At 45.6% G+C, this 240894-nt stretch overlaps 5 protein-coding genes and 2 long non-coding RNA genes across 23 annotated transcripts; 2 read left to right on the top strand and 5 right to left on the bottom strand.

Annotated features, from left to right (window-relative positions):
* The first annotated feature begins 4368 nt into the window (after window positions 1-4368).
* On the top strand, window positions 4369-29157 carry DHRS3 (dehydrogenase/reductase 3). 2 transcript variants are annotated; one of them, XM_083628945.1, is made up of 6 exons: window positions 4369-6023; window positions 22386-22529; window positions 23530-23649; window positions 25565-25803; window positions 26803-26928; window positions 27978-29157. In XM_083628945.1, exons 1-6 carry the CDS (start codon window positions 5829-5831, stop codon window positions 28060-28062), a joined length of 909 nt encoding a protein of 302 aa, XP_083485071.1. In that variant the 5' UTR covers window positions 4369-5828; the 3' UTR covers window positions 28063-29157. The 2 variants fall into 2 exon arrangements, with proteins under 2 accessions (XP_083485071.1, XP_083485072.1); XM_083628946.1 differs by lacking the exon at window positions 4369-6023 and adding an exon at window positions 20400-20420.
* An 850-nt stretch (window positions 29158-30007) lies between these two features.
* On the bottom strand, window positions 30008-32357 carry LOC310769596. The gene is made up of 3 exons (XR_014551718.1): window positions 32092-32357; window positions 31372-31811; window positions 30008-31205 (listed from the first exon to the last, which is right to left on the bottom strand). It is a non-coding gene; the product is annotated as an uncharacterized lncRNA (long non-coding RNA).
* Window positions 32358-44673: 12316 nt separating this feature from the next.
* Window positions 44674-163905, bottom strand: VPS13D (vacuolar protein sorting 13 homolog D). 13 transcript variants are annotated; one of them, XM_083628339.1, is made up of 72 exons: window positions 163521-163733; window positions 161110-161146; window positions 158505-158675; window positions 156987-157061; window positions 156392-156582; window positions 155354-155434; window positions 153754-153870; window positions 152860-152964; window positions 152603-152773; window positions 151207-151307; window positions 149896-150064; window positions 148985-149077; window positions 148167-148377; window positions 147061-147240; window positions 146274-146404; window positions 145329-145401; window positions 145044-145214; window positions 144014-144144; window positions 142175-142307; window positions 139317-141548; window positions 137347-137495; window positions 135066-136109; window positions 133189-133279; window positions 132165-132291; window positions 129971-130151; window positions 128825-129007; window positions 128665-128712; window positions 127293-127512; window positions 126712-126922; window positions 126321-126492; window positions 125567-125673; window positions 124040-124249; window positions 123188-123453; window positions 122245-122378; window positions 121485-121640; window positions 120041-120275; window positions 119180-119254; window positions 118181-118387; window positions 117094-117183; window positions 116261-116401; window positions 115869-115991; window positions 114632-114706; window positions 113175-113280; window positions 112388-112540; window positions 111633-111768; window positions 109805-109852; window positions 108918-109068; window positions 107681-107891; window positions 106878-107125; window positions 106314-106505; window positions 105590-105716; window positions 105245-105387; window positions 103875-104005; window positions 103353-103528; window positions 102073-102196; window positions 101740-101975; window positions 98517-98625; window positions 98243-98406; window positions 97114-97222; window positions 93373-93552; window positions 91864-91971; window positions 90379-90528; window positions 89628-89777; window positions 88177-88273; window positions 87334-87482; window positions 84852-84986; window positions 83965-84132; window positions 67245-67377; window positions 66615-66810; window positions 50642-50773; window positions 46660-46900; window positions 44674-45947 (listed from the first exon to the last, which is right to left on the bottom strand). In XM_083628339.1, the coding sequence occupies exons 3-72, from the start codon at window positions 158599-158601 to the stop codon at window positions 45816-45818; spliced, it is 13242 nt and encodes a 4413-aa protein (XP_083484465.1). In that variant the 5' UTR covers window positions 158602-158675; window positions 161110-161146; window positions 163521-163733; the 3' UTR covers window positions 44674-45815. The 13 variants fall into 13 exon arrangements, with proteins under 13 accessions (XP_083484465.1, XP_083484466.1, XP_083484460.1 ...); XM_083628340.1 differs by lacking the exons at window positions 161110-161146; window positions 163521-163733 and adding an exon at window positions 163837-163905; XM_083628334.1 differs by lacking the exon at window positions 161110-161146 and having other exon boundaries at window positions 163521-163739.
* Window positions 54491-60241, bottom strand: LOC310769641. The gene is made up of 2 exons (XR_014551769.1): window positions 57752-60241; window positions 54491-57576 (listed from the first exon to the last, which is right to left on the bottom strand). It is a non-coding gene; the product is annotated as an uncharacterized lncRNA (long non-coding RNA).
* A 1292-nt stretch (window positions 163906-165197) lies between the features above and the next one.
* Window positions 165198-204483, bottom strand: LOC310769431 (tumor necrosis factor receptor superfamily member 1B-like). Of its 2 annotated transcripts, none has more exons than XM_083628790.1 (10): window positions 204356-204483; window positions 186080-186185; window positions 181753-181881; window positions 179554-179703; window positions 177570-177663; window positions 176350-176543; window positions 172833-172910; window positions 171295-171332; window positions 169564-169804; window positions 165198-168433 (listed from the first exon to the last, which is right to left on the bottom strand). In XM_083628790.1, exons 1-10 carry the CDS (start codon window positions 204422-204424, stop codon window positions 168144-168146), a joined length of 1389 nt encoding a protein of 462 aa, XP_083484916.1. In that variant the 5' UTR covers window positions 204425-204483; the 3' UTR covers window positions 165198-168143. The 2 variants fall into 2 exon arrangements, with proteins under 2 accessions (XP_083484916.1, XP_083484917.1); XM_083628791.1 differs by lacking the exon at window positions 204356-204483 and adding an exon at window positions 202228-202360.
* Window positions 204484-209907: 5424 nt separating this feature from the next.
* Window positions 209908-226220, bottom strand: LOC310768180 (uncharacterized protein). 2 transcript variants are annotated; one of them, XM_083625922.1, is made up of 11 exons: window positions 226052-226220; window positions 225260-225293; window positions 221709-221886; window positions 221353-221453; window positions 218684-218855; window positions 218250-218356; window positions 216996-217173; window positions 214605-214705; window positions 213453-213624; window positions 211527-211633; window positions 209908-210008 (listed from the first exon to the last, which is right to left on the bottom strand). In XM_083625922.1, the coding sequence occupies exons 1-11, from the start codon at window positions 226070-226072 to the stop codon at window positions 210004-210006; spliced, it is 1176 nt and encodes a 391-aa protein (XP_083482048.1). In that variant the 5' UTR covers window positions 226073-226220; the 3' UTR covers window positions 209908-210003. The 2 variants fall into 2 exon arrangements, with proteins under 2 accessions (XP_083482048.1, XP_083482049.1); XM_083625923.1 differs by lacking the exon at window positions 221709-221886 and having other exon boundaries at window positions 226052-226197.
* Window positions 226221-229813: 3593 nt separating this feature from the next.
* On the top strand, window positions 229814-240482 carry LOC310769397 (kelch-like protein 38). 2 transcript variants are annotated; one of them, XM_083628711.1, is made up of 5 exons: window positions 229814-229920; window positions 231101-231227; window positions 233291-233369; window positions 235615-235842; window positions 238879-240482. In XM_083628711.1, exons 2-5 carry the CDS (start codon window positions 231149-231151, stop codon window positions 240362-240364), a joined length of 1872 nt encoding a protein of 623 aa, XP_083484837.1. In that variant the 5' UTR covers window positions 229814-229920; window positions 231101-231148; the 3' UTR covers window positions 240365-240482. The 2 variants fall into 2 exon arrangements, with proteins under 2 accessions (XP_083484837.1, XP_083484838.1); XM_083628712.1 differs by having other exon boundaries at window positions 229853-229920; window positions 231098-231227.
* The last annotated feature ends 412 nt before the right edge of the window (window positions 240483-240894 follow it).

Here is a 240894-nt window from a genome sequence, read left to right as displayed (position 1 = left end):
GCAATGCAGTACTACTGGCAAGCCAGGAGTCTCACCTCTTATATTTGTGCAGCTGGTTCTTCCTGCCTAAGTGCAGAAGCTTGCATTAGTCCTTACTCAAATTCATTTTGTTAGTTTTGGCCCAGTTCTGCACTCTGTTACGGTCATCTTGAATCCGGATTCTGACTTCTTTTGCATTAGCTCCCCTCCCAGTTTGGTGCCGTCTGCATATTAAATAAGCATCCCCTCAATTCCTTTGTGCAAGACATTTTTAAAGGTGTTGAACAGCACTCCACTTGTCACTTTTTCCCAGGATCACGAGGAACCATTAGTGAGCACTCTTTGGGTTCGGTCAGCCAGCCAGCTACAAAACCACCTAACAGTTACCTCATCTAGCCCACATTTTCCCAATTTCTCCACCAGAATATCCTGGGGGACCTTGTCAAAAGCCTTACTGAAATCAAAATACACTACGTCCACAGCATTCCTCTGATCCACCAAGCTTGTAACTCTATCCAAAAAAATGAGATTTGTCTGGCATAACTTGTTTTTGAGAAAGCCATTAATCACAGCGTCATTTTCTGTTTAATAATATGTTCTAGGACCTTTCCTGGTATCAATGTCTGGTTGATACTTACCTGGGTCTTCTTCTTTTTTTCCCCTTTTGAAGATGGAGAAAACATTTTCCCACCTCCGGTCCACAGGGACCTCAGCTGTTCTCCAAGAATTCTCAAAGATCATAGACAGAGGCTCTGAGATTATATCCACAAGCTGCTTTAGTGCCCTTGGGTGCAACTCAACAGGCCCTGGAAATCTGAATTCATTTAAAGTATCCCTTGCCACCTCTTTTCCTGTCTTGGACTTCAGCTCACTCCTTGCATTCTGTGGCCCACCTAGTCCTGTTCTCACAGTGGTCCCCCAGATGACCCAATGAGAAGCCTACGATGGGAACCTGAGCACAGCAGCACTCTCCCCTTCCTTGGTTCACAGCAACTGGTATTAAGAAGTATTTCTGCCTCCAACTGTGTAGGCAGATCATAGCCATCATGGCTAGTAGACATCGATAGTGTTCTACTCCTGTATCTTAGGCTGAACGCCTTATCATGTGGAACCACCAAGGTCTGTGCTTGCCTCATTTTCAAGCCTTCCTAGTTGGTGACCATCACTGCCTCCCGAGGGAGCAAGTTCTGTAGTTTAACTCTGCACTGTGTAAAGAAGGACTCTCTTTTATCCATCCTTAATCTCTCAACACTCAAGTATCATTGGGTGTCCATGGGTTCTAGTGTTAGGAGAGAAGGAGAAACATTTTTCTCTGTCCACTGCCTCCAGGCTATGAGCAACCTTATAAACTGCTATCATGTCCTTCTCTTAATTACCTTTTCTCCAAACTAAAAAGCCTCAGACTTTGGCCAGTGGTGGCTGGTGCCCTTTGGAACTGATTGGGCGGAATGCAGGGTACCCTGACAGTAGGTGGCGCCAGAGCCAATGACAGGCAGAGCTAACCGATTCACGTTTTGTCAGCGGTGCACCTCCCTGCTGCATTGTACAAGACCAGGGGTCAGCAAACTATTTCAGCAGGGGGCCAGTCCACTGTCCATCAGACCATGTGGTGGGCTGGACTATATTTTGAAGGAAAAGAATGAACGAATTCCTATGCCCCACAAATAACCCAGAGATGCATTTTAAATAAAAGCACACATTCTACTCATGTAAAAACACCAGGCAGGCCCCACAAATTCCCAGAGATACATTTAAAATAAAAGGACACATTTTACTCATGTAAAAACACGCTGATTCCTAGACTGTCCATGGGCCAGATTTAGAAGGTGATTGGGCCGTATCCGGCCCCCGGGCCTTAGTTTGCCTGCCCGTGTACAAAATGGACAATTGCATTTTTGTGGCAGAGCAATTGTCAATTCAGTAAGACCAGTTGGTAGGGAAGAATGTGGCACTGCTCCATAAGTTAACAGAGCACTGTAGAGTCATGAGGGGTGAAACTGACAGGGACAGGTTTCAGGAGGACCAGGTCTCTTTTATTTGCTTTATTAATTCTTACCTAGAGGAACCTCAACCATCTGCCATTCATTTTGGAGGGCCTGGTGTCTTAATTCTAGGCATGTTGCCCTTGTATGCTTTTGTTAATACCATTAATTTTTGAATGTTTGTCTTAGTTTGCTGCACGGTATACAGGTGTTGCCATATTCTGAAGAGCAAGAAAGAGGACACATTTGCCAACTTCTACTTTTAACTATGGATCGCTGTGAGGACTCTACCCATGAAAAAGAAGGTGTGCCCTGGGGGGAAAAAGAGGACATATGCAAACCCTTTTCCAGTCCTATGCAGGAATTGCAACTAAAGAATCCGTAATAGATGCACACCTAACCTCCAATGAAGGAGAGTCCACCACCTTCTGAGGTGGTCTGTTCCACTGTCAAACAGCTCTTACCACCAGAAAGTTCTTCCTAAGATTTAGTCAGAATCTCCTTTCTGGCAGTTTGAACCCATTGGTTTGGATCATACCCTCAAGAGCAGCAGAGAATAAGTTTGCTCCACCTTCCATGTGACAGCCTTTTGGCTATTTGAAGATGACCATCGTATCACCTCTCGGGCTTCTTTTCTCCTGGTTAAACATACCCAACTCCCTCAACCGTTCCTCATCAGGCTTGGTTTCCAGAGCCCTTGCTCATCTTGGTTGCCCTCCTCTGTATATGTTCCAGCTTGCCAATATCCTTCTTAAACTGTGGTGCCCAGAATTGGACACAGGACTCCAGGTGAGGTCTGACCAAGGCAGAATAGAGTGAAAAAATGGATGTGACCTTTGTTTTATGTAGGCTACATTCCAGACACACAAAAGTTCTACACACACCTCCATCCTGGCAAGCAAAAAAGCATTATCAGAGTTCAAGGACAGTTTCCAGCCAGGAAAAATAAAGCACTCAGGGAGTATGTGGAGTAGGGCCATGTGAGGGCTTGGGCTTGGGCAGTGTCCTAGAGGGCAGTTTTGAGTTTCCACACTGCTGATTTTAAAAAATACAAGTAGAAATACTTGAAATATTAGCTTGGAGTTTATTTTATATGTATTTATGTATGTACTGGGAGCTCTGCCCCAACTCGCTTTGCTCTCCCTGCTATGGAGGTTGTGTGACGACATTATTATATTTTTATTATACAGACTTGTCTAGGTGGATTACCATAGGCTCCAAAACATCTCTGACATTTTCTTTTGGAGAGACTGAAGTGTCATGTGTTTGTCTGGCTCAACTCTCGGCTGGGAGCTTTACAGGGAATGACACTGCACAAGGGGTGTTGTGTAATAGGTTGAGTGCTGCATAGTACCTCTAAGGTTTAGAGTAAGGGTCAGCAACCAATTGGAGTCCATGGGCACATTTGCAAATAAGAGAAACTGCAGTGCACACCACATGCACACACCTCACAAGTTATTCTATTAGCTGAAGCAGAATGCTTCTTTAAAGTGAAATTTAAGGAGAGGGAAGGACTCTCTGGGTACCAGAGGCAACCTCTGAAGGTGCATCAGTGGGGCAGCATGTAGTATTACTACTACTACTACTACTACAGTGGTACCTCAGGTTAAGTACTTAATTCGTTCCAGAGGTCCATTCTTAATCTGAAACTGTTCTTAACCTGAAGCACCACTTTAGCTAATGGGGCCTCCCACTGCCGCCGCACCGCCAGAGCACGATTTCTGTTCTCATCCTGAAGCAAAGTTCTTAACCTGAGGTACTATTTCTGGGTTAGCGGAGTTTGTAACCTGAAGCATCTGTAACCTGAAGCGTATGTAACCTGGGGTACCACTGTACTGCTACTTCAGTATCCACTGGGTGGAACCTTTCTCCCTAATAGACTCCTTTTCTGCCTGCAAGGACTTCTCTTTTTCCTTTTGCATGCAGACAGTCAGGCAAAATCCCATAGTGACATAGGAAGTGCCTTCTGGATCAAGCCAATGGCCCCTTTAGTCCAGCATCTTGTTCTTACAGTGGCTGACCGGATGCTCGTGAGAAGCCCACAGGCAGGATCTGAGCACACAAGCTATTCTCCCCTCCTGTAGTTTCCAGCAACTGGCATTCAGAAGCCTCAATGCCTCCAGATACGGAGGCAGAGGATAGCCATCATGAAGGTGCTCAATCCTCTTTCCCTGCCATCCATTCCTGCAGGAGCGAGTTCCATAGTTTAACTAGGCACAGTGCAAAGAAATCCTTTCTTTCTTTTTCTTGGTGCGGAGGCGCCAGCTTGGGCAATTGGGCCATTGTCACCCTGCAACAAAAAGGAAATTTCCAACCCGGACTTTGAAACATATGCTGCGCACAACCCGGACTTTGAAACCTACGTTGCACCCCACCCCGTCCCTCGAATAGCCCAATCTCAGCACTCAGTTTAGAAAACACGTGCTCGTGTGTGTTATCAGCAGTGTATTTATGTTAAGGGAGGAGGAGAAAAGAAGAGGGAGCTTCGGCTGGCTGTTGCCGCTGCCTCTCAGTTACAAAGTACTTGAATTACAGCTTGCGCAGGCCCAACGTGGCATCCAGCAAGTCCCGGCTTGCAGGCTTAGAAAGGAGGAGGATGCAGCCGAGAGCCTGGCTCGCGCTTTAAAGTTGCCTGCGTGTTTGTGCTTGTGTGTGTGCGTGTATGCGCGACGCCGCTTGGGGGAGGGGAGCGAGCCCAGCTAGCCACTAGCAAGGAGATCTTCTCTGTCTCCCTCTCCCTCTCCCCCCAACCTCCAACAATACTTTAACTGTCAATCAGGCTTAATAGGGTATAAAACCTGCTCCCAGGGCAAGGGAGCCGCGCCGGGAAGATAAGAAAGTGTCCCAGGAGGAGCAGCCAGAGGTCGCCGAGAGGGAGGCGGGCGGGCAGGCAGGCAGGCAGGCAACGCGAGTCGGACTCCTTCCCTGCCTCGGATCGGCGGCTCCGGAGCAAACAAGAAGCGGCCAAGGCTCTCCGCCACTTCTTTTCGCGTCTGCGTAAGAAAAAGCAGAGGAGGAGGCGGAGGCGGGCAAAGGCGGCGGGGAGTTTTCTTTACGCGGCGTATGTATAGAAGGGGGAGGGACCCCGGCGCGCTGCCCTGAACCTCCCCCCCCCCCCCGTCACTGATTTTTTTTTTTTTTAAAGCCAACTCCTTCCAAAAGTCTCTTTTTTCCAACCCCTTCCCCGAGAAGCAATTTCCTGAACTCCCCAGAATAGACATGAGCTGTCTGGAAAAGCGCTGCCGGCTCCCCATGCAGACGCCGCCGCCTCGGAGAGCTTCTGGGGGGCTTTCCAGCGCTGCTTAGACGGCAGGACGCTCTCCAAAGGAAACAAGGAGTTTTCTTTCGCGAAAGCGGAGAAACGGCCTCGATCCTCTCCGGGATCCGGATCGCCCAGCAACTCTGGAAAGTTCTCCCGAGCTGTTTGTTTTGAGATCTCCCGCTCCTCAGCGCGGCTGCTCTTGCTTGTCACTTTGGGAGAGCCCCAAAGCAAGATCTGTATATCTATATTTATACATCTATATGTGTACTCGGAAGTAAGCTCCGTTTTTAAGCGGGCTGGCGCCCGGGTAAAGCGTACCTAGAACTGCGGCTTTCCATTGGATTCTCTACCCACCTGCGAGGAAGTCCGACCGAGGAAGCCAGAAACTCGTGCAACGCCAGAACGGACTTTTGCGCGCAAGCTCGCGCAACCCATCTTCTCCCCCCCCCTTTTTTTTGTTTTTTTTGTTTGGCGGAGTGGAGGTACGTTTGCCTAGGATCCGATACACACTTTTGGACGCCGTGCTCCCCCTTCCCCACCCCTCCTCCTCGACGGACTCCTCAAAATTCCCTCCCTCTTCGTGCGTAACCCCCAACCCAAAGAGGATGGTTTGGAGACGCCTGGGCGCTCTGCTGCTCTTCCCGGTGCGGATGCTTTGCTTGGTAGCCAAGGCGGCGGCGTCCACGGTGCTCCCCAGCAAACTCCGCGACTTGGCCGGGGACAGCGTGCTTATCACCGGAGGAGGGCGAGGCATCGGGCGCTACTTGGCCAAGGAGTTCGCCAGACGCGGCGCCCGCAAGGTGAGAGGCTGGGAATAATGGGTGGCAATGATTTGAAGGCTGGGTGCGTGCGCCTGCTGGGGAGCGGTCCAACCTGAAGCTGCCTTCCAGGTACCCCTTCCAACTTCTCCGCTTGCATCTGTGAAGCATAGCAGCCAACTCCTAGAGGCCGAGGAGACTTTGCCCGCCACCCACCCCACAATAAAATATTTGAGGGTGCCTGCCCCCCCAAAGTTGATGGGCATTGCCATTCAAATGGTGTGCGTGTATCGTGCCTTGTGACTGATTACAGGGTGTGCGTCTTACCTGGACCCCCAAAATATTTTATTCAAGTTGTCATCCTTGCGGTAAAGGGACCCTGCAATTTAAGGGTTAGCCTGCAGGCCAACTGAATTCTACTCAAGAGTAGATTCGTGGAAATGGGTGAGCCTGTTAGTTGTGCCCATTAGCCTGAATGGGTCTGCTGTTGGTTTATTGCATTGATACCCGACCTTTTCTCTCTCTAACCAAGCTACTTGAGGGGGCCTACATGGTTCTCCCTTTCTTCATTTAATACACAACATCAACCCCGTGAGGTTGATTAGGTGGAGAGACAGTGACTGGTTCCAAGTCAGTGTCATGGCCAAGTAGGGATTTGAACCGTGCTCTGCCAAGCTCCTAGTCTGACACTCTAACCAGTAGGCTACCACTGGCTCTCATTGACTAGCCTTGGCTGCAACCCTAAAACTGGGAGCAGGGCAGGGGAAGCACACCTGAAGCTGCCTCTCCCACCACCTCCCAACTTCTCTACTTGCATTGGTGTGGCAGAAATTGTGCAATGAAGACAGGGCAGCCTAATGGTCAAGGCTGCATTCCTAATCCCACTTAACCTGGGGTTCTGAGGGGATTAGGAGGAGCCTCCGCTTGAAGCTACTTTCCAATCCCCCCCCCCCCCGCTTCCAATCTATCTGGCTGCATGAATAGAGCAACTGTGCAAGTGACAGATTGTGCAATTAAGGTGGAGTTGCCCGGCGGCTCATGCAGCAATTCTCAACCCACTTAACCCGGAGAGCAAGCCCCACTGAATCAATGGGACTTGCTTCTGAGAAGCCATGTTTAGGATGCAGCCTAAATTGCGGGCAGTGCCCTGCAATGAGGGAGATGCCACAGATCTCTGATCAGTTGGCTCCCACACCCAAAACTCAGGTGGGCTGGCTTGCCACATTTTATTTATTCATTAACTTAATTTCTACCCCACTCCCCATTTTATTCCACAACATCCCTGTGATTATAGGGTGAGAGACAGTCTTAGAAGGTCACCCGAGGGAGCTTTATGGCTAAATGGGGATTTGAACCCTGGTCTCTCAAGTCCTAAGTCGGACCCTCTAACCACTACACCTGAAGCAAGTAAAGTAGCCAACTATGCCATCTAAAGGAATGTGTCTGTGCATACAGGTTTAAAACCACTTTACAGCACCACTGGCTATCAATTGGGTAGCTCCCAGTTCAGATCTCAACTCTGCCTTAATTTGATCCTAGAGACTTAATTTAATTTGATCCTTGAGAGTTGGAAGGGACCCGAAGCATCATCTAGTCCAACCTGCTGCAATTTCCCTAAATGGTCTTCATCAAGCCACTCTTTTTGCCCACCCTTCAACTACAATATGAGGAATATTAATCTAGATTACAGGGTTATTGTATGGATTATGGTTTCCAGATAATGCAGGAAGGATAATATCCCGAGTCAGGCCATTGGTTCATCTAGCTCAGCCTACACTGACTGGCAGTGGCTGTCCGGGGTTTCAGGCAGGAGTCTCTCCCCACTCTGCTGGGGATCAAACCGGGGACCTTCTGTGGTAGATGCTTTACCACTGCAGCTCTCAGGGGTTGCCAAACTGTTTGGGCACACGGGTGCATTTGCAAACTCTTGTGGGCGCCATGTGCCTTATGTGATCATCCACACATGCACACACTGTGTTTATGAGCCATGTGTCATGCAGAGGTTAAGGCTGTGGTCCTAAGCAGCTCCTGGAAGAGCTGTGTAGCTCAGTGGCTGAGCATCTGCCTTGCAAGCAGAAGGTCCCAGGATCAGTTCCTGGCATCTCCAGGTAGTAGTAGGAAAAGACCCTTTTCTGAAACCATGCCTAGCCTCTGCAAGTCAATGTAGATGATAATAAGCCAGATGGATCAATGGCCTGTGTTTGTATAAGGCAGCTTCCTATTTAAACCAAACTCTCTTTTTTCAAATCCATGAGGACTAGAACCCTGCTTTATTTTTTTAAGGGAAGGACCAAAGCTCAATGGTAGAGCACACCCTTCTGGCGCAAAAGATCCCCCGTTCAATCCCAGGCATCTTCAAGTAGGGCTGGGAGAGGCTTCTGCCTGAGAGCCTGGAAGAGCCGCTGCCAGTCAGTGCAGACAATACTGAGCTAGATGGACCCAATAGTCTGACTTGGTATAAGGCAGTTTCCTATGTAACTCAATATGACTTTCTTCTGTATAGACATGCATATGATTGCATGGCTTATAGCACACATGTCCCGTTGGTGCTCTGTCAAGGTGATTTAAGCTTTCTTTCTGCCTGGCAGTTTTCACACTGCATGTACAGCCTGGGTAAGGGATTTGCCTCCCCCAGCCCACACACCGCTAGCAATATTTCTTGCAGATGATAAGGGAGCAGTCACGCCCAGGGAGGGGTAGACCTCCCACATCCAGCTCTCATTGAGCTGAATGACACCCCACGGCCCAGTGGAATGCAGCCAGACCATTATGGCTGTCTGGTTTGTTTGCTAAATGGAGAGGGGCTCTAGGGTGTCAGGAATATGTGCAAACTTTTATTTCCATGGATGGCAGATGGCAGATCTGGAGCTACTGGTAAATGGGTAGTTAATAGCAAATCAGCAAAGATTTCTGACTCTCGACTGCTCTATGTTGTCAACAGCCAAATAGACTCCCTCCCTTGGGGTAAACAGGAATGACTTTTACATGGAAGGGGTACATGCAAAACTAGTTCCTGGGCTTACATTTACTCACAGTAGACCCGCTGAAATTAAATAACGTGATTAAGTAAGGTCCATAGAATTCAACTTAGTTGAATACCACCCTCTAATCCTAAACCTATGGCTTCAGACACACCATGCATTTAAAGCACAAGACTTCCCTCCTCCCAAGAGTCCTGGGACCTGCAGTTTACTCATTGTAGAGCTACAATTCCCAGCACCCTTGTCAAACTGCAGTTCCCAAGATTCTTTGGAGGAAGTCGTGTGTTTTGAAATGTGCTTTAAATATTTGCAGTTCTGGTCGTTTTGTACCTGACCCTTGTGTGGGTGGATTTGGGGGTTGGGAGGGGGCCAAAAAGCCTGAAGTCCTCCCTCCCTTGATTATGCAACCACTCCATAATCTGGAGCATGTGGCAGCAGGTTGTGGCTTCCGGGAGGTGAAGGGAGTGTAGTTTGCACATGCCCAGAGAGGCAATCTGCCCTTTGATGTGGCTCGACGGAATGCAGTGGGTTTCGGAACAAAGGCAAATTTGGGACTGGCCTGTCTTGGGGTTCTGACATAAGAAGAACTCTGTGGAAAGTCTGTCTTGTCCATTTGCACACAGTCTGCAAAGAGAGGCTTCTTGGAAGCTCAGAATCTAGGGGCAGAGGCAATAACTGCACCACCACAATTTGACCATTGAACCTCTGGGATAGTTCAGTCCTTAGAGCATGAGACTCTTAATCTCAGAGTCATGGGTTTGAGCCCCACATTGGACAAGGATTCAGGATTGGACCAGATGACCCTTGGGATCCCTTCCACCTCTACAATTCTGATTCTATGAAAATGAATTTGCTGAATCCTCTAAGCCAGTAGTCATCGCCACATCTTGTAGCTAAGTGGTGGTGACAGGTAAATTTAAACTCTGGTCTCAGAGGGGCTGGGCAGTGTATCTTCAAATGGTAAGACTATGTATTGATACGCTTCCAGATGTGGAAAGCCGAGGGAGTGGGACTCTGAGCTTCTACCCCAGAGTCCTGCTCCAATGGCACCCCTGCCTGCATGTTAACTACAAATTATAAGAAGGGCTGGATGGTCAGTTCCTTAGTTAGCTTGATGGGGATACTGGATAATGCAGTCTTTCCATAGGCTACATGGTATAAATAATTCTACATAGAACTGACGGAGTCTCATTACTGCTTACTGGGCTGGTTGCATGCCAGGGGATCATTAGACAAGGCTTGTTTGTTGCAGTCCGTACCAGTAGGGGGAGCTTCTCAAAAGATTTGCATTATAAGGACCCTTCCCGATTGGTGTTTCGCTGTGGGTGTACAGTGGTACCTCAGGTTAAATACTTAATTCATTTTGGAGGTCCGTTCTTAACCTGAAACTGTTCTTAACCTGAAGCACCACTTTAGCTAATGGGGCCTCCCACTGCTGCCGCACCATTGGGGCACAATTTCTGTTCTCATCCTGAAGCAAAGTTCTTAACCTGAGGTACTATTTCTGGGTTAGCGGAGTCTGGAACCCGAAGCATCTGTAACCTGAAGCATATGTAACCTGAGGTACCACTGTATCCTGCAACACGTGCTCCACTCATTGATAATGCATTAGCGGTGGGTTTGTTCTGCTTTCGTTTGTGCTTCCTCGATGCTGCCACAAAATTGTTGTTTGGAGGTCTTACAGCACAACAAAAGTGGGACAAACGGCAACAGCAGCTCCAAAACATTTGTAGTATGAAAAGTTATGGGATTTCAGCAAGAAGTTACAAGGTATGCACCGATTGGGAATGAAGCAGTGTGACCCATCTGAAACTTCTGTCTGCATAAACAGCATTGAAAGTGGGATCAGGTATGACCCCCTCCCCCAATTGTATCATGAGCACCAATCATCATAAATTTTCAATGAAAAGGACATCTGGGGATGCCCTAAGTAAGCTCGTTGGTTCATTCAACCCAGTATTGTCTGCTCTGGACAGCCAGGTCCGTTGACGCAGGCGTCAAACCTGCGATTTCTGACTTGCAAAGCCAGCTACACTTGACTGTGCAAGTGAGAGGCAGCGTTTTAAAAACTGAACGGGAGGCCAAAGCAACCGAACTGGGGAATCTGGTTGGGTGACACCAGAAGAAAAGGGACGACTCTGTTGGTTTTGATTGGCGGCAGGGATTTCAGGAGGTGGGGCCCTGTGCTGGCGTGTGCGCACACGTTGTGGTGGGGAAAACCCCTTTGTGCTTCCAAACGGCAGAGATGCCAATCTTGTTCCAGCTTGCACGGAAATAGGGAGTGCGTTCACAAGCTGTGCAGCTGACTGACAGTTTGCATTTGTGATTTACAGGCACAGTACACTCTTTGCTGTTTATTTATCATCGGTATTTTTATACCGTGCACATATGGGCGTTTGTACATACCAGGGGCTGCCACCCTTGCTTGGTTTGTTCACCCAATCAGTCTCCTTGCCAAAACAACCCCCTTCCCTTAGAACTCGTCAAAAGCCTTTTATGATTATCCCCCCCACTTCTCACCCTTCCTCCACCCCACCACCACCAGTGTTGGAGGTGTAAAAGAGAAAGGCAGGGTGGGTTGCAAAAGTCTTGTATCTTCTTCTGTTGGGATGAAGAGTTGGTCCAGCAGTAGGAGGAAGGAGACCAGAAGAAGCCAGCCAGCCAATCTGGGAATTGGCAACTTCTGCAGTAGTAGATTACCAGGGTGACTGGCTACCACTTCTGGCAACCTTCCTTATTCCCACACAGACTGACCCTTCATCCTAACTGGGTGGGTGGCAGAGGAAACAGTGGTTCTCCAAGCTGCCCAAGGAGGAGAAAGGTCACCAGTAGCACAGTGCTGGCCACTGGGACCCAGTGGCAGGGTTCCCAGGGCTGGCAGGCTGAGGATTCAGCGGAGACCGAACCCATGGGACTCACTAATGTGTGTTAGCGATTGCAGCAGAGAAACTGGGGAGAAGTCAAATCTGGATTAACGGATTTGGCACAATGAGACGTGCACTCCGGATCACTGGAACAAGGCAGGCTAGCAATAGCCAAGCTTCCCCTTCTTCTGGCTATAGGACTCTGCTTTAGCTGGCTGGAGTGACAGAGGGGTTATCGCAGGAAGTAAAGCAAGTACCGTATTTTTGCTCTGTAAGACGCACCAGACCACAAGACACACCTAGTTTTTGGAGGAGGAAAACAAGAAAAAACATATTCTGAATCTCAGAAGCCAGAACAACAAGAGGGATTGCTGCGCAGTGAAAGCAGCAATCCCTCTTGCTGTTCTGACTTCTGGGATAGCTGTGCAGGCTGTATTCGCTCCATAAGACGCACACACATTTCCCCTTACTTTTTAGGAGGGAAAAAGTGAGTCTTATAGAGCAAAAAATACGGTATGTAGTTATGCTGGAAAGGTTGGAGAGTGAGGGGAAAAGCAAGCAGGCTGTTTTGCAGTAGGAAGAAGCACAGATCCTGACAGAGGACAGCTTGGGCCTCTGAGAGAAAGGGTAGCCAGAGAGAATATTTTGCCACACTTTGTATTTGTGTGTGTGTGTGCTTCCTTGAATGACCTGGATACTAGGACTGGGGAATATCTGGTTTTCAACCTCGTGCTATATCACCAGCTAAAAATCGTGATATACTGATATATCACAATGTCTGAAATAAGGATAGAGCTATGTAGAGGAACTGGCTGGCTTCAGGGTTTTCCCAGCATTGTGATTTTTGCCTAGCACAAACCCATCATGATTTGTGATATATTGCCAGGTCAGAAATTATGAGACTGATATCACAATATGGAGTTCAAACCGGTTTTTAGACAATATATGGATATATCACCCAACCCTACTGGATACGAAGTGGATCAGTCCCTTGAGTAGTTCACAGAGCTCTGTGTACATTGGGGTTGGGAACCTCAGATGTGGCCCTCTAGGCTTCTCTATCTGGCCCCATGGAATCTCCCCAGGTCACGCCCAGCTGTCCTGCTTTGCACCTTATTTGAGTGTTTTTGCCTGGCTGGAATGTGTCCTTGAATGACAATAGCGGCTTGTGCTTGTCTGGATCAGGGATAGAGCATAGAAACTTGCTTACTAAGCAAAGGTAAATTTGCATCTGCTGCTCCGCCCACTTCTGTCTCTGGCCCCACCCACCAGCAATGTCACACAGCCCTTGGAAGGTTGCCCAGTAGGAAATGCAGCCGTCTGACTGAGAAAGATTCTCCAGCCCTAGTCTAGGTTATTTCCAAGTGGTCTGTGGAGACGAGAAGCCTGGCTATCACTGCTCCAAGGTGTTCAGGTGCAGCGCTCTTGCTGAGAGCTCTGAGCATCGCTGTCAAGAGGTTCTCAGCATCGGTTGCACACTGCACCTTCCAGAGCATCCCCATAAGCTTCTCAGCACCCACCGGGCTCCTGAGCCTACCTCTGCCTGTTTCGCCATGTCCTCACATGCTCTTCCGAGGGCACGCGTCTCTGTCCAAGCCCTGCTTCTCAAAGCGAATTTCACTTCCCTTGCAGCTCTTGTTGAGTCCCTGCCACCTGTTTCATGTGGTTTCCGTATGGAGTTTCTCTTCCACGACGATTATGTAACTCCGGTGATTTTGCTCAACTGCTTCTTGTGGGCAGCTGCGCCTCCTGTTGATTAAGCTTAAGCCAATCTTCAAGCGTTGATCTGGAGGGGGGCCAAGAAGTCTTAGCCTAACAAGAAGAGGAAGAGAGAGGAAGAGGGCAGAGAGAGAAGAGTGGGAAGCTGACTCACAGCAGCAGCGTGGGCCATCCAGTTATTTTCCATTGGGATGGAGACACTGAGGTGGTGGCCCTTCGCAGTGAAATCTTTCTTTTTTTCAGACAATTTTTTATTGATTTTCACAGATTTTACAAATTTGCTTACATTTTGATATATGTTTCTCTTAGAATTTTGACTCCCCACCCTTATTTCCTTGATGTTTTTATTCCCACCTTATACCTACTGTTTTATATGACATTCTTTTCTCTAATACAATTATCCTCTATTTCACTTATCGTTGTTCTCATCCCGCTGCCCATAATTTGAACCTTGTCCGTGTTTTCATTTGGCTATAACAGTACTTCAACTAGTCTGGAAAGGGTTCTCCACTCTTCCATAAACAGTTCATCTCTTTTACCTCTTATTTTTGCTGTCAAATTTTGTCATTTCCACATAGTCCATTAGCTTTTGAAGCCATTTCTCCTTAGCTGGTACTTCTCTCCATTTCTGCGTGTACAGGATTCACAACAAAATCTTTCCCATGGGCAGAATCCAGCTACGTTTCTCTGAGAGGAGAACCTTTGAAATTAATGGACCCAAATGAGTCAGGACCCTTAATTTCTTAGGGTCTACTCATGAGTAGGGCTGACATTGGCAATAACACTCTTGTCACTTTTGGTTTCTCGTTTTTTTCCAATTTTCAGTTCTTCATATTTCTGCAGGGATTTTGTGATTCTGTTTATTTTATATAAAAAAGCCACAATGAAAATTCATCAGCATATAAATGCAAATTTTGCTTAATGTATGCTGCCTTGCCTTTTCCAAGCAGTGTCCCCAAGAGGATGCAGTTGGTGTGTTATTTTCATGAATGTGTGCAGAAAAATGCAGGATGGGCCTGGGCAGTGTAGAAGTCAGCAGCTGATGATGCTGAAGCCAGCTAAGAAAGGTCAGACTCACAGAGTTTGACCTTTGTCCCAGCAGGGATTAAATTGATTCTAATTAATAGACTTCACAATGGAAGGCTACCTTTAGTGGAGTTTAAAGGGCTTGGGTCATTGGTGGGTTGTTGTTGTTGCTGCTTTTTCCAGTCTGCCATAAATTACATCTCTAATTAGCTTGGGGTCCTCTGTGTAGCTGCCCTTCCCCCTACCCTCTAGCTTCTTAAATACATCCCATTGCACTCCCAGAAATGCCAATGTAGCTATATTTGCAACCTGGGGGTGAACACACACAGAAATAATTTTGTTTAGATTTTTTTTTTAAGAAAAGAAAACATAGCCAGTGAATTAGGGCTTTTTGTGGTTGTCTTCTGCAACATGTCATAGATGCAGTAATAAGGCCTTAGCTGTGGACCATCCACTGGTCATTCCTCATTATTAGCTGTTTTCTGATGCTTCCACAATATTATGGTATTGTTGCCATCTGGAGGGATTATCTGGGGCTGCATTCACACCACAATTTATTCTGTCTCCCCAGCATTTCCTTGCCTGTTAATATTTCACAGAATCATAGAGTTCAAAGGGACCCCCCAGGGTCTTCTCTTCCAACCCCTTGCAATGCAGGAACCACAGCTAAAGAATCCCCTGCAGATGGGCATCCAATTTCTATTTAAAAAACCTCTGCCGGAGGTGAGTCCACCACCTTCTGGACTGGAGTTGCTTGTGTGGAAGGCAAATCCTCGTGAGATGTGGTTCTCCGTTGTTCAACGCTATTCCTCTGACTTATCCAAAATAATGTTTTGACATCTGAAAGTCGGGTTTGCAGAGGAGGACATTTGCATATGTAAGGGGAAGCCTGGCAATCAAAGGATCCTTGATGTGTGTGTGTGTGTGTGTGTGTGTGTGTAAGCACATCCGGATCACTTGAGAGAATTGGCACCCACTACCTCCTTTGTGGCTCAGGGTTCATCGGCTGGTCAGGCAGTCCCCCCCCCCCAACCTATGACATCATGACCATTTTGTTTATCCCTCACACAGAACAAGCACTGTGAAGGGAGAAGTGGCTTCCGACTACTGGTCCCCCAAATCTTCTTTCTTTCTTTCTTTCTTTCTTTCTTTCTTTCTTTCTTTCTTTGCTTCGATTCAGCAGCCGCAAGACACTTGAATCAGGAACCCTGCAGCCCAGCAATTTTTGCTCTCATCGACAAGCAAGCATGACAACAATACTTTCTTCCTCTTTCCTTTGAACTCTTTGCAGGCTGGTTGCACCACCAGAGACTGTTCCAGACTGGGGACGGTGGTGTTTTTTATTTTATTTTAAGCAAGTATATTCAGCAGCATGTCATGGACACAAGAATGGTACGCTAGTGGCAAACTTAACACTGCGCTGTCCAAATACCATAACAGCTTTGTTAGTTGTGCTCTGATGCTTGTAAGAGGTGACCCGTTAGAAGGTTATAAGGTCAGACATGGCATAGAGAACACACAAAGCTTTATTGCGGTCCACAGACACAAAATACATAGTACAACAATAGTATATGTTGTTGTTTAGTCGTTTAGTCGTGTCCGACTCTTCGTGACCCCATGGACCAGAGCACGCCAGGCAACAATAGTATATAGTACATAGTATATTAGTATATATATAGTATATAGTACAACAATAGTATATAGCAACAGTCATTAAGGTGTAAGATCAGCTTTGCTAGCCAACAGAGGAGCTTTAGTCTATACATACTGATTTCTGATTTTTACTGCCTCTGAGAGGAATTTTACTACATCCAGTGTAATAGTATCAAACTTACCCTCAAGAAGAACCTTGACATGAAATGAGTTGGCCATTCCAGGTTGTTCTGACAGTACAGTGGTGCCTCGGGTTACATACGCTTCAGGTTACAGATGCTTCAGGTTACAGTCTCCGCTAACCCATAAATAGTACCTCAGGTTAAGAACTTTGCTTCAGGATGAGAATAGAAATCGCACGGTGGCAGCAGGAGGCCCCATTAGCTAAAGTGGTGCTTCAGGTTAAGAACAGTTTCAGGTTAAGAACGGACCTCCGGAACGAATTAAGTTCTTAACCCGAGGTACCACTGTATTGGATTGCTTACCATGAAGTTGTTACAGTAAGTGCCACACTTTTTTAACAATTAAAAAAATAGGTGCCAGTTCTACATACCCTTGAGTACGCGCGCCCCCTCCCCCCTGGGGGCGGGGGAAGCACTGGGTCTCGTAGGTTTAACAGTTTAGCATGCAGAATTTGCTTTGCTCTCTTGCCGCCACCCTGTTTCATCCCAGGGATTAGGAATCCAATGGAAGGAACTCCCCTATCCTTCTCAAAATACGTCACTGTATCTTTCCATTCTCTGCCGACACCTCTCGCTGTTTGCTTTCCATTATCTTTAATGCTCAAAGATTTGCCTCTGGCCCAACGGTGTTTACCATAGTTTCTCAGAGGTGTCATTAAGAGGCCTCTTAATGTCAGACTCCAAGCATCAAAAGGGTTTCTCTCCCAGCCTTGGGCAATGGTCAACCTTTCACATATCTCCCTTGCACAAAAGCTTGCCAAATCTCTTTTTTATATATACATGCCAATCTGGCATGACTTGGATTATCTTTTTTTTTTTTTTTTAAAGAGCTATTCCGGGAAGGGTTGATGGTGCTTTATATATGGAGTCTGAGCACTGGTCCTTCTAGCTTAGCATGGTCTGTGGTCCTCCAGATCTTGATGGACTATAGCTCCCATCAACCCTGTTCTCATGGAGGCTAAGGCTGGCCGTGATGGCTATACTCTGCCTCTGTGAGCAGAGGTAGCGATGCTGCTTCTGCATCCCAATTGCTGGAAACCACAGGAGGGGAGAGTGGTCTCTTGGATGGGTCCTGCTTGTGGTTTTCCCACAGGCATCTGCTCAACCACTGTGAGAACAGGATGCTGGACTAGATGGGCCATTGACATGCCCCAGCAGGACAATTGTGATGACCTTATAAAGGCAGCCCAATGTAGAGCACACTGTAGTAGTCCAGTCTGGTGTCCCTGAAAAAAATTACCCATCACTTGGGAAGACAGGTGAACTAATGCCAGTGTACTGGAAGAAGCAAAGATCACCAGTGTTGAAGCAATGATTCTTCAACATCAGCTTCATTGGACTGGTCATGTTCTTTGGATGCCTGACTATTGTCTTCCAAAGCAACTACTCTATTCCGAACTTAAACATGGAAAGCATAATGCTGGTGGTCAACAAAAGAGGTTTAAAGACTCTCTCAAGGCAAATTTAAAATAACGTAGTATAAACATCGACAACTGGGAAACACTGGCCTGTGAGCACTCCAATTGGAGAACAGCCTTTACCAAAGGTGCCATGGGCTTTGAAGACACTTGAACTCAGGACGAAAGGGAGAAATGAGCTAAGAGGAAGGCACGCTAGGCAAACCTTCACCGTGATCTACTACTGCCCGGAAACCTCTGTCCCCACTGTGGAAGGATGTGTGAATCCAGAATTGGCCTCCACAGTCACTTACAGACTCACTGTTAAAACTGTGTTTATGGAAGATGATCTTACTAGGCTACGAGTGATCGCCAGAGAAGAAGAAAGAAGAAGTCCAGTCTGGAAGCCATCAGAGCATGGAATGCAATGTGCATGCACATTGATCACAAGCCATTTTTACTATTTATAGCTCTGCTACAATCAGATCCCATTCAATGGCTTCCCATGGAGGCATCTGCTTGGCTACTGTGAGAACAGAGTGCCAGACTAGATGGGCCATTGGCCTGATCCTGCAGGACACTTAAATTCTTATGTTCATTGGCCATTCTGGCTGTGGCCAAGAGGACAACATATATAAGTTTTAATAACATTCACATGTCTCTCAGCAACTTTTCCCACCAGGACGAATCAAAGTCTTGGTTACCAGTATTACATTTAAGCAAACCCCTAGCTGCAGGCAGCTGAAAAGAAGGGACAAAATTTGACCTCACCCAGTCCCTTTCTTCCATGACTGAACACAAACTTTGCTCTCTTTCAGCTACTGTTTGCACTTGCTCAAGCTGTTACCCTTTTGTCAACAGGTACCTTTGTGTGGCCGGGGCTGACAGATCCTTCCTGGCTTCAAGAGTTATGAAGTGCCCATTAAGGGCAGTCAGATCTGGTAGCATTGCTTTCTCTCTGCTTCTCATTTTTCCAGTCTTAAATTCAGGTCTCCACATCTCTGGAGCAAATTCGCATTTTTTAATATTAAAAAACAAACAGACCCACATCCTCATTAAAATTCACCAGCATTTTAAGTGTAGAGTTCTCCCAACAGCCACAATTTTTAATGCAGGTCTGGCTAACAGACACATCTTTGCAATGCACTTCCCCCTACTATAAAACTTTTCCGTATGTTATTTTCACTAATATATGCATTTCAGGCTTGAAGCACCAACAAGAGCACCTTGAACTGGGTCCAGAAGTGAACTGGCAACCAATGCAGCTGTTTTAAAATGGGGTTTATATGGGGCAGAGGATGCTAACTGTTGAGCAAAATGAAAAAAAAAATTGGGGGAATGGAATGGAGTATCTTGGAAGGGGAAATAGCTGACTGGCTGGCACTCTGCATAGGAAGCATACTGGGCAACTAGGTCAGCTGATAGAACATGAGACTCTTAATCTCAAGGTCATGCATTCGAGCCCCATGTTGGGCAAAATATTCCTGCATTGCAGGGGGTTGGACTAGATGACCCTTGGGGTACCTCCCAACTCTGGAATTCTATAAGCCTATGCAACATTTATTGCAGAGGCCACTTTTGTTGGTATTTATTCCTCCCGGGCATCCTTTCTTTTGTCTGCTTGTCTCCAACAAAACCTTCCCCCCCCCCCGTTTATCTATTGTCTGTACTCCTTGCATTTTTTTCTTTGCACCTTTTTCTTTTAGAAGACCCTCCCCTGCACCCAAATTTACATTACTTTTTTAATTTATTTTTTTATTTAATTTTACAAAAAAAAGAAAGAGAAAGAAAAACAAAGAACAATACATAACACTGTAAACACATTTATACAGTGGTACCTCAGGTTACAGATGCTTCAGGTTACAGATTCCACTAACCCAGAAATAGTACCTCGGGTTAAGAACTTTGTTTAGGGTAAGAACAGAAATCGTGCTCTGGCAGCGGCAGTGGGAGGCCCCATTAGCTAAAGTGGTACCTCAGGTTAAGAACAGTTTCAGGTTAAGAACAGACCTCCAGAACGAATTAAGTTCTTAACCAGAGGTACCACTGTATACATGTTTTCCAAAATGCAGATTACAAAAAAGAAGATAAAAGTTGCTGTTTGCCGCTTTCGGCATCTTTACAATAAGGCAGGATGCTATTTTTTCAACAAAACACACAACCGTGCACCGCGATGTTTGCGCATTGCTCCTCCTCTGCTGATGCCAACCACAGAAGGCAAATGGGGTTGGTGGCAGAGCGCCACCCTGAACGATGATGTCATGCCACCCGTTGCATTGGCATGGGAAGGGAAAAGAATGGCATCGGTGCGGAGCCCCTCTCGGTCTGCTATTTGGGGGGCTGAGGCAGTTAGCAACCTGTAGCTAATTACGGTGCAACAGCAGAGTCCTTCCGCCATCCAGCGCTGGCATCCTAGGCGGGCGGGAGGCCGCTCGCTGCTGACCCCAGCCCCTGGCAGCCCACCTTCTCCTGGGATGGCACAACGAAGCATTCCACCTGGCTGCCAAGGATTGAGGTCACCTAGAGTAGCAACAGGGCAGGAAGCTTCTGCACAGCGCCAGCCTTCCACAGCAGGGATTAACCGCTTCGCTGAGCTGCTGCCCTCGACAATTTTATGGTCAGTAACTTTCTGAAAAGGAGAGCGTGTCTCTTGCAGGAGGGAGGGAGGCCAGCGGCTGAGGAGGGGTAAGGTGGGGGGGGGGGAGAGAGAAGAGGACTGGATGGGTTCCAGGATGGGAAGCTATCACATCCGAAAACTACAGCCCTAGACAGAGGTCGGGTTTTCCAACGCTTCTTCCTGCCCGCCCAACACAAATACAGAAACTCCAGCGCTTATTTAGGGATGGGGCTGGGATGTGTCTATTCCACTGTTATTAAAGGTGTGGGAGATATTGTGGCAGGGAATTGTTGTCTACTGTAGCAAGGCTTTGGCTGATTTATTTAGTTTTTTTTATAATCCATACTTTCATTAAAAAATGTAGCAGGGTGGAGTAAACAGAGGAATAAAATCAGCAGATGATCCATAAATGCAGCAATTAAAAGGACAAAATAATGATGATGCAAATGCCTGCCTAAACAATGCAGATTTCAGAAGACATATAAAAGAAGGCAGGTACAATTCCTGCTAAACTTCTACTGGCAGGGAGGGCAGGGCCTGCCACACTGATCTTTAGTAATGGCCAAATGAATCAGAGGATCTCAGTGACTGAGGTGGAGCATAAGGAATTGGGCAGTCCTTGTTGTGGTGGTGGTTGTTGTTAATTATTATTATTTATAAGCTGCCCATCTGACTGGGTTACCTCAGCCACTCTGGCCAGCTTCCAACAAATATAAAACCATAATGAAACATTAAAAACTTCCCTAAACAGGGCTGCCTTTAGATGTCTTCTAAAAGGCAGATAGTTGTTTATTTCCTTGACATCTGATGGGAGGGCATTCCACAGGGCGGGCACCCTAACCGAGAAGGCCCTCTGCCTGGTTCCCTGTAACTTCTTGCAGGGAGAGAACTGCCAGAAGGCCCTCGGCGCTGGACCTCAGTGTCCGGGCAGAACGATGGGGGTGGAGACACTCCTTCAGGTATACTGGTCTGAGGCTATTTAGGGCTTTCAAGGTCAGCACCACACCAACACTTTGAATTGTGCTCAGACATGTACCGGGAGCTAGTGAAGATCCTTTAGGACCAGTGTCATATGGTCTCGGTGGCCACTCCCAGTCACCAGTCTAGCTGCCGCATTCTGGATTAGTTGTCATTTCCAAGTCACCTTCAAAGGTAGCCCCACGTAGAGCGCATTGCAGTAGTCCAAGCGGGAGATAACCAGCGCATGCATGTACTAAATGGCCTTGGTCCAGTATATCTGAAGGAGTATCTCCACCCCCATCGTTCTACCCGGACACTGAGGTCCAGCGCCAAGGGCCTTCTGGTGGTTCACTCACTGCGAGAAGTCAAGTTAGAGGGAACCAGGCAGAGGGCCTTCTTGATAGTGGCGCCTGCCCTGTGGAACACCCTCCCACCAGATGTCAACTACCAGACTTTTAGAAGACATCTGAAGGCAGCCCTATTTAGGGAAACTTTTAATGTTTGATGCATTACGGTATTTAAATCTTTTGTTGGAAGCCGCCCAGAGTGACTGGGGAAGCCCAGCCAGATGGGCGGGGTATAAATAATAAATTATTATTATTATATTATTACTTTAGCCCAAGTTGTGTGGATTAACACAACTATCTTGAACCTCCCCTAGTAGCAAATCAGAAACCAGTGAAACTCAGCATCTGAATAACATGATGGCTGTGGTTAGAAACTTGGGCAGTCCCACATGAAGCATGGTACCATAATCAAGCCTTAAGGTTACAATTGGCACTGGTAGGGAAGGCGGGGAGATGGACAATAGGTGGAACCAGAGCCCATGACGGGTGCAGCTACCCCCTGGCTGGTTGTGAGTGAGAAGGCAAGCAGAGAAATAAAAGGCGCTGGGCTGGCAGGGTGGACACTGGGGTTGGTGGGGATGAAGCTGCACTGGTGAAGCATTCTCAAAGCAACTGGATGTCATTGGGCAATGATTCTTAAAGAGCCATCTTCTTGCAGATTATCCTGTGGGGTCGGACGGAGAAGTGCCTAAAAGAAACCACGGAGGAGATCCGAGCGATGGGAACAGAGTGCCATTACTTCATCTGTGATGTGGGCAACCGCGAAGAGGTTTACCGACAGGCCAAAGCCGTCCGTGAAAAGGTACGTTTGGTGAAGAAACTTATCAAATTCTCAAATGACACCAAACTGGGAGGGACAGTGAATACCGCAGGAGATAGGATTCAATGTGAGCCCACAGTGTGATACAGCAGCAAAAAAAGCTCATCTAGGCTGCATCAACCGAAGTATATTGCTCAGCTCAAGGGAAGTCAGAGTACCGCTCTATTGTGCATTGGGCAGACCACACCCTTAGTACTGTGTCCAGTTCTAGGCACCAGTTAAAGAAGGATATTGGCAGGCTGGAGGGTGCAGAGGAGGGCAGCCAAGATGATAAAGGGTCTGTAAATCAAGCCTTATGAGAAACAGTTGAGGGAGTTGAGGGTGTTTAGCCTAGAGAAGAGAAGATTGAGAGGAGAGCCACCTTCAACTTTCTGAAGGGCCGTCACATGGAAGATGGAGAAAGCTTGTTTCCACTGCTCCAAAGGGTGGGACCTTTCTGACATTAAGAGCTGTTTGTCAGTGGGATGGAATCCATCAGAAACTGTACTCGACCCTGCTTCGCTTTGCAAATATGCCGGCAGTAAACAATGCAGACTGGAATCTTGCTTTCTTTTTAAGGGCAGTTCCATAAGTTCAGTGGGAGAGCATCACCTTTGCTTACAGAGGGTCCCAGGCATTTCCGGATTGGGCTGAGAAAGGCCTGAAACCCAGGGGAACCACAGCCTGTCAGTGTAGACAATACTGAGCTCTAATATAACATGAGGCAGCTTCATGTGGAGCATCTGTAGCCGAAGAGCACATGTATTGGATGCTGAAGATCCTAGGTTCAATCCCCGGTGTGTCCAGGTAGGGTTGGGAGAGAGTCCTGTCTGAAACCCTGGAGAACTGCTGACAATACTGAGCTAGTTGGAATCTGTATAAGGATGCATAATATGTTTACTGTTGGGAAGCAAAAGACTGAGCTCAATGTACCTTTGGTCAGATCTTGCAGGGCTCATCCACTGACTGGGGGCTTCTCCTTTCTCCCTTCTCTCCTCTCCAGGTCGGGGATATCACCATCCTAGTGAACAACGCAGCCGTTGTTCACGGCAAGAGCTTGATGGAGAGCGATGATGACGCACTGCTGAAATCACAGCACATCAACACGCTGGGACAGTTCTGGGTACGAAGCCATCCTTTCTCCCACGTTCTCAGGCTTGGAAGTGACAGCAGGGAATTGCAGCCAGCAAAATCTTGGCTGCTCCGAGGGATGGCTCAGCCGAATTCGGGAAGATCAGCCCGGCATGCAAACCTGCCAGGAAAAACAGGGAGGAGGGGGAGGTGTGTGCAGGGGGAAAGATTCCAGCTACCTACCAAAATTAATACTAAGCACCGTCGGGTGATGCTTTAGGCATGTGATGCTCTTTTAGACACCCCTGAATTAGTCTCTACTGCTGGGTAGATTTTCCTTTTCCTGCCCCTGATCTAAACTGGGGTGATTAATTAATTAATTCTTTTTTTTTTTACCAATTGTCAAGTAGATTGGGCATTGGGGACCTCCTTATCTCTCTCTACCCAATGCATTTCCGCCTGTGGTCAATTGCCTGATATCTCAGCTCCATCCTACATGAGGAATTGTGACTTGCAAAGGAGAAGCAGGTCTCTTGAAAAGAAGAAGGGGGTGGCCTCTGTGGCCCTCCTGGACTCCAACTGCCATCATGCCTCAGCCAGAAATGGCCAATTGTCAGGGATGATGGGAGTTGGAGTCCAGCAGTTCCTGGAGGGTCACAGCTTTCCCATCAGTCAGGGTTGGAGTCAGGAGCAAGTTGGCAGTAAATCACACGGCGTCAGTGAAGTTCTCTTTATTCAAGGAAACCAGGTTGACTCCAGAGGCCAGGCCTAATGAGCACAGCAGTTCATCCTGGTAAATCTTGCCCCTATGAGACAGTTGTTGGGAATGAAGGTCCCCGCCTTCCCACAGTTCCCTAAGTCCTCTCTTCACCCAGGTCCTTCCCAAGCAATCTGAGTCATTGCCACTGTGCCTGACTTTGCTCCACACTCTTCATCTCTCTTCTGGTTCTGGGAGACCAGGGAGGGAGGGGAGCTGGTTGCAGCATGAGGGGAGACTCCATGGCTTCTTCAGCAGCCTGCCTGATCTCTGCCAATTGGGCCTCCTCTTCTCCAGCCTCTGCTTCTGCCTCTGCTTCTGGACTGCTCTCTGCCACAGCCTCTTCCTGCTCACCAAACCCTATGACCTCTTCAGCTTCCAACCCTCATCCCTCTTCTCCCTCTAGCCCCTTATCATCATCCCACCTCCAGTCCCCAGGCTCTGAGCCTTCTTCCCTTGGGGGTTCCCCAGCTGGTGCCTCCCACCACATCTCTGACATCATCCCTGCCATGGCTGCCAGCTTACAGTAACACAGATGTGGGCTTTTCCAACTGGTGGCACCACTGTTGTGCAGTGTCCTCCTCTCTGAAAATATAGGAGCCCTCCCCACTGGTTCTCGCTTTCCACCAGCTCTTGAAGACACACTTGGTTAAAGACCAGCATCCCCCTTAAATTTGAACTTCCTGATCTAATTGCCTTGGTGGCTCTTTCCATGCTTCTTCTTTTCAACGGGTCTTATCCCGTTGCATATTGTAGTTGCGGAAGATTTCGTGGGAAGGTTTTTATTGTGCATTTCAGTTAGGCACGGGTATTTTATGTTTTATTTTATACCTGTAACCCGCTAAGAAGCCATTTCAGTGTGCAAGTAGTACATAAATCAAGTACAGTGGACGCTCGGGTTGCGAACGTGATCCATGCAGGAGGCACGTTCGCAACCTGCAGTGTTCGCAACCCGTGACCCGCACGTCTGCGCATGCACTGGTTGCGAATCAGTGCTTCTGTGTATGCGCAAAGTGCGATGTAGCGCTTCTGCGCATGTGCAAGCGCCGAAACCTGGAAGTAACCCGTTCTGGTATTTCCAGGTTCGGCGCAATGCGCAACCCAAAATCGTGCAACCCGACGCGTCTGTAACCCAAGGTATGACTGTAATTAACAGCAGTTATCAATGATCATGATATGTGAACCAAAGTTATTCTCTCTCTGCCCACAGACCACAAAGGCCTTCTTGCCGCGGATGCTGGAACTGCAGAAAGGGCACATTGTTTGCCTCAATTCTATCCTGGCCTTGTCTGCCATCCCTGGGGCTATTGACTATTGCACTTCCAAAGCCTCCTCTTTTGCCTTCATGGAGAGCTTGACGCTGGGTCTCTTGGACTGTCCTGGAGTAAACGCAACCACTGTCCTTCCATTCCACACCAGCACAGAGATGTTTCAAGGCATGCGGATCAGGTCAGTGCAGACAGCCACAAAAACAGGTCTGGTTGGCGATGCGTGAGGTAGATCCTGCATTTATGAAGGAGCAGGGGTGGGAAATCCTGGGGCAGCCCGGCAACGTTCAATCTACAGCTGAAGGATATCATGTAAGTGGTTTGGATAAAGCAATATACAGTACAGGGCTACCTTGGTTCTCAAACTTAATCCGTTCCGGAAGTCCATTCCAAAACCAAAGCGTTCCAAAACTAAGGCGTGCTTTCCCATAGAAAGTAATGCAAAATGGATTAATCTGTTCCAGACTTTTAAAAACAACCCCGAAAACAGCAATTTAACATCAGTTTTACCATCTAACGAGACCATTGATCCATGAAATAAAAGCAGTAATAATCAATGTACTGTACTATAAAATAAATAAGACAGTATTGTAGATGATAAAAATTAAAATTATTTCTTTTTCTTACCTGCGCTGATGATAGTCATTGTTTGGATGTTTTATCCATTTCTGCTGTCACACAACCAATCAATCAGTAGCTGAACAGGGTTCCACACAGTCACAAAAACGAATTAACCGAAAAAGCCTCAAAAACCAAAATTCAAAATAAATAGTAAAAACAAAAGTGCCAAACTTATTCTGTTCTGGAAGTCCGTTTGACTTCTGAAATGTTCAAAAACCAAGGCGCAGCTTCTGAGTGGTGCAGGTGCCCCGGAAACAATAGCCAACAACCGCATCAGATGTTTGGCTTCTGAAAAACATTTGAAAACTGGAACACTTACTTCTGGGTTTTTAGCATTTGAAAATCAAAGCGTTTGAGTACCAAGGCATTTGAGAACCAAGGTACCACTGTATACGTTTTTAAAATATCAATACAGTTTTTAAAAACAAGAAGACGGAACATTTTTTCAGCACCACCCTCTGTCCTCCAAAGCGTTTGCAGCCTGAGGCAGCTGCCTCATTCTGCCTAACCGTAGAGCTGGCCGCGAGGTGAACAAACAGGGCTGTGTTTTGTTTTCCAGATTCCCCAACCTCTTCCCTCCACTAAAGCCAGAGACGGTGGCTCGGAGGACAGTAGAAGCTGTTCAGCAGAACCAAGCTTTCCTCCTGCTGCCATGGACAATGCACATCCTGATCATCTTGAAAAGGTGCGGCCTGCTGCTCCACACCCATTTTTATTTTATTTGTTCAGTGATACAAGGAGGTCAAGTTGGCTCTCCGACTCCTCCCCATTTTTTATCAACAAGCCTGTGAAATGGTGGCTTGGTCCAAGGTTACCATGTGAGCTTTATGGCCAAGTGAGGGATTTGAACCTTGGTCTCCTGTGGGCTATTCCAGAGCCTATTCTGGCTGTCCCAACAGCTAAACCACACTAGCTCTCCAAATCTAGTCCTGGCAAGATGGAGCATGAATGGGGGGGAGATTGAGGGGCTGCAGGTACCAACCCTGCCCTCATCATCTCCTACCTCCACCCTCAACTTTCATGTATTGTGAAGGAAGGTCTGAAGGGGGAATCTTGGAGAGTTTGGCATCTTCGATGATGAGAAGAGGCCTGATGGAGTAGGGAAGGGAAAACCAAGGCCCAGCAGCTCTCTCGGTTCCACAAAGAGCTTGTGCCAAAATGTCAGCACAGTGAGTTGCAGAGCAACTTGAACTGTGAGATGAATACCCTGAGATGGTGAGATTTACTGGAGAGGTTTACTGGATCAGGCCAGTGGCTGATCTAGTCATAGAATCATAGAAGGGACCACAAGGATCACCTGGTCCGACTCCCCACAGTACAGGAATATTTTGCCCAACCTGGGGCTGGAACCCACAACCCTGAGATTAAGAGTTTCATGCTCTATCAACTGAGCTATCCTTCAGTCCAGCATCCTCTTCTCACAGTGGCTAACCTGTGGGAAATCAGCAAGCAGGATTCAAGCGCAAGAGCCCTTCCCCTTTCCTGCAGTTTCCAGGAATTGGTATTCAGAAGCATCGCTGCCTCTAACTGTGTAGGAACCACGTAGCCATCATGGCTAGAAGCCACCTACAGCTCTCTCCTCCATGAATTTCTTTTCACATTATTTGCAAAGCGTAAAATAAAAACAAACTACCCAGTCCTTCAGTGTCCAGTGCACCTGTCTGCTCTGCCTGTCCTCTGCTCTGCCTCCGGTGGACTGGCTGACCCACCCTCTCTTGCCTTCCTCTCTTGCAGCATCCTCCCGCAAGCGGCACTCGAAGAAATCCACAAGTTCTCCGGGAGCTACACCTGCATGAACACTTTCAAAGGGCGCACGTAGGCTCCGCGTCTCGCTCACGCACCAAGCAGGCCGAGAGCCCGACGAGGGCAATCGGCGGGGCCTCCCGAGGCCACACGCTTGCTCTCCCTTGCCACGGCGACAGCGTCGAGAGCCGTAGCGGAAAGGGGTGGAAGAAGAACTCACAGGGGCAAGGAAGGGGGACGAGCAACGGCAGCCATTTGCAACGTAGATTTTCAGAGGAGTTTCAAAGCCTAGCGGTTTGCCGAACCTCCCGTGCCGAGTACATTCCACTTTGGCCTGCTAATCAGGAATTGCAAATTAATTTAGTGGGGTTCCCTCCCCAATTTGTGTGTGTGTGTGTTGGGGAAGGGGTTTCTCATTTTGTAAAGCTTGTAAGATTTCACTACCCTTGGGTGAGTGCTGAGACTAGTGGTTATGAAGAAGTAACAGAAAAATGGATGCCACATTATTCTTTTTAGCCAAGGAAGCAGCAAGGACCTCTGCCTCCCACATGCCAGGAAAAGAGTATGGAATGTTCTTTAGCAAGGGGCAGCTGGCAGGAGTCTTTGGCAATGGACAGAGGGAAACAGCATCAAATGCTTCTATTGGGTTATCCGTAGATTGTAGGGAAAGGTGCATCTTGTGTCTGCAATGCTTGGACCAAGGAAACCATCACAACTGCCTCATCGGATCACACCAAACCCCAGAATTCTGTTTCCAGCAGCAGACAACCTGAACTCCCTGGGTTGGTTTCATTCCATTTGTCTGGAGTAGATCTACTGCCTCTGAACAGGACGTGGTCCTTCTTAGCTATGGTGGTTTATTGCCATTGATAGACTCAATCTTAATATGCACAGGCTACGTGCAAGGGTTCTGCTTTTCTTTTTTTGCAAGGAAGGAGCAAGTTAAGGCGAGTCATGCAAGGGTATCTCAGCATTTTTCAAGATAGGTAGTTGGTGCATCCTCTTTCTATGGTGGCCGGAAGCTTTGTGGGAAGGATCAAATTTGCACGGACAGACTTCCCAAACGAGTCCAGCTCTCTGCTCCTCAAAAACACCTCCAAACAGAACACAAAACCAGTCACTCATTCATATACACACATATATAAATAAATAAAGGGCTTGCTAAGCTGCAGTGGTGGTCTTTGTGTGGACTTGGCATGTTCTATGGCTGCCCATAAAAATAAAAAAAATAGCTCCAGATATAATGTGTGAATGGGATGAGGAGTCCAGTGAGAGAAGCCATTTTGTTTTCGACAGTGTATCCAGAATCAGCAAGTAAGATCGGCAACCGATTGTTCAGGGTTATCAACCACTCGGTCATGCCCTCTTGCGGGTTACTCCAATCCATTCTGTGTTTTTCCCCCTTGCCTGCCCCTCTTTAGTTGGTAAGCATTCTGAGTCTGTCTTCACTAGGCTTGAGATGCATCAATTGTTCAAGAGATGTAAATTCTCACAACCTTGTAAAGGGAGTTGAGTCTCCTCCTTGAAGGGTCCTGGTGGTTCTTTCTATCTAAGGACTGCATCCCCTTCTGGGCATCCTTCCTGGGAGGAGTCAAGTGTCAGTATTGGGTGGGACCAGATAGAAAGAAGGGCGGTGACAGATGTGCAAATTCTGCCTCTGTACACACCCAGTTTCTGACTTCCAGCCAGTCAAACAAGGAGCTTTATATGAGTTGAAGAACACATTCCAGTGAGGAGAAAACACTCAAGGAGGGTGCAAAGGTGCACTGGTAAGGGGCATGGCCCAGGGAGAGTCCTAAAGGCCCTGGACCTAGGGCTCCTGGTTCCTGCCATACATCAGAGTAGGCCTAGGGACCAAGTGCAGCCCCCAGGACTCTGTACATGACCCTTGGAACTCCATGGGGCACACACCCTCCCCGGACTTGCTTTGCACCCTTCTTGAGTGTTTTTACCTGGCTGGATTGTTGTTGTTGACATCTCTCTGGCTCTGGAGACACTGGAATGCACCTCCAGAGAGCAGCACCAAAATGACCTCCACTGGGCAGTGTGTCTGGAGGTCCTGGACTTCCCAGAAGACAAGACCTGTCCCCTCTTGGCCTCACTGATGTGGCCCAAAGGAAAGCAGAGCAATACACTTGGCACCAGCTTGGCTGCAGGAGTTGCCAGAAGGAGGCGTACAAGGCGCCATCCAACCATCTTAGGGACTCCACTCCGGATTTGTGTAGGGTTTATTCCTTAGCCTCTCCTGAAGATTTAGGTTTAGGATCAGAGTTTTCCTTCTCCTAGATGGGCTATCTTCCTGGGTTGACAAGTCCCACCTGCCCCTCACTTCCCTCTACAGCACGTACAGAAACCACCACCTTGATCACTGGACCCACTGTTGGTCTTGTCCGCTGAGGCCACTGCAGCCTGTCTTTGCATGCTCATCCTTGACTCTGATCCTGCCTCTTGCTAGTCTGGATGGAGGATACAGAGGGATGCGAGCGAGCGACTAGAAGCTAGCCTACTGCGCAAAGGTAAAGCTTAACATTTGGTGCGCCACATGTGACCCTCAGAAAGATTTCTCAGAAGGGAAAGCAGCTCTTTGGTTCAAAATGGTCCCCCATTCCTGTGCATAAACTTAACAGGATTACCGGTAGCTTTGCCTCGTTTGATTTCCACTGCTTAGTCTGCTTCTCTATTAATACCTGCAGAAGTCAAAACTCTTTACTGAGAGGTGGGCACAGGGAGAGTTCCCTGGACTATTTCTGGTGTGCTTCACAGTGGGAAAATTTCCATTCTTCTATTTCATTGCATTCTGTTTCCTTCACCACCACCTCCTCCCCCTCCCTGCTCTCCACCATGTTTCTTCATCGCTACCCGCAGAGCTATATTAAATTAAGACATTTTCTTTCTTTTCTTTTTTTAAAAGAACTCTGTATCAACCCAGCGCTTGCTTAATGCCACCATCTTGTAGCCAGATGTCAACCACAAAATCGGGGGGCGGGGGGGAATCTGAGCCAAGGGAACTTCAACTGATCAGGGAAAGAGAGGCGAGATGAAGTAGCAAGATTGGGCCCATAGAAGCAAAAACCAGAGCTGCTTAATCACACGGAAAAATTCAAGTAACTAAAGCCTGGGAGCAGATCACATTGGGTTGCTTCCAACTCAGTTTTACTCAGGGGAGAATCATTGAAAAAGAGGGAACGAAGTCATTCATGTTCATTAATTCCAATAGGTCTACCCTGAGCAGTGGCGTAGCGTGGGTTGTCAGCACCCGGGGCAAGGCAAGTAATTTGCGCCCCCTAACCCGTGGATTTGCGCCCCCTAACCCATGGATTTGCCCTAACCCCAGATGTTGCGCCCGGTGCGGCCGGCCCCCCCTGCACCCCCCACGCTACGCCACTGACCCTGAGCAGGACTAACATGCCCAAACCATTGGTGGTGGTCTCCTTTTACTCAGAGTAGACACATTGCATTAACATGGCTAAGTTAGACCCATTGACACTGAAGCTCTATTTGGTTATTATTTTCTCCATCAAATAAAACCATAGGATGCTACCTTCTACCAAGTCAGACCATTGGTCCATCTATCTCATGGTTTTCAGAGAAAAAGGTTCGTCTCAGCTTCCTGGAAATGCCAGGGATTGAACCTGGGACCTTCGGCATGCAAAGCAGATGCACTGCCTCTGAGCTAGAAACCTTCCTGCAAAGGCATGGAAATGTATAGGAAGCTGCCTTATACTGACAGGCCTTCAGATGTCTTCTAAAAGTCAGATAGCTTCCCTAACTACGAACGCTGAAATTTGGGATCACGTCCAAACCAGGGCCCGTGAATCCAATGGACTCACTGTATTTTTCGCTCTATAAGACGCACCCAACTATAAGACGCACCTAGTTTTTAGAGGAGGAAAACAAGAAAAAAAAATTTCTGAATCAAATGTTGTTGAAGAGGCTTTGAGCGGCTATCCCTGAAGCCAGAACAGCAAGAGGGATTGCTGCGCAGCAATCCCTCTTGCTGTTCTGGCTTCAACGAAAGCTGCACAGCCTGCATTCGCTCCATAAGACGCACACACATTTCCCCTTTTTAGGAGGGAAAAAGTGCGTCTTATAGAGCAAAAAATACGGTAAGTCTGTCATGTTCACTACTCTGAGTAGGACTCACATTGGATACTACCTAGTCATCAGGGCAAGTGATCGAAAACCAGACCCTGGTAAATAGGTAATTGGTGCTTATAATCCCAAAGGACTGCATCAATGTGCCCATCCAGAAACATTTGGCTATGCAAATGTTTCCTCCAGGCACTCACTCTCTTTTTCCTTTGAACTTCCGGCAAAGAGTCACGGTCTGTTTGCTTTTTCTTTGACCACAGAAGGCCTTTGCAGTTGTGTGTGTGTATACACACACACACACACACATACATATATACATATACATACATATATATATATACATACATATATATATATATATGTATGTATATATATATATATGTATATATATGTATGTATGTGTGTGTATATTGTATATATATATATGTATGTGTATATATGTGTGTATATATGTATATATATATATATATGTATATATGTATATATATATATATATGTGTGTGTGTGTATATATGTATATATATATATACATATATATATATATATATATATATATATATATATATATATATGTATATGCTGAGCTTGCCGAGAGAAATGAAGTCATCCCACAGGGATTTTCTGCAGTGTTTTTCTTTTTTAAATAATAATAAAATAAAATAAATTGCACAATTCCTTCATTGCTGGGATGTTAAAAAAAGAAAAGAATTTTCAAAGAAAACACAAGCTGGTTGTTTGTGTTTTTGCTCTGCAGTCAATGCAGCAGCTTGAATATCTCTTTTGCAAGTTCAGAGGAAGGGAAAGTGCCAGGAAGAATTGTTCCTCCATGTTTGCCTTGAGCTTCAGATGGCAACGCTGCGGCCGCCCTCCTTAAGGTGCCCGTAAATCTCGAAGTGTTTCATATAGGCTCCTTGTCGTGTGGCCATTAGGTTTTATAGCCTTTATGCTTCAAATGAAACGATGACTGCAAATTCCTTCTAAATGTCATAATGCGTCCCACATGCTAGCAGCTCCAAGCGTACAACCCAAGATCAACATCGAGCATTTAATAAGATGCGGGGCCATCTGCATCAAAAAGCACCAGCGGGATAGAAATGTCATAGAATCATAGAATTGCAGAGCTGAAAGGGACCCTAAGGGATCATCTAATCCAATCCCCTGCAATGCTTTAAAAACTCGAATGAAGGAGAGCCCACCATCTTCCGAGTGAGTCCATTCCACGGTCTCAAATAGCTCTTGCCATTGGAAAGTTCTTCCTAACGTTTAGTTGTATTTTCGCTTGCACACAGGGCCCCGGAATATAACCCCCACATGAACTGGGAGGAGGGGACCTTAAACGATTATACCCATTTCACAGCCTTTCAGGTGGAAGTCAAAAGGCAGCTATTAGACTTAGGCCTAGGACTTGCCGATCAGAAGGTCGGCGGTTCGAATCCCCGCAATGGGGTGAGCTCCCATTGCTCGGTCCCTGCTCCTGCCAACCTAGCAGTTCGAAAGCACGTCAAAGTGCAAGTAGATAAATATGTACCACTCTGGCGGGAAGGTAAACAGCGTTTCCGTGCGCTGCTCTGGTTCGCTAGAAGCGGCTTAGTCATGCTGGCCACATGACCCGGAAGCTGTACGCCGGCTCCCTCGGCCAATAAAGCGAGATGAGCGCCGCAACCCCAGAGTCGGTCACGACTGGACCTAATGGTCAGGGGTACCTTTACCTTTAATCCACATCAGAGTGGACATTTCAACTAAAGTTAGCCATAAGACTAAGTCCCACTGCAACTACAGACTCCCGAGAATCAGTACAAGACCATTTTCCATCTAGGTTCAGGCGTTGGTCCAAGAAACAGATCATCTTTATCGGGAGATGGAGCACAGGTTGCTTCAATTTGATGTCTCAGCTGGTTTGATGCCATCAACCACGGCATCCTACTGGACTAACTTAGTGGGCTGGGAGTTGGAGGCACCGCCGTTTTCACCTGGCTGGACCTCATCCTTGAACTTTGATCGTGTATCTTGAATGGAGGATAGAAAGGGGTGTGTGAGCCTGTGTAGAAACCAGCCTTTTGGACATAGGTAAAAATTTACATGTGATGCTCCTCCCACTTTTGGCTCTGGCCCCACCCAACACTAGCATGTGGCCCTCAGAATACTAGCTGAGTACCAAGCCACTATACACCTGAAATACTATGAAATCACATTCTTCGTTGAAGCTTTCACTATTGGCTCCACATTCTGCCTGTAAGACTCCATCTTGGCATGTTGCATTATGCACCCTGATTTGCTACTGCTTGCACCTGCCAGACAACAGCAGACTCCACCCCCTACCCCACAAAGCCCTGCCCCAAAGCTGACAGCCACCAGTTCTCTACCTACTCATTCAGGGTCTGAAACTTTGAGAAGCTAGCAGCTTCCAAGGAAGAGGCTATGGGGTTGCCAACTTCTCTTTTCATCAGAGAATCAAGCAAATGGTCTCAAACAGCCTGGAATGGGCTCAGACTCCCAAAGACTAGCCAATCAGAACAAAAGAAAGCCACACTGTCTAAATCTGAGCACACACACCCTGTGAAATATGTTAGATGAACTTCCTTCTGTAGAAAGTAGATCTGCACCAGCTTTCTGGTGTAGATGGTTCTGAGTCCCTTCCAACTCTACAATTCTATGATTCTATGGTCTTCTCCTTGCCCTGGTTAGGCTACCAGTGGCAACCAGCCACAATGGCTATGATCTACCACCACTGCGAAAGGCAGCACATTGAGGAATATCGGTTGCTGGGAACCGTATTAGAGGAGTGTACTGTTGCACTGAGGCATACTTTCCAATATTCCTCTGATGAAAAGAGGGATGTCCTATTCCGCAATAAAAATAATTTTATTATTTATACCCTGCCCACTTGACTGGGTTGCCCCAGCCACTCTGAGCAGCTTCCAACATACACTACAGTGGTACCTCGGGTTACAGACGCTTCAGATTACATACGCTTCAGGTGACACACTCCGCTAACCCAGAAATAGTACATCAGGTTAAGAACTTTGCTTCAGGATGAGAACAGAAATTGTGCAGTGGTGGTGTGGCTAGCAGTGGGAGGCCCCATTAGCTAAAGTGGTGCTTCAGGTTAAGAACAGTTTCAGCTTAAGAACGGACCTCCAGAACGAATTAAGTTCCTAAGCCTAGGTACCACTGTAGTGGCCAAAATTGGGAAACCTTATGGAAAAAGTGTATTTCAGAGGTTTGATGGCTCCTAACACCTAATTGGCTCTCTTTACACAGTCATGCTCATTAGCTACATTCAAATGAAGGAAAGCTAAAGCATATCAACCTAAGCAAATTGTACTTCCTTTTTTCTGGCTATTTGGCTATAACCTTTGATAGAATACAGATAACTGAACAAACTTTGTTGCATGACATTCTTCATTAAATTATCTTTCCACTGATATATAATTTTATGGTATTACTCCAAAAAAAGGGGTGTTATGAGCCAGCAAACCTCAGAAATACACTTTCCCCAAAAGGTTTCCACAATTTTGGCCACTGGTGTAGATAAAAACATAATAAAACATTAAACATTTAAAAACTCCCCTATGCAAGGCTGCCTTCAGATGTCTTCTAAAGGTTGTGTAGTTACTTATCTCCTTGGCTCAGGGGTCGCCTAACTCCATACCCTCCAACATTTCTCCAGTGAAAATAGAGACATCCTAAGGAAAAGTGGGACATTCTGGGATCAAATCAGAAATGGGGATGGCTTCTGTAAATCTGGGATTGACCCTGGAAAATATGGGCACTTGGAAGGTCTGCTCCTGCCTGCAGGTGTCCCGTGGGCACCAGGTTGGCATCTGGTGAGAACAGGATGCTGGACTAGATGGGCCAGTGGGGTGCATTCCAGATATTTTGGACCAGATGCCCCATCAGGCCGTGCTGGAGGGCACCAGGTTGGCGAAGGCGGTTGCATGCTGTGGGTTTCCGATCTTCTCGGCATCAAATGCTCTCTCCCCATCTGTCTTGCTCCTTTCTTTCCCTTTCTAACATCCACTTCCCTCGCTCCCACCCCTGCCTTTCCTGAAGGGTCAAAGGGCAGGCAGAAAACCAGGGAGGGTTTGGCAGACGTCTTTGGCTGACATGAGCCTGCTCAGGAGAGGTGAGAGGCAGGGGTTCGGGGAGCCTCGGGTTCAGAGCAAGGTTAGCCAAATATCAGATAAATTAAGCAGGAGCACCAGACAGCTTGGCTTGCGGGTGAACTTTTCACCCAGCCCAGCTAACCTGTTCCTGTCCTGGCCGTTGCACAGGTGGAGAGGGCTCCAAGGGAAGCCTAACCCTCGGTCTCTCCGCCTTCCTCTGTCAAGGCGGGGGCAGGAATCAAAGCAAAGGCCGAAGCAGGGAGGATGCCCAGCTCACAAGAACATGGAAAACTGCCCATTGGTCCAGAATGCATCCGAGACGACACATACACACACATATTCAGAAGGCCATTCTATGTGATGCTAAATTGACTTTAATTAGGGATGTCCAAATACAGTGGTACCTCGGGTTACATACGCTTCAGGTTACATACGCTTCAGGTTACAGACTCCGCTAACCCAGAAATAGTACCTCGGGTTAAGAACTTTGCTTCAGGATGAGAACAGAAATCGCGAAGCAGTGGCACGGTGGCAGCGTGAGGCCCCATTAGCTAAAGCGGTGCTTCAGGTTAAGAACAGTTTCAGGTTAAGAACGGACCTCCAGAACGAATTAAGTACGTAACCAGAGGTACCACTGTATGTCCATTGGAGTTTCTCAGTTTTCCCAATCCTCCTCATGAAAATTCACTGGCATTTCAGTGCGGATGTTTCTTAACAGTGCACTGGTTTGAGTGTCGGACTAGGACCTGGGAGACCTGGGTTCAAATCCTTGCCACTTGGCCCTGAAGCTCACTGGGTGACATTGGGGCCAGTTCACTGCCTCTCAGCCTGACCTACCTCACAGGGTTGTTGTGAGGATAAAATACCACCCGGAACACTTTCAGAGGAAAGGCGAGTTGTAAATGCAATCAATCAATCATTAAATTTGCCTAATATTTGTATTTCTGCAAAGCAATTCCTCTACTGTAACACATTACCAATAAAAATAAAAATGTTACTTTCACTCATATATGCAATGCTATGCACACTTTACCCTTTCAATGCATTTATGTACAAATTACTTGGGTAGAGGAGTGCATTGCAAGATTCATGGAAGTGTGAATTTCGGATGGATGGCCCTGTTTTGGTTTGCACTTCGTTTCAGAAAGTGTGAATTAGGTGAGCTGACCTTCAAAGGCAAACTGCAACTAAGTTCTCCTCCATCCATTGATGGATATGGATGGCTGTGTGTTTGTATCACTGATCAACTAGTATAAAGGTAAAGGGACCCCTGACCATTAGGTCCAGTCGTGACCGACTCTGGGGTTGCAGCGCTCATCTCGCTTTATTGGCCGAGGGAGCCAGCATACAGCTTCCAGGTCATGTGGCCAGCATGACTAAGCCCCTTCTGGCGAACCAGAGCAGTGCACGGAAATGCTGTTTACCTTCCCGCTGGAGCAGTGCCTATTTATCTACTTGCACTTTGACGTGCTTTTGAACTGCTAGGTTGGCAGGAGCAGGGACTGAGCAACAGGAGCTCACCCCATTGTGGGGATTCGAACCGCCGACCTTCTGGTCAGCAAGTCCTAGGCTCTGTAGTATAATGCTCTTCTAATGGTTTGGGGGTTTTTTTGTTTTTAAGAAATTGATTATTAATATATATGTGATTCTAGGTCATTTCTTTTGCAATACTGAATTTATTCTTTTCTAAATTGTTGGGTTTTATCTTCTTCATATTTACTGATACGTTTTGCAAACTGTTTATCTTCTTCATATTTACTGATATGTTTTGCAAACCGTTTCCTCCCCATCTCTTTCCCAACTTCCCGCAATGTTTTACATTTGGATAATAAGCAGGTGTCCATTGTAAGATGCTCACTGTGGGAAAGCTGCATAAAAGTAATCTAAAATTATTTTAAATTTCAGATTTAAAATAATGATGCAAATTTAAAATATGATGCATATTTTAAATGCATCAATATTGCATTGTACCTGGCTTCTGAGAGCCTTCTGCATGTGAAGCAATTAAGAAATGTTCTTACAGAAAGCATAACATCGGGAGGAGACCATAGTGGACTACCCCCACATGAATGCATCCATGGGGTTTCACACACACCACCCAATTCAAAAGCCCATTCCCTGTGATGCTACATCAACTTTGACTCTCTGGCACAATTTGTGACCACGTGTAAAATTTGCCAAGTCAAGACAGAAATAAGAAAATGGCCAAATCTGAACCAGAAACCACTTGCCCTTGTATTGCCCTGTAAGATCGCTGAGGAAATTCTATTCATAGCACTGCACCATGCAGAATATTAATTGAGCAAACATCCGAAAATGGGCATTTTCTGTTCTTGCTCCTGTGGAATGCCCTCCCTTCTGCCAGACATCATCAGTTGCTCCAGACATCTTTTGCCCAGGCCCTCCCTGAGCCATAAAATCGGACCCCTTATGTTTGAATCCCTCAAATTCCTGTTTTATTTGCTGCTGTTTTATTTGTTTAAGGTTGCATTTTTGCTTTAACGATATTGCTTGCTTTTATGCTGTATGCTGTTTAGAGGTCTTTAAAAAAAATAATACTGAGCAGTTCAACTGTTGCCAAATAAAATAAAAAGTAGAAAGGGATACGCAGAACTAAACATACAGGAACAAATTTCCACACCGAAACCAAACATCATAAATTAATATCACAAGGTTCCAAGTAACGCAAATAGGTTTACATTACCTCATTACTGCAATACATTATAAAAAGACTATATTTCTCAATAAAGACATTTTCTTGTTGTCTGCCCTCTCTGGTTCTCACCATATAAGTAAGCTTAGCCATGCATACCATGTCTCAGATTTGAGTTGTTGATTGTCTCATGGTGTTCTCCTCCCCACACCCCCATTTTGACAAACAATATTTTTGGCAGCAGTTAAGAGATGTTGCATTAATTCCCCATCCTCTACTAATACACTTTCCTTAACATATCCCAGAACCTCCAAGTGTCCCTATTTTCCAGGGACAATCACAGATTTACAGAAGCCATCCGGGTTTCTAATCTGATCCCGGAATGTCACGCTATTCCTAAGGATGTCCCTATTTTCATCGGAGAAATGTTGGAGGGTATGGAGTCATGCAACCCTCAAGCAAAGGAGATAAGTATCTACACAACCTTTGGAAGACACCTGAAGGCAGCCCTGTATAGTGAAGGTTTTTGTTTTTTAAAAACGTTCAATGTTTAATTATGTTTTTATCTATGTTGGAAGCTGCCCAGAGTGGCTGGGGCAACCCAGTCAGATGGGTGAGATATAAACAATAAAATTATAATGATAGAATCGGATGTCCCTCTTTTCATTGGAGAAATGTTGGAGGGTATGATATCCAAATACAGTGGTACCTTGGGTTACAGATGCTTCAGGTTACAGATGCTTCAGGTTATAGACTCCGCTAACCCAGAAATAGTACCTTGGGTTAAGAACTTTGCTTCAGGATGAGAACAGAAATCGCGTGCAGCAGGCAGCAGGAGGCCCCATTAGCTAAAGTGGTACCTCAGGTTAAGAACAGTTTCAGGTTAAGAATGGACCTCTGGAACAAATTAAGTTCTTAACCCGAGGTACCGCTGTAGTAAAATTACACGACCCATGGGTAAATTACAGTCAGTTATTACTTCAACTTCCATTGCTATATCTTCCCAGACAGATGGAGGGAAAGACGATGAAGAAAAAACTAACAACGACCCATTTTAGGACCACATCTGCACATTTCTTCTTGCAGACAAGATCTGGCCCCTTCCCAGCTCCCCAATCTGAAGCCAGCCACCCATTCCCTCCTTGAACAAAGTGCCTAGAAGATCAGGCCAGGCAGAGCAGCTCCTCGTGAGAGTGACCCAGCGGAGGAGACGGAGGCTCCCTCTGCCCTGTTCCATTACTCTTTTTGATTGACACTTTAATGAGGGTACGACGGGTCGCCCCCCTGCTGGGGGGCTGGTTCATGCCCCGTTTATCTCACAGTCCATGTAAGCCGAAAATAGCCGCTGGGCTGAGTTTCACCGGCCTGTGACCCAGCAAACCCCACCATGATGGATTGAGTGACTGAGGCGAGTTGGCAGCAAAAGTGTGTAGCAACAGTTTTGTTCTGTCAGCACGACACAATGGATTTGCTGATCCCTAGGTTTTTCCCTCCACAGCCGCTGCCGCTGTCCCTCGCAGATCTCCCCTCCCTTCGCAGGGGAATGGAGTGGGGAGAGGGAGAGGGATCAACAGGAATGGAAAACCTTTGGATTTCAGTTCCTCTCTGCTTCTCCGGTTTAAATTCAACCTTCGAGGAAAAAATTCTCCTGAAAATTCATCAGCACTCTAGTGCGAATTTCGACCCATTCAGAGTGCGGTTTTGATTCATATAATATTTGCAAGCAAATCTCATTATGTAATGCAATTTTTGTAGGTTATTTTCACTAATACAGACATACTCGTGCGCTTGTTCGAACTGCGTAGCAAAATTCAGCAAAGTGCCTATTTCAGACGACAGCTGTGGTTCAGTCGGTGTACTGTTTTGTGAACTAGGCGGTTTCTCATTAAAATGCAGTGCAATAAAATAAAATTGAATCCCCCCCCCCACACCAATCCCTAGCTACCAAGGAAAAATAAATAATGTTTGAGAAGTCAGGCTCGAACCTTCTTCTTCCCTGACAAAGTACTGGGAATGGGCAACAGGAAATTTGAAATTTCCTTTTCTTGCCTTTTAAAACAGCTGCTCAGGAGCTGAATGGATGAGGCTCCTTTGTTGGGTGTGCCTGATTCTGCTCTGGCTCTTGCAGTTGCAAAAGGCAACAGTCACCAGATGTTACCAGACACTTTGTGACCCTCAGGGTAGGGTGGGAACGCACTCTTGTGCTATTTAAAGCTAGGTGATGTCAGTGCATCTTGTACAGCTTTATACTTGAGCCATGCTTATGTTTGTTATTATTTACGACTTGCACAGAGCCTTCAGAGCAGCAACGGAGGAGGAATAGAGGCCCTCAAAGCGCTCACAACATCTAATGAACTTTAACACGTGGAATGATAAAAGTCCGCCGTTTTATCAGGACAAGTTATTCGTTGTTTACAGTTGTAACAGATGTCTTCTCAAGATTTATCTTCTGCACCGTGAAAATAAATATAAACAGTATTCCAGCGATATAGGTAATAAGCCTAGGTTAAAACGGTGCTTTTATTAAGTAGCAACCTCTTTGATATCCCCCCCCCAATATTGTGACATACAAATATTTTCTATAAATAAAAAGCTATATTTTAATTAACCTCCAAAAAACAGGAATGTTATTTTGTCTGTTGTTGTGAAAATAAGATGCCTGAATTGGTCCTTAGGCCGCATATCCATTTTAGTTTAACACTGATATTGCCTCACAGGTGCAGGATGGTGTTGGCGAAATGTGAATTTTCCCCTCTCAAAGGCCTTATTGTTTGGATGGAAGAAGCCTATAGTGGAATATTAGACAGCTAGGTGGGGATTAAGGCTGTTTGTCATCAAATCTGGCATTAAGAACTCAACTGAAGAAATCATATCTAGATTTGGGACACCTTCAGTTACCACCTGCTCGGAAAATATACCCTGGTTCATTATACGCACAATTTTGGAGGTACGCAGTTCCATTTTTCTACATCTATTTCGCAACCCTTCTATTCGTATTTCCCACCTTCCAACAGGAAGTCACTGTAAGGATCCACAGTCGGCAAACAGCATCACTATTTCAGATATACGCTGTTTTGATAAACCCAGAGCCTGGCATGGGAGAGATTTTAATGCATCTCCCCCTCCTCATTGCAGTCCCCATCTGGATTGGGCCCCACACCTATTTTTCTTTGTATTTGGGGTGGGAGAAGCTCCCATTTAGGTGGAGCGTTCAGAGCCAAGCGCTTCCCCCAAGATGGCAATTCTGCATGTACCTGCTGCCCTCCAATAATTCCAAATCAGGCAGCAACTGAGGGTATTAACTCAGTGCCATTTCAGAGTTCTCCCATTTGCAAAATGGCACACTTGACTCCATGGGGGGATGGGGAGAGATAAGAAACCACACCGTTTTGTGCTTTCTAGAAGTAACGGGGAAGGCGGGGGGAGGGCAAGGGAGAGCCGGAAGATATTTTAAGCCATGGGCTTTGGAATCTGAATGCAATGTTTATTCACTTAGTAATGGGGTATTAGTGCCAATATCAACAGGAGAGTCACATCTCCACACACACACACGACTGTGGTTCCTAATGCTGTTTTTTTTTTTAAAAAAAAAGCTCTTCCCCCCTGACAAAACACACTGCAAAAGTCTGGAATGACTCCTTTTGCAGACGCTAGATCTGAAACCAAAAGCAGAGGAGCTGGACAAGGGGCCCTCTCATCCAGAATCCCGCTGGAAGGCAGGAGCAAAGCTGTGCTTTCAAGATGGCGTCAGGCAGCTGGTTTCCTGGCTCCGCACAACCATGAGGGAAAGTGACTGAAGTTATCCTGTTTTGAATTGGAAAGCTACCTGCGCATTTCAGAGTAACACCCAACACTTGATGGACTCTTCCCCATGAAGTCCTTTGGGTAGTTGAATTGGTAGCATGCGTACAATACGCAGCCTAATCACAAGGATTTGCAGCAGCAGCTATTTCGTTCCCCTTTCTATACTACCTATAGGAAAGTGGAGGTTGGTCCATTAAAGTGAATGAGGAGCTGCCCCATCACCCTCAGTCTGGCCTCAGTCAGCTCCCACCTGCCTGCCTTCTTTCTTACAAGTAGTCTGGGGTTGGGTTTGGCGGTTGGTACTGGCTGTCAGCTTCTTCCTTCATAGTCTCAGGTTTGGTTCATCTCGGAGATGAGCAGTAAAGTTGATTCTTTATTCAAGGAGATATGAGGGCAAACCATATGAGTCACGTGTTTGCCCATGTGGCTCATCGGAAGTGGAAACAAGTCTGCATGTATTGCTGCACTGTAGTTACTACGAGGATCTACGCCTGACCTTTATTGCCCCAGTTCTACAAAAGCTTAAAAATGAACCAGAACTACAACGTATGAGAGCCTTGGTAGAAGATAAGGTTCCTGAAATTGCGATCAATGTTGCCAAATTCTGTGTAGCCGCTATTAGGCGCAGGAAACAAGAGCTTTCCAATGCCAATATGCAGGCGAAGGCAAATACTTAATTTTATTTATGCTGTCTAATTTTAAATTGCTGTTATGGCCTAATCTGTATTGAAATTGTCCTTTGTTTTTTCCGGTGTTATGCTTTGCTGACTAGCTGTACGAGTTAATCTGGTCTGTGACCGTTTAATAAAATTTGATTTGATTTATTCAAGGAAACGGAATACAAACAGAGAAACCGAAGGCAAGAGTGGTCCCCCTGGCAAAGCAGTTGCCACTACTGACTACCCGAGATTCCCGCTTCAATGTTTCCTTTCTACCATTGCCTTCTTCCCTCCGCTTGCTTGGAAAGGTGCCTCTTGCAATAAGATGTAGCTTTACACCAAATCAGACTACCATTGGTCCATATAGCATTGTGGGCACATCTGGGATTTTGAAGAAGCATGGTGGATGCTTGTCACGTCTAAAAAGGTAGAGAAAGCCACCGACATCAGCTTCCCCCACACCCACAGAGACAGAACTTTGACAGAGAACTTCCATGAGTGCCATAGGAGGTGGCGCCCGCAGGCGTTGTGCTGATAATAATAATAGTATTTCATTATTTATATCCCACCCTCCCTGACCAAAGCCGGGCTCAGAGCGGCTAACAACAGTAAAACTAGCGCAATTAACATAAAATCACAGTCAATTAATTGAAATACATTCTAAAATCAATTCAGAATCGAATTAATGGCAATCATTGGGCTAGAGTTCTATGAGGATTATAGAAGGAGAGAGGGGGTCAGACTGTGCCTTGGCCAAAGGCCTGGTGGAACAGCTCCGTCTTGCAGGCCCTGCGGAAAGTTGTCAAGTCCCGCAGGGCCCTAGTCTCTTTTGTGACAAAGCGTTCCACCAGATTGGGGCCACAGCCGAAAGAGCCCTGGCTCTGATTGAAGCCAGCCTAACCTCCCTGTGGCCTGGGATCTCCAAGATGTTTTTATTTGAAGACTGTAAGGTCCTCCATGGGACATACCAAGAGAGGTGGTCCTGTAGGTACGAGGGTCCTAGGCCATATATGGCTTTAAAGGTTAAAACCAGCACCTTAAACCTGATCCTGTACTCCACCAGGAGCCAGTGCAGCTGGTATAGCACCGGGTGAATGTGATCCCGCAGCAAGGACCCTGTAAGGAGTCTCGCCGTGGCATTCTGCACCCACTAGAGTTTCTGGGTCAGTCTCAAGGGCAGCCCCACGTAGAGTGATGACCCCTGGTCTATAGTTTCTTCCCAGATCTACACACAGAGGCCCGGAATTGAACCTTGGATTGTCTGCATGGAAAGTGTTTGCTCTTTTCACTGAGCGACAGCCCTTCCCAGAACTCCGAGGCAGGCAGCCAACCTGGAATTCATGGTCACCATCCAAAGAATGTGGAGACAAGAGGAGAGAGCAGCAGTAGCATTTATTAATCCTCAGATTTAAGACTACAGGACTGCAGTATTAAAATTATAAACTTCCATTCCTTCCCCCCCCCTCCCAAAAGGCAGTTGATACTTTCCAGTCGTCTTATATACCTGGTGTTATTTCCTGGTCAGAGTCCATTTTCTGCTTAAGGCCAACAGAGGGGAACTTTTGTGTGTGCGCGTACGTGTGTGTGCAATAACATCACTTTCCTCTGCAAATGTCCCACTATAAAAGGAGGCATTATTGTTTAAACATCAACACTGCCTTATAAAGTGAACATCACAAAATGCAAGAAAAGTTACATAGATGATTAAAAAACAACTCTCCTGTTTCCCTTAAACTGGAGATTCTGGCTCCCTGCAGGGATCACTGCAGTACACACACACACACACACACACACACACACACACACACACACACCTCACCAGAATTATTTTATAGAGCAAACACCCTAGGTATCATTATTTTGCTGGAGCCCCCTACCCTTTGTCCTTCCAAACAATGAACCCAAATAATTCTGGAGCCAGCAGCACACAAAAGCACTGAATGGTGGAAAGGAACATGCCCCACCCTCGTCGCCAGGCCCCATCCTGACTCTGCCATAACCCAGCTTAGTGCAGGTCACTCACAGCACCTGTAACAAAAAAAAAAATATGAGCCTCAAAGTGTTCCAGGTGTCCTCATCACCACCTCCACAGGAAAAGCATTGTTTCAAAATGCTCAGAATCAGTGCAATAGAAAACTCAATATAACTTTTCCTTTAATTTCTTTACATGAGATAGACCATTATACACCCTCACAACACCCTGTGCACTTTCTTATTTACACCAAACACAGTTGTACATACATACATACATATATATATATTTATATATATATATATATATATCTGTAGAGGTATATATACACACAGAGAGAGTAAGAAAATACAGGGATTCCCCTAAAACTAAATGTATGTCAAATACGTCTTTGATCTCGTAGTTCCCCCATGGCGAGACTCTCTCTTGTTTCCAGGGCCTTGGCTTTCTAGGCTCTCAGAACACACTTTCTAACACCCAAACGCTGGTCCTGCTCTTTTTCACCAAGCGCGGAGGCGACTTCTCCACGAGGTTCCGTCAGGGTCAGGAGTCCAGCTCGAGTTGATCTGGGTGCTCGCTGGATCTCAACATAAGCTGCTGTTCATAGAAAAGGCTCTTTGCATAGTTGATTTCTTGAGACAGCTTCACCGCGTGGGCCTCGGACGTCACGTGGACCTGCACAAAACAAATCACATTTCTCATGTCAACAGAGAACGGAAGCTATGCTTTGGAAGCAGCCTGTCCCTCCCCTCCCTCTGTGGGGAAAAATGACAAAAATACACAGCCACTGGTGACTAAGTTTAGGATTCCACCATGAAGAAGAAATCTTAAAATATTGCTGGTTGCACACCACCCGTGTCTTCATTTGTGCTTAATGGTGGCTGGAGACAGCAGATGGCGTTGGGGTGAACCCCTCTATCTGGAACAGTGGTAGGCAGACCAGGCTGGTGAGATCAACTTGAAGTTTTTAACTAGAATCCTGAGATTAATTATTCCCCTCCAAGAGGCTTGTCTGGTGCCCAAGTTATGGTTCTTTCAGTGCCAGGTGAAAATTTCAATTCCCCACCCCGGCCTTTGAATTTCAGCTGTCTATTTGGCACTTTTAAATCTGGACACAGATTGCTCTCTCTTTTTGCTGTTTATGTAGGTTGGTTTTTTAATATTTATTTTATTCTAGCCTGTTGTTCTGCTGTTTGGGTCACGTTTTATGCTGGTTCTGAGTCTTCATGACGTTTGTACCGCAGCAACTTATTGACCGCATTGTATTTGTGCGATTCACTGTTTTTTACGGACTGCTCACAGAGGGCTTGGGTGATTTTCAGGGCATGTCTGTCTGTCTATAAACAGCACAGATGCAAGCGGAAAGTAAATGAACCAATATACTTACCATGGGCTTCTGATGAGATGGGCCAGGTATCGACACCCCACTGCTTGAATTGACAGCTTTCTTTGTCAGCTGCACATAGACTTTCCCGTGGTCCTTTGAGATAAGGCAATGGTAGAGATCGTCATACTTGACCTCCAGGAAGACGGCTTCTCGGTCCATCGTGTCGCCACTCTTCAGGAAATAAACCGTTTTGGAGGAAATGATAACGCAATAACTGTCTATGTTCTCTGCTGCAATGAAGCTGCAAAAGAAAGAAAGAAAAATCGAATCAAATCAGGAAGTCAGTGTCTCACTTGCTAGATGTTCATGTTTCAAACATCTGCTATCAAATGAGTTTGCTGCTAGAAGAATTCCAGACAGCACACTGGCTACCGAGATGGATTTTAATCTCACGCAAAACCATCACAGGACAGAAGACGAGGCAGAGAGGCAAGATGTGGCTTGAGAATCATTATCTGCCTGAACTAGAATAAATTGTCCTTGGGTCCAGTCCCAACTTGTATGCAGCTTGTGTCTGGCACTTGGGAAATCATTTATAATTATTGACAATAATGCAACGTACATCCTGAATCCAACACTGAGTCAGCTGCTTCTACCAATGAATTATGTCCCCCTGTTGCACTTTTAGGTTCCTACATTGTTAAGGTTGGGTGGGGGGCTGCCTTTCCTATGGTCTTCTGTATCTGAAGTTTATTTTGACCAGGAGCGCTAGGATGTTTTATCTCCTCGTATATACACTGAGGCAGAGACGTGGAACCCGGAAAGATGTTCATTTTTTATGATTTCCCTTTGAGGCGGAAAACGACCACTTTCTGAATGCATTTTATTTTCAGGCTCTCTTTCCTTACACGCTTGGAAGCAAGTTTCCCGAGTTTGAAAGGGCTCCTTTCCAAGAAAGTCTGCGCAGATGAACGCCATGATCAGAAGCCTGGCTGAAATCCTATGCACGGCTAACATGTGGGTATTTCTGAAAACAATGGGATTTACTTCCAAGTAAACTATGCATTAGATCTGAGGACACAGTCTCACTTGCGGCGACACATTTCGGGGCGGACTTTTGTTTCGCCTTTGCCCTTATTGGAGAAGGGAAAAAATTATTGTGTGGAGGAACCTGAAGGTAAAAATGTTCTCACCTATCCCCACATTCTAAACAACGCAATCTCTGCAGAGGTGGCATAACCATAGTTTCAGCGAGACTCCCAGGAACTTGGGAAGAGCATGATTGTGGCTTTAGAAAACTGCCTTCCCTAAAGGTGCTGTTCCTGAGCTACAGGATCCAGCTACATAGAGTCACCTGAACTCAGCAGGGGAATTCCCAGTTTTGTGGCCATGCCTGGACTGGTAAGATATAGGATGTGCTCCTAGGGCAAGCTGTTTGCGATTCAACTCTGAATACTGCCACTCCTTCTGGAGACTAGGTGTTTCAGGCATGCAAGAGAGAAAACTTCCTGTGGTTGCTTATCACTCTGAAACAAACAACGGCTGAACATCCATTCACAGTTGGGGCTGCAAACAACTTTAGGCCTGACTTCCGCTACTCTGCCTGCAGTTATATAGAGAGATATAGAAGAGGGAGAGCCATGTACCTTGTCTACAGGGAAGCCTTATAATAAGGAAGCTTCAAAATCAGACTGTGGGGTGGCTCACTCAAGGCCCTTTTAGAGACCAGCAGGTGGCCTGGGACAATATGCCTGGCATATGGTAGCGTTTGAAGTCGGGGGGGGGGGTGTTTAAAAAGCACTTTCCTCTGGCATTAGCTGTAACTAGCCAAGTGCAGAAAACAAAACAAAGAACACGGCCACCTCTTGTTCTCCATAAAAACAAGCAAACACCCAAACACCGCAAACTCCCCTGTTACAAGGAAATCTTTTGTCTGGTGCGCTAAAATGGGCAATTGGGTGCAACGTGGGCAGGGAGTCCTGTAAGCACAAGAGCAGCCTTGGCAATGTTGTTGGCTGGAATATCCGTAGCAAGAGCTCTGTTTTGTTCTAAGCCTGAGTCACACATCATTGTTCATTTTCGCTTGCTGACACATGCCTTTCCCCTCTCCAGGATCAACTGACAAACCTTCTGGTGACCCCTGAAGGCTGTTGTGCTGCTCCAAAACCCCACCCTCCCCAAAGCCCTACATTCTGGCAATTAAAAAGAAAAAAACAGCAACAACTGCAGCGGCAGCAGCGACAACATAGCAATGCAAGCGACAACCTTCTAAAATAAAATTAAAACCAAAACTAAAACAACAGATCTACAGAACAAAGTGGAAGCCGATAATGTCTCTGGAGAACTTATGGCTCTACACTCTTGCAGCACCCCTCCAAACCTCCCCCCTCCTTTTTTTTTTTTTAACATAAGGAACTAATTTAATTACACAACCTTTTCCAGAAGTGAAACAGTGGGCCTAGCTGAGGGGGGGGGGGGATGGAAACATTTAGCAAGAACAGTAAGCAAGGCATTAGAGCCCTCCATTTTTTGGATTTAACTCTGGAGAAAATATGCAATCGTTTGGGTCTATATACATATATATATATGCGCAATATACAATATATGCAATATATGTATGTATATATATCATAAGTGAGGAGTGGATGGCCGTTGGGGGCGGGGGAGAGGAATGCACACACCAGAGTTTGCACTGGGCTTCCCACAAATGGTTGCTGGCTTTGAGATACCACAGGGAAATGCTCTGGCAAATGAGCCATCTGTATGGCTCAGAAGGCTCTGACTGACAGTCCAATTATCTTGTCTGGTGGGGGGACAAAATGAAAATTATGGCTGATAACAACAACAACAACAACAAAGCTTGGGAAAGGCCACAGGTCAGTGGCAGAGCACCTAGTTGACATGCAAAAAGGTGCCAGGCCCAACCTCTGGCATCTATCGCTAGGTAGCTGTGGAAGAGATTCATGCCTAAAACTCTGGACAGTCACTGTCAGACAGTGCAGACAACTATTAGCTAGTTGGACTGATTCAGCCATGGAAATTGCTTGGTGATCCCCAGTCACAGGAGCATAGAAGGTTGCCTTAGACCAATGGTCCGTTTGGTTCAGTATCTGCTACAGTTAAGAGTAGGTGACGTGTTGCCTTCCAGATGTTTCTGGAGTTCAGCTTTGAGCACAGGCCATGCTGGCTGCAGCTGATGGGAGCTGGGAGTCCAACCTCTCAGGGTTGTTTGTGAGATCCTTGAAAAAATGAACAGATGTAAGAATAATCTGAGCAGCATTCCGCATCCTACGAATTTATTCTCGACTGGTAGTGACAAAAAAGAGTGTGTTTTGATTATCTTCTGTCCACTACAGCCTTGCAATATGACCACAGAATGAGCAGGAACTTGGCTAACGGGAAAGGCTTTTCCAATTTTGTGTGTAACTTAATGGAACCATGTACAATCACATTTCCAGGGATTTGTGGCTCACTCAGTTGCATATGTGTGTGTGTGGGGGGGGGGGTTACTTCTCTATGCTTTCATCCCACAGAAGACCACAATTTAGGGGCACAAATTGAGATGCATTAAAAAGGAGAGGACAGATGCTCCAATTTTTCTATGCAAAGTGATGCTCAGTCTCTTACAGGTCCTTCCTTCCTGTTTACTGCCTTTCAGCTTGAAACTTTTAAGCAGACGCTGCAATGAAAAGAGGCTTACATTTATACCCCACCTCTTAGTTCGTCTACAGCCAGATTTTATAATGAACTGGAGAAGGCATGTGCGGCGGTGGGGCAAGGAGTACAAGAACAGAATCCTGTTCGGGTTTTTTACTAATCTGTTTTCATCTCAGGAAACGAGGGGCAACAATAATTGCTAGCAGGCAAAGCTGTTGCAACAAGGGGGTGATGCAACCCACATGGGAATTTCCTAACGCTGGTGGGAATCGCACGAGAGTGAATGAAAACTGTGTTGCAGCGAGCTGTCTCTTGGTCTGAAAACTACGAGAAGGCATTTAAAGAGAATGTGGGGAGCAAAGGGACAAACTGCTTTGGTGCTTACAACTCATCCTGAATGTTCTCCGTCAGCTTGCACAGCACCTCTTGCCCTTCTGCCTGACTCTCCAAGTATCGAGGAAGGAGCCCTTGTGGGCCCCTGCAGCACCGCGGCTTCCTCACTCTTTCTGCTTGCGTCCTGTCAATCATAAACAAGACAGGCAATGTTGTTATTATTATTTCCATCATAATTTCATTTGAAAGTCAGTAAAATCCAATTTGCTGAAAAAACAACCACCATTAGTCACCACGAAAATGTCATAATACGGAATGGCACTGAGATACGTTTCAGCGTAAGTGGCCCCCAGCATACTGAAAATTTGCCTAATCCACTGGGCTGCCAAGGCCAACGTAGAAACATTGCACGTAGCATGTTTGTTCCCATCCATCAGCAAACAACCCAATTTCTACCTACTATTCAGTAAGGAAACTCTCTGAAGAATTCCCTTAGGAACTCTATCCCAAGGGGAATTATATACAGTGGTACCTCAGGTTACAGACGCTTCAGGTTACATACGCTTCAGGTTACAGACTCCACTAACCCAGAAATAGTACCTCGGGTTAAGTACTTTGCTTCAGGATGAGAACAGAAATTGTGCAGCGGTGGCGCGGCGGCAGTGGGTGGCCCCATTAGCTAAAGTGGTGCTTCAGGTTAAGAACAGTTTCGGGTTAAGAAAGGACCTCTGGAACAAATTAAGTTCTTAACCCGAGGTACCACTGTAGTACATAAACAAGCAGAATTTCCCACCTTTTACAGGTGACTTATTAGTCACTTTACACCAGTGATGGCCAAACTCGGCCCTCCAGCTGTTTTGGGACTACAATTCCCATCATCTCTGACCACTGGTCCTGTTAGCTAGGGATGATGGGATGTAGTCCCAAAACAGCTGGAGGAACAAGTTTGGCCACCACTGCTTTAGAAAGTATCAATGCAGCTTACAAAATAAAACACACTGTATTTTGGGCATCACACGGCAGGGCAGAGTCTCAAACAAAGATGCGCTTTCCGAAGCCCACATTCCCAGCAGGTTGACACTCCTGTCTCAGTGATGTCTACACTGGCTTGGTCATGACCACAGTGTGGTCCTGTTGGCAGGATCCCTCTATGGCAGCGGTTCTCAACCTGTGGGTCCCCAGATGTTGTTGGACTACAACTCCCATCATCCCTGAGATCTGGCCTTGCTAGCTAGGGGTGATGGGAGTTGTAGTTCAACAACATCTGGGGACCCACAGGTTGAGAAAGGCTGGTCTATGGGGAGCTGGCTTCAGGCACCAGGCCTGTTAGCAGACCAACTCTGTGTTACAAGGGCGCCTGCAAACATGACATAACAGTTGGTGAGATCCATCCGGCCGCGTGGCGATCCTTTGCAGACAACCACAGTGCATCCATAGCAGTGACCGGTGGAGGAATGACCGCCGGGAGGAGCGCAGAGAGAAAAAATGCCATGGTGCATCTGCAGCAGCAGAACCAGCTGCAACAAAATAATGTCTCTCCAGTATTGGTCTCTCCAGCCACAGCGGACACTGTAACCTTCCAAGAGTTTGACCTCACCCTCAAAGGCGCACTCCTCCATTGTCTCCCGAGACAGACAGATACCCACAACAATACAATACAGACATGTTAAAGCAAATAAAAAGGTTATCAAAGCTCGAATGAGTATCTGCTAGGCTCCTTGCAACAGCTCCTGGTCTACCCTCCCAGCTAACCAGTCCCTTGCAAGTGGAGATCATGGATGCACATATACAATAGTGTTCTGTGTATGGTTTGCCTCCATACCCAGAGTAGATCTTAAGACAGACACATCTGTTAAGTTAAATAGATCTACACTGAGTAGGAATAACATTGGAGCCAACCCTATGTAATTAACTTGCAAACTGAGGCAGCAATCTTTGTAGGTGCTCCGGACCATAAACAGAGTCCTGTAAAGAAGCTCATTCTTACACCCATTTTGCAGATGGGCAGCCAAGGCAGGAATTTGACCAAGGCCTCTGCGAGGAACACAGGAAAGCAAATCAGGCAGGCAGAAGCTCCAGCTCTCAACCCTGCACAGAGCATGCAGCAGGACCATGTTGTCTTGAATCAACAGCACATTTCGGCTAAGTCAAAACATTTATTATTTGTTTTAGATGTTTGCATACCGCCCTTTATCCTATTAAGGATTTCAGACTGGTGTACTGCCAACTTTATCACAGTTCAAGTACAACAATGAAACAGATAACATCCCTGAAGTGAGTTGAAATGAAATAGGTGAGTAAAGAGTGTGAGTTTTCTGACTTTGCATCAAAGATTATAGTGAAGATGCTGGAAGCGTCTCTTTATGGAGGGCATTCCATTAGTTGGGGCATCACTCCTAAGAAAACCCTTTCCTTCATTAAGTTGTGCATCTCTCATAAAGAAGGCATAGGGAGAACTTCAGCAGAAGGTAATAAAGCCCAAGGAAAGTGAGGAAACCATGATACATCCTCCTTGTTTTAAGGACCAGAGGGCACAGAATGCTAACTTATACCTCAGGTTCATCCAACTCCATATTGTCTTCATTATGGTTTCCCAAACTTGGGTCTCTAGCTGTTTTTGGAATACAATTCCCATCATCCCTGACCACCGATCCTGCTAGCTAGGGATGATGGGAGTTGTAGTCCCAAAACAGCTGGGGACACAAGTTTGGGAAACCCTGGGATTTTATTGGGCCTATCTGAAGGTGCAAGGGATTGAATTTAATAATTTCTGCATGCATAAATGCTCCACCACCGAGCTACAGCCCCTTTCTTGAAGTGTCCAGGATTTGACGTCTCGAATGAAGTCTGAGCTTGTCCTGGAGGATGGCATCGGGGGCAAAGCAACATTCCTCTGACCAACTTTATCTTCTTTAAAGAGCCCTACTTCACATACTGAGAATCTCTGGCTCTGACCACACATTCCTTCATCTTCACTCCACAATCCTAACCTAAGTGTCTTGTGCAAGGTATTCCAGATTTTATCATAAAGACCAGAGACTGTATCACATCATTATTCTCTGCTCTTGGTTAGAGACACTGCCTTGATGTCCGGAACGGAGAAAGAGGGTTCCTTGATTGTAGATGCCATTTTGGGTGTCCCCACCCCCGGTAGGGGCTGTGCTCAGTGTATTCTGCTTTCTTTTCGCCCTTAACAGAGCCCAACAATCTGACTGCTGTGGGGCAGGCAGATCCAGGTAGCCACTAGGCTGTCTTCACACCAAGTCACCCACCTTGGACTTAACACTTATGTGCCTCCCTGGATTTCATGCAGAAGTTTGTTTGTGGGTGCCTAGAGCTGCTTTATTTTTCTGCGCTACCTTTCGCCAGCATGGAGCATCCCAGGGGCTGCTCATACGTGACTGTAAAACCACGCTCATTGCACAATTCGTGCTCCCCAGTCCCCCCCACCCCCCCTACAGACTGAATTGCTGCTGCTGTTGCGCGTTTGATCTAGAAATAGATGAACAAATCATGCACTGTAACTGGAGGTGTTTTTCTTCTTCTTCTTCCCTGCTTAAGCCTCTTGGCAAAGTATAGAAGACTGACTGGCTTCTTGCAGATGTTTTCTCCAGAGGCTAGTTTCCTCCTCTCATACCTCGGCAGCCCCCATCCCCTTTAGCAACATGGGTCCTGGCTAAGGAGCACACAGGCCTTCTTTCATCAAACATGCGTTCCCCACCCCCTTTTTTTTAAAAAAGGCTACATTTACGGGACAATAGTGCTATTTGCACGTCTTCTTCAAGAGTGCCACTTTACTAAATAAAAAAATGTGGCACTAAGCTCAAAGGTAAGAGTTATGAACTCTATTACCACCACCGCTGCTCTTCTATAGCTGTTCCCCCCTACTCTGTCTCTTGGCTTTTCTTTCTTTCTTGCGAGTCTCTTCCCTCATATGTGCATAGATGCATTAAGAAAGGGGCCAGACGCATTCTCCCCCAAAGCCAGTAAAATCCTGCGACTTGGGAAAACAGAATTCAGCAGCCTACGTAAATTATCCAAATTAAAAACAAAAACAAAAAGTGATTTTGTTGTTGTGCATCATTTGTACCGGGAGTCAAGGGGGGCAGGCGGCGGCTGAAGCACTGCCCCCTGGGAATCTAAGGCAAGGGGTTGCATCTGATACTCAAGAGTAGCCCCACTGAAGTTAATGTCTGTGACAAACTTGTGTCCTTTTAATTTCAATGGGTTTACTTGGCTGGTTGCAACAGTCCTGCTTCACACATGCCACATGACGCTCTAAACAGAGTAGGCTATAATTATAATTATTTGTCGCTTGTTGTTCAATGGAGGGGGACACAGCTCTTACTAAAACCTTTCCTTCCAGCTTGGGAAGATCTATTTGCATTGGGCAAAAGACTTTCACCTGTCCCACCCAAGCAATGACCAAAGGCACCTCCATTCAAAAGATACCATGATTCCTGCTTCCTTGCTACTCTTTCATTCTGTGATGCTCAACCTGGTAATGATGATGATGATGATGATGATAAAAATCTAATCATGATGGTAAGAAGGTCAACTGCCTTCTAAATTATGTCCTGCTGGTGCTAACATGAATTACATTAATTGGTGCAGGCCATCAGTGTTTTGGCAAACTGGTCTGTTTGGTCTGGACAGCAAGCAACATTCCACACTACTCGATTTCCTTTTTTTTCTTTAATCCTACGATTCGTTCCACTGTCTCAAGTTACATTCTGTAAATAACAAGCCACACAGTGATGAAATCCAAAAAGCCGAAGATCCGAAAAAGCAGAATGAATGGCGGTTCTGCGCTCACATCTGTGTTACATTAAACTCAACTCTCAACACTCAACACATTTGCTGATTCGCTTTTAATAGGCACACAAAAGCCAACACAAAGCAGAAATGCCCTCGTGTCTACCCATCACAGCAGGGAAGAGCGTCGCTGAATGGAGGCATGGAGAGGCCGAGGACGGCGTCCCCAGGAGGCTGAGCGGCACGGGACAGAGCGCCACTGTTCAAGACCACGTTTGGCACCCGGGCGGCTATTGATCAGGCTATCTATCCATGGCCAGTACCCCTGGCGGTTATGTTCCACCTCCACTGTCAAGAGGCAGTGTGCTTCTCAGTACCAGTTTGCTGGAAACCGCAAGGGGGGTGGAGAGTGCTGCTATGTTCTGGTCCTGCTTGTGGGCTTCCCACTGGGGCACCTCGTCAGCCACTGTGAGAACCGATACTGGACTAGAAGGTCCACTGGCTTGACACATCAGGTTGTCCTTAAAGGTAAAGGGTCCCTGACCATCAGGTCCAGTCGTGGCCAACTCTGGGGTTGTGGCGCTCATCTCGCTTTATTGGCCGAGGGAGTCGGCGTACAGCTTCCGGGTCATGTGGCCAGCATGACTAAGCTGCTTCTGGCGAACCAGAGCAGCACAAGGAAACTGCCGGAGTGGTATCTACTTGCACTTCAATGTGCTTTCGAACTGCTAGGTTGGCAGTAGCAGGGACAAGCAACGGGAGCTCACCCCGTTGCGAGGATTCGAATCGCCGACCTTCTGATTGGCAAGTCCTAGGCTCTGTGGTTTAACCCACAGTGCCACCTGCATCCCTCTCCATCCAAATTCCTTTTCAGTCACTGGTTCCCAATGACCGAGAAAACTCTGGCTGCTGACACGTTATTGGGCAAAGTTCGAGGTTCCTGTGTTCATTTAAGGAGCAACTGATTCCTTATATCCCTGCCTGATCCTGGGTATCTTCAGAGGAGTTGCTGTTAGTGGTCGCCCATGGCTCAGATGCACAGCTTGTATCCATCAGAACTTGCTCTTTGCAGCCTCTGTGGCTGCTGCTAGAAGAAGGATCTGCCACCCACCTACTCCCCCAAAGGCGAGTGAGCGCAGTCCAACTTTTTTTATTTTCACCATCTACACAATCCAAAGCATATTGGGATAATATAGGAGTTTTAAACTTGGATAATGAAAACTTTGTGGATGAATTCTGTGGATAAATGTTGAAACGCTTAATCCCATTGTCACGCTCACCCAGTCTTAAGATACGGTCCTATGCTTTCTCTGCTTCAACAGGAACTGGTGGATATGTGCTTGTCCAAGAAGGAAGGAAGGAAGGAAGGAAGGAAGGAAGGAAGGAAGGAAGGAAGGAAGGAAGGAAGGAAGGGCATGGCAGCTGGAACCATCACAGATACTGGCTGTAATTTTAAAGAACTGTTTATGTCTGGAAAGAGGTTTATGTCTGAGGTTGCTTTCCCCTTCTCCCTCCCACTCCTTTTACCTCATGTGTCATGTCTTTTTAAAACTGTGAGCCTGTGAGGCAGGGACTGGTTTTTGTAAGCGGCTCCAAGAGACCTTTTGGCTAATGGGCAGCGTATAAAATGAATACATAACAACTAAGATGGCCTTCCTTTTGGATTGTGGCTTTTCTCTGAAGCCTAGTAATGGACCACCAGAAAACAGCTCTACAGAAGCTGGTGGAAAGGTACAGATGGCTATATGCAAGGAAGAAAGCAAAGCTCTTTAATAACCTTGATCGCAGGTGCTTTTCCAGTGTGGTGGTGTGTTATGTGGCTCCAAAGGAAGGTGCTACATGCAGAAACAGGCGAACGCTTTTAACCCTGCCTAGGGTGGGGGGCAAAGGGTGGCTGGCTGGGAAAATACCTGCATTTATGATTTGCACAAAGAAAACCCGTTTTTCTGGTAGGAAGCCTGTAAGTCCTGTTTGTAGCTAACAAGAGAAAACACTATTTTAGAAGAAAACAGGAACCTGCCCCCGAGCAAGAGGGGAGAAACACAACAATGCCTTTAGGATAGACAATCTGGTGCCCTCCAGGGGTTACTGGACTACAACTGACATCATCCCTAAGACCTGGAATGAGAGTTGGAGTCTAGCAACATCCAGGAAGGCCACAGGTTCCCTAGTCCTGGGTTTTAGTGGTTGTTATTTATGATGGGTATGTCAATCTCAAAGCACTTTGTGGACCTAGGTAAGGTAAAGGGGATCCCTGACCATTAGGTCCAGTCATGGCCGACTCTGGGGTTGCGGCGCTCATCTTTCTTTATTGGCCGAGGGAGCCGGCGTACAGCTTCCAGGTCATGTGGCCAGCATGACTAAGCTGCTTCTGGCGAACCAGAGCAGCGCACGGAAACTTGTGGACCTACCTGGATTGAAAAACCAAGCTACGACTCCCCATTGATCCAGACAATTCTGGAAAGTAGCTGGCACAGGTAATGAATGTTTTTCTACCTAATTGTTAGGAGGAACTATCACACTTGTTGTGTGCTGCAGTAATGTCAAACGAAAGCTTTTATTTAGCCAAAATTTGATTTCCACATGGCTTTCTTTAAAACGCAACTATACACACTGTCCTGGAGATGGAGAAAGGGTTTCGGTGGCTAGAAATGTGCGGCAGAGTTGGAAATTCTGGGTTTTGCCTCGGCTAAGCTTGCGGCAACAGGAGACCAGCAAGTCATTTGCAAGGAAGGACTAGCTCAGAGGTGAAACACATACTATATATACCCAAGGCTCCAGGTTCAATCCCTGAAATCTCCAGATAAGAGGATTTGGGAAAATGATTCCACCTAAAACGCTGGAGGGTCTCTACCAGTCTGTAACAACAACAACAACAACAACAACATTTCTATACCACTTTACATTTTGAAGAATCTCAAAGCTGTTTGCAACACATTAAAACATCAAATAAAAATGATCCAAAACAATTAGCGAATAAAGTCAAATGCAAAGTATACATTCAAAGCAACATAATTACCAGGAAACTAAAATATTATCTTAAAGAATTCAAAATAAAACATCACAAAGGAGGTCAGCCCTAGAATGCACATTTAATGCAGCAAAGCTAACAATAAAATAAATAATAAAATAAAATAAAATGAGCTAAATGGACCCAATGTGTGCTTTGCCCTAAGGCAAGGGTGGGAACCTCTGCCTGTGGGCTGAATTATGATCCAACTTGGCCTGCCACACCATTTTTTACCCAAGCATGCCTACCTTCCCCACACCCGACATCTTATGGGATGGAGACACAGTGGCCAATGCACAATGGAGACCCTTCAAGTGTGTTCCACACAGTGCACTGAAAGGGAAGGCTGTGCTACTGAATTCCTCAGGGAGAACTCTGTAGCCAGCCGATCCTTGAAGGGTCTTGCCAAGCGCTGAGCAAGGCTCCTTACAATCCCCCTCTGCTCCTTGCAAAGAGCCTTGCTTGGTGCTTTGAGGCTCAGAGACTCAGCTGGCTGCCAGCACTTCAAAGCACCGTGCAGGGCTCTTTGTGACCACTGCTGGGACTTCAAAGCACCCCGTCACCCGATGTCACTGTGACACCAGGTAACTTGGAGGTGGGCAACCCCACCCAGTGGTTCAATTTGGCCCCTGAGGGATAAGGATTTGGCTGGCCGGCCTTAGGAACTGATGCTGATTAGCTGGTTAGTATTGTCGCTGGAGGGGTACTTCTCCCCCCTGCACCCGCAGAGTACACTGTGTATATTAGTAAACAAGCAGATATTTCACACTGCCGTGAGCTGCAAATCCTATCTCCTCACAAGAAAGGGACTGCTTGCAGCAACTGGCCTTGGAACTTCCTACTGCTTGGGGAAGGAGGGAACTGTAAAAAAACTGGTAAAAGAGGGTGTTGTGTACATTAAGTAGCAACAAAATGATAACAAGCATCCGGGACTGAGTTCAAGGCTACAACAGCGAGAGAGAACCCCAATTTAAGAGCATACAGACATCTGTAAAGCAAAGGAGATTGAAGAAAACCTCCAAAAATGAATCTGGAAAATCAGACACCTCCACAAACTGTGTCTTTTTGAACCCTGCCTTTCTAAACTCAATCTCCAGAAGACACCCCTCCCCGATGTAAATTCCCCACATAGGCCTCTCTGCAAAAATGTCAAATTTGGGTGACAAATGGGAAAAGTGTGTGTGTTGGGAGGGGTGGGAACCTGCCCTGTTTTATGCAAGTACTGTGTTTTTAAGCAAATTCAAATCTGCAGCCCCTCTCACATCTGACTCATCACCAATATCAGAACACCGTGTCGTAATTAAGTTCACAAGCTTTACTGGGAAAGAAAGGGCCAGATTCAGAGAGTCGAGCTCCCGTCGGCAGTTCCAACTTCATTCCTGTCAGACCTACACAGCTAACCCAAGAAACAAGGGGAAATTATGCACGCCCCAGAACTTCCTGCAAGGGTGCAGGGTGCTCGTCCCAAGGCCCGTTCCTGATGCACAATGACAAACATCCAAACCACGGATGGCCCCTTCTCTAGAGCGCCAAACTGGGGCAGGGGATGGGAGGCATCAATCCGGCATTGTTCCCTGAAGTCAGCTTCGCTTTACGAACCAGACTCGGAAGTAAAAACAATTGCACGTTTACTCTCCCCCCCCTTTTTTCTTTTTAAAAAAGGCAACGTAGCTGTTCCTTAGCAGGAGCCCGTATACATTACATGCAGTGTGAGAGGGTTAAATAGGACAGCCTCAACTCCTTCTAAACTTTTGCCCTTTGGATATGTACTCATTGGCTGCCGTACAAAACTCGAGCAGTATTACACGCCTTAACGATATGGTTCAACTGTCGGTCAGGCCCGGGGCCTGGCATCGTGCCAGACCGCAATCAATGGGACGCAAACCTCCTCCCCGCCCCCATCCCCTTTTCAGATCATCACGAAGGTTCAGATTATCTCCCCCCCCCTTTTTTTTGTCGTGCTGGCTAAATTTATGGAGCAGAACCCCGAAGCCGCATTCCTCGGCTTGGGCCGGCCCACGCGGGCCTCCCTTTGTTTGGTACTGTAAGCGAGACGTGCTTTGGAGAACTGCAGGGTTGTTAGTTCAGGCACTGACTGTTTGCTCATGACTGAAATGAAGAGAGTTCAGGGGAAGGGCAAAAGGACAGCTCAAGTGTAAACCCCGTCCCAGCAGGCCCCGGGCTCCGGCACCACCAAGGCTCACGGCTCAGCAGCAAGCACAACACACACACACACACACACCACTCCCCGCGAGAAAAGGCCAAATTTCAGGCGGCACGCACCGCCAACCTTCCGCAACACGGCATACCTGGAGGGAAACGGCGGCAGTGTCCGCAAGGAAGTGCTGGGACCCGGCTGCACGCTGGTATCTGGCTACCTTGGGAGCGGATGCCAAAAATACAGGAAAAGCGCCGACGCTCTCAGGTGAACCAGCAGATGTTGAAAAAATGATGACCGCGTTTTAAATGGAGGGTGGTGGGTGCGGTTCTTTCACTGCCCATTCTAAACCACAACTACCTCTCCAGGTTGATGAGGGTGAGGGATGGCCAGAAAGTGGATCAAGTTCACCCACTGAGCTTCATTGCTCCCGTTTAAACCTGGGCCTCTTGCCCTTAAAACTAACACTCAGTAGCCACCAGTAGACCATGCTTGCTCGCTTCATGCGACTGAAAACAGGTTATGTATTTAGCCTCCCTCCCACATCTCTTTTTGGACGAACACCAATGGATGCCAACAAGTCACGTCTAGGCCAGCTTCTACCAGCTTCTCTCTCGAGTTTCTGAAAGGCAAAATGTGACTGCATATGAACTACAGGGGGTTGGACTAAATGACCCTCAGGCTGCCTTCGCAATTCTAGGATTCGTTTCTGCTGGGGGGAGATTTCCTAATATGGAGAGCGGGACTGCAGGGCAAGGGAGGGTGAGAAGAGAGGAAAGAAAGGGAAACATTTTGGAATTATCTATCCAGTGTACTTAGATGACCGTACCCCCACCCCCAACACCGAATTACTGCCAAACAAGCAAGTGTCTGAGAGTCAACTGGAAAGAAAGGAACACAGAGAATAAAACAGAATGAAGAGGAAGAAGGAAGCTACCACCAATTAAAGAATTTATAGCGATTGGCTGGAGCATTTGCAGCTGCATCCAAGGATGCACCAACTGGACAAAACATGTGGCTAAGGCACATTACTCAGGTGTGTGTGTGTGTAGTTGCCAGCCCCATACAGAGGTTCTTGTGTCTGCTGCAAAGCACAGCTTCTCCTCTCACCATTCCACTGATGGGAAAAGCAGAATTCAGGCATACGCTGCATGATGACACTGTCAACTCTCAGCTTTTCAGTGCCAGTGCCACGGGGTGTTTTGCATTCCACAGGTGTGGATGGAGTCTGCAAGGCATTTGCCCGGCAACGTTTCCGAGTAGGCCTTCCCTGGATCGAGGGAAGGTTTCGCTGCGATGAGGATTTCTGGCTGAACTCTGCTTGAACCCAGAAGCATATCACTTATAACAGACACTAACAATAATGCTCTGATTACCTGCTTAAGGCAGGAGGGTTCAAAGCAAGTTCGTGTTCCGTCACTCCTCCCAAACCTCGCCGCACCACTTTCAATAGTTCCTGTTCACAATGCAATGCTTAATGCGGTTCCTGTTTACAGTGTCTTTGCGCTCTCTCTCACTTTAAAAGGTTCTCTTCATGAAAATGCCAGAGAAGGAAATCCGCTTTGTAGCACAGTTTATCGCAGGCATGCCTGCTTGTTTAACTTTGGCAGAAGCAAGCAGTCAGTAATGTGCTTTTAGTGCTATTTCGCAACGCTCACCTGTAGCATCAGTGCAACAGGGAAGGGATAAACATTAGAAAACGGCCAGAGTGAAGCTCAGTCATATCCCTCTGTCCAGCCTTGACATTTAAAAGTTGCTGCCAAATTCAACCCCGCTGCAGTGATGCTTGAGAACAGCTAAAAGGGAGGCGGGAAGGACCTGCAGCTCAGCAGCAGAGCAGAAGGCTGTTGGGTTTTAGCTTTGGGATCTCCAGTTTAAAAGGTTCTCAAGCAGCAGAGCTGAGAAGTAATTCCTGGACAGAGAACTAACTCATAGGAACATAGGAAGCTGCCTTAAACCAAGTCAGATAACGGATCCCATTTCGCTCAGCGCTACCTGGAGGTGCTGGGGGTTGAAGCTGCAACCTTATTCATGCAAATACTAAGCTATGGCCCTTCCACTGGAACACGGGAAGCTGCCCTAGATTGCCAGACCATTGGTACACCTTTCTTTGTATTGTCGGCACTGATTCACAGTGGTTCTCCAGGGTTTCAGATATGTAAATGGCAGATTGGTAGATATATATATATAAATAAATAAATGTACACCATGATTTCCTTTTCTCCCTTGCCTCTGCACATATCCAGAAAGCCTGTATGTAGGCTCAACTGAAGAACAGGGAGAGCGTAATTAATTAATTAATCCCCCAATCTGGCTGGGTTTCCCCAGACACTCTGGGCGGCTTACGGTGCATATAAAAACATAATAAAACGTCAAACATTTAAAACTTCCCAGTACAGGGCTGCCTTCAGAGGTCTTCTAAAAGTCAGACAGTTGTTTATTTCCTTGGCATCTGATGGGAGGGTGTTCCACAGGGAAGGCGACACTGCCGAGAGGGCTCTCTGCCTAGTTCCTTGTAACTGAAGGGAACTGCCTGAAGGCCCTCAGGGCTGGACCTCAGTGTCCAGGCAGAATGATGGGGGTGGAGACACACCTTCAGGTATACTGGGTCGAGGCTGTTTGGGGCTTTAAAGGTCAGCACCAACACTTTGAAATGTGTTTGTGAGTCTATATATATGAGTCTATATAGTTTACAAAACACCCTCCTGCAGATGCAGTCAAGCTGCACAAACACCATTTTAGGGGTGCAGCGGGCTTGTTTTAGTCCACAACCTGCATACATTTCCAGCCCCTGAAACTGCGAAACCTGTAAAAAGCCTTGTCTTGTTTTTCACCTGGCTTCACAGCTCCATAGGAGGAGATGCATTTGTCAAGCAATCTATGCCCCAGCCCAACTGCTGTTGTTGCTGCAAGGGTTTGCAAAGATGGCACACAAGTACTATCACAGCCATCCGTCTGGGAACAGAAAGAAAAACTTTGCATACTAATCCAGCCCTAATCTATCATCTTCAGGATCTCAGTGGGGTTGAATCAAGGGGAGTAGGGGGGACAAAAATGAAGGGAATGGCTCTAATTGCCCCCTGAACAAATGTGCTGCACAGGTATATAACAACTGAGTTCATGTCTCAGCAATAACACTGTCTGAAAAGCATTTGATAGAACCCGCAAAACCTAACTCTTCCTGTTAAAAAGACCTCTGGGAAGTCAGTGTAGATGAATATAAGATATGGGAGAGTCAAAGAGCCAATTAATTCTGTTACAATTCTTTGGTCTACTTCAAGGCATTGGGGCAGTCATTGTGTCTTAGCCAAACCTACCTCACAGGGTTGTGAGGAGGATAAAATGGGGATGGGGGAAGAACTTGAGCTCCTTGCAGGAATTGTGGGGTGTAAATGTAAATAAATAAATAAATAAAACAAAAATATCCTGCTGCAAAGGCAAGGAGCATGGACATGAATGATTCATCAACCCTCCTGTCTCTACCAATGCCACAGATACCTGCAGAACTAGGTATACACACGATGGAATATTGGTTGTGGGCTAGCACTATAAAATACTGGCTGCGTTGCCATTTCTGTTGTCAATCTCCAAGTCTGCTTTCTGACTTACTTAAAGACTCTTATAAATCCAGATGGTTTCAACTCTTACAAAGCAAAATCAGATCTACTGGTATTGACCAGGAACCCTTGTATAATTCAAGTGAGCAATATATTTATCGTAATATTCAAATCCAATTAAGGGACATTGAAAAACAAAACATTGAGTCAGCTGTAATTAAAATTCGCTCCCCCAAGTTTTATGGTTTAAATACAACAGATAACAGGGTCACTTATATTTCAAAATTATTAATTCCAGTCCAACGCAGGGCCTTTATGTTAGCCCAACTGAACTTCAGCTTTAGTCAAGGGCAGATATTTAAACATCCCCAGAAATGATAGACATTGCGGATGTTTTTTGTTTGTGCCGGACACAGCAGAACATATTCTTTTCTACTGTCCATTTTATGACCAGCTACACAAATGTGTGTTATCCCCCTTTTTGGGGTAGTCTAATATCACGGCACAATGAAAATATCAGATTCTATCTGTCTGACATTAACTTGGAAATAACTACAAGGATGGCTGAGTTTTTCATCAACAGTATCTATTTCAGAGTGGCAAATGGCACTAAGAAACTCCAATGAAAATCCTCGTTATTACATATTTTTGCATGGCTGTTTATTTGCATATATTTTAAAATTTTATATATGGATGTTTTATGATGGCCTATATTTGCAATGCTTAATAAAGGTTTGGCAAAGTAGTAGCAGCAGCATTTTCTGGAGTTATGGATGGAATCTCTATGTCCACACACTTTTAGGTGCTGCTTTGCCGAAGGATGGAGCCAAGACTAATGAAGGTAGCTTCCCTTGGTCTCTCATTCTGACGACTGCTTTGAAAGCATCACATGAATACTTGCATCTCAGGGCTGTTTCTCGCTGCTCAAAAGGCTCTGCAAACTGCATTTGTGTCTGTGTACATGTGTGGAAAAGGGGGAATGTCGGGGGTGGGGGGAGGTAGCAATTCCCCTGCTTTCCTCTTGTTCAAAATTTCCATGTGATTATAGGAGTTCCGGGAAAGCCATCGCAGCTCACAAATGCCAAAATGGCAATGGAGAGGGGGAACAGAGAGAGAGAGAGGTGGTTATCCCACACCAGAAGCAAATCTACAAGGACTAAGAAATACACATCCAAGAGGCTAGCTGAAAGTGATTCATGCACTCTCATAGCAATTCAAAGGGAAAGAAATGGATTTTGTTCATTTCTCAAGATCTGGTAAGAGCCTTACATAAGTGACACTCGAATGAGAAATGGATTGTTCTGGGCTTTGGAGTGCAAGGGAGTATTTAGAGTTCAGCCAACAGAAGGAAAAGACATTTGCAACACAGTTTTTTTTTTTTTTGCCTTTGGCTTGCACTGGGCTGGGTTGAAGCCGAGCAACAGTGAGAGCTTGGAGTATTAGCAAGACTTCAGCGGAGTGCAATTCTCCACCCAGTCTGGATGCAGAAGAAGGCGCCCTCCAAACTCCCCACGTTAATTGATCTTTAGGAAGCCTCTTGTATTTCCAAGTCCAATTGAAAGTATTCCTCCCTTTTGTTTTTTAGGGACATCACTGTATTTCTTAAGTGGGTCACAAGGCGCTTTTAAAAACTGGGCAAAGTATAACACTGAACGTTCATCAGGCAAAAGGGACTGTGGCATGTGACCCTGCCATAGGTGAAGGCTCCCGGGGGCCCTGGGGGCCCAAGCACCCACAAATTACAGTCCCAGGGCCTTGCACAATGCATGACACCCACGGCCTTGGGCACCCACAGTCGCGGGGCCAAGCTGGCACTCCTGGTCCCTGCTGAGGGTCACTTGCCCAGATTTGCTTCTTTAGAACAATTATTGAACTGCTACAGATTCTCAGAGGGCCTTTTACACGTCGCAGGAATAAGGGGACAAGAAAGAGCCCCAAGCCGATCCCTTCCCAAGCCACCTACTGGCAAACCTACCCATTCATCCCCTGCTTTCCCACACGCACTATATGCAACTGCATGGGGAGGTGAGCGAGGAAAATTCATTTCACCTCTTTGCCTTTCCAAGAACACCAAGGACCACAGATCCATAACACATCCATTGTCTGTTTTAACCCATCGCCTTCTGTTTTCCTGAGCTGAGAAAGACCTCTGCAACAGCAAAGGCAGAGGAAGAGGCAATGAACTTTTTCGCCACCGTACCCTTTGTAGGGAGAAAGTGAGGGGTGAGGAGGCGAAAAGAGAGACAGAGGCAGGCAGAATAAAAGGGCTATTTCCCTTTAAACCTCTCACCTGCCTTTCAAAGCCACTAAACAGTTTGGGAGGGCAAGAGGGAGGAGAAGGGCAAAAGGGTTTCAAGGGAAAGATCTCATTTTCCTGTACTTTGTACAGAAGATCTTCTCCCGGAACTCATCTCTGGAAACCTGTTGCCAGGCCAAGCCAGGAAATCGATTCGCTGCAAAATGCTTTGGATAATCCACATGTGACTCTGCTTGGTACTGTCATCATTCCCCCCACACCCCACCAAAAAAAGGAGATTTAACTAACCTGGGACCGGTAAGCGTGGCTGTATCTCTCACTGCTTGGGCTGTTTCAGAGGCAAAGTCTAGAGCACCAGCCACCGGTTTGGTCACAGTTCCGACGAGTCCTTTCCCAAGGCCGGATATAAAGCCACTGACCCCCCCTTCGGTTTTTACACCTTCTACCGTCGAGGTTATGACACTTGTTAATCCACCAATGATGCCTGTCGAAGAAAATGAGCGTGCTTAGTAGCATAAGTAGCTCTAGGGTTCTAGGACAATGCTAAGAAAATTCACGGCTGCCATAAGATTGAACACACCGGGAAGGCATGGACATAAATTTCTTAAAAGTACAATTTGGACAGACCCTGTCTGGCTACGCTTGTAAAAATAATTGCTCTTCTAAAGCCTTTCATTCAAGGGAGCCCCGATATGCCCATTGCACAATCTTTTTTACGAACATATGATATAATTTGATAGCCACCTTCAAATTTCTGGAGGGCTGCCACAGTGAAGATGGAGTAAGCTTGTTTTCTCCTGCTCCAGAGGGTAGGAAAAAACTAAACATAAGGAAGAACTGACAGTAAGAACTGTTCAGCAGTGGAATCCTGTATTGCCGGGCGGGAGGGAACCATATAATTCTCTGTTTGTATATTACCATGAGCCAGTCCATGAATGCCAGCTACGAGATGCTCCCCACTTGTTGCAGCGTGGTATCGAATGTATTCTCGTTCTGTTTGATGCCGGTTATCCATTGTCTTCCCCAACCCATCGGACAAAGTTCCAGTGAACTGTTAAAGACAACAAACACACAAACATGGAACTTTCATTAACGCTGAATGCGTGACTCGTAGTGACATTGCTGGGCTTCAGAACTGGTTGGTTCGTAAGTTAAATCTAGTAGGTTCATAGTTCCTGAATTAGGAAGAACTTTCCTAGTTGTTCAACAGTGGAACCAACTTGGAAGGTGGTAGACTCTCTTTCCTTGAAGGCTTTTAAACAGAGGTTGGATGGTCATCCGTCAGGGATCCTTTGGTGTGATTCCTGCACTGCAGGGGATTGGATCCTTGGGATCCCTTCCAACTCTACAATTCTATGAATGCACAACAAACCCAGACTTCAATCCATCAGACTTTATTAGCTTTGTAATTTCATTTTTGGGGGTCACACCATTGTAGCCACCGTTTCCCAGACTCCAGGCTTACCTGACAGTGTTACGGGCTCAGAGAAGACCTGCATTGGGCATTGCCACATGAATGAATGGTAGCATTGAGGGCTTTTAGGGACCATGGCTTCAACTGCAGGACTATCTCCCTGCCCTGATGCAGCCTAATGAGTCTGGGAAATGAGGAACAGCTTGTGGGAGGCCTTGCCACTCCTCCGTGATTCCACCCTGACATTGTCGGGAGTTTGATGGGGGTGAAACTTCAGGACGTGCTTGCGCAATCCCCCCCCCCACTTTTGCTTTATTCTAAAAATAGGTTGGTTTGTTTGTTTTTGTGCTGAAGTCTACACTACATAGCTATCAGTATCATCTGAATTTGCTATGAGAGGAAGTGTTTTGGGTTACTATGTTGCAATCTGCTTTTCGGATTGATTTCAGAGAACTGCAGTACAGTACATAAATATTTCTAAACAACTAAATAAAACAACACTCTCTCCAGCCACTCCACCAATTCTTTTTCAAATGACACATGCCCGGTTTCCACCTCATCTGCCTGATTAACCCTGGGAACTCCCAGAGTTTATTTCATGATGCATGCAAGAAGCGGTTCTCAGCAAAGCCGTCCTTTGTTTGGTTAAGTCTGGAGTGGAGCAGCTCGGAAGCAACACACTGCGGTGCCACAGAAATGTATATGTAGCCATAGCTAAGCCTAGAGAGTTAAGAGCTGGGAGAAGATGGCTAGCCCCTTAGGTAAAGCTAAAGGGACCCCTGACCACTAGGTCCAGTCGTGACCGACTCTGGGGTTGCGGCGCTCATCTCACTCTATTGGCCGAGGGAGCCAGTGTACAGCTTCCGGGTCATGTGGCCAGCATGACTAAGCCACTTCTGGCGAACCAGAGTAGTGCATGGAAACGCCATTTACCTTCCCGCAGGAGTGGTACCTATTTATCTACTTGCACTTTGACGTGCTTTCGAACTGCTAGGTTGGCAGGAGCAGGGACCGAGCAACAGGAGCTCACCCCATCGCGGGGATTCGAACCTTCTGATCGGCAAGTTCTAGGCTCTGTGGTTTAACCCACAGCACCACCCCCGTCCCTTTTGGCTAGCCCCTTACAAAAAGGTAAAAACAAATTCAAAGTTAACAATAGCAACACAAGGTTCTCAATCTGCACTGCTGGGCTCAGATACTAAGCAATTCTTGTGAGGAGTTCTAAAGCAGGCACAATGCCCAGGCAGAAGGGAATTAACTAACATAGGAAACTACCAGATCATTGGTCCATCTAGCTCAGCCCTGTTGACCCTGCACTGATTGGCAGCAGCTTGCCGGGATTTCAGGCAGGGTCTTCTCCCAGCCCCACCTGGCGATGCCACTGGGCACTGCACCTGGGACCTTCTGCAGGCAAAGCAGATGCTCCGCCACTAAGCTACAACCCTTCTCCGAAAACATGCGTTGCCAGCCCTTTACTTTTGGATTGCCTTGCTTCTGAAGCAGGTCGCAAGGTCAGGTTAATGTTTAAGGCATTTCTGTGCAGCTGAAACAGCACAGCAGGTTCTTCTTTTTCATTTTTTTTAAAAAAACTCTGCAAACACCCATTTCTATTCTGCGCCGTCATTTCTCAACATTTTTTTAAAAAGAAGGCTCCTGAGAGCTATTCACGTCTGAACAGCAAATAGACAGAAACTAAATATATGTCAAATACAGTGTTAGAAACTGAGATATGAAAAGTTAGGAGTTAAACGGCACCTTAAACCTATGTTATGGGCGCAACAACAAAATGTCTAGGCGTGCTTTTTATAACAAGAATACAAAGCTGAAAATTAAAGAACTGCAGCTAAAATATTATGTCCATTTTTCATATGGTCTAGTCCTTCCCCTGTCCACCCCCCTAATATTCTTAAGAAGGTCTCTTCTCCAATCTTCAGAGAGGGGCTGGAAGTGGGGAGGCAGGAAAAGGTCCTCCTTTCCTTCTACTCTGCAGTTTTAATCTGAAATCTTAGGAACAGTACTGCACCCAGAGCTCAGAAACAGCTCACACTAATGAAATTCTCTGTCACAAAATGCACCTAGAACACAGGGATTTTCAAACGCTGATCAAATATATACACAAAAAAGCAGCAGTAACACAGTGGCACATTGGTAAGGAACCTCTGACTTGTTGGGTCTAATTAAGCCCGGCAAGGGTCCTAATTTACCCTGTTAACCCATGTTCCCCCATCCAGAGCCACAACCTCCCGCTCCACATCAGACACCATATATGATGCGGTGGCAAAGGAACGATCGTGAGCCTTAAAATGGTCTCCTGGTTGTTCCATGGCAATAAGGTGAGCATTAGATTCGAATAAATACAATAGTTCCATTCGCAGAGCTTGAAGTCTGTGCCAGACTTGCTTTGCTGCAGCACTTCAACTCAAGTCACACTGCAAAGGAAAGAAAAGGATCACTTGATGGCATGGAAACGTCAGCTGACTGATAGGTGCGTGGCCCCACCCACCTGTCAAAGTGGCCTGCTCAGGGTGAAGGCATTCAGGATCCAACCCTCCTGCTGGATCACATTCCCCATCTCGGTAGCAAAAGAACACTCTAAACAGCACAGAAAATCAATTAAACATTCAAGATCCTGGACGAAACAGGACGATCTCTGCATCGTGCCTCATCTGCTCAGTGTTACCCTGTGGCCTAATAGTCCAAGGGGAGAGCATTCCAATGTTGGGCTGCCACCACAAAAAAGACCCTGTTAATCATTTAAAAATGAATGTAAATTAACATATATGAAATGTAGGATAAAGGCAATACAGCATCTTCCTGCAGACATACAGACATAGCTAGATATTTTCTTGGGAAACTTAAAACATTTTCTATCTGACTTGAAATGCACACACTGAAAAATCTAGCTCTGGATAATAAAAAAAAAATCAAATAAACAAGGAATGGCTTTCTAGTTAAGTCTACACCACCTGTCTCAATGTCCATCTAAGGCAAACCGTGATCTGTCATTTTTTGACAGAATTACAAGCCTGGTAGATGAAGGGAACGCAGTGGATGTAGCCTACCTTGATTTCAGCAAGGCATTTGACAAGGTGCCCCATGATATTCTTGTAAAGAAGCTGGTAAAATGCGGTCTTGACTATGCTACCACTCAGTGGATTTGTAACTGGCTGACTGACCGAACCCAAAGGGTGCTCATCAATGGTTCCTCTTCATCCTGGAGAAGAGTGACTAGTGGGGTGCCACAGAGTTCTGTCTTGGGCCCGGTCTTATTCAACATCTTTATCAACGACTTGGATGATGGACTCAAGGGCATCCTGATCAAATTTGCAGATGACACCAAACTGGGAGGGGTGGCTAACACCCCAGAGGGCAGGATCACACTACAAAACGACATTGACAGATTAGAGAACTGGGCCAAAACAAACAAGATGAATTTTAACAGGGAGAAATGTAAAGTATTGCACTTGGGCAAAAAAAATGAGAGGCACAAATACAAGATGGGTGACACCTGGCTTGAGAGCACTACATGTGAAAAGGATCTAGGAGTCTTGGTTGACCACAAACTTGACATGAGCCAACAGTGTGACGCGGCAGCTAAAAAAGCCAATGCAATTCTGAGCTGCATCAATAGGAGTATAGCATCTAGATCAAGGGAAGTAATAGTGCCACTGTATTCTGCTCTGGTCAGACCTCACCTGGAGTACTGTGTCCAGTTCTGGGCACCACAGTTCAAGAAGGACACTGACAAACTGGAACGTGTCCAGAGGAGGGCAACCAAAATGGTCAAAGGCCTGAAACAATGCCTTATGAGGAACGGCTAAGGGAGCTGGGCATGTTTAGCCTGGAGAAGAGGAGGTTAAGGGGTGATATGATAGCCATGTTCAAATATATAAAATGATGTCGCATAGAGGAGGGAGAAAGGTTGTTTTCTGCTGCTCCAGAGAAGCGGACACGGAGCAATGGTTCCAAACTACAAGAAAGAAGATTCCACCTAAACATTAGGAAGAACTTCCTGACAGTAAGAGCTGTTCGACAGTGGAATTTGCTGCCAAGGAGTGTGGTGGAGTCTCCTTCTTTGGAGGTCTTTAAGCAGAGGCTTGACAACCATATGTCAGGAGTGCTCTGATGGGGTTTCCTGCTTGGCAGGGGGTTGGACTCGATGGCCCTTATGGTCTCTTCCAACTCTATGATTCTATGATTCTATGATTGTGCCTCACTGTCTCACTCACAGGGTTATCAAATTTACCAGGACAATTATTTCAATAAATATAAAGACAGGAATTTGGTGCAATGTTGCATTACAAGACATGTTTAACACCAGAATCCTTGAAGTGCCTTCCTGGGAACAGAAGCCATGTAGTACAAAACGGGAAAGATGCTGCCACCAAAGGACTCAGCGAAAAGCAGACATACAATAGACTTGGCCCATGTGTCGCTTCTACAAAAAGCCTGACATTTTTACCACCCCTCCCCACTCAAAAATAAAATAAAATGAATGGCAAGAGAAGTCTGCTTCATAGCACTTGCCCTCACCCTCAGGATACTTGAAGCAGTCTCAGACTGGCATATTGTGGGCATGGGCTGGCAAGCCAGGAACATGCATCTCAAGGTGGAATAAACACACACAAATCTCAACATACTAACAATTCTCAGACCGGTAGGGTGTTGGTGGTGCATTGACTCTGGCAGAATTTGCAATTCTTTTTTTCCTTTTTTTAAGAGAGGCTCAAATTCAGGGGTTGTACACGGCCCAAACCCAGAAGCCGCCAGAAAGGTAGCAGCAAATTTTCCTTCCACCAAGCCGGACGGCATCCTCTTTACCTCCAATTTATGTCACGGAGCCCAAGCGAAAGGCCCTTAAATTAGCTCGCATCTCCTCGTTAACCCAGCCTCGTAATGAATTCTGACAATAGCATGTTGCTGGGTAATCCGCAAAGACGTCTAATGAGTTGTCTATAGGGATGCCTGGCCAGTCAAGAGGACCTGCCGGGGAGGGCCCAGTTCTTCTCCACCTCTACAGATGCTCGATGTGGGAAGGGGGCTGTCTCCCCCCTGCCCTCCGCCGCTCCCTCAGCCCCAGGACCCCCTGTGAGCCTGCCCAGCAGGTGCCTACGGGGGAATAGTTTTGTGTTACAGGCCTGAATGAGTGATCCCTGCAGGAGCTGCCGGCTGTTTTCACATACACAGAAGGCAGTCAAAAGTCCACAGAATGAACTTGGAATGACCCCAACTGGAGAGTCACTGGCGGGTTCACCGAGAGGGCAATCTACACTTTATTAAGCAACCAATACTCTTTTTAACAGATCACTTTTGCGGAAAAGAGGCGTAAAGTCCCGCCACCCCCACCCCCCACTTTGCTGCAAAAGAGGCACATGCACAGCTACTTCTCCAAAGCACCTTCTCCTTAGGATGAAAACAGGCTGGCGGAGAAGCTTAGAAACTTCCTTCCTCGTCCGCCACCCCATGAGAATATAGCATGCTTTTATCCTGCTAACACAGAAAATCCAAACAAGGCAATCTGGTTTTCAGAAAGGGCAGCGGGGGCAGATTTTCGCTTATCCTTCTGTGCTTTGTTTCCTTTGATCCCCTTTCTCCCAAAGTGTGAGGACGTCGCCTTGGGAAGGTGAAAGAAAGGTTTCCCGATCTCTCTCCCCGCCTCTGCCACACACCCCTCCCCAGAATGTCTCTCAGCTGGGCAAGGAGGCAAAACAGGACAATCTACATTCAAACTCAGCACATCTACTCCTCCTGGGGGAATCCCTGGGGCTGCCTGGCATGTTTAGCTGTTGTTTCATAAGCTATACATGACAGGTGACCATCCAACCTCTGCTTAAAAACCTGCAAGGAAGGAGAGTCCATCAGCTCTCCTGGGAGTCCGTTCCACTGTCAAAAGTTGTTCCTGATGTTTAGCCAGAAACTCCTTTCTTGTAACTTGAATCCCCTTTCGTGTAATAATAACCTTTAATGCTAGATATGTCCGTACTTCAACTGCTTAGTTTTCTGTATTCTGCATAATCCAATTTTGTTGCCTGTTGTTGTTGTTTAGTCGTTTAGTCGTGTCCGACTCTTCGTGACCCCATGGACCAGAGCACGCCAGGCACTTCTGTCCTCCACTGCCTCCCGCAGTTTGATCAAACTCATGCTGGTAGCTTCAAGAACACCATCCAACCATCTCATCCTCTGTCGTCCCCTTCTCCTTGTGCCCTCCATCTTTCCCAACATCAGGGTCTTTTCCAGGGAGTCTTCTCTTCTCATGAGGTGGCCAAAGTATTGGAGCCTCAGCTTCACGATCTGTCCTTCCAGTGAGCACCCAGGGCTGATTTCCTGAAGAATGGATACGTTTGATCTTCTTGCAGTCCATGGGACTCTCAAGAGTCTCCTCCAGCACCATAATTCAAAAGCATCAATTCTTCGGCGATCAGCCTTCTTTATGGTCCAGCTCTCACTTCCATACATCACTACTGGGAAAACCAGTATACTATACTTTAACTATACGGACCTTTGTTGGCAAGGTGATGTCTCTACTTTTTAAGATGCTGTCTAGGTTTGTCATTGCTTTTCTCCCAAGAAGCAGGCGTCTTTTAATTTCGTGACTGCTGTCACCATCTGCAGTGATCATGGAACCCAAGAAAGTAAAATCTCTTACTGCCTCCATTTCTTCCCCTTCTATTTGCCAGGAGGTGATGGGACCAGTGGCCATGATCTTCGTTTTTTTGATGTTGAGCTTCAGACCATATTTTGCGCTCTCCTCTTTCACCCTCAATAAAAGGTTCTTTAATTCCTCCTCACTTTCTGCCATCAAGGTTGTGTCATCTGCATATCTGAGGTTGTTGATATTTCTTCCGGCAATCTTAATTCCGGCTTCGGATTCATCCAGCCCAGCCTTTAACATGATGAATTCTGCATATAAGTTAAATAAGCAGGGAGACATTATACAGCCTTGTCGTACTCCTTTCCCAATTTTGACCCAATCAGTTGTTCCATATCCAGTTCTAACTGTAGCTTCTTGTCCCACATAGAGATTTCTCAGGAGACAGATGAGGTGATCAGGCACTCCCATTTCTTTAAGAACTTGCCATAGTTTGCTGTGGTCGACACAGTCAAAGGCTTTTGCATAGTCAATGAAGCAGAAGTAGATGTCTTTCTGGAACTCTCTAGCTTTCTCCATAATCCAGCGCATGTTTGCAATTTGGTCTCTGGTTCCTCTGCCTCTTCTAAATCCAGCTTGCACTTCTGGGAGTTCTCGGTCCACATACTGCTTGAGCCTTCCTTTTAGAATTTTAAGCATAACCTTGCTAGCGTGTGAAATGACTGCAATTGTGCGGTAGTTGGAGCATTCTTTGGCACTGCCCTTCTTTGGGATTGGGATGTAGACTGATCTTCTCCAATCCTCTGGCCACTGCTGAGTTTTCCAAACTTGCTGGCATATTGAGTGTAGCACCTTAACAGCATCATCTTTTAAAATTTTAAATAGTTCAGCTGGAATACCATCACTTCCACTGGCCTTGTTATTTGCAGTGCTTTCTAAGGCCCATTTGACTTCACTCTCCAGGATGTCTGGCTCAAGGTCAGCAATCACACTACCTGGGGTGTACGAGACATCCATATCTTTCTGGTATAATTCCTCTGTGTATTCTTGCCACCTCTTCTTGATGTCTTCTGCTTCTGTTAGGTCCTTACCACTTTTGTCCTTTATTATGGTAATCTTTGTACGAAATGTTCCTTTCATATTTCCGATTTTCTTGAACAGATCTCTGGTTCTTCCCATTCTGTTGTTTTCCTCTATTTCTTTGCATTGCTCGTTTAAGAAGGCCTTCTTGTCTCTCCTTGCTATTCTTTGGAAATCTGCATTCAATTTCCTGTATCTTTCACTATCTCCCTCGCATTTTGCTTGCCTTCTCTCCCCCGCTATTTGTAAGGCCTCGTTGGACAGCCACTTTGCTTTCTTGCATTTCTTTTTCATTGGGATAGTTTTAGTTGCTGCCTCCTGTATAATGTTGCGAGCCTCCACCCATAGTTCTTCAGGCACTCTGTCCAGCAAATCTAAATCCTTAAACCTGTTCCTCACTTCCACTGTGTATTCATAAGGGATTTGGTTTAGATTGTATCTAACCGGCCCAGTGGTTTTGCCTACTTTCTTCAGTTTAAGCTTGAATTTTGCTATAAGAAGCTGATGATCTGAGCCACAGTCAGCTCCAGGTCTTGTTTTTGCTGACTGTATAGAGCTTCTCCATCTTTGGCTGCAGAGAATATAATCAATCTGATTTCGATGTTGCCCATCTGGTAATGTCCATGTGTAGAGTCGTCTCTTGTGTTGTTGGAAAAGCGTGTTTGTGATGACCAGCTTGTTCTCTTGACAGAACTCTATTAGCCTTTGCCCTGCTTCATTTTGATCTCCAAGGCCAAACTTGCCAGTTGTTCCTTTTATCTCTTTATTCCCTACTTTAGCATTCCAATCCCCTATAATGAGAAGAACATCCTTCTTTGGTGTCACTTCTATAAGGTCTTGTAAGTCTTCATAGAATTGGTCAATTTCAGTTTCTTCAGCACCAATAGTTGGTGCATAAACTTGGATTACTGTTCATGTTAAAATTTTATGTTAAAATATTGTTTTGTTAAAATACTGTTATGTTAAAATATGTTATGTAAAAATTTTTGTTGCCTATTACTTATTTATTTAGTTTATATACCAACCTATGCCCGCAGGTCAGAGTCCGGATCGCAGAATGTTGTTGTTATTATATATAGGAGTTCGGCCACATACCTCCTTTGTTATAAGATACATTTTCCCTTGAGATGATGGCTAATGGTCAAGGATCTGCCCAGAGCTATAACTCCCTGTAGGATTGCAGCGCATTCACAACAGGAGAAGGAATGGGTCAAGAGAACAGCTCTCTCCTTCATTTCTATGTGAGTGTCTTTTAGGGGTGAAGATGGCAAAAGAGGAGTACCCCTTTTCCAGAAAGAAGCCGGGCAGCTCAGTACTTTGTTTTCCCCGCCCCCCCCCCCCGACTGTCTGCTCATTTGGCTTAAGAAAAACTGTAACACGAGGAGCTCTGCTGCCTTCGTTAATTTGTGCAAGACTTGAGCTATTGTTCCATAGTTAAGAGGATCGGAAGTGCAGAAGTGCAAGAACTCACAAGGAGCAGACACGAGAGCTAGTCCCCTTCTCAGGTAGGTCATTTTAACATGTGCAAAGATACGCCTGGCCTGGCAACTGCACTAAGAGTCAGGTGAGCAATGCAAATCTACTGAACTCATTTCATTTTAACAAACAAGATCACAAGCAAGCGTTTAAAATCCAAAAGCTGCCTCGTAAGCTATTATTTGCCCTGCGTTTGCAGAGTATGATATTACCTGACCATATTAAAAGGGTCGCAGGGGTTGGGGGAGGTAGTCTGCCAAAGACTGGCCAGTCTGTTTCTGAATGCTGACTTAGGGACAGTGCGTCCAGATCAAGCCGTTCCCTTGCCAGGGTTCAAAGTCATCATTCATGCAAATTTACACAGGAGGAGGGGAAACAGGGGTGGGGGTGGGTTTTCCCCCAAAATGCACAATGTGTATTATGTAACGTGTACCACCTCGCAGCTCAACACTCATACATAATTGCCTTCAGTAAGCAAGGCTGAATTCAGCTCGAAACAAGAACTGCACCTTCTGTTCAGCCCTGACAGAAGTCACAAATAAAAGGATTCTTTTGCTTATTGGACACACTGATGGTGCTAAAACCAAAACAAGGGTTACACAGCAGCCTTCAAACTGAAAGGCTAGTACAGGGATCAAGCTGTTGAAAGAAATCGACACGAACAGCGACTTCCTGTTCATTCCTTGGTGTAGCACAAACTCTTTGTTCTTACCTTAAATGCTCTCCAAGACCTTGCCCAGCCTCTCTTGCCATCTCTCTGTCCTCACATACCGTGACATATCCCTGTCAATTACCTCTTGCTATTTTAGCACTGCCTGTCATAACCCTGGAGTCGGAATGCTCATCTGCAGGGGGTGAGAGTGAGGAGCAGAATGGGGGAAGGGGGAGCACGTAGGGCCAGCCCCAGAAGCGCTCTCGGGCGAATGTGCAGGGCAAGACCATTGCCATTCACTGACTCAGAAGACTTCCCCGGAGAAGACCCAGGAAGATCGGAGGCTCCCCACACCACATCGTTGTGCAAAAAACTGAGCTGCACCTGCTGCTGCTGCTACTAGCACAGAAGGGCTCAGTTTCAGCTTGCCCCTTGCTAAACCAACTTCAAGCTCGGTGTTCCCCACTGTCTAAGCCTTGCACCTGAACCTTGCCTTGCATCTCTGTTGCTCCTTGCTTTGACACACAATGAAGCAAAACACTGCCCGCTCCATCATCCCTCCTGCTCCTTAAGACTCCACTCTTTCTCCTTTACTGTCTCTTAAGTCTGGGAAATCTCTCCCCACCCCCAGAAGACCACAATCATGCCATCTCTAGCTCTCTTGAGACCCCTTCCCAAAGAGACCTTTTCTGTGCCAACCATCCAGTCTCCTGCCTCCTACTGCAGTTCACACCAGCCTTTGCCAACCTGCTGCCCTCCAAATGCTTTGGATTACAACTCCCATCAGCCGGTATGAGCCAGCGGCCAGCGATGATGGGAGTTGTAGTCCAAAGCATCAGGTACTACAGTGTCCTCCTGTCCTTCAGAAAGTACCAGGCAGATTGATAGCAAAGAGACCTACGTATGGTACCTTTAGCCAATGGACTACAAGGTCTGACGCCCATCATCCCTGATTGTTGGATATGCTGGCTGGGGCTGATAGGAGTTGTAGTCCAACATTCATTTGAAGGGGATCCCATTGGCTACTGCTGTCCTAAAGATTAACAGCTTGATTATGGGATAAACTTTTGCGGGCTACAGTGGCCTCAACGGATCTGATGAAGGAGCTGCTGGTCCACAACAGCTTATCCTGTAATAAAGTTGGTGGTTCTGTAAGATGGCAGAATAATATGTACCACCACTAATCCCCCCTGCGGAATAATGACTTGCCCAATTTCACCCAGTGAGCTTCATGGCTATGTGGGGATAGGAAACTGGGTCTCCCCAGTCCCAACACCTCGATTAAGACATGTAAAAACTGACTATATAGCCTGGCTGAGCCCAATTAAACAAAACAAAACAAAACCTTGCCAGAATCCCCTGGAATTTCCACAGCGAATATTTTGCAAAACAGCGGGTGTCACCACTCCCAATGTTGGAGGGAGGGCACGTCACAACATCAGCTCTGCCAGCTTTTAATCACTTTGTCATACTTCAGATGAAAATGTTTTCTTCCTGCCTTGCCTTTATGTTGGTCTTTAACTCCTTTCTAACTCAACCAAGAGGATGGTACCCGGGGGTGGGGGTGGGGGGAACAACAGCTGCAGCTGGTTCAGCAGAAATTGAAACTCCCAAAGAAAACATCAAATTTTAACATGAAAGCTGAGCTCTCGTTGCGAGGTTTCTCTGTTGCTTATATTTATAGCCTTCAGAACCTTTAATTGCCCTAGTGCAGCAAGTAAACTTTGACTGCTCCTCCACTCACTTTAGTTTCTCGAAGTATTACACTGTCTGATAGGTACCAAAGAGACTTCTTTATGCTCCAGAACAATTTGCTTTAATAAAAGTGGCAAGCCGATTTCTCCAGTACAGTCCAGAACAAAACCCTTCAGTGGAGATATAGTGTATATACAGTGGTACCTCGGGTTACAGACACTTCAGGTTACAGACTCTGCTAACCCAGAAATAGTACCTCAGGTTAAGAACTTTGCTTCAGGATGAGAACGGAAATTGTGCGGCGGAGGCGGGAGGCCCCATTAGCTAAAGTGGTACCTCAGGTTAGGAACAGTTTCAGGTTAAGAACGGGCCTCCAGAATGAATTAAGTTCTTAACCAGAGGTACCACTGTATTTTGCTGTAATCTGCCATATTGGATTTACAGGAGATACTAAGATAAGAGAGATAAGACAAAGCTTACACATCCGAAAGAGGTGCATACACACAACCCTCACAAGTTTAGAGAGAAATCTGTCTTGGAAGTTTCAGCTAAAAAGAATTAACATGCCAGTAACTTGCCAGCTGCACCATTAGGACAAACCACATCACGTGCCTTGGCAGAAAGGCAGTGTATACATGCAATAAATGACAATAAAAATAAACAAGTAAGAGACTGATTTTCACTCCCCATGAAAATGGCTGCAGCAAAAGCACTGTCTCAGAAGTCACACCAGAGGATCATTCCCTGCAGCAAGCTGGGGAAAGTGTCGTTTCAAAAAGCCAAGCATTATCTCTTGAGAGGTGTTGGGCTGACACACCAAAGCAGAAAGGAGCTTTCACTACATAGTGGGTCATCTTGTGAAAAGGGAAAGCAAACCAGTCACAGAGGGAATCAAGATCTGCCTTAATAAGTTGCTTAAGAACTGCATCCTATCATCCACCCCACCCCACCCGTATCAAGGGCACCCAAGCCCCAAATGGCACCTACCAGTGCCTTCATAAAAGTCATTTTCTATATCTGAGATTATCATGAAAATGCAGACAACGCACTCCGTATTTTGTGTTTTCCTTCATTCCCAGTAACTTCAACTTATAAAGTAGTTGTTTTACCTAGATAGGTGTATGTCTGGTGCTCTAGTTTTTTGTTTTTGATTAATATACAGTCGCATCTTGGTTCTTGAACGCAATTCGTTCCAGAAGTCTGTTCGACTTCCAAAAACCAAGGTGTGGCTTCTGATTGGCTGCAGAGCTTTCTGCACTTGATCGAAAGCTGCGGAAGCTGCGTTGGACGTTCAGCTTCCAAAAAAACATTCGCAAACCAGAACACTCACTTCCGGGTTTGCGGCGTTTGGGAGCCAAAACGTACAAGTACCAAGGCGTTTGAGAACCACTCTGAACATGTAGGTTGTGGCATCCCCAACCGTTCAAACCTCTCAGTTCCTACTGAAATGAAGTTTCATGCACATGCGCAGCTCCATAAGTACATTTTCTGCCCTTGCCTGTTGTTCTCTCTTTATCTTTGACCATACTTTCCCTGCTGCAGACACACACACACACACACACACATCACCCCAGTCTGCCTAAGCTTGCTGCCATCACCTTGCCCAAACATTGTGCTTGTACTCTGTTTTAAAGCCCATCTTCTGCAGGGATTCTTTGGGCACCCTGTTCCCACACATGTATATTTACACACCAGTCATGGCAGCTTTTCTGTAATTTCCAGAATGGACTGCAAGCACTGGACTCCTTAGCCGCCAGCAAATAATCCGCTGCACCTCTAGTACTGGAAGCCATTTCCAACGCAGAGCCAGCCACCAGACCGTAATATTTCTGACGCAGAAAGACAACCTTTCAGGGGGAAAAACAACCCCTCTCCTTACGCTGGCAGACACTGCAATAAAACCGAGGCTTCGAGCTGGAGGACAGAATTGAATCACTAAAAGGAATTCATCTTGTTGCTTATAAAGTTGCACCACCAACTGTCGTCTCTAACCAAGAAGTCATTGAAGGGAGGAATAATTTTAGCTTTTGGTATTTGCAACCCTCAGGGAGAAAAAAGAAAAAAAGGAAAAACCCAAATGAAAGGGGGGGGGGAAGGATATTTGATGCAAATAGTTCAAACAGGACTGTTGGGTTTCTTTCTTTTTCTTTTTTAGCCGCCATGGCAGATGGAATGGAAATTCCCTCCGGTCCCTATATTTAGGATCAAAGCCCTTCTTAACACACAAAAACAGCCAGTCTCCAAGGGATCATGCCGCAGAGAATGGTCTGAAGTGAACTTCCATTAACCTGAGTTTCTGTGCCAACTTAAATACACAGAACCTCTCCACTTGAAAGAAGTCATTCACCCAGTACACGCTCTGAGATACATGGAAAACCCATTACTGGAATAATCAACAGTGATTAAACAGAAAATCTATACAATGGCAAAACCAGACACAGCTCATAAATAAGGCATTTTTGTGTGTGCGTGCGTGCAATTCTTGCAGGCACTTTTTATTTCTTTTAAAGGGGTCGTTAAAGTTCAGCCTCGTTAAGAAGTACGTGGATATGGAAGGTCTGCCATTATTGAATCTTCTGAACTGCTATTTAAAAAAGAAAGGGGAGGAAAAGGAACCAGGTAACCGAGGGGGCATAAGACACATACAAATTTCCCTAGACGAATTTTGGCTGCCTCAACCACCAACGACTCAGAACTGATGTAATGAATTGAAGGATGTGAAAATGTCTGGCTCCTCTGTGTCAGGTGGAAGGGTTTGCAGTGAGAGCAGACACCCTAATTAATCATACTCTGCCTGCAGACAGCGCACATGAGCAGAACCAATGGCCACGATTTTTACTGGTCTGGCTAGGTTCCCTTGTGGCGAGACTGGATTATTTCTTCTCAACACCCGAGCCGAGTTTTCAAAGATTCCTTTGCGAGATGCAAAAGCACACAGCACTCAATGTAGGCTGGAATGAATAATCCGAAACAGGCATGCACGAGATGGATTCTGAAGGGGCTTCGCTGCTTAGGGAAGAAAAATGCATAAATCTCAGCAGGGGGAAAAAAGCCCACACTGAAAACGTTGCCTCAATTGTGCTGAGGCTGTAAAAACAGGAGAACACAATGTCTAAATGAGGACCTGAAAAATAGAGCATGCATCACTAAGTCATGAAATCAACCGGCTTTGAACTTTGTCCTGTAATGTTTTCAAGTTGTTGTTTCAGTGCAAACTGCCCTAGAATCAAATGATGTAGGGTTGTATATAAATGTCTAAAATAGATATACTGTGTGCACATCATTCTGCCTGTTTTGGGATCTGACAATCCTTCTGCCCAGGGCAGAACTCATTTGACAGCATGAGGAACTGTAAGGGAGGCAAAGATAAAACCGTGGAGAAGTCAAACTGCAAATAAAACACAGCCAAAGTTTGCAAAAACCACAAAAAAGCAAATACAAATAAAATAATCACAAATAAAATCAATTAAACTTTAAAAACCAATATATGCAACTCAACTATGAATTCTATCCAACGCTAATGTCTACTCAGAGTTAACACACTGAAATTAACAGATCTAAATTAGTTACATCAATTCATTTCAACGGATCTAAGTAGGACTAATGTTAAATATAGTGCAATGGATTGCATCCAAAGTTGTTCATAATCAGGGCAGGCCCATTAATTTTAATGGGTCTACTCTTAAGTAGAATTGGATACATTCCCATATCTCTGGGCAGGGCTTGCTGAAATAAAAACTTTTCCGTATGTGTTTGAAACAATATTGAGTGGCGTCAATAGGCAGGGAGTTCCAAAGGATGAAAGCTCTTATTATATAGGAAGGGTTTAAATAGCAACAGTCCATCAGTATGGAACAGAAGGGGAAAATAAAGGCATGCCCTATGATCTGTCATGATATTGGCTGATGATTTTATCTATGTTAAAATGCAATGTTTTCCCACTAGTTCAAGTCAGCTATCTTGCCAACCCATGTTTTGGGACAATCACACCTGGTAACACAAATAATTGTGCTTTCAAGCAGTGTTGTTTGAGAATACCTGGAGAGAAACAGGTAGGGGAAGGTTGCTCTGAGGCAGGGGTCAGCAAAAAATTTTTTAGCCGCGGGCTGGTCCATTGTCCCTCAGACCTTGTGGCAGGCTGGAGGAGCAGCACCGGGGGGGGGGGGTTGGAGCTGGAAGAAGAGGCGAGGGGTGCAAGTAGTCCTCCTCCCCAACCCCAGCCGCTGCGCTTACTTTCCCTGGGGCTGCCGCCGCCACCACCATCACTACCGCCGCCACTGCTTCTCGTGGGTAGGCAGAGCAAGCTTGTCCGCTCCGTTCTCTGGCTCACAGGAGCATCAGGGCGATGGCGGCGGAGGGAAGATGATTGGTGCGAAAGGGCTGGCTCTGGAGAGGGGCTGCTTAAAATGGCGCTCAGCCAGCTCAGCCCAGCCCCCTTCCTCCTCTAGGCAGGGCAGGGAGGAGCCAGGAGGAGGGAGGGAGGAGGAGGCGCCACCACGGTGTGTGTGCGGGAGAGGGGGGGGGGAAATGGAATGGTGCAGAAAAAAATGGCACAGCCCGAATGAACAGAATCCCCACACCGATCCATGGACAGTCCGCGGGCCGGATCCTGAAGACAATTGGGCCTGATCCGGCCCGCGGGCCTTAGTTTGCTGACCCCTGCTCTGAGGCATCAGCGGTTGCTAGAGCTGCAGGAGGAACAAACGGGCCTCCTTATCCTTCGTATCCCTACCTTTGCAGCAGAGTTTGACACACCGTGGGCAACGTTTCGTATAAGGCCGCCGACGTTTCCGTATTTTATCAGCCCGGTAACGCCTTCCGAAACATCGTTCAGGAGACCCATTGGGTTGCCAAGGAAGTCCACGGAGCTCAGGATCCTTGCCGCTTGGCTGAGCAGCTCCTGGAAAAGGCATCAGAAATGTCACTGGAAACAGAGCTCACGGCAAAGTCATCATGTTTGGTAAAGTGGCCTCTTTTGCATAAGGAGGGGTGACCATAAAGGGAGGGGGGGAATAAGACCCTTTCCCCTCCTCTCTTCTGTATCTGAATCACAGAGCTGGAGAAGACCAAAATGCAGCCTTCTGATCTCATCATGGGTGCTAAAACAGCAGTCAGAGTGAAGGAGCGAGCTGGAGACACCCCAGTGTTCATGTCAAAACCCTAAAGGGGGGATTATATGTGGGTTAGTAAGCTGCTTTGTAACTTGGGCTACAACACAGACAGTAAGAGAGAACACCCGGCAAAGGAAAGGGGGAGACAAAGTGGGACAGAAAGAAAACATGGGGGTGGTTTAATAAGATGCCCGTGCAATCTACTCTATATTGGATCAACCACACGAGCAGTTGGTGTTCGGATAGGGGAGCACACACAGATTGTCCCCAAAAGAGAACATGGCCACTTAACAGACAAAAGGCTGCCCACCCTTGCTATAAACGTATCAGAACATCTGCACTATTGCAGTCATCAAATGCTAGCAGCCCTCAAGTCTGCTAGAGGACTGGGGCTTTGGTGAACCTGAGTGAGGAAGGAAGGTTCCTATGTCACAATGCAGCAGGGACTACCTAGCAGGAAGGCCTGGCTCCGCGTGGCCCTGCGCCCTCTAGTGCAAAATTAACTCACTTCTTGGAAGTGCTTCAGGATATCGTTAATGATGAAATCTTTCGTCTCGTAGGGATGGACTCTGGTGAAGGGGTCCAAGTTGATCACAGCATCTTCAAACCTAACCAGAGGGAAGCCCAGGGTGCTTTTTAATGCCTAAAGCAAACAGAGTAACTAGATTAGCATCTTAACACTTCTAAGAAACAGCAACAAAAATCAATAGGATGAACAATTCAAAGGGAGAAAAACGTAACTGTGACTGAGTGAAGTACAATATTGCTTACATCTTCTCCACCTTCAACATTAAGAAATCAAGATGGGTCAGAATTTACATCAAAATGAAATCAGATCAAAAGTCATCATCACCATCATCAACAACAAAAGGGACAGTCTGAAACATGTCTAGACCAGGCAAAAGGAGAAACCGTCAGGGGGGAGGCAACTGCCCTCTCCATGATGCATGAGCCATTGGAGGTTTGTCTAATATGCTGTTGTTGGTTATAGAAGAAACCCATACTATATCTCCTATGGCCAAACCTTGGACAACTCTGCGGTGGTAAATCAGATGTTCTGACAATTCAATTTGCCATACCCTCTCTTGCCATCTGCTATAGGTAGGGCCAACAGAACATCTCCAGTGAGATATGACCTCAAGGCTACCAATCCTTTAAATTCTGTATCCTGGCACTTCTCAGCTAAATCTGGCAGCTTTGCTTATGGATTACTGCAAGAGGCGTTTTGTGTTAAATGTGCATGACTTGGCACATGCTTCTCCTCATCTTCTTTTCTTACCTCCCAACCACCTTGGGGTTGAGCTTATGAAAAACAAGAGAGAGAATACAAGAATGGACAGAGCTTTAGCATTCGAAGCCCAGATGGAGGCTGCCTTTTCTCTGCTGCTCCACTTGTTAAAAATAAAAACAAGGACCTCTGAAAGGACATCTTGAAAATCTCATTCCGTTTTCCTTCCCTGAGCTTTTTCGCTTTTGGTCTGCACAACGAAAGGCAGCTTCCTTGAGAGGCAACAAGCCTCTTCCCCGTTCCTAAGTCCACTTCCGTCCTGTTTCCTGAGAGGGACGGACAGCAGCAGCCGCTAAAGTTGTGGGCTTCTCTGGACTGTGAGGACAGCAAACAGAATAACCCTGCCATTGCTTTCCAAAGAGTCCCCAGCACCGTTCAGTTTAATGCTCCCTGTGTTTTTGTTTGCATGGCCTGCCCCAGACTTGAGCTCAGAATGAATGCCACAATATGTGTGGCTTTTTGTTGTTGTTGTTGTTGTTAATTAAGTAGAGGCTCCTTGTTAACTGGAGGCTAAAAATAGGTCTGTTGACTTAGAACAGTCTTTTTCAAACTGTGTTCCCAGGAAATCCAGGTTCCCTGGAACCTTATCAGGAGTTCTTCAACAAAGAAGCGCAGGAACGAAAGCAAGAGAAGGGCAGCTCACACCCCAGTGCAGCTCTCCCCACACAACACAAAGCAAAGCTGCAAGAGAGCATGCTGTGGCGCACTCTGCTCCCACAAGGTAATGGCCAGGCTGGTAGGTCCAGAAAGTGTTTCGCTTGGATAATGTGCAACAGTTCCATGGCAGGATGTGCAGAGTTTCTTTGGGGGCTTAACCCAGAAGGGTCCCCCTCTCTCTCCAGTGTCAAGAGGGAATGTGCCTCAGTACACCGTTTGCTAGTTGCAGGTTGCGAGGGCTGCTATTGCACCCAGGCCCCTTGTGCTGGCTTCCCATGGGCATCTGGTTGGCCACTGTGAGAACAATAAGCTGGGCTAGATGGGTCTTTGGGCCTCATCTTGCATTGCTTTTCATTAGCGGAGTCTGTAACCTGAAGCGTCTGTAACCCGAGGTACCACTGTATATAATTTCACAGAAGTTATACAGTTCCTATTAGAGCATTTTCCCATGAATGCTCCCTCCTTTAAGCCAGAGATGGCGAGTGGGTGTGGGGCACGAAGAGCCTGCGGTCCTCCAGTTGTTGTTGGAGATGGCTGGGCCTGGATATGGAGTCCCACATCACTATTTGGACATACTGTAGGTTCTCCCATTCATTTTAAGCTGTACGCAGTTTGATTTCAAATGACCAATAAAAAAAGCAAAGTCTCTGCCGATGATCCTCCAACAGGCTTCCTTTTCAGGATATACTTCAGGTTTAAGTCTTAACATTGTCACACACATTCAGAACGTGAATATCCTAGAGGCTGCCCATTGCTGTCAACCGAATATTCGTCAAGCCAGACAATTGGCAAGACAATCCTCAGTTGTTAAGGGGGGGGAGGGGGGAAGAGGCGTGCATTTTACTACCCAATTCTCCCTGGATTCTGCGCTTTCAGCAGATATTATTTCACAGCCTTCGGTACTAGAAATCTGGCTTTCTAAATGCAAGGAGATTCTCAGGAAGACTGCAGATCTCCTACAGACCACTGCTTATCTATCACCCTGCAAGAATTTATTATGCAATGCAGCAGAACACTCTGGAAGGATGGGCCCATGAAGCCTTACCTTGAGATCCAAGGGGAGCTTACTGGAAGTGAAGACACTCAGCTTTATCTGTGGCACACTGATTTTGAGGTTTTCAAAGTAATATCGCTTCCGTGCTCCACCTTGATCAACCGGCTTTTCGTGAAGGTTTTCATCGTAACTTTCAACTTCTGTGTTTCAACAACACGACACAGGCGTTATTACTACAGTACCTGGGGCATCTAATACCATTGTGATGAATGAGGACAACTAAAGTAATTACAGTATAAATCCAGGGAGCTTACAAGTTAACAGTTTCTGCAACCAACAGTTTCTGCAAAAACAACTGTGAGTTGCACCCAGGGTTAGGCCTACTCAGAGCAGACCCAAATAAATTAATGGAAGTGACTATCTGAGGTCTATTCATTTCAAGGGGCCTACTCTGACTAGGACTTAGTTGGAAGCAACTTTACGAATCCCAACCCAGCTTACTGCTGTGATTTTTGGTACTCCCCCTTAATAATCTCCTGCTCCAAATCAGATCGTCTTTAAATAAAATATATTAAAATGTGCATTTTATTTATATTTAATGCCCCTTTCCAGGACTGCACTGCAAAATATTCTAACATTTGCAATATGTTTTGTATGAAATACTTCTGCTACTGTCTAGAAAATATAAATTAAGGCCCCAGCATGGCATTTTTTAAAAAAAAAGCAAAAGCAGGCTGAAACCAACATAGAAACATTATTGCGGGTGGATGAGATGTATTCTGCCAAAATGTTTTCATCTCAGGCTTTCCATCCCAATGTAGGGAAAATTCCAAGCACTTTTAATTTCCTTTATTTACAGACTCCGCAGGTGTGACTGCAGACCTGACAACGTACCTGATTCTGACTGATCACAGCCAAAGAAACTCAGAAGTTTCAGGAGCAGCTTCTCCTCGATTTGGACTGTGAACTTGCCAGCTGTGATCATCAGATGCTGGAACGAGAGGGAGGTGTGTTCTTTTCTATCGTGCTATGCACACAACTCTTTATGCAAACACAGATCACACGAGGAGTTTGCAATCTAAATAAATGTGCTCACAAAAAGACCCGTGACACAACCATATTTTAAACTCTGCATTCTGAATTTCAGCCTTACAGGGCTTCCACTCGGTAACACACGGATTCAGAATTAATACACGCCCAGAAGGAAGCCTGAGGATTTGAACCAGGTACATATGCCAGGAGGCTGACGAAATGTTAACACATAATACAGATGTTTACCAAAACATTAAACGGGTTCGCATTGCATGAAGTCAACTTTTCGTATCTTCAAATAGGTACAAGAAAAAGATAAAATGAAATGTTGGAAGCACTACAGGGTCAACTTGAACCTTAGGGATGTGGTCCCCAACATAGTGCCCACAAATCTGTTTTACTTTTATCTCCCAACTTTGAGGAAGTTCCCTCTTTTGAGATGTGCGCACACACGTGCTATCTGCTTTCTTTGGTCTGCATTTTATTTGTTCTGTATGTGTGTCTCTTTGGGCATTTTGCCTAGGTTCCTTGTGGGGAGTGCGGGGAAGGCTTCTGAATTTCAGCAGGTCTTCTGTGAAATCGATATTTGGTGGTACCTACAAAATATCCTTAGGTTTCCAAATATGGCTCTGGACACCCCACCCACCCCCAAAGCTGAGATATCCCTTCTGTAGGGGATTCAGCATAGGACACAGGTGGCGCCGTGGGTAAAACCTCAGTGCCTGGGACTTGCCGATCGTATGGTCCGCGGTTCGAATCCCCGCGGCGGGGTGAGCTCCCGTCTTTCGGTCCCAGCTCCTGCCCACCTAGCAGTTCGAAAGCACCCCTAAGTGCAAGTAGATAAATAGGTACTGCTTTATAGCGGGAAGGTAAACGGCATTTCTGTGTGCTGCGCTGGTGCTGGCTCGCCAGAGCAGCTTCGTCACGCTGGCCACGTGACCCGGAAGTGTCTTCGGACAGCGCTGGCTCCCGGCCTCTTAAGTGAGATGAGTGCACAACCCTAGAGTCGGACACGACTGGCCCGTACGGGCAGGGGTACCTTTACCTTTCCCTTTCAGAGGATTCAGCATAGAACAAATACAACAAAAAACCTTAAGGTCCCCCAGTGAGATTCGTGGCTGTGTAGGGATTTGAACTCTGGTCTCCCTGGTCCTAGACTGACCGCGCATGTTCAAAAAAATTTTGGTACATCTGTTTTGCTTTGTCTCCAATTCTGTCTACTAGAGGGAGCAATGCCTAGATAGGTACACAGATCGCCTTTCTTCCTAGATCTGCAGTTCAATAGCCCAAACAATATCCGGTTGTTGGATTACCTTGTATATATCAGTTAAAGGGCTCTTACTGGGAAATTTCATGGCATTCAATTGTAGGGCAGGACCTGTCTCGGTTGCTTCATTTTCACCAGTTTTGGGGGTCAGGAAGAGCATGAAAGGCTGAGTGGTACGAAGGAGCTGGTTGTCCACCTAAACAAGGAGAGAGATGGGTGAGAAGCATCAAGATACCTTGAAGTTGCAAAATGAAAAACAGCTTCCGGTGAAAAACGGTACCCTGATGTTGAAATGGGAACACTTTTACAGGTCCCAAAGAAGACCACAATTTACACCTGTGTTGCCTTAGTAGGCACACCAAGGTCTTCACCGTTATATCAGTCAACAGCCAAAATGACTCCAGCTAGTTAACACCAGTTATTTCCCATTGGCCAACTTTAAAAGGTTATAGCATGTCATTTTCTAGCACTGCTAGAGAGTGTTTTGTCTGTTTGGGTGCACAAGTGCCATCTGCTGTTTGCACAGACACAATTCCATATTTGGGACTGCTTTGCGAACCAGAACATCCTGATCATTGATCTGATTCGAGGGCGAGCTTCCCAAGGGAACAGCGACTGCTCCTTATCAAGAGGAAGACAACCAGAGCCACCCCTGGCAATCAGCTGTAACCTCCTCCCTCCTGTTTATTTTTCCTTGCGTGTCATATTTACATCTAGCTTATATATTTCCGGGATGAATTTCACTCCAAAGTCTTCTTTCTTTTTGTTCTTCTCTGAGAGTGGACCCATCCAGTTACCTGTATATCCTGTATACTCAGTTCGAGCACTTGACCCGTTGACAGCTGTGTGAAATGGACATTAATGCCGGTGAAGCTCGCAAACACCAGCTCTTCTGGGGCCTTGTTAACTAAAGATAAACCTATTCCGCCTTCCAATTTCAACTGGACCTACAAACGGAGCAGAAACGAAATGGGTTGAAAAGCATTCACGCAAGGATTAAACCACCAACATTTCTATTTTTCAACCTGGGGGCTTCAGTTGGGGCCTTTTGCATTCAGAAACAGGGTTCACATCCCCTGGAAGTAAAGACTGAGGACTTGTAATTAGAACAACCTAAATCGGGTGTGGGGAACATCAGAGCTGGGGACAAAATGTGGCCGCTATGCCACATTTGGCTTAGGGTGGTGCTGTGGGTTAAACCACTGAGCCTAGGACTTGCTGATCAGAAGGTCGGCGGTTCGAATCCCCGCGATGGGGTGAGCTCCCGTTGCTCAGTCCCTGCTCCTGCCAAACTAGCAGTTCGAAAGCATGTCAAAGTGCAAGTAGATAAATAGGTACCGCTCCAGCGGGAAGGTAAATGGCGTTTCCGTGCGCTGCTCTGGTTCGCCAGAAGCGGCTTAGTCATGCTGGCCACATGACCCAGAAGCTGTACGCCGGCTCCCTCGGCCAATAAAACGAGATGAGCGCCACAACCCCAGAGTCGGTCACGACTGGACCTAATGGCCAGCGGTCCCTTTACCCTTTACCTAACTGGCCCTCAGGACTGTCCCACACACTCTCCCCAGGCCTCACCCCTCACCAACACTGCCTTTTGCCGTCCTTGAGTGTTTTTGCCTGGGTAAATGCCACAGAGAGATACAGCCTTTCAAACAAAGCCAAGAGTCACGTCCATTGCAGTGCCTGCTATTGCCTGTGGCCCCCCCAGAAGGCTGCCATGAGGAAATGTGGCCCTCGGGCTAAATAAGGTCCCCCACGGCTGATCTAAGGAGCCGTTACGTTTCTGCATGAACCTCCTTGGCACAAAGCACCCGTTTTGCTCTGGCTCTGTACTTTTGCAGTCTGGGTTCTGTGATTCATCTGCAAGGGACTCCTGTGTGTTATGAAATGCAACCCCAGCTCTTTTGATTCCATAAACAGGAGTTCCTTGCTGGCTACAGCTTGATGTTTCAGAATTAAAACAGTGAAAGTTATCAGCAGTCAAATTTAGACTGTGAATGCTTCAAGAGGGAGTTTCTACATTTCACGATGGGAACTCTCTCTCTCTCTCTCTCTCTCTCTCTCTCTCTCTCTCTCTCTCTCTCTCTCTGATCCAATCCTATCGGTCTCTGAACCAGGTCTGCAAAGCAGAATTTCTGAATCACGACGAAGCGCAGTGGCTGATACCTAACTCAGATTTGAAAACGAGAAGAGTGAGTGGTCCTTCTTATGCAGCTTTGCCTGTTGAAAAAACAGCAGCAACAGCAACAACCTCCCAACCCCAGATAGCAGCTTTCCTGACTCACTTCCAGTTCTTGCTCTGTGTCAGGGTTCTTCAGCTTCCGCAGATCGTGTTCCAGCTCATCCCCTTCGTATGAGAAACGATCATTTCTGCGTTGGTTGAAGTCTGTTATCTAATACAGAATACACTATTAGGATTTTTTTTTCCTCTACAAGGCCAATTAAATCCAAAACAACACCCAGAAACAAAACCTGAAACCTGAAATAGAAAGTTTCAGTAAGAAATTGATGAATCGAAAAGAAACTGGCAGCAACAACATATCTAACGCAACATTTTGTTCCTAGCTGGTTCTGTATGAATCTTCAAAGGAGTCCTATATCTGTGTCCCCATCACTGGTGGTACATCTGGTGGGGACACAACACAAGGTCTTCTTGGAGGTGGTGCCCAAGCTATGGAACTCTCAGTGCCAAATGGTCTGCCTGTTTCTCCCTCTCTTTGCCTTTAAGGCAGCAGCGAGGAACCTGTGACCCACATGCCTCAGCAGAGCAGGTCTCCCCATTTGGCCTGTGAAGCTGGGGTTGCAGGCACTGCCAACAAGCAGAGTCTGCAAAGGCTGGTGCCTTTGTAATTTGATTCCAAACCACATTTGAGGATGGGGGGGTAGAAACAATTTTGCCTGATATAACTGGGTTGTCAGGTGGCCGACAGGTAGGAAGCCCTGCCCACCTGTAAAAATGGCCCAGGGAGAACTTAAGCATCATTCCCAAAGGCTTCTGCACCCGTTTTAAATTGTCATTTTAAAACAAAGTAATTGCAGGATGCTTTTCAGCAGCAGGGGCATTCTTTGATTATTTTTGTTATCGGTTTCTAATTTATTAGCACCATTGCTATTTATTTCCTGGCTATTGGGGGTTTTTTTGGGGGGGAGGTGTGGTAATTGTTTTGTTGATAATCGTCAGCCAGCTTTAGGGTCCCCTTTTTGGGTATGGAAAAGCACAATATAAACACTGTTATACTGAAAGATAGCACGGGTTGCATTAGCTTAATTTGCAAATGTTAAGTCACCGCGCCTATGTCTGAAGAACTTTGGCTGAGGCCATTCCCCCAGTGCCTTGTTTAGCAATGCTCAATATATATGAATGCATATATAAACAGTGAACCTTTGGTGCAGTGGTGTTTCAGCATTTTCTGGAGGTATGACTGGTACAGACATTACAATCTTTTCAATGACGCTTTAAGACATTAAAAAAATCTGGGATTTTTAAAGGCTAATGCTGCTTCAGCCTGCTTTTAGTTTTTATAATGTTCTGCTGCCTAAAAGTTATGAAAGACACTGTGGTTTTCTATTAGCATTCTGTATGACTAACTGTCTATGTTCACTGCGTATCATGTCTGGATGAAGATCGGTTTAGAAATACTGAGTTGTATTCAATGTCAGGCCAACTTAAAAATAGGCCTGGCGAAATGAATGAACGTGAAGGACTCGGCTCAACAGATGTCAATGTGTCTACTCCAAGCATAACTTAGTTATAGAAATAAATCTCCATGGATCAGACGGAGAATTTCCATCACCTGCAGGACTCTGGTTGGGCCATCTGGAATGACCCTGACTACCAAAACTCCCGAGCCAGGCCTCATCTTCTGATTGACAAACTGCTGTTCCGGTGGAACTGGACCTAACATCTCCAGGGACGTATCGGGTCCAAGAACGACTTCTGCTCCGTCATGTAGCCCTGCAATGCCTCCTTTTGCCTAGAAGGAAACAGGAAACAACAGAGAAAGCGGAAAGAGATTAAAACTAAATACAGTGGTACCTCAGGTTACAAACACCTTGGCTTACAAACATTCCGGGTTACAGACTCCGCTAAACCGGAAGTAGTACCTCAGGTTAAGAACTTTACCTCAGGATGAGAACAGAAATCGTGCGGCGGCGGCAGCAGCGGGAGGCCCCATTAGCTAAAGTGGTACCTCAGGTTAAGAACGGTTTCAGATTAAGAACGGACCTCCAGAATGAATTAAGTTTGTAACCAGAGGTACTACTGTAGCACTTTCTATTCAGAGCACCTGCATTTTCAAATCTTCGAGCCGATATATTTTAGCTGACTTGAGAACTTTTCCATATATTCTTTTTTTTTTTGTCGTTTGCTTTGGTTGGGGGCTCCTAGCAAACTGACTTAAGGTCCAAACCTGTGCAAGTTTGCTTGGAAGGCAGTCCCACTTAAGTGTATGGGACTTACCTGGGAGTGAATGCATGCAGGACTACAGCCTTAAAAGGCCAGCTCAGCAGGACAATCGGGAAAGGAAACACAATGTGCCCAGCCTTAAAAGGCCAGCTCAGCAGGACAATCGGGAAAGGAAACACAATGTGCCCAGGTACAAGTACAATATGCCTGTACCAAATTATCTTTACTGGGTTTTTCCAGGAACCTAGGAAGTCACCTTATACCAGGACATTGGTCCCTCTAGCTCACTATTGTCTTAAACTTACTGCTGACGGCTCTCTAGGATTTCAGACAAGGGATATTCCCAGCCCTACCTGGAGATGCCGGGGATCAAACCTGGGACCTTATGAATGAAAGGCTGATGCTTGACCACTGAGCCACGGCCTTCCACTTCTTTGCAAAGCACTACAAAATAACTACATGGAATTAGGGAGGAAAGGGAGGCAGACAGGGCAAATAGAGGGGTCACAAATCCCTTTAATAAAGAATTCTGATCAGTGCATCTGTTATAATATAGCTTACAAATTAATTCCAGATGGATAGCTCAGAGTAGGCAGTCTTTGATCAAAGATCTCTGAGTTACTAAAATACACTCCCCCCACTCTTTTCTCTTTCTCTTTTGGTAAATCAGGTTTGATTCTTAATGACATAGTTTGCATTCTCCCTTTGAAAATCCTTTTCTTGTGGAAAACCAATTCACCGTAATCCTACCAATTTTAAGTTTTTAGCTCAGAGCTTTCTTTTCCGTTAAGCTTCCTACTGTGGCAATCAGTGATGATCACAGAATTTAAGTGAAAAGGTTTTTGGAAACAAAAGCTAGACAAACGTAAACAAAACTAACAAACCACACAGGCCGTAAATAATTCCTGAAATGCAAGCATGGTGGCAATGATCAAGTTTTGGCAGAACAGGGATGCTCTGTGGATTTCTTTACTTTTCCTTCTGGGCTGACAAGAGGCCGGGGCAGGCAGAGCTGTCCTGTGCTTTATATCTCAATTCTTATGCTGGTTTGTTGAATTTATCAGTCGCTTCTTACAACCGGCAGGGGTCCCCGAAGCAATTTGCAGAAAACTTTTTTTTTATAAATGCAATGTAATCAATATAATGATCCCAATGATACAATGCAGAATACAGCAGTGCTTATAAAAGAACCCCCCCAAAAAACCCCTCAACATGAGCTGAAAGCATAAAAGGTCCAACCTCCCCAATCCAAACCAAGAATGAACACCTGACAGAGAGAAGAAAATCCAGGTCTCTGGTGCTGTCCTAGTAGATGGGGAAATAAAAGAATGTTTCTGCTTGGTGCTGAAAAGATAACAATGCTAGTGCCAGATGAGCTTCCCTGGAAACAGCGTTGTTCTGTGGCAGGAGGTCCACTGGAGAAAAGACCTGCTCCCTGCTATCTGCTGGACGTCTCTACTTATAGGACCTAGGGGAGGTAAGCTGCACCCCTTAGCCTGTTTTTATTGGGCAAGAAGAACCCAGAAGAAGAGAAGGGAGGAAGTAGGGGGAAAGCTGCAATGGACAGAGTTGAAAGGAAGGGTGGGGTGCTGGGGAGGATGGGCTGTAGCTCCATGGAAGAAGGTCCAGAAGGTCCCAAGTTCCATCCCTGCCAGCTGGGGAGGACGCCCACCTGAAACAATGGCAAGCTGCTGCCAGTCAGTGCAGGCTTCCGACGTTTTCAGGCATGCAACCCACCTTTAATCAATGCATCTCTGCAGTGGGGTGGGGCATCTTGCTGGTGAGGACAGGCGAGTTACTACTACTGACTGAGGTAGCTGAGAACAGTGTGTCACACTCTTTGCTTCGGCCGCAGATTTTGGCCACTGGTCATGGATGCTTTAGCTTAAGAGTCCTGCATTGCAGGGGGCTGGACAAGGTGACACTTGTGCCCCTTCCAATTCTACAATCCTTTTTTTGATATATATTTTTTTCATTGTATTTGTCAGGCGGTTGTGCCCACTGATCCGGGCTTGGAGCAGGCTGCGACTCAGCCATCAGTCTGGACCCACCCGTCGAAGAGCAGTGGCGTGGAAGACAAATGGCCTGAGTCGACGTAAGGTGTCTCCCTAGGTTTCCATGAAAGCTCTAGGCAAGACATTTGTTCAGACCTCTTGCCAGAGAAACCCATTCCTCCCCCTGCACCCGGCTGGGTACGGAGGGAGAGAATAAGATGGGGCTGCAGAAAGAGAGGAAGAGGAGTAGGTTGAAAAGAACGAGAGGGAGATTGGTTGGGAAGGGGAAGATCTCACTCTTCCCTGATGGTCTCTTAACTTTGATCCCTGACCAATAACCCCAAGGGAATGTGTCTCTCAAAACAAGAAAGTTTCCCCATGCCAGCTATAGCTCAGAATGACCGTGTGTGTTAAGTTAAGCTCAACTGGAGAGTGACTAGTTCAGGGCCACCCTGCGAGTTCCAGAACACAGCTCTCCCACCCAGCTCTCCACATTATATGGCTGGTCCTGGGCTACCGCAGAAAGCTGGCGGCAGTTAAAAAGCCTTTGTCTTTGAGCTACTTATGCACTGCAAATTTAAATCAGGCCTATGGATCAACCCGTACCTTTGCCCTGGCAGAAATGTTCCAATGAAATGCAGAAGTTGGGTGAAATAACGCCCCGAAGGCAGTGGGTGGCTTGTGGCTTACTGAACAGATTCCTGGGATTCCTGGTTAATTGTTGTTGTTTTTAACAAATCACGGGCTTTTTCAGACCTAGGGCCACATTCCCTTTAGGGAAACTTTCTGGGGGCCACGTGCCAAGGCCAGAGGCAAAAGTGGGCAGAACAAGGAATGTAACGCCTTACTGCTGTGCAGTAGAGAACTTTCTACACACACCCCGTCTCCATCCTCCACCCGGGCAAGCAAGAAACCTTTTCATAGGACCTTTCCCAGCCAGGCACAAATGGTCAAGTAAGGTGTAAAGCATGTATGGATATAACCCAGGCAAAGTCCTAAGGACCAGACAGAGAGGCCTGAAGGGCTGCTTCTGGTCCCCAAGCCCAGAGTTCCCCAGCCCCGTTAAGAGGATTTACAAAGGGCTGGTCCTTGTTCACCTCGAGAGACATCCAGGGGAAAAAAAACCCAGTGCCAACCTGAACGACAAGCCCGTGCATGCCACAGACGAGCTTCCCATCCCGAAAACTCCAGGTCTGTGTCGTGCTACGCCGCCGGTCCGGCTTTCTCAGCATCAGCGGTTCATACCTGAAAAAGCAAAACAAATTCATCTGTGCACCATTTGTTTTCCCCCAGGTTTTTTTTTTTAATGATCTGTGCATTTTAGTTTATTTCATTTCCACCCACCCACAATGCTAATTTACTGAAAGGCTGTCGCCCTCTGATGAGCAGTGGGATGCACTGTTTTTTGCAAGTAAGGCCGACAACTACTCACAGAAATTCGCTCCCACAAGAGGTAGCGACGGACATCAGCTTTAAAACTACTGTTTACCTACCTCTCTCTATCCTTCATCTAGACAAGCACCAAATTTCAAGGGCACATTCCAGCCAGGCAAAAAACCCATAAAACAAACAAAAAAACAAACAAACCACAAAACACTCAAGGAGGGCACAAAAGAGGAAAGTGAAAGTGTGTGTGGCCTTAAAGGTAAAGGGACCCCTGACCATTAGGTTCAGTCGTGACCAACTCTGGGGTTGCGGCAATCATCTCGCTTTATTGGCCGAGGGAGCCGGCGTACAGCTTCTGGGTCATGTGGCCACCATGACTAAGCCGCTTCTGGTGAACCAGAGCAGCATGCTTTCAAAGTGCTAGGTTGGCAGGAGCAGGGACCGATGAAGGGGAGCTCACTCTGTTGCGGGGATGCAAACCACCAACCGTCTGATCGGCAAGTCCTAGGCTCTGTGGTTTAACCCACAGCGCCACCTGCGTCCCTCCGTGTGTGGCCTTAGGCCTGATTTAAAGGCCGAACAAGTGCCAGCTTCATAACTAGTACATTTTCTTCCTCTGCCCAATTTATTTTTCACCCTGCAAGAGTGCCCCTCCTGACAGCAATAATGCAATTACATTTTGGGAAGCAACACAGAACAACTGATAAGGCAGAATTATGTGTGTACAGTTTGGTAATAATCCATCACTAGCGCACCAATGCACCATCAATGACATCTTGCAGGATACACCTGCACTTTGGCAATAAACTCTGATCCCAACCTCCTTTTGTTAACACGAGTGAGCTCCACATTAGGAAGCCCATTGGGATGTTTGCAGACCTGTTGTCTGTGACGGCAGCCAGGCCTGCAATGTCCAGGATCAGAGAGGATTCTGTGGAACGGGGAGGGGACGGCTTATTCGGATGGTGAGGAACCGCAGAGCCCTCGTGGCAAAGCATCCCAGTGCCCGTCATCCTCCACAACTGGGAGCGCTTTCCCGGCTCCTGAGAAGAAAACAGCAGCGAGGAAGAGATGGGATCACAAGCAGCTCAAGGCGCCCGCTTTTGCATTTAGAACGAGGCAGTTTCTCTCCACAGACCATTGAGCTTCATACCTTTTTCTTTAATATGACTCTCTGCGTCTTCAGAGAAACATCCAGGACAAGTTCAGCACAATCCACGTCCTTATTTGAAGCCACGGGCCTCCCGGATTCTTCCTGCAGTCTAGAATTGGAAGGAAATTGATTAGGTGCTCTGTTTCCATGGTCTCTGTCTGCGTTTAAAAAGGAGTAAAAGTAACTGAAAACTGAAACTAACTTTATTGTTTGAACTGTGTTTAAAAGGACCAATACAAATAGAAACTGTTTCCCTCTAGAGGAAGCCTTTGAAACTGTTACAAGAGCTGAGCTGGGGGAATTTCCAGCTGCAAGATAAAAAGCTGTGAGATTCTGGGACTGACCTTGAATCGGTTAAGAATGTCGACAGAAGAGGCCTTAGCGGTTGCATTAAGTAAGATAAATGACTCACTGGAACAGCTTAACAAGAAGGTGGATGTGGTGACTACCAAAATCGATAATTTGGGACAAAAAGTGAACATCAATACAGAAACTATTCAGAAATTGATACAGGAATCTACTTTGACATGGCAAACTGCGGAGAAGGCTAGGGAGAAAGTTGTTGCCGTTGAACCTAAAATAACACAATTGGAGAGAGAGAGAGTCCCAGCCTTACAGATGCAATTTGATGACCATAAGTTGATGCCTTCTATGATTGAATTTAAAGAAAATCAGATTTTGAGGATCAGAGCCCTACCTGAACTGAAGAAGGAAAGTTTGATAGATCCCCTCACACAGGAATTTGCTGATTTTTGGGACCTGGACTTGGGTCAAGAAGAGATTAAAACTGTGAGGGCCTTCAGACTTGGAGAAATTTTGAAAGACGTCCCGAAATATCTTTTGGATCTTAGTTTTAACTACGGAGATTTGGTTGCCCTGTCGAGAAGGAATAAAATCATCTCTAGGTGGGAGTTTCCCCGAGATCTACTCTTCAGTCTCAAAGGAATGAAAATAAAAATAAGACCAGTAGAAGACAAAGTAAAGTGCATGCATAAATACAAAGAAGACTTGCAGAAGGGACTTGGAAAAGAGTTAAGAGCCTCGGACAGAAGATTACCAGGTTGATGGACTATATGGAATTGTCGGAAATGACTGGCAGAATCCGAGACCAGGGAGAAGAGACGGTGGAAGAAGACTGGAAAAAGTTTAAAGACTATTTATAGAAATATTGTAAAATTAATGAGTATTAGAAAAATGTTGGAATGAAGTTATATGGCTTTAGTAGAAATGTTAGAAGGAATTAAGTACAAATAGATTATTGGAGTATTAAAGGGAAAATAAGGTTAAAATATGTTAAGACAATTATATGACAGAAAATAGAGGAAGATGGAAAGGAATTGCTGAAACAATTAATAGAAGTGGAATACAAAAAGGGAGGTGTGAGGAGGTCGTTGAAACAAGTGAATGAAAGATATGATATTGAAATGGTATGATGTGTGTTTTAAATTGTTTTTGCTTTGTTTTGTTTAGTTTATTGTGCTAATGCTGTGTTGTGTATTGTTTTTTCTTTCTCTCTCTTTTTTCCCTTTCCTTTTTTTCTTTTTTGTAATGTTTAATAGTAATAAATATTTTTTTTTTTAAAAAAAGGAAATTGATTAGGTGCTCATGAAGAAGGGTTCCAACACTCAGAAGGAGCAAAGATGTTTTAATATTATCAAACTTCTTACAAGTGGTGAGCAGAACTGTAACTTTTACAGGAAAGCAAAAGCACAGGCAATTTTTTAAAATGCTCCCGGTAGTAGCTGCAGAGGCTGCCCATTAGGGCAGATGGAAGTGTGCCCCACCAGTGTAAGCAAGCCTGCCTGCCAGCCTGCCTGCTTACATTTTAAGCCCAGGGGGTTGGCACTACTTGTCATTTTCTTCCTCCTTAGTCTCCGTGTTGCCCATGTGGAATTCAGCAGGGAAGAGGCAGATGGGACGAAACTAGAACTAGCTGCCAGTCATTGCCACTGGCACCACCTACTGTCTGGGCTTCTCCCCTACCCGTTCCAGTAGGGATGAGCTACCACTGAATATTATTATTATTGTTGTTGTTGTTGTTGTTGTTAATTTATTTGTACCCCGCCCATCTGGCTGGGTTTCCCCAGCCACTCTGGGTGGCTTCCAACAAGGATTAAAAATACATTAAAACACAGTCATTAAAAACTTCCCTAAACAGGGCTGCCATCAGATGTCTTCTAAACGTCAGATAGTTGTTTATTCCTTTGACATCTTATGGGAGGGCGTTCCACAGGGCGGGCACCACTACCAAGAAGGCCCTCTGCCTGGTTCCCTGTAACTTTATCGTGCCAGAAGGCCCTCGGCGCTGGATCTCAGTGTCCGGGCAGAAGGTTGGGGGTGGAGATGCTCCAAAATGTTTCTGAGCACTACAGGGCTAGAAATGCCTTTCCTTTGCTTCTGGTTAGTGATGTGTGACTGTATAACTGTATAAATGTATAACTAAGAAGTTTGGGTGCATCACATTATGATACGCTGTAAGGGATAGTAACAAGCAAAGACAGGCAGGCCCCTGCCCCAAGGATGTTGCATTCTGAAACATCAACAGTGGGGGAAGAAAAAACTGAGGAAGATTCACGATCAGGGGACGAACAGGAGCAAGTGCAGTTCCGCAGTCTCCGTTTTAAATGGATTTCTGCTTCAAATGGCGATGTTTCCTAGATTCACAGAATGGTAATCGGTGAATCAAATCGCTCACTTTCAGCCCAAGGCGAGCATTACGACCCCATAGGTGGCTCAGAATGGAAACTGAGCCAAAAACAGCCTCTTTCCCACCACCACAGTGTCCTTCCTACTTCCCCCATGCCTTGAATGCCGCTGTGGTGTTATTCCAGGCACCCTAAGGAAGATCTTCAACACTGCCTGTGCTGCTTCTGCAGTCTGGGGTGGGGGTGGGGGTGGGGAGGGGGCTTCCATTGTAGCAGCCACTTCCAGGTAAGGAGACTGGGCTTGGGGAGACTTACTACATTCTAAATATGTTACCTAGTTATGAGTTATGTTATAAGCTCCTCCCACAATAAAGCTATCAATAGTTCTTTTGTAAAGCGTGCTCATTTTAACAAAGTGCCTTGTTCTGCCTCTGGCCTATGAACGGGAAAAGCATTCTTAGGCTGCAGTCCTAGAACTGATTTTATTTTTTTTAAGCTGCTCCGACAGCCATTTGGTTAAAGGGGGGGGGGGGAGAGATAAACGCTGCAAATAATTGATGTTTAAAAAGAGAGGTTACCCTGAGAAAGTGTACGTTGCAGCAATATAAATGAAGTTCTCATAATAGAGCTGCTTGCTGTCTTGGAAGTCATCCATGCTGCAGCTGATTTCGGAGGAGCCAGCTCCTTTGACGGTCAGGGTTATGTAAGGCAGAAGGGTGGGCTCGTCCCAGGCATAATCTAAAGAGGTTGTTGGCTTGACTTCTGTGCTGAGCCGTGGTTCTGCAACACCGTGCTGAGCAAAGACGATCGGGACCTAGAGCAACGGGGATGTCACAAAGGGGTGAACCATTAGCACCAAGTCCCAGAAACGTTTTTGTTACAGGCCGTTATACTACGAAATGGTCCGTCACCTTGGAAAAGTTGTCTATGCGGAACGGGGGTGGTAACTGGATGGTGTCGCTGAACGAAACACGGTATGTAGCTCCCTTCAGAGTGATCTCTACTCGTAGAAAGTAGCATTTCCCAAGGGTGTCCCTGCAGAAAACAGAACCAGTCTGGTTAGCGTCACAAACCAGGAAAGCACCTTGCAAAACCAATAGGTTTAAGTAATGGCTCACAGTTTTAAATCTTCATGAAAGTGAGAGCTAGAAATCAACAATGCTTTCACATGCCGGCATACCTGTCCCAAATATTGGCACATCCAAAAATAATGGGCGTAATGTGAACTTAGAATTAACTTAGAATCAATGCACTGTCAATGAAGAAACCTAGTTTTGTCTACTTTTGCTCTAGGGTTGTCAGAGCCCAGGGACTGTCTGGAAGACAGAGGTCATGGAGAGGGAAACTCTTAAGGTCAAGCAAGCAAGGCAGAGTAGATCCAATGAGGAGGGAGAAATTACACACACAGCTATCAGCCGATGGCCAGTATATCTGTGGTTCTCTTTTGCCTGACTTTCTGGAGCTCATTTCGGAGGAGGTGGCTAGAATGAGCATTGGAGGAAGGTGTGTTGCCAGAGACTTGAGAAGGAGCTCATTCAGGTAGCGGCAGGTGTGAAAACCTTGAAGACAGAGCTGTGCTACGACTGAAACCAAGAGATTTTGCATTTGAAAGCAAGAGAAGTTAATTCAGGAATGATAGAGAAAAGACACTGAGAGGAGAAGCTGTTCCAAAGGTGAAAGAAAGAACAGGAGGAGGAATCTGCAAGAGCGGCACTAAGCTAAGTGGTTTCCCTGACTTCCTGGGTGACAGGGAGACATACTCCATCTTCCTGGAAGCTTCAGTCAACCCAGATGGAGAGAAAAAACGTATTATCCTTGACTTAGCACTACCACTAACTCGGTGATTGTGGTTTGTTTTGCTCCCCAGCTCAAGCAAATCAAGAAAAACTTTGTTTGTTGCAAGTGAAACAAACCATGGTTCAGGCATAATGCTAAGGCACGGATCATGGTTTGTTTCCTCTGCACACTAAAGGGAGGATCAAATCAGCACAAATAGGCATGTTCACATTAAGCCATTAAAAATACTCTGATATATGAACTGGGCCTATAGGCAGATAGGAATTCACTGCTCTCTAGAATCACAATGGTAAGCCCATATCAAATTCTGTCTTGCACAACAACTACTAAGGAGTATGCCTACACATGTGTTTTAGATGTATTAAAGCAGCAGCATCCACACGACCGAAACTACCTCATATTGATATGGAAGGAATTGTTTTTGTTGACTTCAAAGCCTCCAGACCAAATGCAGTTTGGAACGTCCATGAGCCGGACGCAAAGCAGCTGGTCGTAATCGTTGCGCGGCCAGTGGAACACGACACTGGAGCCAGGGAGGGTGGAGATGTAGCCATCTGGGTTCGATGTGCCCTGAAACAACATGCATCAGCCAACAGCATTTACCATTTTGCATGGCCCCAAGGCGAGCGATCAATTGTTGGTTTTCTTTAACCCACATAAAGAAAACACAGGGCATGCCTAAATGTTAGTTAGCATGAAGAGCAACAGGTCTACCTGAAGGACAGATTTCCTTTGGATTGGCATTATTTACATCAACACCACATGGTGCTCTGCCCCTGTTCTGCGCCCAGTACAGAGTCCTTCCACTGCCAGGCCCTAGAGGGCTAGTTAACTTATTGAGGGCTTATTATACAAGGCTGGAAGACTCTTATGCAGTAACACTAAAACTGCTTAGAGGGAATGGAAGCTTTCTTACCTGTCCCCTGGCAAACGCCCGCTGTGCAAAGGCAAGCTTGTGCATGGATTTATTATCTAGCAGGTAGCGAGGGGCAAACGTTACCATACAGGTGTCAATGTAGCGACCTCTGCCCTTCTTGACATCGATACCTGGTAATAAATACAGCCACAGTTAGAACATGCAGCATCTGGGGCTCCACAGCCTTCAAAAGAAATTTAGGCATTTTATTGCTTTTCCCAGCAACTGGTATTCAAGAGCATTACTGTGACTGGCCATGGAGGCAGAGCATAGCCAATATGACCAGTAACCATTGATAGCTTTCTCCTCCTCCATGAGTTTGCCTGATCCTCTTTTTAAAGCCATCAGTCGGTGGCCATCCCTGCCTCCTGTGGGAGTGAGTTCCGTAGGTTAGCTATGCGTTGCAGGAAGAAGGACTTTCTCTCTCCAATCGATAGGGGTGGTTTAGAAACAGTGGAGTTGGTCTAATAAAATATGGTTTATCAGTAAAAGTACTATGCTGCCACACACACATTGCTCCTCAGCCCAGTGGTATAACACAGTCCGATCACAAAGACTGATGCCATTTAGTTATTATTTAGTTTAAGTAGTTATATGATGCAGTTTACAGGACAATCCATTTGCAATGCTTCTGGACCAGACGTCTGCCCAAAGGTATTATTTTTACCCATCTACCTGTAATCCATACTGAAGTGGCTATCTGTCAAGGTTGGTCCTAGACCTTATACCTCCCTCCACTTCCCCACCTTGTACAGAGTTTGAAATTTGGCAACAGATATAGATGACTATTCAACTTCCCATTCACCAGAACCCTTCACAGCTGCATGACAGGCAGCAATTCAGAGGGTTGTGGAGCTGGATCCAAGCGCAATGAAGAGGCAGCTTCTTCTTCTGCTGCTGCTTTCCCCTCCTTTCTTATGGCTTAGGGGCAGTTATGGGGAACCTTTGGCCCTCCAGATGCTGCAGAACTACAACTGCCACCTACCCTGGCTTTGCTTTCTGGGGCTGATGGGAGTTGTAGTTCAGCAGCATCTGGCAGGCCAAAGATTCCCTACTCCTTGCATAGGGAAATAAGGTAACGTCAAATCATGCTTTATGATTCTGGCTTGTCTCTGTAAACCCTACCCACCATTAATCAGAATTTCAGGCTCAGGCCAATAATGAATCATGGTTAATGGGAAAGCTTCTGATCTCTTTGCCTGAAATTCATGCATGTTAACAATAATCCAGAATGTATCAATGAATCCAAACCAAACCACTGTCTCTTGAATTTTGTGACTACAATTTTGTGACGCAAACTGCTTTAGAATCAACAAACAAGTAAATTATTTAATATGATGGCCTCAATTATTAGCCATACAAGTTCTTACCAATGTTATAAATAAGGCCTGGCCGGTTTCCTTGTTGGATCACTTTAAGGGCTCTGACCCCACTGCCTCCATCCAGCGAGAAGCCTTGGCACCAACCGGGCATACCTTCAGGGTGGATTCCTCTTCCAACTCTCATTGTGCAACTGCAGCAAGGAAGACAATGAGATATACTACTTCAGCAATCCATACGATTCTGCTGATTTAGACGAGCCTTAAGAACCTACAGTGCAGTCTGGACCCAATTAAATGGTCATATTTCAGTTGTCACAGAATCAATTTTCCAATTCCACCACAACATTTTGCCACTGCACGGTTCTCTCGTAATGTCCCGTCACCAAAGCTTACAGGTTTGGCTGTTCTTTGTCAGCATAACAGAAGAGGAGAGGGCTCAGGCTTCTGGCCAACTCATGTTCTTCAAACTGGCCTGCTGCATCAATCTTGGCATTATCTTGTCTGAAGATCAGCGGCAACCCTTTAAAAAGAAACCAACCAGATGGCTGTTAGCCTCTGAATCTGAACTTGAATGCTCTGTTAGTTGCATCATCACAGAACTAGATGGACTCACTTATTCTGTGTGTATCATTTAAACATTGCTTTAAAACCAATTTCCTTATCTCGACACAGGAAATACGACCCGGTAGGCATTATTGAAACCTGGTGGGATGAGACTCATGACTGGAATGTAGGAATTGAGGGGTATAACCAGTTCAAAAGGAATGGACCAAAGAGGGACGGAGGAGCTACTGGGTATGATCCCATGGTCAGAAATATTCAATGAACTGCAAGCCTGGAACGCATACCAGGTGGTGGGGGCAAGCAGATGAGGGGTGGAGAGTTCCATCTCTCTCACTGGGCAGAGCATCAATGACTGGGTGTTTGTATTTAGATTACGTTTTTAAAGTGATTCATGTATTTTGATTACTGTTTTCTTATTCTGGTTGTAAATTGCTTTAGGAATCTTTGTGGTGAGAAGCAATTATCAAATTCAGTAAGCCTAACCTGACCTAAGCAGACCTCTCATTTTCAGGTGAGGAATTCTTACATCCGTAAGAAGTTAGACCAGATTTACCTGTTTTGTTGAGGAGCCAATACGGTGCTGAAATAAATATCTTCAAGGACCCTTCAGCGCGACACACGATCCTTATGGTGAGATTCATCTGCCGCTTGTTAACGTCGTACATTCGCATCCGCACAATGTAGTTCTGTGTTCCGGGGGGTATTAAAAGCTCCTTGCACTGTGGAAAGTTTTCAAGGGAGACTCCTGAAATTGAAAAGAAAGAAATGTGTGCTCTCTTCTTGACCGTTCTTATGGGGCACCTTTCACCATTTGGGGGAGATTGGAGAACAAAGCAAGAAACCCCCCCCCTTTTTTTTGTAAATAGTGTCCTCCCTTCCAACAACTGCACTGTATGAACAAATGTGATAGCCATGGTGTGATTTGAATCCTGGTACATCCAGACAGTGCATCCAAAGTACAATTTTTAAAAGTTGTTTTTAAAAAACAATTAGTTACTTCCAAGGAACTCTCTTGGGATAAATGAGGGATAAAGGGACCTTTGGCAGCCATAGCAAACTTGTGCTTTGGTCTTGACGTCCTATAGCTTAAGCCACAAATAATCCCTGGGTGCCTTACCAAGCTCAATGTTCTGCGAAGTGTCGGCTGTATGCAGTACCGCCTCTTTCCCAGGTTTCAGGGTCCCATTAATGGGCATCCCTTTCACGTAAAACTCCAGTTCACAAGGCAGCAGGTTACAGAGCACCACGGTCGGAAGGAGATAAATGGTGTGTCCGGGCTGCCTGAAAATCTGCTTAGCGCTGTCGGAAAAGATGTTGGAGGGCATATAATCTGGGTAATTCTCTTTCTTTATGGCGACACAAAACCTGTAAGGGAAAGGCAAGATACGTATGAGTCACGGACGTTGCCTTTTGAAGAAATGTTTTTCTATGTTTCCCCCACTCTCCGGAGTGCTGTGGGGCATCTCTGAGGTGGTACCATTTTTTTGCAACTCCTTCTCCTAAAGAAGCTCAAGGCTGGACTTCAGGCAGCAGGTCAAGGCGGCCCATTTTAGGAGAACCTGCCTGTAGCAACAATTCTATTCATCGTATTGTTTGGTTTGCTGTTTTACGCAATGCTGTGTTTCTTTTTGTAAAAAAAGCAGAAAAGTCGCAGGGTTAACGACACAAATTAGGTAGCACAGCCAGCTACTCAGCTGCCATCAAATGGTAGCCTGTCCATATTTCTCCCTCCCACGTGATGGTTTCTTTTCACTACCCTTGGAGCAAAATGGACAGATCTCAAACACAAAACACCTCGGCCATGTTGTTTTCTATATACTTCCTTTTCTTCATTTCTCGATAGCCTCTGCCAGCATACAACACTGTTTCTATAAGGAACTGGAGAAGCAAACAGTGCAGTTTCACCAAGACCCAAGTCACCTGAAGAAACGGCTGTTTTCAGACTCCATCGCATGGCACTCTCGTTTGCTGCTGCTGACCTCTGAGGTCTTCTGCACATTTGTCCAGTGGATCGGAGACTTGCAGAAGAAAACTCCCATCCCCTTCGGCCTGGCCTGAAGTCGCCAGGATGTCAGATGCAGGGGAATAGCAAAAGAATCCCCCGGCATGACCGAAGGCAGCACTACAGGCTCTGCAACCAAATGAGAAATGCAAAATATGCTTGCAATACATCAGTTTCAGGACAGACAAAAGTGCAGAGCACATAGTTGAAATGATGAATCTGCTCCTGCAAGAGGCAGTGATGGCCACCAGATTGCATGGCTTTAAAAGAGGATTAGACAAATTCATGGAGGAGAAATCTATCAATGGCTGCTGGTCACAATGACTATGCTCTCTCCCTTCTGCTGTCAGAAGTAGCATGCCTCTCAATACTAGCTGAAGAAATCACAAAGGGGGAGAAGGCTGATGTGCTCAGGTCCTCCTTGCAGGCTTTCCAGAAACATATGGCATCTGGCCTGTGAGGACAGGACGCTGGACTATATGGACCTTTGGCCAGACTTAGCAGAGCTCTTTTTACATTCACCCTTCAAAGGAGAACCTCTGCTCTGAACTGTCATGGGTCTCGCCTTTATCTTACACTGCTGGGCCTTTTGGCCTCAATTTGTATCATAGTACCTCGGATTCCTCCTACCCCCCCCTTTGCTTTTCTGTCTTTATCTAAGGGCATGTGGGGGTGTGGGGGTGAATGGAAGGCTACAGTTCATGCCTTTGGTCCACAAAGACTGAAGCTACAGTACGTAAGTCTTCAAAAGTGTAGTTCTACGCATGCACGTCCTGCTATACTCAATGGAGCGTACTGCAAGGTAACTATGCACAGGCTTGCAGCACTCAGGTGTCTGCAGGAATAGGAACCGACCGTCTACGGAGTCAGGTTAATGGCTCAGTACTATCCATGCTTGAGTGACAGGAGCTTTCCAGGGTTTCAGGCAGGGGACAGCCTCACTCCTACCCAAAGAAGCCAGGGATTGAATGTAGGACCTTCTGCATGCAAAGCAGATGATGCTCTACCAATGATCTCTATTGGGGGCTGAAAGAAGAATTCCTTAAGCACGGCTATCTTACACCACTGGTAATATTAAGAATCCAGAAAGGGAAAGCATCCCGCCTAAGGCACTGCAGTTCTGCAGGACCTTAAAAAATGAAGACACACACTTACTGTCTGGTGCTGAAGGGCTGTCTAGCCTGAGTTCCATAGGCGTCTCCAGTTTGTTTTTCACAATCAAGGCCGAACGGACAGTTATTACCTTCCGAGCGCTGCCTTCCATGGTGACTGCAAATACCACTCGGACTGGAGGCAATGAAGAAAACTGCAAAAATACAGGGCTTATCAGTGGGGGTCCCAAGACCTTTGGAACTCCCTTCCTATTGACTTGTATGAGCATTTATATGAGCCCCGAAAACCTTTCTCTTCAATCCTGCATTAAACTGAGATCACAATTAGCTTGGGAGTTACAAAGCCGCTTCTGAAATAATGCCCTATGTTTGGCTAATGCGGCTATTAGAGCGTTATATTTTGCCTTGCTCTTGTTTGTACATTGTTTTGTGGGGGCGTAGGCCTAAAAGAAATATAAAATACTAATTTTCTGTTAGATTTAAATGTCTGCTTTATTTACCCAAGCATACATGTTGGAATTCTGAAGGATTTACTTAAAAATAAAAATAAAAAATACTTATATTGTCTTGCACCCATGAACCACTTTCAACCCCTGCCCCCAGCCTGCTTAAACATCCTTTTATAGATGCGGCCATTAATGTTCTGCTTGAATGTCTAGAGATTTTTAACTGCCAAAAGTTATTTAAAGTGTCAAAAGGGGAGAGAAAACCTACAATGCAACTAAGATGTGAAGAGGTAAGCTAAATGCAGTCATGGATATATCCACTCTAAGCATGATGTCACGTCCTGTGACTCTTTCTTCTGTATCTGCTTTGCCAAACAACTTTGATACTCAAATGAAATGAGATTCATCCCAATGCCTCAGAAGAATGCCCCTCTTAATGTATATTGTACACACCGCAAAGCTCAAGGGAGAATTCACTACTCACATAAACATGTGGATGTATGATGTTTGTTCTGCTAATTGGGCTGCCAACCTAGGAAAGAAAAAGAAAAGCCGAAAACAGCCATTAGGAAGCTTGCCAGCTCTTCACAGAGGATGGTATTTCTCTGATAGACAGTAGACAAACAGCAACCCGCAGAAAGGGCTGGGGAGGTTAGCAAATGAAAGGGGAGCATCTTTTTCCTTCCGCCTTTCAAAAAATACATCCACTGCCAGAAAAGTGTCAGAACTACACTGATAATAATCTGTACAGCAAAGTGTAACTGCCCATGCCATTTTCATGTTTGCAAAAATAAATCCCGGGTAATGGATATATAATGGCAAGAATTCCAAGTAAATGATTTAATTCATATTTGCATCGCTAGTGAAACGCTCACGCCACCCTCTCTCTGTTTCCCAAAGCCAGAAACCTTCAGTTATGCTAACAGCCCATTTTGATTCCACTTCACTGATGGAAACTTGTCCCCAAAGTCTAAGCCCAAAGGCTCTAAACCATCTTTCTCAACCTGGTGCCCCCTGTAGCTGTTGCTGGACTCCAACTCCCATCAGCCCCAACAAGCATAACCAATGCTCAGGGATGGTGTAGTCCAACAACATCTGGAAGGTGCCAAGTTTGAGAAAAGCTGTTCTAAGTTTCTCAGCCATGTTTTGCCCTTCCTTTGTCCCAAGGAGTGGCTACAGATGCCAGTCAGATATTCCTTCAAGGGTAACGGAACAATAACCCTCAAGTGTTATTGCCACACATTTCATCTGGAGACAGACAGAAGCCAACAACAACAGTGTAGTTTTAAGGCAGACATCCGGCTTTTAGCCACAATTGTCATCTTTGCAGAGAACAACGAAGTCCCTGGAGCACATTGGCTCACTTATGATGACAAACAGGCTGGTAGCAGTTTGAGAGGATCTTGCTTTGTACAAACAGTGTCCATGTATATATACTTTATATTTTAAAAAATCTATTTAATTATCCAGCAAATCTCTGTGCAGCTTACAAATGTATGCCATGCCTTTCTAGGTAAAGGTAAAAGGTAAAGGACCCCTGGACGGTTAAGTCCAGTCAAAGGCAACTAGGGGGTTGCAGCGCTCATCTCGCTTTCAGGCAGAAGGAGCCAGCGTTTGTCCACAGACAGTTTTCCAGGTCATGTGCCTAGTATGACTAAACCACTTCTAGTGCAATGGAACACCGTGACGGAAGCCAGAGTGCAGGGAAATGCTGTTTACCTTCCCGCTGCAGCGGTACCTATTTATCTACTTGCACTGGTGCGCTTTCAAACTGCTAGGTTGGCAGGAGCTGGGAAAGAGCAACTGGAGCTCAACCTGTTGTGGGGATTCGAACCGCCAACCTTCTGATCGGCAAGCCCAAGAGGCTCAGTGGTTTAGACCACAGCGCCACCCGCATCCCATTCACATGCCTTTCTAATACACGTAAGAACATGAGAAGAGCCTGCAGGTTTAGGCCAATGGGCCATCTAGTACAGCATACTGTTTTCATGGTGGCCAGCCTGATGCCCATGGGAAACCTGTAAGCAGGACTCGAGCACAAGATAACTCTCCCCTCCTGCGGTTTCCAGCAGCTAGCATTCAGAATCTGACCATGGGGGCAAAGGAGAAACTCAATCATACTAGCGACTATTGACAGCCTTATCTTCCACTTGCTTTTTTTGGTAGTCTTTTATCAATGCACAGACCTACTTTGCAGCCAAACAGCATCAACTACTAAAATGGGGGGGGGGGGAGGGAGGGAGGGAGGGAGGGAGGGAGGGAGGGAGGGAGGGAGGAAGGAAGCAAGCAAGCAAGCAAGCATCAGGACTTACAGTAGAGGAAGATGTGCTCTTATCAGGAGCTGCATACCGGAAAAATATTCCTACTTTGTCTACCGACACAGGACTGACTTGTTCCCAGCCATTTACTCTCACTTGCAGCTGGTGAATTCTTAGGTCGTGTGTGTGCCTGTTAAGTTTTAAAATGAAGCAGATTAACATTAAGACCAAAGGAACAGTGAAGAGTTTCCAGATTCACATTGTTGCAAAAAAATAAAATAAAAGAGCATTATCTCTTGACAGCAAAACTAAATGCTTCCCGGTTAAAGGACCAGTTGACTTTAACTAGCACAACACTATTGGGTCATATGAAGCTGCCTTATACAGAGTCAGACCACTGGTCCAGGAACCTCTGGACTGTCTCAACCAGGGATAGTGAACCTCTGGCCTGCCAGATGTTGCTGGACAACTACTCTCTTTATCTCGGACCATCTGGCTATGCTAGCTGGGGATGATGGGAGCTGGAATCCAACAACATGTGGAAGGTCAACCGTTCCCTGCACCTTGTCCACATTTAGCCATGGCTCTCCAGGCTTTCAGACAGGGGATCTCAACCTTACTGGGAGCTGCTGCAACAGATCCTGGAACTTGCTGCATGCAGCGCACTGGAGCTTTCAGTTGATCCACTAAAGGGCCATTCAAATTCCAGTTAAAGGTTACCTTCTCCAAGGTGCACAGTCAAGAGCTGAAGCATCGAAATGCAAGGCCATCACAGTGGATAATCACAATGTGGTTTCAGTATGTGTCACCTGTGTCGCTGTTTCCCTTTGGCTTCAAATGCAAAGGGAACCTCTTCACCAGTAAGAACTTCTCGCCACTCGCTGACTTTATGCGTGCCATCCAGAAACGATCCGTTTTCCTCCGGGATGACTCCCGGGCTTCCGCTGTGAGAGAGAGCAGCACTAAAAGCAAAAGTCATACCAGACTGTCAGTTTTTGTGTGGACCTTGCTTTGCCAACTTCAAAGTCTTCAGTGTCTATCCTACGCAGACAAACATATAAACTTGCTTTCACCTTGCATTTTCATGACACAACAGGGCGAGAATCTCTCTGAACAAATCTGCCAGTCTGCTTCAAGAAAATGAATCCTTCGAACCTCTAGGTTTGGGGGGTGTGTGTGTGTGTGTACACACACTTTAAAAACAAACCAAAGCGACATACGATTTGCGGGACAAGGGCAACTGTGACTTTAAGGAAGAGTGGGAGCTTTTTACAACTTATCTAAAAAGACAACAAAATGAATTGGGACTCCTTGGCAGGTTTTGAATAAGAATACACAAATTTATTAAGCGTTAACATGGTAGATAGATAATGTAAGGATATGTATAATTTTACAACATGCAGAGAATAATATGTGCTGAGAAATCAGAGGAGCTGAGGGAAGTCTTGGGGGGCAGGATTTAAAGGGGGAAGGGGAAAAAATAATGAATATATGTTTTGATAATTTGCTATGTGGAATTTATTAATAAAATAATTTTTAAAACAAACCAAATCAAGGTCTGTATTCACCTCCTCCTCCCCACCCCAAATTCCTTACCGGGTCGGTGTTGTTGTCAAAGTGGCAAACCACAGAGTGCAACCTGTGTGATTTCGCAGGGCAAATGGCACAAAAGGCTGCCTGCGTTTTGGCGTCTTCATTTCAGCTGTGAGGGAAGGAGGGAAAATAAGTTAGGAAGCTATGGGCACTGACCTGCAGGGCTTATTCTTCTCTTGCTGGGATCAGACGCTGCTCCAGCTACGGGCACCGTTCCCAGCTTGACCAGCTGAATACAGCCTTCTCCCAAATTTTCAAATGCTGGGCTAGAGATCACCCTCTCCAAAAAATTCCTAGTCAACTGGATTAGATTGTTCATTTGCCTTAAACACTGCAAATAGTGTGTTGTGCATTGCTTCCAGTTAAGGAGAAGCCTGGCATCCTTGCCTGCTGCACAACATCATGCAGGGAAGAAGGCAATACTTTTCTTTTTCACTTGGGTAAAGCGGGGGCGGGGGCAGCTAGTGAAAAAGGTAGGGTACAAACCCCATTTCACTCAAAATGGGGCCAGCCTTTGAGTTGTTATATATTAGTTTGCGAAGCCTGAGTGGAAATTTACTGAAGAATATTTTGTGAGTTTGCATTTTTGTGATAGAGCAGGTGTAGGTGCAGAGTTAGGTATAAGAGAACTTTCTGCAGAGACATCAGAGAGCTATAGCTCAGAAGTTAAGATAGAATCAAAACGGTGCTTTCATGTCTTAAGGATTTTTAGCCTTATAAAGATTACCCAATCATTAAACAAACGTATTGTTAGGTTTTGCACAGATACTAATAGTTATAAGATGAGAAATTAATAGCCATTAGCGGCAATATTAAAAGGTATAAAAGCAGAGCTCAGCTTTAGGACCAATCCGTACAGGGTGGTTCATCACTCATAAAGTTTCCGTTACTTTGTTTCTATGTTTGTAAGTCTATGAACTTTTGCTGGGAAAGGCCATGAATGTTCATTTACTTTATGCTAAATAAAATAAAAACCCCTACTGGACATCTGTCTGTCCAGTGGGAAACTGATTGAAACATTTGCTGAGCCTACACACTAGGAGAGACTGCTGGGAACTCAAGGACTGCACCCTTCTTCTCAGGCCCTGGATTCCACAGCAACATTAATTTTACCCCTAACACACCAACGTGTGAAGTAAGTTCACCGGAAATGACATTTCCAGTAAGTGGATGCTTAGGTTTTTATTTATTTACACCATTCAAAGAAAGGGAAGTGAGAAATCTAACTGGGCATGTCCACAGGAGCTCAATAAAGCCTGGCCAGCTTTGATAAAAAAAGGTTCATATTGAGTTTGATCAACACATATCCCAATGTCCAGTAGGATTTAATTATGCAACACTGCAAGCAATTTAACAGATCCCATTGGCTCCTTTTGACAAGTGACACAGAAGCAACAACGATCTGCTATACAAGACATTTCTGGGAAAGAGCAAAGCATCTCAACTTTGCAATACAGTACCTCTAGCATACATCTGGTGCTCTAGGTTAGTCAGACTGGCTGTACTCCTAGTTCTAAGGTAGACAAGAGGAAGGCCTGGCAGACAGGAAAGACAACATTAGCAAGGAAGGGGAAAATGCAGATATACAGGCAAGATTGTTGCACATACCCAAAGGAGGGGAAGTTATGAGCAGAAAGGGTACCACACGGCCAGAGAAAGAGCCCCTGTCATTGAGCTGGTTTACATGCAACACCAAGCCATGGTTAATGTAAACCATGAAAAATGAACCATCATGGGTGTGGCTGACCTGTGGTTAATAAGCCATGGTTAAGATGCTAGGCTAGCTTTGCACAATCAAATTAAACCATGGTTTAGCGCTGCATGTGAACCAGGACAATGGGGGTGTGAAATACAGCAACAAAAATATAGTGATACTAGGGGAAAGTAGGTGCAAAAGAAAGCTTGATATCGTCGTTTCATTTTCAGGGTTTTGTATCGAAGAAATCATTTATTTCTTTTTAAAAGACAGAGATCAAAGGTTTTAACAGAGGCCACAATGCAGTATTTCCCCTTGGGTATCAAGGACCCTCCTACCATCTCAGTCATTCTCTCTCAGAGTTGTTAATAGCACGAGGGATGTAAGACCAGAGGCATCTGACTGGGAAGCAGTCCCAAGGCAAAGGAGTGAGGATGGGAAAATCTAGGGTTTAGAAGTTGCTTCAGCGCCCATTCAGTCTTCTCAATCTGAGTGGGGCTTGTGCCCATACAGCTAGGAGAGCGGGAAGGAAGGTCATGCAAGAGCCAGGATCCTGGTTAAGAGATTGGGACTGGTTGGCAATACAGGTAGGAGCTTGGGACAAACACTGGGAAGTTGGGCTTGAGGCCACACAGGAGACTGAAAGGGTGTTGGTGTGGATGTCCACTGCGAGTAGGGTGTAAACATGAAATAAAGTGAGCCAGAAAAGGGCTCCGTGGCCTGGTTACACTACCAACAGACCTTTTGTGTAATAGAGTATTATGCACATAGAAGTTACAGACAGGTGGTAACAAGCGCTCAGTTTGAAGCCGAATTGCCCAACAGCAAATTATCAGAGAGGAATGAAGCATAGAGTGGGGAGAACTCTAAAGGCAGTGCCCTAAGCATTCTACTAAGAGTAATATTGTGACGGTCTCATTCTATAGCTACAGTGCAGCATGTGCAATCACAAGCTTAAAAAAAAAAAAAAGAAGCCCACTGTAATGGAATAAAAGTCATACCTTGTCCGAAGGATGGAGGGTCAACTGAAGAGCCCATCCAGTCTTCAGATTCAACTTCCTCTACTTCCTTCTCCTGCTTGCAATAATCTGCCATCCATGATTGCTTGGTGCTGGCATACTGCTCTAGAGACAGACAGAGAAACAGAAGAAGAGGAAAAAGAAAATATAGCACAGGTCAGGTTGAAGCTAAAAAAATTGCACAACCAATGACTTCTCTGGTGCCTGCAGAGTTCCTTTCCCAAAAAAAATTAGGCTTAGAGAAAGATGCAAACAAAGCCAAGGGTTGCAGCCAATGCTAGTCCTACTGATAACAGACCCACTGAAATTGATGGGCAAGATTAACTTAGGTTGGTTAAATTCAGTGGGTTTACTATCCCACAGGCCTGACATACCGATTAACACAGTAGTTATGTTGATGTCCAACCGATGCTTTGCTTTCACTTCCAGCTTCAACCGGGAAGGGTGGAGGCGGCTGGCTAACTGCTGCTGCCAGGACACAGAGCACGGCCAGGGCTCAATAAAAGGCTCCCAGCCTGAGAGAAACAGAGGAAAACAATCATCACGGTGGGTTAAAACACGGATTTTGAATGCCAGTCATACCAGTTTCACACATGCTGCAGTGCATTTTATGTTATTATGCTTTATTGGAGTAACTGCAGCTTCAAATGCAAGCAGAAGTACCCCAGTCTAACTACCTGCTTCTCAGGTAGCATAAAAACAGAAACAGGTCTTTTTTTCTTTTTCTTTTTTAAAAAAGAGTATTCTCAGATGTACAGTGAACTCAGGTAAATGGCTGCTAGCCATGGTGGCTAAAGCAGCATCTCTCTGAGCGCCAAATGCTGGGAATACACAAACACTTATCCTCAAGGGTGGCAAACCCTTCTTAGCCTCAGAGTCATGTTTTCTTTTGTGCGACTTTCCAGGGGGCCACAATGGAAGTGGTGGATGGGGCCAGAGGCAAAAGTGTACAGAGCAATGAATGTAAATGTTGCCTCTGTACAGTAGGCTACACACACACACACACACACACACACCTCTCTGCCCTCCATCCAGGCAAACAAGAGGTGTTATCAGAGTCCAAGGACACATTTCCAGCCAGACAAAAACACACAAGGAAGGGGCAAAGCAGGGTCAGTAGGTGGTGACTGCCACAGGAAAACCCTGAGGACCAGATAGAGGAGCTTGAAGAGCCACGTTTGGTCACAAAGCTCCCCACCCTTCTTACCCGAAAGCTCGCGGTTATAGTAATCTCCCGAGAGTGTAAAATTCGCATAACCTTCAGGGCTGGCTCTTAGATGCTGGAGAAAATTCAGGTCTGAAATTAAACCATTTATACAAAAATCGATGAGCAACATTTCAACCATTTAAAAATAAATAAATCATATCCCCTCCCAGCCTCAGTCCATCGTTAACAAACATTTTTTAGTTCATCACTTTGTGAGAGGGTGCTCTAAAGGACTCTATCCAGGTACGCATTTAACCCACACAAAACGACACATACACACACACCCTTGTCACTTTTTTTCTTTTTAAACCACAATGAAGCATCAGAAGTAGTTGTAACAAAAGCTGGATCCCAAGTGGGAGGAGAAGAGGGGGGCTCTCAAAGGTGCAAAACAAAGGCAAATTAAATGGCATCACGTTTCCAAGATATTCTTCCTTGGAGTACTTAGATGTACAGCATTGTGTCCTATACCCATGAACTGTAAACAAGCAAGCCTAATTAACTTTGAGTATCTTCAGAAATGCGTTGGGCCATTAATTGCTCCTTTTCAGTTTTTTGCTCTTTTGAGACTCCACCTCTCCTTTCTTCCTCCTCTAGTACTCAAAATGCTTTACTGGCACACCTGCTTGATATTAACAGTGGGTTGAGACTGATGGATTCATTGGTTTTGTGGAGACTGGTATGTAGCCCAGCAACCCTGCTTGAAGTCTCAGGTGTTGCCTTCCTAAACTCACTCTTTCTCTTAAAGGCACTTAACACCCGGGGCATGCTTTTCTTTCCCTGTTAATGGAGGAAGATGCTGGGTAAATTCTGATTAATGCTAGGCATTATTCCAAAAGCCCACCTTGCTGTACAAGGGCTGATCCTCAGGTTCTTACAAACTTGCAATTCTACATACCACACACTGACCAGCATTGAGCGTTGACTGAAGCTTATGTGGCTAACTTCCCAAGAGAAGAGATTACAGGATGGATTTCCAAGAACCTTAAAATGCCCTCATCACTCCAAGATTCCCCAGCCTCAACGAACTGAAATGCAAGCCATGTGACAACCAGCAAACTCTGCAGCAACGGGTGGGAATATTTACGTGAAAAGGTCAGCTCGGCTAAGGGAACATCACAGTCCATGCAGTCGTCGATAAAGCAAATGCAGATGCTGTCTGCTTTAATTTCTACTCCAGAGATTAAGCGCAGAGCCATGGGGCCCTGGAGATCACGGTGGCTGGAATCCAACGGTGCACACTTCAAAGGCTCAGCGTTCTTGAACAACCAACTTGCTGCTTTCTTCAGCTGACCTGAGTGCACAACAAGCAAACAATCAGACACTTACTAAGCAATGCAAAGAAGGACGTCAGAAGAAAACTGTTTCTTTCCCAATAATGCAGGCTTGTCCCTTTGTACTTGAAAACATTGGGTTGAGCTAAAAATAAAATAAAAACAGAAGCCTTCAAAGTGCCACCAGGTTAATATTATCTCTCAATCTAACTGGACACACATTTCCTTTACTATCCCTCAAGCACACCCAAGGCCAAAGAAACTCCCTCCATGCTTATATACGTAGCCAGAAGGAATAAAATCGTGCTTTGAGCAGCCAAAAACCCTTGCCAAGAAGGGCCATACCTCCTTCCCCACCACAGCAGCTTTACTGCCATCCTGACTATTTAATTTATTTGGATGGTCTAGGAGGAAGGTTATAGACCTCCGGGTATAGGGAGGTATATAAATTCAATAAATAATAATAAAATGATAAGAACGGTTTATATTGGTAGTCTTCAACTTATTCCAACCTTTAATACAAAAGTGCACTTTTGTATGGTGGTAGTGCTGCTGCAGCCCTCCTTAGATCAGGCCATAGCCTGGTAGCAGGTCCACCCCTCTAGTTGAAAATCACATCTTCACAAAAACGGGGTAAGGACAATCAATGTTATGGCACTGAGAGGCAGGGGAGGGGGAGAGATGAGGGGAAAAAGTTGTGGACCGGCAATATTGTCCACCTGCAAAGAATGGAATGCACTCCTGTTTTGCTGCAGCAAACTATTACAAGGATGATTTTATAACATCTGCATGTCACACAAAAATAATCATACCTTGGCATACCAATAGAGCTTTGCGGCAGTCATCTAGGCTAAACCCCAGTTCCTGCAGTCGGGCCAGCTGCAACTCTGCAATTAAATAGTAAGTTGCTATTAAGGCCTGAACACATATTCACTTCCTGCTGTTTCCCCTCCAAAATATTTTATGGAAGCGGTCAATTGCAAAACACAAGGAACAATTCTGTTTTCAAGAAAAGTAGTATTATCAGTGTAGCATAAACAGTTAACACAATTAGCAAGGTTGGGGACAAGTCAACCAGTGTAAGACTGTAGATATACTTCTGTCATTATGAAGCCATATCCCAATTGCCTAGAACTGCTATAACAAAATATAAGCTGTCATACTGGCTGAGTTCTGATTGTCATCTTTGCTTAAGTTGAGATAGGAACGCACTTTTTGGCTGCGAGCAGGCAAACAAATCGGGAAGTCTTCCATTCCTGTGTCATCTGAACCAGGAATCTGTGGTTAGCAAGCAGGGTATTATTCCCAAGCTGTTAACCATGGTTTCCTGGTTTAGATGGCAACAGTAATGGAAGACTTCCTGGTATGTTTGCTCACTCAAAGGCAAGAAACATGAGAGTATATGACACTGGATGTCATATCTGTACCAAGCATTGAAAAATGTAATTAATAAAGGATTTTTTTGCGGGGCACATAAACAAGCGATACGATTGTGATCACATTCAGACAATCTCCTTTTTATTGCATCATTTATTATTTTCATTTGTGTCTTTTAGTTAAACGAATTAATCAAACTACCCACGTATGTCATGCTAAATCTTATGCATGACCTCAGCAATGGATGACTTAAGGCGAAAGTAACACAAGTTTAACTTAAAAAAATGCATTCATACCAAGAACGGGATCCAAAATGTGCTTGTACGTTTCTATAGTTTCTGACACCAGTCCTGGGATCTCATTTACCCAAGAGGAAGCAGCAGGAGAAGGAGAAGCTGTGGCCCTGGCATCTGAAGCAGCAGCCGGGTCTGGCACAGCGTTGCTGGTCTGACCAGGAATGGATTTTGCAATGGCCAGAAACAGCTGGACATCGTTGTAAGACAGCCTGATATCCAATGCTTGTAACTGAATCTGAATAAAAATTAGAAACAGCAGCAAAGAGAAATTAGCAAGTGGGAATGTCTACAGAATATAGAAGTGGAATAAAAACAATTTTTTTTAACTTGACCCTTTTAATTAAACCATTAAAAAAAACAAAAACCCATATGTTTCTCTTTTAAAACAACCTGGTTTAAAATTTAATCAGAATCTAAAACACTAAGACAGGTGTTAAATGTTACAAATCTTTCAGAACTGGAGCCATGAACTTTCTATCCAATGATGGCGCTTAAAGCAGCAATGGGGACTCCAGATGTAGCACTCCAGATGTTGTTGGGCTGCAACTCCAGAAGCCCCATTCAACATGACAAATGGTCAGGGATGAAATGAGCAACCTCTAGGAGGCCACAGGATCCCCATCCCAGTGTTGAAATAATCCATTTATACCAAGGAAGAAAATGGGGGAAATATCTGCCCTGTGAAGCGACGTAAATTGGCAAAAAAAGGCACATATAAATTTCGGATTAGGATCTGTTCACTGGTGTCTGAATCCAACCCCTTGTTCCAAGAAGTACAATATCCCCCCCCAGGTGTCCTAGGACACATCTTTGTTCCAAAAAGGCACATCTGTACAAGCAGCTATACAGCTTGTTATTTTTGTTTAAAGTAAGGTTTCATAGAATTGTAGAGTTGGAGGGGACTGCAAGTGTCATCTAGTCCAACTGGCTGCGATTCAGGAATCGCAGCTGAAGAATCCCTTACAGATGGCCATCCAACCTCTCTTTAAAAATCTCCAAGGAAGAAAAGCCCACCAGCTTCCAAGGCAGTCTCCACTGTTAAGCTGTTCTTGCTGTCAGAAAGTCCTTCTAATGTTTAGTCAGAATCTCCTTCCTTGGTAATTGAATCCATTGGTTCAGGTCCTACCTTCTGGAGCAGCAGAAACAAGCTTGCTCCATCTTCCAAGTGACAGCCCTTTAGATATTTGAAGATGGCTCTCATATCACTTCTCAGAATTCCCTTCTCCAGGCTAAACTTAACACAACCAACACCCAACTCACCCAATCGTTTTACATGTTATTATGACACTTTCAAGGAAAGCAATCACGACACCCTTTGCAGGGTAGCTTGCATGTATATTTGAGAACGCTGGACAGAATCATTTAGAGAAGCCTGCCCCATCCAGATGTTTGGGGAGGCAACTTCCATCAACCCCAGCCACCGCAGGCTGATTTAGAGCCTTACCTCTAAAACAGGTGGGAAGTCTTCACTGTTGAAGGCATCCAACAATCCTGAGCCGCTTGGATATGAAGAGTTCCCCACAAGTTCAACTTGAATTAGTACAGGGTCAATGATCGAGAGTGCCGTTTCCTGCTCGTTTCCCAGTCGGCATGAAAAAACCTAGGTGACACGGAACAGAGATCAAGCACTATGTTTGTGGTCCCAACACAATTGTATCCCTTCCCACACCTTGTGATGCCCAAAAATGCTGGGGGAAGGGGGGAGACAGGGCAAGACAGTGGACTTTCGAAGTCTGGTCCAAGTTATGCTGAGATACAGCTTTCATGCATGTGCAGGATTCTACCTTATTAGATTATTTAAAGCTCTTATGATACACTTTAGGAGACAGCTTCATTCTTTTTCTTGCCTGTTGTAGCAATTGTGATGTACTGCCTTAGATGCTGCCTGATTTTTAATTGTGCTTTTATCGCTTCTTTAATTTCTTGTATTTCACGGCATTACAATTCACACTCCATGGGGTTTAAGTTGCAGTGCAATAAAATACGATATAAGAAGTGCAAGAAGCAACAAAATACAATTGAAGATCTATATGGATATTTAATGCGGACATGCTGCGGACCACCTGACCACAATTTGGGAACCCCTGCGGACCAGAGTTTGGGAACCCCTGCATTAGGATGACAGGTAAGTTTTCTCTACCCCCAAAAAATAACATCATCGCCTGCTAGAATTGCATCAGGCAGCAGGAGAGATGCACTCTTACCTCAATGCCAGACAAACTGCCTGAGAAAGGGCGATCCACCAGTTTGGGTTTGTATGTGAGAACCGTGGTCCCCTTCAGAATAATTGCATTGGTATCCACACAGGACATGTCTTCGACCACCACAAATTCAGTATCTGAAGGGAAACATGACAAACATTTCTCCTGTTGGTTAATGGGCTTTGGATACTGTCTACATTCTCTCTCCAGCTTAGTATGGAAAGTCAGATGTCACAAAATGAGAAATTCGAGGTAAATAACAGCTTTTTAAAATTTCTGATGCACGGGACTCTCCATCAAGCATCACAGAAGGGTAGCTAATTCTCAGCAATGGCCAAATAACACACTTGGCTCATCATTTCTGTTTATCTTTGCATCACATTCAACACTTCACAGAACGCTGGGTGTCGACACAGAACTCCGAGAGCTACTGTCCCTAACCATAGTGGCAAACTCTAGAATGGGGTGTGGTATGGGCAGATAGGTGGGAGAAAATCAGGGTTAACACAGACTGGCTGTTCCCTCCTCACCCTGCCAAGCAGGTCTATCCAGGCTGAACCCAAGTCATCCCTACGTAATGGTTCAGGTCTGAAACTGCAGGTGTTCCATCTGCAAACTGAGTTCTGTGTTCATGACGGCAACAGGAACATAGGAAACTGCGCCTGATACTGAGACAGTATAATCTAGCTCAGCATTGTCCACACAGTGAGGCAGTGGTCCTCTGGGTTTTCAGGCAGGAAACTCTCCCATTTCCACCTGGAAATGCCAGAGATTGGGGCCTTCTATGTGTAAGGCAGATGCTCTATCCCTGGGCTTCATCTCTCCCACTCTCACCCCCCACTGTATGATAGAATGATGCACAAATAATGTGGATAGAAGCATGGGTTGCCGCTATGGCAAAGCCTTGACCTCTGACTTCTCCCAGCCTCCCGAGTTCTTGCCTTACCTGTCACATTTACCTTGACCTCCAATTGCTTTTCAGCGGAGACCTGAAGGGAAGAACGCTTTGTAACTATCCCACACTTCACTGCTTTGGGAACAACAGTGGCTTCGCTGCTGTAATTGCGCTGTCGGGAAGGAGTGGCGCCGGACTCCTTTTTGGTGTCGCTGGGTGTCTGCAGAAAGTCGTGGACAAGCACTAGCCAATCGAAGATGAGAAACACGCGGAGGTTGTTCAGAACAACTGTGAAGCAGGAGGAATCCTTGGTAGATCTAGCGGGGAGAGAGGGGAGCGATGAGTATGTTTATGCACCTTCTATCTACCCCAACTGCCCACTTTTGAGCATCCATCATTTTGAAATTATTTTGGGGGAGTAATAAGCAAGCAAGTCATCCAGCTGATTACAAGACGGTTGAGATCCATCTTTTTTTCTAGCATCGATGCTGTGACATCACTGGTTTAAAAGGATATACTTGAAACAGCTCAGAAGCTTGGCATCAGTTCTTTAGCTGCCAGCTGTGCTCCATTATCCAGTCACACTAGTTTCATTTCAATCCCCTTGTTGGCTCCCCAAAGGCACCTGATTGGCCACCTTCAGAACAGAATCCTGGACTGTGATGGGCTTTTGGACTGATTCAGAAGGGTCTTCTTATGTTCTTAATTATAAATGTTAATGGACCAAGCGATGCCATAGAGATCATGAAATCTTGTCTGAAAAGGTGGCTCAAGTCCTCAGTGACCCTTAGCCTGCAGGCTGAAAACCAAGCTGAAGGCCACATGCTCCACCTGAGCCAATACTGGGCTGTCTGTCTCATCCAGCTTGGTCTCAGTGGCACAGTGATCTCGGGCTCCTCCTACCTGTAATGCAGCTCAATCTGTATCGCTCCTTGAGTACTGCTGTTCTTCGATGACTGGAAGATACAGTTGAACACATTTGGCATTCCTGAAGCCATCTTCTGCCCTGTGTACCGCGTGTCAAATGCCATCATGGAATGTGAAACCAAGTTGATGGATTTGGTTTGGTTTGAGAAACCCTCAAAGAGCAATTTGGACTTCTTAAAGTCAAACCTAAAGGAATTTGAAGCAAGGGAGACCAAACAAAACAAAGCACCTCACAAAATGCTTCCAAACAGTTGCCAAATATTCTGCGCATATTTGTATATTGTAGCATACGCTTCCTCCACCTCCCCCAGAAGAACTGGGTTGTATCCAACTGAGTTTTACTCACGAGCAGACCCACTGAAATTAATAGACCAAAATGAGTGATCACTGTTCATTTCAATGGGTCTAGCATTGGATGCAACCTGTTGTGGCTGGCGGGACATGGAGATGGAGAGCTGGAACTCGGTCAGTATGGAAAACAACAAGCTAGACGGGTCAATAGTTTGAGTTGGTGTGAGGAAACTTCCTGCGTTATTATTACCTAGCTAAGTGTAGGAGGGTAAGGAGAAAGGTTGTAACTTGATGGTAGGGTGGCTGCTTTGCATGCAGAAGGTCCCTGGCAACTCCAGATCTAAGACACACAGAGCTGTTGATTCCCTACTGTAAGCAGAGATCACCCTGGCACCGGATTTTCTGAGCCAGCCTCAATCTGGCTAGTGAAAGAAAATGAAAACAAGGGAAAGTGAGGAATTATGGCTTCGCCTTAAGGTTTGCTGTAGCCAAACAGGATGGGCAGAGCCTTGTGACAGCACTAGAACGCATCAGCCACAAAGCGTGCTGCAGGGTTAAGAGATGTGAAGGACTGATACACTGGAATGGACACTATTGCAAATTGTTACTTTCCCTTCCAAATTGTACTTGCCCTGCTTTACAATCTTGCTGGTTTAGGAGGAGTTTCCTTTTGACGTCGTTCAGCGTGCTGAGCACACTGTCCATCCTCTCTTCGTAAGGGTGGGGAACCTCCAAGCCCACAGACTAAACATGGTGCTCCAGGACTCCTCCCCATTTGTCCCATAAAGCCATTACCACCTGTCCTGCACCTGACAGTATACATGAACTCAGGTGTGGGGTGGCTGTTCCTTTGATCGAGCAAGGCACACACCCACCAGCCTAAAGTGTGGGAGGGGGGCAGGGGAGGGGACGTTTGAAAGCAGGCTCCTACCAACCCATCAGCTGATGCGCAGTAGGAATGCCCCTTGCTCAAGGCTTTCAAAAGTGCCCCCGCCCAGCATTTCTCTTTCAAACCTCTGCAAAAAAGTTTTCCCACCCACCCACAGGAAGCAACATTGTCCCCTACTTTCATCATTTGAACCCTCCCTCTTGTCCTTTATCATTCATCTCTTGCATGGAGAAAAATGGAAAAATAAAAAGCAACCAGGTTAGAAAAAGTCAAACGCAGTAAAGAAGATTTTTTTTCTCTCTCGAAAGGGTGGGGAAACGTACCTGGCTAATGAGCCTTCTTTCCCCTGAGGATTAGTGAGTTCCAGACTTACATTGACCATGTCAATTAGGAAAGACACACAAGTGTACACTTCACCACTCAACACAGTCTAAAAAGGAGAAACGAACAAAAATGGTTGCAGAGAAGGATTCCAGTTTCCTATCCACATGTTGCACTGAACACAACATTTTCTGAACGACTCCCAAGTTGAAGGATCACAATCTTTGCTTACGGCAGCCCCACTTGTGTTCCACCTCATCACCACACCTCTCAGTCCACTGGAATTCTCCACACCTACACACTCAGTAACAAGTGTTTTAACCTGACTCCTATGCCTTGATAGAGCCTCAACATTAAGAATCTTCCTCTCTCTTCAACCAATATTTTCATCTGACCCAGTCCTTTATTAGTCAACAGCCAGTGATGGACAGGGTCGGAAGAAAAAGCAGGTGAAACAATAAGTGTAAACGTGATTTTTACCTTTGTACCGTAGGTTAGTTTTTACGCTTATTCATATGTCCCTCTCCATCCTCTGTCCAAGGAAGCAAGAGGCATTGCCAGAATCCATAGACATATTCCAGCCGGGCTAAAGCATTCAAGGAGGTTGTGGAGCAGAGCCAGAGAAGGGGTGTGGCTGAGAGGGCCACATTTGGCCCAGAGAGCCTGAGGTTCCCCACCCCCGGCCTATATTATATCTTAACACAATGCAAATATTCCAGGACAGATTTTTCAACTGCAAAAGTGTACTCGTCTCACATGTATTCTTGGGTCCTGTAAGTCATAAGGCCGCATGAATTCTTCTATCGGCTCCCCAAGATTATTTTCCAAGAGTCCACGAATTAGTTTATATTTACTCAGATCCAGGGAACAATGCACCGACGACAAGATACCATGAACAGATATATCGGGCACTGCGTGGCTTATCTCCCTACAAAAGAAAAATGCACACAAGTCATCACAATGTCTCGGCATAATGAAGCTGTTCTTCAACACTAACTTAATGAAAATGGTTGAGAAGCGATCTTAAAAACAAGTACATATGAAAAACTGCCACATAATGACAAGCTGAAATCTTCCAAACGCAAGTGAACTTAACTCAGGAGGGGAGGCACCCCAGTGAATGTGGAATCACAGTCACATAACTCACTTGTCCAAGTTTCTTTCTACTTGCAGCTTCAGCCTGAAGGGTTCAGTCAAGAGGCTCCCCCTTGTCTGCCTGACAACGAAGGATGGGAAGACCAGGTCAGCACTCGCATCTTCCGTAGCTTTCGAATATTCTCTTGAGTACCTTTCAGCAGCAAAAATATCCATGTCCTGCAGGTCAACCACAATGCAGTCCAGCAGGCACATTTGTTCCTCTGCAAGAGATCAACCCAGAATATTTTACTTTCCCGTGCCCAGCTCTGCAAATGGTGCTCTTTGCTACAGAGCATCGTTCTACATCAGAAGGACCGGTTCCAAGCCATCTCCAAGTGGAGGATGCTTACCATTTGGAGTTAACCCTCTTCGGTTACACACTTAAGCACCATGGTGGGGGGGGGTTGCTATCAAAAATACAGCTCCACAAAAACACCTTTCAAAATCTACATTGAGCAGGGTACATACCCAGACCACCCTGACTGTTGGATAACTTGCCACATCAGTGGTAGCCAATCTGAATAGAACCAACACAAAATGAACAGGAGAAGAAGATCAATGAGTCTGTTGGTCCAGCTCTCTCCAACTTACCAGGACTGTCTGGGACTGGCAAAGTGGTCATCTTTGGTGGCTTAGCCAAAGCACTTGCTCCTGGGTCACTTTTTAGCCGACTCAGATTTGGTCCAGAAGAGGACAGTTTCATGAACAACCCTTCAGAGGAACATGATGCCATCTTGGACTCATCAGTGCTTGCTGTCTTCTTCATGCTGTGTTTTGGGGTTCCCAGTGGTGAAGAAAACTGAACGGAATCCTGCTAAAAATGGGGGGCGGTCCAAAGTTAGGGAAATTCACTGTTCGAAGCCACAAGTTGTTGGTTTTTTTAAAAAAAATACGTCCACAAAGGGAAATGTCCTTGTTGTTTATTTCTCTAGCTACTAATTGGGCCTGAACAGCTAACCTGGTGCTCTCCAGATGTTTTGGACCAGTGATAGCTGATGTCCATTAGAGAGAACTGGACTGACAGTCTCATTGATCCTCTCCCTCTAGGGTGGACAGCTAACAGTAGGTGAAGGCAGAGTCAATGACGGGCCAAGTTACCTAAGTCTACTTTTCTACCTATCCTCCTCCCTGCCGAGTTCCACAGGGGCAAAAGTGAGAGCAAGGAGGAAGAAGCTGGCAGGCATTGAACTGGATGCTAAGTAAGAAGGGCTGGCAAGTGGGAGCAAGCTGAGGTTGGTGGGGCAGTGCCCCATTTGTCATAAAGAACCAGCCTCCACTGTTTGGGGCTACAACTCCTTACATCCCCAGCCAGCACAGCTGTACTAGCAAGTTCTGGTGGGAGTTTTAGTCAGGAAGGAACCTGGCCAGCAAAAGCTGAGCTATGTCATGACAAACGAAATATTCCATATACAAGGAGCAATTCTCACTCCAGTGATGCAGGCCCTTACTGGAAGTGCATTTTCTTCCTGAAAAGCAGCTGCAGCTGAAAACACCCTCAGCCCACTCCACAAACACTTCCTATCTGTTGTCACCCTATGACACCCGTCTCTGCGGTATGTTGCCCAGAAGCAAGGATGGCTGCACAACTCCTCCTGACTCTAGGCAAAATGGGTGATGGGGGACACAGATGGAGATGTGTTATGCATGTGAACATTGAATTACACCAGAAGCTGGCACCCACTTTCCACTGACACCTGCAAATAAGGTGAGGCACTTCTGAAGAGCACTTTGAAAAGGCACAGCAAAAGAACACCGCAAGCTAAAATCTCAAACCAACCCTTATGGAATTCTGCAACTAATTACTGCAGCAGTAATTGTGTCAATTATTACAGCAGCAGTGGTAGTAGTTTTAGAAATATAGACACCGTGTTTTGAATGAAATGTGCATAGTAGCTGAATTCCACATGGGTTCTCAGCACAAACACCCAGCACCCTCTCTGCAAGGAAGGATGCTTGGAGATACCTCACATAGAATACGATCCTTGTAGACACCGCCTTGCAAAATTGAGTCCTCGGGGGGAAAGGAAAAAGGGACAGAAATATTTCAAAACAAATGCATTTTTACCGTCTCCTGAGCTTGACTGCAATGTACAGAACGGTGAAGGCAAGTACATTAGTCTTACCTTATCTTTTAGCGAAAAGGTACCAGGGGTACCTGCAAAGAGGAACCGGTTCTTGACTTTCAGTTTCCCAAGATTGGCTACAATAAGATGGTTGGATCTGGAGCTTTCAGGAATGAGGAGGACAGGAGCGCCAGCTTCGATGTCCAGAAGAACTCTGGTGGCTCGCTGGGCCTGATCTCGTACCTTAGGGAAGAGAGAGGTTGTCTCAAAAGATGCCCTGTTAATGTCATGGGTATGCTATGCAGAAGAATGATTTTACAAAAAATCAAGCGATGATTTTTCGCTACAACCACAATGCTGAAAACCTGCTACTGGTTTCAGTTAATCTCACCAAAAATTCTCATGGCCAAAAAGCCAGACCTTCCATGTCTGCCTGAATTCTACACCTTGGGGTATATCACTATTAAAATACTAAAAAAAATTACACAAAATTCAGTTTGACACGAAATTCTAAACACAGGAAGCTGCCTTAGATCAGCTCAGACCATTGGTCCATTTACTCTGCATTGCCTATGCCAGTGGTTCCCAATTAGCTAAGTACCACAGATCCCCTGTTTTTCAAAAGCCAAGCCATAGACCCCTTACTGCTGAAATACTCTGGCCCCATCTGAGCTGAAGCGGAATCTCTCCAAAGCACTCAAAACTGGGGTGCTTTGGGGATTTGGATTTTTAATTTTTTTAAAAAAAATGGATACTATGTGTTTGCAAATACACACACACACACTCCCCCCCCCCCAAGCAAAATGCAATGGCAGAAAGAGAGAGAGCTCATTGTTTATAGGTCTAGCTCTCAAATCAGTGTGTTTGTTTGGGGAACAGATGACAAAGTAATGCATCGGCTCGCTATGTATTGTTGTAGATCGTCCCGATTTCTAGTTCTGCTTGCTTGGAAAATGTTGTGGACATTCAAACTCAATCTTCTGAAATTCCACAAGTTACTTTCGTAGGGGCACCATTATGATGTATGCCATTATGATGAAAGAACTGTGCCTTCTAATCCTTGGCTGCCCAGGGCAGGAAAAACAGAAGGGCTATCGCAAAGAGGCCTCTCAAATTGCAGAGAAGCCTCCGGTAACCCTCAGAGGATCCTCGTGTTTCAGAAGGAAGGCATCTCCTGCAAGCTGAAAGGAAGGCTATAAAGCATACCGTCTGTCCCTGGATTGCTGCTCTCTGCCGCCCCAAGACATCCTGCAGCTGAGTGAAATGCTGAATGAAAGACACCACTTCTGCTTGAAAGCGCTGAGTGTGGACATACTGCACCGATGCCATTTGTAGGCTGACGCGCATATCACAGCCTCTCTGCAGCAAGGGATCGGGCCGGCCGTACCTGGTGGGAATCGAGACCTTCAGTGTGCTCCACTCAAAAGTGCTCAGGTGTCACCTGGCTACACCAGATGACATCTTCGTAGCCAGCTGCCATTATGTTTTATTGGCTGAATACTTTTCTCTTCTTCCTCATTATGAGGGGGAGTCAAACAGACCAACGTATCTTGGCTCACCGTGAAATTTGCTCTCTACCCCTCCCTTCTAGAGCAGGAAACACTGGTGTTACACTGAGCTCAACACCCAGCAGAATTTCAGGGGATGAGTCCCTCCCTGACAGCTGAGAACATGGACATTTGTTCCTACTGTTCTAAACCTCAGGTGCTCAGAAAGCAATGCCAAGTTCCAAAGCTCTCTGAGCAACCCTGAGGCTCAGTACAACAACAGGAAAGTCCTGCCGTACCCCTGTGCTTCTAATCATAGAATTGTGGGGTCGGAAGCAGTGGGATGTAATCCATTGGTACAGTCAAATACAACAGTCCTCATTTCCCTAGAGTGGGCACAGGCAGGGGGACATCCTGTCAGTGTAACTTCCTGTTACACTGGTCTGGAGCATCCTCCCCCTGCATGTGACCTGGGAGATGGGCTTGGCTCTGGCTGACTCCATAAAAGAGCCAAGTCATGCTGCCATTTTCTCAGTCTCAGTCTTGATTCTTGCTGCCAAGTTGCTGTTCTCCTGCAGCCATTTTGTTATATTAATGTAATTTTGCTGTCTGCTGGCTCTCAGCCAGCAGCACGAGTTCAGTCTCCCTATGAAATGAACTCACACTTTGTTTGTGCAACTACTAAGAAAAGCCTGCCTTTTAGGGATCGAATTGTGAACTGAAATGTGAGAAAACGTTTTGTTACTTTACTCAGAAATACTCTTGTGTCTTTAAGAGGGATTAAAGGGGACACCAGGAAATAAACTTAACTAAGAGATTCAAACAAATCTGCAAACTAGCCTCCAGCTATATTGAGGGGAATCTGCTCTGCTACATCACTTACTAGCGTGAGTGAAGGAAGGATAATACTTATCCAATATAGCCTTTCCTATTATCCTCAACATTCCCAAAGAAACAACCCTGAGGATCATCTAGTCCAACCCCCTGCAATGCAGGAATATGCAGCTGTCCCATATGGGGATCGAACCTGCAACCTAGGTGCTATCAGCATCACACTCTATCCAACTGAGCTATTATAATTCTGAAGGAAGCCTGATCATAAAGCACATTGTAGAAGGCAGGGACTCTCTTTGATGCTATGCTCTTGAAAAGATGTAATTGCCAGCAGCGAGTGCATTTGAGGATGTTTAAACATGAGGTGCCCAAAGCAGCTCGCAACATTTTGGGTTCCAAGTAAAATATAAAAAACTAAACAAAAATGAAACGCACAGACACAACCTGGCAGATGATGTGAACCAAGTAACAGCTAGGGAAACAAGCAAAACTGGCAGGCGCTGAAAATGAAGACGTCAGAGGCAGGCCTGAACAACAAATGTCTTCAGCCTTGAGGGAGTTGAAGGGATTTCCCAGGAGAGGGCATTCCCAAGCCTGGGCAAAGCCACAGGATCAGATATTAGCAGGATATGCACCAGGTCTCTGCAGAGGACCACAGGGAGCAGGGTGGCAGAAACTTGCAAATGACAAGGCTAATGTTGGCTTCCAGTGCCATCGCTCCTGAGGAATGAGGTTGGAATGAAGTGATGGAGTGCTCACATGGAAGGATGGACCAGACTACAGGTGAAGAACCGCTCTGAGATCTTTGCCCAGGCTTGGGAATGCTGTCACTCTCAGGGGGAACCTCTATAAACACCACACATAAATCTAATGTATTTTAGTTTGTTTTGATCTGGTCTGAAACAGGTGTGGTAAGCCTTAGGGCTCTACAACTCCCATCATCCCTGCACACTGGCCGTGCTTCATGGGGCAACACCTGGAGGGCCAAAGGCTCCCCACACCTGGTTTGGAAGCATCAGTGGAATCCTACTGATCGTGCTGAAGCAGCCTAGCCAAACAGCAATGTCTCCACCACCTACTTGTAGATCTGAAAGATGAGTGCCTCTTCGCCGCTGGTAGTGAAACGTTCCCTGTACAACTCTCCGTGCGAGGTGAGATCACTGAGGGATAGGCTTCCAAGGCTCCCTTGAAGGGCAAGATCTCCTTCTACAAGAACAGAAGATGGTTCAGACACCACGTGACTGAGCATTCACTGCCAGCTAATTTAAAGTCAGTAAAAGGGGCCAGGGAGGCGAGACCAGACGTGGGTTATGAGAAATCGAAGGTGGAAGTTTCAAGGTGCTCTCTCTGGCTGACAGCAATAGTCAAGCAGTAACTCTCAACTCCCTCCTGCTCAGCACCCCACAATAGGGGAAGGGATCAGGATTTTGAGGAAGCCAAAAAAAGGGGGGGAAGCCTCTTCCTTGATAAAATATATAATGGAAGAGAAGGAGGAGAGCTGGGTTTTCAAAACTAGTAAAGCCCTGATAGGTGAATCTACCGTACCAAACTAATAATAGCTGACGCTGTCTTTGCTTTCGTAATGCACTTCTTCAATTATGTACCACATAAACAACCAAAGCAAGACCGAAGGATTTTCTTGCTAATAGAATGCCCAATGGTCACCAGCAGCTCAGAGCAAAATTTATCAGCCAGCAGGTCATTTTTAGCTGTAGTTTACATGCTGCTTTGAAGTGCCTTCTTAGCAAGTCTCTCACTTTGCCACTTCAGGAAGGCCACACACCTTGGTTTCTGCTTGTGCTTAACGAAATTAACTACGGTTTAACATTATGTGCAAACTGGGACATTTTTGCTCTTTGCCAGATGTCAAAAAGCCATGAATTTGGAGATCTGAGTCTCATCACCAAATTCAGCTGCATGTTCCCTTCCTCCGGTTTTCTGCTTGGCAAATTGGGTATTCAGCAAGTCCAAAAGGGACATTTATGTGGCACAAGGGAGTAAGACCGGCAGTGATTCCCAAGTGTGAAAATCATCCCGAAACACAACTCTCGTTTCTATAATGAAATCCCCACCCCATAAGAAGTGTAGGCAACTCACACTCACCAATCATTTCCACATGAGTGGCCAGTTTAGATACATTCGCTTTAGCAAGTTCATTGGTCGTCTTATTCAGAACTAAGGAGAGGGAATGCACCTAATAAAGCAGAAAGGATGAGACTGGAAACATGCTCAGATGTATGACCTTTTCCATCCAAGTGCTACAAGCCTTCCTCCTGAATATTATTCCTCAAGGCACATTTTAAAGGTCATCCTTATGAGACAAGAGATTCAAGACATCCAGAAAGCAACAGGAGCTAGCAATACAGGTAAGAGACACATCCAGTGGAATTTGCCTTACCATATAGCTGGCTACATACTGGCTCTAAGAGTTACTTTGACAGGAAGGCTAAATTCAAACACTACCCTGGCTGTTGATTGTATCAACCACAGTTCAGAATACAAACTATGATTTGGGTGTTTGTTTTTTTTTTTTAAAGTCAGGCAAACCATGGATTACAGTTGTTTCTTTACTTTCAACTTCCGATTGCTTGGCAACCAGAGGAACATAGGAAACTGCCTTATAATGACCATTGGTTCATCTATGACCATTGGTTTACACTGTCTGGCAGCAGCTCTCCAAGAATTCAGACAGGGGACATTTTCTCACCCCTACCTGGAAATGCTAGAGACTGAACCTAAGGCTTTCTTTTGCATGCATAGCAGATGTTCTGCCACAGAGCTATGGCGCTTCCCCAAATATCCAGCTCACAGATCCAGGTTCAGTGGTCTCCGGAAACAGGGGGACAGCTACAACAATGGCTTGTCAGCATTAAAACACTATGCCAAATCATAAACAAACCATGGTTTACAAAGCCACATCAAACCAGTTTCTGATTCTGCACTGAGAGCTAATTATAAGCCAGTTTGCAAAATGACAACGCAAAGGATAAATCTCCTTTAACAATGGTTTGGCACGATGTCTGAATCAATCCAACCTTCATGTCTCCAAATCTCCTTCAGAACTTTTGTCATCTGAACAATCAGAAGTATGTTTTGAAATACATCTGAATGCCTACTCAAAAAACAAATACAAACTTACATATTGATTTGCCTTATTGGTTTGTAGTCAACACAAGCCTACTTTCATGCTTGGCTTGGAAGAGAGGCAAAGTATTCCCACCTGCATACAAGTTTGGAGAACAGAAGAGCCAGCAGAAGTTTCTTCTCTTCTCCAAACTTCTGTGCAAGTGAGGGTCAAACCAGGCATGACATGCAGTTATCCTTGTAATAAAGAGCCAACATGAAAAGCACAATGAGATGGAATGAGGAGTGCTTCAACCCTTTGCTTCTGTCACAGTCCTGAATTATGCCCTGTAAAGTCTTCAGTTGGCAAGGGGAGGCCATTGCAAATAGCAGGCAGAAAATGCGATGATTCCATTCGGGACCAAAAGAGGAACAAAGAGTGAATGACCCCTCGTGCCACAGCCTGAATCCATCTCCTACCCATCCATGGCACCAGCTGTTTTATTTATTTTTAAAAATCAGCTATGCAAGAGCAAACCATATGATGCACTGGCTTAACAGAAGACTCTGCCTCTGTCACAAGATATCTGACAAGTGCAGAGCTTGGAAGAAAGCCACTTTTCTTCCATTTATTCTGCTGCTTAGAGAAGTGAAGCTCCTGGTTTGAATCCAACAAAGCTCTACTCAAGAGTAGTAGACCCAATGAAATGGAAGTGCCTCTTGGCCATGTCCCTAAACGTCAATAGGTCTGCTCTGAGTATGATTAGCATTGGATACAGCCCTGTTTCTCTTCTCCAAAGTGGCAACACAGAAGCATCTACTGGGAGTCCTACTTGCCAAAGGGACAACCTGGCAAGTAGTCACTCCACGAAGACATAATTTATGAAGACAAACAGGACCCCCTGCCCCTCTCATACCTTCAGATCCAGTTTGGTATTTAGAGAGTCCTGGCCTTCCGAGGCTGACAATACATTTGCCTCCGATTTAACGGTATGCTGCACATCTTCAGGCTGTGACTTCAAGCTGTGATTCTCGGCAGTGGACCCAATCCCAAAGAAGTCCAGTATCACCACCCAAGTTTGCAGAGTTATCAAAACATCCAAACAGTTAAAGTCAACATCCACAATACGGTTGATTCTGCCATAACTAGAAGAGAACTCCGGGTGCTTCTTGTCCACCAGCAACATGTTGATGTGGACCAAGGAATCGTCAAAGTCGCTCTTCCCGCAAGGTGTAGTTGTCCTTTCGGCGGTGGGAGAAGGGGGCGGCGTTAACGGATAGCCTGAGTCTGCATCTTCTTTGTGCCTTCTTTGGGAGACGCAGGTGGGCCGCTGATACAGCTGGAAGACATTAGGAGCTTCCTCCATATGAGAAGGGAGGGAACGGGGCATGTCTGGATATTCCACATTAGACACGGACGGACAAGACTGGGAAAGGTACTCCTTGTGTGCTAAGCTGGATGGTTTCGGTGCTCCGCGCGACACCATGAGGTTCTTATATAGAGAGTCTGGATTCTTCTCCAGAAGATCCTCCATCAGCAGAGAACGTAAGGCAATCTGAATGGATAAGGTATGAGGGTGGTCCTTGGCAAACTCAACATCAAAATCCTGAAATTTCAAGCTAACCAGGCCTTGTGCCCCAAGCGTAAGGTCACCACTCAGCTGAACCTGGAGCTCTGAAATGTGAAAGGTGGCTTGTATTTGAGTAAAGGACTGTGCCACTTCCTTGACAGGCACAAATTTGTTTGAAGACGCAGAAAAGCTGGAGTGACTGAAGAGCCCGTTTTCCTTCCTGTCGGTGGAAAAGTCCGTGCTCATGCTGCGGAGCGATACTGATGGGGAGCTGGAGCTGGGATACGGGGAGGATGGAAAGCTGGATGGTGGCTTGGTCAAATCTTCATTGCAAACTAGGTTGTCAAGGGTTTGCAAGACTTGCTCATACACATGTTTTGCCAGCACCACCTTTAAGGGAAAAGATGTGCATTGTAAAACACTTTGGAAACTGAGTTTCAAGAAGTCTGATGATACTTTCAACCACATGTATCATGCTTCTTCTGGCATAAGAGTAGGGCTGTTCAGATGAAATTCTCCCCACTTCTTCAGTGAACACAAGGTGGGGAAAGTTGGTTCACTAGAACTTACCATCCTCTGCTGGATAAAGGGACCCAATTACTGCTGGACTAATGCCTCCAACTTATCTAGACTGAAAACTCCTCAAGAAATCTGCATGTGCTCCTCTTCCGCCTCTCTTCCAGGAAACCTCAGCTTAGTTTCCTGTGTAACCTAGATCAGAAGTCCTTTTGTCTCTTGCCTATCGAGAAAAAAATTCTCTTCTCTTACCTTTAAACTAATTATCTTTCCTTAGCTTTAAACTAATCTTTCCCGCCACCTCTATTTTCTTCCAGAGCTCCTCTGCTGTTGCCAAATTGTTTCTAGATAGGCAGGAGAGAGAAGGACTTTTGGTCTAGGCTAGACAGGAAACAAAACTGTGGTTTCCTGGCAGTGGAATGTATGCAAACTACTTGAAGAGTTTCCTAACTAGGCAACTTGGAGGCATTAGCCCAGCAGCGATGGGCTCCTGGACCAGGAGAAGAAGAGCCTAACTACGGCTGCCAGTCCAGGCCTATTTTACCGATGCTGTACAGCATTCGTGAGAAAGAGCTCTCTACACCTGCAAGATGGTGGAAGTACCGTCAGTGAAGAATTGTGGCCAGCAGGTACATTAGCCTGGAAGCAGTATCATACTGTAAATGCATAAGGGGAGTTTCTTCCGAACAGCCCTTGTTAAATTATTATTCACACTAAACTCCATGCTACAAAATCAGCTAGAGGACAGTATGCTGGCAGGACCATACTTTTATTGCAGGTGCTTGAAACTGCCCCACGCAGAGAGAGGCCACTTTGTGAATTACCACAAAATAGACGGAGGAGTTAAAGGTTATCACACAGGGACCACTCTACAGCATTTTAAATGTCTTGGGTGGTATTGTTTTGATTTGTTTTAACTATTTATTTTGCGCTTTCATCCCTTTTATCTTGTGAACCACCCTGAGATCTTTGGATGAAGGGTGGTATACATATGTAATCAATAACAAATAATATTATTAATAATAAATGCAGCATATGTACCACAATGGCATCATGGTCATCTCTAGAAGGAGGACCACTACCCAAAATTAGAAACAGAAGTGTACTCTACCCGCAGAGGGTTGACAAATTTCCCCTCGATCCGCATAAGGCTTGAAATTTCAACATCTTCGTTCATGGAGAAGGCCAACTCTGCATCGCTCTCTACTGGAATCTTCTCCAGTTTGAACTGGATAGTGGCATTATTCAAAATATGAAACGCTGCAATTAAGGAGACGTGTGTTCAACGTTATTAATGTCTGGATTAACAGTCACAGGCGTTATGATCTGATAAGGACCAGAGATGGGTCATCCCTAATGATAATAATAATAATAATAATAATAATAATAATAATAATAATAATTTTATTATTTATACCCCGCCTACCTGGCTGGGTTATGCCAGCCACCCTGGGCGGCTCCCAGCAGAATAGTAAAAACACGATAAAAACACTCCAGGCTATAGGTAGCAGCTTCACCAGCCAAGATGGAAACCTTGATTCCAATTATGTTGTTTGAACTCACATGCTGAAAAGGTGTTGCCTGCTACAACCCGTAACAGCCTGCATTATGCAAATTAGTGATTAGGCGTTCACAAATTCACTCAGTAAGAACTGAAGAAGAGCCCTGCTGGATCAGGCCAAAGGCCCATCTGGTCCAAACACCCTGTTCTCACAGTGGCCAACCAAATGTCTATGGGAATCCAACGAGAGCTCTCTCCCCACCTGGAATTCCCAGCAACGGGTATAGTCATCGCAGATAGCAGTCACTGACAGCCTGATCCGCCATGAAATTGTTTAATTCTCTTTTAAAGCCATCCAAATTTGTGTCTGTCACTACATCTTGTGGGAGCAAATTCCACACGTTAACTACACCTGAACTAGAGTGGTACCTCTGGTTACGAACTTAATTCGTTCCGGAGGTCCGTTCTTAAGTTGAAACCATTCTTATCCTGAAGTGCGCTTTCGCTAATGGTGCCTCCGGCTGTGCGCACACCTCTGGCGCATGACTTCCGCTTGCATCCCGGGGCAAAGTTTGCAACCGGGAGCAACTACTTCCAGGTTAGCGGAGCTCAGAACCCGAAGCGTGCGTAATCAGAAGCGTTCATAACCAGAGGTACCACTGTATGTGCTGTGAAGAAGTACTTCCTTTTGCATGTCCTGAATTTTCCAATGTTTGGCAGCGCACAATTCTCATTACTGGGGCTTTTGTCCGTGCTGAGGTTTGCAAAAGTTTAAAAGAAGAAGAAGCAGAAGTCTCTCCTCCTGCTACTAACTGTAGCCCAGTACGAACAGAAGACCATGCTCGCCCACAGCCCTGAAAAATTCCAGAGGTTTCTGGGAAGAGATGACAGTCAAAGCCGGTTGCCTTTGACTATCTTCTCTTTCCAGAATCCTCTAGAAATACAAAGCCATGCTAAGCTGTGCGAATCGGTTAATAATCAGTAAACAGTTGAGATCTTTTATGTCTAAAATTACTTCAAAATGGGAAGAAGCTATAGATCGGTGTTTCCCAAACTTGGGGTCTCCAGTTGTTTTTGGACTACAACTCCCAGTGGTCAGAGTTGATGGGATTTGTAGTCCAAAAATAGCTGGAGGCCCAAGTTTGGGAAACACTGCTATAGATGAAAGAAAACATCTATTACCACTTAATACAAGGGTGGGGAACCTTTTTTTCCAGTTTGAGGGCCACATTCTGTGCAACCTTCCAGGGGCCACATGCCAATGGTAAGCAGAGCATCAAATGTAGATTTCACCTTTGTGAAGTAGGCTAGTGTTTTATACACCCCCCCCCTCACTTTACCCTCCATTCTGGCAAGCAAGAAGCACTATCAGGGCACATTAAAGCTAGGCAAAAACTCCCAAGGAGACTGTGATGCAAGATCAATGAAGAGTCCCAAGTGCCAGAAAGAGGCCTAGACATCTGCATGTGGTCCCTGGGCCCAAAGTTCTCCACCCCTGACTTAGATTGACTGCATGGTTACCAACAAATCCATAGCTCTGACAAGTGGGAGCAAACAAGCCCAAGCCTTGTTTAACTCACCATGGCCTTTATGTAAGGATTCAAAGAAATCGTGCCGAGTGAACTGAGGATCTTCCTGGCTGCTTCCACTGCTGCTAGCAACGCCTGAAGGAGGGTGCAGTGCATCTGGCATCTCAGAAGAAGCTTCTTTCTTGGTTGCTAAATGACTGCTGTTTAGAGAATACATTTTAATATCTCTGATTTCAACTTGAAGCCTATCACTTCTCAGGCTGTCCTCTCCGGCCACAAAATTCTGGATCGATATTTGCCCTAAATGCCCCACCAGCAGCTCTGGGCTGCCCGGCTTCCGGGGTATGGATACCACTGGGGATTCAATGTTCACATTCAAAATAAGCTTGATCGTTTCGGTTTTGAAGCGCACCGGAAAGACCTCCTCCCCTTCGCTGTTTTCCAAATTGAAGGGGTCCCTGGACCGAGGCGTCGTATCGAACAGAGACACCATTTCGCTATACTCGGCCGTCTTCGTGGCCAAGACGGTGGTCACTTTCGTGGCTGCACTCTTCAGCATGCTGCGGAAGTTCTCCTCCAGCTCATCCATGGACAAAGTGATCTCTTTCAAGAACTTGGCCGAGTGGTTGTAATGCAGCGAGGCCATCCTGAGCTGGAGCGAGCACTCCTCTTTCGACTTCTCTGAGAAAGTGAAGCTCAAGGCGTCAGGAAGGCTACTGGCATCGTCGAACTGGAGAAATGTAGGCTTGAAGGAGCCCGTGACCTGGGTGAGGTTTTCATACCGCATCATATTCCCAATGCTTACGACATACTGGTTTTTCATGCTGTCCAGAGTCAGGTCCATAAGATGCAAGCAACCCAGAGAGCCATTTATGTCCAGCCTGCTGCCCATGGAGACGTTCACTTTGGTTCCGCCAATGCTCGCCGTTGCAATTTTCCGGCCAAGTTTTTCTCCGTTCACCGTCGTAACCGTCCTAAGGAGAAGGATGTTTAACCAGTGGATGTCTACTGCTACCTCTGTACTCTGGGCGTGGGTGGTCTGGAAGGTTTCCTGCTCGCTAAAATGCCTTTCTGCGTCAGTCATGAGTGGCTGAGGGCTAGAATCGTCTTTCTCCTTTGGGAAGGACTTTTGGAGAAAGCCAATCAGTTCAACGATGGTCTCCGGGTTGAGAATGATATCCAGGTTGTTCATCTGGACCGATATCACTTGGAGAGTGCTGTCCAAGTTCATGGAGGGGCACTCTGCACTCACAAACTGGTATTCCAACTTAATTAAGGATTCGTCGTCCTGTGGGAAGCTGCCAGGCAAATCATTTGACGCCACAGCGTATTTCTTGGTCGAGTGCACCCTGTCAGCTACACGAACCTCATCGAGCCCACCGACAGGGGACTGGGCTCTGCTGTCCCGGAGGCTTCCTGTTGGAACATCGAAACTGAGATTCTTGTGAGAAGCCATCAAGAGGTCAAAATCAGAACCGTAGGTTTGCATAGTGTCAACCAGCAGCAAGCCGTGGACTGTGAGGGAAACTTCTGCGTCGTAAGGCCTCTTCACAAAATGCGCATTCGTGCCGAAAACCTTGAGGACGGAGATATACCGGCCATTGCTTTCAACGGCTAATTGCATACAGTTAACTTGGAACTCTGCTAAAAGCAGTTGCGATTCTACAAGGACTTCCTTAGTGTGTTGTTCTACCACCATCACGCTCTGTGTTAAATTCACCACAGAGCTGTGCAAACTTCCGCGCTGGTCCAGATCTGAAAAAGTCACCTCTTTGCCTATCTGCGAAGAGCCCGCAATGTCTGTATCAGATGTACTCAGCCTTCCAAAGCAGTTGTTCAGAGCCATTATTTTATCCTCGTTGATGTGTATTTTCAAATCGGGCAGATTCCCAGACAAGACAGCTCCTGGGTACTTGGGATCAGAGGTGTAGATCAACCTGCGTTCCAGCTGCAAGTGGACGTTGAATTTCTCCACCACATGGGTTGGACCGACATCACTGTCCTGGGCATGCTTCCAGTTGTCTTTCACTCGGCCGACCATGATCTGCAGATCCATGAATGACAAGCTGTAGGTCTCATACATTTTTTTGCTCATCAAGTGCGCCTGCAGCTGCGCTTCACTGATTTCTACCCCCGTGAACTTGAGAGTTTTGTCCTCGCCAGCCACACTAATTTCAGGAGGCGGGCTGCTTGGAGGGGTTGCAAGAGGCGTTTTATACTCATCGTCGCTCAGGTCACTCAGCTCTGAAGATGGACCACCGGAGCTCCTCTTTTTGTGCTCCTCTAGATGGTTGAGAAGACAGGAGAGAGAACTTTAGTCAGGTATTCTCTCTTTCTCAACCTTATGCTCAAAGTCTATCCATGAACAAAGCCTGTCTGCTGCAACTGGACAGTGCCAATCCTGAATGTATTGGATTTGTGACCATTATGCTCATTTGCCTTCAGTAGCAGTAAAGCTTCTGAGATTTATTAACCCTGTAAGCTCAGGTTCTCCTCACAGAGCTCTCCTGGATGAAGTATTAATTGCCTCTGGTTTATTTTTTGGGAATCCTGCAATGTGCTAAGTTTCCTTTACTCTGCTAACTATATGTTGGAATCTGCTCTGGTCAATATGAGCAGAATTCATGGCATAAATATGTGTAATTAGAAAAGAAACTGGTATAGGAACTGAACTCCTTGCTGCTTCCAGGATTCTGGTTCCTTGCATTCTAAATCAGAATATTCAGTCACAGTTTTAGCTGTTTTTTCCAAAAGGGTTTTTTTTATAAAAAAAAAGGACTAGCACTGGCGATACCCCACAGATTCTCTTCCTATTCAAAGCATTTTGAATAAAATAACAATTTTCTGATTTCAAGATTAACAGGCATGCTCCTCCACCACCATCACCCTACTAAAAGTGTAAACAGTACCTTGTGTGTTGGTAAGAAGCATTCTTCCCAAATCGATCACTACTAAAACTGGATCAGCAAATTTAAAGTCATCGGGGAAGATCACCTGAGGAGCAGAAATATCAAGGCACACTGTCCAGCGCTTGCTTTCTTCCTGAAAGAAAAAAATATTTTAAAAAGAAGTTTATTTATTATGCATAGGTCCAATAAGATTGCAAGAAAACAGCTAGCCCCAAATACTACTAAGGAACAATATAACATACGGTATTCATATTATGTGCAAGCCTCTGTTCATTTGGTTTTGCTGTTTTCATTTTTGCTTTATTAGATATTGTCATTTTTATAACTGCAATCATAAAAATAAAGCAGTAGAAATGAACAGCTAATAATTGCAAGAGCACTTTATGAATTTTATTTATTCAAGAAGCTGAATATTATCCAAGTTGTGTACGTAACAGGGTGAAACAATTACCAATAACATATAGTTTTAAATCAGCAAAATTTAAAACCAACTAAATGTAACTTTCATCTGGTTGAAACGAAAAGGGTTTTAACAGGCATCTAAAACATATAAAATGAAGGTGCCTGCCAAACGCTTATTCAGGGAGTTCCAAGGCACACAAAAATTAAAAACAGCACTGACAAATCAGTATAGAGAGACAAAAAGAGCGGATAATGCTTGTGTAACAAAAGCATCTTCAGAGTATGTCTGAAGACAATCAGAGAGGAAGCATGTCCAATTTTCCTAGTAAGAGACTTGCACAACCAGTAGCCACCAGTGAGAAGACTCTGGGTTATAGCCAATGCTATTCCTACACAGAGCAGACCTACTGAAATAAATGGACATGACTAATTTAGGCCCATTGGGATGCGGGTGGCACTGTGGGTAAAACCTCAGCGCCTAGGACTTGCCGATCGCATGGTCGGCGGTTCGAATCCCCGCAGCGGGGTGAGCTCCCGTCGTTCGGTTCCATCTCCTGCCCACCTAGCAGTTCGAAAGCACCCTTAAGTGCAAGTAGATAAATAGGTACCGCTTTATAGCGGGAAGGTAAACGGTGTTTCCGTGTGCTGCTCTGGTGCCGGTTCGCCGGAGCAGCTTCGTCACGCTGGCCACGTGACCCGGAAGTGTCTGCGGACAGCGCTGGCTCCCGGCCTCTAGAGTGAGATAAGCGCACAACCCTAGAGTCTGTCAAGACTGGCCCGTACGGGCAGGGGTACCTTTACCTTTACCTTAATTTAGGCCCATTAATTTTAGTAGGTAGGACTTAGTTCAATACAACCCGTCCTGGGATCCACTAACCATCAGCGGCTCTCTGGAGCAAATCAGAGGTATTGACTAAGTGTATAGGCATAAGCAAATCTTCAGCTAACTTGATGCTAGGCTATTTTAAGGGCTTTACCAACATTTTACCCAAAAATAATCCAGTTACCTAGTGTAACTGATGCAAGATCGGTATAATTTGAGCCAGCTCTTGTTTGGGAAGCCACCTTATAATGAATAAGAATTATCTACACAGTGACTGGCAGCTGCTCACCAGGAATTCAGGCAGGGAACATTGAGAGCCCTACCTAGCAACCTTTCCTGCATGCAAACCAGGTGCCCTGTCACTGGTTCTGCTATTCATATTCCAGCCAAAATCCAGGCCAACCATAGTTTGCAAAAAAATAAATAAATAAAAATCCATGCAAATCCCCCCCTTTAATATACCACATTTTATACACTTAATTTTTCAAAGTGTGTGTGTGTCCATTGGTCCTCTCTCCCTTCTGATCCAGAGACCGACATTACATTAAGCTACTTTCATGCTGATACACATAGATGCAAAGAGGACAAGTCACCATCCTTTGAAATCCCCTTACAATGAAATCCCCCACAAGCAAGCGGTCGATGGTTTGCCTGATTTCGGCTTTCGTCTGCATTTTGAGCTTGTTGTACTGTCTCCTGGCAGCTGCAGCCACTCTCAGCTCCAGCTCAGACTGGCATCCGAATCCTGCACCAAGAGACAGACAGAGGTGGATGCCACAGTTTGCTTACACTTCAATGGTACAGAAAGGAAAAAAGTAACAATCAATGGAGATAAGTTTCATAGGCGGAAAAAAAAGGGGGGGGAGAGATTTCCAAGTTAAGGCTATTTTCCCTCTTTTATGAGCATAAGGAGTGTAACTCTCTAACTAGGCAAATAGTGTAACTGACAATTTGGGAGTTGTCTCTTCTTAATTCTAAAATAAATGTTCTATGCAGGAAATGTCCGTAATTGAGAAAACTTCCTCTTCCCGCACCCGCCAAGTCATTGTTAGAAGCCAGTCACACATTCCATTTGGACTTTATGAAGATAAAACAATGCTCACAGAGGACTCACAAGCCACCGCAGATGTCATTTATGTGCAAGAAACACCCTATACTCACAAAGTTATTTCTCTCCCAGGTTTAGCTCCAAGAGGGTAATTAGTAATTCACCCCTTGCTGGAACTCTGCAGGTAAGAGCTGAACAGCCACCTGCCGATTGTAATCTAGCTCTTGATTTCTTGCACTGAGATGCTCTTATTATTCTATGCCTCTTACTCTCCCCGGGGGCTCAAAGTCTCCCAGACACTTGATCTGGAAAATCATCCAGGAGTCAAGTCCGCTCAAGAATACTTTATGATGACCACATCAAGGTAACGTAAGAAAAATTCTAACTTGATGGCCGCCACAATATTGGGGCATTGAGTTCCAGAGTTTACATATAAGAAATCTCATTCAATTCTTACTAGCGCACATGCATTGTACGGAATAAATTCTTTATTGCTACTTTGACAGTACTTAAGTATGAAGAAAGAAAAAAAGAAAAAGAAAGGAAAGGAAAATAAAGAAATGTAATTATTCTAGCAAAAAACAAGAAAGGTTAACCTGAGGTATGAACCCTTCCCTTGTAGAAGAAATCGGCTACTTTCTTAATGGCTTGTGGATTGTAAATAATATTTAGAGGTCGGGTACTGACTTCCAGACGTCTCTCAAAATTGCTGCGAACTGGGTTTCTCTCATACAGCATCTCAAACACTGGAACAGCAGGATCAGCAGCTGAATCAAAACAGAACACAAGAGAGATCAGCAATGATGCCACCGACACGGACAGTGCTCAGTTGTATTTTTAGTTGTTAACGATAGATTTGCTACAAAAATGAGAAATGTTACCAGCGCTTTCATTACTCGTGTCTGAAGAGGACGTCTGGAGACCAATGGAAGAGACACAGCCGACTTCTTTTTGCTGATGAGAGATATGATTATAGTTTATTATTTATTGCGTTTATATCCCACCTTTTCCTCCAAGGAGCTCAAGGTGGAGTATGTAGCTCTCCCCCCTCCTCATTGAATCCCCACAACAACCCTGTGGGGTAGATTAGCCTGAGGCCCAAGTTCACCTAGTGAGAGCTTTATGGCCGAGTGGAAATCTGAACCCTGGTCTCCCAGGTGCAAGTGCAATGCTCGCACTGCTACACCAAACTGGATCTCGCCACACTGTACCCTGTGTGTTATGTCTTGCTCATCCAGCACCTATTTGAAACAAAACGTTCTACATTCTGTTGTAATTTCTATCAGTTCTTGGACTTATTGGTGCAACTTATGACCTTGTAGAATTTTAATAATGGCAGATGCAATCCTAAACACATACCCACTTGGAAGCAAGTCCCGTTGAAACCAATGGAGCTTACATTCAAGTAAATCCTTTTCAGATTGTGTGATCAATTTCACAAACAGAAGTCAGAATGAAAATACTTTTTTTAAAAAAATGCATGCCCCTTTTTTGCAATCTCTCGAGCTCAAGGCAAATCATTAAGGTATGGGTCACTAACCTGTGGACCTCCAGATATTGTTGGACTATCAACTCTTATCATCCCTGATTTTGGGGCCATGCTGACAGAGGCTCATGGGAGTTGCAGTTCAGAAGAACTAGGGGGCAACAGGCTGGCAAAAGCTGCTCTAGCAGATGTGCCTGCAGCGCAACAACTGGATAATCCCCCCCAACTCACTTTAACAGAAAACTGGTTGTCCCCCGACCCCTTTTATGAACACAATGTAAGATATACGTTAAATTCCAAGTTCTGCAACAAAGCATCTTATTGGCACAAGTCAACATACGGGGTTAGGGAAGACAAGGACAGGAAATATGGTCCCTTCCGTCGCTAAGTCTCGTAGGAAGAGGCCACCAAGCTGAACCTTGAAAAGGGAAGAATTCCTCCGAGGAAGAGATTCTGCTAAGATGGTTACTCCTAGAAAAAGAAGCATACAAAAGACAGTGTCATATTGACTAAACAAATAGTCACAGCATTGGTCTGCTGAAAAACAGAAACAAGGAAGATAAATGCCCCTAGACAGCAAGGGTTAACACGTCTTGTTTGTTACATCCATAAGGAACAGGGCCTTTTCCACTGAGGCCCCAAGAATGCAACCATGACATTTTGTCTGGTTGCAAGAGCCATATTAAAGAACTGGCAGTGTCTGGGCTGTCACCAATAAATGTTAGGTTGGCTCCATTGTGGGCCCCATCTGAGCACAGAAAATCATCCACATATAATTGAGAGCACTGTGTTGGGGGGGGGCAGGTCTAAAGCTACCAAAGGATTGTCAGGGATACTGATGTATGGCTGGCGCAGGGAACCCACCTTGTCCTTGTATCCCACTGCCATTTTCTTATTGCCTGGTAAGGTGCCTATTTTGAGCAGCTCGCTGTTACTGCAATTCTCACCAATACCACTACTTCCTGATGGCATGTGCTGTTCAAGAGCAGAAGAGACTGCTTGGAAGGTTTTCCTGCATTAGAAGCGTTGAACACTGCACTAGTGGATCCCCTGCACCACTGGAGATTCCAGTTCATAATTTTAAAAGAAAGAGGTTTCTCTCTCGTGCGCACACACACAACCAATACCTGAAAATTCAAGCTGCATGAAAGCTCTTTCATGGGCCTGCAGGCCCTTCTTCCCAGCATGCAGCAAAGTGACAGAGCCACCTTGCAGCTGGAGATTTAACTTTGCCAAAACGTGATCCCTCTTTGTGAAGGTGTTTATGTTGGAGACGTCCGCAGCTGGATCAAAAAAATCGTCGGCACCTAATAATACAAGGAGAGGAAACAGCAGAGACTTTAGAAAATGCAAAGCACTTGCAAGCAAATCTGCCCAACCTTATCTAGAGAGTAAGAGCTTCTGGCCATTAATTGTGCTGTTGTTTTTTTGAGGTTTTTTTTTTTTAAAAAAAATGAATACTACCGCACAAACTTAAAGGAGCACAAAATAATTATTTTTAACAATGAACAGAAATCCATACTTGGCCCAGACCCCTATCTCAGAATTTAAGAAGGCCGGATGGAAGAGACCCTGCAGAATCAGCAGGAAAGTCCCCCAGATCCTTCTGGATGCCAAGACAACTCGTATTTTGCCAGAGGCAGATCATTTTAACAGATGTGGAACAGGTTTTAAACTGGCAAGAGCCTAGTCTTGGTCGGGTAATCTTAAAGTAAAAATAGTACATGCCCAACAATGAGACCACCAAACCAGAGGTCAGCATGGAATTAATAGTACAGGGTTTGAGTGCCAATTAGACTCTTTATCAAAACCTGGTCTTCGGAACAGCCATCCACATTTTCTATTGCCAGTCCCAGGAATGGAGCAACACAGCTCCCAACTACATCTAGTAAAAACAGGCTCTTACTGGTTTTCCAGCATAATCGGCATGGATATGTATTGTCCATGTAATACACCACAACTACGCGATTTTAACACACTTTTTTTTATAAAGTTCCGGGCCTTGTTTGTTGTAGGTGGGGGGGGGGGTCCTTATTGTGTACAGTGTGGCAGCACCTTCACCAAGAGCAAGGATGGAAAACCTGCAGCCACACAGGTCCTGTTGGGACTTCTGACTCCCATCACCATAACCAACGAACGAACGAGGGATGATGGGAAATGTAGTCCAACAACAACTGGAGGGCCACAAGTTTCCCACGACTGATCTAGAGCTTCAGGGTAAGTTTCCCCGTACCAGCGACATCGTCCGGCCTCCACTGTTCAGATGTTTCTGAAAGCAGTCCTTCGAAAGATTCCTTTTCCAGGGCTTCCTGAGAATCGCTGTACCAGCCTCCCCACCCAGGAAACCAGGACTGAAGATAGCGAAGCATTCCGCTGCTGCTAGTATCCGATTCAATTTCAATCGTTTCCTCTGAGGAATCGGTCAGCGGCTCCTTGATGCTCTGCTTGAAATGAGGAAAGGTATGATTCTTTTTTTAAAAAAGAGGAATTTAAAAGGGGTTGCTAATCAGAACTATTTTCTCTTACTGTTATTACATGCCTGGAGTGAATGCATGATTGACCTGCTTTATCCCTGCTCTGTCTAAACGTGTTTGCTGGAATACTGCTACCACCACACCCTCTAACCCACAGCACGATCCAGTGGCGACAGAAACAGGATCCAAACTGGTATTACCGAAAAACAAAAAAGGAGATCAGAATAGCTAGGGAGAGCCCCAAGATTTGTGGAAGAACCAAAAAATGATATACAGGGAGGGGGAATCTAAGGGGACAAAGAAGTAAACCAAATACAGCCCAATGTGTACTGAGAAACCTCATTAGCCACAGGGTGTTTGTTTTGGGGTTTGTTTGTTTTTTGCTTTGTATCTCACACTGAATACTGGATAAATGAGATTCAAACAACACATGAAATCAAATCAATAATTCTGATGTTATTTCACGTGCTTAAAGTCCTCGGACGTTTCCAGGTTGGGTTGGTTTTCTGTTTGTATCATTAGCAGCTCCAACCCCCCTAAGGTGCTTCTAAATATTGCATCTCATAAAATCTCTAACCTCAGCAAGTTCGCAGAATCTATTGTACACTATCTCGCGCAAGATTTTCAGCTCCTCAAATGTCTGTTCATCTTCAATGCGCTCTATCTCCTCCTGCAGGCAGAAAAGGAAATATTGGCAAATAATCCAGAAAGCTTCTTTCAGATGGCCATTTCTTTTCTTGAAGGAGCCACTTAATCTGAAGTTATGAGAATTAAGCTTTGAAATCGCAACACCAACTTAAGTAAATGGTCCAGTCTGGATGCAAGGCATCTCAGTTTATTAAGGAGAAAAATGCCTGAGCCTTGTATGCATGCACACCACCCCTCAACTTCTCAGTGTACCAGATTTCCCGATTTCTGCTATAGTTACCTATTACATTCTAACTGGAAACTATAGTTACTATGATCGGAACCCATTGTTTGAAGTTGGTTTCAAATCCTGGTTCTAAATAGCACTCAGAGGCCTACTGCCTCCGACACTGGAGGGAGGTGATAACAAACTCCTTGGAGTCTCTGTAAATGCTACTTCTGCAGTGAAAATGTTCAACTTCTGCAAACGCTTGCTGCTGTGCTACTTATAAACAACTGCCTATTTTACCTAAACATTGCAGCGTATTACAAATATGTATCCCAGGCATAGGCAAACTCCCGCCCTCCAGATGTTTGGGACTACAATTCCCATCATCCCTAGCTAACAGGACCAGTGGTCAGGGATGATGGGAATTGTAGTCCCAAACATCTGGAGGGCCGGAGTTTGCCTATGCCTGAATCTGAACACAGGTAAGCTCTAAAATGTTTCCAACAGGCAATAACATATATATTTTTTAAGCCACAAAAGCTCTACAACCGATTACGATTATACATGCCAGTTGCAAAGGTATAATCTCAAGATGATGGCCAAGATACCGTAGCCCAGCTGTTTCCCAATACCTGCTCCTCATCGGACAGCTCCACTTCTTTTAACTTCTTGTAATACAGATCTGTGTACAATACAGCATCTTGGGCCCGACGCAACACGAAATCCCAGGAACAGCGTTCCCTCTGCTCTCTGATCTCCGCAATGTGTGCATTCAGAGCAAAAAGCCACCACTCCCGGCAGCTGAAACATTGCAAATGAATGTATTTCTGGTTATTATTATTATCATCACTGTTTCATTCATTGCCTTCTAACCCACTGCCTCAAGGCATTTTACACGCAATGTAATTAAAAGTCAAAAAGGAAAAGCTACACACACATTTTAAATGAGACTAAAATTCTAACAAGTGGACAATCATGGTTAGCAGTTATCCCTCAGGCTGCAGAAAGATGCAAGAAAAGGATGAACTACAAATGGTACTACAAGGCTCTTGCTTGAGGCAGGCTGCAGGTCTAAATGGGAACACCTTAGCCAAGGAAACACTCCAGCTGGTATTTCGTTTCAAGCACCCCACTTGTTCATTTCTATCTTCATTAACCACTGTAGGAGAGACCCTACAGCCTGCAAGATAAATTTTTAAAACCAATAGTGCACTCCCGAAGGGATAGACTGGGTTATACTAAAAAGTCAAAACAACAAGGGGTAGACTATCTCCAACCAACAAGACAAAACTTAAAAACTAAGTTGGGTAAGATAATATAGAATGCTTCTGAATATTACAGGACGGTGAAGTACAGCTTTAGACCAATATAAATATATATATATAAATGTGAACAAAAAGATAAAGTTGGGGGGGATGATACAATAACAAATTTACTTCTCTATGGTCAAAATCTGATTGACATCCAATAGAATGACAACAAAAATTGTCAAGCAGATACATTTCAACCCAATCGGCCTTCTTCAGTGATCAGAAGAATATTATTATAGGCAACCTGTTTACAAAGTATTGGCTGCTCTGTCTAAATGGTGTGCTGAGCTCAGCAGTCATACAAACTCATGATCACAGGATTACTATCCACAAGTGGTGCTACTGAAAGCACACCACACGAACAAACAAAAGCCCTTCTTCATCTTAGCACTGTTATCTCCATTTGTCACTTTGCCAAGCTATGACACTCCTCCAAACTGTAGTTTCTGTGTATGAGCATAATCTTCAGTCCTATTTAAAATTAAGCATAAAAGCAGATGGCAACTCAAGCGTGCATTCTTATCATCATCATCAACAACAAAAAGTATACCAGAAGGTTTAGGGAACAGTATTTAATTAGGAAAGGGAGACTTGCGTGTATGATTATTTGATCCAAGAAAACAGAGCTCATACTTTCCAGCTACGGGGACCTTTGGCTTCCATCTTCTGAATCTGAGTTGTCGCTCTTTTCGATCCAGCTCTTTCAAAAAGTCCATTATTTGTCGGTATTGTGTCTATGTTAATAAAATAACCATACAGTGGTTAGGCAATCAGTACGGATGCATTCCGTAACAGAACACAAATGCCAATATTAACAGCTGAACTCAAGAATGAACTTTGCCGCTTTGCCTAAAAAACTGTCCACACATATAACGAAAAGGCAACATGGGCTTTAAGTAACTGTCCAGGGTAGCTGGCAAGGCTAGAGAGACGCAAATGAGGTAACAGGTTTATAGTTAGTGGCTTTGATAGTTTATTCCCAAATTCAGATTAAAGAAGCTAAAAAAAGGGATGCGAACACAGGAAGCAATTTCTGAAACCTCCATAGATATCAGCTGTGAGGACTCAAGATTTGTGGTTTGAAGCAAGCCCTCCCAACTTGTTAACTTTGTTGCTGACTAAATGCAATTTTTTTGTGGCCTATAGGCATGTAAGGCTATGTACTATTGGTAGAAAGGGTGCAGCGTGGAAGATCATCATCATATTTTTTTCCAGTGCTTCAAGTGTTCAAAGCACTCTCTATACATACCTTGTTGCAACCCTTGCAACAGATGTGGGGAACCTGAGAGCTGCATTCCCATGGTAAAGAAACTTCAAAGGGCATCTTTCTAGGAATGGGTGGTGCCAGACTCATAACCACTACAGAGACCTTTACGTACATAAGAAGCTGTTTTCCATGGAAACAGAAGCTAATGTTCAATTCTTGATAACTCCACTCAACTCTCCCCTTTCTTTTGACTCCCCCCCCCCCTCAGTTTAAAAGAAAAGGCTCTCCAACTTTCTTTACCTGCCATGACTGGGCAGAATAATACAAACCAATGTCAGAGGTAAGATTTCCTAAAAGCTGAGCAGTTAATGGTTAAAAGTAGACCCAGATGGTTGGTTGAAATCTGGCCGCAGCAAGCCTACATATTCTCCAATTGGGAGTGGCAGTGGTGAAGTCTAAGAGACTGCGCCTCTCCTAAGCTGCCAAGCAAGTTCATGGCAAAGGCGGAATTCACACAAGGGCCTTTCTATACAATTCTATACAAGCCTGGAATAAAGAAGGAAGTTAAGGAAAGTGTGCATGCGTGAAAATATTGTATGCAGGAGAAATGGGACGTGATTCGCTTGAGTGGTATATGTATGCTGGTATTCTGTGTTAAAATGAAAGGCGTACATTAGCATTCCTCTTATATAAGTTGTTTGATATGACATTCAGCCTTGATTTGTGTAGGTTTTGCCAACAAGCACTGCATGCCGTTACTGTCTGGCTTCAACAACTGGAAATGTTCGCCTTACAGGGCAACCTCCTTAAAGCAGCTTTTACCTGTGAAAGTTTCAGAGGTATCGTCTCCAGCTGAATGTCAAACTCAAGCCGTGGGGTATTCCGCGATTTGAGGGGCTCCTTGGAACAGTTTCTCTTTAGAAGGGCAGAGGTACACACTGGCTCCATGATGTAGTTATGGTCACGGCTTTCCATGCTTTCATCCATTGCTTCCTGGAAATCATTACCAAGTTAATTCCTCTGAATAGGCAAGCATTTCTCATGCTCACAGGCAAAGGGGAAGAAGAAGAAGCTTTTACCTGCAACTCCCCAGGTGGCAAGTCTCCCATTAAAGCACTATCAGTGTCCCAATAGATGCTGAAGTCAGCAATATCCAGCTGCTTTTTCTTCATTAGCTCCTCCACCTTAAAATGAGGACAACTAGATATGAGCCACAGAAAAACCACACAGTATCAAATAACCAGCACACCTTGTTCCATTTATTACTTTACTGATTTATCAAATTTAGAAACATAATACCATCAAGATGGTGCACAAGACAAAGACAGAATATGTTCTAAAAACAACAAAATCGCTTCAACGAAATTTAAAAATGATAGATCTTTACAAATCCTGAAAGCAATAAAAAAAGTTTCTGCAAACATGCTGAAGGTGTCTTCAAGGTGTCTTCATAATCTAAGCATTATGACCAATACACACAGAAAATGCAACCCAGATCATGCTGCCAGAGACAACAACAAAAGATCAATTGCACTGAACTTTAATTGGTGGCCAGGACCTACTACCAGGTCACAGCTTGACTTAACGCTGGTCACAGTAGCAGCAATATGGCTGTAACAATTAGGGTGGGTTCTGAGTCTGAGAAGGTTGAAGACTACTAGTACAAGGTACTTGGTACGACAAATACAGTAACATAAATCAAATCACTTGTTACAGGAGAGAGCCAAAAAGAAAAATGAGAAGACAATACGTTCACTAGCTGATCTATCCTAAGTGAAAATCACTAGTTAATCTGTCTCTGCCTCAGACCTGAATCAAACCACTGTTTCTTGAACTCACACATCTTTTAGTTGAATTCAGACTTTTTCTTCTTCAACATTCCATCCATGGAAACCAGTGGCATTTTTTAAAGCACTTTACACAACACAGCACTTCAGTTGAGGCAATTATTCACGGGAACAGCATTGACTCACCGGCTCATTTACGGCATTTTGCACAGATACATTTTTTATGCAGACTCCAAATGCGAACGGTTGTGAAGGATTTGTGACCCCATCCTCAAACCTCAGGTGGACATCTTGAATGTTTAACTGAAGGAGGATAAGAGGGAGAAGGGGAGGTTCCCTTCAGTTAGCAGGTGCAAACTTATTGCTAACAAAGGTTTTAAACACATGAAACGGACGGAATATCGTCTTAAATACGGAAATGCTGGTCAATCACCAAAAAGGACTAAAGGTTCCACTCTGGCATAATATACTGCATAACATTTGCTCATGATACACAGTCACATGCTCAGCGGCAACACCCTTTGCACTTCATCATTTGCTACAGTAAAATCTTCCTCGTCGCTCAAAAGAGCCTATATCGCCTCCCTCCTACTCAAAATGAAGTAACACCCAAGCCATCTTTTCGTAGAGGAAATTACAGGTTGGCTCATTTGTTTATTTAGCTGGCCTTGGTGGCCAAAAAAACAACAACAACCTGTGGCCACCAGAAGTCTGTTGCTCCTCACAATGACTGGAATCTTGTACCAGAGAACATATTGTATGTGCCAGAATGAGATTTGGGCCAATCTACTGCTCTCCTCCCCAGCTGTAAGGGAGTGTTCTTGCAAGGATGCTATACTTCCAATGCATTCCAAGCATCTTTTTAAGCAGAGTGCCAAAAATAAGCCTGGGCCCTCCTCTCTAGCTGGACCTGACCACAAGAGCACTGCCTCCCTTCTGTGCTTTCCAGAAACTGGTATTCAGAAGCATGACTGTCTCCAACTCCAGAAGCAGAGCATAACCATCATGGCTAGTGGCCACTGATAGCGTTATCCTCTCTAAACTTGCCTGACCCACTTTTAAAGGCAACCAAGTTGGTGGCCATCACGCCTCCTGTGGGAATGAGCTCCGCAGTTTAACCACGCACCGTGCGAAGAAGTGCTTTATTTTATCTCTCCTGAATCTTCCAACATTCAGTTTCACTAGACGCCCGCAAGTTATTGCGAGAGAGGGAGAAAAATCTGCCCACTCTCTCCATGCCATGCATAATGCTATAAAATGGTATCATGCCACATCTTACTTGTCTTTTCCCTAAACTAAAAAGCCCCAAATTTCTCCGCTACATCTGCTTGATCATTTTGGTTCCTCTTTCCTGAACCCCTTCCAACTCTACAATATCCTTCTAGAGTCCAGGCAACCAGAAATGTACAGTGTTTTCCAAAAGTGGCTGCACTATAGATTCGTACAACGGCATTATGATAGCTGCAGCTTAATCTTCAGTTTCTTTGAAGGTGGGAGAGGGGAAATTGCAGGTCAAATGGTGAGGCACATCAAGGGCCACATCTGATCCAAGTTGCCCCCCCCCCCGTTTTAAATGTCATGAAGGCATGTTCCCTATAATCCATCTATCAGTCAATTATGATCCCCACAGGCACTCATCATCCATTCACAAGATTTCCTCTCCCATATGCTGTGCTTGCTACAGCAACCTGAGAATGTGTTTAGGGGGAAGGAAACTTTTTCTCTGCTTGCACAGTTATGCTGATGGCAGGGTGCAGGGAGGAGACTGTCCACCGATCCAACTTACTTCTATGTTTTCTACGATCCGTGCGACGACAGATGCGGTGACGGAATACCAGTACGATTCTGCTGCCTGTTCCCGCTCTTTCTGAAAGAGAGAAAGAGGAGGGGTTCAGTCTTGTGCAAGTATGAAAAGAACACCTACAAGTGGCTTTGTGGACTAAGCTCGAGGAGAGGAGACATTCCTGAACACTTGTAGGCTCTTAATCAAAATCAACCGCCTATTTCTCATGTTTGAAAATTTCACTGCCTATAACAGAGATGGAGAATTTGTGATCCTCCAGATGTTTCTGGACTAACAAAGTCTGTGATCTTTAACCATTGGCTATGCTGGCTAACACTGTCAAGAAGTTGTAGCACAACAACACAAAGAAGCCCCAGACTCCCCAATCCTGATGTGTAATAAAAGTGCTGTTGCTTACCTACAGCCCCCTGAACAACCAAGATGTTTGAAAGGCCTCCTTTCATATGGACCTGCCCATTGGTTGAGATAATCTTCCAAGGGCCTACTGCATGTCCCATTACCAAAAAAAGATTTTGGTAATACCAAAAGAGATTTTGTTGGTATGAATGTGAAACAGCGTCTTTGCTGTGGCAGCAACCCGATTAGCAAATTCTCTCCCTAGGGAGGCTAGACTGGTTTCATCCAGCCTTTTTATTGGGCAGAAAACACTTGATTATCTTTCCCTAGTACTCTCGCTAAGTTTGGGAAACATAAATGAATGTTACTATTAGGATATAGCTCTAAGATCACAGAATATACAATAGCCAAGTTTAGCCAACAAAATCAGTTCACAGTTAATGGAAAGAGAAAGCATGAGGAAAAGTATGTGGGGTTTTTTTTTAAAAAAACTATTTATTATTATTTATAGAAAAAGGCACCATTTGTGTGTATGCACATTGCCTTTCAAGGCCATGCCATTTTAATTTGAGAGAAACAAGAATTCGGTTTTCTGGATCCAGCCAGAAGGAATTTGATTTGTGGTTTTAAAGTAATTTCCCCAAATGCAGAAATAGTTTCATTCAAAGCCCCCAAGCAACTCACTTTCCATTTTTCTTCCAGTGCTAATAAAATAGCTGCCTTGCTTTCTTTTTCAAACAGCCTCTCTTTTTCTTCATCAAAATCTTCTTGCTTTTCCAGTGAGCCAATGAGGTGTAATTTCGATACCGATATCACCCATGGATCAACATGAGGTCGATAAAATGGTATCTGTAGTGTTATCTTGCCAATGAAGCCTGTAATGGCCAAGGAGAACAATGTCAGTACGTATAAAAACATCCTCCCTCTCTGTTACTGGTCACTGATGCAGAAGCTTCTAAAAGCAAAAGCTTCCCATTCACTCCAAAGGAAGGGGATGCTGTACATAAAAAAAACCCTGTGGGGTGCCAGCAGAGCTCACAATAAGATGCACTGCCTATAAATTCCATACATACAGGTAGGGAATATAAATGTCACTTTCGTGACAAGCATTATTGCAAAATGTGATGATCATGCTGTTTAAGTCACTGGAAGCCGCTGAGATTCACAGCCAATTTATTGTTTTAAAACCACCGGGTCACTATAATAAGAATCTTCTTACAAAGGTGTTTCAGTGAATACAACACTTCAACAGCTGCAGAAGCACACTTCTAAAACATACCAGCTTTGACCTCAAAAGGCAGCAAATCCTTCAAGGCTTCTTTCTTTAGTGGTAAATTTTCCAATTCTACAGCACCTGCAGGAACAAATCAACAAAGCAGATTCTGAAGGGAAAAGACTCCTGTTTTATAATAGTATAGAGAAGTGAGGTAATGAGAAACATATTAAAAGACAGCACAACAACTCATCAAAAAAACCAAACAAACCGAGGTCTGAAATACCAAAACCAATTAAGCATCACTAAAGGTAAAAGTTACAGGTTGTATCCAATACTAGTAGTGCTCAGAACAGACCCATGGAAATCAATGGGCCTATGTCAGTGGTTTTCAGCCAGTGTGCCGTGGCACCCTGGGGTGCCTTGAATGATGGTCAGGGGTGCCACAGGCAATACTGGCCTCTGTCCCTCTTTCCTTCCCTTTCCTCTCCTTCCCTCCCTTCCCAAAGGCTTGAACAGCTGTTTGTTGCAGACGTCCTGGCTACAGGCTCCCCAAGTGAATGGTGTCTCTAGGGCTGGCAAGGGGGTGCTGGGTGCCAGGAGCTGAGGTAGCCTTGGAGTAAGCAAGCAAGTGGGTGAGGGAGCCCAGCCAGCCAGTCCGCCAGCCCTTACTATTTGGAATGGACAAACAAGTCCCAGACCCCTGTGGGGCAGTGTGAGGAGGCACCTCTCTTTGGGGCAGGGGGTTGGGCAGCTCAGAGACTGGGGGTGGTGGCAGCAGCTGCCCAAGGAGAGTGGAGAGGCGGCTGAGGAAACACTCCACAAGGGAAGGTGTTCAAAAAAGGGTGAGAGGCAAGGGGTGACATAACTGTGCTCCTGAGTCCCACAGAGGTGCCACAGAAATAATGTAGTTGGTCCCTTGTGGAACAGTGGACTCAAAAAGGTTGAAAACTTCTGACCTATGTTAATCATGTCCATTAACTTCAATGGGTCTACTCCAAGTAAGACCAGCAATGAATACAACCCATCATTTGTATTCTGCCCTTCTTCTAAAAATCTCAGAGTGGTAGTTTGGCCACATCACAACAGTGATAAATAGACTGGGAGATGCCAGCTTGCCCAAAGCTTCAGAGGAAAATGTGATTCCATTAAGCTATAGGACACGAAGACATGGAACTGCAAGGTCTCTCCACTGGCTCTGATGGAAGACCATTGACTTCTCAAATCGTTCTATTCTGGCTGCTCATTATAAGAACTCTGGTACATAAGAAATAGTGCCCAGGTTTGTCTTTTTTCCTTCTGCCTTTTGTGTTGTGCCTTTTAAATCATAAGCCTGAGGACAGGGACAGTCTTATCACTGACACCTGTAAACCGCTCTAAGGACCTTTACTGGCTGAAGAGTAAAGTAAATTTAAAGAATAAAAATGCTTTTAAATAAAGGTATGTGTTTGAACCTAAGGTGTGTATTTGAATCCTCCTGTATTTCTATACTGGTTCCATGGTAGAACATGGAAACAGACTCTAACTAATGTATGGCATGCTTCAAACGAAATTAGTTCTGTTTGTAACATTCATGCACCTTACCTTTCAGAAGAGCTACTGACAGTTGATCTGTGTTCAGGTTGCTGACATACTTGCCGAGGTAGTTGTTGAGAACCCAGGCTACCAATCCCTCCAACATGACTACTTCTTGGGAGAGGGTAGCAAGGACTGCTCTCTCATTCCTGGTTGCTCTCTTCCATAGTTAAGAGGGATCTGCATGAAACGCAGAAGGGGAAAATTAACTTCAAAGGCGCATATACGAAAGCTGCTAAATGCAGCCACCGTCACCACAGCAACAATGAATACTGTCCAGCAGCATCCAGCAAGAAGGAGCCATATCTAGCCCAGGGACAGAGCATTCACCCTGCATGGAGAAAGGCCCGGGTCCTAAAAGGCCACAGCCTCCCTTACGGACCTGCCCATGGGTTGAGATCCAGGTTCAATCCCTAGTATTTTCAGGTAGACCTGGGAAGGTCCCCTGCCTGAACGCCTGGAGAGCAACTGTTAGCCACAGTAGACAATACTAGCTAGATGGACCAATGGTCTGACTACTTCTAAGGCAACTTCCTCTGTTCCTAAGAAGCTGTAGAATCTTACTCCTTAAAAACACCTTGCCAGCATTCCCCTGATATGAGTTGTTTCTCCTATTAAGCTAGTACAGGCTTCCTCAAACTCGGCCCTCCAGATGTTTTTGCCCTACTACTCCCATGATCCCTAGGTAGCAGGACCAGCGGTCAGGGATGATGGGAGTTGTAGTCTCAAAACATCTGGAGGGCCGAGTTTGAGGAAGCCTGAACTAGTAAGTTGCAGCACCAGTCACTGCCTCTAAGTCAATAATGCTGCCATCTCCCAACACAGGCTGACTAGGTGGGAACAAACCACACCATTTTAAAATTCCTTTCCTGGTGCTCTTCCTGCCTCTGCACCTGAATAGGGCTCACCCACTTCCCCAGCTACTACTTGTTTCCCCAGTTTTGCTCTCTACAGACTGCAAAACCCGCATCTGCAAATGTAGCGCTGCCTTCGTTGAGGGCTTTTCCTCACTCCCCATGTCCAACCCCAGCTTACTTCAGACACTCTTATCTTGGCCTAGCAGATTTTAAAAACAAAATGAGATTGACTCCTGAAAGGAAGGACGGAACGTGTGGAGTAGATTTCTGTCCAGCTGGTATGTGCTCAGGCACAAATTAAGTCGTACATGCCAAAGAACAGAGAGACAAGGGAGCTGAAAGGGTTTCTGGACTGGAGTTCGGGGGGGGGGGGACAGGAATCGTTTTTTGTTTGAAAGACAGTGTTTGTCTTCAGCTGTGCACAGCAGGGATGAGGCAAATGTGGCCCACCCAATGTTGCTGGACTACAATTCCCATGATACTTATCCACAGGTTGCATCGGCTGCTGCCAACAGGATTTAGAGTCCAACATCTGGAGAGTCACATGTTCTCCGTCCCTAGTGTACTGGGGACATGGTTTAATTTCTTAGAAGAAACAAGAGTTGGGGGCTGGGGAGAAAACCTTGCAATCTGTTTTATAAGCCCTTCTTTATTCTGGGTGGTTGGTGGGTATATGAGAGAGAGAATTAATGAATGAAGTTGAACTCATTTGGTGCGGAAATGCAGCACTCACACTGTGCCCCATGTATTATCACAGGCATCTAAGTCCAGTCACATGTTTTGACCCATGCAGCAGAGCCCCTGTTGCAATCCTACATCTGAACAGAAAGTGAGTCACTGCCAACCATATGAACTTCCCAAAAACCTTCCTGATGCCCTAAATTGATTACGATCTGGCTAACATGTTCAACTTAGTTAGTAAAGCTGCAAAGGTCAATGCTATGTGCAGTACTCTTTACACAAAGTTATTCCAGTAGCCCAAAGTAGGGTTTAAGGCTACAGGAGGGGTCACTGCAGGCTCTGGTATATACCAATGATGTCACTGCCATGCGATAAGGCCTAGGATCGATATCCAGACTCAAAGCAGAGTCAGATTAACTCTGCAGAGAGCCAGGGAGCAGCCGGGGGGCAGGGGGAAATCAATCAGTTATTTCATCACCTCAAGAATCTGAGCACCAGTTGCCTGCTTGGGATGCAGCCCAGACTTTTGCACAGATTCTATTATCTTCTAATTACTGCTATTAACTAGCGGGCACATTTGGGAATGCTTTGTGTTCTTGCAATTGTAACCTTGATTTTGTAATTCTTTACACAGGCAGGGATCGGTCTTCTTAATTACACCACTATAGTATATCAATGTCACAATACTACTACTTAGTGACTCATGTCCAAAGATCTACTTTATGAATATCCAAGTTCGTGGAGGTACTAGTGGAACTTTCGACTCTCCCCACATTCTTCAGACTATTTATGAACTTGCCTCCCTTTCAAAATAAGTGTGTTACAAACAGCATTTCACTGCACACGTCCAAACCTGTCATGGGCCAACAAAACTAGTTATGGAACTTTCTGGATCCAGCTCAACATTTATATATTGCATTTCAAGATTTCAAAATGCTTAACACAAATTATCATCACAGTGGATCTTTTTGGAAGCTCTATCACCAACACCATGTTGCAGAAAGATAATAATAATGCAAGAGGAAATAAAGGGGAGAACACTGTACACCCAAAGCCAGGCCTTTTCTTCCACTAACCTGTTTTCTCTCAGTCACAGCAATCTCACCTCCAAATCTGAAATACAAGATGCATTCCAGAAAGGTAGCTGTGTTAGCTGCAGTAAAACCACCAAGTGTGGTGCACCTTGCAATTGAGAAATAAGTTCAGGCATCAGCTTTCATGGGGCAAAGCCCACTTTGTCAAATGCAAGGAGTGATTGTATTAACTAGTTGATGGAGAAATTAATGAGTTGTGTACAGATACCATTTCAGCCTAAGAAGGGACAGAAGAAAGGAGAAGGTGTGTCCCATTTATACACAAATGCAACAGAAGGGGAAATAATCCAGAGTGAGAAGAACTATCCAGTCCCAACTGGCAATGAACAAACAAAGCAAGAGAAATAGTATACATCAGCATCCTCAAAGGACCAAATTTTAGAACAGTTAATCTGTTGTTGAAAGAGCTGCCAACCCTTTTAGGCCAGAATCTAATTCATCAAAAGCAACAATAAATAATAAAGCCACGTCTAATAATAGTTTTGCAATATGAAATATTTTAGGTGACAGCTAGTGTAGCATAGAAGCCAAGAGATTTGGCAACAAATCAACTAATTCCAGGTTCAAATCTTGTATCTGCCATGAATTCACTTTGTGGTCTGTGGAAAGCCATTATTTGTTCCTGTCAAATCAGGCAATGGGGTTACTACCCAAAGAATTGTTGTAAGGGTAACACTAAGATAAAGGATCTAAAAAACTTCTGACCTAGAAAACACTACATAAATGCTATATAGAAAAATATGTGGGATAATAATAGCATAATAATAGCCTGCAAAACAGCTTGGAAGGAGGATAATGGATGTGATTAAAAAGCTCTATAAGATGAACCCTGCTTGATCTGACAAAAGGCCTATCTAGTCCAGCTTTCCACAGAAGTCAACCAGACATAAGAAGAGTCCTGCTGGATCAAGCCAAAGGCTCATTTAGTCCAACATCTTTTTTTCAGAGGCCAACCAGGTGCACATTATGGGATGCTCGCAAACAGGACTTGAGAGCAATAGCACTCTCCTCACTTGCAAAACCCAACAACTAGTATTCAAAGGCATACTGTCTTGGACAGGTGATAACACAGCCATTGGGGCCAGTAACCAAAATCATCCATGAATTTGCCTAATCCACTTTCAAAGCCATCTAGGTTGGTGGCTGCTGTTACATCATGTGGGAGCAAGTTCCATAGTTTAACTATGTGCTGTGCGTGAACGTGTCTCATCTGTCCCAAAATGATACATATGAATTGCGGTATCGCAGAATTCCTTAGACTGCCCATAAGGAAGCCACAACCTTATATATCATACCATCAGCAATCAGGAATACCTAGGATAATACTATGACCTTTCTTCTGAAGGCCATTGTAACTGTGACACCACGATAATAGACATGAAGCACTTTTGATGTTTGAAAGCACAAAGCAACTACTACTCTTCTGAGCAACAATAAGGCGGGTGGGGAGGAGAGAGACAGAGAGAGACAGATAGAAAGAATGGGAAGAATCCTACCTGCCCCTCCCCAGGGCTGCTGCAATGTGAACATAATATACTATATACGAATCATTATGCAGAAACCACTGGAAACAAATTAAAATGCTATTATTCTCCCACCCGCAGCAACGGGGGGTGGGGTGTGGGTTGAGGGGAAAATGTGAAGATGCTCATTGCACTGACAGACCTCACAGGGATGCTATCAAGCCAGCTGCCTGAGGGAAACGTGCTGCAGGAGCTACTGTCCTCCTGACTTGGGTGTTGTCACCTGCACTGCTCCTGGATCTGATCTGGGGGAAAGAGTGCTCATTATCAAGGAGAAGACAGCCAGACCTGCCACTGACATTGGTTGCAACCTTAAGAGCTTGTGCCTGAGATTGTTTTTCCTTCCTTTCTCCTTTCTATTCCCTTTCCCTCGATTGCCATTCCTTGTTTGCCTGACAGCCTTATAAGTGACTGTGTGAGCTGCCTCTATTTAGAGAGCCTTTCCAGCTCACGTGCTTCCTTATGTTTTTATGTGTGTTGGAGGCTGCCCAGGTGGGATGTAAATAATAAAATATTGTTATATATATATATACATGCTGGGTGTAAGTGATGCATAGCTAAGTAATAAATTAAACTAACACATAATTTCAACAAACGAGACAGGCACCATGGAATAAAGCACCATATAGACCCGAGAAAGGCTAGGTGAAGCGTTTCCTACGACCCAAACTGTACACGAATACTAAAGGAGGGTGAAATGGGAAGAAGCTCCTTCTACCGGCCGACCTCACAGGGTTGTTCGCAAAGATGGACACCTAGAGAAGAGGCACGAAGGAATGCCAATGGGCATACTATTCTCCCCAACGACAACATGGTGGAGGCGGAGGGGGGGGGAGAGAGAATGGGAAGACGCTAATCGCACGGACCTACCTCACGGGGTTGTTGTGAAAGGGAGGGGGGAGAAGCCCAACGCACTGGAGATAAATGGACGTGCGAAGCCAAAACCAAGTGCGAAGCTAGCGGGCCCCGCCCCCTTTTCCCATCAGGCGTAGCGAGAAAGTCACCTCCTCGCCAGCCAAAGGGAGGGGGAAAGGACAGGGCAGCCCAGGCGGGCCTGCGCCGGGTCTCCTTCTCCTCCGCCGCTGCCTCAGCACTTCCGGCGACGTCGAGTGACGGCCACTTATTTCCCTTTGCCGTCCCGTCCCCGGCGCGCGCGCGCACGAGAAGGAGAGAGAGGCGGGCGTACCTGCCAGTCCTCGCGGGCCGCCGTCCTGCGCTCGCTTGTGTGACAAGTGACCAGCCGAGCCGGGCCGGGCTGGGCCCGCCTACCTTCGGCCTGCGTCAGGTCGAGCGCAGAGCGAAGGCGCAGGCCGAGAAGTGAGACGCAGAGCCGTCGATCGGATCTGTCTGCCTGGCCGGGCGTTTGCCGAACGCCATTGCTGGGAGGCAATGGGAGGCGTGGCTCGAGGCGGGGGGGGGGCTCTCGGTTGTCATGGCAACGGAGGCCGCCCCGTTCAGGCTGCAGTGGTGTGCGCAGGCGCAGCTTAACTTAGTTGTAGAAGCTGCGCTGACTTGGCTCAGTTTGTTAGAAGGAGGCCCTGATGACGCCAAGATTCCAGGTTCGATCCCCGTATGGGACACCTGCAACCTGCATATTCTTGCGGGTTGGACAAGGCTGTATGCTGCCTTTGGCTGAGTATTTACTTCAAGCCCTCCAGCATTTTTCCCATGAAAAGAGGAGCGGCCCTATTCCCTAATAATAATAAAAATATTACTTATACTCTGTCCATTGTACTGGACGGTGCCACTTTGCGCAGCTTCCAACATATGTAAAAACGTAATTAAACATGAAGCATTAAAACTAAACTATACAGGGCTGCCTTCAGATGTCTTCTAAAGGTCTAGTTCCTTATTCTCTGATTAAAATAGGGACGCCGTAATGATTTAAAATTAAGAGACGCCTGCTTCTTGGGAGGAAAGCAATGACCAACCTAGACAGCATCTTAAAAAGTAGAGACATCACCTTGCCAACAAAGGTCCGTATAGTAAAAGCTATGGTTTTCCCAGTAGTGATGTATGGATGTGAGAGCTGGACCATAAAGAAGGCTGATCGTCGAAGAATTGATGCTTTTGAATTATGGTGCTGGAGGAGACTCTTGAGAGTCCCATGGACTGCAAGAAGATCAAACCTATCCATTCTTAAGGAAATCAGCCCTGAGTGCTCACTGGAAGGACAGATCGTGAAGCTGAGGCTCCAGTACTTTGGCCACCTCATGAGAAGAGAAGACTCCCTGGAAAAGACCCTGATGTTGGGAAAGATGGAGGGCACAAGGAGAAGGGGACGACAGAGGACGAGATGGTTGGATAGTGTCTTCGAAGCTACAAACATGAGTCTGACTAAACTGCGGGAGGCAGTGGAAGACAGAAGTGCCTGGCGTGCTCTGGTCCATGGGGTCACGAAGAGTCGGACACGACTAAACGACTAAACAACAACAACAACAATGATTTAAAAATTGGGGTTTGGCTTTTGCTGCCCAACTCCTCATGGGATTCTTGGGTCCCCTAAGTCTATGATCCATCAAAGAAGAATGGAGACAGGATCCAGTAGAAAGCAAGGCAGATGTTTATTTTTCTCTTGCAACAGAGTTCCCTCCTTGCAAGGAGGCAAAAGTATGCCGGAACCTTTAAAGACTTTTGACATTGCCCAACCCCCTTAGCCAAAGACCACCCCAAAATCATCATACATACATTATAGGAGACAGTCTACACCAGGCATGTCTGAAAGTCCATTTTGGGGGTCTGCAGGTCGCTTTAACAACTCTGGGGTAAAATTGTAAAAAAAAAGCTCAACTTTGGTCAGACCTCACGCATGTTCACTTCATCAAATCTGGCCCTCTTTGAAAAAAGTTTGGGTACCTCTGGTCTACACAGAAATCCTCTCTGCCATTATTGATTGCATTACCTGGGCAGCCTGGCCATTCTTTTGTGATGGTTCATACTTTAGTTCCGGAATCCAGGTCACAGGCTCACCCTATTCATACACAAATAAGCCCTTAAAACAGGATTTGTAAGCAAAAGGACAATGGGAAGGCTTTCCCCATTTGCCTCCCTTCCTGCAGAGGAATATTTGAGGTCACTGGGAGAGTCCAAATGGCATCAGGATTGCTCTCCTGAACATGGTTTATATATTTAGATATATGTTTATTTATGAATGGTTATTCTATATTTGAGGCCTTAGAATTCTTAGAACGCTAAAGAAAAGCAGGAGATTCCAGGATCAAATCAGAAACCGGGATGGCATCTGTAAATCTGGGACTGTTCCTGGAAAATAGGGACACTTGGTGGGTTTCGTTCTGATTTGTTTATGAGATTATGGTGGAAAAGCCAAGTTTTTGCTTGGCGCTGAATAATGCCAGGTAGACCTCACATATGACAAGGAGCATTCATCCTGATTTGCTTGTGGGGTCTTTATAAGTCTTCCCATTAGTCATTTGTTTGCCCCATCAGTTCCAGGTTTGTTTGCACTAGGGCAACAGAGCACAGGTTAAACCCCCTGCTTTCCACTGGTGCTGCCGAGTGCCCCGTTTTACTGCCTCCCATTACAATAAATGGCACATGATCTGAGTGCGTGAAGATGTGGAAGCCACTCAAAATTACCACACAATAGATGTCCCAGTCAGATTTATTTAGATGTAACATAAAGCGATAGATCTGCATGTCCCACCTGCTGAGTTTGGGTATTTTGGCCTGTCTGGAGAGCACGGGCCCAACAGACACTGGCAAAAGCTTGAGGGTTGTTCCTTATAAGTCATACCAACAACGAAAAAATGGTTATGCTATGCAAAGTCTAGTTTCATTTCACGGGGGTTATCAGCTGTTGCAAGCTCTGCTTAACTTTCCTGAAAACGGAATTCTCCATTTATCAGCGACTCAAGATGCTTCAAGATCATAGAGGCAGAAAAGTGTTGGGTCCTTCTAGCTCAGAACTTTCTGCACTGAAAGAAAACAGCTCTTTGGGGTTTCAAATAGGAGTCCCTCCCAGTTCTACCTGGAGATGCCAGGGATTGAACCTAAGACCTTCTGCATTCAAAGCAGGTGCTCCTCCAACACAACGGTAGGATCAGGAGGCAAAGCAAAATTCTTCACTATTTTTCTCCAAGGCGTCTCTCAAGCAAGCATGTGTAAGGGAGGTAGAAAGAGTTAAACACTAGCAATTGAAGCTTTCTCGTGCACAGAGGACTAAAATTCCCTCTTTTTTATGAAACTGCTTCCTCTCCCCACTCAGTGATATATTACATTATTTTCTTTATTTATTACAGCAACTGTACACAATTACATAAACGGAAAAGAATGCTGACTAAAATTCTGGAAAACTATACTGAATGGGGGAAAAAAGTTTTGAAAAACAAATTCATCATCCCTATTGAACAATGAAAACCTATTATGAAGGAAAACATTCATTGCAATCAAATTGCAACTATCTTACAGGCCTGGGCCTCTGGAATTGTGACTGAAAATCCAGTCTTCTGCTTAAATTGGATAAATAAGCCAAAGGGAGACACCTTTTACCGGGTCAGATCCAGCTCAGTATTGTTGACACTGACCGGCAGCAGCTCTCCAGGGTTTGTGGCAGGAGCCTTTCCAAGCTACCTAAGTTTGCCTTGGACCTTTAGGGAACAATGCATGTGATCTGCCACTAAGTTATAGATGCCCCTAATGACCACAGGAAGCTGCCTTATACCTAGTCAGACCATTGGTCCATCTACCTCAGTATTGTCAACACTGACTGGCAGCGGCTCTCCAGGTTTTCAGATGGGACATTCCTAGCCCTACCCAGAGATACCAAAGATCGGACTTGGAGCTCTTTGCATGCAATGCATGTGCTCTATATACGCTCCCACAGGAAGCTGATACTTATGGTCAGACCATTAATCCATCTGGTTCAATATGGTCTACACAATGACTAACAGTGGCCCTCCAAGGTTTCAGACAGGGTAGCATTCACAGCCCCTTCTGGAGATGCTGGGGACTGAACCTGGGACCTTCTGCACGCAAAGCACATGGTTTTCCCACAGAGCAACATCTCCCAGTTGCTAAAAACACAGGTAGCATTTCTCCACTCCCTGGGCAGAGCTTGTCTGGGTTTGAATCTGGGACTTCCTGCACCCTAAGCAAAAATAATACACATAGGCCAAAAAGCAGGAATGGGGCAAACTAGGGGGTGATGGAAAGAAAAAGGTGGGATGGAGGCATAGGGGGAGGGGGCACATTTTGTGGTGGCAACTGGGCACGGAATCAGAGCACCATATCTCTATAGGTGTAATTTTGGGGCAACGTGGTGATCAGCGCATTCCAGAATCTGCATCTTTAGTCACCGACAAATCCTGGAATTCCAATACTGTACGTATATTTCTCACAAAGTTCGTTTTCTTCCCCTTTTATATATTACTAATTAAGCACCTGAGATTCTCTAGAACCCGTGGCGGGCTTGTGATCCATTTGTAACATACAAAAACTGCTGTGCCACGCTCGGCGAGTCTCCACAAGCCTCCCTCATGCAGCCTTCATGCCCACGTCTTGTATGCTCAGGGGAAGTGCCTTCCCCAGGCTGTGGTCAAACGCGTCCATATTGTCCTCCACCTCTTCTGCAATCTGCGTCCCGCTCTCCTTTTTCAATGGGCTTTCTTCCTTCGACAGGGGAAGGTCTTCTGCCAAAGCGCAGTCTCTGGAATTGGAGGCACCCGAAGCATTCAGCAACTGGAATGGCAAGTTGTGGTCCGAAGCGTTACAGATGCTGACGGTGCAACTGACATTGACATGTGTTCCTCCACTGCCGGATTGCTCTGTTATTAAAAAATAAGAAGGCAAAACCAATTTATAGCTGGCACTTTACTCCACGATAGCTCTCTTTTGTGCATCCTGGTGCATCTTGACTGTGTTGGAGGGGCTGCCATGTGGTTGGTACATATAAGCACACATGGTGGGACTGAAATTTGGTGGCTGAAAGGTGGCTAAATTTTGGAAGAAGGTGTTTGCTGAAATCACTCCGATAACTGCACAAACGATTACTCCATCTTTCCACCTGGTGCTTTTGAACCTGTACATAGAAACAGAACTTGTATCACCTCTCGTAACAGCAGCCCAGGGTTGTACTGCATTGCCAAATCCTAATAATTTGGATTCGGAAAAACTTCTGTGTTCTGTTTATAATATGGTTGGGTGGGGGCGATCTACCTTGTTAATAATTTGGATTGCTGGTGTTCTAGGGTTTAACAAATTACCTTTATTGAAAAGATAGCTCACAGACTAAAAGTGTCTAAAGGGCAGAGCTTGAATGACCATTTTTAATATATACAACGTGATTTTATTTCTTCTACAAATATTGAGGCACATGGTGGTTACTCAGTGCCAGCAATACATGCAAATGTCTGGTTCGTTTAAAACTATATAGAACCTTTATTCTCAATAATAGAACTCACAGGCAGAGAACACTTTTATTTTTCTATACAGTGGTACCTCTGGTTACGAACTTAATTCGTTCCAGAGGTCCGTTCTTAACCTGAAACCGTTCTTAACCTGAGGTACCACTTTAGCAAATGGGGCCTCCTGCTGCCGCCGTGCCACCGGTGCGCAATTTCTGTTCTCATCCTGAGGTAAAGTTCTTAACCTGAGGTACTACTTCTGGGTTAGTGGAGTCTGTCACCCGAGGTGTTTGTAACCCAAGGTACCACTGTATCTTTATTATTTGTAAGGAGGACACTCTATTGTCCCTTTGGAGCTGCACTGGACCTGTGCACTTTTGTCCTTCTGTGACACTTTCTGCTTTATATTTTTGATTCTTTGTTTTCTTTCTTGCTATATTTACACTTTTCTTTTGTAACTGATCAATATACCTATTTAAACCACACTATTATTGGGCAACTGATAAATGGAATAAATGAGTACAAGTAGCATGCTCAGGTGAGTTCCTTACTTGAGTTTGCGCCGCTGTGATGCACGCAGGTATTTGATGGAAAAGATCTTTGTTGAGTCCTCTCTGTGTCGGTGCTTAAAGTGCCCTCACTGCTGACCCCGCTGCTTTTCTCAGAGGCCGGTGGGCTATCTAAAGACCCGCTGCTTGAGGCGGAGACCTGAAGGAGATTCTGCTCCTCCTGCTGCAGAGCCTTGGTGTCCTGAGACCAGTTGGTGGGTGCTTTTTCGGGACATGAAAACGGCTAGAAAGCAATGAAGGACAGAGGTGTCAGAGACACACCGACTTTGTGTTCAAGTAACTGACCATCGGCAGGTACCCCTGACTGAGTTTTCATTAAAAAAAAGTCCTCCTAAACAGAAAGTTATGAGGCAAAATATGCAAGTACCTTTCAAACAATTTATGTGAATTGAGCCACCTTGTCTCTTTTTAGTCCTGTTGTCTTTAGTCCTGTTGTGTTTAGCCAGCACCAGTATCCAAGAGAGCTCAATATTATGTTATCTTCGCAACCAGGACCAGCAGCACATTAAAGGCATTCAATAAAACAAGAAGCTTGAAATATTCAGGAATAAAGTCTCTGTGTAAAAGGGTTGGGGTGGTTGTTTCTCTGATTTTACATTATGCCATGATCCCTAATGGCGGCCTTTTTGTGTTATGCCCCGCCACACCATGGCAGCCATTTTGTGGCTGGCACCTCCAATACACACTCAACATTTGAAATGTGCCCACTGGTTCAAAAAGGTTGGCAACCCCCCAGTGCAGAGTGGAGGAGTTGTAATTATCTATATTTACCTTTGCCTGAGTATTATCACTGAATACTCTAACCCAAACTGCAGGCCACAGTTAATATTTAGCTGAGGGCTGATGACCAGCCCCGGCATTTGTGTTAGAAGGCAGAGTACTCTCCTCCAGACAGTCATTGCAGAAGCTAGAGTGCATTTCTAGGGCCAGGCATCAGAAGCTGGCATTCTTGGGCAGTTGCTGAGAGATCCACACCCCAGCGGGGGGATGGTGGGATATAATTTGATTGGAAGGGCCAAGAGGTTGGAAGAAGCTGACTTGGACCATACTGAGCTATATGGACCAAGTACTTTTATTCAGAGTAGACCCATTGACATCAATAGAAGTAGATCCACAGGTGCAAGGACGTTGGGATACCCAATGGAGTTTACCCTCCATCTCCCTACGTGCCTCCCTCAATCTGTTATGGGGATTCCCCACAACTCACCAGCGCAGATTTGGGGACAGCAAAGGGAAGGGGTAGGCAAGTTTTGTTGGGCAAGCAAAAAATCCCCTTGCTTGCAAATCTACTTCACTGCATACGGTCCAACAGACCGAAGATGGTCATCTCCATTAGTTCGATGGGCATACTCTGAAAAGAGCCAATGTTTGACACAACCCTAACAGTCTGACTTTGTATAAGGTAGCTTCCTATAACTTCCACTCTCTTCTTCTTAAGAATTTGCCTCAGGAAGGTTTTGATAGTGCTCCAAGGCATTACGGGATATTAAAATGGTTCTATATGAGAAGCACCATGTCAGGGGCCTTATGGGTAATTAAAATGGAGGATGCCTCATGGACTCGGTGACCTGGTGCAGTGGGGATTTGCAGAGGTGCACTGGGGCTGCCCACAGATGCTGTCTGTGGCACACAGGGAGGAGCATCCATGCTTGGTATAGTTGGAGATGAAAATACAAGATTATCCTTTATATTGAAAGAGAGGCTGTCACTCACCTGTTTTTCCTTGGCAAAAGGCAGTACGTAACGGTGGCCTGCCAAAGAGAAAAATCACAAATTACAAATTAACCTCCCTTCATGCGAAACTAGTTCCTGCAAAAGCCCACAGAGGGATGGATGAATTCGTCAATTTCGGTTTCTCTCGGCTTCTCATTTCTTCCCGTCTTTTAGCTATAAACCAGGACAAGGACAGGGAACTAGATCCATCTTTCCTCAACCCCTGTGAGCAACTTTGACAGTTGGGCTGGGGCTGCCCACCTGACAATCACCTGATGTCACAATGTGGCCACACAGTACTTTGCAAGCACCCCTATGGTCGCTGGTGGGGAGCTGACAATCGGAGATCTGTGCATTGGAAGATGCCCCAAAGGTGTAGCTCGTGAGACACATTTATCAGAATACTTCAACTACCTATGCCAATTAGCATTGCATGTGCCTAGAAAGAGTTATAGGAATTGCCAGTTCATATCATTTAGAAAAACTAACCTATTAGACCCATTCTCGGTAACCAAATTGTTCATAGTAATTCTCCCCTAACCGCTGAAGGAGTCCAACTGGGTCTAAAAGCCTTTGACTAAATTTGATGTTATTCATTGGTCACGTAAGTATTTTGATCAGTCTCAGACATAAACAGAACAGGTTAAGTTGTCATTGTATTATCTTTGTGATTTTCTCCGTTTCGACTGCATGCTTATGTTTCCACATTGCGTTAAAGTTGTGTTTTATTTTCTTATAATATTTAGAAACATTTTTTTCCTGTTCCTACCAAACTTAAATCTTTGAGTCTTGTTTTAAATCGTGGGGATAGAGCATCCTTTCATCATGTTGCACAGTTACTAAGAGAACATCTGTTCTTATCCATTGGGCTGCCTGGCTTTCTGTGCTCCAAATTCCAAGAATCTGGAGCTGTCCAGCAACATCCGTTGTCATTTATTGGAAGCTGGTGTGTTCACTGCCCCTGGGAGCATAGCCAAAATGCCGATCTCATTCTTTTCTCTGATTTCCGGCTAAGAGCTCTTGCAACTTAGAAGGATATAATACTGTCCCCTCCAGAAAGTTGGGAAAGAGAGAAAGCTGGGGCAGCAGGCAGGCAGAGTATTCCGAAGCTATGTAAGTAAACTCTGGTAAGATCACTGAGACGTAGGATTGTACAGTTGGAAGGTACCCCAATGATCGTCTAGTCCAGCCACTTGCAATGCAGTAATAGGACAGAAGAGTCTAGGGTTGCCATGCCTAGTGGAAAGCAAGCAACAGAGAGGAATGGAAACACAGGCAGGAGAGAATACTGTACTAGGGGTATAAAGAGTTGAACTGTATAATGGAAGACAGGAGAAAACCCACTGTATACAAAACAAAACAAACAGAATGGGGGCTTATAATGAAAGAGAGGACAATGGAGGACTTTGAATATGTTCCCCACCAGGGGGAGCTCTGAGTGCAAGAGACCACCAGGGGTTCTGAGGATCTCTTAATCAGGGATGCAGCAGCCATGATGTGGTTTAGTTATTTCCTCAGCAGTTCTTCACACGTCTCACCTTTTTTCCTCAGAACAAAGCAGGCACAAGTCCCTCCGATCAGTGCAAATACGGCACACGCCACTCCAGCCACCAAACCTGGGAAGACAAACGACGACAATGCTAGGAACCCCAATGCAAAACCCAGAAAAGCACAACTTCCAGTGCTTCCAGTTTCCGTCTGGAAAACACTAGGGTTTTAAGATGTCACATTTCTGGAAACTTTGAAGTGTACTGGCTGCCCCCTTTGACAGCAGGAGAAGGGGGGGGGGAATCATTTTTAGACTGTTTAAAGTGAGTTTAAAGTAAAGTAACTTTCCTCCGTCCTGATACTGGAGCGGGGGTGTCAGGACCGACGTTTGAAGTTCACTGACCAGAAATAAGTGTTTTTGACAGATAGTGAAAAGAAGAGAAACATAGTGATTCCACTGTTCCTTTTCGCATTTGAAAGGAATAAATATTGACAAAGTATCTTAAAAGGGGAAACTCTGTTGCAAGAACAAATAGAAGTTTTCCCCCTAGAGGGAGACTGTGAAACTGTAACCAACTCCAGGGAGTCGGCAGCTGTTATAGATTACAATCGTGGGAACAGACATTTGACCTTGCAGGACAATGTATTCAGAAACCTTGTTGTGTGTCTTTTATAAAACAAATGCCCTACTGGAACAATTACACGAAAAGGTGAATTGGATGGCAACCTCGGCTAGAAATTTGGAACAGGCAGTGGGAAACTTTGAACAGGCAGTGGGAAAATATGTGGAGCCCACTCAGGAATTAAATCAGGAGTGTGTCTTGACAGAACAGGCCCAACAGGAATATGAGTTTTCGGACTTGACAAATGAACTTGGAAAAAGCCACATTTGGAAAGAAAAAGTTTGGTTTGGCTTGGAAATGGGGGGCTGGATTGACCCCCCTATGCTGAGATGTCTGGACTTTTCAAATATGGCAATGGGCCATGAGATGTTTGGGATTGTGGGGGCTCCTAATCTTGGAGGGTTTTTGAAACATGCTGTTAAATACCATATGGAATTTAGTGTTGAATATGGAAAAGGGGCTGATCTGTCGAGAAGGGCTAAAAACATTGTCAAGCTGGAGCTATCACGAGCAGGAGACAAGGGAAAATACAGCTACAAATATGAAGAAGAGCTGCGGAAGGGACATGGAAGAGACTTGAGGGCCTCGGATATAAGATTGCCAGGTTAATGAGCGAGATCGATGTGATAATAAGGACTGACAAAACCCGGAACCAGGAGGAAGGGACGTTGGATGAAGATTGGACTTGTTTGTATTTCTTTTCTCTACCATTAGAACTGTTTTATAAAATTGATGAACATTAGAAAAATGTTGGAATGAAATTACTTGGCTTTAGCAAAAATGTTTAAAGAATTATGAAAGAATGTTATGGTTATGAGAAGCTGGTAAGGACAAGATTTAAGTTTTAAGCTTTAAGATTTATCTTATTATAGAAAGATAAGACTAAAACAGTTTAGGGTAATGTAATGACAGAATATTATGAAATATGGAAAGGATTTGCTGGGATAATTAACAACTAGGGTACAAAGAAAGGGAGGAGGAGGAGGTCTAAGAAAGAAGGTAATGACAGTTGAGGATTTGGAAATAATGAATTTGTTTTTTAAATGTTTTTAATTGTTTGTGATGTATTGTTGTATTTTTTTTCTTTTTCTTTTGTTTGAATCTGCATTTTTCTTTGTCTTTATTTTATTTTGTAACATTTTGAAAATTCCAATAAATATCATTTTTTTTTAAAAAATGAAGTGTACTGGGTGAGGGGGGGAGTTAGTTTCAAAAATGTAAATGATGGGAGAAATCGAATTTTATGCCACCTTATCAAACCTAGACTGGACTTCAGGAAGAAGGGTCTAAGTCTAAGTCCTCAAAATTAGCCAGGGTGTCATTTTTTTGTCGTTCTGTTGTGGATGACATGTAATAATAATAATAACAGTGGTAGTAGTAGCAACCCTTAACGTTGTTTTTTTACTGCACTTCTAAGTGCTCAAAGCACCCAACATGTGTTATCTAGCTGTGATCTTTTATTTGTTTATTTCCTAACCAGTCTTCCCAGGGCAGGTTTACAGCAATACAGTTATAAAAGCAGTTATGCAATCAAATGGTTACGAAACCAAGTACAACAGTCCCAACCAAAACAGAGCAGGGGTTCTGGATTTTGACAAAAGTGATGGGTCCCCAAAACAAAACACCTTAACAGTGAAAGAGCAGAGCGAAGAGGTGCATCTGTAACACCTGGCAGAAGCTGGATGCACCTCTGTAGGGAAGGAGTTTGCCTTTAGGGGCTGCCACAGAGAAGGCCCCCATCTTGGGCTACCTTTCCCCACATTCCTGACCATGGCAGCACTACTAAGAGAGCCCCCTCTGCAGATCTTAACATCCAAGAGGACCCTTAGGGATGGAGGCAGAAGTCCTACACGGCAAAGTTTGCAAACTTGTTCTTTTCTTCATGGGCCATTTGAAAATTGATGAGGGCCTTGACGGACCATATAATGTTATTTTTCTGCCCCGGGTAGCAATTGTAATGTGTTGTGCTGTAGTCTTTCCTTGCTTCTTGTCCTTATTTTCATTTATTTGCTTCCTCCTGCTAATCCTTCCCAAGGAAGGATCCAAAGGGTCATTTAGCCTCAGCAATGCAGGAGTCACAGCTTTAGAATCCCTGACAGATGACCCTCCAAACTCTGCTTTAAAACCTCCAACAAAGGAGAACCCACCACCTTCCTAGGTAGCCTGTTATTACACAGAAACATAGTATTGTAGAGTCATAAAGGGCCCTGAGGATCATCTAGTCCAACCCCCCTGCAATGCAGGAATATGCAGCTGACCTATGCGGGGATCGAACCTGCAACCTTGGCGCTATCAGCACCATGGTTTAGCCAGCTGAGCTTTCCAGGCTGCTGCATTGTTTGAGATGCATTCCTCTGATGCAAGCTGCTTTGAGCATGATTTTCTTTGTGGGGAAAAAACTATGAACAAACTACAAACGAACGAGTCCATCCCGACCCCTGCCTGGAAATGGCGAGTATTGAACCTGAGACCTGGCACTGTGGCGCTGTGTCCCCCTCTCTAAAAGAGGAATGTGAGCCCAGCTCACTCTGTACACTGCCTAGGTAAAGGTACCCCTGACCACTAGGTCCAGTCGTGACCGACTCTGGGGTTGTGCGCTCATCTCACTCTATAAGCCGAGGGAGCCGGCGTTTGTCCACAGACAGCTTCCGGGTCATGTGACCAGCATGACAAGGCTGCTTCTGGTGAACCAGAGCAGCACACAGAAACGCCGTTTACCTTCCCGCCAGAGTGGTACCTATTTATCTACTTGCACTTTGTGCTTTCGAACTGCTAGGTTGGCAGGAGCAGGGACCGAGCAACGGGAGCTCACCCCGTAGCGGGGATTCGAACCTCCGACCTTCTGATCGGCAAGTCCTAGGCTCTGTGGTTTAACCCACAGCGCCACCCGCATCCCACACTGCCTAGAAGTTAAGTTAATTCCCCCGCCCCCCACAATGCTCACCAGCAATTTGAGACATGTCTGCTGGAGGCTGTTGCCGAACCTCCTGCGTCTTCGCTGTCGGACTCCTGGTGACCAAACGACTCTTTGCAGTGACTGCGGTGCGCAGAGGAGTTGCCACAGTGCCCACCGGTGCACCGAGATCGCTGCAAACTGCATCATGGGTGCTGTTTCCGGGAGTGATTTCTGATTCACAACTGTGAGGAGCCAAAAAAAATGGGAGAAGGAAAGTGAAAAATCCAGCAAGAACCAGGAAAGTGTACGCTTATGACAGTTAAACCAATCATAGAATTGCAGAGAAGAATGGCAAACCAAGCTGCTGGATTATACTGAAATGGCAAACTGACCGGAAAGCTCAGGAACCAAGAGGACCAAAACTTTAATAAAGAATGGGAAAAATTTATAATTTACTTGAGAGACCACTGTAAGCAGATGAAAACATTAGCAGGATTCCAATAACACTTGTAATGTAGAAAATACTATGGACAAAATGGAGAGACATAAAATTTGGGTGATGAAATAATATGCAGTTGATGATATTTTTTGATAATAGGGCACATGGATGGGAAGGTGGGAAGTCTAGAGATTCGGAGAAATCTCTACACATGGATTTGTATTTTGTATTGTTATAATTCTACACTTGTAAAATCAAATAAAAATTATTTCGGGGGGCGGGGTGGGAAGAATTGTAGAATTGGAAGGTACCCAAAGAATCATCTTATCCAACCCTCTGGAACCACAGCTAATATTTTTAAAATACTTAATACTAAACTTTAAGGCAGCAACTAATGAGGACTAAGGTCACTGGTACAGCAGCTGTTTTGCATGCAGAACATCCCAGGACCCAGTCTTCCCAAACCTGGAATTATTATGATTAAAATCTGTGTATCACCCTTCATCCAGGGATCACTGGGCAGTTCACAACATAAAAACACAGAACAAGAACTCAAAATACATTTTAAAAAGCTAAAAACAAAAACATTTAAAAGACCATATAATGTTTAATCAGCCAAAGGCCTGGTTATAGAGGAATGTGTGCACGTGTATTCTTAAAGATCACTTGGGTTTTGCATTGCCAGTATTTAAGGTCTAAGAAGCATCTGTGTACTCCATTACCACGAAAACCTGCTTCAACTTTAAAGGAAGAAGCAGGACTGCTAGCATCCTTTGCAAGGCTGCCACCTGTGTATCTGCATATTTGGTGGAGAGATAGGGCAACTTACATCCTGTGAGGCCTGCAGGAGGCGCTGTAGGACTCCACATCTGAAAATGTGCCTGGACCGCAGGGCACACATTCTACATCACTCTTTTCTGTGCCTACAAACAAACAAACAGACAGACATTTTCAAAGAGTTCTGGTTAGTCACGTCCACAGAAACATGAGAGTGGGAAATGGCTCCGAATCCCAGACCCAGGTGCTTTGAAGTTGACCTCCCAGAGGAACCACAGTTCCCAGGTTCCCAGCTCTCTTTTTAAAGAGAGAGAGAGTGTGTGTTTCTTTTATATATATATAATATTTTTATTACATTTTCTGTTTTACAATTTAAAGTACTCTATGATTCTACAACAGCACTCTGCCCACCTGCAGCTCCCAGCAGCTGGTACCCTGAGGCCTAATTCAGGAGCGATCCTGCACAACCACTGTTGCGGCGGTGCCTAAGAACTCTTTTTGGACACTTTGGGTGTTGCAAAGTAACCTATAAGCTTCCCAAAGATGTTTCTTTGTGTGAAGTTTAGCATTTCTTTGCCTGAGCCGCACAGACGTTTTACTGGCTCTTTGCCACACTCCAAATCTCTCCCTGCATTATCGGCCACTGCCCTTTCCCGTCCCAGTGTAAACTTCCCCTTCCTGCCAGTGAACTTTGCACAACAACAAAACCGCCTACAACATGCGGGTCAGAGATTGCGCTCCTTCGTGTTCCCAGCCTGCTCTGGCTCGGCTTCCTTGGCTTCCTGGCGCCTCATTCCTACCTGACTTGCTACCTGCCTCTCTCTGTATCTGCCTTGATTGCCTTTCAGGAATTGAGCTATGGAAGAGCCATAGCTCAGGGGCAGAGAATCTGCTTTGCATGCAGAAGATCCCAGGTTCAGTTTTACAGAAAGAAAGTCAGAAGGTTTTAGGTCATGTGGGTACAGCAACGGAGTTTACCCCCTGATATATTTCATGCAGGGATGGGGAAGCCTATGCCCTTTGAGAAGTTGCTGGCCTATAATCCCCATCATTTATTTATGTATAAACATATTCAAATATCATTGTATCAAATATTATATATATTCATATATATATATATATTCATATATATATATATACACACACACACACACACAAATATACACACACACATATACATATACACACACACACACACACACACACAATCACAGCAGTTTACAACAATATAAAAAAACATAAACCGTACAACCAACCCCCCCCCCCAAACCATAAAATCATAAAAATTTAAAAGCAAAAAGATTTTTTTAAAACAAACATCAGTAGACTGTTGTGCTGGGGAATGTACTCTTAATTGCCTGGATAGGCCTGGCAAAATAAAAGTTTTCAGCAGGCATTTGGCCCAGAAGGCACTTGCTGAATCTCTAGTGGCAGGGTATTCCACAGGACCGGGAAAACAACACTTAAAGGCATTTTCTCAATGCCATCAAATGAGTCTCACCAACTCTGGGAACAACCAGAGGCGCTGGCCATTGCCCATGCTGGTTGGGGCTGGCGGCAAATGTAGTCCCCAAAGACCATCAATTTCCTATCTCGAGTCACACCGAAGCCAGAAGTTCACACACATGCCTCTCCATTCTCCATCCAGGTAAAAGTGTTGGACTGCAACCTGGGAGACCAGGGTTCAAATCCACGCCCAGCCATGAAGCTTGCTGGGTGGACATGGCCCCAGTGTCTTAGACTAACCTATCTCACAGAGCTGTTGTGATGATAAATTGGAGGACCACACGTACCAATAATACTGATAGGGACAGATTCCAGCCAGGCAAAAGCCCTTGAGGAGGGTGCAGAGCAGGGCCGGTGAGGGACGTGGCCCAAGGAGGGTTTTGAAGGCCATTTTGAGAGGTCTAGGGAGCTGCACTCTGCCTGTTGGCCTGAGGTCCCCCACCTGCTGCTTTGAGACACCAGAAGACCCTTGTTTTTGTGTCTCTACCATCACCATTTGTCCCCTAGGGAGAGAGAAAGAAAAGATTTACCTTGTGTTGCAACTCCAAAGCCTTTTTGGCATTGCTGGTATAACTTGCACCATATGCAGGTGCCTGAATGGGCCAGCTTGCAGAAGTGATGAGGAGGACACTGGCACGATCTGTCTTGCACCCGAGTGCACTCCTTTGTTTGAACCAATCCTAATTTCAGGGGGGAAATATAAGACATTAGGGGGCTGCAGAATGGCAGAAGCCCAAGTCCTTGCTGTAAGAAGCCAATACTCAAATGCCTGGAGACTGGGGAGGAGGTGGTGGGAGAGGGGGACCATCCTCTTGTAGGGATTATAGGATTTGACTTAATTTGGTGGGTGTCAGGAAGTGGTGTTTTATGGGCTCTATGGAGGCCCTCGTATCTTTCCCTAGCTCAGTGATGGAGTCTCTGTTTTGCATGCAGAAGGTCACACATTTGATTCCTGGTATCTCCAAATAGGGCTGAGAGAGACCCCTGTCTGATATCCTGGCAAGCCACTTTCAGTCAGTGGAGGCAATGTCAAGATAGATGGACCACTGGGCTGACTTGGTATAAGGCAGTTTGCTATACTGACTATATCCTTGCTGAAATATGAGAGGCCTCATCAGTATTGGCATTCCACCGGCTCTTGAAGAGACATCTGTTCAGACAAGCATTCCCTGAACTTTTCAGTCAAATTGCTGTAACTGTTGGAATTGTTTTTTTTTAAAAAACAGGTTTGTTTCATTTTATACTTTAGTAGTGGGCAATATTGGATAATATGTATTTTCATTATGTGCAGATATTTTAAAATTGCAGCTCCTAGAAGCTGTCAGCATGCGACAGCAGCCACACCCTGTGAATGGCTTCGATTGGCTAGCTGAACCAGGGGAGGGCAGCTGATGGTTCTTAAACCCTCAGTGAGTTAGGGATTTCCCCTGCATGTGAAGACAGGCTCCGACAGATTGAGCAGACGCAACCAATACTGGGTCCAATGGTCAAGAAGGCGGTTTCTGGACATACTGTAGAGGGAAGTGAGGGGCAGATGGGGCTTATCAAGCTGGGAAGGTAGCCCATCTAGGAGGAGGAAAACTCTGATCCTAAACCTCTGTTACCTTGAGGGATATCTTCGTAAGAAGTAAAGGCCAAGGAGTAAACCCAAAGTAGAGTCCCTAAAACGGTTGGATGGTGCCAAAAGTATTGCTCTGATTTCCTTTGAACCACATCGGTGAGGCCGAAACAGGGGTCTTGTAATCTGGGCAGCCCTGGACCTTCATACACACTGCCCAGGCTTGTGGCCTGGGGAGGTCACGTCAGTGCTGCTAACACAGCAGTTTGACCTTCACCCCCAGAGGCACATGACATTGTCTCTTGAGGCAGGCAGATGTCAACAACAATCCACTTAGAAGTCGATTTGGCATGTAAGTGGTATATGAATTTAATAATCGTTCAATTGAGGATCATGAGGACTGGAATCTTACTTGATATTTAAGTGAAGGGACCGTAACTCAGTAATACAGCACATGCTTTGTGTGCAAAAGGTTCAACCCACAGCCTCTCCAGTTTGGGCTGGGAATATCCCCTGCCTGAAACCCTGAGCTGCTGGTGCCACTCAGTATAGAGAATTCTGAGCTAGAAGGACCATTAGTCTGACTCTTAAAAAGGTAGCTTCCTATTCTCCTAATCAGAGAAATGGCTTTTATGGTATGAAAAGTTACAGGACTTCAAGCAGGAAGTTACAGGATGTGTGCCAATTGGAAATCAAGCAGTACAGTGGTACCTCGGGTTACAGACACTTCAGGTTACAGACGCTTCAGGTTACAGACTCTGCTAACCCAGAAATAGTACCCCGGGTTAAGAACTTTGCTTCAGGATGAGAACAGAAATCGTGCTCCAGCGATGCAGCGGTGCGGCGGCAGCTGGAGTCCCCATTAGCTAAAGTGGTACTTTAGGTTAAGAACACTTTCAGGTTAAGAACGGACCTCCAGAACGAATTACGTTCTTAACCCAAGGTACCACGGTATATCTGATCAAAAACTTTGGCAGGCACAAACATTATTGAAAGCGGGTTTGCTTCTAACTGCCCCAAAACCATCATGGCTGCAAATCACCACAAATGCATGATAAAAATGGTGCCTGGAAGGGGGCCCCATAAGCATAAGGGACTTGTGTTGCATTATCACCTTCCACCTCCAGGGCCTTCACATTCAGGCTAGCAAGCTCCAGTGAGCTCAACATACCTGTTTTGCACGATGGCGAACAGCTGAAACAGAGTCCAGCTGCGCTCCAGACATCTGTATACGTCCCCTCATTGCATGCTCTGCACTTCGTATCAGTGTTCTCAGTGCACTTTTCAAGCACGTGGGAACCTGCAATGCAAACAAGGGAAATATATTTGTCAGAGGATGAGGCTAGCAACAGAAATGGTTTTAATTCCACTGTAAGAAAAATTAAAAAGGGGGCCTCCAAATATCACTTGGCATAGTCCTTTGTCAAGATTCTCCTACAACATTCCAGTAAAGCCCTCTTGTACCTTTGATTAGAAGATTCTTTCTTGAGGCTTCAGGTGCTGCAATCAGTTCTGTTTGCTCAAAGGCATTTCTTAATTCTTACAGGAATAGTCAGTTTCTATTACATGGGAGGGGGGTTGGTAATTAATTTCCTACTCACAACCCAAACAACAATTCATTTTTGAATTTTGAATTTTATGCGTGCAGTTTTGTAATGTCACAGTTGCACTTTTTAGAACAACAGTTCGGGAAACTAATAAATTGACCTCACTGCCCCACTCCCCAGCAGAAAACAGGCATGGTTTTATTGAGATGCAATTGAGGACCAGTTCAGCAGTGCCATATGATGAACATCAAACCAGGAGGAAGCTTCTAACAAAAGGTACATCCCCCCCGAAAAGCCCTATAGGTGCTTTGCCAGGCTGCACTGGGCTAGCAATGCAATTGCATTCGAAGTCTGAAAAATCACCATGGACTAAGTCTTTAAATGATGGAGGGCAACACAGAAGGTATGGAGATGCAGCGACGTGCTCTGCAACAGGGCATCATCTTTGCATGCAGAAGGTCCCAAATTCAATCTGTGGCACTTCCAGTTATAAGGACCTCTGCCTGGTCATTCTGTTTGGTTATGTCAAAGGTCTGGTCCTAGCAGATTAGAGGGAAATGGCTAGATATTTATTAGCCGTTGCTCATGTAACAATCTGCTATAACTGAAAATAGATAAAGACTCTTGACTGTAGTGGGCAATGTAGCCAACTAGGTTCTACCCAGAGTACAGCCACAGAAATTAAAGCAGCTAAGTTAGCCATGCCCAGTAATTTCAATGCACCTACTCTGAGCAGGATTAACATTGAATGCAATCCTAATTAAAACTCCAGAAATACAACAGACTCGACAAGAATGCATTCTAAACAATATATCCCAGATATAGTAAAGGTAAAGGGACCCCTGACCATTAGGTCCAGTCGTGACCGACTCTGGGGTTGCAGCACTCATCTCGCTTTATTGGCTGAGGGAGCCGGCGTACAGCTTCCGGGTCATGTGGCCAGCATGTCTAAGCCGCTTCTGGCGAACCAGAGCAGCACACGGAAAAGCTGTTCACCTTCCCGCCGGAGCGGTACCTATTTATCTACTTGCACTTTGATGTGCTTTCGAACTGCTAGGTGGGCAGGAGCAGGGACCGAGCAACGGGAGCTCACCCCGTCGCGGGGATTCGAACCGCTGACCTTCTGATCAGCAAGTTCTAGGCTCTGTGGTTTAACCCACAGCGCCACCCGCGTCCCTTTATATCCCAGATATAGATGTGCAATATAACTGGAAATATACTCTTGGTAGTCTTATAATTTTCTCCTCGTTACTTCTATTGGCTTATTTTGCTGCTATTATATTTTGATGGTTGTTGCACCTTTATGCATTAAAACAATAAATAATTTGAAGAGGGACCTCTGCCTAGAACCCCAAGGAGCTGTTGACAGTCAGCATGGAGACCCTAAAAGGGCTGGATCTGTTCTGAGCATTTGCTAGATCACGCTTTTTCCACCGCTGCTGCCCCTTCTATTTCTGTTTCATTTTAATGGGGGTTAAGGATAAGAGGGCTAGAGCCACTTTTAATGTTTATGCAGCATTGTTTTAACACAGCGAAAGCCACTTTGCAAGCTCTTCTTAAAATAAAATAAAAATTACCAAGAAGGCTGAATAAATTCAGTTTTAAATGAATGTACCCCCCCCCCCCGGGTACAGTCAAGTCAGTTGATTCAGGATTCACTTGAAAACATTACATCAGTGGATTGGAATTACCGTAGAAGCCCTGCTTCCCAGAATCCAAAAAGGCTGCAACAGACTGTGAAAAACGCCGCTGTTTTTGAGCTCTGTATCAGGCCTGGCTCTACCAGAGTGAGACATTGGCTTTGGGCAGCTGATACTAGGGGCTGCGGCACCCTTACTTCCAGTGGCGTAGCGTGGGGGGTGCAGGGTGGGCCAGCCGCACCGGGCACAACATCTGGGGGTTAGGGTTAGGGGGCGCAAATCCACGGGTTAGGGGGCACAAATTACTTGCCTTGCCCCGGGTGCTGACAACCCACGCTACGCCACTGCTTACTTCTAAGACAGCCTGCCCTGTAGCCCCTAAAATATCTGTTGCATTGTAGAGAAGGGCACTGTCACCAGCACTGAAACAAATATTAGCTGCTATTTGGTTGAATTCTCTATATGGAATCAATGAGGAGGGTGGGTCTTTCACTGGCTGCAAGGTTTTCTTGGGCTGCCTCTGCTATGTAGCAAAGTGACTGAAAACTACACTTTCCTGATGGGAACTGTAGTCCAGAACTTATGGAGATCCACTGGGATGAATGAGGCTGGCACAGACAGTACTGCCTGTAACATGGATCAAGACTGCAGCTCAGAATAAGGCAAACTTCCTACGTTCTGTAGGTCAATATGCAGTTAATAGACGCCTTTAGCAATCAGCAGAGCATGTTTTTTTCAATATGCAATGGCTCGCAGACTTTGCCATACATGCATTTATAAAAATCACACTTCCTTTTGTTTTTCTTGTTTTTCTGGGTTAAGGGAACGTTCATATGGCAAAAGCTCACTGTAAACAGGAGGCTTTGCCCTTTAACTTCTCTTTTGAGTTCTCCTTTGAGAGCTTTCTGGAAGACACACTTCTGGTCACTGACTCCCCTGCAACACAGGAAACCCAGCTAATTTGCTTGACATTCACCACTTCGCGAAGCTCGCTCTCTTCCCCTGTGCGCTGGTTTCCTGCTTGTTCAGCCAAATTTTGGCAACTGGGGGAGGGAAGGGCAAAGGCTTGCTTCTGTCGTAGAGTGCACATGGCCCGGAGTTTTGAAAAACTGGGGTGGCAGGGGAGAGAACAGCTGGATGGAAGAGCTCCCCTGGTGTTAGGGACTGGGCAGAGGAGGAGGAATGGTGGAGACCACCTCCCCAGCCGGACCCTTCCAGAGAAGAAGAAAACAGTTCAGAATTACAACAGGGGTTTGCGGGAGGTCACAGCTCAGAGGAAGATGAGGGGGAAATTTGGGAAATAATGGGAGAGGAGGAGGAGAAGGAGACAGAGCAGGAGCAGCTGGCTGACATGTTATCACTAGAAAGCATTCCAGACCCACCATCTCCCAGAACCCGGCGAGCCTTAAAAGTAGGAGAGCAAAGAACACGGAGACAGATGGCCCTAAGTGGCAACCGTAAAGGGTGTGTGTGTGTGCTGTTGATGAATGAGGAAGTGGAAGAAAAGGCACAAAAGAACAGTGGCAAGGGAAATTGATGGACTATGCAGAACTGGCGAAACTGACATACAAACTGCGAGACAAGGACAACTGTGGCTTTAAAGAAGAATGGGAACTGGGGGGTAGGGGGTGGGAAGGAGGGGGTTTTTTCGGGGAGGGGGGAAATGGCGGGGGAATGAAAATGATATGTTTTTGATAATTTGTTATGTTGAAAGTCTTAATAAAACCTTTTTTTTAAAAAAAAGGAAGTGGAAGAAAAGGGGGTTGGAGATTTACTCGGGACAACACCACTATTTGAAGAGGCTGCATTCTCAAGCCTCTCTCTGTAAATATTGAATAGAAAGAAAGTGGTAAGGACTTTTCCTTGTCCTATACGTTCCTGGCAAACTTCCGTGGGGGTTGGTTCTCCTGCTGCCTGACACCTGGAGTTTCTTCATATTGTACATGGAGAGGGCCAGTGGTAGCTGATGCCCACTGGGACAGTCAGCAGGGAGATCAACAACTGCTGGAGCCAGAGGCAATGACGGGCAGAGACAACTAACTGCACCTTTGCCTGCCTCCCGCTCCTCTTCCTCCTTCCTGCAAGGGCAACACTGAGACTATGGAGGAGGAAGCCGACAGACAGGGCCACTTCCTGGACTGGCTGTAAGAAAGAAGAGCAGTTGGGCTCAGAGGAGATCGAGACTGAGCTTGATGGGGCTCCATTAGCCCTAGTGGACAAACTCCATCAACACACCCATTTCCTATTCAGATGCCCATGAGCTGGATGAATGCATCAGCTTAACATTTAGGACTGACTGCAAACACATTACCTGGAGGGCACAAGCTGCAACATTTACGGGTGGCTTCATCATATCGCTCCGTGCTTTGATTGTGGCACTGGTTCTGATTCTGGGGGGTGTACGGTAGTGAGGACACCTGCAGAGATCAAGAGAGAAAATAGGTCTTGAGTGGAGAGAAAGCTTGAGTTTGGCCATCACTACCCTGAGATCTGTGGGACGCGGGTGACCCTGTGGGTTAAACTTGCCGATCAGAAGGTCGGCGGTTCGAATCCCCGTAACGAGGTGAGCTCCTGTTGCTCGGTCCCTGCTCCTGCCCACCTAGCAGTTCGAAAGCACGTCAGAGTACAAGTAGATAAATAGGTACCACTCTGGCAGGAAGGTAAACGGTGTTTCCATGCGCTGCTCTGGTTCACCAGAAGCAGCTTAGTCATGCTGGCCACATGACCCGGAAGCTGTACGCCAGCTCCCTCGGCCAATAAAGCGAGATGCGTGTTGCAACCCCAGAGTTGGTCACGACCGGACCTAATGGTCAGGGGTCCCTTTACCTTTACCCTGAGCTCCTCAGGAAAGGGTGAGACACTGATTAGGGGCATAGGAGATAGCAAATCCAGTCCTAGTTCATGCTTGGGCAGAACTAATGTGTGACCCAAGCAGACCAAGGTATAACTAGTATTTCAGCCATGGTGGTGTCATGGTGAATCTTGAAGCACAGGAGTTCATCATGGCAGCGTCCAGAGCCCAGGCAACTGGTTCCAACAACCCTTAAGCCAGAGTTTCTCAAACCTGGGTCTCTAGCTGTTTTGGGACTACAACTCCCATCATCCCCAGTTAGCAGGACCAGTGGTCAGCGATGATGGGAATTGTAGTCTGAACATAACCCAAGTTTGGGAAACCCTGCTCTAAGCTGAAACCCAGGGGCTTTGATTTGGAGAAAAGTTGGTTTCTCTCCAGACGGCATTATACACAGGATTTCAGGGCCAACCATGTGGATGTGCTGGCAGATTAATGAGGGAGCTGATCTGTGCCACCACTGACCAGGCAACCACAGCAGCATGGGAATGAAGTGGCCTTGGACTCTGCGGCAAACTCATCACTGGCAAACTCATCACTGGCACATAGAAGTGGTCAGTACAACACCTTGAAATCAATAACTTTGCTGAAAGGCATCAAAGTGCGCAGCTGTGTGGGGAAAAAGTGACTCCACAGGCTTCTGTTTCTTATGGGCACAACAAGGCCACAAAAAGGTACTCTGGAGTATCTTGTGCGTATGAGTTTCATGCTGTTAGAAATGATGGTTCAGAAATAGTTGACAGCGCAATATGCAGAACAGAGGGTATGAGAAGAAGAGATTTATTACATGCAGGGTCGATAAAAATCAATGGGGTTTTTTTTTAAAAAATAAAATTAGATTTTTAAAATTTAAGTTGGATTTTTAAAATAAAATGCTTTGGGGGGGGGGAATCTTTCTAGTTATCTATTTAAGTTACATTATAGTCCAAAGGCTATTCATCAGGAAATAAGGATTTGCTTTAAGTGTTTCACATGTGCTAAAACTCAGTCAAAAAAAATTGTTTAACCACATCAGTTAACAAACATGGATACATACGCTATTGAGTTATTGTTTGAGTTAAATAAATTGTTTAAATTGTTATTAAGGAAATGATTATTTTTGTCCTTCCAATAAAATACAGCAGAAAAGTTGTCCAAATATAAACAATTAGCTCATTATCCTCACAATAATTTCATAATTATCTGTCTATGTATTTCTAATAGTATAACCTAATCAGTAATTTTGGATATAACTGTAAAAACTACAGTTTTCATTATTTATTTATTTATTTATTTATTTATTTATTTATTTTTATTATTTTTATTATTCCAAAAATGAAACCTTCATCTGGTTGCAAATATTAAGTTTATACCAGCAAAAATGAGTCTTTCTGTAAAAAAGAAAAAAAAAATTAAATCAAGTCTTACTGACTAGTGATTTAAATCGATTGGATTTAAATAAAATCCACCCTGATTACATGCCAAAGTGGCTTCTAACTGATTGTCCCACCCACACCCACCCCACCACCGCCAAAAACCTAGAAACCCAGCAGCTCAGCGGTAGAACTTCAGGTCCCAAGTTCAATCCCTGGTATCTCCATGTAGGGCTCCCTTTGAGAGCCAATCAGGAGGCATTTCACAGAAAGGCGATGAACACACTCCTGCTTCTCTCTTGATTCTGCCTTGCCTTGGAAGAAGGGCTGCAGCTCAGTAGCGGAGCACTGCTTTGCATGGAGAAAGCCCAGGTTCAATCCCTGGCGTCTCCAGGTGGCGCTGTGGTCTAAACCACTGAGCCTCTTGGGCTTGCCGATCGGAAGGTTGGTGGTTCGAATCCCCGCGATGGGGTGAGCTCCTGTTGCCCTGCCCCAGCTCCTGCCATCCTAGCAGTTCGAAAGATTGCCAATGCAAGTAGGTAAATAGGTACCGCTGCAGCGGGAAGGTAAACGGCATTTCCGTGTGCTTTGGATTCTGTCACGGTGTTCAGTTGTGCCAGAAGCGGTTTAGTCATGCTGGCCACATGACCCGGAAAGCTGTCTGTGGACAAACGCCGGCTCCCTTATCCTGAAAGCGAGATGAGCGCCACAACCCCACAGTTGCCTTTGACTGGACTTAATCGTCCAGGGGTATTTACCTTTACCATTACCTATCTCCAGGTAGAATTGGGAGAGAGAGACCCCTGTCTGAAATTCTAGTGTAGACACTGCCAGTCAGTGTAGACAATACTGAGGTAAATGAGCCACTGTTCTGACTTCCTGTATACCTATCTGGGCCAATTGCTACCCTAATAAACATGTGCAAACATAATCTGCAGGGAGATAATAAGAGAAATCAGAAGTAGGAACAAAAGGTGGAACAGGCCAAAATCAAGGGCAGCCTTCCTCCATGCTTTACTGTAAACCTCACAGTGACTTGACTAAGTTTGTTCTTTGGGAGCCAAGATAAACATCTGCACTGAAAGGGAAGTGTCATTTTAGTACACAGGGAAAATGTTTCAATTACTTCTCTGACAGGCATTTAACAGCATTCAGAACTAAGAACTCTCTCTAAGTGGGCTATTGGCCAATAAAAAAATAAGCTAGCAACAATCCAGTTACTTGTTTTCCTTTTTCTTTTTAATGTGTTTAAGTTGGCGCTTTGAGGAACAAGGAGTAAGACACCAATACAGTTCTGGGTGTTAGCCCCCTCAGAAAAACCCAAGAAGGAATGATTGCATGTCTGGTTTGGGCTGTTGCTGACTTTAGCTTAAGCTTGAAACCAGAAATAGTTTGGAGCAGAGGGGCTTGCTCTCAGTTCAAAGAACTTATAAGGAATTGCAAGCTGAGCTGAGACAGTGCTGGCCACGTGAAACATCACAATGCACATCAGAGTCTGCCTTGTGCATTTCATGACATTTAGAAAAGTTTTAACACCGGAGAGAATTTGAAAAAAAGAGGACAAACTTGAATTCCTTTTGAGAAGAAGAATGGAAGCTGCAATAGATCAGCCTAAGAACCTAAGAGCCTGCAGGATCAGGCCAATAGCCCATCTAGTCCAACATCCTGTTCTCAAAGTTGCGGCCAGATGCCTGTGGGTAACCCGCAAGCAGCACCCAAGCAGAAGAGCACCTGCCACTCCTGTGGTTTCCAGGAACTGGAAGCATTTCTGCCTCCAGCTGAGGAGGCAGAGCATAGCCATTATGGCCAGTGGCCATCAATAGGCCTTCTCTTCCATGAATGTGTCTGGTCCTCCTTTAAGGCCACTCATGTTGGTGTCCATCACTGCCTCCTGTTCTGGAATTTCACTATGCTCTGTGTGAAGTAAAGGTAAAGGGACCGCTGACCATTAGGTCCAGTCGTGACCGACTCTGGGGTTGCGACGCTCATCTCGCTTTATTGGCTGAGGGAGCCGGCGTACAGCTTCCAGGTCATGTGGCCAGCATGACTAAGCCGCTTCTGGCAAACCAGAGCAGCGCGCGGAAACACCATTTACCTTCCCACCGGAGCGGTACCTATTTATCTACTTGCACTTTTGTGCTTTCGAACTGCTAGGTTGGCAGGAGGAGGGACCGAGCAATGGGAGCTCACCCTGTCTCAGGGATTCAAACCGCTGACCTTCTGATCGGCAAGCCCTAGGCTCTGTGGTTTAACCCACAGCACCACCCGCATCTTTACTGTATACTGTATACTGTCTTAAACCTTCCACCATTCAGTTTCATGGCAGAAGTCTGAGAAACCTGAACAGATGAAGCAATAGGCTAAGAGCCCACGGAGTGATTTAGTATGATGGTCCTACCGCTTGGCTGCTTTCTAGGGGCAAAGGTGGTCTAAACCACTGAGCCTCTTGGGCTTGCCGATCAGAAGGTTGGTGGTTTGAATCCCCGCGTGCGATGGAGTGAGCTCCCCTTGCTCTGTCCCAGTTCCTGCCAACCTAAAGCACTCCAGTGCAAGTAGATAAATAGGTACCCCTGCAGCAGGAAGGTAAACAGTGCTTCCGTGCACTCTGGTTTCTGTCACGGGGTTCTGTTGCACCAGAAGTGGTTTAGTCATGCTGGCCACATGACCCGGAAAACTGTCTGTGGACAAACGCCGGCTCCCTAGGCCTTAAAGCGAGATAAGCGTTGCAACCCCATAGTCACCTTTGACTGGACTTAACCATCCAAAGGTCCTTTACCTTTTTTACCTAGGGGCAGTGTCGCCTACTGGTGTTCAAGGTGGTTGGCATATGAACATCTAAGGGGGTAATTTCACAGCAGGGAAGTGGAAGAAGTGTCATGGTTTGATCCTGGAGAAGAGAAGACTGAGAAGCCATCTTCAAATAGTTGAATGGCTGCCACATGGAGCAAGCTTGCTTTCTGCTGCTCCAGCAGGTAGGACCCAAACCAATGGATTCAGATTATAAGAAAAGAGACTTGGAACTGAACATTAGGAAGAACCTCTTGATGGTAAGAGCTGTTCAACAGTGGCATGGAATACCTCGGAAAGTGGTGGACTCTCCTTCCTTGGAGGTTTTTAAGCAGAGATTGGATGGCCATCTGTCAGTGATCCTTGAGGTGTGATTCCTGCATTGCAGGGGATTGAATTTAATGACCCTTGAGTTACCTCTACAATGCTGCAATTCTAAATGTATAGTGCAGAGGGGACCTTAACTGGATACAAGCTTTAAAAATGATTCCACATAAAAAAATAATAATAGTTCCAACAGAGATGCAAAGTGGGATGGAGATACCCACTTTCAAAGCCCTGTTGAAATTGATGGTGCTATTAATTGATGATGATGATGATGAAAATTCACATTTCCTAACTGCATGGCTCAGCAGCTCCAACAAGCGTCACTCAGGAAAATGCGGCAAGCAATAGAAAAACCGCAAGGCTTGTAACTGTGAACAGACATTATTTAAGACATCGAAAACAGGGCAGCTTGGTGTGGGAGTGGGGCAGGTCGCAAGGAAGAGGTTTGCAGCTGCCTGAACTATTTTTAGGCCAATCTGTTTGTGGTTTGCACAGAACACACAAGATCAAGGTCCACTGCAAAAGTAAAACTCAAATTAAAAGTCAACCTCATTCAGCAGTGTAGCTCCTAATCTAGAAATCTTCCATTCAAGAACAAAGAGAAAGATAAAGCAGACCGCATTAAATAAATGTATTTGAGTGATGTGGCTGAGGTTTTCCAGAAAGTACTTATCTTCTGCATGGTAGATAAACAGGGCCAAAAGGAAGATCACTGACACCACAAAGAATCATGTCACAAGAATTAGCAGAAAGTTGGGCTTGGCCCATCGTTGAGCTACTGGCCAATTTGTGGTGGACCATCTCACAAGTGGTGGTTAGAATTCTTGCCGGGGATACTAGTCTAATTGGAATAGCTCTGTTCCACATTCCTTATGTTCTTACTAAGCCAAGCTGCACACTCAGGATTACTCAATGCCTATTGATTTCCCCTTCGCTATTAGGAGAGCTCTAACCATGCTTCCTAGCCTTGAGCTGCTTGGCAAGAACAAGCCATGGTTTACCAGTTTTGATGAAACATTAAACTACAGCTGCCCTGTGCAGAAAGGGAGGATCACTGCATGCAAAGGGAAAGGGGAGAATTGGAGTCCTTGAGATGCACTGATGTAGCAGCAAGCCATAGTTTGGCATTATTGTCAGGATCAGCCCAGTACCTGAAACTGAATCTCTTCATCATGCCCATAAAGGTATCTCCTAGTATGAGTCAACGTCAACTCAAGGGGAAGTCACTTGTGGAGTGTGAAAGGTGGCAAGAAGCAAACTTTTTGAGTTTATGGTCCATGGTCTCTCCCGCCTTCAGGTGCGCCAAAAATCTACATGCCAAGGGCACAAAGGATTATAGAGGAGCAATGAGGGACAGTCTTGGAGTGTAATGTTCTGCTGCCAATCAGAAGCTGCGCTTTGGATTTCAAACATTTTGAAAGTCGAATGGACTTCCAGAACGGATTCCATTCGACTTCCAATGTACGGCTGTATGTAGCTGAATACTGCCCCAGTAAGAAATTTGGATGAAAACTCTGGTGAATTTTCACGATGACTTTTAAAAAAAGAAAGAAAGAAAAGAAATGAAATTGCAAACTGATGTGGAAATGTGGAGAATTCAGCTGAAGACTGGAAAAAGTGATGAGTGGAGAGAACCAAAACTGACAGATTTGCTCATTCGCGCACGTGAGACCAGCCCACCCTGCGCTCGTCAGTTGTGGTAGACCTCAAGGTCACAGAGGAAGGTGGAAGGTGAGCTAGACCCCCTCTTCAGGTGAGAAGGTAACTCGAAAGGGGGAGAAGCAGTGACGGGCTGACGAACTCTGCCCACCCAGAACGCATAATGGTAACAGCTAAAAGGGGGGTAATATGCTGAGATGGAGACAGGAAACAACAGAAAGAATAGCCATACCGGCTGCATGACAAAACCACAGTGATGAAGCCACCCACTTTCTGACATCAGAACCTGTGGCTGTGGAACGAAAAAAGAAGAACAGAATATGAGGTCGCTGTGCAAAGCAGCAAAATTTTGCACATATGAAAAAGGGAAATGAAGTTCCGTTTCCTGCTCCCTCCGAAAAACATAAATGTCCATTGAGCGATATTAAAGAAAGAAACACCAACCGGGTCACATTTTGCTCACAGAGAGGGGCAAGGAAGAAGCCCAGGAAATGCAGAGCGCATGATTCATTGTGAGACCACACTCTTGTGCAAGAACGTCGCTGTCGCACCGAAAGGGGGGCTTTTGGATGCGCATCCTACACATGACCCAAATTTCACGTGCGGGGAAAGCCCATTCCAAAGGTCTGCTATGGCGTGGTGGTTAACCTCAGGCCTGGGGAAAGAATGTTCCCCCTGACCCAGGAATCCCTATACAGCCCTTGGGACTCTCCCCAGGCCACACAACAGCCCTGATCGGCACCCTCTTGCAATGCTGTGTTGAGGCCAATGGTGAGCCCGAGAAAGCACTGGGCAATTTCTCCTTCCCCCTGGAGAAATTCAGCTAAGTAGTCGCTGCCACCCTCCCAAACCACCTGCACGTAGGGTGGAGAATTTTGGGGGTCCACTTGGGAAAAGTTCTAACATCAGCACAAGTGGGCATTTGTGTCCTCCCCCCGTTTCTGGTGGGCTCTGCAATGAGATAAGCAGGCACCTGACTGGTGACTATCAGAGATGGAGAGCAGCTCTTTGGGGTTTCAGCCAAGCCCCTTTCCGTTATCAGACAAAGTTCCTGGAAGATGGCAATTGCGTGAACATTGGCCTCTCAGAAAAAAACAAAATGTTCTTCCTTTGAGGTATTTAAGCAGAGGCTGGGTGGCCAACTGCCCACTGTTTGTCAGCTGTGATTTCTGCATTGAAGGGAGTCGGAATAACAACAACAACAACAACAACAACAACAACAACAACAACAACAACAATAATAAAAATTTTTATTTATACCCCGCCCTTCCCAGTTCAAAAACCAGGTCAGGGCGGCTAACAACAAATTTAAAACACTTTAAAACACTTAATTATAAAAGCAGCATAAAATACAGTATAAAAACATGAATAACAATAAAATTCAAAAATCGAAAATAAGACGACTCTCGGGTTCCCTTCCACCTCTACAATTCGAAGTTCTAAACTACACCACTGCCCTGACAGCTGCTGCATGAAAACTTGTGGGGCGTAGGTGGAGTCACTCCCAGGATCGCCCTATAAACTCTATACCCTTTTAAATGTGTTTAGCGGAGTGGGGTTATTGGTTTGTTCTTGTTTTTATTATGTATTTTGTGTTTTTTATCTTGTATTTTTATGTTGTGAACTGCCCTGAGTTCTATGGGTGATGGGTGGTATACAGATTTAATAAACACTAATTATTATTATCAGCAGCAGCAGCATTGAGTTGACACAGCAGCCCTCTGCCTGAAACCCTGAAGAGCACTGCCAGTTCTGGGCTGGGTGGGCTGCTTGTCTGACTCAGTATAAATCAGCCCTTTCTCCAGAAACATGAGGGCTAGAATCTTACTTCACGTTTAAAAGAAAGACCGTAGCTTGGTGGTAGAGCAACAGCTTTGCATGCGGAAAGCTCCAGGTTCAACCCCTAAAGGCATCTCTAAGTAGGGGGGGGGGGAAAGTTCCTGTTTGAATCCCTGGAGAGCAGCTGCCAGTCAGTGTAGACAACACTGAGCTACATGGACCAATGGGCACAGGGCAGTTTCCAATATTATCTTTATCGGTTTTCTAAAAAAACAACAAATGCTGTTCTCTCCTTGGCTTGATCATATGCCTGTTTGATACTTGGCACAGCTGCCTGCGGGTTTCTTCATTCTGGGGCGATGACTCACAGCAAGGCGCTGTTATTTCCTAACTGTTACGTTAGCCCTTTCCAAAACACAGCGATACAGTTAACGTGAGAGTCACACTTCAGGGATGGATTTGAGTCACACTTCCTGTAATCTGCCTATTTGCGATACCTTCCCCCCACCCCCTTGTGTGGGGGTGTTAAGGAGGTAGCAAGCTTTGCTGCAGGGAGACTGCAGTTCAGCATGGAAAAATTACCGCACAACTATTTGCACTGGTATCCTCACTTTGCCTCCAAGGAGCTCAAGGCAGCATACATGCTTCCTTCCATTTTTTTCGCCCTCACAACAACCCTGCGAGGTAGAACTGAGCTGAAAGGCAGTGAGTAGCTCAATGATAATTTGGATTGGGGTCTCCGCAGTCCTAACCTAAAGCTCTAACTAGCTCACAAAGGTGTGTACTGCCAAAGAGAGCAAATTGTATAAGACATGGGGCTACCACTCCTGCTTATGTTGCTCGCCAGACCCACGTGTGCCCCCCCAGCCCTGCTTTATTCGAACCCCTGCCATTGTTTAAAAATGCAATTTTAACGTTCTCTTTTGCCCCCTCCCTTCATGCAGATCCAGGATTGCAATGAGGTACTACAAATCCTCCAGTGTGGGCTGTGTGACGACAGCCTTGTGTTTTTATGTATATAGGAAGAAAAGGGAACCATTCAACTGATGAAGGGGGATTGCAGTGGGAATATTTTGGCAGCTGAAGGTCCCACACTCATGTGGCACAGAGAGCAGAGGTGTGCTCTTAAAAAGTGCACTGCAAAGGAACGCATATGCTAAGCTGGTTGTAGCTCAGTGGTTAGAGCAGATGCACTGCATACAGAAGCTCCTGCGTTCAATCCCAGCACCTCTAGGTAGGAAGCATCCACAGTCCTAGGGTCCCAGTCTGTCAATTTGCATTGAGAAGCAAACACAAATAAATAATAAAACTCTGTGCTTCAGGGCACAGATTTTTGGGCACTCCCAAATGACCTACTTATTGAACGTTCCTCCTGACATGTTTGCAGGGAAGCGAGGTGATGTTGCTTCAAAGCAAGCATTTCACCGTCACTTTCCTTCCTGCAAAAAGTCTGGGGTAGCGTCTTTGTTTGGGGAGACCTCCAGAGCAGCTTTAATGGCACAGCCTGAATTTGCTGCCAAGTGATGGAATCACAGCTGAAAACAGCCACAGACTGGATTAGACCTCCTTGCAGTTACAGCAAGGGAGCAGAAGGTGGCTGGTGGGGAAGGTTTGGAGGCAGCAGAGGTGCCACAAGTACCGCATTTTTCCTCTCTATAAGACGCACCAGACCATAAGACGCACCTAGTTTTTGGAGGAGGAAAACAAGAAAAAAAATACTCTGAATCCCAGAAGCCAGAACAGCAAGAGGGATTGCTGTTCTTGCTGTTCTGGCTTCTGGGATAGCTGCACAGCCTGCATTCGCTCCATAAGACACACACACATTTCCCCTTACTTTTTAGGAGGGAGAAAGTACGTCTTATAGAGCGAAAAATACGGTACCATTTCTGGTTCGGCCTCAAACAGCAAAATGTATTAGGAAATGAAATAGGAAGGGAGGCTGGGGTAACGTTTGCATTGTTTCGAAAAGCTGAGATTATCCTCTGGCCAAATATTGTTCTTTTCCAACTCCTTCCAAGTAACTGTTTCACTCAGATAAGATTTTGGCAGGGAGGCAGCTGTTAATTAAACATTTTGTTCAGGAATTGGTGTGTGGGATTGCCACTTGTTCCTATGGGAATGTTGAGCAGGCAGTTTCCCTTGTAAGCTCTAGGAAGCTCTAGGGAGGGGGGGGAGAGATGAGACGTACCATAGAATCAAAGAGCTGGAAGGGACCCATCGAGTCCAATCCCCTGCAATGCAGGAATCGCAGCTAAAGAAACCATGAGAACAGACAGGCGCATGTTTGAGAAGTTGCCTAGCCATACAAGGCAACCTAAATGTTCAAAGGGACTGAGTGACTCCCAGATGAGGAAAGGTAGAATCACACTTGGTTGAAGTGTTTGGGGCATTTTAAATTGTGAGAAAATGAGAGTAGGAGATGGCACGGGGTAAGTTTTTTTTTTAATTGTGTGTGGCATGGAAAAAGTGGCTAGAGAAAAGTTTTCTCCTTCTTAAGCAGCACTAGAACTCCTAGAATGCAATAATAATAATAATACAGTGGTACCTTTGGTTGTGAACAGAATCCGTTCCGGAGCCCCGTTCACAACCTGAAGCGAACGCAACCCGCGTCTGTGCACACACGGGTCGTGATTTGCCGCTTCTGCGCATGCACATGACGTCATTTTGTGCGTCTATGCATGCGCGAGCGAGGAAACCAGGAAGTAACCCTTTCCTGTACGTCCGGATTGCCGTGGGACGCAACCTGAAGAGACGTAAGCTGAAGCTAAGGTAACAAGAGGTATGACTGTAATTATTATTATTATTATTATTATTATTATTATTATTATTATTAATTTCTACCCCGCCCATCTGGCTGGGATTTCCCAGCCACTCTGGGCGGCTTCCAACAAGACATTAAAAATACATTAAAACATCAGTCATTTAAAACTTCCCTAAACAGGGCTGCCTTATTTTCTTGACATCTGATGGGAGGGCGTTCCACAGGGCAGGCGCCACTACCCAGAAGGCCCTCTGCCTGGTTCCCTGTAACATTCAGCAACCAACAAAACTGAATGCTGGGAGTTTTAGAACAGATAACAGAAAGGACTTTTACACACAGCGCATGGTTAGACTACGGAAGTCACTCCCACAGGAGGCAGAGATGGGCACCAGTGTGCATGGCTTTAAAAGAGGATTAGGAAAATTCAGGCTATCACTAGCTACTAGCAATGATGGTGATGCTTTGCCTCCATAGCTGGAAGCACCAAATGCTTCTGAATACCAGTTGCTGGAAGCCGCAGGAGGAGAAAGTGTTCTTGTGCTCAGGTCCCGCTTGCAGGTTTCCCAGGGCATTTTGAGAACTGATTTAGGACTGGATCGGGCATGGACCTGATTATATTTCCCTGTGCTAGATTCCGTCAGGCCATTGGTCCATCTAGCTCTGTATTGTCTACACAAGTGTTCTTCAAGCTTAGGTCCCGAGATGCTCTTGGCCTGCATCTCCTATCACCCCTACCATTGAGCAAAGCTGGCTGGGGCTGATGAGAGACAGAGCCCAACAACATCTGGAAGGTCACCACTTCCCCATCCCCATGTCAAAGGATACAGATTTCATCCTCAACTTAACCGTGATTTAATCCCAGCATTATTATTCTTGCCTCTTCCTCTTCACTTCCCTTTTTTAGTTTAGAGATCTTGAGACGAGCAGCAACCAGCAGAGAGAGAATTAATTGTCGAGAAGCAAGGTTAGCCTTGGCACTCTCATCAATGAATAAGAGACATAGCTCAGCATCCAAGGTGACCTGCTGGCCAACAACAATACCCGTCTCTATTGCAACCTGCTTCCCGAACTTGTGTACATAGTCGCACCCCTACCGCAAATACCAATATGTTCCTCGTACCTTACAACCCTGTTCATCTAGTGATCTCTCACGGGTGGAAGGATGCGCCTTGTTATTCTATGGGAAAAGTCATGCTTCTTGCCATTTCGGGGGGGGGGGCGTAATCTGACTCATAAAATACATGCCGCCGGCGGTGAAATAGACCTCTCCGGCTTTGCTTCAGCTTAGGGGCCGTTTGTGATTAACATGACAAAACAATCTCATGGCTGGCACATTCCCACTAAATATGTGTTTATTTGGCAACATGCATGAACATCTGGTACGTTCCTTGTATTCCACTAAGTAATATATTTTACACCATTCGTTCTTTTAAAGCCTCCTATGATTATTATTTTATTGTCTTGTGATGTTGTGGTGTGGTGTAGTGGTTAAGAGCAGTGGACTCGTAATCTGGTGAACTGGGTTTGATTCCCTGCTCCTCCACATGCAGCTGCTGGGTGACCTTGGGCTAGTCACACTTCTCTGAAGTCTCTCAGCCCCACTCACCTCACAGAGTGTTTGTTGTGGGGGAGGAAGGGAAAGGAGAATGTTAGAATGTTTGAGACTCCTTAAAGGTAAAGGTAAAGGTACCCCTGACCATTAGGTCCAGTCGTGGACGATTCTGGGGTTGTGGCGATCATCTCACTCTATAGGCTGAGGGAGCTGGTGTTTGTCCGCAGACAGCTTCTGGGGCATGTGGCCAGCATGACTAAGCCACTTCTGGCGAACCAGAGCAGCACACAGAAATGCCGTTTACCTTCCTGCTGGAGCAGTACCTATTTATCTACTTGCACTTTGATGTGCTTTCGATCTGCTAGGTCCTGCTAGGGAAGGAGCAGAGACCAAGCAACAGGAGCTCACTCCATTGCGGGGATTCAAACTGTTGACCTTCTGATTGGCAAGCCCTAGGTTCTGTGGTTTAGACCTACCACGCCACCCGTGTCCCTTTGAGACTCCTTAGGGTAGTGATAAAGCAGGATATCAAATCCAAACTTTTCTTCTTCTTTTTCTTCTTCCTGTTTTTTGGCTGATAGGGTGAACCTACAGAATCAGCAGCTTGACACAATCATCCCTTTGGAACTTTCTTCTCTATAAGGGTCGCTTACTTTTACGGAAAGGGCTGGTGCTGTGATGTTTCTATTGAACCCATCTGATCTCTTATATGTACATATTGTATATGAAAATATACATATATGTATCTATTTTAATACTACTACCAATGTCCTGCCTTGTTAATAGCTGCCCATTCTGAGTTAATTCTTCAAATCTGGGAATCCCCTTCTTTTCTCAATTAATAAAATCTGCAACGAAAGGGGGAGATCTTTCTGTTCAGTCTGTCATAAAACAGGATGCAAACCTTTGCCAATATACATCCAGGACTTTTTTTTCCAGCTGGATCTCAGTTCCGGCACCTCTCAGGTGGGCGCCATTGTCATTATAAGAGAACAAGGGAGGCGTTTGTGCTGCGTTCTGGCACCTCTTTTTCTAGAAAAATAACCCTGTATACTTCTATACCTTTGCTGCTCATTGCTAAACTAAGTTGAAGGTAAACATATGAAACAGATAAGAAGTTTGGCATAAACTAGCCAGTCAAGTATTTACTGTTTATGGTCCCAACCCTCAGCATATGAGTCTTCACTGTGTTTGAGTCATGCTTTCACTGTCTACCTCTGGCCTTTGCCCTGCCGCCATCACCGTTAATCTAAGGAGTAAACACGACCAAACTTTTGTTGTAATAATACAGTGGTACCTCAGGTTACATACGCTTACATAGAGAAGGCTCTAAACTCAGGTTAAAGTCCCCGTTTCACCGAGTGATGCTGAACCTTAGAAATTAAAAGGAGCTATAATAATGACCTAAAGTCAAAATAAGAAAGATGCTGTTTCCAGATCAGGCCTGAGGGTGCCTCCAGCCTGTCACTGTTTTGCAAGAAGGATTCAAACGCATACAGAGAAATTTCGGTTTGGGCAATTAAAGTTGATTCAAGTGCTCTGTCACCCTGACACAGCAAACCCACTGTTAAAAAAAGGAACCAGACATTTGCAGTTAGGAAAAAGGAAATGCATTGAAATGTGTGGGGTGGGTGGGTGTATAAACAGTATGCAAAGCAAACGAGGAGGAATGCTCCTTGTCCTGCAAACTGCAAATTGAAACAAATGCTCAATAAAGACCAGACATAGTTTAAGACTCGCATAAGGCTCTTGCAAGCAAATTAGGATGAATGTTCAATAAACAACGAATGCTCAGTCAAGTGGAAGAGCCCTGGGACTTTCCCTAAAATCCAGGCCCTTTCATGCACTACTTGCATACGGGGTGTAATTATGAAGACTTTGCTTTCAACATTGCATGTGTTGCCTATGGTTGCTTGAAGAGGAAAAAGCAGCTCAGTCCTTATCGCATGTAGAGCTTCTGTCAATGGTTGTGATGCCTAATTATTTAGAACTGCAAAATCCCAAGCAGAGGTCTCCAACAATTTTTTTTTTCAAATTGTGCAACAAAATGACAAGAGGAGTTCTAACGTAAATTCAATGCAAAGAGAGAGAGAGGGCAATGGGATAAAAAATAAAAAAGAAACTGTAAATCCCCAAAACTTCCCATGTATACCAGGGCTTCACTGATTGTGCTTTCTCCAGAAAAAAAAGGGGTTGTGGTGAGCAGCAAATGTCAACTCGGTGCAAAGAAAAGAAACTTAAACACAAGAGTCCATCCCACACAGACAAGTTATTGACGTGCCTCAAAAGAGCTGTGTGACAGGTATAGGAAGGGCAGTTTTGTGTTGGGGATTTTGAAGAAAGGGCTTGAAGTTTTATTTTAAGAAGGCCTCTTTGGATCAGGCTGATGGCCCATCTAAGTCCAGCATCCTGTTCTCACAGCGGCCAACCAGATGCCTAAGGCCGGTTAAAAATTATACAGAAATTAGGGGAAGGATTTGCTGAATTGAATTAATTAGAGATTGGAATACAGAAAGGGGAGGTATGAGGAGGTCGGGAAAGTAAGTTTTATGAATATAAGGGATTGAAATTATACGTGTTGTTGTATGTGTTTTGTATGTTTTGTATGCATTTTTACTGTTTCTGTTTTTTGTTTTGTTTTTTTATTTTATATAAACTTTTAAAAAACCTTAATAAATATCTTATATATATATAAAACAACAACCAGATGCCTAAGGCCAGCACTGGATGTAGCAGTGGGTTCACTCTTAAGTACGTAGGACTTAGTTGGCCACAGCCCCATGCAGAGAAATTGTGTTATAGAAACAAATAAATTCAGGACACTTCCAGATTTGCTATTTCGCAAAAGAGATACAATCACGCACCAGTAAAATCAGGCAGCAGAAATTGAAGTGAATTTGGGACCCTTGATCAACAAACCTGCTGCCTCTCCTATTTTTATTTTTTAGAAAAGGACTCTTTTTTTTTTGCAGTAAGAAACATGCCAGGAAAATGTGCTGGACAGTGTGGCATAACAATTCCTTGGCGTGATGTCATCTAACCAGCCCACAAACAAATCAGGAGAAACGCTCGATAAACAACCAACATCACCTAACCTCTCTGGGGAAAAAACTATTTGCCAACAAATCAGGGTGAGCTCTGAGCAAAATGACAGCCACCAGATGTGGTGGCCATGAGTTTTAGGCTGCAATCCCATGCGCTTAATAATAATAATAAATTTTATTTATACCCCGCCCTCCCCAGCCAAGACTCAGGGCTCAGGGTGGCTAACAACCGATATAAAAACAAATTGATTGAAATACAACTGAAAAACAAGATTAAAATACGACATTAAAACATTAAAATGCAGCCTCATTTCAATGGAAACTCAAATCAAAAACTTGGGACTTACTTCTGAGTAACCACATAATAGGCTTGTGCTTGAAAATGGGATGAGACACATTCCTGGAGGACTGTTGACGGGTATCTGTTTGTTTTATTTACATCCCACCTTTATTTCAATGAGCCCAAAGTGCTGAGCACCATTCTCCCTCCCTCCCACCTACCTATCACCCATTTTATCCTCCTAACAGCCCTGCGAAATAGGCCAAGCTGAGAGGGTCACAACTGGTCCACGGCCACAAAGAAGTTTGAACCTGGAATACTCTGTTCCTAGCCAGACATTCTGCACCAGGCAGTCTAATGCTTATCTGCTCAAAACTCCCACTGGAAAAAGCTGAAATGTGGTCTGGATACAACCACCCCTGGCCTGGTTTCCTCCAAATATTTTGGTCCTGGTGACTGGGAAGGTTCTTGCAACCTGTAGCAGAACCGAGCGCATCTTTACAACAAAAGTGAAGACCAAGACTCTTTGGGACTTGGAGACTTCTGTATCACAGGTGAGCCTCGGAGAATTTTTCTTAAAACTGAAACAGCAGAATTATCTATTGTATGAATTTGCTGAGCCCACCCACAAGGAATGCTCTCTTCCAATTTGTTGCCTCTGAAGAAGACTATAAATTAAAATGTGCCTGCAGCGTTTTCTTCAAACACACTTGTTGCAACAGGCTTGCTTCTTGAGGATATCAGAGTTTGGGTCGACCAGATCTTTGCATTTCATGGCTGCGGCACAGTCAGCATTGGACAGAAATATCCGGTTGGCTCAGGTAGATATTTCAGAACACATTGTCTTGATAGAACACACAATGTCTGCACTTCAGTGTTGTGAAGCTGCATATGCCTGCTTGGGTATTACTGTATATATTCTACTGTCCAAAGTCCAGGCATTTACAAAGGCTTAGTCTTCGCAAAGTTTCTAAACCTTTGCATTACACAGTGTTTATTTAGTACCTTGCCTGTATCTCCTCCTTTGTAATGCAAAGACTATACGAGCTGCTGAAAAGTTTTATAGCTATGGTAACCTGTATTTTCCATCAATCATTCCCTGCCCCACTGAATGTGGAGAGATTCAAATATATGTTTTTAGGGTGGGGAGGCAAGTACAGTGGTACCTTGGATTACAAACGCTTCAGGTTACAGACTCTGCTAACCCAGAAACAGTACCTCGGGTTAAGAACATTGCTTCAGGATGAGAACAGAAATCGTGCTCTGGCGGTGCAGCGGCAGAAGGCCAGTACCTCGGGTTCAGTACTTAATTCGTTCCAGAGGTCCGTACTTAACCTGAAGCTGTTCTTAACCTGAAGCACCACTTTAGCTAATGGGGACTCCTGCTGCTGTCGCGTCGCCGGAGCTCGATTTCTGTTCTCATCCTGAAGCAAAGTTCTTAACCTTAACTATTTCTGGGTTAGCGGAGTCTGTAACCTGAAGCATCTGTAACCTGAAGCGTATGTAACCCAAGGTACCACTGTAATCCTTCTGCCTCTGGGGAAGGGACAGAGCAATATCCTGGGAGGAGGAGCAATATAGCAGCTTCCCCGTGAATGGAGATATATAGTCACACTGTTGCATGTACCTGTTGGATGTCTGCCTGTCTCATGGAGACATGGAATGCACTCCAGAGAACTTTAGGTGCTGAATCGAATGTGGGGCTGGGCTTTAAGGACACAATAAGGCATCTGTTAAAAGGGGATTGGCAGTGGATGGGATATAATTAATTAAAAACGATTCTTAACTGCTTAATGCTATTAAAAATAAACCCTAGGGAAACCCAGAGTGAAAAGCAGGAATGGTTGGCACTGTCCGGGCACGAACCTGGGGGGGGGGGGGCGGACTTGAGAGGCTTTTCCTGGCTTCGGTTCTTGGGGGTCCTAAGGACACGGTAGAGGGCTGGCTTGGGGGTGGGAGGGTGTCCGTGGACTGGGTTGTGGGGGGGAGCTGAATAGGATAGTGGGGGTCGCGCTTTGTGCTTCTAGGAAAAGAAGGGGGTCTCTTGATGGGGGTTGGATGGGAGCCTGCCTCTGTGATTTGGTTGGGGGCTGAATGTGACGGGGCAGCTCTAAGGACACCGGGTGGGGGAACCTGGGGACGACGACTCTGTCCTAGGGGTGGGAGAGCCCACGGAAAGGGGTTGCCTCTCTTACCTTCAGGAGCCCCACCAGTTGCAGCGCCCCATAGAGGAGGAGCCCCGCGGAGCGACAGCGCGCCGACATCTCGCTCACTCGCAGCGGAAAGCGAAAGGAGCGGCGGCTGTTGCCTCGGGCGCCCCAAGTCGAGGCGAGATCCAAAGGGGCGGGGAAGGGGCCGGCCCGGAGGAGGGATTGGACCCGAGGAGCCAAAGTAGGGGGATACACCGGGCGCCTCTGAGCATGCCCAGAGAGCGCTTTCTCGCAATCCCGAGGAGAGTTTTGTGCAATACAGTGGTACCTCGGGTTACATACGCTTCAGATTACAGACTCCGCTAACCCAGAAATAGTGCTTCAGGTTAAGAACTTTGCTTCAGGATAAGAACAGAAATCGTGCTCCGGCGGCGTGGCAGCAGCAGCAGGCCCCATTAGCTAAAGTGGTGCTTCAGGTTAAGAACAGTTTCAGGTTAAGAACGGACCTCCGGAACGAATTAAGTACTTAACCCGAGGTACCACTGTATACGCGCGCAGAGGCGTCGCTCTCGCGGAATAAGCGATCGCTAAGGAAGCGCGGTTCTCGGGACGCGCTCAGAGGCATCTCAGAGGCATTCTTCCCAGGCTGGAAACAATGACATCTAAGCATGTGCAAAGAACTTCTGCCGCCGTTGCTCCCTCCCAGCCCGCAGTGACCCTGGACACACAGTGAGACGCTTGCTTCTGCTTCTCGGTCCTGCAATCGCGACTTCAAGGAAGAATGGAAACTTTTTTTACAAATTACTTAAAAAGACAACAAAATGATCTGAACTCCTTGGCAGGTTTTGAATAAACATCCGCAAATTTATTAGTTGAACGTTTAATAGATAAGGCAAAGATAGGTACAATTTTATAACGTGCAGAGAACAATATGTGCAAAGGAATCAGAGAGGGGAGCTGAGGAAAGTTCTTGGGGGGGGGGAGTGGGAGGGATGGCGGGGTGTGTGCGGAAACAATGTAATTGATTATTTGGACTGATAATTTGTTATGTTGAAATTGTTTAATATATTTTTTTTAAAGAAAAAGAAAAGAAACATTGTTGGTCCTGAATCCGTTTTAGAATGGTGATATTGATCGTGACAACAATCGTGGCGCCTTGTATACAACAGAGCTAGCTTGCTGAGGCGCCTGTTTACCGGTATTTTCCCCGTGGCAATCCTGTTAGAAGTTTGACTCCATTTACTTGACAGAGCTCTTTGAAGGCCACAGGGTCGATTCCTATACGCACTATCCTCATGTTCCTGCATTGCAGGGGGCTGGACTAGATGACCCTCGGGTCCCTTCCATTTCTACCATTCTGCAATTCTATATGCAAAGCCTGGGGCGTTTGGCTAGCGAATCTGGTTGGAGAGCAGACTCCACCTGTTTCAGTCTCACACACGGAGATGATTGTAGACTAAGAAAAATAACGAAGTAATTTATAGTAAGGAAGTAACTCAGGTAGATATATATATATATATATATATATATATATATATATATATATATATATATATATATAGGTCTCTAACCTAACTAGCTCATCTGGAGAAGACAAAAGGCAGCCTTCTTTACTCCTTTGTTCTCAGAGAATAACTCCAACGTGAACTTCTCCTCTTGAGGTCCGATAGAGAGAAATAAGTGTGAGGAGGAGGAAGTTGTAAACAGGATGCAACCTAAGATATATCAGTATAGTCAACAAAGAGAGCAATAGGGAGAGATAAGTCAGCATAGAGATAAAGGTTCAAGGATAATCTGGGACTCTGGAAGTTCCTCCTTCTGTCTTAACTCCATGCAACCTCTCTTCTGCAAGCTGACTTGTACCTAAACTTCAAACAAATCCACTTGGTTCCATTTATATCAGGGGCATAAAATGTAGCTTTGTTGTTCTTTTTCTCTATTTGCACGGAAGCTGGTTTGGGGAAAATGCATCAAAATGCAGCATTTCCAAGAAAGAATATGATAGATACAGGTTAGAATATGGATCGTAGATATAAACTGTGCATGTAACACCACTTTCTAAACCAGTGGTGGAAGCAGAGTGGATGCAGAGTAAATGGGAAATCTAACATGTGGAGAAAACACTTTTTTCTGTGCCCCCAGGAGTGTTCTGATATACAGTGGTACCTCGGGTTAAGAACGTAATTCGTTCTGGAGGTCCGTTCTTAACCTGAAACGATTCTTTACCTGAAGCACCACTTTAGCTAATGGGGCCTCCTGCTGTTGCCACGCCGCTGGAGCATGATTTCTGTTCTCATCCTGAAGCAAAGTTCTTAACCCGAGGTACTATTTCTGGGTTAGTGGAGTCTGTAACCTGAAGCGTCTGTAACCTGAGGTACCCCTCTATCTTCTTAACCTCCCTCTGTTTATGAGTTTATAGATGAGCTGCAGTTACTCATATCCCCCACTGTTTATTTTATTTTCTATTTGTTCGCTTGATTTGCCTAGTCAATATTTTACACTTCATGCATGTCTGTTTTGTTATCATTATGCTTTGTTGACATTTTATATCAGTAATCAAGGGGAACTTCAGGTGGTGAGAGAAGTCTCTCTTATGAGAGCACTCAGCATTTCTCCTCCTGCGCAACATTTTTCAGGAGCGGTCATCAGCTGAACTGCATTTTCTTAAGAATTATTATTAAGAAAATAAAGAATTTTTAAAAATAAAAGAAAAGTGTGGCATTGAAAATAATGGCTTGAAAACTAACCCTGCTCAGAGTAGACCCGTTTAATTAACAGCCATGACTACCGTAGGACCATTAATTTCAATGGGTTCAGTCTGAGTAGAATGTAGTTGGCCACAATCCAGTGTAATTAAGCAAGGCCACAACTCATCTGTGTTGCATTCAGAAGATCCAAGGTCCAATTCCTAGCATCTCCTGGCAGGACTGGGAATACCCGCCACTTGAAACCCTGGAGAGCCACTGCCAGTCAGTGTAGACAATACGGAGCAAGATAGACCAATGGTCTGACTCAGTATAAGTCAGTTATGTATGCTCCTATTTCTCACCCTTGTTTTGGTTTGAACGCTGAGCAAAGGCCTGGGGCCTGAAGGTACCTAATATCTGATAAGAGTCATATTATTGCTCCATGTAGCTCAGTGTTGTGTACACTGGCAAGCAGTGGTACCTAATGGTTACAGGCAGGAGACTTTCCCTGCATACAAAGTGTCCCTCCGTTCCCATCAATGTATCGCACATCAGCAAAAGGTCTTTGGACAGGTGAACTGAACCTTGTAGTCTTGGCAGGATTTGTTGGCACCCTCCTGTTGCTCATTGGTGCAAAAGCAAATCCTCTGACATGATGGAAACTGCACATGTAGAGACACAAGGAGACTCAGTTCATTCATTACGAGCTAACAAAATTTGTGGGTGGGTGGGTGGGGGGACACTGGAACAAGGCTGGGCTTTCCCCCCAACCTGAGGGCTGCATTCCTTCCTGGGCAATCTTCCAGGGGGTCATGTGCCCATGTTGGTGGGTGGAGCCAGAGACAAAATTGGGCAACACGACGGATGTGACTCTTACAAAAGTCATCAAAAGTCAGAGCAACATGCTCACAGTCTGTCCGTCCTTCATCCAGGCAAGCAAGAAGCGTTATCACAGTTCAGTGACACATTCAAGCCAGGTAAAAAAACCATCAAGGAGAGTGTGGAGCAGGGCCAGAGAAGGGTGTATCTGGCACGGGGTCCTGGAGGGCTTCATTGTACAGAATCAGGCCATTGGTCCACCTTGCTTCTGGGACTTTCTCCATGCAAAAGCACCTGCTCCATGCAAAAGCACTGAGGTGTTAAAGATATCACATTAAATGTTATGTTTGAGTGCATTGTATTTGAAATGCTATGCTGTAAGGTTTGTATTTGCAATGGAAGGTTTGCATTCGGCATGGGAGGTTTCACTCTGGCAAATGCAGCAGAAAAGGCTGGATGTTTCCCTTTCAGTCATTAGGCTAAGTGATGACTCATTTTTGGAAAACCAAGAGATCTTTAACAGCAGGAGATGAAACGCGATAAGCCCAGTGTCTTTAGTCACTGGTGGAGCCAGCAGTAGCAGCAATAGAAGCTAAGCTCCACAATGATGATACAAGCAAGTTACTTAGGATCTCTCTCTGGGAGTAGAGAGAAGAAATTTTAATTGAACTGTTGTTGACATCTGTCTGTCTCGGGAGACAATGGAAGAATGCCCCTTTGGGGCTAATCTCAAACTTCAGGAGAGTTACAGCGCCTGCTGTGGCTGTACAGACCTATATGGGAGAGACTAGTTTTATTGCAGCTGGAGCAGATACAGGTGTCTGGTTTTGCCACTACAGTTGCACGATTGTGTTTCTTCTGTCTGTGCAGTCATTTCTCCTCTGGCCACTGCTGTAGATACAGTATTAGGACCTAAAAAAAGAGACTGGACCACATTGCTTGCTTGTTTAACAACAATGTGTTCCTTTGTATCTTGTAAGATTTAATTGTAACTGTTTTAAAGACTGTTTGCCGTAAAGCTTTGAAACTCTTTCTTGTGGCAGAGCACATTAGTTTCTCAGGTGCATGGACTCAAATGTGGCTGTCCAGGCTTTTCTCTTCATCCCATGGGCCTTTGCCTAGGAAAGCCCCCCTCCCAGTGGGCACGCCCCTCATGCCCCCTCCCCTCCTCAAGTGGTTTTGCTTGGGTGAAATGTGTCTTTGAACTGTGATAATGCCCCATGCTTGCCTAGGTGGTGGATGGAGACGTGTGTGTGCATATAAACTTCTTGGTTTTTGTGAGGCTGGACTGTAGCTACTGTAAAATGTAAGAATCATACCCACTACTCCACCCAGTTTTACCTCTGTCCCTGCCCATCAATGGCCTTTGTCCTCAGGTGGTTGAAAGGGGTTCCTAATCTGTGGTCCATACTGGTGGCAGCAGCTGCCCAGCATTTCAGATAGGTGCCTGGAACTGTAGCTTTTGTACCTGAAGCATCTGCTTGGCCCACTGAACTGGGACCCTTCCCCAGTTTTCCCCGGTAAATAGTCAGGGAGACACCTAGAATATGAGACAGCAGTAACAATTGCACATGACTCCCAAGAATGTGAAGCTTTGCAGATCACTTCCCCATCACAGAAGGAAATAGTTGACTCAGCGAAGACTCAGTTGGGAAGTGCAAATTTACTTTCTCCAGTTCTGCATTTTGGAAAGTTAAATGCAACCTTGTGCAACATGAATTAGAATGCCTGTAACACACCTTTTGGAGATCTTTTAACAAAGAAGAAGGAGAAGGAGATTCAGGTGGAACTTGCTGGCATTCGCTGAATGGCCTGTTTATAATGTATTGTGAGGGAGAGTTGAGGAAAGGAACAAGAAGCACTGAAGTTAAAGAGGCTGTAAAATGTTGTAGGGCAGAGAGAATTGAGGGTGGAGTAGCCCAGACTAGAGGAGGGAATTTTTTTCTAGCCTGAGGATCACATATTTTTTTCATTCCCGGGGCGGGTGTGTGTGTGTGTACTTTTTGTTTGCAACCATTGGCTGAAGTAATTAGAAACGACCCTAAAACAACAGGAGTCCAAATTAATCACACACAATGCTGCATAGGAATGTTTGCTGGCGACACACTGATTTTATTGAATTAACAATTAAGAAAAGCAGGTGATGCCTCTCATGGCAAGAATGATGCAGAAGGTCTGGCCTTCAGATTAGCCTAAAGAAATCAGAAATGCTGTGCTTTAATTTAGATCACAAAAATAAACAAAATAGACAACACAGGTATACCAAGCCATGGCCAAGCCATGAAATATTTGGGTGTGGTAGAAAAATGTAATTACAGACCATTTATGAAAAATAATAATTTAAAAGCTTTGCACATTTTAACTTACCTTTTCTGGCTGTTGCCTATTCCTATGGCAACTAAAACGCTCAAAAATTGGCAGAATTTTATTAATTTATTTATTCACGATGGTAAAAATAGCAGGATTAAACCCCCCACTATAATGTATAAACTATTCCAATACGTTCACAATGAACACTACTACAGCAGATGTCTTGTGGTTCTATTTTATGTTGATGTTTGTTATTTGTATGTTCAGAAAAATCAAATATTTACCACAAAAGAAAGCCCACCCGCACAGGAAGCTGAAACTAATCACTTACTTACAGATATATCATTGTACAGATAATGCGGAAGATTATTGTAATTTCGAGGAGATAAGTGATCTGACATGGCCAACTCTTCCTGTCTCTGGTTATCTCTTCCTGTCTCTGGTTATGTTTTATTACATTCGCTATCCTTTGTAAAAAGGTCTTTGATGTGTGGACTGTTGGCACTGGTCAGTAAAAGCCTTTGATGTATGGCCTGCCTTTTTGTCTTTGAGCTGGTAGTTGAGCCTGTATTAGCCTTAACAGGACACAGTATCTATAAAATATCTAGTTTTGAGGCATGCCAGTCAGAAGTTCACCACAAGCTGTTGGCCACAGTGCTGTGCATCGAAAGCTACCTGGAGGTCACTTTGCCACTTCTTCAGGGCTTCTCAGTAGCAGATCGAAGTGCTACCTGGTAATGTACATTTTGCTTGCTGTTTGGGATAAAATCTGTAACCTTCTCACCCACTTGCGTCTGTATTGCTTCTGAATCTAATTTTAAAAGAACCATCTCCTACTGGTGACTGGGAGTGGCCGCCGAGACCACATAACACCGGTCTTGAAAGATCTACAGTGGCTTCCAGTACGTTTCCAAGCACAATTCAAAGTGTTGGTGCTGACCTTTAAAGCCCTAAATGGCCTCGGTCCAGTATACCTGAAGGAGCGTCTCCACACCCATCGTTCTGCCCGGGCACTGAGGTCCAGCACTGATGGCCTTCTGTTGGTTCCCTCACTGTGAGAAGCCAAGTTACAGGGAGCCAGGCACAGGGCCTTCTTGGTAGTGGCACCTGTCCTGTGGAACACCCTCCCACCAGATGTCAAAGAGAAGAACAACTACCACACTTTTAGAAGACATCTGAAGGCAGCCCTGTTTAGGGAAGCTTTTAATGTTTAACAGACCACTGTATTTTAATACTTTGTTGGAAGCCGCCCAGAGTGGCTGGGGAAACCCAGCCAGGTGGGCGGCATATAAATAATAAATTATTATTATTTGGCAAAACAATCATTAAGGAGGTTTGCCATCCCCACTGCCCACTCCCTCCCAGTAGAGAATATCCTATCAACTCATAGTGGAACTCACCAGAACAGAAGGATCCTGGGCATGTGAACTGGACCCTGTAATCATGGCAGGACCGACCAGGTTCTTGCTCATCATTGACACAGGAAAAGCCTTGAGTGGGGTCATACCTGAATAACAGCAGGTGGGGGGAGCACTCTGTATGAAATTGCATGTTACAGGTGTTGTTTTACACATCTTAATTTAATAATAATAATAATAATAATAATAATAATAATAATTTATACCCTGCCCTCCCTGGCCAGAACTGGGCTCAGGGCAGCTAACACTGATAAAATTACAATAAAATGTAATAGGAAGGGGGGGACAGTTAATTAAAATACGGGTTAAAATATGGGTTAAAATAGAATTTAAAATGCAGCCTCATTTTAATAGTAGCCCATAAATCAAAACCATAAGGGAAGGGAAACATAAGGCTCAGACTGAGTCCAAACCAAAGGCCAGGTGGAACAGCTCCGTCTTGCAGGCCCTGCGGAAAGATGTCAAATCCCGCAGGGCCCTAGTCTCTTGTGACAGAGCATTCCACCAAGTCGGGGCCAGCACTGAAAAGGCCCTGGCCCCAGTTTAATTTAGTAATCATAGAACTGTAGAGTCAGAAGGGACCCTGAGGATCATCTAGTCCAACACTCTGCAAGGCAGGAATATGCAGCTGTCCCATACGGGGGTCGAACCTGCAACCTTGGCATTATGAACACCACAGTCTAACCAACTGAGCCACCCATGTTTAAATTAGTTACATTTTGGCTGTGTAATAGGAGCCACACTCATCTCTGCACTTTGGAAAGCGAAGAAACCACACATTGCAACATTTAAAACACACACACACACACACACACACACACACCACAATTTAATCAGTAAAGCAGATAAAAACAAACACATTCCCTTATGAGCAAAATTCCAGGAGTCATTTGCTATTGGCAGGTGGGGGCCAGAAGAACAACTGAACAAAGCAACTGAAGTCAATTTTCCCTTTGTTTTTTTACCCGCTGCATCTCCACCCAGACAAGCAAGAGGCATTATTAGAGTGCAATGATAATCCCAGCCAGCAGAAATATGCAAGGAGGGTGTGAGCCACAAGCCAGTGGCTGGCGGAGCGAGAAGCAAAATGAGTAGCACAATAGACAAGACTCTTGCCAACGGTGCAGAAGCCAGAGTCTCCTCCACACAAACACATTTCTTTAATTGTTGCTGTTGCTATTCACTAATCACCTTCCACATATGCCACAACATGATATGCAAAACACAATGTAAAAAGTGGTAGGAAACAGTTACAAACCATCAAAAGAAAAAGGAGAAGGTGAGTGTAAATGCAATGCCGAACGGACACTTGTTACAAGGGACATCTCTTTCCACCCAGTTAAATAAGAGGCAGCACTGCAGCTCAGGGAGCCAGGAAAACTGGACAAAAGCACTCAAAGAGGGTGTGAAGCAGGGATGGTGAGGGTTGTGGCTGGAGAGAGTTCCAAGGGCCAGATTGAGAGGCCTGGAGAGTCACATTTGACAGTCTAGATCAGGCACCCCCAAACTCAGCCCTCCAGATGTTTTGGGACTACAACTCCCATCATCCCTGACCACTGGTCCTGCTAGCTAGGGATGATGGGAGTTGTAGTCCCAAAACATCTGGAGGGCCGACCTTAGGGATGCCTGGTCTAGATCAGTGGCGTAGCGTGGGTTGTCACCACCCGGGGCAAGGCAAGTAATTTGCACCCCCTAACCCGTGGATTTGCGCCCCCTAACCCGTGGATTTGCGCCCCCTAACCCTAACCCCCAGATGTTGCACCCGGTGCGGCCGGCCCCCCCTGCACCCCCCACGCTACGCCACTGGTCTAGATAGAGGTTCCCCATTTCTAAGCTAGAGTGCAATACATGAAACCCTATCTGGCACCTGTAAAAAAGTTCACAACCATCACAAAAGTGTCTTCTCACACTGAGAACTTTTGCCCTGTCTTCAGGGCAGGAATCCCATCCAGAGTCTGTACGTTGATTGCAAGGGGCTCAGCACAAATCTTTCCAGGGTATTCGCTCCGCAAATTGGAAAGGAGTTCATAGTCTCCCCTTCCCGATGGATCATCCCGATCAAACCACTGGGTCATGCATCCTAAAGTGTGAAAAGGCAAGGCAAAACACAAATGAGTGTTGGTTGCAGGTATGGGAAGACAAGAAAATTGGAACATAGGAACACAGGAAGCTGCCTGATACTGAGTCAGACCATCAATCCATGAAGCCCAATAGTGAACCCCCCCAGGCATTGTTATCTGTTAAAGGATAGATGTAGCACCCACAGTGCCTGTCCTCCATCCCCTAATCTAGCCTGCTGCTACCACTACCCTCCTGCAGTGCAGGATACTATCTTGCCACTAGTGCAGAATTGGGTTGCAGGGAAGAGGAAACCTGCTCCTTTGCCCTTAGTAAAATGTGGAGCAGGTGGATGGCCCAAGACATTTGGGCACTAAATTATGTCATGTGAATGCTCAGATAGGTAAAGGTAAAGGGATCCCTGACCATTAGGTCCAGTCGTGGCCGACTCTGGGGTTGCGGTGCTCATCTCGCTTTATTGGCCAAGGGAGCTGGCGTACAGCTTCCAGGTCATGTGGCCAGCATGACTAAGCCGCTTCTGGCGAACCAGAGCAGCGCACAGAAACGCCGTTTACCTTCCCGCTGGAGCGGTACCTATTTATCTACTTGCTCTTTGACGTGCTTTCAAACTGCTAGGTTGGCAGGAGCTGGGACCGAGCAACGGGAGCTCACCCCGTCCAAGGGATTCGAACCGCCAACCTTCTGATACGATGTGCAAATAAACAACTATGGAAAATGGAATAAATTATTGTGTGAACACAGCCTTCTTCTTTTTTTAATACAACCACTGCCATCCTATGAGATGTGGGTATGTTTAAGGGGATATGTTTAACAAAGGAGCAGCACACTGTGGGTTCCATGTCAGCAACACCTCATATATAAACTAAAGACTCCTGCTTTTAATTTATGAGCTATTGTTTTGGTGTTATACAGGCATGGCTTATTATGGTGTGGTTGGAGATCATTCCCCCATCTCACCACAAGATGTCCTGGTTGACTCACCTGAGCAGAAGTTCGAGGGACAGGTGAAGCGGACTTTGTAATCCAAGCAGAAATACTTCTGCTCCTTATTCACACAAGCAAATCCTTCTTTAGGGTTAAACCTAGTGGGGAGAGAAAGAGAATGAGAGAAGCAATCTGACTCACCAAACTGTGACCATGAAAGAGAGAAGAAGTTGTAGAGAGATAATCTGCACTAAACTGGGATCCAACAGAACCTTCCTTTGAAATACAAAGAGCAGCTTTGAACAATCTATTTTTCTTGGGTCCGTGGCAAGGAGAAAAATAGTTAAACTTCCCCTCCCCTCCCAAGGCTGATCTTGCCTCCCTAATAACATCCATGTCTTCTTCGGCCTTGACGGGATCAAGCCAGGAGTTCTTTCATTCATTCAGACGGCACTTCTTTACTCTCCCTGTGTTACTAGGGAAGAAGAGATGCAACAATAGAACTGATTGCCACATGTATGTATTCTTTCATGTAAAACAATCAGAGCAATTTGAAATCACACCCGTTGTTATTGCTTCACAACTACGTTTTGCAGCAACGCTTTCACTGAATCACACATGCAATGGAATATTGCACGTGCTAATTTGGGTAGGAGTCATCGATATCTGTATGACTAACGGCTAGGGATCTGCTGGGTGTCTTAACCCATTCTGATATTCAGTCATACATTCTCCTGGTGTTTTCCATTCCACTGCACTTGCTTTACTTTGATAAAGTGCCTTCTGTTTTGTAGTCTGCTGATGTGAAAATGTATGTATACTTAGCCATCAACAAATATTTACAAATCGGTTGCTTTCTTTACATGCTTGTTTTCAAAGTTAATGAATTTTGGGAGGGTAGCTCTGTTAAACTTGTACAGTAAGGCGTCCTTTGGCACCTTGATGACAAAGTCAATCAAGTGACTTATCACAAAGCCAGTGGTGTCCAAACCTTTTTCAAAGGGGGCCAGATTTGATGAAGTGAAGGGCTTTGAGGGCCGACCGAAGTTGTTAACCTTTTTTTAGGATTGAAGTTGTTGAGCTTTAGGATTTTACTCCAGGAAATAAACTGCCACAGAGGCTGGATTAGACCGACCAGTGGGCTGGATTAGGCCCCCAAAATGGACTTTGGACATGCCTGCACAAAGCCATATATGGTTGCAATTCTAACCATATCTACTCTTGATTTCATTAAAGCTTTTCACAAAGTCCCCCATGATATTCTTGCAGAGAAGCTGTGGCAAGATGTGGGCTGGAGAGGTAACTGTGAAGTGGATTTGTAGCTGGTTGACTGACCGAACCCAAAGAGTGCTCTCCAATGGTTCTTCATCATCCTGGAAAAAAGTGACAAGTGGGGTGCCACAGGGTTCTGTCCTGGCCCCATTGTTGTTCAATGGCATTATGAATGACTTGGATGAAGGAATTGAGAGGATGCTCATCCTATCTTCAGATGATACCAAACTGGGAGGGGTAGCTAGTGCCACAGAAGACAGAAGTGGGATTCAAGATGACCTTAACAGATTGGAGAACTGGGCCCAAGCTAACAAATTAAATTTCAATAGGGACAAATGTCAGGTCCTGCACTGAGGCAGGAAGAACCGGCTGTGCAAAAACAAGTCCTTTCTGATTGCAACACGTTATTTCATAAATGTGTGTTCTATTCAGAAAGTGTTCTTGTGTTGAAACATAATGCTCAAGCTAATCTATGGCTGCACACCTACCTCCAAAGTATCCCGAGAACCGCAGTTTAATCCTTACAGATTTCCAACACCTCAGATAAACCACACTGGGGTTGGGAAGGGAGCAAGGTAAAACTTTAAGATGAAAGTATAGGGCAGCCTTTCTCAACCTGTGGGTCCCCAGATGTTGTTGAACTACAACTCCCATCACCCCTAGCTAGCAAGGCCAGAGCTCAGGGATGATGGGAGTTGTAGTCCAACAACATCTGGGGACCCACAGGTTGAGAACCACTGGTATAGGAGGTGGGTGCAAGTCCAGATGGTTCTTCCCATTTTGGCAAAGGGTCCTGATTTTGGAAATCAGGGCCAGCAAGACATAGATGACTTTTCATGGTAAGTGTGACGTTGCCCATGAGCGAGGGTGACAAATCCACAATGACTGTATCTCTCTATGGCATGCTCCCCATGACAGTTATGTTGTGTTATGCCACCCACCCATGGTATCCTCAACACTCTCTCAAATGTGCCATCAGGTCCAAAAAGCTTGGTGACCCCTAGCACACAGCATTCAAAGCAAGAGTCTGTGGGCAGATGGAAGAAAATCCACTGGATAATCTGCTTCCAACAGATTCCTCCCACATTCCTAGTTGGGCCAACTGAAACATAACAGAAACATTGGAATGCTGGTCAGTAACAATTAATTCCCTAATGCTGTCCTGGCACCACTCACGGATGAAAGATCTGCCCAGTGCTGGATGCTGGGGTTCCCTCCACAGTCTGAGCTTCAATTCCAATGGGTTCAGGGCAAATGTCCGTGGGATATTCCCTCCTCAGGTCAGCTAGAGTTTCAAAGTCACCCACTCCTGAAGGGTTGTCCCGGTCGAACCAACGAGTCGTGCAAGTTGAAGCTGAGGTGAGACGGAGAGAAACTATTCATGACACTTTACTCCGGATACACTTTTGAAGAAAAGGGAGTTTTTTGAGTGGAAATAAGGAACAATAATAAAAAGGTATTTGAAATCACATAATGTGTCTGATGATGCAAGTGTGGTCCCAGGGTTTGGTGTGAAGGCACAAAATGGTGACGCCAAACAGGACCAGGTCTGTTTAGTTCTTGGATGAGAAACCATTTATGTAGGTGCATTGCAAGCTGATATTGTGTCACCACCCCCTTCTTTCTGAGATGCTCTGGAATGGCCTGCACTCCATTCTACCATCTTTCCAATTCATTCAAGATGTACAGCTATGAGCTGGGTGTTTATTGCGCATTATACCGTTTTGTGTTTGGTGAGCAGGGGGTTAGACTGGATGAAACCCTGGGTCCCTTCCAAACCTGCCAGGGAAGACTGTATAAGAGGAAGCCTGCCATGCCAGTTCCTTTGTCAAGGAAATGGCTCTGGCTGGCTAGTTAAGTACAGTGGTACCTCGGGTTACAAACACCTCAGGTTACAAACACTTCAGGTTACAGACTCTGCTAACCCGGAAGTAGTACCTCAGGTTAAGAACTTTACCTCAGGATGAGAATGGAAATCACATGCTGGCAGTGCAGCAGCAGTGGGAGGCCCCAATAGCTAAAGTGGTACCTCAGGTTAAGAACAGTTTTAGGTTAAGAACGGACCTCTGGAACAAATTAAGTTCATAATCAGAGGTACCACTGTACCATGATTTAGCATATCCAAAGAAGTTGTTCTGTTGCCATAGAAGGAAATGGGTGGGCCTTTTCCCGTGGGGAGAAGAATGGGCCTTAGTGGGGCTGGCTTTGTGAGACTATGGTGTCTTTATGATAGATTGGCACCTGAGGCGAACCACAAAATAGCTCCTCCACCTCTAGGTAAGAACCCCCATCCTCACTGAGAACATCCCATCAATACATAGCAGCCATAGCTGTCAACGTTTTCCTTTTTTTAAGGGAAATTCCCTTATTCCGCATAGGATTCCTCGCAAGAAAAGGGGAAAAGTTGACAACTATGATAGCAGCACTCACCGGAACAGAAGGATTCTGGGCAAGTGAATTGGACCACGTAATCTAGGCAGGACTGACCAGGTACTTGCTCAGTGTTGACACAGGCAAAGCCTCTAGTAGTGTCATACCTGCATAAGAGAGGGATAAAAAGTTGTGCTGTATGGAATGACAGTTACAGATATAATTGTGTCCATCTTAGTTGAGTATTGTTATAAGCTTGTGGGTGCTAGACACTTCTCAAGTCCTGGAACCGATAAGTGTTAGAATTTAATCAAGGCTCCGGGGGCTATATGATCCCTGCTCAGCTCTGGAATCCATGCCCACCTTTAGAAAGAGAAGAAATTATGTATTCCAAGGATTTTAGAAAAATACATCTCTGAGCAAGAGCACAAGTGCATGGTCTGATCTGGCATCTTTAAAAAAAATCACAGCCATCAACAAAAGTGTCTTCTCACACTGAGAACTTTTGCCCTGTCTTCACTGCAGGTCTCCCGTCCACAGTCTGTACGTTGATGGCAAGGGGCTCGTCACAAATCCCACCAGGATATTCGCTCCGCAGATTGGAAAGGAGTTCATAGTCTCCCTTTCCAGACGGATTATCCCGATCAAACCAGCGAGTTGTGCATCCTAAAGAAGGGGAAAAGGCAAGGCAAGACTTAAATGAGTGTTGGTTGCAGGTATGGGAGGACAAGAAAGATGGAACATGGGAACACAGGAAGCTGCCTGATACTGAGTCAGACCATCACTCCATGAAGTCCAGTAGTGCGTGCACTGACTGGCAGCTGCTCTCCAAGTCTTTCCCAACCGTACCTGGAAATGCGAGGGCCTGAACCTGGGGCCTTTTGCAAGCAGTGCAGATGCTGCAGCCCTTTGCCCATGCCCAGCTCTTCCAAAGGCAAGCAGAAACACCATTCTCAGTGCCACACTGCTCTTTGAATGGACCCACTTGCTCAGCTTTTGAATTATGGTGCTGGAGGAGACTCTTGAGAGTCCCATGGACTGCAAGAAGATCAAACCTATCCATTCTTAAGGAAATCAGCCCTGAGTGCTCACTGGAAGGACAGATCCTGAAGCTGAGGCTCCAATACTTTGGCCACCTCATGAGAAGAGAAGACTCCCTGGAAAAGACCCTGATGTTGGGAAAGATTGAGGGCACAAGGAGAAGGGGAAGACAGAGGACGAGATGGTTGGACAGTGTTCTTGAAGCTACGAACATGAGTTTGACCAAACTGTGAGAGGCCGTGGAAAACAGGAGTGCCTGGCGTGCTCTGGTCCATGGGGTCATGAAGAGTCGGACACTACTAAACGACTAAACAACAACAACAACAATAGCTAAGTAATAAATTAAATTAACATATAATTTCAAGAGTTGGACATGACTAAATGACTAAACAACAACAACAACACTTGCTCAACAGTGTCCCAGGTCATTCACTTACCCGTTGAGCCTGTGAAGGGCCCTTCCAAGTCCCCGTGGCTTTTGTTCATCCTAGCCAGGGTCCAACCTGTGCTGCTAGCTCCATCCTTATCACTCCTTGCTCAAGCAGGGCAGGTGGACGGGCAGTGGCAGCACAGAGGGGAATCAGCAGGGAGACGGAGGCCCTTGCAGTGTGGTGGGCTTCAGCAAGGGCCCAACAATGCCATCTTCTGATATCAGCCTTACAGGAGCTGTGCAAGCGTAGCTGAGTGGCAGGGCACCTGCCCTGCATGCGAAAGGTCACTGGTTCAATTCTCAGCATCTCCAGGTCTGTCTGAAACCCTGGAGAGCTGCTGGCAGCTGGTGCAAACAATATTGAGTTAGATGGACCAAGGGTCTGACTCAGTACCAGTCAGCTGCTTATGTTCCCTATTGGTTCCAGTCCTGCTTGACTGGGGGATTCAGCAGGGGAATAAACGGGGGTTGTCCTCTGTTACCGCAGAGGCATTGTGAGGCCTGTTACACACAGACTATCACGTTTGCTCCTTTCTTGCTACATTACAAGGGCACGAGGAAAAGGAAAAAGGAACTGCGGGAGCAAATGTGTGATTGTGCAACACTGGCACGCTTGTTCTTCCACAACCACAGGCAATAGTTCCCTAAAATAGCAGGGCTGGTATATTCCCCACCCCTGCCCCCATACACTCAGGTTGCAATATTTTATCAGGAGGAAAATGTGACTCCACATACAAACACAGAGGACTGGGGCTCCTTTGGGTGGAGCGAGGCCACTCTTGCTCCAGGCAGAAGCAACAGCAGCAAAATCCAACCATTGCCCTCTGCTGAAAAATAGAGGTGTTAAGTCCTGCCCTGCCTATCTTGCACCTGCTGATCAAGGATGCTGCCATTCTCCCTCACCACAAACCGGGGGATGCTATCTTGTCTCCAGTGTCAAAGCAAGAGTCAACTGACAGCCCCGGGACAGCTTCCAGATGTGAAATGGATTGCTCCCCAAGAGAAGCACTTTGCAGCTCTCTTCAGCTCAGAAGAAGTGGGATGGTGGGTGTCCCGTTTTGAGCGTTGTAGCCAATGTCAGTCCTACTCAGAGTAGACCCACTAAAGGTAATAGTCATGATGACTAACTCAGGCCCATTCATTTCAAAGGGGTCTGTTTTGAGTAGGACTTAGGCTGCTATTACATGGACATTTGTTCTGTTTTCCAGACTGTTTCCCTAACTGTTAATTTCCACCTTGCATTTGAGGTTTCATAAGATGTAAAAGCCACTTTACTGCTCATTTCTGTATTATTTGCTTCCAGAAGAAGCCCTTTTTTGGGGGGGGGGTGAGCACTAAACTTGTGCTATATTCTACTATGTTTCTGGTTTTTATGCCTTGTGAAAGTTCAAGTACAATGTGAAAATTAATAATGGCAGAAATGTCAGGGAAACGGAATAAACTCTTGTGTAAATGCAGCCAAAGTGAGCAGGCAGAGGAAGCAGCTCTCTTGCACACTGTGGATTCTTGGAGGCATATTTATTGAGACCTTTTTTGAGCACACTGCGAGTTCCATGTCAGTAACCCCTCTTATATACTATAAAAGTGAAAGACAGTTCACTTTTGAGCAATTGGTTTGGTGTTATACAGACATAGCTTAAGTGGCTGAAGAGCATTCCCCCATCTCACCACAAGATGTCCTGGTTGACTCACCTGAGCAGAAGTTTGAGGGACAGGTGAAGCGGACTTTGTAATCCAAGCAGAAATACTTCTGCTCCTTATTTACACAAGCAAATCCTTCTTTAGGGTTAAACCTAGTGGGGAGAGAAAGAGGATGAGAGAAGCAATCTGACTCACCAAACTGTGACCATAAAAGAGAGAAGAAGTTGTAGAGAGATAATTTGCACTAAACTGGGATCCAACAGAACCTGGGATCCATCAGAACCTTCCTTTGAAATACAAAGAGCAGCTTCAAAGAATCTATTTTTCTTGGGTCCATGGCAAGGAGAAAAATAGTTAAATTTCCCCTCCCCTCCCAAGGATGATTCTTCATTTCTGGCACCACTCACGGATGAAAGATCTGTCCAGTGCTGGACGCTGGGGTTCCCTCCACAGTCTGAGCTTCAATTCCAGTGGGTTTAGGGCAAATGTCCATGGGATATTCCCTCCTCAGGTCAGCAAGAGTTTCAAAGTCACCCACTCCTGAAGGGTCATCCCGGTCGAACCAACGAGTCGTGCAAGTTGAAGCTGAGATGAGACGGAGAGAAACTATTCATGGCCCTTTACTCTGGGTATACGTTTGGAGAACGGGAAGTTTTTTGAGTGGAAATAAGTAGCAATGAAAAGGTCTTTGAATTCACTGAATGTGCCTGACAATGCAGGTGTGGCCCCAGGGTTTGGTGTGAAGGCACACAAAGCCACCACTTTGGTGAAGCTAAACTGGTTGAGGTCTGGTCAGTTCCCAGATGAGAGACCACCGATCTAGGTGCATAGCAAGTTAATATTTTGCGCCACCCCCTTCTCTCCGAGATGCTCTGGCATGGCCAACACTCCTCTGTAGCATCTTTTGACTTTATTCACAGATGATCCCCAGCCAAAGGAATGCACACAGCAGATGATTAACTCTTTATTGCAAAAGCAGACACTTTTCTGTAGTTTCTACAGCTTTAGTTTTTAGTGTAAGGCAGGGGTCACCAAACATTTTTGGGAGGGGGCTGGTTCACTGTCCCCCAGACCTTGGGGCGGGCTGGACCACGCACTTGGCGGAGGGGGCTTCTCTCTCTCCCCCCTCTCTCCCAGCCCCTCCCCTCCCCCTGCCTACCTGTGCTGCTGCTGTCGGTGACACGCTTTGCCAACCACGGCTCCTGTGCCTGCCCTTGCGAGTGGCAGAGGCTGTTGGCAGCTGCAGGGGAATGAGTGGCCCGAAAGGGCTGGCTGGCTCTGGAGAGGCGCTGCCCAAAGTCACACTCAGCCAGCTCAGCCCAACCCCCTTTCTCCACTATGCAGGGCGGGGAGAAGGGTGGGGAGAAGCCAGGAGGAGGGAGGGAGGAGGCACCGTGGTGTGCGGGGGGGGGGGGGGAATGGCACCCAAAAAATGGTGGCGCTGGGGAAAAAATTATGGGAAAAAATTAACAAACAGAATCGCCAATCTATGGAATGTCCACGGGCCAGATCCTGAGGGCAATCGGGCCAGATCCGTCCCGTGGACCGTAGTTTGCCGACCCAGGCATCTATTCCCTGGTCTGTGCTGCTCTATAGAGTGCTTACAGTAATAGGTGCAGCTAGCCCCCTTCACCAGCTTATGTATCTTCCCCTGATGGGCTGTACACACATAGCCAGAGACTGTACCTGAGTAGAAGCTGCCTCTGCTATTCCCTCTTCAATCTGCTCTTTGTTCTAGGAGACAATGGTGCAGGAGAGGGCGAGGATGCACCTGACCCTTCATTTGCCTGACCTGCCTCTTCCTCCTCTTCTGATCTATCCTGTGCTTCACCCTCCAGCTCTGAAGCTCCCCCTGCCTCCTGGCTGGGTACAAGTCCCCACAAATCACTGCTCCCCTCTCCTGAGTCAGACTCTTTCTCCCAGTGCACACTTGCCAGCATTTCGCCCGTCCCTGACATCTGGGTGTTTACGGGATATTATACTGCTATGAGTTTGGGGAGCCGTCATGGAATCTTGGGTCCCCTCCAAGAATGTGTAAGAGGAAGTCTGCTAAACCAGTTTCTTTGTCCAGGTAATGGCTCTGGTCTGGCTAGCTAAGTGCTGCAATTCAGCATATCCAAATAAGTTGCTCTGTTGCGATAGAGGGAAATGGGTGGCCCTCGTCCCATGTGAAGAACAATATGCCTAAGCGGGGCTGGTTTTGTGAGCTGCGGTGTGTGAAAGCTAAAGAAGAGATTCTGGAAGCACTAGGCACAGAGAAATATGTTGAACCTAAGCTGGACTTGAGGCTCCCCAGGAAACCTAATGGAGAAGCGATCCCTTGGGGTGTTAATGCCGTGAGCCCTTCTACCCTATGCTCAGGTTGTTATATATGTTTAAATAAAACCATATATCCCAAAGACACCACACACTCTGCTGACCTTCATTCCAAGGAAACCAAACACTGGGTAAATGAATGAACCCCTGGAGTCTCTCACCTGTCAGGGACTGGGCAGAGGAGGAATGGTGGAGACTGCCTCCCTAACCTGAACCTTTCAGAGAAGAGGAAAACAGTATAGATTGACAGCAGTGGGTTGTGGGAGGTCACAGCTCAGAGGAAGATGAGGGGCAAAGTTGGGAAATAATGGGAGAAGAGGAGCGGGAGGCAGAGCCGGAGCAGCTGGCTGACACGATATCACTAGTAACAACAACAACAACAACAACAACAACAACAACAACAATAATAATAATAATTTATACCCCGCCCATCTGACTGGGTTTCCCCAGCCACTCTGGGCGGCTTCCAACAAAGTATTAAAATACAGTGGTCTGTTAAACACTAAAAGCTTCCCTAAACAGGGCTGCCTTCAGATGTCTCCTAAAAGTGTGGTAGTTGTTCTTCTCTTTGACATCTGATGGGAGGGTGTTCCACAGGGCGGGTGCCAATACCGAAAGGCCCTCTGCCTGGTTCCCTGTAACTTGGCTTCTCGCAGTGGGGGAACCACCAGAAGGCCCTCGGCACTGGACCTCAGTGTCCGGGCAGAACAATGGGGGTGGAGACGCTCCTGCAGGTATACTGGACCGAGGCCATTTAGGGCTTTAAAGGTCAGCACCAACACTTTGAATTGTGCAGTGGCATAGCATGGGTTGTCAGCACCCGGGGCAAGGCAAGTAATTTGCGCCCCCTAACCCGTGGATTTGCGCCCCCTAACCCTAACCCCCAGATGTTGCGCCTGGTGCGGCCGCCCCCCTGCACCCCCACGCTACGCCACTGGAATTGTGCTCAGAAACGTATTCCAGACCCCCCTTCTCCCAGAACCCAGCGGGCATTGAAAGTAGGAGAGCAAAGGACTCGGAGGCAAATGGCCCTAAGAGGCCACTGTAAGGTGGGTGGTGCTGTTGATGATTGAGGAGAGAAGGGGGGGGGTGGAGATTACTCGGAGCAACACCATTACTCCAAGAGGCTGCATTTCTAAGCCTCTCTCTGTGAATATTGAATAAAAAACATTGGTAAGAACTTGTCTATCTATTCATAGCAGCCTTCCTTGGGGGAATTGGATTCCCTGACGCCTGACATCACCATTCATAGACTGGGGTGGCATGTAACAGTTAAACATACCCATTTTACTTTACTGCAGTTATAACAATGACTACTATACTACTGTTCCCAGAATGCTGTTACACGAGACACCAATCTTGACAGCAGTGTGAGATTCTAGGGGTTCCAGGTGAGCTTACGCACGGTCTGTGTTTCCCTTTGGAAATGAGGCAAAGTGGAGACAATGGTGTCTTTATGATATATGGCTTATTTATACACACATATATAGCCCAAGCCTACATGGAAGGGTTCAGAGCATCAACATTCCAAGAGGTCCCAGTTTCTCCTAAATCATAAGCTTTGTTGAAGAAAATCTGCATGTGTGCTCCAGAAGCTGGTTGTCAGGAGAAGTTCTAAGACAGACAACATTCACTCACTTACCACATGCTGGGAGAACCAGGACAGTCAGAAGAAGCTGAGGGGATGAAAGAGAGAGGATGCATTTAATAAAGAAGAGGGGTAGAATCAACCAACCACCATTCTGACATACCCACACAGTAGGGTGGCAGCAAATTCAGAAGCGCAGGGTCCCTTCATTATAGTCAAAGCCATGTCTCCTCCTAAGATTATACAATAATCTGACAATCATACAGTAATAATAATTAGAGATGCATTACAAAGAACAGTGTGGCTCTCCATGTCTTGCCTTTCAGCTAGTTCTACTATCTTCTGTGCACATACATGGGCACGTGATTTGGGAAGCTCCAAGATCTTCTTTCAAAGAGACTTAAATCATGTTTTCCTTAAAGTCTGTTGTATGTAACATATGTAGCTTGCCCATCTTTCCTGTGAAAATTGTGTTTCTAGTGTTTCTAAATGCCTAGTATGGGAGCATACAAAATAATTCCTCCTTGGTGTTCCTCCTGTGCACCTTCTCCAGAGTGACCCGAGGAGCCAATCCTCAGCAGCTGACTCACCTCCTTTCACTCATCGCCAAGCACCCATCAGCACCAAGTACGAGAAGACTTCAGTGGCTAAAAAGTTTCCTTTTCATGCTGATTGGATGGCTGGAGAGAGAGACTTGGAGGGACCTTGTTGCAGAAACGGTAATGAGTCTTTGATTACACCTCCCCACCCATACCAGTTGCAAAGGGTACAGACTCTGGATTTTGTGTTAAAGTACCAGATAGAGAGGATTGTTTTACTCCCTATTACCAAGCAAGCAATGCTCACCAGTCTCGGAAACTTCCCCATACTTCTTGGCTGGCAATGTCCCTATCTGTCGTCCGCCCAAGCTTTCAGTGCTTCAGCTAGAAATGCACAAGCTTTTCTAGACCTCAGGACCACGCCTCTAACTGCATTGCTAGGATTCCTCCCTTCGAGTTGGGTAACCAATACTGCTGGCAGTTACAGAGCTGATTCCCAATGCCAGGTGATCCCCACTCTGCACAATCGCTCACATGATGTAGTGCACACACACCATTTGAATGGGAATGCCCATCAGCTTTGCAGGGGCTCATCCCTCATAGCCCCTAGAAGTTGGCTCCTATGAGACAGCCTGTTCTGTAGGCTTGTGTTCTAAAAGATGCAGCAAAAATGAAGAACGGATATAGAGAAAGAAACAGGCACATCTACCTAGGCACATTAGACTTGCTGCTATGGAAATATTTCAGGGGGAGCTCAACAGAGCTGTTCTTTCAGCAGTGCTGATGGAATGGGCCCCTGCTTTCCATCTCTCCTATTAGGACTGTGCTGTTTGGTCCCCCCCACCCCCTAGATCTGGAGAGCCAGGTGGGTGTGTACAGCCATTTAGTAAGGAGCCTGAGGAACCAATCAGTCTTTGTGGGCCCTGATGCTACTGACATTTCCATAGAATCATAGGATTGTAGAGTTGGAAGGGACTCCAAGGCTCATCTGGTCCAACTCCTGCATTGCAGGAATCACAGTTTAAAAAATCCCTGACAGATGGCCATCTAACCTCTGTATAGAAACTTCCAATGAAGGAGAATCCATCACCTTTTACGGGAGTCCATTCCACGGTCAGTCAGCTCTACACTGTGTTGCCAGGTCGCATGACTGAGCTGAATGGGCTTAAGATCAAACCTAAACCCCCCACCTCTGCTAATTTCTTTTTGGAAATTGACTCTGGCTTTGGCTCAGCAAGCTGAGCAAGTTACGTACATCGGCATATTGTTGGCTGAGCCAGGGTTGGGGGCTTAGCACCAGTGGAGATCCGCAGCACCTTAAATTCCTGGTCACAGGATTAGCCCCAGCAACCTATTATTTATGCTATACCATCAATGGCCAGAGCCGATGACAGGCAGAATGACAGAATCGTAGAGCTGGAAGGAATCCCAAGGGTTATCTATTCCAATCCTGTGCATTGCAGGAATCTCAGCTGAAGCATCCAAGACAGACGGCCACCCAACTTCTGCTTAAAAACCTCTAACAAGTTCTACGAATTCCTCCTCCTCCTCCTACCTGATGTGTTCTACAAGGAGCAACAGCTCCCAAGGAGGCACTGACAGCCATGGTAACTCTCCGGACTGAATATGCAACAACAATACTCTTTATTTCGGTCCAGCGACCCACAAACACATTTTCTTTTCTTTTTAAAAATATTTTTTATTAGGGATTTCAAAATAATAATTTAACAAAAATACATCATCCACATTTCCCCCCTCCATTTCCCCCTCCCCTCCCCCTAAAAAAGAATAACCCACCCTCCCACCCCCAGACTTCCCTCAACTCCTCTCCCTGGTTTCTCAGCACATGTTATTCTCTGCATGTTATAAAATTGTAAAGATCCTCAATTTATCTATCTGTTTGTTGCCAATAAAGAATTTGTGAGTGTTTATTCAAAACATGCCAAGGAGTCCAGTTCATTTTGTTGTTTCTTTAAATACTTTGAAAAGGGTTCCCATTCTTCTTTAAAGTCACAGTTGTCCTTGTCACGTAGTTTATGTGTCAATTTCGCCAATTCCGCATAGTCCATCAATTTCTCTTGCCACGGTTCTTTAGTCGGGATTTCCTCATTCTTCCATCCTTGTGCTATTAAGACTCTTGCCGCCGTTGTTGCATACATGAAAATGTTTTTTTAATTTCCTTGGCAGGTCTACAAAAGCATTTTCAAAAGCAAAGATACAGAGATACAGGGCAAGGGTTCCAAGACCGATCACTGTGTTTTAACCAGAACATGTATGGTTTCTATTTTTTATTATAAGCAAGAGGGCAGACAGCTGGAGGCTGCTGAGTGCAGACTGAAGCTGGTGGGGCACAGCCCCATTTGCCCTTAAGGAGCAGCCTCCACTGTATTGATCATTCCAAAAAAATAATCATCTACTGAGCATTAAGCCCTTTTGTGATTGTGTATTTGCACCCAGGACCATAAGTCCTGGCAGGCCAGGGTGCTTGTTTATTTTGCTGCTCTGCTGACAATCCTACTTCATTCTGGCCCCAACAGAATTTGACCGCTGGACTGTTTGCTTTCTTGGTTGTCCAAGGCTGGATTCCCCCTTTCCCTCCCCTTGTAGATCTGAATCACCTTTTCTCTACAAGGATGTATCTCTCGGTTTCCCTCTGCTTCCCTTAGTTTCTCATAGAAACCCCTGTTTCTATTTTGAGCCTGAGAATGAGGAAATGGATTGGAAGCAGCGAAAGAAGATACACTCTATGTTGTTGTGAAATCCTCCTGCGTAACCTTGACAGTACAGTAAGGATGAACCTAAGCACTAAACAGCATTAAAATAGCACCGTGAACCACAAGAACCTAAGGAGAGCCCTCCTGAACCAGTGGTTCAACTGGTCCAGCATCCTGTTCTCACAGTGGCCAAGCAGATATCTGTTTCAAGAAGCTCCCCCAAAAGGACCTGGGCACAACAGAAACTCTCATCACTTGTGATTCCTAGCAACTGTTTTTCAGACAATGAAGGCAGAATGGAGACATAGTGGCTAGTAGCCTTATGGTACAGTGGTACCTCGGGTTAAGAACTTAATTCATTCTGGAAGTCTGTTCTTAACCTGAAACTGTACTTAACCTGAAGCACCACTTTAGCTAATGGGGCCTCCTGCTGCCGCTGCGCCGCAGCTGTGTGATTTCTGTTCTCATCCTGAAGCAAAGTTTTTACCCGAGGTACTATTTCTGGGTTAGCGGAGTCTGTAACCTGAAGCGTCTGTAACCTGAAGCATCTGTAACCCGAGGTACCACTGTACTTGTGACCCTTTGGATGTTGCTAGACTACAGCTTGCATGATCCCTCACCACTGGTTGTACTGGGGCTGATGAGTACTGGAGACAACAACATCCAGAGAGTCACAGGTTTCCCAATGAAAATGTAACAGATCATGAGGCAGGGCCCAACCAATGACACACCACTCAACATTTCTTCAAAGAAAATAGTGATGTCCTACTTCTTCTTCTTCTTCTTCTTCTTCTTCTTCTTCTTCTTCTTCTTCTTCTTCTTCTTATTATTATTATTATTATTATTATTATTATATCCCAGCCACTCTAGGCAGCTTCCAACAAACATAAAAACATAATAAAATATCAAACATTTAAAAAGTTATAGGGCTGCCTTCTGATGTCTTTTAAAGGTTACTTATCTCCTTGGCTCAGGAGGGGGGGGTCACATAACTCTATAACTTCCGATGAAAATAGGGACGTTCTACTATACCCGCCAACATTTCTCTGATGAAAACAGGGACATCCTAAGGAAAAGCAGGACATCCTGAGATCAAATCACAAACTGGGACAGCTTCTGTAAATCTGGGACTGTCTCTGGAAAATTTGGACACTTGGAGGGTCTGCAATGATGCTCTCTGTTGCTGAAAGAATTCATTCTGAAGCTGTTTGTTCTTGTTCTATGGTCCATTTAAGCCCCGCCCCTCCTTTCCTGAAACCACACCTCTCCTCTCCTAATCCTTAATGAGGCTCCAGGTGTGCAAGGCAGACAATTGGAGAATAACAAATCAGAGCACAATAAGCAAAACAGACTATGACACCTCTGCCAGTTGGACCAATTGGAGGCTGGGTGATGTTCAGGCTGGGAGGGGCAAAGCTTGGGGGAAGGAAGATCAGGTTGCACACCGGACTTCCGGACAGAGGTGGGGTTATGGAGATGGGAATTAGCCTTGTGGGTTGATAGGAATAACTGGGATGGGAGTCACATTGCAGGCCCTGTGGGAGGGCCATGGAGCTAGTAGTTGTGTCTCAATCTGGAAAGACTCAAAGGCTTCACGTGCTGAATCTGAAGCCATGGCCTTCAGGACCCTCTCTAGAAACTTAATGGGGAGCCCAAGATCTGTTGAAGTGTTAACGTTGTGAGTCCCTCCATCCTAGGCTCAGGCTGTATATATGTGTAAATAAAACAATACATGCCCTAAAGTAGGGGTCAGCAAACTTTTTCAGCAGGGGGCCGGTCCACTGTCCCTCAGACCTTGTGGGGGGCCGGACTATATTTCTTAAAAAAGAAAATGAACGAATTCCTATGCCCCACAAATAACCCAGAGATGCATTTTAAATAAAAACACACATCCTGCTCATGTAAAAACACCAGGCAGACCCCACAAATAACCCAGAGATGCATTTTAAATAAAAGGACACATTCTACTCAAGTAAAAACACGCTGATTCCTGGACCGTCCGTGGGCCGGATTTAGAAGGCGATCGGGCCAGATCCAGCCCCTGGACCTTAGTTTGCCTACCCATGCTCTAAAGAATCCACAGTCTTCATGGACTTTCATTCCAAGGAAACCAAAACCTGAAAACAGACCTCTGGCACCCTTGGAGCATCTTTCTCCTTGGGGACCGGGGTGCATGCAACCCATAACTAAAATATGTAACAAAACTAACACAACACGCACAAAACAGGGGACTCATGTCAACAGATTGGGGCTGATCAATGTGTGAAGCAAAATGCTAGATGAGTCTTTGCAGGGATCTTCTAATATTCTGAGGAACTTTAGAAGAGCTCACTGGATCAGGCCAATGACATCCTGTTCTTAACCGAGGTGAACCAAATCGCCACGGGCGATCAGCAGGACCTGAGCACAACAGCACTCCTTGTTCCTATCGTTTCCAGCAACTGACATTCAGAAGCATTACTGCATTCAACAATGGAAGCAGAGAGTAGTCACCATGAACAGTAGTCATCAATGGCCTTCTTCTGATAAACTTGTGTCTTTGCCTACATCTTACACTTGACAGGGAGTCTCCGATTCAGATTTCTTGCCAATGAACTCTTCTCATCTTTATTCTGTGTCCCACCCCCACCCCCCACCAGCAGGAATGACTTGCAATACAGCTTCGCTATCTGGGAGCAAGTAGGAGTGCAATGATGAATTCACCTTGGGACAGAGATGATGATATCGTTGGAGAGGAACACAAGTCTTTGAATCAGTACATACGAGAGGGTAGGTCCCCTGATATCAGAACCCACCGTGGGTGGGCAATATTTTTTTTACCATCTATTTCATGTTCACTCAGAAGCAAGCCTTGTTGTGTTCAGTGGGGCTTATTTCCTAGTACAGTGGTACCTCGGGTTAAGAACTTTAATTCGTCCTGGAGGTCTGTTCCTAACCTGAAACTGTTCTTAACCTGTGGTACCACTTTAGCTAATGGGGCCTTCTGCTGCCGCCACACTGCGGCGGCACGATTTCTGTTCTCATCCTGAAGCAAAGTTCTTAACCTGAGGTACTATTTCTGGGTTAGTGGAGTCTGTAACCTGAAGCGTATGTAACCCAAGGTACCACTGTAGTTGTGTTTTAAGGAATGCAGCCCATAGCAATGGGTACTTTTATTTTTCTTCCCTTTCTTTTCTTGAAATATGTTTATTGATACTTGTCCGAAAATATACAAAAAATTCATATCCATTGCATAGTATCCTCTTATAAAACACTGAAATATTTCATCTAAAAAAGAACAGAGGTGGGAAGAATATTTTAAAAAGTGTGGGGGAGGGAGAAATAAAGGTATAAAGAAAAAACGTTGGAAGGGAAAAGAATAGGGAGAATAGAGAAAAATATAAAGACCTTCAGTTCTCTGTCCTGCAGCTACATATAGTATTCACACATTAACACTCAACCATTTTATCTTCTATAGACCTGTATTTTTTTCAATCTTCAAATGCAGATATTACAAGTTCATTTCCACAAGAAGTTTCCAGTCCTGCATATATGTCAATAATGATTTTTCTCTAATTGAACACATTGTTGAAACTTTTTAATGGGATGGTAACATCCATTCCATTCTTGGACCACATTACTTAGAGGTAAGAAGAAATTCAGCTTGGTGCACTTGTTAATATGAAGCAACCACATTTGCAACTTCCTGAAACAGTATGCAAAGCAAGGAGCAGCTGTCCTTTCATGTTTGCACTTCTCCAAATGTTGTGATTTTTCTGCTAGTAACGGGGGGGCGGGGGGAAGCATTTAATATGTGTATACTACAGCGAAGTGTGCATAGCAAATCATGCATACGTATTAATAACCAGTCCTTTTTCCCCCCTAAAAAAATGTTTGGTGGTACTCTCATTTTGACTCAAGAAAACCACCATTTTATAGTTCAAATTGGGAAAAATAAATACAGTAAATAGACAAAAGTACAAAGATTCACAAAATGTTTAGGGGTATGTGTACCCCTGTGTCCCCCCCAGAAAGAAAGCAGTGTTAATAACATACCAAAAAATGCATTCTGTTTGGGAGAAATTATTTGCAAAAATTTGCATATTACACAATATATGCAGCAAAAATAGACCCAAAGTGTGTATATTAGGAGAAAATGCTGATCAATTCTAATGTAGACTTACAACAAATGGCAAGCTTGCTCAGTGTTGAACTTAGGAGTGGGAAAATTGAGAAGCGGAGAGAAACTAAATTTGTCAGATTCAGCCATCCCTGCTCTCCAGTGGTGAATCCCGGCCTCCTCCTTGCCTCTACAACAACTTCCACTGCCCTGACCCATCTGATATTGAAGCTGCAATGTTGTCTATGCCTGGGAGGACCAAGAAACATCTCAGATCTGAAGGATCAGAAAGCTGCATAGCTGCCCTGGTTCCCTGACATGCCAACAAACCAGAGATGGCTTCCTAGTGGAAGCGAAACTGGTTGGTAATAATAAATCAATAATAGTAATAATACTAACATATTTTTTAAAAAATCAATTATTATTATTTTAAAAACAGTTAAAACCATATCTCTCCACCAGTGTTTTCAGGGTTGCCAGGAATGGTTTATTTCAGCCATCAGATAAGCGTGTGAAAAAGAATCCTTTCAATTTCCCGCTGAGAGTCAGTAATGAAGGAGAGAGATGCACCTCATTGAGGAGGACATTCCACAAATGCGGAGCTGCCACTAACAAGGCCCTGTCACAGGTCAAAGCCAATTGGGCAGCCCCCACTGGTGGCGCCACTAATAAGGCTTCGCTTCTGATGGCTGTCTGCTCTGTCTCATCGCACGCATTCCCTCTCTTCCCATAGGGCTGAATCATCTTCTCCAGGAACAGCTCCTCTGCGACACAACCATCGTGGCAAAAGGCGAACGGTTCCCCTGTCACAGGTATTTATTTATACATTATGGGGTTGCTATTTGCCATGCAGGCAAAGGGCCTGTTCCGGGTTTAGAAGGGCCCCTGGGCAAGACACTCTCCATGTGGTTCCCTCTGCATGTGACTTGATCTCATCACCACCTGCTCCTCTTCCTTGTAATTACAGTGGTACCTCAGTTTACGAACAGTCCTGTCTACGAACTATTTGGTTTATGAACTCTACAAAACCGGAAGTGGTGTCCCGGTTTGTGAACTTTACCTCGGTATATGAATGGAAGCCGAACGGTGGAAGGGCACTGGCAGCGGGAAGCCTCATTAGGGAAAGCGCGCCTCGGTTTAAGAACAGAGTTGGTTTAAGAATGGACTTCAGGAACAGATTAAGTTTGTAAACCGAGGTACCACTGTACCACCACATGTACACTTGCTAGGTCAATGAACAAACAGGTAGAGGGATCTCCTTCTCCCCACCAACATTGTTTGCATAAGAAGATAAGAAGAATGTGCTGGTGCATCTCATCTAGCATCTTGTTCTCACAGTGGCCAACCAGTTGTCCCAATGGGAAGCCTGCAGGCACAACCTGAATGCAAGAGTATTCTCCCCACTTGTGATGGTATTTAAAGGCATACTTCCTCCAACAGTGGAGAAAGAATGTATCCATCAGGGTTAGTTGCTACTGATAGCATTACAGTCATACCTCAGGTTACGTCTGCTTCATGTTACGTTCTTTCAGGTTATGTCCCACGGCGACCCAGAAGTACCGGAAAGGGTTACTTCCGGGTTTCGCCACTTGCGCATGCGCAGAAGCACAAAATGACGTCACGCACATGCGCAGAAGTGGCGAATCACAACCTGCGCGTGTGCAGACACACTGCTGTGGGTTGTGCTCTTTTCATGTTGCGAACGGGCCTCCGAAATGGATCCTGTTCGCAACCAGAGGTACCACTGTATTGTAGTAATCTGCCCAGGGACCTTGTGGTGGAAGGCAGTGGGTAAGAAATAAAAGAATGGGACTTGCAGTTCTATGAGATCTGGTGGTCCACTGGTTCACCATCTCTGGATTCGAAGCTTTCCCCAATCTGATGCCCTCCAGATTTTGTTGGACTCCGAATCAATTCAGTCTAGCCAGCGTGCCTCATGGTCAGGCATGATGGGAGTTGTAGTTGTAGCAACATCAAAAGGTCCTTGGGACTTGACATCCCTGGTTTAGGGCAACTCACACGGAATGCCTTGTTGACATTCTTTGCTATATAGCTCTTTCTAGCATAATCCTGGAAATCATTGTGCCAAAGTACTAAGCTTCCTAGATCTACTTGCATTGGGTCATTCTCTACCATGGTTGAAACAGCATCCATGTACTCATGACGTATGGGGTGGTTAGGGTGCTGGACTCCGGTTCCCATCAGCCATAATCACTATGAGGTTTTTCCTACAACCAAGTGGGCATATACATTTTATGAAATAACGAAAACAAAATAAATTATGGGACCTGCAGTCCACCAACATCTGGAGGTTCTTAGGTCTCCCCACCCCCAGTTTAGGGGAACTCCTATAGAATCAAACAATGGTCAGAAATGGGGCCATCATTCTTTTTTCTTTTTCAGGCTACAAGAGGCTGCAATAATTAGAAACAAAATATGGGAGCTGGTAGACACAGAAACAGGGACATGGGTGGCGCTGTGGGTTAAACCACAGGGCCTAGGACTTGCTGATCAGAAGGTCGGCGGTTCGAATCCCCGCGACAGGGTGAGCTCCCGTTGCTCGGTCCCTGCCAACCTAGCAGTTTGAAAGGACGTCAAAGTGCAAGTAGATAAATAGGTACCACTCCAGCGGGAAGGTAAATGGCATTTCTGTGCGTTGCTCTGGTTCACCAGAAGTGGCTTAGTCATGCTGGCCACATGACCTGGAAGCTGTATGCCGGCTCCCTCGGTCAATAAAGCGAGATGAGCGCCGCAACCCCAGAGTCAGTCACGGCTGGACCTAATGGTCAGGGGTCCCTTTACCTTTAGACACAGAAACATTAGAAACTGCCTTATACTAAGTCAGACCTTTGGTCTATCTAGATCAGGGTTGCTACACTGTGAGTCAATGCTTTTAAACTCACTCATAAATGGTTTGGAGTTAGGGTTGAGCAGTGAGGTAGTCCAAGTTTGCTGACAGAGATTCCACATGGTTCAAGGTACCTAAGGAATTCTGAATTTCGGGATTGATACCCTGACCTCCTAATGTTGACACATCCCTCCCTCCCTGTTGTTTAGGATGCTCCTTGCTGCCATCAACCCCTACTTCCGAGCCATGTTCTCCAACTCCTTCCGGGAGTCAAAGGATGGAGAGGTTCTGCTGCAAGACATGGAGCCCTCCATTGTCCAAGCTGTGGTGAACTATTACTACACGGAGGAGATTGCGCTCGTGCCGGAGATGGCCCAAGACCTGTTTGTCGCAGCCAGCAGGCTTCAAATCCTTCCGCTGCTCGAGAGTTGCTCCAGGTAATCCCTAAATAATGCTGCGTCTTTGAACACTGGTATCCTCTTTACTGCCTTATACCAAGTTAGACCATTGTTCCATCTATCTCAGTATTGTCTCCGCTGGCTGGCAGCAGCTCTCGAGCGAGGTTTCTTCTGATCTTATCTGGAGATGCTGGGATCAAACCTTGGACTTGATGCTCTGAGCTATGATCCGTCCCTAAATATGAAGCAAGATTCTAGTCCTCCCATTCATGAACAAAGGGCTGGCTTAATCAGGAAGCTGCTTTACAGTGAGTCAAATCAGTGGCTGTCTAGCTTTGTACTGTGAAGAGTGAGTGGCAGTGATTGCTCTCCTGGGTTTCAGGCAGAAGTCTCTCCCGGCCTTACCTGAAGATGCTGGGGATTGAATCTGGGATCTTTCACTTGCAAAACAAATCCTCCAGCTCTGGGAAATGATCCCTTAGTAGGAAATGCCCATCTTGTTTTGTATCGCTTGTCCATGGAGTGACCTATGCAACTCTCTCCTTTCAGGTAGGGAATTTATTAAGTAAAAAGGCAACCAGTGTTCAAGCAAGACGATACCTAGCTTCATTGATTGTACTGCAGTAAAGGACGGTTCCATAAAGGGATGGGAACTGTAACGAACACAGGGTCTTTTCAGCTTTCATGCCACCTCACAATCACCCAATTAATCAGACAAGGCACATCACATTTGTCGTACAGTTATTGCCATGTTGTCCATTACACGTCAGCTAAGCCAGTGGTGGGTGGCGGGATGCGGGTGGCGCTGTGGGTTAAACCACAGAGCCTAGGGCTTGCCAATCAGAAGGTTGGCGGTTCAAATCCCTGCGATGGGGTGAGCTTTTGTTGCTTGGTCCCTGCTCTTGCCAACTTAGCAGTTCGAAAGCACATCAAGTGCAAGTAGATAAATAGGTACAGCTCTGGTGGGAAGGCAAACAGCATTTCTGTGCGCTGCTCTGGTTCGCCAGAAGTGGCTTAGTCATGCTGGCCACATGACCCGGAAGCTGTACACTGGCTCCCTCGGCCAATAAAGCGAGATGAGCACCACAACACCAGAGTTGTCCGCGACTGGACCTAATGGTCAGGGGTCCCTTTACCTTTACCTAAGCCAGTGACATGACATCTTTATGAACCGGACAAGTTAACGGCATGGGTTGGTCAGTAGTACAAGCCGATCAGAACAGCAAACAGGAGCAGATTGCACGGAAAGTGTATCTCCATCTTCTCTGCCTGTAATTGATGTGAAAGGAGGACCCCTTTGTAATAAGGCCTTTCTGCCTCTTGTGTAACTACAGACAACCCCTGATTTGCGTGGTAGTTGCATTCCCGGTTGTTGCGTGTGATGGTGGAGCATGCATAAGCCCACTCCTCCCTGTTATGCCCCTGCCCCACCTCCTTCCGCCTCCTGTTCCACCCTCTTTTCTGGCTGCTTCCGGGTTGCCGCGATACACACTTGCATGGTCGTGCGTCAATTGGACTCACATAAATTGGTTGTTGCCTGTATGTTCAAGCTATTGCAGATTCTGGGGAAGTGGAATATTAGGATACAAAGACATTCCTTCTCAAATCAAGTGCACTTCCATCACATGCTTAAGCAATAGGGTACATTTTTCTCAGTTTCTCGATTTTCCAACCATCAGTTTGCCCCATTTCCGTATCAAAATTTCTTTTTATAAGCTTGCGGGAAAATCGGCAGACCTTTTTTTAGTGCCTTTCTCCTAGGTATATGCATTTTGGTACGCAATTCTGTAAGCATTTTTTTCCTTTTCTTTTGCAAGCAATAATGTAGATGCTCCCCTTTTGACTGGAGAACTGCTTCACACAATTGTTGAAAAATGGCTATGGTTTCATGTTGCCTTTAGATTCAAGAAGTGTAGATTAGGTAGATTGACTTTAAAGTGTGAACTAAAGTAATTTCTCCCCCATGAGTCAGGAGTGCCATCTGCAGGGCTCATGCACAATTCCAGATAAGATGTAGTGTGCCAAAGAGTTGCATTCATATTATTCAGCCTGTACACTCGGATTTTGCAATTATATTCTGATTACAGGCACAGGGTGGTTTAAAAGTCAACTTCTCTTCCCAGGAAACTCTAGGAATTATCGCTCTGGGAGGGGAATAATGCTCTCTTAACAACTCTCTCAGTTTTCAAATAAATTTTATTTATAGATTTTTCAAAAACAAAAATAAATTGTACAACTTTTTCAAATTAACATTCAATTAGTATTCGAATTCCCTTCCAGCCCTCCTTGGTTTCCCCAATTTTTCTAATGTTACTGTATATTATAATTATTCTATACATTATCTCCTCCACAGTATTCTCAGATATGTATTTGACTGCTGTTCTTACTCTAAACCTGCTTGTGTTTCAACATGTTTACAATGATTTTTTTAAAAGTAATCTACAAACATTTTCCAATCCTGCTGAAAAACAGTCTCACCTTGATCTCTAATTTTACTAGTTAGACTTGTTAATTCAGCATATTCCATCAGTTGGGTCTCCTAACAACTCTCGGCACCCTTAACAAACTGTACTTCCTAGGTTCTTTTTGGAGAAACTGTTTAAATTGTCCCGATGCTGCTTTAAATAATATTGTGCAGATGTGGCCATATGCATCTTGTCTAGCTCATCTTCTGCAGCGGTGTGTCCTTTGTTAGCTGTGGTCTAAACCACTGAGCCTCTTGGGCTTGCCGATCAGAAGGTTGGTGGTTCGAATCCTCACGACGGAGTGAGCTCCCATTGCTCTGTCCCAGCTCCTGTCAACCTACCATTTCAAAAGCATACCAGTGCAAGTAGATAAATAGGTATCACTGTGGCGGGAAGGTAAACAGCATCTCCGTATGCTCTAGTTTCTGTCACGGTGTCCCGTTGTGCCAGAAGCGGTTTAGTCATGCTGGCCACATGACCCGGAAGGCTGTCTGTGGATAAATGCTGGCTCCCTCAGCCTGAAAGCGAGATGAACCCCATAGTCACCTTTGACTGGACTTAACCATCCAGGGATCCTTTACCTTTTTACCTTCCCATCTGTCCGCCCCAGATACCTCTTGGAACACATCTCCCCAGAGAACTGCCTTTCGCTTTACCAACTGGGCTTCGCACACAGCGACCCTGATCTCCTCCAAGAAGCCAAGATCTTGGTCAACCTGCACTTCAAGCGCCTCTCCATCGAGGACAAGACCTTCCCCAACTTGAACCCCAGCACCCTCATTAGCATCATCTCCTTGGACAGTCTGGTGGTCTCTTCTGAACTCACCGTCTACCGGGCCGTTTGGCGCTGGGTGATGGCCCAGAGCGCCAGCCGCCTGCCGTTCCTGGGGCAGCTCCTGACGCATGTGCGCCTCCCGCTCTTGACCCAGGAGGAGCTGAGGGTGGTCCAGTCCGAGCTGACGTGCTACAGGGATGTCCGCCTGCGGTGGAAGCGCTTCAACCGCCAGGAGAGGCTGCAGCACAGCAGAGGCCTGCGAAGAGGGATGTACTCCACCTGCATCATCTGCGTGGACCTCTTCAACATGGAAGGCCCAGAACTGAAGACCAAGGACTTCCAGGTCGGCTGCTTCGACCCCCAGGCTGAAACGTGGGAAAAGATGCCCCTGTTGAAATGCCTGTATTGCGCCCGCTGTGTGGCCGTCGGGGACAAGCTGTACGTCACCGGAGGGGTCCACACGGATGACTCTTATTCGGACACGTTGCACGAGTACAGCCCCTTGAGGGGTCGCTGGACTCAGCTCCCTTCCATGTCTGTGGCCAGGGCCTCCCATGGATTCCTTGCCTGCAACCAGCAGCTGTTCGCCATGGGTGGCTGGTGCAAGTATGAGGATTACCTAGACACAGCGGAGTGCTTCGACTTGGAGAGAAAGTTCTGGGCCCCGATTAAAAGGATGCCCTTTGCGCTCAGCCACTTTGCCTCGGCGGCGCTCAGGAACAAGCTCTACCTGGTCGGCGGCGTCACAGACACCGTCGGCTCATGGTACGCTTCCCGGAAGGTCCTGATCTATGAAGTGAGCTTTGACACGTGGAGTCAAGTGTACCTGGACAACGAGTGCTACTGGTCTGGCGCTGTGGCCATGAACAACGGGATCTATGTGATCGGGGGCTACTTCCGGAGCCGGACGAGGCACAACGAGCGCTGGTCGGAAACAGGGAACCTGCGCTGCACCCGGAAGTGCTTCTTTCTGGGGGAAGATGGCCAGGTGGACAGGAGAGTCACTATCCCCAGGCTGCCCATAGAGCTGGCGGGGGCCGGTGTGGTGCGCTGGAAGCACCGCATTTACGTGCTGGGTGGGGAGAACACCTACATGTATAACAACCTGGAAGGAGAGAACGAAGAGGAATATTATAACACTGTTTACTACTGGGAACTCGGAGCCACAAAGTGGGTCCAGTGCCAGGAGAGGCTGCCATTCACCAGCTGGGGACTCAGCGGCTTTGGCTGCACCACCATGAAGGTCCCCAAAAAGCCCATCCTAGAGCTTTTCCGAAAGACGTCGGTTGCACTGACAGCCATAGAGGTAGTGAACCCTTAGTGGATGTGAGGCTCACAGACAGCATGCAAAGTGGTTCCTACAGCAATGATCTGCCTGAGAAACCTGAAGGCACTTAACTCTCAAGAGGTATAGAACAGAAGGACTAGTCATTACCTACCCACTTGTGTTCAGTTTTTTATTTGTAATTTGTATGATTTTCCATCTAAGTGGTGTAAGAGAGGGCCGGGGAACCTCAAAACCAGGGGTAGGGTTGTCACCTTTGTTTGGACAAAATAAAGGATAGGATGGCGGGCTGGGTTGTGGGCTGGGTAGGGTGGCAATTGCCCCTGCCCCCCAGTGCTGAAATGGCTTCAAAGCAATCAGTTGCACTCTACTGCAGCCAATTCGGATGCCACTCTGGAATTTGTCACACGCAGACACATGTGCTCACGGATTTGCAAACCTGTCTGTGCTTTGCTACCCAGAGCTGAAATCCATGACCTTTCACACACCCTTTCAAACACATCCAGTACTGTACGTTCAGGCCAGGACAAAAATAAATAAATAGTGGGGCATATTCTGATGAGGAA

The sequence above is a fragment of the Podarcis filfolensis genome (genome assembly GCF_964270895.1).
Source record: "Podarcis filfolensis genome assembly, chromosome: 8".
Taxonomy (NCBI): domain Eukaryota; kingdom Metazoa; phylum Chordata; class Lepidosauria; order Squamata; family Lacertidae; genus Podarcis; species Podarcis filfolensis.
Note: the sequence above shows the minus strand (reverse complement) of the source record. Positions and strands in the feature narration are given on the sequence as shown.

Bases quoted from the DNA above. Each gene is read 5' to 3' on its own strand.
- LOC310769431 (XM_083628790.1), bottom strand. From the start codon at position 204,424: ATGTCGGCGCGCTGTCGCTCCGCGGGGCTCCTCCTCTATGGGGCGCTG. The intron at 176,544-177,569 runs GTAAGTTGCCCT...GGCTCCTCACAG, and splicing joins TCCTGCAGGCCTCACAGGAT to TTGTGAATCAGAAATCACTC. The intron at 171,333-172,832 runs GTGAGACGTGTG...TCTCTTTGGCAG, and splicing joins CTTTGTTCTGAGGAAAAAAG to GCCACCGTTACGTACTGCCT.
- LOC310768180 (XM_083625922.1), bottom strand. From the start codon at position 226,072: ATGGGGAAGTTTCCGAGACTG. The intron at 221,887-225,259 runs GTAAGTGAGTGA...GTCTCATCTCAG, and splicing joins CCTGGTTCTCCCAGCATGTG to CTTCAACTTGCACGACTCGT. The intron at 221,454-221,708 runs GTGAGTGGTGCC...TCTCCCCACTAG, and splicing joins ACTGGACAGATCTTTCATCC to GTTTAACCCTAAAGAAGGAT.
- DHRS3 (XM_083628945.1), top strand. From the start codon at position 5,829: ATGGTTTGGAGACGCCTGGGCGCTCTGCTGCTCTTCCCGGTGCGGATG. The intron at 23,650-25,564 runs GTACGAAGCCAT...CTCTGCCCACAG, and splicing joins ACACGCTGGGACAGTTCTGG to ACCACAAAGGCCTTCTTGCC. The intron at 26,929-27,977 runs GTGCGGCCTGCT...CCTCTCTTGCAG, and splicing joins ATCCTGATCATCTTGAAAAG to CATCCTCCCGCAAGCGGCAC.
- VPS13D (XM_083628340.1), bottom strand. From the start codon at position 158,601: ATGTTGGAGGGATTGGTAGCCTGGGTTCTCAACAACTACCTCGGCAAG. The intron at 121,641-122,244 runs GTAAGAGTGCAT...CGTGTCACCTAG, and splicing joins GCAGTTTGTCTGGCATTGAG to GTTTTTTCATGCCGACTGGG. The intron at 106,506-106,877 runs GTAAGGCACCCA...TTTCAATTTCAG, and splicing joins TTCGCAGAACATTGAGCTTG to GAGTCTCCCTTGAAAACTTT.
- LOC310769397 (XM_083628711.1), top strand. From the start codon at position 231,149: ATGATGAATTCACCTTGGGACAGAGATGATGATATCGTTGGAGAGGAA. The intron at 233,370-235,614 runs GTATTTATTTAT...CCTGTTGTTTAG, and splicing joins GAACGGTTCCCCTGTCACAG to GATGCTCCTTGCTGCCATCA. The intron at 235,843-238,878 runs GTAATCCCTAAA...TGTCCGCCCCAG, and splicing joins CTGCTCGAGAGTTGCTCCAG to ATACCTCTTGGAACACATCT.